At 35.0% G+C, this 265,479-nt stretch overlaps 7 protein-coding genes across 8 annotated transcripts; 2 read left to right on the top strand and 5 right to left on the bottom strand.

Moving 5' to 3' along the window:
* Positions 1-15,196: 15,196 nt before the first annotated feature.
* On the bottom strand, positions 15,197-17,669 carry LOC123562886 (actin-like). Its single transcript, XM_045355475.2, has 2 exons — positions 16,927-17,669; positions 15,197-16,682 (listed from the first exon to the last, which is right to left on the bottom strand). The coding sequence occupies exons 1-2, from the start codon at positions 17,053-17,055 to the stop codon at positions 15,678-15,680; spliced, it is 1,134 nt and encodes a 377-aa protein (XP_045211410.1). The 5' UTR covers positions 17,056-17,669; the 3' UTR covers positions 15,197-15,677.
* A 9,592-nt stretch (positions 17,670-27,261) lies between these two features.
* LOC123562345 (helicase with zinc finger domain 2-like) lies at positions 27,262-116,844 on the top strand. The gene is made up of 34 exons (XM_053527106.1): positions 27,262-27,334; positions 29,049-29,183; positions 29,910-29,937; positions 33,077-33,277; positions 33,534-33,570; positions 33,898-34,022; positions 38,603-38,788; positions 39,473-39,506; positions 39,816-39,950; positions 40,684-40,853; positions 41,413-41,461; positions 43,980-44,213; positions 45,077-45,367; positions 46,291-46,327; positions 48,564-48,715; positions 49,089-50,098; positions 54,163-54,511; positions 56,326-56,647; positions 58,340-58,550; positions 59,310-59,417; positions 72,065-72,585; positions 78,793-79,029; positions 80,937-81,498; positions 87,861-87,942; positions 90,561-94,521; positions 97,018-97,103; positions 97,824-98,081; positions 98,772-98,983; positions 105,890-106,066; positions 107,077-107,289; positions 108,658-108,876; positions 109,204-109,357; positions 110,152-110,319; positions 111,334-116,844. The coding sequence occupies exons 2-34, from the start codon at positions 29,071-29,073 to the stop codon at positions 111,444-111,446; spliced, it is 10,755 nt and encodes a 3,584-aa protein (XP_053383081.1). The 5' UTR covers positions 27,262-27,334; positions 29,049-29,070; the 3' UTR covers positions 111,447-116,844.
* Positions 116,845-120,435: 3,591 nt separating this feature from the next.
* Positions 120,436-157,401, bottom strand: LOC123564522 (polycomb protein suz12-B-like). Its single transcript, XM_053527101.1, has 14 exons — positions 157,242-157,401; positions 155,489-155,535; positions 154,047-154,111; positions 152,360-152,422; positions 151,795-151,924; positions 150,889-151,153; positions 150,017-150,228; positions 147,853-148,003; positions 146,751-146,977; positions 143,690-143,847; positions 140,928-141,017; positions 140,263-140,368; positions 138,480-138,559; positions 120,436-122,760 (listed from the first exon to the last, which is right to left on the bottom strand). Exons 1-14 carry the CDS (start codon positions 157,333-157,335, stop codon positions 122,538-122,540), a joined length of 1,911 nt encoding a protein of 636 aa, XP_053383076.1. The 5' UTR covers positions 157,336-157,401; the 3' UTR covers positions 120,436-122,537.
* Positions 157,402-170,568: 13,167 nt separating this feature from the next.
* LOC123562344 (annexin A5-like) lies at positions 170,569-184,231 on the bottom strand. Its single transcript, XM_053537152.1, has 14 exons — positions 184,180-184,231; positions 183,676-183,868; positions 182,650-182,717; positions 182,246-182,341; positions 181,894-181,974; positions 181,029-181,287; positions 180,158-180,252; positions 177,038-177,151; positions 176,461-176,551; positions 174,977-175,077; positions 173,574-173,663; positions 173,097-173,261; positions 172,565-172,753; positions 170,569-172,194 (listed from the first exon to the last, which is right to left on the bottom strand). Exons 1-14 carry the CDS (start codon positions 184,216-184,218, stop codon positions 172,069-172,071), a joined length of 1,707 nt encoding a protein of 568 aa, XP_053393127.1. The 5' UTR covers positions 184,219-184,231; the 3' UTR covers positions 170,569-172,068.
* A 9,000-nt stretch (positions 184,232-193,231) lies between these two features.
* Positions 193,232-208,754, bottom strand: LOC123564520 (annexin A7-like). The gene is made up of 15 exons (XM_053537151.1): positions 208,652-208,754; positions 206,214-206,248; positions 205,187-205,355; positions 204,955-205,022; positions 202,058-202,153; positions 201,622-201,708; positions 201,055-201,304; positions 200,748-200,842; positions 200,232-200,345; positions 199,630-199,720; positions 199,127-199,227; positions 197,067-197,156; positions 196,579-196,743; positions 195,650-195,838; positions 193,232-194,326 (listed from the first exon to the last, which is right to left on the bottom strand). The coding sequence occupies exons 2-15, from the start codon at positions 206,217-206,219 to the stop codon at positions 194,201-194,203; spliced, it is 1,647 nt and encodes a 548-aa protein (XP_053393126.1). The 5' UTR covers positions 206,220-206,248; positions 208,652-208,754; the 3' UTR covers positions 193,232-194,200.
* A 4,595-nt stretch (positions 208,755-213,349) lies between these two features.
* LOC123564519 (acyl carrier protein, mitochondrial-like) lies at positions 213,350-219,018 on the bottom strand. Of its 2 annotated transcripts, none has more exons than XM_045358168.2 (5): positions 218,818-219,018; positions 216,685-216,798; positions 216,060-216,147; positions 215,388-215,516; positions 213,350-213,583 (listed from the first exon to the last, which is right to left on the bottom strand). In XM_045358168.2, the coding sequence occupies exons 1-4, from the start codon at positions 218,977-218,979 to the stop codon at positions 215,422-215,424; spliced, it is 459 nt and encodes a 152-aa protein (XP_045214103.1). In that variant the 5' UTR covers positions 218,980-219,018; the 3' UTR covers positions 213,350-213,583; positions 215,388-215,421. The 2 variants fall into 2 exon arrangements, with proteins under 2 accessions (XP_045214103.1, XP_045214102.1); XM_045358167.2 differs by lacking the exon at positions 216,685-216,798 and adding an exon at positions 216,542-216,658.
* Positions 219,019-222,738: 3,720 nt separating this feature from the next.
* Positions 222,739-251,114, top strand: LOC123564518 (CD109 antigen-like). The gene is made up of 35 exons (XM_053527098.1): positions 222,739-222,775; positions 226,809-226,872; positions 227,252-227,415; positions 227,669-227,688; positions 228,942-229,113; positions 229,261-229,331; positions 230,137-230,283; positions 231,282-231,321; positions 231,602-231,686; positions 232,732-232,855; positions 234,084-234,308; positions 236,120-236,392; positions 236,763-236,861; positions 237,861-237,923; positions 238,203-238,391; positions 238,512-238,682; positions 239,175-239,399; positions 239,873-239,924; positions 240,928-241,126; positions 242,152-242,269; positions 242,677-242,790; positions 243,152-243,250; positions 243,733-243,861; positions 244,309-244,447; positions 244,796-244,972; positions 245,238-245,476; positions 245,651-245,728; positions 246,245-246,419; positions 246,777-246,982; positions 247,283-247,432; positions 247,673-247,735; positions 247,928-248,037; positions 248,321-248,468; positions 248,683-248,785; positions 249,240-251,114. The coding sequence occupies exons 1-35, from the start codon at positions 222,754-222,756 to the stop codon at positions 249,338-249,340; spliced, it is 4,554 nt and encodes a 1,517-aa protein (XP_053383073.1). The 5' UTR covers positions 222,739-222,753; the 3' UTR covers positions 249,341-251,114.
* Positions 251,115-265,479: the final 14,365 nt, after the last annotated feature.

The following is a 265,479-nucleotide window of genomic DNA, read 5'->3' as shown; positions in this document are numbered from 1 at the left end:
TTGAAACTTCACACACTTGTTCACTGTCATGATCTGACATGCACAAAGCAGGTCCCATAACCCAATTTTACTTTTTTACTAAATTATGCCCCTTTTTCGACTTCCGTCTTCATTCAAGCGACAAGGCTGTTGAATAGTCGAGCGTTGCTGTCCTCCGACAGCTCTTGTTCTTGTTTTTAATTATGCCCCTTTTTCGACTTAGAAATTTTTGGTTAACGTTTTGCATGTAATGTGGTGTCTCAGTACGGTACTACCCACTGATGGGAATAAATTGAAACTTCACACACTTATTCACTGTCTTCATCCGACATGCAGTGCGCAGGTTCCATAAGTCTACTTTGCATTTTAAAAAATTTAAGCCCCTTTTTCGACTTAGCAGTTTCTGGTTAAGTTTTTATATGTAAGCTTGTACCTCAGTACCCATTAATGGCAATGGTTTGAAACTTCACACACTTGTCCACTGTCAGCATCAGTTCTTTCTAAAATCTGAAGTAATAACTGAGAATCAAAATTTATTATATCAGAATAAGAAATATTCCTATATTGGACAGATGCAGACATACAGTTTCCGATGGTTACCGTACAGACAGCGAATGTTACTGCATTTATGGTTTAAATAATAATGAAACTCATAACTACACATCTGCATGTCAGAAAGCTATTTGAAACGAAACTTTGTGCAAAAAAATGTAACGACAAGTTTTTTTCTTGCCATGACCATTCACTTTGGATTTTTTTCTTCGATTTGATATTTCGTTTAATGGATCATTCATACAATTTAGTTGATAGTGTAATTTAAATGATATTGTGTATAGCTGTTTTGACAGTCTGTTTATTAGATATTTGTTATGGGCTGTATTTCCGTTGTGTTTTATATTTTGTAAAACCTGTAGCTCGTAATTGTAATCTTTATCTGTTATTGGCTTGTAACTGTTACTCTTGGATATTATTTCATATCCTCTTCAGTAACGGATGAAAGTAAAATACAAGCTTATCAAATATGTATTTGTTTTCTTACAGTGTAATATATTAAACAAATAAACTCACTATTAGTGTTTTCCTGTTATTTAAACTTCTATAAGCCTATAGAAATGCAGTTTTAACTTTTTCATATGTAATATAGTCTATAAAAGGTAAAGGTAAAGGTCTTGTTTATTATAGTGTCACCCCTATTTAAAGAGCCAGCCAGTTTGGCTTATGAGACACCTTTATTGTGAGTACCAATTACCTCCCAACTCCTACCACTATGCCAGGCGCCAGGCGGATAGAAGTCGGTAACCATTCATTTAACTAGCTCGCGGCTCAGGAACCGGCCTTTTCGGAACGAGTCCCATGACAAACACCCCCCGGACGAACGCTCCCCATGGGGCTCAAACCTTCGACCTCCCGGTCCCGAGGCGGACGCCTTAACCACTATTTGAAAACTTTTCTCTGAAATAGTATCGAATATACTGAAAAGGAAAGGACAGTAACTATTTATGATGTGTTTCAAATATTTTATATTATCCTACACTGTTTAATATACATACACACATATTGTTGTTTTTCTCCTGATGATTAGAAAACCATTTTACTGTTTCTGGATATTCATTTGGACCAAAATGACAACAAGTATTTTCTCCAAGCGTGATGATGTTTTAAAATATCACAAATTGTTTCATAAACACGAATAACACTAAATTCAAAGACGTCTGACCGGTTCGGATAGACTCTTTTCTTGATGATAGTTGAGTTTACTCTATATTTACACTGTATGGATATATAATACGAAAGTGTATTGTTCACTACGCTGCTTGTTGGTGTGGTGGAATTTATGCAAGAGACAATTTCTTACCAGGAACCCGCCTGTATCTGAATAAGATGAGAAGTCGCCATATGTGACCTATACTTGGTGTGGCGTTAAACCTAACAAGAAAGCAATGAATTGTAATTGAAAAGAATACGGTCTTATATATTTTAACTACCGTCATGCTGATGTAATACGAACTGACTCGTATTGATTATATATAGCTTAATTATTATATCATTATATTGTATGAGGCTATTTCGATACTTATTTTTTTTTTTATGTATTTATCAACTTTTGTTGTAGTAAATTTACAAAAATCTCTTAAAGTGTACTTATTTTTATATTGATATTGGCAGAGTAGGTAAGGTAGCTGACTTCGACTCACTCACCACTCATTTCTGTGGGTTAGAAGCATACACAAATCGTCACACGAGGATGCCATCCATCCCGGCGATACTGTCAGCCCATTCCTAAAATAATGTCCAGAGTGGCATTTAGGGGTTTTCGCTGTCATTAAAGCTTGACCTAAATAAACCATATTAGTACGACTTAAAACCCAATAAAAAAACAAATATTGATACCAATGCAGTCGGACCATTTAAAAGCATTTTGGAATCAGGGACCTTTACGCGTATTTAGTGGTGTCCGTGTAATACATGTACAGTATAATATCTCATTTACACGAATATTCTGTCACGGTGGTATGTTCTCTCCGAGTGATTTCGCATCTATTGATATATGGGAAAGCAAGCGTTTGAAAATATCATTAAATCAAGACAAATCAGTCACGATATTAGTTTGCGCGTCAACCAGTGTTTATCGCATAATATACTGTACATAGCCATTAAAATCATACAGTATCCGGTGACTGTTTATCAAAATTAGTCCTGTCCCGAAAATCTGTTAAACCTGCATTCATACTGAATAGTCATTTTTCCGTAAAAATATGAGACCTAAAAGATCAGATAAAGGAGTCGTGAGCTGTTGCTACAGCAAATTTTTTAAATATATGTGCACGTGTTTCAAATAGCAAAAGATATCCAAAACCTTAAATATAATCCTAAAATATTAACAACTGAGGTAAATGCCGCCACACCTGTCTCAGATTACAAATGTATGCAAGCATTTCTTGCTTTTCAAAGAAACATATATTAAATCTATAATTAAGACGACATATCATAATATAAACATAAACATATATTTCTGTTGATATTAAAATTTTTCTATGGAAACACGTTTATACAAGGTTTTCTGAGGTTTTGGATTTGTCTTATTAACGTCGATCGGGGTATAATTGGACACGGGGGTATTATCGGACAAACCAATGAACATCGGTTATTTTAAAAGACATAATCATAAAAATGTATTATTACACCAATCACGTGTTTTTTAAAGTTTTTGCCGCCTGATTTCAGACGACTACAGAAGCAACATCAATAAAAGGTAACAAAAATGCAAACAAAAACATTCACCTATGCAGAATGAATCCACTTCCTGTTACAAATATTAACATTCCGATATAACATTTGTTAGAATATTTCTTTGAAAACATGTACAATGATGTGCTCGAGTGGTGATTTGGCCCCAGTAAGTACAGTCTGTTTGATAAACAAGAGGACCATGATGGTCCTGAATCGCTCACCTATCCCCACATGACCCAGTTTTGAACTGAGTATGACGTCGTTATTTCTATTATTTGACAAGTGACCTAGTTTTTGAGCTCAACTGACCTAGATATCATCAAGATAAAAAATTCTGACCAATTTTCATGAAGATTCATTAAAAAATATGACCTCTAGAGAGGTCACAAGGTTTTTCTATTATTTGATCTAATGACCTAGTTTTTGAAGGCACGTGACCCACTTTTGAACTTGACCTAGATATCATCAAGTTGAACATTCACACCAATTTTCATGAAGATCTCATGAAAAATATGGCCTCTAGAGAGATCACAAGTTTTTTTCTATTTTTAGACCTACTGACCTAGTTTTTGACCGCACATAACCCAGTTTCAAAAGTGACCTAGATATTATCAAGATGAACATTCTCACCAATTTTCATGAAGATCCATTGAAAAATATGGCTTCTAGGGAGGTCACAAGGTTTTTCTATTTTTAGACCTTCTGACCTAGGTTTTGATGGCACATGACCCAGTTTCAAATCTGACCTAGATATATCATCAAGGTGAACATTCTGACCAATTTTCATACAGATCCATGAAAAATATGGCTTCTAGGGAGGTCACAAGGTTTTTCTATTTTAAGACCTACTGACCTAGTTTTTGATCGCACTTGACCCAGTTTCGAACTTAACCTAGATATTATCAAGCTGAACACTCTCGCCAATTTTCATGAAGATCTCTTGAAAAATATTGCCTCTAGAGAGGTCACAAGGTTTTTCTATTTTTAGACCTTCTGACCTAGTTATTGACCGCACGTAACCCAGTTTCAAATTTGACCTAGATATCATCAAGATGAACCTTCTGACTAATTTTCATAAAGATCCCATGAAAAATATGGCCTCTAGAGATATCACAAAGTTTTTCTATTTTAAGACCTACTGACCTAGTTTTTGATTGCACATAACCCAATTTCGAACCTGATCTAGATATTATCAAAATAAACATTCTCATCAATTTTCATGGAGATCTCTTGAAAAATATGGCCTCTAGAGAGGTCTCAAGGTTTTTCTATTTTTAGACCTACTGACCTAGTTTTTAACCGCACTTAACCCAGTTTCGAACTTAACCTAGATATTATCAAGATGAACATTCTCACTAATTTTCATAAAGATCCCTTGAAAAATATGGCCTCTAGAGAGGTCACAAAGTTTTTATATTTTTAGACCTACTGACCTAGTTTTTAACCACACATAACCCAGTTTCAAATGTGACCTAGATATCATCAAGATAAACATCCTGACCAATTTTCATGAAGATCCATTGAGAAATATGGCCTCTAGAGAGGTCACAAGGTTTTTATATTTTTAGACCTACTGACCTAGTTTTTAACCCCACGTAACCCAGCTTCAAAATTGAACTAGATATCATCAAGGTGAACATTCACACCAATTTTCATGAAGATCTCATGAAAAATATGGCCTCTAGAGAGGTCACAATGTTTTTCTATTTTTAGACCTACTGACCTAGTTTTTAACCGCACATGACCCAGTTTCGAACTTGACCTAGATATTATCAAGACAAACATTCTGACCAACTTTCATAAATATCCCATGAAAAAATGTGACCTCTAGAGTGGTCACAAGCAAAAGTTTACGCACGAACGCACGGACGGACCACGGACGCCACGCGATCACAAAAGATCACCTTGTCACTTTGTAACAGGTGAGCTAAAAAACAATGCAAGGTACAAAATGTACTTTGTATGACAGAGACGCTTTGCTCTCCATGGAGGCCCGTCAAGAGGTATTTTCGGACACTTGTTTGAAAAAATAGGGAGACTACTTTAACAGCATTTATAATACATTTTACAATGTTCAGTCCAAATTTTCTGCTTGTTGCTCGCAAAACATGAATTATAATTGCTGAAGGGGTTGGTGGAGACACAGACCAAAAAGAAGCCCCCTCCTGCACCTACCACTATTCGTCTCTTATTCGCATCCCCTTCCAGAAAATCCTTGCTACGCCTATCATACTATTACTAAAACTGCTAAAATTGAAAAGAGTGTAGTGTAGACCTATATTTCATGCATATAGGATTGAATGTTGCCTAGAAATGCATTACTCAACAAAATATTTCCTATTGAATATGCCAAAATCAAACTGATGGCTAGTGTCATAAATACGTGTCCGGTAATACCCCAGCATGACCGATAATACCCACTTTGAAAACCTCAATTTTGATATACAAACCCGTGTGATCGAACTTTCGGTTGAAAAAACGTGTCCGAAATTTAAATTTTAAACACAAATTCATGAAAAACTGTGCTGAAAGCGTTTCGAAACAAGAGCCTCGACTGCAGATAACTTACCATAATCATATTTATTCAAGTTATAGTGGTGATTAAGCATGGGACAACCTAAAAACAGTAGAAATAGCAAAAAATCGCAGCCCAGGGGAGGTAAATGTGTTCAGAATGCATCTCAGAAAGCTGATAATTATAAAGACGATCTATTGCAGGATATATTAGATTCGATGAATGACTCGGACACTAGTCAGGCAAGTGAAGATATGAAGTGTCTTGCAAAAGAAATGGCAGCGATCTTGTTACCCGCCATCAAAGCCATAATAAAATCTGAGATTCAAACCAATGTTGGTGCAGATATTGAACGTGTTAATGCAAACATTCTTGTTGGAAAATGTGATAATGACAGGCTTGAACAGTACACAAGAAGAGAGAATATCCGTATTTTTAATCTAAGCAGTTCTGTTGTTAAAGCCGCACTTGTGGATGGCGTAGTTGATTTTTTGAATAAGATGTCTCAGTTCGTTGAACCCACCACTGAAAATTATGAATCAGGAACAGATCAGTCAGGGGATTTGACCGATGATTTTAATTCTAGTCCATCAGTGTCTAACTCACCGTATGTGTTTAAAGCGGAAGATATTAGTGTGTGCCATAGGATTGGCAAGGTTCCAGAGCGGGGCCTTGCAGATAATAGAACAATAATTGTTCGTTTTGTGCGCCGTCAAATAGTACATGAAATTTTCAAACATAAGAAAAAACTGAGAAAAATGCCTAAATACAAGGAAGATAAGAGAACCAAGAGAAAAGCAGTTTTTATAACTGTCAGAAGACCTCACCCAACTTCGTGTTAAGCTACGAGACTACTTGAAAGAACAAGACCGTGTGAAAGGTGTTTATACTACCGAGGGTAATATCCACTGTACTAAGGATGGAGTGAAATACGTCGTATCCAATCCTGATGATCTCTTTAAGATGAATCTTGATCTGGATCTCGAATAGGAATTTCGGGAAAGTGGAGTCCTAGAATGCTCCAACACTAACAGTTCTAATAGTTTTGTTCAAAGTTCTTTTGACACTGACAGTTTAGTTTGTGTTTCAGGATCTTCTGGCAATGAGATAGATAGTCTTGTTCAAGGATGTTGTGACAATTACAGTTTTGTTAGCAATACTAGTTTAATAAATGTTGACCAGTCAGTTAACAATCTTAGTTCTGTTAATATTTCATCAAAGTCTGATGCAAATGTTGATGATATTTTTATTAATGTTAACGAAAATGTGGCTCATGACCATGACTATGTTTCAGTCAATGCTGAAAAGTCTAGTTTGAAATTTGCTTGTTTGAATGTATGCGGACTCTTAAGTAAATCTAAATTTTTGGATTTTAATGATTTCATAAATAATTATGATGTCACTGGTTTAGTAGAAACCAAGTTGGATGATATTGACATTGTAAATTTCAATGGTTATAAATTTTTTGGATCTAACAGAAAAACCTGTAAACGTAAATCAGGAGGTATTGGAATTCTTGTTAAGGAACATTTAGTGAAATATATACATATTTTGAACCCATCTAGTGAATATTGTTTATGGTTTAAAATTGATAATAATATTTATGATAATAATGTTATTTTTGGGGTTACTTATATTCTGCCAGAAGGTTCACCTTACTCGTCAATAGATATTTTTAATCACATTGAAAATGATATTTTAAATTTTTCTAGTGCAGATACTCTTGTTTGTTTATTAGGAGACTTCAACTCTAGAACTGGAAATCTGTCAGATTTTATAAATTTTGATGAGAATATAAGTAAGTTAAATTTTGATTCTGATGCTGCATTCCAATTTAATATAAATAATTTACAGCTACTGGATATATGTACAGAGCATTTTTCCAAGGACCACTCTTGTAATAATTATGGTTATAGACTTATTGATATGTGTAAAACTTTTGATATACATTTGTTAAACGGTAGATGTGGTTCTGATAAGTGTCAAGGGAATTTCACAACTACAAAAAACAGTATCATTGATTATGTAATTATGTCATCTGAACTTCTTGTACAAGTTGAATCTTTTGAGATTCTTCCTTTTGATCCTATTTTGTCTGACATACATAGGCCAATAGCTTTTTCTTTACTTTGCAAGTCTGTTGTTAATGATGTTTCTTGTAATGTTGAGTATGAATCCTATGAAAAACCTATCTGGGATAAAAACTTTAAACAGAGCTTTATCAATTCCTTTGATGCTGAAGAAATAGTAAAAATCTCACGTAAGATTAACTCCTTAACTGAAAAGTCTATTGACCAGGTCAGTGGAGATATAGATAATATTGTATTAGAGATATCTGATATCTTTACTAATGCCGCAAGCTCGTCAAATATGATTAAAAAAGTTAATTATAAAGAGAAAAATAATAAGTCCAAGAATAAACAAAATACTGAACCTTGGTATGATTATGAATGCAAGTCAAAAAGGAAAGAATTCATGTTGGCAAAAAAAAAATTTAGAAGACTAAATTCACAGCAGATTTTTCAAGCACTGAAACAAGCTAGCAAAAGTTGCTATTAACAGTCTTCACAATAATAAAGCCTGTTCACCTTTTGACACTATTTTGAATGAGTATATAAAGAACTCCCAGGATGTAATGTTACCGGTATTACAAAATTTATTTAACTTGATACTAAATACTGGTTGTATACCAGAATCCTGGTGTAAAGGTGTAATTTTCCCAATTTATAAGAAAAAAGGAGACATAAATAGCCCTGATAATTACAGGGGTATAACCATTTTGAGTTGTCTTGGTAAACTTTTCACTAGTATACTAAATAATAGATTTAATAACTTTCTAGAAGAGTCCGGTCATTTAAATGAAGAGCAAGTAGGTTTTCGTAAATCTTACGGAACTATCGACCATATTTTCTCTCTCAAAATGATAATTGATTTTTATCTCAGTAAAAAAAAGTCATTTTACTGTGCGTTTGTAGATTACAAAAAAGCGTTCGACTCTTTAAACAGAATCTCTTTATGGAAAAAACTTCTAGCTCACTCAATAGATGGTAAAATTTTTAAGGTAATTTATAATATATATGATAAGGCAAAATCCTGTGTTAAGTGTGCGCAAGGTGTTTCATCTTTCTTCACTAGTGCGAAAGGTGTTCGTCAGGGTGAAAATCTTTCACCGATTTTGTTTTCTATCTTTCTAAATGATCTAGTTGAACATATTTCAGGTAAATACAATGGTTTAGAACTTCTGTCAAATGTCATTAAAGATAATTTAAGTGATGACACGGTAGAAGTTTACTTAAAACTATTTTTAGTTCTTTATGCGGATGACACAGGTATATTTGTAGAAAATGAAAAAGATTTTCAGTCTGCATTAAATGCTATGCATAGTTACTGTTCTATGTGGAAGTTAGAAGTAAATACATCCAAAACTAAAATTCTAATGTTCAGTAAAAGGAAAAGTAAACAATTGCCATCTTTTTTTATTTCAACCACACTAAATTAGACTTTGTGGGAGATTTTTGTTATTTAAGAGTTAAGTTTAATTACAATGGCAATTTTGGTAAAACTACTAAATACCTTTGTGACCAAGCTAGAAAGGCAATGTATTCTGTTCTTCAGAAATCCATGTCTCTTTGTTTAAACATAGTCTTCAATTACAACTAGAAAATGCTTTTGTAAAAAAGCGCATGTCTCCCCCAATGCAAAGTCCTATAGGCAAGTAGTTAATAGGGGTCAGGAGCGAAAGTCAAAGAGACACTGATGGTTGGCTGCAATAGGGATCATCTACTTGGCATGTCCAGTCATCCCGCTAAATTTCAACACTCTTGGCCTAGTGGTTCTCAAGTCACTGTTCAGGCTCCTGTGACCTTGACCTTTGATCAAGTGACCTCAAAATAAGTAGGGGTCATCTACTCTGCATGTCCAATCATCCTATTAAGTTTCAACATTGTAGGTCAAGTGGTTCTCAAGTTATTTCCAAAAAATGATTTTACATGAACAGGCCACTGTGACCTTGACCTTTAATAGACTGACCCCAAAATCAATAGGGGTCATCTACTCTGCATGATCAATCATCCTATGAAGTTTCAATATTCTGGGTCAAGTGGTTCTCAAGTTATTGATCGGAACTGGTTATCAATGTTCAGGCCTCTGTGACCTTGACCTTAAACGGAGTGACCCCAAAAACATTAAGGGTCATTTACTCTGCATGAACAATCATCCTATGAAGTTTCAACATTCTGGGTCGAGAGGTTCTCAAGTTATTGATTGGAAATCGTTTTCCATGTTCAGGCCCCTGTGGCCTTGACCTTTAACAGAGTGACCCTAAAATCGTTAGGGGTCATCTACTATGCATGTCCAATCATCCTATGAAGTTTCATCATTCTGGGTCAAGTGGTTCTCAAGTTACTGACCGGAAATGGTTATCAATGTTCAGGCCCCTGTGACCATGACCTTTCACAGAGTGACCCCAAAATCGATAGGGGTTATCTACTTTGCATGTACAATCATCCTATGAAGTTTCAACATTCTGGGTCAAGTGGTTCTCTAGTTATTGATTGGAAATGATTTTCCATGTTCAGGCCCCTGTGACCTTGACCTTTGATGGAGTGACCCCAAAATCAATAGGAGTCATCTACTCTGCATGATCAATCATCCTATGAAGTTTCAACATTCTGGGTCAAGTGGTTCTCTAGTTATTGATCGGAAATGGTTTTCAATGTTCAGGCACCTGTGACCTTGACCTTTGACGGAGTAATCCCAAAATCAATAGGGGTCATCTACTCTTCATGACCAATCATCCTGTGAAGTTTCAACATTCTGGGTCAAGTGGTTCTCTAGTTATTGATCGGAAATGGTTTTCAATGTTCAGGCCCCTGTGACCTTGACCTTTGACGGAGTGACCCAAAATCAATAGGGGTCATCTACTCTTCATGGTCAATCACCCTATGAAGTTTCAACATTCTGGGTCAAGTGGTTCTCTAGTTATTGATCGGAAATGGTTTTCAATGTTCAGGCCCCTGTGACCTTGACCTTTGACGGAGTGACCCCAAAAACAACAGGGGTCGTCTACTACAGCAGCCCTACAACCCTATGAAGTTTGAAGGTTCTAGGTCAAATGGTTCTCCAGTTATTGCTCGGAAATGAAGTGTGACGGACGGACGGACGGACGGAAGGACGGACGGACGGACGGACAGGGCAAAAACAATATGTCTCCTGGGGGAGACATAATTATTCGATACTATGGTCACACCTATTTATTTGTATGGCGTAGAAACCTGGGGTGTTGGTAACATTGAAATCATTAAGCACTTTCAGTTAAAGTTTTTAAAATTACTACTTTATTTCAAAAGTCAACTCCGAATGTAATGGTGTTTGGGGAATTAGGATCTCTACCTATTGAATTCACTATTAAAAACAGAATTTTAAATTTTTGGTGTAAAATTATGAATTCTAAGTCTGATAAAATATGTAGCATTTTGTACAAACTTATGTATGAACTAGATAAAAAAATATTTACCACTCTCCTTGGATAACTTATGTCAAAAATTCACTACAAAATTTAGGTTTTGCTAACTATTGGGAAGATCAGTCCGTTTTATCCCCATTATTCTTTAAAAATGTTACTAAAAATAGGATAAAAGATCAGTATGTGCAAACTTGGAATGAGCAACTGGCAAATTCAAGTAAATGTTCCACTTATAGGGTATCTAAATCTTCCTTTGAGCTTGAACAATATTTAAAAGTTTTACCAAGGAACCTAGCAACATCCCTCTGTCATTTTAGATGCAGTAATCATAAACTTCCTATAGAAAAGGGGAGTTTTATTGGTTTGGACCGTAACATTAGAGTCTGTGAACAGTGTCCCTACAATAGATTAGGAGATGAATTTCGTTATTTATATGAGTGTGAATTATTCAAGGCTGATCGTAAAAAATACCTCCCCTTAATTCAAAGGAGACCTAATATGTTTAATTTTGAAAAACTTCTTACAAGCCATGATAAAACAGATCTTCTTAAGCTTGCAGTATTTGTCAAGTTAATAATGTCAAAAATAAAATGATCTACCACTTTCCCTCAATTTTCCCTAATTTTTTTTCTTTTTTAACTGTTTTAATCCAATAATTAAGATATTTTGAAAGTTTGATAATATGTTTTTTTTTTACGAACATAAGTCTCAGAATGTTTAAATGTTCTTGTTAAATATTACTGTGGATAGTTTAACTGTCATTGTGCAAAGTTCTAGAATGACATTTCATTTTTCCATACTGTATTAGAAAATTGCAACGTATTTTACATTGTTTAATATGCTTTAACTATCATTGGGCAAGATTCTTTAATGATACTTAATTTCACAATATTAATAAGTTTAAAGCTGTTTTACATTGTATAATATGCTTTGACTAGTATTGGGCAAAATTCTTTAATGATACTTAATTTCACAATATTAATAAGTTTAAAGCTGTTTTACATTGTATAATATGCTTTGACTGTTATTGGGCAAGATTCTATAATGATACTTAATTTCACAATATTAATAAGTTTAAAGCTGTTTTACATTGTATAATATGCTTTGACTGTTATTGGGCAAGATTCTATAATGATACTTAATTTCACAATATTAATAAGTTTAAGGCTGTTTTACATTGTATCATATGCTTTACCTGTCACTGGGCAAGATTCTATAATGATACTTCATCTCATAATACTGTATAAGAAAGTATGAAGCTGTTTTACATTGTATAATGTGCTTTATGGTAGACTGACTACTTTTAGCATTGTATTTCATGCCTTTCATGAACATTGTAAATGTTGATGCCCATATGGGGCAAACATAAGAAAATAAACTTGAAACTTGATTGTATACGTAACAAGTCATATGACGTCATACCAACCAATCTATTTTTGAGAAAAGGAAAGAACCCTACTCATGCAGCTGTAAAGTGAGAGAGGATTTCTGAGTCTTGTTTATGGTATGTCGTGTGAGACTTTATATTTACGAATTCTGTCCGATAATACCCCGATCGACGTTACTATGGATTACAACAGACATATTTTTTTCTATACTAACAACGCATTTGTCGGAAAATATCTCTAAGCTAGTGTTGTATATTTATACTTATCCGACCACAGGAGCCTGAAATTCTATCTATAATGCTCCAAAATGGCTAAATATAAAAATTACCCCTCCTATATATATAAAAAAAGAACAGGAATGAAACAAAACCGTACCCCGCCCACTTTTTGTAAACAAGAAACTTCGAAAAACAGAAAAGCATCTCTATACGAGCGGTCTTATTTTGAAGAGGACAAAAAAATATACTAGAAACACTGCTTACTGTAAACTGTCTTCCTTTTAACTAACACAAAATCATCATTTTCAATACCTTTTCGTTCATCGCCGAAACCATTGCGTGACGTCACATATACATGTACCTGTTTCACAGCCTCGCAGTTAATTCGATGTACTTTCACTTCGATAAGAAATAAAGGTAAGATATTGTTTATGTTCTATATTTTATTGTTCATTTTTCCATGAATAAAAATTATATATTTGCATTTGTTTGTCAATGTATTCAACTAATATTTTCAAAACAAAAACGTAAACAAAAGGGGAAGTAACTCCATTATTCACTGGAGGGAAATTTAAAAATTGGAAACTTCCATAGTGACTATTTTTTATTACGGCAGATAACCTGAGCGCTGCGATATGGTATGGAAATCCTGTGTTTTTTATAAAAATGTTGCATTTGACCCTTAATTAGTTATGACACATCGAAGTGAAAGTATATCGAATTAACTGCGAGGCTGTGAAACAGGTACATGTATGTGACGTCACGCAATGGTTTCGGCGATGAACGAAAAGGTATTGAAAATGATGATTTTATGTTAGTTAAAAGGAAGACAGTTTACAGTAAGCAGTGTTTCTAGTATATTTTTTTGTCCTCTTCAAAATAAGACCGCTCGTATAGAGATGCTTTTCTGTTTTTCGAAGTTTCTTGTTTACAAAAAGTGGGCGGGGTACGGTTTTGTTTCATTCCTGTTCTTTTTTTATATATATAGGAGGGGTAATTTTTATATTTAGCCATTTGGAGCATTATAGATAGAATTTCAGACTCCTGTGATCCGACGTTAAATAAATCTTCTTGTATCTTGTATCTTGTATCTAATGTTTGCAGTAATAACTAGAGGAGTGACATGAACGAATCTGGACTGTCATCAATGGATTCGTTACATTTAGGGTAACACGAACGATGTTGACGACGACGATTGTATAGTGACATTTCGTGTAACATGAACGCTGCTGGACAGTCAAAAAGGGGGTAGTGACATTTAGTGTAATATGAACGATGTTGGACTGCCATCAAGGGTGTAATGACATTTAGTGTAACATGAACCTTACTAGGATGTAATTGAGGGTGAAGTGACATTTAGTGTAACATGAACCTTACTGGGCTGTCATTGAGGGTGTAGTGACATTTAGTGTAACATTAACCTTACCGGGCTGTCATTGAGGGTGTAGTGACATTTAGTGTAACATGAACCATACTGAACTTCTTAAGAGGGTAATGGCATTTATTAGTAAAACATGAACGATACTAGACTGTCATTTAGGGTGTAGTGAGATTTAATGTAACATGAACGGTATTGGAATCTCATCGAAGGGGTAAGTAATATTAAGTGTATCATGAACGACACTGCATTGACAAGAAGGAGGTAATGAAATTTAGTGCAACATGAACCTTACTGTACTGTAATTAAGAGCGAATTAAGTTGCATTTAGTGTAGCATGAACGGTACTGAACTGTCATCAAGGGTTTGGTCACATTTAGCGTAACATAAACGACCCTGGACTGTCATCGAGGGCTTAGTGGCTTTTAATGTGACATGAACGGTACTGGACTCTCAACAAGGGGTTAGTGGCATTTAGTGTAAAATGAACGCAACTGGACTGCCAGCAAGGGATAATTGACATTTAGTGTAACATGAACAAAGTGGGCTGTAACTGAGGGTGTAGTGGTATTTAGTGTAGCATAAACGGTAATGGAATGTCAGCAAAGTGTAGTTGTATTTAGTGTAACATAAACGGTAATGGAATGTCAACAAAGTGTAATTGCATTTAGTGTAGCATAAACGGTAATGGAATGTCAGCAAAGTGTAGTGGTATTTAGTGTAGCATAAACGGTAATGGAATGTCAGCAAAGTGTAGTTGCATTTAGTGTAACAGGAAACTAATGGACTGTCAATACATTGAATAAGGATATAAACGAATTCTGGACTGTCATCAAGGGAGTAATTACATTAAATGTAACATGAACGATGTAGGACTGCCATCCGGAGGGGGTAGAGACATTTAGAGTCGAACTGTCATCAAGGGGGTAGTGACATTTGGTAACTATTGACAAGAAATGACTCATAGTTACATTAAAACATTCAAATATTTCTAATTAGTTTTGATTTCATTAAGTCTTTGTTTTTATGTAATTCAAAACTTCAGTTGAATAAAAGTTATTCCCCAAGGGTTGTAGTTTGACGCGATTAGTTTTCTTTCCTCATGACATTAATAAGGTTCTTTTCAAACAAAAAGAAATAGGTTTTGGTGAATCATATAGCATATTGAAAAGAAGAAAAAGAGCACACATTTGCACGTTGCAACAAGAATAACCTAAGTTGCAAATAAAAGAATACGAAACATTTCATCGACAATGGTGAAATGTGCAGAAAAATATTGATAACAATATTCACTCTGGTATCGAGCAGCATCTCCAACAGGAATGCACGGTTTTTATTTGGATCTGTTATTTAATATATATGTTAGAAAACATACATGTATATATCTAATAAGGGGAAAAAAACACAATTTCAATAACACAATTAGTTTACACAAAAATGACGACCTTGTTTAACGCAACGTGAGCAAAATGTGCACGACCTAACAACATAGTAACTGTCCACACTAAAAGCACTTTTTGTGCACTATGGTGAGACCACCTTCTTCGAATTCCTCTCTGGTTATCCACATATTGCAGAACGATGATAACGAGGCTAGTATAGATCCTCCAATCCAAACAGAGTACTTCCGCTCGGGAGGGGCCACAACTCTAACCTTAGTTGTAAGTGGCGCTATATGCGTCACTTCCTTCAACATCCGGTCAGCTATACCTGAAAAGGCGGTGGATCCACCGGACAGAACTATATTCGCGTATAAATCTTTTCGAAGATCTACGTCACATTTCACTATGGAGTTATAAAGAGATTCATGGAGGCCTGGCATCTCCGTACCGATAAATGACGGTTGAAACATGATTTCCGGACATCGGAACCTTTCATTACCGACAGTGATTATTTGTCCGTCGGGAAGTTCATACGTTTTCTCTAGGTCCAGTGTACTGGCCGCAATTTTCAAATGCTCATCAAAATCAGGTGCAACATAACAAAGCTTCTCTTTTATATCTCTGACAATTTCTCTCTCAGCTGATGTAGTAAATGAATATCCTCTTTCCGTTAGTATTTTCATTAAATAATCTGTCAAATCACGACCAGCAAGGTCAATACGCAGAACAGCATGCGGAAGAGCATAACCTTCGTATATAGGCACGGTGTGAGTGACACCATCTCCTGAATCAAGCACGATTCCTGTGGTACGGCCAGATGCATACAGCGACAAAACTGCTTGTATAGCAACATAAAATGTCGGAACATTAAACTTCTCAAAGAGTATCTCCATCATCTTCTCACGATTTGTCTTTGGATTCATTGGCGCCTCGGTTACTAGTACTGGTTTCTCCTCTGGTGACACCCGGAGTTCATTGTAGAAAGTGTGATGCCATATCCTCTCCATATCGTCCCAGTCTGTGACTATACCGTGATCTATAGGGTACTTCAAAGAGAGTACGCCTCTCATACTTTGTGCTTCTTCACCCACGTAGGTATCTCTGTGAGCCACACCCACCATCACTCCCTGCAAAACATCACAAATTCGTTTTAGTTTTCCAGATGTACATGTTTATTAACAGTATTAGTATTAGTATTGTAAAAGTATAGTTTAACAATGAATTTTGCAGCTCAGCAGATGTAATATGTTGTTTACTTAATAAGACAACGCCCTTGTAGACAGATGTTGACTTTGATGTGATGAGAAGTTTGACAATTTGCCTTTACATTGTTACAAGAAGATATACACTTAAATAATCCGATAACCTTACCTGGTGTTTTGGGCGTCCCACGATACAAGGAAACACACAAGTCGGGGCGTCGTCGCCGGCAAAACCAGCCTTACAAAGTCCAGATCCATTATCTATCACTATGGCGTGGAAATCGTCCTCTGCAGACATGGTAAAAAAAGCTGTTTAATATTTTTGAATTTTTGATTACTAGTATTTGAGACTTAAATCTAGCATAAAAAGAAAACGACAGTACGGAAGAAAAATCCACTCCGTATCCATATCAGGATTACATGACAGAAATCCAATACTATATCACATGTTAGAATTCTGCAAATCGATCATAATTTTGTTTCCTAGGTGACAGGGCGTGGCAGTATCAATATTTCTGGAACTGCAAGACAGGTACGTGCAGGTGTCATCCTATCTCAAGCGACATGTATATATGATTTTCGATTACACCCATCTCACATCAAACATTAATTTAATAACATGAAAGAATTCAGGAAAACAGGCTACCTGTTTGTATATGGCGTTATTAATGATGGAAATTTTATATCAACTTTTTCATTAATATGAAGCACAATATAACCATGGAAACCGTTTCAGAGAGAAAATATTAATTCCCCAAACTAATGACTGCCGTGCGGAGAAGCCTTATATTAATCTTTGATCACATACGATATTAGTTTGTTAATCACATGGTGTTTTGTTTGTGTTGACAACGAAAGCAAGTGGCGAAATAAGACCAGGCGAAAATAAATTACAATTATTTTGCACAGTTTTCAGGTTGAATAGAGTTCGCCTATATCTGGAAGGAAACTATCGCGGGAATAAACTTTTTCCTACGTATAACCAGAAAATGTATGAATTTCATAATTTAATTTAAAACTATTAACGGGTGTTAGTTTGTTAAGTGCTGACGATCATAATTTTGTTTTTAGTATAAATATTCCATTTTCTCGTCACTTTCTGCAGGTATAAATGTATTCATAAACAGAAATGGTCGCGGTAGCATAGCTGTTTAATGAATTTTTCGTATGTTAAAATAATAACGTAACTTGTCGTGTCCAAAGTATGGGAAATACATTTCGTTTAGTTTAAAATTTTGAAGCTAAACATACATGACCCTTGATCATCTGCGAAGAAATCCGCCGGTTTTACAGCCATCTGGTAAGTTGTTTAAAATGTCAATAACTTCAATTGTATTTAGTTTAAAATTTTGAAGCTAAACATACATGACCCTTGATCATCTGCGAAGAAATCCGCCGGTTTTACAGCCATCAGTGTGTACAGTAATGGTAAGTTGTTTAAAAATGTCAGTAACTTCAATTGTAATTTCTTCAAAATCATGCTATTATAGGATGATCTGCGATCAGTTCCAAACAGATGCGAACGCATTAAAAAGTAAATTGTCAATAAAATAGTTTACAGCAGAGACACTGCAGACAATTAAATGACTTAAACTGTTGAAAATAACACGCACTGTCATTTTACAATTAAATTATCACTTTCAGTCAATGAGCTTTCATTCTGTACAATACTGTCTGCTGACTATTATTCAACAGACAGCATTTGTTATATTTAGCTGTATTATCAGACATTCGCTTTAAAATCCTGGTAGTGTTCGCTAACTTGTGTTATCAAAATGAATATCAAAATATAGACGACAGAAACAAAAAATCAAAGCCTTGAGATGTCTGGTGGTTGCGGGTTTTGCTAGAGTTATTTTCATTTTAAATGCCAATCTATAAATATACATGTAAAAGAAACAAATACTAATGTGCCTCATATCTAAGATAAACTTTGCCTGATCTTACATGAACAGCTGGAAGTCAATGATGTAACCATGGACTGGAATACCTAATCATTGACAGATCTTATATAATCTAAATGGCCAGTGTGAATGGATAGAGGATGAATAAGAACTGCTTGATCATTGATAATTCATCCGCATTGTTCATGAATGGGACTACTTTGTGTAGCACATGAACAAATTCCTTTGGATGTGATTTGGAATCAAATAAAGATGCTACATGATTGTCAGAAATACACATAACTTTGGTAGCGGGATAAACCCGCAACCAAAAATGATATTTGCCTCTACCAAAGGTAGAGAAGAGTAAAATTTTAAATGTTCAAGCGAGGGTTCCGGTACAGAAAACGCAACTGAATTTGACAGAGAAAGGCTGATTAATGAATTTGAGCAACTGTCCACAACCGATGAAATCATTTTGAAGAAACATAAATGTGATTCTTCGAAATATTTCGTTAAAGTTAAATGTTTTATTTGTCGACTGTTACATGTTTAAAATTGTTCAAGATCTACTTCTGACTTTTTCCTGATGAAAAGTTTTTGTTTGTCAAATTTTGATTCCTACCATTTAGCCTTTATTTTAAATCAGACTTATTTTTGATTTTTGAGCCGTTGAATATGATGTGATTATTTACCAGAAGAAGACAATATTGACCGAGACAATCAAGATTAACACTACCCCTTTACACACAAAGGGAGTCACAACAAAAGCAAGGAAATGTGCCGCGATACCAATTTGGCAGATTACAGCAAGGTCAAATCTGTCCATCATATTTTGTGTCCAGAGCATAACTTATTAACCATTCAAGGTATTGACTTTGACATTGGCCTGTACGTAGATGTCCAGAGCCCATGAACTTGGTAAGTTGGTCTAAGGTCAAGGTCACCACTTTAGTTCAAATCTGTCCTTAGTATTTTGTGTCCGGATCATAGATTTATATATCGAACCAATTTACCTAGCTTGAAAATCAAATTTTGTAACTTTTTCTAGAACTAAATTTCGACGCCGAAATTCGGCTGTTCAAGAAGTTGAATTTCGAAGTCGCATTGAATTTAAAATCATCTCGAGAACAGATATTCAGATTTTGGAAAAGCTGAGATTCCGTCTACTTTTGAATTTCGCACAAGCTCGGAGAAAGAATTTCAGATTTTAACAGGCTGAATTTCACTGAAATTCCATCCGGCATTGCACTTCGCGCAAATTTGAACCAGAACTAATTGTAATTTTCGTCTTAGCCCGAATATCGAAATTCAGATGTTCAAGAAGTTGAATTTCCAGTTCGCATTTGATTTGAGATCATCTTGAAAACAGAAATTTAGATTTTGGAAGAGCTGAATTTCAGTATACCTTTTGAATTTTGGACAAGCTCGAAGAAAGACAGGAAGACATTTGAATTTCAATAAAATTCAATCTAGCATTGTATTTCGTGCTAGTTGAATATCAAATTTAATACTTTCAAGAAGCTGAACGTCAGTTATTTAAGCTGGCATTGAATTTCGGACCAAATCAAAATTCAAATTGTCTGAACGCCGGCCACCGTCCTGAGATCGATTCGAATTTCTTCAGTAAGTAACAGTTTGAATTTCGATCTTCCAGCTGGAAGTTTTTTTTTTAATTCCAGCTCAAAATTCGGAGTGTGTTTTCTTCTTTTAATATAAATTTCAATACTCTAATCTTGAATTTGCTCGAAATTCAATATCAGCTCGTTATTCTTCCATTAGAAAATTTGAATTTCGATCTTCTAACCGGTAGGTGATTTTATACCGCATCGAAATTCATTTTGTTGTTGATAATTTTGAACTTCGATTTTCTAATAGGCTTGAAATTTTATTCACGCACGAATTCAGTGTCTTTTGAAAATTTGGATTTAGATTTTCGACCAGGCTCGAAGTTCAGAACTGGTTCGGATTTATCATTGGCCTTCGAGCTAGCTCCAGATTCAATGCCAACTCGAATTTCTGCTTTTTGAAATCTTCAAGCAACTTTAAATCGGCTATTGACTGTAAACAAAATCAGATTATGGAGCTTCCACTAATTTCTAAACCCGCACAAAAATTTGTGCAGCTCGTGGAAACAAGTTTAAGTTTGTTTGAAAACTAAACAAACAATTATTTTATGCATTGAAACAGCATGAAATATGATTCAATATCTTATCTTTCATTTGTTCTTTACATGATTTGATACTTACATGTGTAAAATATATGTAGCAGGAACATTAACTTAAACCAGTAGCGGTCATTCGGTATGTCTGTCTATCATGTCTTGGCTGACAGAATGATGATATCATCTTTGCTTTCGTCATGCGATGCCATCCACTCGGTTTGCGGAAAGTCGGTGGTTCTTCTATAATGTACGCCCTAGCGTAACAAATATATCAACTCCTTGTGCAAATGTCTAGTTAGTGATTATGTAACTTTAATATTTATGACACAGCAAAACACTTACCTTTAATTTCAAAAGGGGCGGCTCTAGAATTTTGATTTGCGGGGCAGAGTTTCTTGGAGATCCGTGGGCATTATGTCCTAGCGCTCGGAAATGTTTTGGCAAGTAGCCCACGAATGATGGAAACTGGCGTATATTTTACATAACATGAGCAGCAATATTTGACACAATGTCATCTGTTAAATTTGTAAATTTTCCGAAAAGCAATCACACCAATTTGATTTAATTATATTTACGGATGTCCGGTCCGAACATCTTAAGCCATAATAATACTACTGATATAAAATTTTGCGAGTCTAAACTTTTTACTAAAACGACTGATGTTTCAGCCATAGGCTATCAAAAATGTATGCTTGCCGGATTTTTAGGGTTAATTGGGCACGCAACTGCTCAACATTACAAACCAAAAAAGACATATGTGATAGTGGTGCACAATTAGTTCCCTATACCGATTACAAGTCGGTTTATAGATCAGTGTTTGAATGATTTAGGCCTAATTCAGTTGAATAAAATAGTTGTGATGGACTAGTTTGTGTTGATTCTATTCGCATTGAGTACCTGCAGCTCTCGTATTATTTATTTTGCATATCTGTTTAAAATGTTTCAGTTATAATTTGTTGACCAAGATTTTGATAAAACAATGGTGTACATGCATATTTATTGAACAAAATTTAAAGGGAAAAACATTTAGTCTACTAGCTAAAACTTGATTTTTGAATAATGAATATAAATGATGGAGCAATTATTTTGAGGCGATTTTGTTTTAGGTATAGTGTAAAGTGCACAAAGACATTCAGATGTGATTTACATGAGACTGTTTCTAAAGTAAACATTCTATCATCTTTTATTAAAACACAATTCTTATTTCAATGAATAAGTGATATTAACCCTTAGCCTGCTGCAGGCGAATTTAACAGCCATTGCAAACAGCTTGGAACCAGATCAGACGCCGATTAAATCGGCGTCTGATCAGGTTCCAAGCTGTTTGCTACTCTGACAATATTTCTTCCAATTTTGGAGCAAATTGAATGAACTTTACAATTTTAGCAGACGACATTTCCAGCAGACGACAATTTATCTAGCATGCTAAGGGTTAAGCGACTGTAGGCCTATGTGAACATTTCAGATTACAACAGGAAATCCATGGTAAAAGCATGTACACTTCTAATTACCTATTTAATCTATATCACATGTGACCTGAAAACATTATTCTAGCATGTGTAACCTATGTTACTAATAGTAAGTATTTACATAAATATTGACACTTAAGAGAACATAACAACAATTAATGTTAATGTTACAGAGAGTAATTGTTACATATTCTGCAGAAAACAGCAAATACTGTATGTTAAAACGTAATTAAAACAGGGAGTGTAAGACCTGGAACAACCCATGCGATACCTTCCTGGTAAGACCTAATCACGAAAATGTAAGCAAAAGCTGTTATAATTAAATATATGGTTTAAAACACTTATCATCTCATATCAGATACGAGAAGAACTTACACAGTTTTTTAATGCATTTACCTAAGATATTTTCTAACATTTAAAAATATTATATTACATAAAATACACAGGACATTATTTGTACATAAATTCATTCCTTCTTCTCAGAATAAAAAGCAGGTTTTGGCCGTTTTTAATATATCATTTCTCCACTCAGATTAGGTGTGGATGTACTCTGCTCAGCTGCTGAAGATGTGAAAATTAATCAATGAGGTGTTAAAACTAAAGTGTTATAACTCACTATCATTGAATTAAAACCTTAGGCCTATCAATATTTTTAAAAACCTTACATAGATTCGATATTACATGTACTTGAACTATCTTAAAATATGGGTATGACTGAATAGCGAAATCTAGTAGATTTCGCGAAATCTAATCAAATTAGCGAAATCTAGACATAAAATGTAAACTAATGAATATTTTTAAAAATCCTTTTAAGCTTTTGTTAAAAGTGTAAATCTACGTTTGCATGCCAATTTTCAAGAAAAAATATTTATATTTAGGGTGGTTTTGAAGCGAAAAACGTATACGGGTCTAGATTTTGCCCGATTCTACATGCGCGGAAATCTCAAGTGTCAGGCAAAATCAAGATATAAAATCTAAAGTGATGAATTTTCTTTCTAAATCTTTTAAGGTTTTTATTAAGAATATATTTATAAGTTTGCATGTCAATTTTCAAGAAAAAATATTTATATATAAGGTGGTTTTGAAACGAAAAACGTATACGGGTGATGATTTCGCCAGAGTTTATATGCGCAGAAATTTCAAGTGGCAGGCAAAATCAAGACATAAAATTGAAAGTGATGGATATATTTTGAAAATCATTTAAAGGTTTTATTCAGAATAAATTTCTACGTGTGCATGTCTATTTTCAGGAAAAAGATTTATATTTAGTATGATTAATAACATATAATGATGTTGATTTCGCCCGATTTTATATGCGCTGAAATCTCAATTGAGAGGCAAAATCAAATCTTAAAATTTTAAGGAATGAGAGTTTTTAAAAAAAATCCTCGTGAGCTTTTATTAGGAATATATTTCAACGTGTCCATTTTAAGTTTCAAGAAATAATAATAATTAGTGTGGCTTTGAAAAGAAAGCCTATGAATTTGCCTGATTCTATATGCGCAAAACTCTCAAGTGTAAGACAGAATCGAGACATGTATTCTTAGGTAATGAATATTTTAAACCTCCTTTTGAGCTTTTAATCGGAATGTATTTCTACCTGTCCAAGTCAAATTTAAAGAAAAAATACTAATATTTAGCATGGTTTTGAAAAGAAAATCCTAAAAGAGTGTTCCTTACATCATATTCTGCGCGGAAGCAAAATCAAATCGTTATTTATAAGTTTGTATTATTTATTATATAATTCCACATTTATATGTCGAAAAATAGTATTGTTTTGTATAACGTATACGGGTGTATCTTGATGCATTATTCCAATATTAAATCTAAATTGGGTTTTACAGTTGCTACTTATTTTCATAATAATCTGGTAATTTAATCAAATAAGGAAGGTGTGATAATAACTGGACCGTGTTGCAGTGGGACAGTGTTACATGCAATGCACGCGGTGGCAATATACAACACAATACACAAAGCTTTTATCAGGAATATAAATATACGTTAGCATGTCAATTTTCAAGAAAAAATATTTATATTTCTGGTGGTTTTGAAGCGAAAAACACAATTATACGGGCCTAGATTTCGCCCGATTCTATATGCGCGGAAATCTCAAGTGACAGGTCATAAAATTTAAAGTGATGGATATTTTTTGAAAATCCTTCTAAGCTTTTATCAAGAATATATTTCTATGTGCGCATGTCAATTTTCAGGAAAAGGTATTTATACTTAGTATAATTAATAAACGAAAAACTTATACGGATGTTGATTTCGCCAGAATTTATATGCGCTAAAATCTCAACTGAGAGGCAAAATCAACTCTTTTAAGTTTTAAGGAATGAAATTTCAGTCGTGTAATTTAAATATTATTAAAAATATCGCAGTTATAGTCGTGACCGATTTTAAAAGTCTATGAGTGTATAATCAGTACACTAATATTTAAACATCACTTGGATTTGAAATTAAGATTTCAACATGACGAAAATAATCCCAGATGTATCTAAATAATGCGATTGTGTTTTACGCTCGTTCCAACAATTTTCACGGAACTGCAATCCGTTGATATACAGAAACTATAATTTTCTACAAAAATTTGATTTCTGTAAGTTAAATATTTCTAATCTTACCTCACAGAAGATACAACGGTCGTCACACTGGTCGGCACATACAGTTGATTAGTTAATCAAATTAAATTTAATCCAATTAGTTAAGCGGGGGTAAACGATAATTTAATTAAAGGTGGTTTTCTCACACGTTTAAAGAGGTGCGAAATGCAGCAGGTAATCATTCGGTCAAAATTGAGCCGATTTATATCATCCGACAATTATTAGTTTATTATGTGACAAACAGTAATTATTTAGATTTGCAATTTATTTTTCATTAACACATTTTCCATATGAAAACGTCTTTCTAAGAATTAAATTGAAGTTAAATGTTTAGGATATGGCCATTTTCTTAATGTCATTCATATATGCATTCTTTCTCCAATCATTGTTGAATACAATCTCTTTCAGGTATTAAAAAATTTAGATGATGATTGATAAATATGACACGTGCAAACATAATTATATTCTCAATAACGGCTCAACACGATTTTAATAAATAAAACAAACTTTTAATTTTTCGAGTTGATTTTTTTTTTCGCGCAGAATAGGACGAAATCAACACTCGCATAGGATATTCTTTTCAGAACCTTGCTAAATATAAATATTTTTTCTTGAAAACTGACATGCACACGTAGAAATGTATTCTTAATAAAAGCTTAAAAGGATTTTAAAAAGTATTCATCACTTTAGATTTTATGTCTTGATTTTGCCTGTCACTTGAGATTCTTCGCATATAAAATCTGGCGAAATCAACACCCGTATACGTTTTTCGCTTCAACACCACCCTAAATATAAATATTTTTTCTTGAAAACTGACATGCACACGTAGAAATGTATTCTTAATAAAAGCTTAAAAGGATTTTAAAAAGTATTCATCACTTTAGATTTTATGTCTTGATTTTGCCTGTCACTTGAGATTTCTTCGCATATAAAATCTGGCGAAATCAACACCCGTATACGTTTTTCGCTTCAACACCACCCTAAATATAAATTTTTATTCTTGAAAATTGATATGCAAATGTAATTTTTATTCCTATCAAAGCTTAAGGATTTTAAAAATTATCATACATTTAATTTTTGACTGATTTTGTGTTCAGTATATTGTAAAGTCACAACATTCAGATGTGATTTAATCTGTTTCTAATAAACATTCTATCATTTATAAAAACAATTTTTTTCTGAATAATGATTAACTTTCACACTGCAGGAATTTACAGCTTCAAAAGCTTAACAAGAGGATTAAAATGGGTATCATTCCAATCTACTTACAATTTTCTTCAATTTTGGGCATGATAAACTTACAATTTTCAGACGCATTCAGAGAGAAAATCTGTGCTAATTCAACGCCGTATTAGGCTTTACATTTAAAACACAGAACTTCATGTAAAACATTTCATTTCTATTATATTTAGACATCACAGTAGACTAAAAATTATTCTGATTTAAACCTTTTAAAGTGATTTAATTAAAAATATCACTTAAGAGACATAACCATTAAATTTTAATGTTACAGGATATGTTACATTTCTGCCAATAAACCGCAAATACATAACACGTATAACGGAGTTTTGTCCGAAAACCCATGCATACTTCTGGTAAGACTAATATCGAAAATGTAAGCAAAAGCTTATAATTAATTTAATAAAAACCTTACATTCATTCAGATACAGAAAATTACACTTTTTAATGCATTATATTTTAGATTTTGCCTAACATTAATTTATCTTCATTAAAATCACGGACATATTTAGACCCTAAATTCATTTTTCTCTCGAATAAAACACCTTATATAAATATATTTTCCACTGAAAATTGGTGTATCACTCACTGTAAATTTATATTTAATCAAAGTTTAAACAAGTTTTAAAATACTTCATTGAATTAAATACCCTAGCGCTATCAATATTTTTCAAATCCTTACTAGATTCGATATTCAGTCATACCTTAAAATATGGGTACATTTGACATTCTGAAGTGGGTATATTCTTACTTTTTGGGTACATTTTGACCCAACCAAATGGATACATATTTGGTCTTTTTGGGTACATTTTGACTTTACAAGGTGGGTATACATTTTGGTTCGGGTACGCCGCATCATGCCACTTTTCACGATCTAAAGAAATAGTGTTAGAAAAGTTTTCCGACACCCTGTAACAAGTATGTTTTAGAAATTTCGTTTATGCGAATATTTTTGCCACTAAAATGAATTATGGCGTACTTTGAATACATTTTTTACGAAGGAAATACAAATAAATGGTTAGGATTGTTCATTTTGATCAGAAAAAATATATAAAGCGATTTATATTTTGATATGGTAGATCTACTGAAAATAAAAAATAATAAAAAAAGGAGCAATTTTTCGTTTAGATAAAATTATTATTATGAAAAGAGCACAACCACAACATGCAATTCCAAAAATAGTGCAATGTAATTTTTAGCCAACTAAAGTGTAGTAGTGGTAGGTAAATGCGCGTCTTTTCAATATCTGAATCGCCTGGCATCATTACCTTTTGTTACGGATTGAAAAGTGTCTAAAAGTTTACTAGACTTACCGGATGTGTCTGCCAAGCCCAGGCCAAGCAGGTCAAACTGTCTGCTTGGATGAAATAACCGAACGACCCAGTATCTAACTACATAATTTGTTTCCACGTTTAATTTAGAGATTGAATGATAAAATGTTAGACTCCCATTTACAGCTACTTGACGTGAATTGGTTGCCAGACAGTACCAAATGCTGGATGTGTGGTTTTGGCTGCCACAGTTCTGGCTACCACGACTTAGCTGAAATTATTTTTATTTTGTGAAAGCATATAAACATCTTTAGCTATGGCTGCCATAACAGTCATGGGGAAAGAGTTTCAAGACTTGTCTGACATTTGGTTAGAAGACCCAGGATATCCCGTCTGACTGAATGGAAACTCGACTGACCGAAAACATGTTGTAAAGAGAAAACAAAAACAATTATATATTAGATATGTACAAAATGAACAGATGCGTAAGAAAACTACATCGTAAAAATCACTTTGGTGGTAGTAAAAATTGGCTTGCTCCATACCGTATCGGAAATACAGTCCCGACCATCCACGTGACTCGGACCAGTTATTTCTTATCGGACAGGTCTGACTTGCAGATGTGGTTTCGCCATACTGGCCATAACTTATTTGATGCTATTTTTATTGTTGATGTTCACGTCCATTAAAATTTGGCTAAGATACAGAAATCTATACAAATTTTATTTAAAGTTTTTAGTATATAATAGTACATAGACAACATTAACTACGTATAGCTATGTATATAACAAAATTCATAAAAGATCGTATTGTAAAATTTTGAATTCTGCCAAAAAATCCAAAAATAACAATTTTGTACTGGCAAAAGCGTTTTCCATGTTAAGAGTAATTTGATCTTGACAACGGTAAAGGTAAAGCCTAAAGGTAGTTGACGCATTGGTCGAGAGGGCTAAGAGGCTGTCCTAAAAAGGTGAAGGACCCAGGTTCGATCCCTGGCTACTCCCATAGTAGTGTGTCATTGAGCAAGGCATTTTGTCAGGATTGCCTCATTCAATCCAGCTGTGAATGGGTACCAGTCAGTGCATGGCTGGGGGTAAGGCGTAACTGATTTAAATTGTTCTTACGAAACAGGGTTGCTGAAAAGCTCTAAAGAGCTTCTGTTCATTGTTTCACAGAGCCAATTTTTATTTACCTTTATCTTTAGCGTGACATATTTATAGCACAATTCATAGTTGGGTTTCAAAACAGGGTTTGTTTCAGAGGTCTTCTTATTGATCTGAATTGAATTCACTTGATGGAATTTATGAAACTGTCACAGTGAACAAAATTCAAATAGCCACCGACTGGCTCAGGGGGCTTGGACGGAGAGAAGCGCATATATTTTTTACAAACAGCTCTTGTTTGATACTTATATGTTTTTCAGAGTTTTGAAACAAGTTTGTCATGTTTGTCAGTACCCTCTTTCCTGCACTTGTTTCACTGCACCTTTGCAAAACATTTTGGAATGAAATCGTATGTTATTCACAGAATGTATCTGCACTAATGACATTCAACTGGAAAATATATAACCAATTGGTATACCAGTTTAACAATTTTTCCAGTTAAATGTAATTTACAGTTACTAAAAAGCAGTTACAAATTGTCTGCTATTATATTTTTTAGGATTGAAAGTTGATAGGAGAATATGGATCAACCCTGGGACCAGGTTTACGCCCGGGATGTCCCGCCAGATTTTGAAGAGATGAGGAAAAGAGAGGATCGTAAGGAAAGAATAAAACCATACTGGGATCTTTTAGTGTAGGTTGAGTTTATACATATTAAGCTGATTTTAAATATTAAAATTAATTGAACGCATTGATAAACATGTAGTTTACTTAGGTAATTTGAAGTTCTAGACCAGTATTTCTAACAAGCTTAGATTAAATATAATTATCTCAGTGCAGGAAACATCATATAATTATGTAAATCTAAGATTTGAAAGAGACAAATTTATGCTTTAAATGTCCACACACATATTTTTATTACGGTACATGATAAATTGCCCATCTATGACCTGACTATAGTTCAACACTAAAGTTTACTGGGTGTAGAATGAACAGGTAAAGAAAATAAAATACAAGAACTTATTTATGAAGTCATGTAAAATACAGTTACTGACTTATGTTGAGGTCAATATGTGTTTATATTACAGGTCCGTAAAAACACATATTGACCTCAACATAAGTCTATAATTGTTATATTATATGTCCTTCTCAAATGCATTCATTTGACTGGCCCATATTTCATACATTATCACTTTTGCAGGTCAATATCGCTTTTTGCGGACCCACGTGTGCACTCATTTCGACCAATCAAATTAACGCATTTGAGAAGGGTATATAATATTAAATTTTATTAAATGGCTTGCCCGTCAGTAGTCAAAATATTGACCATAAAGCCATTCAGTAAGTATTTATGATTCTTTTTACTTGCTTTAGGGATATGTTATCATTTGCATTAAAATATTGTTTTTTTCTTCTACAGGAATGACAAGGAGCCTAAAGTAAATAAGGTAAACTTTAAAAAAAAAATCTACATATGTGGAATGTTGTGTTAAGTATCTATGCTGATGAGAATGCTGTGTATGTAATATAACATTCAGCAGTTATTCCAGTCATGCTTGAATTAATGTCTTCACAGCTGTAAAGCTATACTATATATCTTACCCTGTCTTTGTGCTTTCAACACGTGGAAATATTCTTATAATTTCAAAGAAATACCATTTAACTGACTTCCATACATGTGTATTACTAATAGAGTTTCACTTAATCCGGTGCTAGGGGACATGAGACTCTCCTGAACAGACTCAGTCAAACTGAGTCTGCTATTATTCTGCTTGGTTGCATTCTATGCTTCCAAAGGATCTTTTTACAGATTTTATTAGCCCACCATCACTGCGTCCGTGGTCCGTCTTCCCTCCGTCCTTCCGTCCGTTAACAATTTCTCGTTATCACATCTGATCAGAAACTACTGGGGGGATTTTGACAAAACTTTGTCAGAATGATGTCTTGGTACCCTAGTTGTGTCCCCCTGAAAATCAGAATGGTTTAACAATTTTTGTGTGAGTTATGGCCCTTCCTTTATTTTTATAATTTACATAGATTTATATTGGAAAAAACTTTGAAAATCTTCTTGTCCAAATCACAGGGCCTATGGATTTGATATTTGGTATGTTGCATCATCTAGTGGTCCTCTACCAAGATTGTTCAAATTATTTCCCTAGGATCAAATATGGCCCCGCCCCAGGCGTCACATGGTTTATATAGACTTATTTAGGGAAAAACTTTGAAAATCTTCTTGTCCAAACCACAAAGACTATGGCTTTGATATTTTGTAACGTAGCATCATTTAGTGGTTCTCTACCAAGTTTGTTCAAATTATCCCTCTAGGGTCAAATATGGCCCTGCCCCAGGGGTCATATGGTTCATATAGACTTATATAGGGAAAAACTTAGAATCTTCATGTCCATAACTTACATCATTCAAATTTTGACCACATGTATAGTTTTGAATGGCAAGATGAACCTTGACATGAGTTGACCTTGATCTTGACCTAGTGACCTACTTTCACATTTCTGTAGCTACAGCCTTCAAATTTGGACCACATGCACAGGTTTGTGTACTGAAATGAACTTTGATCTTGAGATTGACCTAGTGACCTACTTTCACATTTCTGAAGGTACAGGCTTCAAATTTGGACCACTTGCATAGTTTTGTGTTCCGAAATAAAATTTGACCTTGATTTTGACCTAGTGACCTACTTTCACATTTCTCAAGCTACAGCCTTCAAATTTGAACCACATGCATAGTTTTGTGTACCGAAATGAACTTTGATCTTGAGATTGACCTAGTGACTTACTTTCACATTTCTGAAGCTACAGGCTTCAAATTTGGACTGCATGCATATTTTTGTGTTCTGAATTGAAATTTGACATTGATTTTTACCTATTACCTACTTTCACATTTCTCAAGCTACAGCCTCCATATTTGAAGCACATGCATAGTTCTGTCTACCGAAATGAACTTTGACCTTGAAATTGATCTAGTGACCTGCTTTCACATTTCTCAAGCCACAGGTTTCAAATTTTGACCACATACACATTGTTTTGTACCAAAATGAAATTTGACCTTGATTTTGACCTTGAGTTAGTCTTGAAATTTGGAACATTCAAAAATGGCTGAGTGGATGGTGCCAAGATAACTCTGTAATCTCTTGTTAGGTTAATAGGTTAAAGGTCAAGGTCAGATTAAACCAGAATGGTAGAACTTTTGTTTACAGTGAGCATATAATTTCTGTTCCTTGTGCAATAACTGAATGCATCAAGGGGGGCATTTCGTGTTCGACAAGCTCTTGTTTATAATTTGATTTTTACCAAACTTGCACACAACTTGTATCACCATAAGATCTTGGTTCCTTTCTTGAACTGGCCAGATCCCATTATGGGTTCAAGAGTGATGACCCCTGAAAGGGCCAGAATTAGCTATTTTGACCTTGTCTGCACAATAGCAGCTTCATTTATGATTTGAATTTAATCAAACTTGCACAAAACTTGTGTCACCATTAAGATCGCGGTTCCTTTCTTGAACCGGCCAGATCCCTTAATGGGTTTCAGAGTTATGGCCTCTGAAAGGGCCAAAATTAGCTATTTTGACCTTGTCTGCACAATAGCAGCTTCATTTATGATTTGATTTTAACCAAACTTGCACACAACTATCACCACAAGATTTTGGTTCCTTTCTTGAACTTGCCAGATTCCATTATGGGTTCCAGAGTTGGCCCCTGATAGGGCCAGAATGAGCTATTTTGACCTTGTCTTCACAATAGCAGCTTCATTTATGATTTGAATTTAATCAAACTTGCACAAAACTTGTGTCACCATAAGATCTTGGTTCATTTCTTGAACTGGCCAGATCCCTTAATGGGTTCCAGAGTTATGGGCCCTGAATGTGCCAAAATTAGCTATTTTGACCTTGTCTGCACAATAGCAGCTTCATTTATGATTTGATTTTAATCAAACTTGCACACAACTTGTATCACCATAAGATCTCGATTCCTTTTTATACGCCCTATTATGTTATCGCCTAGGTGTCCGTCTTTCTGTCTGTTGGTTAGCAATTTCCCTTCTGCTCTGTAACTCTTGAACCCCTTAAAGGATTTCAAAGAAACCTGACACAAATGTTCACCTCATCGAAACGATGTGCAGAGCGCATGTCAAGGTCAAGGTCACACTTTGGGGTCAAAGGTCATATGAATTTGTTTTGTGTGTATATTGCTCTGCTTTTGCGTTGCATTGCAGTGCTCTTGTGTTTATTTGGCAGATCCTTCTTTTGTTCACTTACAATAATTTTTTTTTAATTATTTCCCTTTTATGTTACTATAAATAGCTTATTTAGTAACTTTCTTACTATTGGCCACAGGGAAAAACCAAGACCACTTTTCTTTGGTACAACATGGATGGTACCTCCAATTTATAGGTGTATTTTGACATATCTGTACCTTTAAGAAAATTTCAACTATATTTTCTCATGATTCTTTTGATTGATCTTGATTATGATTTTTTGACCTTCTTGTCTTTAAGTGCAATGATAACAGGTGAGCGATATAGGGCCATCATGGCCCTCTTGTTATGATGTACCTCTGTTTCTTTTCAGGATTCATTAATACGTTTAATGCATGATTTGAAAGAGGAGGGAAATGCCTTGTTTAAAGATAGTCATTTTGATATAGCCTGGATGCACTACCGAAATGCTATATTTGTTGTTCGTATATTGGAGAATCGATTTTATCACACGGTTGAGAAGGAATTTACATCTTCACTCTTCTCAAATAGAGCATTTTGTTGTTTAAAGAAGGTAAGTTGTTGATTCTGTGTACATGTTGTCCTTAAGTTGGTAGGTGTCATTGTGTATCTATTTTAACCAGGGTATTTAAATATAAAACAATGCATTTAATAAACTGAGGTAATGCTTCCATATTATAATATTGATAGTACCAAATGTTCATTCTTAAAAACCAGCTGCACTTAAATGTTGATTTCCTAGAGATTTGAATTTCAGAACTTGCAATGATCAAATTGTAAATTAAAACTTTTCTCATCTTTGTTTATAGAGTATGTTTAAAGAGGCAGTACAAGACTGTGAATCAGGTAAGTTACTGATTAAACACTAGTCATAACTCTTTCTTAAACTGTTAAAAAACCTAGATTTTGAATTTTGCTTAAATGCTAAGCATAGATCTTCCACCTGATGAAAACTGCATTATAAAAAGCTATTGTTTATGTGTATGTTAGAAGATTTTATTATAGTTTAGTTTTAGAAGTACACTGTTACTTTTCCAAATAACCAAAGGTTAGAAAAATATTTCTGTTAACTGTAAAGTCATATCTTTTTCCATAATATTGGAAAGAAAACTCAATAAGCTTGACTTACTTGGTGTACAACTGATCTTGTGATTGTTTCATACTTTATTTTAGCTATTGGTGTATTTCCTAAGAATATCAAAGCCTACTATCGACAAGCCTTGGCATATAAGAATATGAAAAAGTTTTCTGAAGCATATAGATCCGCTTGTAAAGGACAGGAAATGCAACCTAGCTCTGTAAGTCTTAATTTCATAGAACTGGTAAAGATACTACTTGTTCATTGTATTTAACCTTTAGCCAGCTTGCGGCAAGTGATTCTGCCTTTGCGACCAGTGTAGACCAAGATGAGCCTGCACTGTTCGCTCCTCAGTCAGTAAATTTTCAATGAACACCCCTTTGAATAATAAATGGTACTGCCCAAATTGAATGGTACACTAGTCCATTTTTAGCTCACCTGAGCAATGCTCGGGTGAGTTTTTCTGATCACTCGATGTCCGTCGTCTGTCTGTCTGTCGTCTGTCAACATTTAGCTTGTGTATGCGATAGAGGCTGTATTTTTCAACTGATCTTCATGAAATTTGGTCAGAATGATTACCTTGATGAAATCTAGGCCGAGTTTGAAAATGGGTCATCTCGGGTCAAAAAACTAGGTCACTAGGTCAAATCAAAGAAAAACCATGTGTATGCAATAGAGGCTGTATTTTTCAGTTAATCTTCATGAATATTGGTCAGAATGATAACCTTGATGAAAGCTAGGCCGAGTTCAAAAATGGGTCGTCTCGGGTCAAAAACTAGGTCACTAGGTCAAATCAAAGAAAAACCTTGTGTATGCGATAGAGGCTGTATTTTTCAATTAATCTTCATGAATATTGGTCAGAATGATAACCTTGATGAAATCTAGGCCGAGTTCGAAAATGGGTCATCTTGGGTCAAAAACTAGGTCACTAGGTCAAATCAAAGAAAACCCTTGTGTATGCGATAGAGGCAGTATTTTTGAATTGATCTTCATGAATATTGGTCAGAATGATTGCCTTGATGAAATCTAGGCCGAGTTCGAAAATGGGTCATCTCGGGTCAAAAACTAGGTCACTAGGTCAAATCAAAGAAAAACCTTGTGTATGCGATAGAGGCTGTATTTTTCAATTAATCTTCATGAGTATTGGTCAGAATGATTGCCTTGATGAAATCTAGGCCGAGTTTGAAAATGGGTCATCTCGGGTCAAAAACTAGGTCACTAGGTCAAATCAAAGAAAAAAATTTGTGTATGCGATAGAGGCTATATTTTTCAATTGATCTTCCTGAAATTAGTCAGAATGATTGCCTTGATGAAATCTAGGTCGAGTTTGAATATGGGTCATCTGAGGTCAAAAACTAGGTCACTAGGTCAAATTAAAGAAAAACCTTATGTATGCGATAGAGGCTGTATTTTTCAGTTGATCTTCATGAAATTTCCTCGGAATGATTGCCTTGATAAAATCTACATTGAGTTTGATTATGGGTCATTGGACTCAAAGAGTAGGTCACTAGGTCAAATCATAGTAAACTCTTCTGTATGCTATAGAGGCTGTATTTTTCAATTAATCTTCATGAAATTTGGTCAGGATAATTGCCTTGATGAAATCTAGGTCAAGTTCAAATGTGGGTCATCTGGGTCAAAAAGTAGGTCACTAGGTTTAATCAAAGAAAAACCTTGTGTATGCGATAGAGGCTGTATTTTTCAACTGATCTTCATGAAATTTTGTCAGAATGATAGCCTCGATGAAATCTAGGTCAAGTTCAAATATTGGTCATCTGGGTTTAAAAACTAGGTCACTAAGTCAAATCAAGGAAAAACTTTGGTGTATGCAATAGGGACTGCATTTTGCACTGGACTTCATAAAATTTGGTCAGAATGGTTGCCTTGATGAAATCTAGGTCAAGTTTGAATATGGGTAGTCTTGGGTCAAAAACTAGGTCACTAGGTCAAATCAAAGAAAAATCTTGTGTATGAGATATAGCGGCTATATTTTTCAATTGATCTTCATGAAATTAGGTCATAATGATAGCCTTGATGAAATCTAGGTCAAGTTCAAATATTGGTCATCTGGGGTCAAAATCTAGGTCACTAGGTCAAATCAAAGAAAATAATTGTTTACACGCAAGATTTTTTGCTCCAATTTTAATGATAATTGGTCAGAATAGTTTTTTCCATGAAATCATTAGGTCAAACATGTTTACACTGTTATGGTGTGTTATGGTGTGTTTCTCAGGTGAGCGACCTAGGGCCATCTTGGCCCTCTTGTTAGCTCGACTATTTGAAGAATAAGTAGAGCTATCCTACTCACCACAGCTTCGGCGTCTCACCTTGGTTAAGTTTTTCGTACCAGTCCAGATTTTGACAAAGTCACTTGTTTACCATCACCATGTCCAGTTTTAGGCAAGAGTACATAACTCCATCAAAGATTTTGGCTGAATTATGGCCCCTTTTAACATACAAATCTTGGTTAAGTTTTTCGTACCAGTTCATATTTTGTGTAAAGTGTTTGACATATGGCTTTGAAACTTTTATCACTTTTTATTGTAACAGTCTCTATCTATAGGCAAAAGTACATAACTATGTCAAGTATTTTGACTGAATTATGGCCCTTTTTGGACTTGAAAAAGTCCACGTTTCATCAAAACTGATGTGTGGTTTTGAAATTTTAAACATTTGTTTATCATCATGATTTCCATCTGTAGGCTATTTTGGCTGAATTATGGCCCTTTTTGGACTTGGATATTGGTTAAGTTTTTTGTTCAAGTCCACGTTTTGTCAAAACTATTTGATTTTTGGCTTTGAAACTTTGAACACTTGCTTATCATCATGATTTCCATCTGTAGGCAAGAGTACATAACTCTGTTAACCATTTTGGCTGAATTATGGCCCATTTTGGACTTGGAATTCAGTTAAAGTTTTCATACAAGCCCATATTTTGCTTAACCTGTTCATCATATGGCTTTGAAACTTTGACCACTTGTTTACCATCATAGTCTACATATGTAGGCAAGACTTCATAACTAGTACAAGGACTTTAGCTCAGTTGTGGCCCCTTTTTGACATAGAAATTAGTTAAGTTTCGCATACCATTCCATGTTTTGTCTAAACTGTTTGATATATGGCTTTAAAACTTTGAACGCTTGCTTACCATCATTGGGTCACACATTGCCATATAGCACAAGACTTATCCAAATCCACAAATACAAGTACATTGTTTGTCTAATCTATTATTTTTTTGTCTGAAAATCTCTGGTAACATTTTGACCCCATTCTTCCATCAATTCGAATAGCAGGGTAAAGGTTAAGGGTGCACATGTATTAGCAAGATTCTTAACGGAATCACGAATTCAGAATACTTCAGCATATTCAGATGAAGTACTGTTATCTCATTCTTACTGAATGAGAATGTTTCAGCTGGTAAGGAACAGGTTGAAAAAAAATGTTATTCAGATTAGAACTTTTTAATTTGTGTAATTACTACTAATTTTAAAAAACTACTGTCTAATAAACTAAAGAATGACTGCAATACATCTCACTCAACATTTGTGAAATTGTAAATACTTTATCTTAGTAACAAAAAATGATTCAGACCAGGACACATAAGGGTAAGGCAAGCATTTCAAAAAGCCAAACTTTGGGTTGGAGAGGATAATAACAAAGGAAATTTTAAATTAGGGAAGCTAAATTTAAATTGGGGAAGCTAAATTTAAATTTATACTTAATTGATGAACTTGACAGCGGTTTTGTTGTTCTTATTTCTATGGAAACCAGTATGTTTTGAAAGAAAGGTACAATTTTTGGAACACCCTGTAGGTGAAACTTGATCTATATAATCTCTATATATAGTAACCAGGAGGTTTTTCCACTTTTGGTTTAAAGAGAATATAGTCAAGATGAGTTAAGTCTTTACATTACTGGTACTTTTTATTTGGTTTTAAAAATAAGTCCCCTGACCTTGACCTTTAATGATATTGAAAGTGAAATTAGACTTACAAACTTGTTTTGTCATATGAGTTTGCATAGGATTCAAAAATTGAACTTGTCTTACAGAGAAAAGATATACATTTATTTTTGTAAGTATATATGTTTACAGAGTTAACCATGTAAAAACAGTGAATTCTGAATAGCTCTATCATCATTTCAAAGAAATAACACTAAGATAAAAAAAAATATGTGAAGTAATGGGAAAGCAATATTGTATATTTTTCCCATTTCCTGATGAGTAGCTATGATTCAGCATCAGGATACAAACATAAGCAGCCTACCTTTCTTGCCGTAAAGGACCAACTAAATATTATAATTAGTCCAGAGGTCCTTAGACCGAAATCATGTATTAAATCATGGAATGGCATCAAGAACTAATTCAGAAAATTGAGGCTATGACTTCTCTTGAAATATAACACAGATTTTTGCTGAAGTTTGTATTAAGCACATGACAGTTTGTACTATTGGGATATTTGAACATTAAAATGAAATTTAATGTATTTTGTCTCTTTTAATATATGTCATTTGTTCTTCACATTATAATCGGGAAGTTTTCCATCTGGCTTGTGAAATGTTGGTTGTGTCTTCACAAGTGTGAAATGATGCCACAGTGGGTACATGGGATCTTCCTCCAGCTTGATAGGCTTACAGGAAAATTGCCAAGTTCCTACCCTCTGCTCACATTTGTAACATCCATATACTTGCACTGTGGGCTGCAAAAAGGACTTAAGAACATTTTCGTTGTTATACCATCTATAATGAACTGTCAGGTAATTCTTTATTTAATTAACAATACTTCACATTGTTTGTTTTCAGGCTTTAAAAGAATTAATAGATGAATTAGAACCAAGGATAAAAGTAGGATCTAGATCAGCTGAGTCACAGGGGAGACAAACAGCTGAAGTGTCGGCTAAATCTGCCTCTGTATTGGGCACAGTAGATGATGCTGCACAACCCGATAATGAGTGGTTGACTGGAACTAACATTGCAGTCACACAAAAGGTCAGTATAGTTAGCTTTTGAACATTTTGGAAATATAAATGTATATACCACTTTCATTAATGATATAGCTTAGCTGATGGTGTCATAAGGATGAGCTCTAGGCCACCATTAAAGACAAAATTTGTTCAAAGGCAAGCTTTTGAAAGGCAGTATGTCCTTCTTTGATTCGTGTAAGGGAAGTTGTTGGTTATTACAGAGAATAACAAACCGCCCAGGAAAGCGTCGGTCTATGGATCGCGGGGTTGTGAGTTCGGGCGGGGCATATGTTCTCCGTGACGATTTGATAAAAGACATTGTGTCTGAAATCATTTGTCCTCCACCTCTGATTCATGTGGGGAAGTTGGCAGTTACTTGCGGAGAAGAGGTTTGTACTGGTACAGAATCCAGGAACACTGGTTAGGTTAACTGCCCGCCGTTACATGACTGAAATTCTGTTGAAAAATGGCGTTAAACCCAAGACAAACAAAAAATATTGCAGAGAATAAGTCAGTACTGGTAAAAAATTCAGGAACATAGAACAGAATAGCTGCCTGCTGTTTAACAACTCAAATATTGTTAAAAATCACAATAAATCTGTATCAAAAAGTTAATAACCAAGACAGGTTATGGTATATTCTTCAAATGTTGTTATAGTTAATCACAATGTAAAGCAATCTGTTGATGTGTTAGCCTGATTCTTTTCAGCAACTTGAAACAAGATCAAAGATGACAAAGAAAAGTAAGTGATCAATATTTCTTTTGATATTCTGATAAATTGTTTTGAATTATACATATTATAAAACAGTTTTTAATTTATGTATTATATTAAACTTACTTTGAAATGGCTAGTGCTAAAAGTCTTGAAATACTATGCTTCATCAATGTGACAGCAATTTAAAATTTGTTAAAGAGTGCAATATATTCTGTAAAGTATTTCTGTTGATAATGTAAAAATGAAAGACCACATTGACACATTTATGAGTTGTTGTCATAAAAAAACATTATAACAAAAGAAAAACAAGAAATAACGGCCATTAAATTATTTCAGCTAAAAAGAAGAACAAGGGTTCAACGAGTCCTGTAAAGAATGTTATTGTATCAAGTATTGAACCAGAAACAGAAAGTGACGACCCCAGCCCTGCTGAGTATGAGGATGATACAGAGTTTGCTAACTTGCTAAGAGGTTAGACATTGTTTCCACTTAGTCTGTAGTAGGTCAATAAGACAGTTTGAAAGAGTGTTGACAAAATTTTTGAAAAAGAAAGTATTAGAAAATATTAAATCCAAGGAAATTGAAGGATTAATTTTACAAGCAGTGGTAAAGTTTACTGGTATGTTATTTTCCTTTTTAAAGCTGGTAAAACCAGTAATATTTCCCTAGTTGCTAAAGGTGCTAACATTCTTTAGATCATGTATGTGTATGGATAGTGTTCAGTATTATCTTTTGATAAATTTACAGTTGTAAAAGTCCAGGAAGTAAATATATCAAATGACCAAGACATCTGCTTGGTTTATTGTCTGTTTTACCACGGTTCAGTGCACAGAAGTGTGGGAATTGAACAATGAGGGCATTAGTTCAAGTGGTAAAATATCCCAAGAGTCTGAATGACAAATTATGGTGAATCAGATGATAAAACCACTATAAGGCATTGTTTATTTTCATTCTAACATGGTAATTGAAAAAGTCTGATAAAATTTTGATGCACTTTATTCTTTTGAGTAGTTATGGTTAAAACACCATGTGACAATTGATGCCATTATGTTCTGAACTATTGTTTATCACAGAATTTAAGATGATTAAATTTCTTTGTTTGACTGACAGAAAATTCAAACCATGTTGGAACAGGTGATTACATCTACTTTACTATAATCGTCTATAGAGATTTACGAAACAAAACTAAATTTGTTGTGAACAGGAGTTCAGAAGAATACTGCAGCAAGCAGAATGGGAACATTGAATGGTCGAGGTATGTCTTCTGGTGGTCTGGATATTATAGCCCCGCCCACAGTTGAGGAAACACCATGGTCATATTTTCCTCACGATACTGAAGAAGATCTGAACAAGACTGTTACTGATGATAATCAGGTACGTAGCCTATAACCATGAATATCTACTAGTATATTCTGTATACTGTAAAATCATTTCATTTCGTGGGCATGAAATTTCGTGGTTTTGGTCAAAACGGCAATTTCGTGGGGATATGAATTCGTTGATTTCAACTTTTGAACATTAAATTAATGGGAATTTTGCTTGTTCCTTTGGATTAAGTTTCATGGATTGACTCAACCATGAATCAACGAAAAGTAGTGCCCCACGAATATTAATGATTTCACAGTATAGTACAAGAGTCTTCATGTCAGAAAAATGATAGAAGTTAGAATCTCTAGCTGCTCACTGTTGTTGGTTTAAGTCTTCCACCAGTGAGAGGAAGTGATTAGGCAGATTTGTGGGAAGGTAGTGTGTTTCCACTTATATGGAAGAATTTTTCTTCATTTTATTGGGTAAGATAAGTCTTATTTGAAGAATTAGCCATTTGATAAGAAATATTATTTCTGCATAGTTATGTTATTTTGCTCTATTGCATGTAAAAATTGAAATATTCATACAGAAAAGTATGATGGTAATGTGATTATATTGTTTACAGACTGTTGCTATGGGCCTCGACAGTTTCTCTCCAGCAGTCCAATCTACAGGTATATCTACAAAACAAAAATAATTTTCTAATTATGTTAATTATTTTCATAAATTAGAATGTTTTTCTGGGTAAAAATATATCAAAATTTAAAACAAAATCTTACAAATATATTTTTTCTTCATGAGGATTTTGGGGTATTTTTGCAGACCTTTGGAATGAGGTTTAGATGTTCCCTTCATGTAAACTTTATTTCAGATGTTTATTAATCCCACACCAGGGGTGTGGGGTTATAGGAATGGTTTCCATCCTTCCGTCTGTCAGTAACACTTTGTGTCCGCTCTGTATCTCCTAAACAACTTCAAGGATTTTCATGAAACTTGGGTCAAGTCATCAACTCATCAAGACATGTGCAGAACTCATGAGTCAGCCATGTTGGTTAAAGGTCAAAGTCACAACTCAAGGTCAAAGGTTTGAGCCTTCCATTTTGTGTCCGCTCTGTATCTCCTAAACCCCTTGAAGGATTTTCAAATTCACTGATGTCATCATACATCATTACATGGACTATAAAATATACTTAACAATGTCAATGCTTCCACCCAATACCATCAACCCTTTCACTATCCATAACAATGGCGGGGGATATAGCTCTGTCTTTCAGACTGCCATGTTATTATGAATGCATACACTGAAATGTTTTAAAAACCATACATATTTTTTAGGTTCTGCTAAATTTTCTTGTGAATAGATGAAGTAAAATGCTTTCTCACAAGGCCATTATAGACATACACAGTTTCTTATGTTTCATTTTGAAATCATTCATGCCTGAAAATTTATGAAAACAATCATGCCATCAGTTTTAGATGTTAATTTTAAATTTGAAATGTAGATGGGTGGTGATGAGATGATTTGAGGAGTGCAATGATCCACATCTTGAAAACACATGTAGGAATATTATTCAGCATGTGAAGTTTTGCATGGGATTTCACTCAGTAGGATAAGAGCTATGATTCTTGACTTAGTAAAAAATATGCGTGATTTAAGGGCATTTGTGTTGCATGTATGACCTGTAGTCATGAATATTTACAAGATTATTTTTCAGCATGTGAAGTTTTGCACCTGGGGTTTAATTTTGGATTACATTCCCCTATACCTTCCACAAAAAATATTTCTTATTATTTTTAGCTCACCTGAGCACAAAGTGCTCAAAGGTGAGCTTTTGTGATCGCCCTGTGTCCGTCATCCGTCGTCGTTGTCCGTCGTCAACAGTTTGACTGTTAACACTCTAGAGGTCACAATTTTGACCCAATCTTATTGAAACTTGGTCAGAATGTTACCCTCAATAAAATCTTGGACGGGTTCGATATTGGGTCATCTGGGTAAAAAACTAGGTCACCAGGTCAAATCAAAGGAAAAGCTTGTTAACACTCTAGAAGTCACAATTTTGGCCCAATCTTAATGAAACTAGGTCAGAATGTTACCCTCAATAAAATCTTGGACAAGTTCGATGTTGGGTCATCTGGGTAAAAAACTAGGTCACCAGGTCAAATCAAAGGAAAAGCTTGTTAACACTCCAGAGGTCACAATTTTGGCCCAATCTTAATGAAACTTGGTCAGAATGTTACCCTCAATAAATTCTTGGATAAGTTTGATATTAGTTCAACCGGGATCAAAAACTAGGTCACCAGGTCAAATCAAAGGAAGAGCTTGTTTACACTGTAGAGGCCAGATTTATGACCATATCTTCATGAAACTTGGTCAGAGTGTTAATCTTGATGATCTATAGGTCAAGTTCAAATCTGGGTCAGGTGGGGTCAAAAACTAGGTCACTAGGTCAAATCAAAGGAAAAGCTTGTTAAAACTCTAGAGGCCACATTTATGACTGTATCTTCATGAAACTTGGTCAGAATGTTAATCTTAATGATCTCAAGGTCCAGTTTGAATCTGGGTCATGTAGGATCAAAAACTAGGTCACCAGGTCAAATCAAAGGAAAAGCTAGTTTACACTGTATAGGCCACATTTATGACCATATCTTAATGAAACTTAGTCTGTATGTTAATCTTGATTATCTATGGGCCAAGTTGAAATCTTGGTCAGGTTGGATGAAAAACTAGGTCACTAGGTCAAATCAAAGGAAAAGCTTGTTAACACTCTAGGGGCCACATTAATGACTGTATCTTCATGAAACTTAGTCAGAATGTTAATCTTGATGATCTTTAGGTCCAGTTCGAATCTGGGTCATGTAGGATCAAAAACTAGATCACCGGGTCAAATCAAAGGAAAAGCTATTTAACACTTTAGAGGCCACATTTATGACCATATCTTAATGAAACTTGGTCAGAATGTTAATCTTGATGATCTTTAGGTGAATAGGTCAGGTGAGCGAAACAGGGCCTTCATGGCCCTCTTGTTCAGTTTCACTATGTTCTGTTCTTTTTGATGATGTTTTGGAACATTATTACTCCTAACAGCCACTCCCTTACACACCCGCCAGCACACCTACTGAAAGGTAATAAGAAAATGTGGAAGTTAACTTAGTTTTGTATGTCAACAAGTATATGTTTTCTTTCAATTATAGAAACTGTTGACTCGGAGGCTGGAAGTTTGAGCTACAGTAACACATCGTCAGGTCGTAGTTCCCGGGCATCTCAGAGCCCTGCCAAGTTTGTTACAGTAACATCACGTACTTCAAGTGCCACACCATCACCAGCACCACAAAATATACCACAGATTCTTTTCCCACTGATAGAGGAATTTGATTTTAAGATTGCCTGTCGTCATTGCTTTTCAAAGATTGGAGAAGGTGTTAAAGGTATATCTCACTGCAATTCTGTTTGACTGTTTAATATAATACATCAATAACAGCTATAAGATAGGCTGTGATTTCATACCTGTAGGTGTACACATACATGTAGTAGATCTACACCTGATGATTAGTGTCTGCTAAAATGTTTCAGATAAATGGAGTTGCACACTGTACCTTAATCTACTTGTTAAAGTTCCTTAAGGTCTCAGTTAACATGTTAAAAATAGACAAAGCAGCTTTCCGTTTAGATTTCATACATAATTACATGGTAAGAAAAGTTGTACATTCAATGTTGCACATGAACTGTTACAGATATTGCCATAAAGGGAGGTAAATCATAAACAATGGATTCAGAAATATTTTCAGCTATGTTATTTAATATTCAAATTTGTGGCAGATATTGTAAAAGACAACTATCAAAGAAAGAAATTAACAAGAAATAGACATATTTTACGTTCATAACAAAAATGCGGCAGCCATGTTATAAACAAAGGCATTATGACCCTTTAATAGCCTCAGATTTAAGTTTTCTAGTACACAGTAAATGTTTAAAGTCAGATTGTTAGAAATTATTATTACAATAAGGGACACAGCTTTATGTTGATTAATATGATTTGAATGATGTTGAATAAGAGGTAGATAAGGTGTTTTTTTTTTTTATATTTGATGAACTGATAGCTTGACAGTTCTGTTAAAACATGATTTTGTTTCAAGCTTTTCATCATCCTTCACTGTGTCTTAGGAATGAAGTTTGTCTACTTCTTGCAGAGAACATTTAATGTTTGCTACAGATTGTTATTGAATTATTGGAACTTAGAAAAAGTGCATGAAATCTTTTAAAATTGTTAAATTCATTCTTATCGCTACAGGTTACAGATATGTAAATGCTGCCCATCAATGCCTGCGGGATGTGTTGATACTAAAGAAGAAGAACGTAGCTGGGTTGAGCTGGATTAAGGTCCGGCCTCGACCTGAGACAAAGGGTCACTACGGATCTTTTAAAATCTGTACACAGTTCAGTCAGAATAAACCATGTAAAGTGGCTGAGGAGAAATGCACATTCCCACATCATCAGGCGGAAGCTAGCCTTTGGACAATTGATAGAGATGGAACATTTTCAATAGAAAATTTTATAACACAGTGTAGGACATACAAAATATGTAAGTACTGGTTATAGATACATTACTATTTCATAGCCAGCTCATTTAGTTCAATGGGGAGAGCACATACGTGCAGATCACTGAGTCTTCAGTTTGATCCCAGGGCAAGGCATATGTTCTCCATGACAGTTTGATAATTGACATGATGTCTTAAATTATCCACCTCTGATTCATATGAAGAAGTTAAGTGTTACTTACAGGAACACTTGTTAGGTTATCTAGCTGCCATTACATGACAGAAATACTGTTGACGAATGGTGATAAACCCAAAACAAACATTGGTATTTAGACTAACAATGCAACCTGTAAGAACAACATCACAGGGGAGATTTTAGGGACAGTTTACTTTACTAATACACTTAACTATTTTGAAACAAAATGTCAGGCTTTGTATCAGGCATTTACTCTTTGGAGGTGAATACTGTACATGTGAATTCTATCATAAAATTAATGTACACAATATTGATAAAATAAATCATAACTATTAAAAATTTTCACAATAGTTATTTAATATCACACATTTGTGGCAGATATTGTAAAAGAACTACAAGAAAGAAATAAACAAAATGAAATTTACGTCATCACAAAAATGAGTTTTTATAAACAAGTTATGACCCTTAAAGCCTCAATTAAGTTTTCTAGTACACATGAATGTTTATAAGCAGATTGTTGAAATTTTTACAATAGTGGAGACAGTTTAGTTATTATTGTATTACGTAGATGATTTGAGACTAAAGCTAATAAGTGTTTAGTTTATTTTTATATGGATAACTGTACTTTAGAGATTCTTTTAAGGGATATTTTTTTGCTTTTATCATACTGTTCATGAATTTGTCTACTCATGAAAACTCATTAATTTTTCTACAGATGGACATTATGACTTAGGTGCTGAATCAAAAATTGTAAACAGTCATTATCCACAGGCTTTAAACCTATGGTGGTAACAAGAAGAAAACCTGGGTTAGTGGATACCCTCGACTGAGACAAAGGTAAGGATCTTAAATCTGTCACAGTCAGTGAATAACCATTAGCTCCTGAGACAAATACCCCACATCATACACGAACAGCCTATCATTCAGAAGGGAACATTTTGCATAGAAAATTTTATAAGCAGAGGTAGGAAAAAATATTGAAGTACTCAGGTAATATACTATACTTTTCGATATGCAAGTCTAGTTCAATGGATTTAGCTCACATTCGTCAGACATAGTCTCAGTTCTACTCCCTGGGCGGCTCGGTCTCACACTGGAAGTTTTTTGCATGAAGTTAAATACCACCATCAATGAAGAAGATATAGGTTTTAGGAACACTTGTTAGTTTCTAGTGTCATTACGCAAAACCTTCATGGGATAAACCCAAAACAAACATGTATTTGACAAAATGCCCCTTATGGAACTTAGGAAATTTTGGTACAGTTTTTACATGCATTAACTATTTGCAAAACAATGCAGAGATTTGTATTCACATTTCTCTTGGGTGATATTAATAATCTATTAAAATCAATACCCATATAATAATCTTCTTTTTCCAAATTAGTTGCCCCTTTCAGTTAACCGACATCTTTAATGATTTTGCGTGATAGATAATAACTATGATGAAAATCAATATCAGATTTGAAACTTAAATTTGTTTTTTCTTAGATCATTAGAACCCACTCAAACCCAGTGCATTATTTTAGTCAAATAGCCACTTTAGTAAGAACTTTTGGTTTTCATGTTAAGAAGTTGCTATTAATATCAGTATATTAACGTAATGTCTTGGGTGGTACTAAACTATATAATCAATATAATCTGACGTTCATTTTGGCAAATAGTCCTTTTGGATGCAATTTTATGGATACAGTTTTTTGGTGACGTACATAAGTATTCCTAATGAATACTGGCATTATTTTTTTTCAACAATACATAAGCTCTGGATCAAAGTCCGCATATACTCGGCATTACTTTGGGCAAATAAATGACCACCTTTTGGAACTATGGATAACCGTCTAAGTTTAACAGAGTATGTACTCCTACATGCAGTTGAAGTGAACTTCCCATTGCCTCGGTACAAAATATACACAGTCGTACCACTGAAAGTACATATATTCGTCAATTAATGCCGCCATATTGATTAAAACCTTTAAGCTAATCTTGGTAAATATATTTGAGTCTGGGCCCAATATTTATAGACTTTGGAGATTGGCTGTCTAGGAAGTTTTTAAATTTTCAGATTTATTTTTTAAATGAAAGAAAAAAATACTTGTCAAAAAAAAAAAAATAGAAATTTCAGAAGTTTGGTAAGAAATCTCGGTATATGACCACTAGCCAGCAAGAAATTGTTGATAACATTTTCAAATCTTCAATAAACATCACACAGGTAACCGTAATCAATCAGAAATAAGCATCTGTCACTACCGTGTTTGTGTGCTACATCCTTTGATGCCTTCAGTTGCTTTTAATTGGGACCGACTACTTTTGATTTTGGTCACTATCTGACTCTTGGACAATGGCACTTGAAAGATAACTGAAGAATGCTTCGCACATAAACCTCCAACTTAGTTGGCAGAAGACACCGATTGATTTTAAGGTCATTGTTCAAAGATCACTGGCAAGGTCATGCCTTGAAATCATTTTCCATCTATTACTGAAGAATGCATCAGCACTGGAGCCTCAGACTTGGTAAGCAGGTTGGTTAAACAAAAACAGATGACTCCTATCAAGTTAAAGGCCAGTAGGTCAGAGGTCGAAGACTCTTAATCTTGAGCTAAAAACCTATAACTTTAACCACGTATTATTTCAACATTTTCATTCATAGTTCATATGGCATCGTTCAAACTAAACTTTTTATATTATTATTTAAAAAAGTCAAATTCTTGTCATTTTTTCTTTCACGTTTTACAGATGCATTCATCAGATTGCTTTTGAAACAATAATTTGCAAAAACTTTACCTTTGCATCAGTTTAAACCAGAAGGTATAGGCAGATAAAAATGCCTTTGTTGAATTTGAAAGTCTCAAAAATGTTTTTTTATCTTTTTCAAGTGTCATAATTATGATTTTGGTCCAAATTTCAACCCCAATTGTTTTTACGGTCATTTGATCAAATGAAAAATGTCATAGTGATCTCGGGAGGCCATCATAGGGGGCATGCATGTTTTGTGAATACATCTTGTTTCAAAGATGATGCTTGTACTCCTTAAATGTGAATTATTTTAGATTCTCAGCGCCACAGAGTGGATTGTTGAGTCATCCACCCCCAGTAGGAGTACCTGTGTCCTATCCTCCACCATCACCTGGACAACAAATGTCACATTTTACAGGCTTACCACATCCAGGCTTTCCACCCCATGTCAATGGCTACAATTATGGTAAGTTATTTCACAAATCTACAGTGAATTCAGATTTTTTAGTAAATTTATCCACATTTTATGCATTGTCTACAGTAGGTTTTATAAAAAAAATCACTATTCAGTGAAAGATTGAATAAGTGCTAAATAAAGTTTTGTGCTGTTACATTATTGCTTCCCCAAAGTAAAGAAAAAAATCTGGAGATCAAAAATCCAAGAATCAGTAGAGGTTTTCAAATAATTCAACATGTTCAGCTCGGTGGAACCAGTTTACCTAACTAGTGAACTGTCTTAAATCCAGTTTACATAACCAGTGAATATGCTTTATAGAAGAGTAATGGACTTAATAAAAGAAGCTTCGTCAAAAGTGTTTATGAGTTTTCTTATATTACAGGTCAGTTTACACAGCCTCCGCCTCCTGTGCCAAACCAGCGGAACCAGTGGAGCTTGCAGACTCCAACAGTGATAGAGGAACCAGATCAACCAGTGTTCGAACAACAGCAGTCAGTCACTAAACTAGAAAACCCACTTGCAGAGACACACAATGCCTATGTGGTGTGTCAGCATTGCTTTAAGGCAACCATGTATCCGGGAATATATGACTATATCAATTTAACCCATAAATGTGAGGAAACTATGCTTGCTATGAGGAGAAAAGGGCCAGCAGAACCTTATGTTAGAGTGAGAGAAAGGAAAAATCATCGGGAATTTCCAGGAAACTATATTCTGTGTAACAGCATCCGATATAAAAATCCTTCATTTTGTAAATATGGAGAAGAAGTTTGCAGTTTTGCACATAATGATGTTGAAAGGTTTTTTTGGACACTGGAGAAAGATGGAAAGTTCAACATAACTGAGTTTTTGATACAGAATAGAAAGTTTAGTGCAGGGAAGGGATTTAGTCTTGAGGAGATACTCAATAAACATGGCGGTTATTTTGAATTTATATGTAGAGCTTGTTACTATGGAACTCCGCCGAAAATATCTCTGATTAGCTCAGACCCAACAAAATGTAATGGTGACCCACCTGGTCATTTATGGAAAGATTTTAAGATCCTGGCACATGTTGGACCTGGTGGTGTATTCACACTCGTTAATCCGCGAGGGTTTTTACACAAGTCTGCATTTTTCAAGATCTGCAAGTGGTTACAGTTTTGTCGCTCCAGAGTTAATGCTACATGTAGGTTTGCTCATAGTATGATAGAGAGAGATATCTGGATGTTGGAACGAGACTGTGGTATAAAGCGTAGTGAAATTGCCAGTCAGTCAAAACAGATCGTATGTGGCACTCCAGCTCATAATACAGGCTTCTCCTCAAGTCAGGCAGCGGTAACAAAACCAACCCCTACCATAGCCATAACAACAGCAGCCGCACCAGAACCAAAACAACAAGTTGCAGTCCAGGTAACTATCCTTGTTGGTTGACCAGTTGATAATCAAAATTGTTTGCATTTTTGGACATCATTCTAACATATTACTATTATTATAATTCATAAAGTTTAACTCTTGTTAAATAACAGCACCTAAATGCGTAACTTTAATAAATTGTGTAACTCAGTTTAAATGGACTAATTAGTAATAATAAATATTCTTTGACTCTCGTGTTAGCTGAACGCATGAGCAGTTATCACTGCATGTTCGGTTCCATTGAAAGCAATAAACTTGAATCTTCTTCAGGACAACAAAAGAATTTAATTTCACTGACTCCTGTCCATTTGCCCCTCACCAATATGGGCCCGAAATTGTGCTTAGGATGTAAAATTCTTCATGTGATGAAGCCATCCAGCAGGCTTACGAAAGGTCTGTGGTTCTACCCAGGTGCCCGCCCGTGCCTGAAACGATGCCCAGAGGGGCACCTGGGGTCTTCCTCCACCAGCAAAAGCTGGAAAAGTCACCGTAATGTATAACCTTAGTTGTGTTGGTGTGACTCTACCCAACAACAACAACAAAGCATTTGCCTGCTGCACAGTAAATGGGCCAAATGTGTTAGCATCAGAGTCAAAAATTAAAGTTAAAGATTTCTTACCTGTTAAGCCTTTTTCATGAAGTTGTATGTTTTAACTTCATGAAAAAGTAAAATAATAGATAACTTTTTGCTGATTTTTGTTTTTATACATCATTTTCTATCAGTGGTTGGGCAAGGGGACGGACGTTACATGGCAATGTAAAAAGCTTGTTTCTGAAGCTGTTTACCGTCATTTAGATGAGAAAATTCACCAAATCAGTAAACCAGTATATCTCTACAAGAAACTTATAAAAAATTTGCCAAAAATTGAAAAAAAAAAATTTTTTTGTTATTTTACCTGTGGAAGCAGAGAAGGAAAAAAACAGCCATACTCATATTTTTCCTGTTACCATTTATAATATTACACTTAATTGGATAACAACCTTTTAAATAAAGACACAAGAACATAAGTTATTAAACAATTCAGTTTTTTGTATATTTCTTTTTTATTTAGGCTTCAAAACTAGTAAAGAGAAACTGATGGTAAAGGGGGACGGACGTTACATTATGAGGGGACGGACGTTACACTAATTATATACATTTGTTTTTCAAGCTTTAATGTTGCTTTACTGAATAAATACAGATTCTGTTAATGTTAAACCTATCTAGATGAATGAAAAATGATACAAAGTAATAAAATAAAAAGAAATTATTATGCAATATGCTGAATTAGAGCTTTAAAATATGGAGAGAAAAAGAAAACAGTATTTTTAATCAGGAAATTGATAGAGTTCATCCTATGTATTCACTGACTTAATGAAAGGTGTTTCTAAGTTTTCATTATTATGCTAATGTCATTCAATAAAAGATATGTGTGTGGTAATGGTACATCTTAATGCTAGAGTTAAGTAAATTAGGATGGACGTTACAAATTCACCATAATTTCTAACAATTTTTTTTTGCAAAAACTATGTTGAAGCATAAAACAAAACGAAACAGAACAAAATGAGAAAACGTATTAAGTTATTTCTTTTCATGAACATGTAAATGATATGTATCATATAATATCATACACTTTTAAGAAAGTGACAGTAATCATCATCTCAGCACAAGAAGGGGATAAGAGCCCTGACATCAAACACTTTTTTAACTGAGGTGAGGAGGATCATTTTGTTTCATTTTGAATTTCACAGATACGGCTATAAATCATATATACATAGATTAAGAAAAATCCCTGAAGTATGTAATCTGAAAGTAATGCTGAAAATACATTTATATAGACAGTGTTTTCTATTCCCCAGTTTTGGGGATTGAAGGAAGGATCCATTAGGAGGGGAAAAATATGTAATGACTAAAATACTTTTTTAATATGAGTTTGAAAAAAAAAATACCCTGGACCCTGTACAACAGTTGGTACATTTACTTAAAATATCTGTGATTCATTGCCATTACACATCAGATTTTGTTTATGAAATGATCATAATTTAGAATTTTTTGTATTCAATTTAAGGGTCTACACAACCGTATGGCCATCATCACTGGCATGAGCCTGGATCATAAAATAAGTTCAACTTAAAAGAATTTCACACATTTAGTCCCACTCCTAATCTGCATATGACAGCAAGCTCCTCCCCTTTCTCAGTTTTTCAAAAGAAATCACTTTGTATATACAAGGTTCATTAAGAGAGTCAGTGTTTTTACAAGACTAGGTATGGATCCAGAAATGTATATACAGGGTCCAGTTTTATGGCACCTTGTATAACGCTTAAGTTTTCCCAAAGTATGTGTTTATACAAGACTCGCTAAGAGGGTACGTGTTGTTTTTAGAATCTTACAAGGATCCAGAGATATATACATGTATAAACTGGGCACAGTTAAGTGGATCCATTTTATCAGTTTTGTCTATTTTTCTCATGTTGTTTTTATAGCCAACTGTTGTTCCAGCAGGGGTCTCGTTACATGTGACATATTATTCTTTTGAATAATGTCCTCATATTTGTAAATAAATGTTTTATTGGGAATGATTTAACACACAGCATCTTTATTTATCAATATATAAACTACAAAAAGTTACTGATGGATAACAAAATCAGAATATAAGAAATATTCAGTAATCACAATTTTTGTAACATCCGTCCCTTTTCTGTAACGTCCGTCCCCCTGTTTTTCAGATGAAGATGATACAACATTATATAAATCTAAATGAATGTTTTTTTATATATTTATTACTTATTGATGCATGTCCTATCAGACAGGAGTTAATTTCATTTACATTTCCTCACATAGCATAAAAAACAAAGATTTTTGCTCCAATTTTCAGGTCTTTTTTCTAGTTTTCAATTTAAAATACTCAAAAGTATGGAAAAAAAAATTTTTCAACATTGTTTTTGATAATTTCATACTTTTTACATACTCTTGTGAAATAATAGTATCAGATATTACCATCAAAACATTAAAACACTGCATTTTGTACAAAATTAAGAAAAGCATATATAGGGGGACGGACGTTACAGGGACGGACGTTACACATAACTTTTGATATTTCATCATTTTTTTGCCAGCAAGGCTGCAGATCTATTTATTTTTCATTTTTTCATGATAGGTATGTCATTAAGCATATATGAAAGTAATTAATATCAATATATTCATATTCAATTGCAAAATAATAGTGGGGGACGGACGTTACACTTTTTTTCACGCAAATGGTTTTTTGGGTGGTAAAATGGACTTTTTAACTAAAATGTCTATTGATACGCGCTGCAGGCATTTTTTTCATATTCTACAAATACATAGTAAGACAGTGAGCAAGAAAATTATTTTGAATATGTAAAATTAAGACATTTTGTGTTCAATTCAAAATTTAGCATTTTTGTTAAAAACAGTGGTGTTACACGAGTCACTTTTTATTATAATATTCATAAAAATGTAACGACTTCAGTGATCATCAATGTTATACATCATTTTAAAGGTATTAAAATTATCTGTTTAAAGGTATTCAAATCAAACTTATATTTTGTTATTTGAAAATACTGTGGCATTTTTTGAAAAGTGTAAAAATCCAATGCTAACGCATTACATGAAAAAACAGCCTATTTTCAGCCATAAAATGGCTTTCAATTTTTATTTGGGTTGATTATGTAATTTTTTTTTTACTGCAGCATTTGAATACTAATAAAACACATTAAAAACAGTTTTAACAAAACTTTAAACAGATGTTCCTCTATAAATAAAATGCAGTTACATGTTTTTTGAAAAAATTGGCCCATTTACTGTGCAGCAGGCACATTCAGTTTTTGAAAATAGTCAAAGGTGCATAGAATTACATAGTTAATGCCCAAGATGTATTTATCTTCGGTTGTTTCTCTATATATGTTGTGCTCTGACCATGCAATTTGGCGGCTGCAAAAAGTATGTTAACTTAAACAATATAGACTTTAAGTAATTCCTGTGATAATTTCATTAAAATGACATGGTGTAGGAGTGATTACAAGGTTAGTTGTTGTACATTATGTTTTTGCATCAGAGCACAGAGTCTACTGGTATACCAGCTGCTGCAGATGGTTTGTGCCCAATCACTGTTCTAGAAGTGTGTGAGACATGCTGGAAGCGTGGCCAGAGAACCCAGCAACAGACCGGCAAAGACCGATGCCAGAAAGGTCATGGTAACTGGAGCTGCAATATTGTCTACCTTCTGAGCCCCTCACTGAAAGAGTTACGTCCCTTACCAAGGAAGATTCCATCTGGATTGAACTTCATTATTTGTCAGTATATTAGAGATGGAAAGAAGTGTGGCTATTCTGGGAGAGGTCCCTGTCAATTTGCACATTGTGTAGAAGAGATGGAGGCCTGGAAATTTATGTGTGCTAATAATTGTAAGTTGTTTTTTTTTTTCAATTATCACTATAATACACTAGCTTGTATTATTACATGACACTTTACATAAATCCCTGTTCCATAGTTTGCGCTATATGACCAGTTTATATTCAATACATGTTTATGGGGCTAATAAGTCAAAACTGTAAAAATTAAAACGATGAAAATTGATTTCTTGTCATTCAGTACATGTATACTGTTGGATCCTCATAGAAAAATGGTGTGGTACAAACATGACAAATACAGTTGAATATCGTTAGCTCGATATCGGTTAGCTCAATATTCCAGTTAGTACGATGTGTTTTAGTCGGTCCCGATTTTTTCCCTATATATTTTAATGTAATTATTTATCATTACCTCGATATGATTAGCTCGATATTTTGTTTTGCTCGATGAGATTTTTCAGTTGTACTGTTTTTACACCTGGTTTTGTCGGTGTCACAGCTTGTCAAAAAATATCCATGTTATGTGTAAGGTGTGAAAATCAACCTATTGTTGTCCGGCGATGTATTAATCATAATCAAGTTAATTTGTGCGTTTGTTTTGTTTGTTATTTAATCTTTAAGTCAATTTAAATGTCAGGAAGTTTGCATTTAATTCCCAATAATTACCCTTATAAAACAGCGTGCAAGCGGACAAACTGTTTTCCAATATAACAACTAATTTGGATGAAATATTTTTCTGTTTGACGGAATAAAAATCTGTCATTTAGGATTGAGTAACAATATGCGTATTTAACTGGAAAATTTTCGTTATCGAAGAACAGTCAAAATGACTGCTCATCTAGGAACATAACCGCTGCATTCAGACTTGTTTAGGAAAGGAATAAAAATGCTAATGTTTACACATATATTTTGAAAAATTAAAAAGTTGTATGTATGTATATATGTACAATTTAATTAAGATGTTTTATTTGTCATTAAAATTAAAATCGTATTTATGTTTTATATTATTTTTTCCCCTTTCAAACCCTTTGAAAATGCATTGGAGTAGTCCCGGATAGTTGATATCGTTACGTCGAACTTCGGATACGTCGATGCAATTTTTACAGTCCCTTGAATATCGAGGTAATGGTATTCGACTGTATTTCAGTTAGCCTTTTGGTTACTGACTTACTTTAAAACAGTGTGTCTTAGTTGCTTATAACACTAAGCTGTCAGTGAATTTATGTTCGCAGTACCATTCAGAACCTGTAATTTGCATATTAGCTAGTTTAATTCATAAGTTGTCTAAATGCTCTAACTGGTAGTTAGTATTGTAAATACCTGTTCTGTTAGGAATAATCACAAAATCATGTTTTATCATAGCATTTTATTCATATCAACATCATAAAAATAAAGGGCGTAAGTATTACTGACAACATATTATGGACAAAACGTTTTTGTAAACTGCATTCAAAGAGCCATAATCTGAACTTAAAATCATGCAGGACATATCTTTAAAAGGTCATACCAACTTTCTGGTCAGTTTGATAAATACCTACTGATGAAAAGGTCATAATATACCACTTAGGGTCTAAAAGAATTGAATATTGTGTGCTGTTGGATACTCAAATTGTAAAGAAAAAATGATTGTAATTGGCATATACAACCTTTGTTAATAATGATTCTAAAAATTTGTATATTATACTGGATTAGTTGTCTGGTTTCCAAATGGTGCGGAATAGTTTAGGTGGGAAATCTGTAAAAAGAATGTTTATAAATAAAGTGTAGTGAAGTGTTTTTTAACATTTGTCCTACATTTACTTGTAACCAATAGTATTCATAAAGTAATTGAAGTTGTAATTAAAGATATATCAATTATATAATTTCAGTGACAACACCAGCAGAATTATCCCAGGCCAGTAAGGCCGCCCAGAAAGCTCGTGCAGAGTCTGCCAAGAGTAAGATCAGTGGCCAGTCAGTCGTCAGTGTGAGCATGAACCCAGTAAGTGCGAGCCGGCCTGCCATGCCTGTGACCAGTGTTCATACATTCTACTGCCACTATTGTGGAGTTTCCTGTAACAGTCAGAAGCAGTGGGATGAGCACTGTGCTTCAGAGAAACATAACTTCAATGTTAACTCAGACAAGGAACATCAGTGGAACTACAGACAACCACCTTGGACATCTGGCAGGTCCTATGAACTCTGTGAAAAGTATGTTCAGTTTGTTCTTCATATGTTTTTTATGTGTTTTGTTTTATATATGTTTTAAGCTCGACTTTTCGAAGAATAGTCTAGCTATTCTACTCACCCTGGCGTCGGCGTCGGCGTCACACCTTGGTTAAGTTTTTGCATGCAAGTACATACAGCTATCATTTAAAGGCATATAGCTTTGAAACTTATTTATTCTTTTTCTAGGTCAATTACCAGCCTCACTGGGTCAAGTTCCATAACTCTAACATGTATTTTGAGCAAATTATGCCCCCTTTTGGACTTAGAATATTCTGGTTAAAGTTTTACATGCAAGTTACTATCTCCAAAACTAATGCAGATATTGAATTGAAACTTCACATGTGTCTTCCGGGTTATAAAACTAGTTGATAGCACCAAGTTCCATAACTCTGACCTTCATTTTGGCCAAATTATGCCCCCTGTTGTACATAGAAAATTTTGGTTAAAGTTTTGCGTGCAAGTACTTACAGCTATTACTAAAAAGCATATAGATTTGAAACTCATTTTTCTTTTTCTAGATCAATTACCTACCTCACTGGGTCAAGTCCCATAACTCTGACATGTATTTTGGCCAAATTATGCCCCCTTTTGGACTTAAAAAATTCTTGTTAAAGTTTTGCATGCAAGTACATACAGCTATTACTAAAAGGCATATTGATTTGAAACTTATTTTTTCTTTTTCTAGATCAATTACCTACCTCACTGGGTCAAGTCCCATAACTCTGACATGTATTTTGAGCAAATTATGCCCCCTTTTGGACTTGGAAAATCCTGGTTAAAGTTTTACATGCAAGTTACTATCTCCAAAACTAATGCAGATATTAAATTGAAAATTCACATGTGTCTTCTGGGTTATAAAACTAGTTGATAGAATCAAGTCCCATAACTCTGACATGTATTTTGGGCTAATTATGCCCCTTTTTGGACTTAGAAAATCCTGGTTAAGTTTTGCGTGCAAGTACATACAGCTTTTACCAAAAGGCATGTAGCTTTGAAACTTATTTATTCTTTTTCTAGGTCAGTTACCAACCTCACTGGGTCAAGTTCCATAACTCTTAACATGTATTTTGAGCAAATTATGCCCCCTTTTGGACTTAGAAAATTCTGGTTAAGTTTTACATGCAAGTTACTATCTCCAAAACTAATGCAGATATGGAATTGAAACTTAACATGTTTCTTCGGGGTTATTAAACTAGTTGATAGCATCAAGTCCCATAACTCTGATATGCATTTTGGTCAAATTATGTCCCGTTTCGAACTTAAAACTCTTTTGATATTTAACATTTTGGGTAATAATTTCCTGCTTCTGTGACAATATTTCGAATAGTCAAGCTTGGCTGTCTTACGGACAGCTCTTGTTTTTCTTTAAATCTTGTTGATTTCAATTAAACTTGTATGAAAGAAAAGTTCAAACTTTCCCAGATGTGTATGAGGTAAGCATGGAGTTCAGAATCTATAGGTACTGAGAGCCGGAGATGAACTTCACTGGCTGTAAAAGCCGCCATTATCTGCTAGTGTTTGTGGACCTCTTGTAAAAGCTCCTGATATTGTATATGGGTGAAAAAGATGTTTTTCCATTTGATCCCAGTATAACATGCATGACTTGCAGATGATATTCATTTTATTAATGCCTCACACGTACCTTACTTTATTTTTCTTTTACATTGTTTCTAGACATTCAGATGGTGGACAGTGTCAGTACTCTAATGTACCAGACATGTATAACCTGTGTCGCTATGCTCACAGTCAGGATGAACTAGATGAGTGGAAGGAACGTTATGAGTGGCGACAGATGAAGAGAGAGATGGCAAGGCAGGAAAAGGTGTTCTCTTACATGGATGAGCTGCTGGAGAAATACGAGAATTCTACAGATCCTGTCAATGTTGTAAGTGTACTTGTAATATGTGTAGGAAGATTAGCTACCAGGTTTCCATGGTAACATGATTGTGGTTGCCTTGTTAAGAAAATGGGTTAGTATCTGATGTAGGTGTCAAAAATGTGCCTGAATTTGAGTTAAGGTATTTCCGTCACACAAAGCAGGTTTGGAAATGCTTGATTAAAGAGTTTTTTAAAAACAGGGGTAAAAATTACGTGGATTTTGAGACAATATTTGAGGTGTTATTTTTTGAACAGTCAAAATATAGTGAAAGGAATAAAATCACATATTGAAGCGTATTTGCAATGAAAAATTACTGCTGATAACCCGATATATTGTCTGCTAATTGACTGCAAGTAATAAAATTTGCAAGATACATGTTTAAATGTTTATTACATGCGCTACTTCACACAATGCATAAATGCAGATTGCATATAGGTATAGTGATGTTTCATCATTAATATCCTAGGTAAATTATTGGAAGCAGTCAAAATCTAGAGGTTACGACTTGTATTTTTGCTTGTAATAAAATGTCACATTTATGAACGGATGTTGTAATACATGATATGATAGATAAACATGTGTTTATATTGATCTCTAGTACCTTTTCCCATATAGGAATTTGTCCAGAAAGCTAATACAAATTTTCCAGCGAATGGCAAGTAAAAAGTCCATATAGTTGATAGTCAAGGTATTAAAACCCTGATTTACTTGCATCTTTAGTATGTTATATTCTTCTGGTAATAGTTTGGATATCTCCTGTTTTAGATAACGGAAGAACTAGATGGCGTAGATATTACAACAAAAGGAGATTTACACATCTACAGAGAGGACAAACAGGCCAAATACACATGGACATTTCAGATTGTTGCTTCGGTAGGTTTTTTAAAGAAACATTTTTCATCTAAATCTGTACTCAGTTTGTGTTTGTAAAAGGTCACAAACTTGAATAAATCTGTACAGAAGAAGTCTTGTGAATGCTTACTTGCATTTTGTTCATAATGAGCTGTTAGTGTAGGTGGATAGACCAGCATCCATTGTTGGCCTGCTTCAAGATTTTTTACCTAAACATCACCTTCTCTGGAACTACTTATCACACCAAACTTTGTCTGCTTTAGGGTCTTCAAGAGCTAATGATAAAAAGCATTTAAGCGACTTCTTCATGGTTTTCCTTTTTGCACATTTTTGTGCATTTTAGCACACCATATTCCCAAATGACCCCCAAAATAATTCTGAATGTGTCATTGGTGACACAATTGAACTGAGACACCAAATTTTTGGAGAAGCAAAGTCTTGTACCCAATTTAGTTAAGTAAACGTTGGTTTGGGCATCAGTACGAATCAGTAATGTGGACTGCGACCGCAGTTTAATTCTTAGGTACACTTCATGGTCTGTTTACACTGTAAACCAGTCTATACTATGTAATAAGGTAGACTGCTTAAGTTTATCAATAGGATGCACCTGAAGATGACTTGATAAAGTAAACCGTTCAACAGAATGATTCAAAAACATGTTTTTCTGTCATCTGCTGTGTGCACGAAGAAAGCGCTGTGTGCTTTTGCATAGCCACGAGGTTAATGCTTGAAGCGGGTCACACATTAAACCGGAATCTACCTAAAAACCGGAATACACCGGAATACACTTCACATAACCGGAATACACCTGTATTTTTTAAGTTAAAGGTATTTTTGAAGGGTTTTTGATATAATTCAATCATATCTATCATAAATAATTAACATACGAAAGGAATATAAAATACGTTTACGCAAAATGATTTTATACGAGAATGAAGTTCGGCGACCGCGCAGGAAATTTCCATAACCGAAATACACCCGTATTTTATTAATAAATGGTATTTTTGTAGGGTTTATTGCAGAAATCATTCGTGTATAATATAAATAATAAGTTTACAAAAGGAAAATAAAATACTTTAACACAAAATGATTTTATACGAGATTTGGATTTGGCGAGCGCACGGGAAGTTTCCATAACATAAATGCACTCTATTTTAGTATTCTCTTAAATAAACACTTTTTATCATTTTTTGTAAGTTGTAGAACCATGTTCAATCAGATTAAATATGAATGAATATTTGAGAGAAGTTTATTAAAAGTTAATTCTGTATACGAGATTATAACTTTACGATCTTACGGAAATGTTTTACGCTTATGTCGCTATGACTAGATACCGGAATGTTGATTATTAAAATTTATTTAATTGTTTCTTCAAATAATAAGAAAATAATTTAAGACAAAAAATATCAATATTCGATTTTAAATGAATCATAAACAAAATACGGGTCCCGACATAAACCGCGCGGATTGGAAAGGGCTTAATATGATCGGAAAGGGCATGTCACATGTTTATTATTGAAACTTATTTAGTTGTTTCTTCATATTTCATTTAACAAATAAAAAAGAAAATAAACTATGAATGATAAAATAGCATTTTTTGATTTTTAAATGAATTATAGACAAAATACGAGTGGCATAAACCGCGCTGATCGGAAAGGACATAACAATGTTTTTATATTTTATTTTTAACATGATCGGAAAGGGCATGTCACATGTCTATAATTGGAAATTATTTAATTGTTTCTTCATATTTCGCATTTCGTTTAACAAATAAAAAAGAAAATTAATTAAGAAAAAATATCAATATTCAATTTTTAAATGAATTATACACAAAACACATATCAGTGCATAAACCGCGCTGATCGGAAAGAACCGGCCGTATGTTTATAATTGGAACTAATTGAATTATTTCTTCATGTTTAATTTGATAATTTAAGAAGAAAATAAATTACAAAAAATCAGTTTTCAAAAGAATTATATTATGTTTAATATATAAATATAAAAACGTTTACTGCGCTTATTTCTAAAGCACAATTAAGATCCTATGAATATATGCAGCGTAACAAACACGTGCCTCTGATTAGTTGTGATAGAGTTTGATTGGATTATCACACCTATTGATTATATCAATTAATCAGTATATTTGCAAGCACACATATGCGACATGTGACAAATAATGTCTGACAAGGTAAGTGGCTAAGTGCAGTTAAATATGATAAGCTTTTGTTTAATTTCATACTTGTCGTTATAATTGCAAATTGAAAAATTAAAGAAAAACTGGTACATTCAGTATAATTTTTTATTTTTCATGTACTTTAACGTGTCAATACTAATTCAATGTTTTGCTAAAACAGCGATGTATTGTAGATTTAAAGGTGGATAATCAGATTTTGGCCATGTAACGGATTTATTCGAAACTTTAGCATCTGATCATTTACACTCATTTATGTTCACTTAACACTTAATACAAATTAGATTTTCACTGGAGGTATTTTTAAAATTTCATTTTCCTATCCTGGTTGCCCGACCAAGATAGAGTTATTTTATCATAAGTATAAATTTGATAAACATACTTTGCCTAAGGAAATGTATAAATATTAGACATATTGTAATATATTTGTAAAATATTTGCATTAAAAATTATGTATTTAGATGGAATTCATTAGAAACGCAAGTTTGAAAAAATATTATTACCTCCCTTTGCCTATCTTGGTTGCGCAACCAAGATAGATTGGAAATAAATAATTTCAGAAGCTACACACAGCTTTTAAACTTGCACTTTGGTTCAGATTGTTCAATAGTTGATATGTCTATCAAATGCAAATGTAAAACTAGACATTGTATCGAAATAAAAAGAAATACCCAGCTTTTTATATACTTTCATATTAAAGGGGAATAATTACAAAATTTTATAAAAATAATAAAATATACATTTCAAATAGGAATCTAACTCTATGTAATCGGTCTTTTTGTTCCTTAAATAATTCTCTACCAGAATATACAAAAAGTAAAAAATGTCATTAAATGTTGTTTAAATGTGATTGACCACCTTTAAACATTTTCATTCCTCCTTCCTTCTCTCCAGGATGCACTAAGTCTCGATCATAATGTCTCGGGTATCGTAGTCGTTTTCCTGTATCAACATAGTCTTCCTATAAATACTTTTTCAGTGTTTCATTTACAGAATTCCTTATTTTGTTAAAATCAGTTTTATTAATTCCAGTTCACTCCGGAAATTTAGGAAGTGTTTTTACGTCGTAACTTTACCAAAATTCAGAAATTACATCGTGAACGTCAACAAACTTATTATTTGGAACTGGGAATCGTAAAGATTTCCATTCGACGAGCACGTGCGACCTATCGTAATATCTAATTTACATCGCTCGACGTTACTTTTGTTAATCAACACGTACAAAAAACGCGCGTAGTGTATTCATTTTTTTAATATTATCGTTTCAAGTTTTCAACACCACTTAAGAAGTAATACAGTTTGAATTCTGTAACGATTTTAATAATATATCGACATTAATGTAGGGAAAATTCTATAAAAACGGTCGAATTTTCACATAATTATTTGTAAAACTTCAAACAGCGCGATCTTAATTACTTATTTCTTTCTAAAAGTAAATAAATGGTACATACCATGGCCATAAAATTCAGACTTTTGACCAGAAAGTACAAAGAACAGAATAAAAAAATCCTAAATAATGAAAAAGCGGCAGCAATTTAAATAAATGGAGTAAAACGATTTTTGGCAAACAGATTTCTGTTAGCGTACGTGACCTAGTGAACGTAAATGTGGTTTTAAATAAAGCAATACGATGTCATTGCGGATTTAAATGCATCTTTGTACATGTATATTTTTGTAAATGAATTATTTATTTTAGATATGATTGATTTCTATCATAAACCCTAAAAATACGATTTATTTAAAAATACGGGTCACATTAGAGAATTTTAGGGCATGGAAATTCATTTACGAATACGCAAATTTCCAGTGCCTTCGCCGATTTTCAAACGTAATGCGCAAAAGTATTTTAATTTCATTTTGGAAATTAATTATTTATGATATATATTTTTGAATTCAGTCATAAACCACTTCAAAAATAGCATATGTTGAAGAAATACGGGAGTATTTCGGTTATGGTAATTTCCCGCGCGGTCGCCGAATTTCAATCTCTTATAAAATCGTTTTGCGTGAACGTATTGTATTTTCCTTTGGTATGTTGATTATTTATGATATATATGATTGAATTATATCAAAAAACCTTCAAAAATACCTTTAATTAAAAAATACAGGTGTATTCCGGTTATAGAAAGTGTATTCCGGTGTATTCCGGTTTTTAGGTGGATTCCGGTTTAATGTGTGACCGCTTGAAGCTGTGCTTGAACAAACCTGGCTGGCTTTGTAAAGCAAACATTAACTGTAAAATAAAAGTTGCAGCTGTGTAAGCATAAAAAGACAAAGTGTCAGGCCACTCAGGGTCAAATTTGTGAAATATAATAATTAAAAATAAATGACCCCTTGAAATTGAAAATGACCTAAAATCATGCAGAGGTCATATATATGTCATGATAACCCTCTGTCTAAATTTCCTTCAGGGAAAACCCTGCTTCTTCTAATGACCCACTTGATAAATCTTCACCAAAATTGCATTGAAGCCTCCTTATAAGGTCCTTTCTAAATTTTGTTCAAATGGTTCAACTTGACACCTTTCAAGGACCACCAGATCTAGAAATAGAGAAAACAATTTTTTATAAAATTTCTCATGGACAACTCCTTGGATCTTTATAAAAGTTTTTCTGTAGCAGCCTTGTATGGACCTGAAATTTGTTCAGATAGTTCTGCTTGGTCTTTTTAAGGGGCCGTCAGAACTAAAATAACCTTTCATGATGGATTTTCACCAAATTTGGTCCACAGTATCCTTTTGTTGGACCTTCCTCAAGTTTATTCAGGTAGTTTGTAGAGAATACTTTTGCAAGGGTGGATTCTTTATCCCATTCTGCAGGGGATACCATTTCACTGAATGTGCTTGTTGCAAATATTTCCACTTGGTCCCTTTAAGGGGCCCAAAGTTTAAGGGGCCTACAGAGATAAAAAAAAGAATGAAAAATTCTATGGAAGTTTTCTTCTCTTGAGAGACTTTATGTCAGACTGGTTGATGTTACTGTTCCTGACTTATTTCAGGTAAAGTTGTTAAGGTCAGACGAGTGAATTAGAGCCATTATGATTTTATTTGTTACTTTCAATGTAGATTTAAACTAGGCATACTTTGTTGGTATTGATGTTGTTATCCCCCGCCGATGAAATCGGGAGGGGGTTATTGAAATGGTGTTTTCCGTCCATCAGTCAGTCCGTCAGTCCGTCCGCAGCCATTTCTCAGTAACTACCTGGTAGAATTTCATGAAACTTGAAATAAACATGAACCAACATACTGCGATGATGCACGTCAAGTTTTTTTTTTTTTGGATTGGTCAATTTCTGTTAGAGTTATTGCCCTTGATTTAATGAAAAATGTCCTTCCGCAGCCATTTCTCAGTAACTAGCAGGTAGAATTTCATCAAACTTGAAATAGACATGAACCAAGATACTGAGATGATGCCCTTTAAGTTTGTTTTTTTTGATTGGTCAATTTCCCTTAGAGTTATTGCCCTTGATTTAATGAAAAATGCACAAAAATGTCCGTCCGCAGCCATTTCTCAGTAACTAGCAGGTAGAATTTCATCAAACTTGAAATAAACATGAGCCAACATACTGCAATGATGCCAGTCAAGTTTTTTTTGGATTGGTCAATTTCCCTTAGAGTTATTGCCATTGATTTAATGAAAAATACACGTCTGCAGCCATTTCTCAGTAACAAGTTTGTAGAATTTCATGAAACTTGAAGTAAATATGAACCAACATACTTTGATGATGCCTGTCATTTTCTTTTTTTATTGGTCAATTTTCCATAGAGTTATTGCCCTTTAATTGTTTAAAATCCACAGATTTGTACATAACAAACCAAACAATTGGAAGAATTTCATTAAACTTCTTTTTAGCTCATCTGATTTTTTGAAAAAAAATGATGAGTTATTGTCATCACTTGAGCGGTTGTCGGCGTCGGCGTCGGCGTCTGCGTTGGCGTTGCCTGGTTAAGTTTTATGTTTAGGTCAGCTTTTCTCCTAAACTATCAAAGCTATTGCTTTGAAACTTGGAATACTTGTTCACCATCATAAGCTGACCCTGTATAGCAAGAAACATAACTCCATCTTGCTTTTTGCAAGATTTATGGCCCCTTTTGTACTTAGAAAATATCAGATTTCTTGGTTAAGTTTTATGTTTAGGTCAACTTTTCTCCTTAACTATCAAAGCTTTTGCTTTGAAACCTGGAATACTTGTTCACCATCATAAGCAGACCCTGTACATCAAGAAACATAACTCCATCTTGCTTTTTGCAAGAATTATTGCCCCTTTTGGACTTAGAAAATCAGTTTTCTTGGTTAAGTTTTATGTTTAGGTCAGCTTTTATCCTAAACTATCAAAGCTATTCCTTTAAAACTTGCAACACTTGTTCACCATCATAAGCTGACCCTGTACAGCAAGAAACATAACTCCATCCTGCTTTTTGCAAGATTTATGGCCCCTTTTGGACTTAGAAAATATCAGATTTCTTGGTTAAGTTTTATGTTTAGGTCAACTTTTTCTCTTAAACTATCAAAGCTATTGCTTTAAAACTTGCAACTCTTGTTCACCATCATAAGCTGACCCTGTACAGCAAGCAACATAACTCCATCCTGCTTTTTGCAATAATTATTGCCCCTTTTGGACTTAGAAAAATCATTTTCTTGGTTGAATATTATGTTTAAGTCAACTTTTCTCATAAACTATCAAAGCTATTGCTTTAAAACTTGCAACAGTTTTTCACCATCATAAGTGGACACTGTACATCAAGAAACATAACTCTATCCTGCTTTTTGCAAGAGTGATGTCCCTTTTTAGACTTAGAAAATCATGGGTAGGACAATATTTCTATTATACAAAAAAAATCAGATGAGCGTCAGCACCCACAAGGTGGTGCTCTTGTTTATTCTTTTCCATGAACATTTATTATAAACATGTGAAGTTGTGTACCCACACCTGGTCGCCACCTTGCCTTGGTCACTCCCCCCCCCCCCCCCCCCCCCCCCCCCCCCCCCCCCCCCCCTCATTTTTTTTTAGCTCACCTGTCACAAAGTGACAAGGTGAGCTTTTGTGATCACGCAGCGTGCTTGCGTCCTTAAACTTTTGCTTCTGACCACTCTAGAGGTCACATTTTTCGTGGGAACTTTATGAAAGTTGGTAAGAATGTTCATCTTAATGATATCTAGGTCAAGATCGAAACTGGGTCATGTGCCGTCAAAAACTAGGTCAGTAGGTCTAAAAATAGAAAAACCTTGTGACCTCTCTAGAGGCCATATATTTCACAAGATCTTCATGAAAATTGGTCAGAATGTTCACCTCGATGATATCTAGGTCAAGTTCGAAAGTGGGTCACGTGCCATCAAAAACTAGGTCAGTAGGTCTAAAAATAGAAAAACCTTGTGACCTCTCTAGAGGCCATATATTTCACAAGATCTTCATGAAAATTGGACAGAACGTTCACCTTGATGATATCTAGGTCAAGTTCGAAACTGGGTCACATGCCGTCAAAAACTAGGTCAGTAGATCAAATAATAGAAAAACCTTGTGACCTCTCGAAAGCCCATATTTTTCATGGGATCTGTATGAAAGTTGGTCTGAATGTTCATCTTGATGATATCTAGGTCAAGTTCGAAACTGGGTCACGTGCGGTCAAAAACTAGGTCAGTAGGTCTAAAAATAGAGAAACCTTGTGACCTCTCTAGAGGCCATATATTTCATGAGATCTTCATGAAAATTGGTCAGAATGTTCACCTTGATGATATCTAGGTCAAGTTCGAAATTGGGTCACGTGCCATCAAAAACTAGGTCAGTAGGTCAAATAATAGAAAAACCTTGTGACCTCTCTAGAGACCATATTTTTCATGAGATCTTCATGAAAGTTGGTCTGAATGTTCACCTTGATGATATCTAGGTCAAGTTCGAAAGTGGGTCACGTGCCATCAAAAACTAGGTCAGTAGGTCAAATAATAGAAAAACCTTGTGGCCTCTCTAAAGGCCATATTTTTTATGGGATCTGTATGAAATTTGGTCAGAATGTTCATCTTGATGATATCTAGGTCAAGTTCAAAACAGGGTCATGTGCGGTCAAAAACTAGGTCAGTAGGTCTAAAAATAGAAAAACCTTGTGACCTCTCTAGAGGACAAACTTGTGAATGGATCTCAATAAAATTTGGTCAGAATGTTCATCTTGATGATATTTAGGTCAAGTTCGAAAGTGGGTCGCGTGCCTTCAAAAAGTAGGTCAGTAGATCAAATAATGAAAACGCGTTTTGACCTCTCTAGAGGCCACATTTTTCATGGGATCTGTATGAAAGTTGGTCTGAATGTTTATGTTGATGATATATAGGTCAAGTTTGAAACTGGGTCAACTGCGATCAAAAACTAGGTCAGTAGGTCTTGAAATAGAAAAACCTTGTGACCTCTCTAGAGGCCATACCCTTGAATGGATCTTCATGAAAATTGGTCAGAATGTTCACCTTGATGATATCTAGGTCAGTTTAGAAACTGGGTCATGTGCCTTAAAATACTAGGTCAGTAGGTCAAATAATAAAAAAAACCTTGTGACCTCTCTAGAGGCCATACTTTTCATTGGATCTGTATGAAAGTTGGTCTGAATGTTCATCTTGATGATATCTAGGTCAAGTTTGAAACTGGATCAACTGCTGTCAAAAACTAGGTCAGTAGGTCTAAAATTAGAAAAATCTTTTGACCTCTCTAGAGGCCATATTTTTCAATGTATCTTCATGAAAATTGATCTGAATGTTCACCTTGATGATATCTAGGTCAGTTTGGAAACTGGGTCACGTGCGGTCAAAAACTAGGCCAGTAGGTCTAAAAATAGAAAAACCTTGTGACCTCTCTAGAGGCCATATTTTTCATGAGATCTTCATGAAAATTAGTGAGAATGTTCACCTTGATGATATCTAGTTAAATTTCAAAACAGGGTCACGTACCTTTGAAAACTAGGTCAATAGGTCAAATAATAGAAAAACCTTGTGACCTCTCTAGAGACCATATTTTTCAATGGATCTTCATGAAAATTGGACAGAATTTTTATCTTGATAATATCTAGGTCAAGTTCAAAACTGGGTCACATGAGCTCAAAAACTAGGTCACTATGTCAAATAGTAGAAAAAACGATGTCATACTCAAAACTTGGTCATGTGGTAAGAGGTGAGCGATTCAGGACCATCATGGTCCTCTTGTTTTTTCAAACCTTCCATGAATATTTATCAGCATGCAAAGTTGTACCATTCTCTCACCTCACTCTTCCACCCAGTCATGCTCACCACCCCGATCATGCAGCCCCCCCCCCATTTATTTATTCTTTTTTCATTTTTTATTTTCCATCAATATTTATAATCAACATGTAAAGTTTTGCACCCCCCCCCCCCCCCCCCCCCCCCCCCCCCATAAAAAAATCATTCATTTCTAGCTCGACTATTGGAAGAATAAGTAGAGCTATCCTACTCACCACGGCGTCGGCGTCGGCATCGGCGTCAGCGTCACACCCTGGTTAAGTTTTTCGTACCAGTCCACATTTTGACAAAGTCTTTTGAGATAAAGCTTTGAAACTTTCAACACTTGTTTACCATCACCATGTCCAGTTGTAGGCAAGAGTACATAACTCCATCAAGCATTTTGGTTGAATTATGGCCCCCTTTTGACTTAGAAATCTTGGTTAAATTTTTCGTACCAGTCCACATTTTGACAAAGTCTTTTGAGATAAAGCTTAAACTTTCAACACTTGTTTACCATCACAATGTCCAGTTGTAGGCAAGAGTACATAACTCCATCAAGCATTTTGACTGAATTATGGCCCCTTTTGACTTAGAAATCTTGGTTAAGTTTTTCGTACCAGTTTATATTTTGTGTAAAGTGTTTGACATATGGCTTTGAAACTTTTATATCTTGTTCAGTATAATAGTCTCTATCAATAGGCAAGAGTACGTAACTCTCTCGTCTTTTTTGGCTGAATTATGGCCCTTTTTGAACTTGGAAATTGGTTTTGTTTTATATATGTCCATGTTTTGTCAAGACTATCTGACATTTTGGCTTTTAAACTTAAACTCTTGTTTATCATTATGATTTCCATCTGTAGGCAAGAGTACATAACTCTGACAACTATTTTGACTGAATTATGGCCCTTTTTGGACTTTGAAATTTGTTCAGTTTTTAGCTCACCTGTCACAAAGTGACAAGGTGAGCTTTTGTGATCGCGCGGCGTCCGTCGTCCGTCGTCCGTGCGTGCGTCCGTCCGTCCGTAAACTTTTGCTTGTGACCACTCTAGAGGTCACATTTTTCATGGGATCTTTATGAAAGTTGGTCAGAATGTTCACCTTGATGATATCTAGGTCAAGTTCGAAACTGGGTCACGTGCCATCAAAAACTAGGTCAGTAGGTCTAAAAATAGAAAAACCCTGTGACCTCTCTAGAGGCCATATATTTCACAAGATCTTCATGAAAATTGGTCAGAATGTTCACCTTGATGATATCTAGGTCAAGTTTTAAACTGGGTCACGTGGGGTCAAAAACTAGGTCAGTAGGTCTAAAAATAGAAAAACCTTGTGACCTCTCTAGAGGCCATATTTTTCATGAGATCTTCATGAATATTGGTCAGAATGTTCACCTTGATGATATCTAGGTCAAGTTCGAAATTGGGTCACGTGGGGTCAAAAACTAGGTCATTAGGTCTAAAAATAGAAAAACCTTGTGACCTCTCTAGAGGCCATATTTCTCAATGGATCTTCATGAAAATTGGTCAGAATGTTCAGCTTGATGATATCTAGGTCAAGTTCGAATCTGGGTCACATGGGGGTAAAAACTAGGTCAGTAGATCTAAAAATAGAAAAACCTTGTGACCTCTCTAGAGGCCATATTTTTCATGAGATCTTCATGAATATTGGTCAGAATGTTTACCTTGATGATGTCTAGGTCAAGTTCGATACTAGGTTATGTGGGATAAAAAACTAGGTCAGTAGGTCTAAAAATAGAAAAACCTTGTGACCTCTCTAGAGGCCATATTTCTCAATGGATCTTCAGGAAAATTGGTGAGAATGTTCAGCTTGATGATATCTAGGTCAAGTCCGAAACTGGGTCACGTGCGGTCAAAAACTAGGTCAGTAGGTCTAAAAATAGAAAAACCTTGTGACCTCTCTAGAGGCCATATTTTTCAATGGATCTTCAGGAAAATTGGTCAGAATGTTCACCTTGATGATATCTAGATCATGTTCGAAACTGGGTCACGTGGGATTAAGAACTAGGTCAGTAGATCTAAAAATAGAAAAACCTTGTGACCTCTCTAGAGGCCATATTTTTCATGAGATCTTCATGAATATTGGTCAGAATGTTCACCTTGATGATATCTAGATCAGGTTCGAAACTGGGTCACGTGGGGTCAAAAACTAGGTCAGTAGGTCTGAAAATAGAGAAACCTTGTGACCTCTCTAGAGGCCATATTTCTCAATGGATCTTCATGAAAACTGGTGAGAATGTTCAGCTTGATGATATCTAGGTCAGGTTTGTAACTGGGTCATGTGCGGTCAATAACTAGGTCAGTAGGTCTAAAAATAGAAAAACCTTGTGACCTCTCTAGAGGCCATATTTTTCACGAGATCTTCATGAAAATTGGTGAGAATGTTCACCTTGATGATATCTAGGTCAAGTTCAAAAGTGGGTCACGTGCCTTCAAAAACTAGGTCATTAGGTCAAATAATAGAAAAACCTTGTGACCTCTCTAGAGGCCATATTTTTCAATGGATCTTCATGAAAATTGGTCAGAATTTTTTATCTTGATGATATCTAGGTCACATGTGCTCAAAAACTAGGTCACTATGTCAAATAATAGAAATAACGACGTCATACTCAGTTCAACACTGGGTCATGTGGGGATAGGTGAGCGATTCAGGACCATCATGGTCCTCTTGTTTTTAACAAGTCAGCGTTTTGTCAAAACTATTTGAACTGTGGCTTTAAAAATTTTAACAATAGTTTATCAGCATGATTTCCATCTGTAGGCAAGAGTACATAACTCTGTCAACTATTTTGACTGTATTATGGCCCTTTTTGGACTTGGAAATTAGTTAAATTTTTCATATAAGTCCATGTTTTGCCAGACATATAACTTAACATATTTGCCATCATGGTCACACATTGCCAGTTAGTGCAAGACTAATCGAAATCCACAAATACAGGAACATTTTTTGTTTAATCCATTTTTTTGTTTAGTCTGAAAAACTATGGAAATATTTTGACCCCATTCTTCAATCAATTCTTCGAATAGTCGAGCGCGCTGTCATCCGACAGCTCTTGTTTGTTAATTTGATTTTGACTAATGAAATTATTTGCGTCTTTGTAACATTCTTAACTTTTTGCCAGATATATTTTTTTGCCGTTCCTCACCACAGACCCTTTTGGCGGGGGATACCAATTCATCGAATTTGCTTGTTGGAAATAAGAACAGTGTTTAAACAATAACTTGTATTAACTATATGTTGTATTTCAGAAACGGATTGAGAAGATAGCTCTCTTATATAATCGTGACAGATTGCATTTCGCCCTTGTAAATGGTATGGAGAGATCTTGTCAGATTGCCCAAGGTGACGTGTTCTGTCACAATATCAGTGATCTGGGCAAACCGTTGTACGAGGTACAGCTCAGTTTTACAGGTGGAATGTTTGGATCGTTTATGCAGTGGATTTTGTTTGATTTTGGACCAGAACTTCCTGTACTCTGCAGGAAGGTTACCGTGGAGATTGGGAACCAGTCGTCCCATGAGAAAGTGAAGAATCTCCGGCAGCAGTTACAGTTTGATCGCTGGACGAGCCTCAATCGAGAGATTGTAAGGCATGAAATAATGGAGGACATTGAGGAAATGCTGGTTCGGAAATACAGGGAGCCTTCATCATCGGAGATTGTTGTAACCCAGACAACAGTAACCACGGAGCTTAATAGGCACAACTACAAGGCAAAGATGCACAAGTTGCTGGAACTTGAAGAGATGACTAGACATCAGACAATTTCCAGGTAACAACACTAACTGATCAGTAAAGTACACAATACTGTGAAATCATTAATATTCGTGAGGGACTAATTTTTGTGGATTTCAATCCACAAAATTGAAAACCTAACAAACAAGTAAAATTCCCATTCATTTTATGTTCAAAAGTTGAAAATCCACAAATTCATATCCCCATGAAATTGCCGTTTTGACCAAAACCACGAAATTTCATGCCCATGAAATTAAATGATTTTACAGTAATAGGACATGTACTTAACAACAATATAAAATAAAATTCTTTGGCTACTTATGCTTTAGAAGTATTGCTGTTAATGCCACTTGCATACCTGTCAAGTTTCCAAAAGTGCGAGTCGCGAAGCGATGAGTGGGGATGGGTGCGGGAGGGTGTGTCCCCTCCAAGAAATTTTTTTTAAGATATACATGAAAATATGCATTCTGGTGCTTTCTGAGACCATTAGTATGAATTTCAGGTCCACCCTTTTTTGCCTTGCTTTAACACATTCTATATGGAAAACACATGATTTTTTTGTTTAATTTTATTTCATGATAGATCTACAGGAAAATTTAGTTTTTTAAAAACAAATAAAAAAAATAAGGTGATTTTGTCAGTGAAACTGTTTTGAGATTTTATTACAGCCGTGATATAAAATGTATCTATGAACCTAAATGTTTAATACAAAAAAGTCTCACTGATCTACATATTCTACTTTCGATTTGAAATGTACTTTCGGTTTGAACCTGCACCAGAAAAACGGTTGTGCATACAACTTATTTCCTGCAGAAAGCAAAACTAGCCCCTTTGGGCCCGGGTTTTTCTAACCCAAAGGGAAAATTTCCCATTTCCCCCACGTGTTTTTAAAATTTTTTGCGAATAATTTTTTTTTTTCTGGCCCTTAAGTTTTTTTTTTTTTGTTTTGGGTCAAAGGTCAAGTGTGCGAATGGTTCTAATATTTTTCCCGAAAATTTGAAAATCCACAAATAGATAAATATAACCAGCCAGTCAGAAAATCATGTTTTCCCGAAATTTGGGGCCGTAGTCATACGAAAATTAACCCCTTTAATTTGATTGGTAAAATCTCTCTCGGGAAGCTTCTTTAAAGAAAAAAACGGCCAAAAACCATTTTCGGCGGGTCCGTTAGTAATCATCCCTTAAAAAGGGACACTTGACATGTTTTTTCTGTTTATTGTTGTTTTCACCCCTGTTTTAAAAAATAACGATGCCAGATGGCAGATTAGAGAAAATAAGTGGTCCACAAATTTTTTGGTCTGATTTTTTAGCTCACCCTGTGTCCGTCGTTCATCGTCGTCATTCGTCCGTCGTCAACAATTTGACTGTTAACACTCTAGGGGGTTCCTTTTTTGGGGCCCAATCTTAATGAAACTTGGTCAGAATGTTACCCTTGAAAAAAATCTTGGGGGGGGTTGATACTGGCCCCATCTGGGGTAAAAAACAAAGGTACCAGGTCAAATCAAAAGCTTTTTAACACTCTAGGGGGTCACTTTTTTGGGCCCAATCTTAAGGGAAATTTGGGTCAGAATTTTCCCCTTAAAAAAAAATTTTTGGACGATTTTGGGTTTTTTGGGTTTCTTTTGGGGGTTAAAAACTAGGTCACCAGGTCGAAAAAGGGGAAAAGGTTTGTTAACACGGGTAGGGCCGCTTTTTATGACTGAAATTTTCAAAAAATTGGTCAGAATTTTAAATATTGATGATCTTAAGGTCCATTTTTAAAATCTGGGTCAGTAGGATAAAAAACTGGGTAAACCCCGGCCCAGATAAAAGGGGAAAAAGCTTTTTTAACACTGTAGAGGCCACTTTATGACCAAATTTTTAATGAAACTTGGTCAAATGTTAACTTGATGATTTTTTGGGGTAAAATTTAAAATTTTGGGGTTAGGGGGGTCAAAAATTTGGACATTTAGGTAAAATCAAAGGAAAAGCTTGCTAACACTCAAGGGGCCCCACATTTAAAATGTATCTTCATGAAATTTGGGGTCAGAAGGGTTTGCCCCTTTAAATGATTTTTTGGTAAAGTTCGAATCTGGGTCATGTAGGGAAAAAAAACTGGGTCACAGCATCAAACCAAAGGAAAAGCTAGTTAACACTTTAGGGGCCCACATTTTTTGACCAAAACCCTTAAATTTGAAACTTGGTCAAAAATGTTAATTTGATAAATTTTTTGGTCAATGGGTCAGGTGACCCATACGGGGCCCCTTCTTTCCCCTCTTTTTTAGAAAGCGTGAGAAAATGTTTCCAAATTCTTTAAAAGGCCCGTGATAAAACCCTTTTAAATTCGAAAAAATTTCACGATTAAAGCGTAACTTGACAGGTTGCATTCCCCAGAAAAAAATTTTTTCCGGTACAAGTTACAAGATCAGTCGAAGTCTGTTTAATTACAGTAGTAGTGTGCAACTTTTTCTGCCCCAAAACATTCAGTAATCTATTTTTAAATTTAAAACCCTTAAATTTTTTTGGGCTTAACTAAAATTATTTCAAGAAAATTTTTTTCCCAAAAAAATTAATACATGTAAAAATTTATGGACTTTAAACTCAAATTTGCTTTTATATTTTTTGTACAATATGTTTCATTTTAAAAACCCTTTGTGTGAAAACCTTTGAGTTTTTTCAACCATAGAAGAAGCAATTACGTGTTTGCAAGGGGCCGGGGGGGGGAAGTGTTTGCACAGGTCCCTTTACGGGAAGAATCTTATGAAAAAAGATCCCGGAAAATGACCCGGGACTAGTTTTACGTAAGGTATTTGCTTGCTCCAAGACCCAGACTCCTCAAAGGCCCCTTTCTATGAAGCTTCCATTGTGAACAAAAAAAATTTTTGAATTTTGGTGAGGCAGGTTTTCTTTTACTTGTGTTTATTTCCCCCCCCGAAAAGTTGAAGCGGCTTGGTTTAAGACCCAAAGGGGGCCCCAAACCCGATTTGAAATACAGTTTCAGAGGGGCCTGTTTTTTTTGTCGGATGCATTATGCCATAGATTCCCGTTTTCGACTTCAGACATCCCCCCTTTTCCCGATGTACCAAAGATCAACCCACGAGGAATGAGAAGCCCCAACCCAAGAATTTCGTAAGCTTTCCCTTTATACTTTTTTTGGGGTTGGGGGATTTTTTTTTTTCTTGGGGGTTTTTTTTTTAAAAAGTTACGTGCCCAAAACCCCCTAAAACCTGTGCTAAAGAATACCCCCGAAAAAAAAGTCCCTGACAAGCTTTTAAAAAGGGCCCCTAATATTTATTTCTGTTTGTAGTTATTTTGAACCACTTTTCAAACAAAAGGCCCCTTTTTTGCTCCCCCAGAAACAAGAAGTGCTCAAAGGGGAGCTATTGTGACCCCTTTAGTCATTCCCCGGGGCATTCAAAATTTGCCCTTTTGGAAAAACTCTAGAGGCCACATTTTTGACCCCAATTTTTTATGAAACTTGGTCGAAAGGTTTGTCTTTATGAATTTTTTTAGGTCAGGTTCGAAACTGGGGCATGTTGGGTCAAAAACTAGGGCAGGGGGCCAGATCAAAGGAAAAAACTTGTGAACCCCTTAGAGGCCACAATTTTGACTCAGTCCCTTTTTGGGAAAAAATTTTCAGAATGTTTCTTTTATGATTTCTAGGTGAGTTTTGAATTTGGGTCATGTGTGGTCAAAAACTAGGTCCCCAGTCAAATCCCAAAGGGAAAAAATTGGGGAACACTTTCGAGGCCCCAATTTTTTACTCAAACTTTATAAACTTGGTCCCCGAAAGTTTGTTTGATGATTTTTTTAGGGGGTTTTAAAATTTGGGGAAATGGGTCATGTGGGGTCAAAAACCCAGGGGCAGTAGGCCCCGAACGAAGGAAAAGCTTGTGAAAACTTTAGAGGGCCCCAATTTTTGACTCAATCTTTTTGAAACTTAGGGAAAGGGTTTTTTTGAAAGAAATTTAAGAAACAGGTTTTTAAAGTGGGGGCATGTTGGGTCAAAAAATAGGTCACTATGCCAATCAAAGGAAAAAACTTGGCAAAAACTCTAGAGACCCCAATTTTAAAGGTTTTAAAAATGATGAGAATTAAAACAAAAAAGTTTTTCTTGTAATCTATAGGTCTTTGGGTTTAATCTGGGGCATTTTGGGGGCAAAAAATAGGGCCCCCTGTCAAAACCAAATGAAAAGCTTTTGAAAACTCTAGAGGCCAAGTTTTTGACCCAATCTTTATGGGAAAATTAGCCAGAATGTTTATCTTGATGATTTTTAGGTCCCGGTTTTAAAAAGGGGGCTTTTGGTGTCAAAAAAAAAAAGGGCATAGGCCCGAAACAAAGCAAAGGGTTGTGAACACTCAAGAGACCACAGTTTTGATTCAATCTTTTAAAAATTTTGGGCAGAAATTTTTTTTTAATGATCTATGGGTCAAGTTTGGGTTTTGGGGGATAAGGGGGCAAAAACTAGGGCATAAAGGCCCCGATCCCTAGGAAAAGTTTGTGGAAAAACTCTATAGGCCCCCCGTTGTGACTCAATCTTTTTGAAAAATTTTTTCAGAATGTTTTCTTAATTTTAAACTTTAGGGGATTGAATTTTTGGGCCCTGTGGGGTCCCAAAAAAAGTCAGTAGGCCAGAAACAAAGGGAAAAACTTGTGTACACCCCCTAGAGGCCAAAAAGGGGTGAAACCCAAAATTTATGAAAAATTTGTCAAATGTTTTTCTTGATGATTTCCTGGTCTATTTCAAAAAAGGGTCATGGCGGGTTTAAAAAATTGTTTAGTAGGCCAGATCAAAGGGAAAAAAATTTTTAAAAACTGTAAGGCCCACAGTTGTGACTCAATCTTTATGAAACTTTTTCAAAAATGTTTGTCCCGAAGATCCCTGATCCCTTTTTTAATCGGGACTTTTTGGGGGTAAAAAAATAGGTTAAAAGGTCAAATCAAAGGAAAATTTGTTGGGCCCCTCTAAAGGCAACATTTTTTGAATCAATCTATATGAAACTTTGGTTTAAAATGGTTTTTCTTTTATATCTTTAGCTTGATTTTGAAACTGGGGCAAATTTTGGGGTCAAAAACTAGGGGTTGGGAGGGCCCAAAAAACTCTGGTGAGCATATAGGGGGCCCTCATGGGGCCCCCCTTTTTTTCATTTCCCAAAATGTGTTTTTTTTTTCAGCCCTTCAACCCGTATTTTGAATAAAATGATGTTCTTTTTTTGGGTTCATGTTAAAAAAAAGTAATCAATGTAGTCACTTCCCTTTAGAAGGGAAAAGTTTTGTAAAAAGGTGTGTACACAATTAATGTTTAAAGGGGCAGTCAGGTCACAGCTCAAACAGCTTAAATTTGTGTCAGTTCCAGTATCTACAAAACTGCTTGAATGAATTTCATAAAAAGAGCATTTGTTTGTTAACCTCATCAAAAATACATGCAGAGTGCACCAAAACCCAAAATTCCCCTTGGATAGTTCAAGGTCAAACTTGTAGGTCCCAAAAGGGCATGAACAAAAACATTTTTCTTTATATCAAAGCAGTGCAGTAGTATTACCTAATCGCCTTTAGTGATAGCTCTAATTATATTGAACTTGTAGTTTGCTGTCTCCTGTAGTTGAAAAACAAGAACAGTTATTAACATTACCTTATTGTATCTTGTCTGTGTAGGTCATCTGTGTTGAACCCAGACCCGATGTCAGCTGTACGGCAAAATATAGCAGAGAGGGGCAGGGAATTTCTCCACCATTTGTCTTTTGGGGCCATTTGGTACCGGGAAGACAGAAACATTAGCACAAGCTACCATGGTACTACTGAAAGAAACTAAAGACACTAGAATACTTATCTGTGGGCCCGGGCAAACAGGGAATACCGGGATCAAAAGTATTGCCCCGTTTTTTTGTAATTTAAAGTAAATTTTTTTAAGCTTTTACTAATTAGTTTGATTTCTGGTTTTCAGCAAGCTACGAAATTTAATTTCCCAATTTAAAAAAAGAAAATTCTCATTTAATTTGTATTTCAATTTTAGAAAAATTTGTCCCATGGAAAAATTTAAATTTTTACAAAATAACCATTTTGATGAAAGGAACACATATTTTTGCCCAGCGAAAAAAACATTTCACACAAAAGACCCTAAATTTAGTTAAAACAAGTATTCGTTGTCCCTAAAAATTTTTTACTCAACATTTAACTTAGGGGGGGTTTTAAAAAAAAATTTGGGTTTTTGAAGAACTCGTTTCTTTAAAAGGGAATATTTCTTCACTGATTTAAAATTTTCAGTGCGGCTGATCTGTACATTGTGAAGCACTTTGATTCATTCTTGAAGAAATCGGGAAACCAGTCTCTGTTGAAGCGTGTTTATTTCAAGGATCGTCTGTTGTATACTGTCTCGCCACTAGTAAAGAACTACTGTTTATTGTCACATGACGGCGATGCCTTTCAGATACCGACGCAGAAAGATATTGAGAAATGTCGTGTAGTTATTGTCACAGTAACAACATCCCTTGTCCTTGCAAAGTAAGTGCAGATTCATTTGTGTCACTTTTTTAGCTCACCTGTCACAAAGTGACAAGGTGAGCTTTTGTGATCGCGCAGTGTCCGTCGTCCGTCGTCCGTCCGTGCGTCCGTCCGTGCGTGCGTCCGTAAACTTTTTGCTTGTGACCACTCTAGAGGTCACATTTTTCATGGGATCTTTATGAAAATTGGTCAGAATGTTCATCTTGATGATATCTAGGTCAAGTTCGAAACTGGGTCACGTGCGGTCAAAAACTAGGTCAGTAGGTCTAAAAATAGAAAAACCTTGTGACCACTCTAGAGGTCACATTTTTCATGTGATCTTCATGAAAGTTGGTCAGAATGTTCATCTTGATGATATCTAGGTCAAGTTCGAAACTGGGTCACATGCAGTCAAAAACTAGGTCAGTAGGTCTAAAAATAGAAAAACCTTGTGACCACTCTAGAGGTCACATTTTTCATGGGATCTTCATGAAAGTTGGTCAGAATGTTCATCTTGATCATATCTAGGTCAAGTTCGAAACTGGGTCACGTGCCATCAAAAACTAGGTCAGTAGGTCTAAAAATAGAAAAACCTTGTGACCACTCTAGAGGGCACATTTTTTCATGGGATCTTCATGAAAGTTGGTCAGATTGTTCATCTTGATGATAATCTAGGTCAAGTTCGAAACTGGGTCAAGTGCCTTCAAAAACTAGGTCAGTAGATCTAAAAATAGAAAAACCTTGTGACCACTCTAGAGGTCACATTTTTCATGGGATCTTCATGAAAGTTGGTCAGAATGTTCATCTTGATGATATCTAGGTCAAGTTCGAAACTGGGTCACGTGCGGTCAAAAACTAGGTCAGTAGGTCTAAAATAGAAAAACCTTGTGACCACTCTAGAGGTCACATTTTTCATGGGATCTTCATGAAAGTTGGTCAGAATGTTCATCTTGATGATATCTAGGTCAAGTTCGAAACTGGGTCACGTGCGGTCAAAAACTAGGTCAGTAGGTCTAAAAATAGAAAAACCTTGTGACCACTCTAGAGGTCTCATTTTTCATGGGATCCTTATGAAAGTTGGTCAGAATGTTCATCTTGATGATATCTAGGTCAAGTTCGAAACTTGGTCACGTGCCTTCAGAAACTAGGTCAGTAGGTCTAAAAATAGAAAAACCTTGTGACCACTCTAGAGGTCACATTTTTCATGGGATCTTCATGAATGTTGGTCAGAATGTTCATCTTGATGATATCTAGGTCAAGTTCGAAACTTGGTCACGTGCGGTCAAAAACTAGGTCAGTAGGTCTAAAAATAGAAAAACCTTGTGACCACTCTAGAGGTCACATTTTTCATGGGATCTTTATGAAAGTTGGTCAGAATGTTCATCTTGATGATATCTAGGTCAAGTTCGAAACTGGGTCACGTGCCTTCAAAAACTAGGTCAGTAGGTTTAAAAATAGAAAAACATTGTGACCACTCTAGAGATCACATTTTTCATGGGATCTTCATGACAGTTGGTCAAAAACGATGTCATACTCAAAACTGGGTCATGTGGGAAGAGGTGAGCGATTCAGGACCATCATGGTCCTCTTGTTTTGTCATCACTCCAGGGCTGTTAAGCTGTTAGTAAGGTTGGTTGAAAGTTCTTATTTTAAGAATTTCTTTGCATGAAAGAAAGAAAATAAACAAACAAAATTTAAAGTATAAACCAAATTTCCTGTGTCTAAATATAAGAAAGAATGGAAGAGATATTTTGGTGCAGAAGCTGTTGAGTAGTTGAAGACACAAACAGATTATACACTTGTGTAGAGAGAAATTAAACTGTTTGAAGTTTCATCATGTACCTTTATGAATATATGTAGGTAGTATGAATTGAATGAAAAACTGTTACAAAACTGACGTACATGTAGATATGTATTATATGTTTCAGTCTTGGTCTGCAAGGAATGTTCACCCATATTTTCATAGATGAAGCGGCCCAGACCTTGGAGAGTGAGAGCCTCATGCCCTTAACTCTTGCTACAGATAAAACATGCATTGTGCTGGCTGGGGACCACAGGCAGATCAGTCCTAAAGTGTACAGTGAGGAAGCCAGGAACCAGAATTTACATCAGTCATTGTTAGAGAGACTGCATCAGTATTACGACTCCCACTCTACGTATATCCCGGAAACAAGTCCGTTGAACATACTTCTTAGTATCAACTACAGAACCAAGATGGAGATATTGCGGTTTATCTCGGCTGTATTCTACGGTGGACCAGACGTCTTAAAATCAGAGGCAAATATTAGATCTGTTTTATCCATCACGCCTTTGGCATTTTATGCTGTACAGGGCCGTGAGGTTCAGGATGAAAACAGCATATCGTACTACAATATGTCCGAGGTTCAGGAAGTTGTTGATAGAGTGGATGATCTATTAGACAAGTGGCCAGAAGAATGGGGTCCTCCATGTGCCAAGGAAATTGGTGTGGTTACACCATATTATGACCAGGTAAGTCAGTTACCTAGTAAGGTTTTATGCTCAGGTTTCTAATTAATGGAATCAAGAGTCACCATGGTAACAAAATGTTGGAGAAATGCTGTTATGAAACAGTTCGAGGGTTCATTGCAATAAGGGCATATCTACATATGATTATTGTATGTAGATACGCCCTTATTGCGTTGAACCCTCGAGTTGTGACTTGCCTTTTGTAGCTCACCTGTCACAAAGTGACAAGGTGAGCTTTTGTGATCGCACAGCGTCAGTCGTGCGTGCGTAAACTTTTGCTTGTGACCACTCTAGAGGTCACATTTTTCATGGGGTCTTTATGAAAATTGGTCAGAATGTTCACTTTGATGATATCTAGGTCAAGTTCGAAACAGGGTCAGGTGTGGTCAAAAACTAGGTCAGTAGGTCTAAAAATAGAAAAACCTTGTGACCTCTCTAGAGGCCATATATTTTACAAGATCTTCATGAAAATTGGTCAGAATATTCACCTTGATGATATCTAGGTCAAGTTCGAAAGTGGATCACGTGCCATCAAAAACATAGGTCAGTGTTTCAAATAATAGAAAAACCTTGTGACCTCTCTAAAGGCCATATTTTTCATGGGATCTGTATGAAAGTTGGTCTGAATGTTCATCTTGATGATATCTAGGTCAAGTTCGAAACTGGGTCATGTGCGATCAAAAACTAGGTCAGTAGGACTGGTCTAAAAATAGAAAAACCTTGTGACCTCTCTAGAGGCCATACTTGTGAATGGATCTTCATAAAAATTGGTCAGAATGTTCATCTTGATGATATCTAGGTCAAGTTCAAAAGTGGGTCGCGTGCCTTCAAAAAGTAGGTCAGTAGATCAAATAATGAAAACACGTTTTGACCTCTCTAGAGGCCATATTTTTCATGGGATCTGTATGAAAGTTGGTCTGAATGTTTATCTTGATGTTATATAGTAGGCATAGGAAAAAGAGATCAATATAATTGCACCTTTCTACTGACATTTTGATACAAGCAAAACTGTATTATCTGCACTGTAAAGTACTTACTGGTATTTCATTTTATTATCGGCTTGTTAAAAGTTAATTTTTACCATAAGTAAGTTGACAAAATCATAGGAACCAGTGATTCAGGGGTAAATCAAACACGTATTGATAAATCCTAAACGATTTTGTTGTGCAAAAATGTATAATAGTGTGTCTCTTAAACCGTTTTCGTTTTCTACTCTATTGTGTAATTGCAAGGGAAGAAAACTAATAAATATCTCTGCTTTAAAGTACTAGCCCAAGGCAAGAGTTGACATTCTTTGTGGATCACAACTTTGAATTAAATATTAAAATTTCTGTTATTGATATTAGCAAAACTATTATACATTGCACATTTGTAAAATCATTTTTAGCTCGACTATTCATAGAATAGTGAGCTATTGCACTCGCCCATGCGTCGGCGTCCGCGTCGGCGTCCGCGTCCGCGTCTCGATTTTGGTTAAGGTTTTGTATGTAAGCTGGTATCTCAGTAACCACTTGTGGGAATGGATTGAAACTTCACACACTTATTCACTGTGACAAACTGACTTACACTGCACAGGTTCCATAACTCTATTTTGCTTTTTTACAAAATTATGCCCCTTTTTCGACTTAGAAATTTTTGGTTAAGGTTTTGTATGTAAGCTGGTAACTCAGTAACCACTTGTGGGAATGGATTGAAACTTCACACACTTATTCACTGTGACAAACTGACTTACACTGCACAGGTTCCATAACTCTATTTTGCTTTTTTACAAAATTATGCCCCTTTTTCGACTTAGAAATTTTTGGTTAAGGTTTTGTATGTAAGCTGGTAACTCAGTAACCACTTGTGGGAATGGATTGAAACTTCACACACTTATTCACTGTGATGAACTGATCTACATTGCACAGGTTCCGTAACTCTATTTTGCTTTTTTACAAAATTATGCCCCTTTTTCGACTTAGAAATTTTTGGTTAAGGTTTTGTATGTAAGCTGGTAACTCAGTAACCACTTGTGGGAATGGATTGAAACTTCACACACTTATTCACTGTGATGAACTGATCTACATTGCACAGGTTCCATAACTCTATTTTGCTTTTTTACAAAATTATGCCCCTTTTTCGACTTAGAAATTTTGGTTAAGGTTTTGTATGTAAGCTGGTATCTCAGTACTTATTAATGGGAATGGATTGAAACTTCACATACTTGTTCACTATCATGATCTGACATGCACTAAGCAAGTCCCATAACTCTACTCTCTTTTTTTTCAAATTATGCCCCTTTTTCGACTTAGCAGTTTTTGGTTAAATGTTTGTATGTAATCTGATATCTCAGTATCCACTAATTGGAATGGATTGAAACTTCACACACTTGTTCACTGTCATGATCTAACATGCACTGTGAAGGTCCCATAATTCTACTTGGCATTTTTAGCTCACCTGAGCACAAAGTGCTCGGGGTGAGATATTGTGATCGCTCACCGTCCGGCGTCCGTCCGTCCGTCGTCCGTCGTCCGTCCGTCCGTCCACACTTTCCTTTAAACAACATCTCCTCCTAAACCACCAGGCCAATTTTGATGAAACTTCAGAGGGATGTTCCATGGATGGTCCTCTTTAAAAATTGTTCAAAGAATTGAATTCCATGCAGAACTCTGGTTGCCATGGCAACCGAAAGGAAAAACTTTAAAAATCTTCTTCTCAAAAACCAGAAGCCCTAGAGCTTAGATATTTGGTGTGAAGCATTGCCTAGTGGATCTCTACCAAGTTTGTTCAAATCATGACCCCGGGGTCAAAATTGACCCCGCCCCAGGGGTCACACGATTTTACATAGAAAAATCTTAAAAAATCTTCTTCTCAAAAACCAGAAGCCCTAGACCTTAGATATTTGACATGTAGCATTGCCTAGTGGACCTCTACTAAAGTTGTTCAAAGCACGACCCCGGGGTCAAATTGACCCCGCCCCAGGGGTCACTTGATTTTACATATGAAAATCTTCAAAAAATTCCTAAAAATAAACCAGAAGGCCTAGAGCTTAGATATTTCACGTGTAGCATTGCCTAGTGGACCTCTACAAAATTTGTTCAAATCATGACCCCCGGGGTCAAAATTGACCCCGCCCCAGGGATCACTTGATTTTACATAGGAAAATCTTAAAAAATCTTCTTCTCAAAAGCAGAAGGCCTAGAGCTTAGATATTTGACATGTAGCATTGCCTAGTGGACCTCTACTAAAATTATTCAAATCATGACCCCGGGGTCAAAATTGACCCCGCCCTAGGTGTCACTGGATTTTACATATGAAAATCTTCAAAAATTTTCTTAAAATAAACCAGAAGGCCTAGAGCTTAGATATTTCACATGTAGCATTGCCTAGTGGACCTCTACAACATTTGTTCAAATCATGACCCCAGGGTCAAAATTGACCCCGCCCCAGGGGTCACTTGATTTTACATAGGAAAATCTTCAAAAAATTTCTAAAAATAAACCAGAAGGCCTAGATCTTAGATATTGACATGTAGCATTGCCTAATAGACTTCTACAAAATTTCTTCAAATCATGACCCCCAGGGTCAAATTGGCCCCGCCCCATGGGGTTACTTAATTGTACATAGAAAAATCTTCAAAATTTTCTAAAAATAAACCAGAAGGCCTAGAGCTTAGATATTTGAAATGTAGCATTGCCTAGTGGACCTCTACAAAATTTGTTCAAATCTTGACCCCCCGGGGTCAAATTGACCCAGCCCCAGGGGTTACTTGATTGTACATAGGGAAATCTTCATAAATTTGCTTAAAATAAACCAGAAGGCCTAGATCTTAGATATTCGATATGTAACATTGCCTAATAGACTTCTACAAACTTTGTTCAAATCATGACCCCCGGGGTAAAATTGGCCCCGCCCCAGGGGTTACTTGATTGTACATCGGAAAATTTTCCAAAAAATTTCTAAAAATCATCAGTTTGACATTTGAAACATGTAGCTCATATTACTCTGGTGAGCGATCCAGGGTCATCATGACCCTCTTGTTACAAAATTATGCCCCTTTGACTTAGCAGTTTTTTGTTAAGTTTTTGTATGTAAGCTGGTATCTCAGTATCCACAAATTGGAAAGGATTGAAACTTCACACACTTGTTCACTGTCATGATATGACATGCAGTACAGAGGTTCAATACCTCTACTTTGCATTTTACAAAATTATGCCCCTTTTTCAACTTTTGTATTCATTCAATTGACAAGGCTGTTGAATAGTCGAGCGTTGCTGTCCTCCGACAGCTCTTGTTGTTAATTTCAAGGACTTGGAAATCAATTTTTAGACTTTATTTAATGTATTTCTATCAATGAAAATGTTCGGGTGTATCCAGGGATCAGCCTAGGTCAAAATTTTAGGGAGAAGTGACTTCTCCCTCCACAGAATTTAGGGAGAAGTTGAGAAATTTAAGGAGAAGCATCGGCATAGCATTCAGTTTCTTGCCTATATATATCCACTTTCTGTGGGTCTAGCTGTAACTTATAAACAGTAATTATTTAAGGAAATTGATTCTTGCATTATCGTTTTCATGAATTTCTAAATAAAGTATAAACTTAGCTATGAAAAAGTCGCCTTTAAATTTTTATCCGAAATTTACATGTCCGAAATTCGTAAATTTAACAGGTGCACGATCAAAACGGCGTGAAATTTTTCATTAATGTTTCGATTCTCGTACTTTTATAATGCCCGATTTTTGCACCAACTTGTTCAGATTTATACATTTAATTTATTTATTTATTATTTTTTTCGAAAATAATACCAAACTCGTAGTTAATGGCGATCTTTTTACAATATTTTGTACGGCAGTTCTGACGTCCGCGAAATCATTTTTTATCCACAGTACCCGAGCCGTTCATTTACAGAAATTGACCGTAAATATGGTAATTGAAATAATTTTTGAAGTAATCTTTAATAAAATGAAAGAATAATATACAATTGTTGCATAAAATCATGCTCTCGTTAAGTTTATCGGCTTTTTACACGCCGATTGAAAATTTTCAAAATGGCGGCGGCTTACAATATTATTGATTGACACTGTTAGATATTAACGCTACGATTGGCTGAAGTTTGACAGGCGAGTAGGCGGGGTTGACTATGGATTTATCAATAATTTAATCTAGAATATGCATCAAGTTTTGCAACTTTAAGTAAACAGATAATAACTCGCTGAAAAACTCGGCGATTTGGATTTCGCCCGGAGGCGATAATTAGGCGAAGTGGCCGACTTTAAAGCGACGATATCGCTCAAATCGCCTTGTAGGCTGATCCCTGGTGTATCTCTATATATAGGTCAAGTTTAAAACTGGGTCAACTGCGATCAAAAACTAGGTCAGTAGGTCTTAAAATAGAAAAACCTTGTGACCTCTCTAGATGCCATACCCTTGAATGGATCTTCATGAAAATTGGTCAGAATGTTCATCTTGATGATATCTAGGTCAGGTTTGAAACTGGGTCACGTGCCATCAAAAACTAGGTCAGTAGGTCAAATAATAAAAAAACCTTGTGACCTCTCTAGAGGCCATACTTTTCATGGGATCTGTATGAAAGTTGGTCTGAATGTTCATCTTGATTATATCTAGGTCAAGTTTGAAACTGGGTCAACTGCGGTAAAAAACTAGGTCAGTAGGTCTAAAATTAGAAAAATCTTTTGACCTCTTTTTTCAATGGATCTTCATGAAAATTGGTCTGAATGTTCACCTTGATGATATCTAGGTAAGTTTCGAAACTGGGTCACGTGCGGTCAAAAACTAGGCCAGTAGGTATAAAAATAGAAAAACCTTGTGACCTCTAGAGGCCATATTTTTCATGAGATCTTCATGAAAATTAGTGAGAATGTTCACCTTGGTGATATCTAGGTCAAGTTCAAAACAGGGTCACGTACCTTCGAAAACTAGGTCAATAGGTCAGATAATAGTAAAACCTTGTGACCTCTCTAGAGGCCATATTTTTCAATGGATCTTTTGGTCAGAATTTTTATCTTGATGATATCTAGGTCAAGTTCAAAACTGGGTCACATGAGCTCAAAAACTTGGTCACTATGTCAAATAATAGAAAAAACGATGTCATACTCAAAACTTGGTCATGTGGGAACAGGTGAGCGATTCAGGACCATCATGGTCCTCTTGTTACAGCGTTGTTTTAAAGATATTAATTTTATATCAGCTGTAGAACAAATTTTTTTAAACTAGAATGAGCATTCTGTTTAGGTAATAACATTATAGGATGCAGCATTCAGCAACTGAGTGTGCTGTAGAATAGAAATATAGAATCCTTTTAAGGAAATTCATTGTAAAATAAAACAGTCCGTTCTTGTTACTATGCAGTCTCGTTTTATGATTATAGGTGATATTGATAAGGAAGGCTTTGAAAAAGAGGAACATTGCTTTGAAAGACGTAATGGTTGAAAGGGTACAGGGTGTTCAAGGTAATATATATAATATTGTATCCATACAGGGTACATCAGGGCAATAGATAAGCTGCATATTTTTGTAAATATGCAATTCATGAATTGATCATTACAATGCATATCACATGGCCTATGTAAATCCAACATGTGGAATTATTGATTTAATGTGTTTGGTTGGTGGACTTTACGTCCGACAATTGCACATTTTTCTAGCACATTTCAACTTGATAAGACTTTCTAAAATACTACTCTAAAATAAAAAAAATAATAAAATATTTTTCAGCAGACAGTACTTAATATTTTAGGCAGATTACTTTATATGTCAGTATAATTGTCTGTGATGCTTTTCAGCGAAATTTTCAAAAAGTAACATTTTTTAAACTTGCAAATTAAAAAAATTGTTTGAAAATTTATACTGAAATGCATAAACTTCGAATTAAATTAAACATTATGGAGTAACTGGTTTTAAATTACCTGATTCAGTTTAGCAATAATTACATTTCTCACAATTAGACGCTGTGTAGAATGTAGAATACAACTCTGTTCATTCTTCCATTGAAATGAAGCATCCTAGGAAGACATGCACTTTTTTTCAAAAGAAATATCTAGTTAGGATTTGATGAGGTTTTCCTATTCGAATCCCTGTGAAAATGTTTATAGACGTTCTGTTTTTGTTTAGGAACAGACTCTTCTCTTTTTCTGTATTTAAGTTATACTGTTAATTTTAGGCCGTATTGTCACTTTTTAGCTCACCTGTCATAAAGTGACAAGGTGAGCTTTTGTGATCGCGCGGTGTCCGTCGTCAGTCCGTGCGTCCGTCCGTAAACTTTTGCTTGTGACCACTCTAGAGGTCACATTTTTCATGGGATCTTTATGAAAGTTGGTCAGAATGTTTATCTTGATGATATCTAGGTCAAGTTCGAAACTGGGTCACGTGCCATCAAAAACTAGGTCAGTAGGTCTAAAAATAGAAAAACCTTGTGACCTCTCTAGAGGCCATATATTTCACAAGATCTTATGAAAATTGGTCAGAATGTTCACCTTAATGACATCTAGGTCAAGTTTGAAACTTGGTCACGTGCCATCAAAAACTAGGTCAGTAGGTCTAAAAGTAGAAAAACCTTGTGACCTCTCTAGAGGCCATATATTTCATAAGATCTTCATGAAAATTGGTCAGAACGTTCACCTTGATGATATCTAGGTCAAGTTCGAAAGTGGGTCACATGCCATCAAAAACTAGGTCAGTAGGTCAAATAATACAAAAACCTTGTGACCTCTCTAAAGTCCATATTTTTCATGGGATCTGTATGAAAGTTGGTCTGAATGTTCATCTTGATGATATCTAGGTCAAGTTCGAAACTGGGTCACGTGCGGTCAAAATCTAGGTCAGTAGGTCTAAAAATAGAAAAACCTTGTGACCTCTCTAGAGGGCATATATTTCAATGGATTTTCATGAAAATTGGTCTGAATGTTCATCTTGATGATATCTAGGTCAAGTTCAAAACAGGGTCATGTGCGGTCAAAAACTAGGTCAGTAGGTCTAAAAATAGAAAAACCTTGTGACCTCTCTAGAGGCCATACTTGTGAATGGATCTCCATAAAAATTGGTCAGAATGTTCACCTTGATGATATCTAGGTCAAATTCGAAACTGGGTCATGTGCCTTAAAAAACTAGGTCAGTAGGTCAAATAATAAAAAAAAAACTTGTGACCTCTCTTAGGCCATACTTTTCATGGGATCTGTATGAAAGTTGGTCTGAATGTTCGTCTTGATGATATCTAGGTCAAGTTCGAAACTGGGTCAACTGCGGTCAAAAACTAGATCAGTAGGTCTAAAATTATTAAAATCTTTTGACCTCTCGAGAGGCCATATTTTTCAATGGATCTTCATGAAAATTGATCTGAATGTTCACCTAGATGATATCTAGGTCAGTTTCGAAACTGGGTCACGTGCGGTCAAAAACTAGGCCAGTAGGTATAAAAATAGAAAAACCTTCTGACCTCTCTAGAGGCCATATTTTTCATGAGATCTTCATGAAAATAAGTGAGAATGTTCACCTTGATGATATCTAGGTAAAATATAAAACAGGGTCACGTACCTTCGAAAACTAGGTCAATAGGTCAAATAATAGAAAAACCTTGTGACCTCTCTAGAGACCATATTTTTCAATGGATTTTCATGAAAATTGGTCAGAATTTTTATCTTGATAATATCTAGGTCAGGTTCAAAACTGGGTCACATGAGCTTAAAAACTAGGTCACTATGTCAAATAATAGAAAAAACGACGTCATACTCAAAACTGGGTCATGTGGGAAGAGGTGAGCGATTCAGGACCATCATGGTCCTCTTGTATATTGTTTAGTTTTCTTGTTACCAAGTTGTTGAAGTAGAATGGTGGTTTAGTGCTAAAGGTGTTGGTTGCTTAACTAGGCGGTTGTAGGTTCAGGCCCTTCTGAGATCACAACCACACCTGACGGTGACACCTCGTATGGCAGCAGTAGTGGTTCTTCCAGGAAACAGACTCAACAGTGGTTCAAACCTAACCTTGAACCTTTTTTTCACAATCTAGAATAAATTAGTATAATATTAACTAAATTCTGCTAGATCCTATTAATAGTTGTGAATTTTTTTATTAGGTAAAGAGTTTCGAGCCATGTTTATTACAACAGTGAGGACCAGATATCTTATAGAGGCCCCACATGTACAGAACCATGCTTTAACAGAATGTGATGGTGAAGGAGGAGATTTTGGTTTCCTGTCAGACTCTAAGCTTCTCAACACGGCACTGACACGAGCCCAGTCTTTGGTGGTTGTAATTGGTGACCCTGTTGCACTGTGTGCTGTTGGTGAATGTGTGAATGTTTGGCGTACCTACATCAAACATTGTCAGAACATGAGTAGTTTGTATCCTCAAAATCATACATTTGATTCCATACGACAGCAGGTGCAGAACTTGCTTAACTCTCCAGCACGCGAGAGACTACTCCAAATTGCAAATGAGCGGCAGGGTGGACAGAAAATTGGATCAGTTGTACCTGATACAAGTAGCAGTACAGAACCTAAACAGGGTTATTCTTCAAGTGTACAGTCCACCAGTGGAAATGGTTCCACTAATGTTTACCTGACGAGAACCAGTGTTGGTAGCAACCTGTATGATATAACAAGTAGAGAACAGAACACTTCACCTGTCAGGAACAATGGCACCTTAAACAATGGTGCAGCATTAAAAAGTCCCCTTACACCCCTTAACCGACTAAGAACAGGAATTACACGTGGTCTTCCACCAGCTCCTCTCACAACTTTGACTCAGAGGAAATCCTTGGAGTCTTACTATGAGATAGGAGATGAATTTACATTTGATCCTGATGATGTTTTACTTCAGTTGTTGAAGTTGGATGGCAAAGGTGGAGGTAACGTGACAAAGGATAGCGTTTCCGTACGAGAGGAGAATGGTCAGGCAGTTGTCAGGGCCGGCAGTAATATTGTTGTTGAAAACGGAGCTATCTATCCTTCATATGATGAGAAACAACTAAAAACATTACTGAACAATGAAGCAAGGTATCTTAGAACTCGGCTACATGTTAATGAGGGATGTAAAGCTGAAGTACTTGATGGTGTGAGTAGAAGTACAGAACTGGATATTCCCAGTAGGTGGCTGCGTGGTCAGGGTAATCATAATGATGAAGTTGTGGTCGAACTGGTTACTGAGGGAAGTCAGAGATATGGAAAAGTTGTAGGAGTTTTGAATACAGCTGTGGATCTAAAGAACCGATATATTGTTTGTACGATGGGAGATAATGGTGGGATTATGGTACCAGTTGATAATGGATTATCCCCAATGTTTAATGTTACAACAGTAGCTAACTTACAACAGAACAAAGAAGATAGTGTGTTTGTATACCGCTTCACAAAGAGCAAACAGATTAGGTTAAGTCATATGGAGAAGGTAGATATCTTGAGTAGAAATGATAAATTGTTTATCACCAGATTCTTAAAATGGGACAGTAAGTTACAACTACCTTTGTGCATAGTGGTTGGTGTTTTCAATGTTAGTATTGATGTTGCAACATGTATGAAGGTTTTAGAGCTGGAGCACCATTTAGTGAAGGCGTACAATCCTGGTATAGCTGAGGAGGTTGACTACCTATATCCTGATAACTTCCATCTGACTGATGAAATGTTCAGCAGTAGAAATCTTGATTTGCGGGAAAGTTGGTGTTTCACCATTGAATCATCCGGCAATAGTCCTACTAGCAGGGCATTTAGTATAGATGAGATAGGAGATGGTAATTACCATGTTGGCGTACATATTACTGATGTTGCAGCATTTGTAAATAAGGGAAGTAGCGTCGATATTGAGGCACAGAGTCGAGGTGTGGCCTGTTTCCCAGCTTTGGAAGAACCAGTCCAGATGTTGCCAAACAAACTGTCTACAGACTTGTGTAACCTTAAACCTGGGGAAGACAGATTAGCTTTCTCAGTTCTGATGACAGTAAAACCTACAGGGGAGGTAATGCAAGTCAATATTCAGAAAACCATCATTAACTGTAAGAAGAGTTTCAGTATGCGAGAAGCTCAGGATATAATACAAGATCCCACAGCTCATGAGGACTATTTAAAAAGTTGTGTACTTGTCCTCTTTGAGATTGCCCGTCTGTGGAGGAAGGAAAGATTGGGAAATGCTTCACTATATCATGAGAATTCCCTGGAGAAATCAACATCGTTTGCCAGTCAGCTTGTTCAAGATATGATTGTGATGACAGAGTATCACATTGCTCAGATAGTAATGAGAAGTTACCCTGATGTGACACCGTTGTTTGTGCAAGATGCTCCAGACAGTCAAGCTCTCGGAAGGTGGAGGCAGGAACACGCAGCAGACGCTGTTAACTCTATCGCCTTAACTAAACCTTTCCTAAACTCTTCGTTAATGGAGATTTGTAAATGTGGCTTGGCATGTACACATACAGTAAACTTTGTACGCCAGGCTAATATTGTAAAGAGAGAACAGATTGATGTAGTGTCAGGACTTTGGGACAGTCTAAATGATGCAGTTGGACTCGGAGACTTTGCCACCATACAGGATATTATTGTGTCGCCGGAGAATCATCCCCAGTTAGCGGTAGCTTTATACCTGTTACAGTCAATTCAACAGCAGGAGAAATTTGTAAGCAGTTCCGATATTAGCAACGGGAACTACCATTATACAATCAACCGTAGACCTTACACACAGATTACACAGCCACTGAGTTGTTACATAGATATTGTTGTACAGAGACTGCTAACTGCGTGTTTAGATTCTAAACCTTGTCCATACACACAGCCAGAGATACAGGCTGTTTGCAGTGATACAACTAAATCTCTTGCTAACAGGAAGAAATTTGAAGCAGAGGCTCGTCTAGTTCAGTTGAGCTCTGCACTTCTATCAAGACCGTTACTTCTACATTCAGTCATCGTTAATTTGAATTTAGAAGACATGCAGATGTGCTTCTCAAGTCTCCTTTCAGTTCTGCCACTGCAGAATGTTGACTTAGTTTCCCTCGGCATATGTGAGCCACCGTTTTACAGTGAAAGTGGAGGAGTTGTATTGAAGTGGAAAGAAAGAGTGTATGATTGCGGTGTGTTGCAGCATCAAGCAGTTGTTGGCAGTAATTATGGGGAGCTTAATCCTGATAGATTCATATACAGAATCCCTGCATTCCAGTGGCAGAGGTTACTGATAGCGATAAGGGAGCAGGATGAAGGCATGCGGGTGCAGAAACTTAACTCTGCTGTAGAGATTGTACGTAAACAAGTTAGTAACCCTGCACTGGTAGGTAATTACATTGAAGATGTGACATCAGAAGTGCACAAATTAGGAAATATTAAACATTTAACAGAGTTTTCCCTCCAGCTGTCAGCCAATCAGCTACTACTGGTACAACTTTCAGCAAGGTCAGGTTCCAACAATCCTCTGTTATCACCATACATCCAGTTATTTAACCTGACTAATCATCTAGATATATGTTTGCAGCATGCTCAACATCCAGACACTTGCTTTGCTAACAAACACAATATTGTGGAGCCAAGTGGTGCAAACTGTATGGACATCAGAAGCTATCAGAAAGTGTGGATGCCAATATTAGAGATGGAAGCCGCTAGTAAAGCTGTTGAGAATAATGATCGTATTCTAGTTAACAATGTACCGATAGAGTGGAAGCAAGAAGCTGTACCTAGCACAATGATTGGTTACATTACTCTTCCCCTGACATTTATGAAACAGAGACAAATGAAGATATCTTCTAATTTTGAGCAGAAGATGTTGTTTAATCCAGACAATATTTCGTATTGTAACGCCTACTTTTCCGACTTTGTCTGCATACGCTATAGTAATGTTACTTTACCAAATAATTCGGGATTGAGTGAAGAGATAGCACAGCTGGTTAACACAGGAGGTATTTTCACATGGGTAGGACACTGCACTGTAATTGGTGTTGCCCTTGGTAATGGAACAGCTACGTTAAAACTTCAGTTGGTTCAGAGTGATGTGCCCTTGCCTGTAATGCTTGTAAGGAGAAGAACATGTACAATAGAGCTCATCATGAGGACAGAGGCAGATAGGTAATCTTTATTAAAATTACATTTTCTTTTCTGAAAAGAGAGCTAAGTAGACAGTTTTGAAGACAGTTTTGAAAAAGAAGACTTGTTATATACACGAAAGACATCTTAATAATGTCATGTATCCTTGATTATTGTATAGCAGGGGTCTAGCTAGGTCCAATTTTTTGGGAGAAGTGGGGAGACTTTAGGGAGAAGTGGGAAGACCTCCTCAACCACAATGCTGTTGAGTGATACGAAAGGCGGCTGTAATATTCTTGTTTCTATATATAAAACATTGAAGTGACAATTCATTTTCTTAGTTAGGTCATTTCCCATACAGTACTATTGGTTATTGTTTCATTACAAAATTCTGAAAAAAAGTCGTTTTCAAAATTCAAGCCAATGCTGTTATTAAATCAAACACGCCGATTTTTGATGATATCTGTATGAAGTATTTATTATTAACAGCGAGTCACCACCTTGAGAAATACATATTCAGATCAATTCATCAATGGAAGTCAATTTAACATAGTTAATACATTACATGTCATTCTTTTATCATAGATAACAAATAATTGTGTACAATATTCCAATTAATCGCATGATTAATCCGCAATTTCTTTATAAAACATTGTTTTTTGCTCTTTAACATGTTGACAATTAAACGCAAAGTGTCAAAGACGTAACCGCGGCGCTAGTTGGTTGAACACAATCGACTCTGGTGTATCGGATAATTTGATTCGCTTTCACACTTCTTGGGAAAATCTTGCAAGTACTTGAAGTAGGCGGAGCTTAAATTATGCCATCGGCGTGTGTCTCTGTGTATTCAACACTCATTTTGACACCATGCAAATTGTCAACAGTCTGGGAAGCGGTAATTAGCGAATGCGGATATCAAAGAAAATCTGGCGACTTGCATTTCGCTTTGAGGTTAGTTTTGAGCGAAGTTTGAAGTTCCAAAGCACCTATTTCGCTCAAATCGCCCACTCGCGAGAGCCCTGTATAGGCTGTCATTTATCCATACATCTATAAAATCTCTAATACCAGACTTATTCATGATCTGGAGAACTGATTCAGACATTTATATGTTTTTTTTTCAGTGATTATAGATGTATGCAAAATACTTGTAAGCGGCCTTCATTCCAAAAATTTTATCCATTGTTATCTGTAACATCCTCTTGATGGAATAATTATGCCCCCCTTTGAAAAAGGAGGGGTATATTGTTTTGCAGATGTCGGTCGGTCAGAATGTAGACCTATCCGTTTCCGGATGATAACACAAGAACACTTGTGCCTAGGATCATGAAAGTTGATAGGGAGGTTGGTAATGACCAGCAGATGACCCTATTGATTTTGAGGTCAGTATGTTAAAGGTCAAGGTCACAGTGACCCTGAACAGTAAAACGGTTTCCGGATGATAACTCAAGAACACTTGAGCCTAGGATCATGAAAGTTGATAGGGAGGTTGGTAATGACCAGCAGATGAACCCTATTGATTTTGAAGTCAGTATGTTAAAGGTCAAGGTTACAGTGACCCTGAACAGTAAAACGGTTTCCGGATTATAACTCAAGAACGCTTAGGCCTAGGGTCACGAAAATTGATAGGGAGGTTGGTCATGACCAACAGGTGACCCCTATTGATTTTGAGGTCAGTATGTCAAAGGTCAAGGTCACAGTGACCAGGAACAGTAAAATGGTTTCCAGGCAATAACTCAAGAACGCTTGGGTCTAGTGTAAGGAACATGTTAGTTAGGTTGGCCATGACCAGCAGATGACCCCTATTGATTTTGAGGTCATTAGGTCAAAGGTCAAGGTCACATTGGCCAGAAACAGTTAAATGGTTTCTGATCTTCTTGTCCAAAACCATAGGGCCTAGGGCTTTGATATTTGATATGTAGCAAAATCTAGTGGTCCTCTACCAAGATTGTTCAGATTATTTCCCTGGGGTCAAATATGGCCCCACCCCTAGGGTCACATGGTTTATATAGACTTATATAGGAAAAAACTTTGAAAAGCCTCTTGTCCAAAACCACAGGGCCTAGGGCTTTGATATTTTGTATATGACATCATCTAGTGATCCTCTACTAAGATGATTCAGATTATTCCCCTAGGGTCAAATATGGCTCCGCCCTGGGGGTCACATGGTTTACATATACTTATATAGGGAAAAACTTTGAAAATCTTCTTGTCCAAACCGCAAAGTCTATGGCTTTGGTATTTTGTAATGTAGCATCATTTAGTGGTTCTCTACCAAGTTTGTTCAAGTTATCCCTCTCGGGTCAAATATGGCCCTGCCTCAGAGGTCAAATGGTTCATATAGACTTATATAGGGAAAAACTTAGAATGTACTTTTGTTTACAGTGAGCATATAATTTCTGTTCCTTGTGCAATTACTAAATGCATCAAGGGGGGCATTTCGTGTTCAACGAGCTCTTGTTAATCCCTTAGCATTTGTGCTTTATTTTCTAATCCATTTCTAGTTCATTTGGGATATACATGTTTTTTTACCAATTTCAGAATGATGCTGTATTCACTAAGAAGTCTCGAGTACAGCACCAAGTTGGCCCAGGATGTTATATTAAGACAGACACCTACAGATAAATGTAACTTTTCAATCTTTATTTACCTCCAATGCTTAAAAAAAGTATTCAGGCACTTTTGTCACCTTTTCTATTCTCTCCACTAATATAAAGTACTGTACAAATTATATTGTGAAATTGTGAGTGTTGGGAGTAAATGTGATACTTTGATTGAGTCAGTCCAGGAAATTTAATCCTTGGCCTGCTAAATTTCTATAATGAACTTGTCTATCTTTCAATTTGGACAGTACCATTAACTGTTAAAAGGGGTGCTTACCAAAAAGATACTGACTGAATGGCGAACAGTGCAGATCATGATCAGACTGCACGGAAGTGCAGGCTGATCATGATCTACACTGGTTGCAAAGGCAGAATCAATTGTGTCCAGCATGATAAGGGTTAATCCCAATGAACCATTAAATTTGACATTCAATGCATGTTCAAGTTTAAAGTCCCATGTAATAGCCTTTTTGGCCTATACTGCAAATTTTGTGTCCACAAAATTCGATGATTCCACAGTAGTTTCCAAACAAGTTGTAATAAAATGGATAAGCTACAGAAATGTTTTACTTTTTTTAGTAGACTTGTTTGATATGTCCGGGTCAAATTATTTCTGATGTTCACTAGTTTAATGCTTATTTTCAGATTTGCATCTAATGTGTTTTCCTAAAATCAAACAAAAAACTAATGATGGAATACATTGCAAAATACAGAGATATTAATTGAACAATATTTTGCTTACAGTACAGTTCACAGATGTTGATTCATTGCTTCAGTCATGTAGAGGAGTTCTACATGTACCTAATCAGCAACAAGAAGCAGCCCTTAAAATGTCAGTGGAACAGCCCCTCACTGTCATACAGGGATGTGTGGGCTCTGGAAAATCTGTGTTGGCTGCCAAACTGGGCTTCATATATGCTCAGCGCAACAGAGGTGTTAGTGGACCTAAACAGCAGGTGTTAATGTGTGCACCAAGGGAAACTACTCTGGATATTCTTACAGGTATGTCATGTAATTGATAACTGTTTTGAAGGGCTCAGTTGTCAAGAAAAGGAAGGTGGTTTAATAATTATGTTTCCCACTTGTAGTGGAGGAGACATATTGATATAGTGCTGTCTGTCTGTCTGCACATACAGCAGGATAGCTATGTGGCAAGGAGAACAATAGATAACAGTAATTCTATTCATTCTGTTTCTTATGTGTGGGTAAAATGTTTTTTCATAGCTATAAAAAGAACAAAAAGAGAGAATAAAGGAGTAGCCACATAATTACTGTACCGTAGGAACATCATTCTGTATGTCACAAAAGTTGTCCTAGCAACACCCCTGACAATTTTTGCATGTTAAGTTGTGGGAGGCATTTGTTTTACTTGAAAAACAATCTCTAGTTTATAAGTATTTGTTGAATACCTTTATGCAGTGTCAGATTCTGTCTTGGGAGGGAGCCTTACACGCCGGTGGTTATACCCGCGTAGTTGACACACTGTTTCAACTCATCATTCAGTACACATAACATCGTAGCTGTTGAATCAGATGTGGAAACAAATATGCTAAGAATTGTTTAAAAATCTATGACATTTTCCCCTGTACTTTGTTTCACTTTACACTTGAAGTTTTGTGTATTGAATATTAAATTTATTATACACAAAAATGAGTGATTTATTTAAATACAGTAGTTTTGTTTTGTTTTCAGAGTACTTTCTGTCCCTGAAGCCAAATTGTCCGAGAGTAGTCAGAGTTTATAGCAACAGTGTAGAAAGAGTTGTACATCCGTCGCCAAAAGATGTAACACGTATAATGCCATATAGTAGTCAAGATGTGGATGAAATCAAGGCTAATTACTCTGTTCTATCATTGTACGACCTGGTCAGACGTTCAGGGTCACCTTTTAGTAAATCTCTAACTGTAAGTAGAGATCTGCTGTTTTAAACTTAACTGAACAAAAGGTTACAAAGGTGAAGTTGACTTTATCAGTATTGATGGACAGTCTGGCATCAGTCATCCTTTGTAATCCATCTTTCTCTTAAACTATTATTAGAATTTCAGCTAATCATCTGTAGCCTCCTTGCAGTGTGTGAAATAAATCTGAATTCCAACTTGCCCGTAGGGCAACCTAGAACTGATTTCAACTTGTCCCCTTAGATTCCAACTTGCCCTGGATCTCTTCTTTAAAAACACGTTCAATCCCAGAACGTTCGGGCTAGCGCCTTTGAAATAGTACTAGCCAAAATTCAAGTTAACTTTGCTAGCCTGAAAAATAATTTGTATTTCAGCATTGTATGAAATGAAACAGCATTGCTTTTTAGAGCAATACATTCCTGTAAATGAATAGTCATAACATTTTCTTTATTATTTATTCTCTGAAAGTCAGAACAAACGAAAACACAGCCTCCTGTGGTAACTCTGGCTCATCATCATCCTAATCATCAAAGTTATATTTCTCATTCAGAGCAGACCGCTTCCATAAGGAACCAATTTCATGGAGTCGGGACTGCCTAACATTCAGATTTTGCGGTCCTTTTTAAATTTTCTTGGGAGTCCTAGTATTACTTTGTACAATGACCCTTATCATCATCCTTATCAGGAATATCATCTTCATATTTAACTGGTTCAAAACATGGTGTAAAGTTATACAATTTAAAGAAAAGGACCACTAGAATGATAAGAAAACATTATATTTAACAAAAACTATTTTATAGTTTTATTATAAGTATAGCAACAGTCAGCATTTGCAACAGTCAGCATTAAATATTAAAATCAACAAACTTACTGTTCATCCTCTACATAATAAAAATCCACAAAAAAAACTAATGTACATTTTTATAAACCTCGTAGAATTATGTCAAATTACGTCAATCACCCCCACAATGTCCAACCAGTTAACTTTCATCCCACATCAAAGAGCAATACCGAAAATCAATAAAGGAAAATTTGCCTTTAAAGTCAGCTGCCATGTGCATCAAAATGTGTCATAGATATCAGTTGTGTAACCTAAATAGGAGACGGATTGAAGTGTGTGTAAGTGTTCTTTTTTAATACTGTAAAAGCAGGATTTATAATTGAAATTTCAAAGTAAGTAGCAAATTTATTACTCATCGGAAAAAGTTTTTTAACTTTGACTTTGAACTGTCTATTTTACTCACCAATTAGCAAATAAAATTTATTCATTTATCTTTTTAGCTCACCTGTCACAAAGTGACAAGGTGAGCTTTTGTGATCGCGCGGTGTCCGTCGTCCGTCGTGCGTCCATGCGTCCGTAAACTTTTGCTTGTGACCACTCTAGAGGTCACATTTTTCATGGGATCTTTATGAAAGTTGGTCAGAATGTTCATCTTGATGATATCTAGGTCAAGTTCGAAACTGGGTCACGTGCCTTCAAAAACTAGGTCAGTAGGTCTAAAAATAGAAAAACCTTGTGACCTCTCTAGAGGCCATATATATCACAAGATCTTCATGAAAATTGGTCAGAATGTTCACCTTGATGATATCTAGGTCAAGTTCGAAACTGGGTCACGTGGGGTCAAAAACTAGGTCAGTAGGTCTAAAAATAGAAAAACCTTGTGACCTCTGTAGAGGCCAAATTTTTCATGAGATCTTCATGAATATTGGTCAGAATGTTCACCTTGATGATATCTAGGTCAAGTTCGAAACTGGGTCACGTGGGGTCAAAAACTAGGTCATTAGGTCTAAAAATAGTAAAACCTTGTGACCTCTCTAGAGGCCATATTTCTCAATGGATCTTCATGAAAATTGTTCAGAATGTTCACCTCGATGATATCTAGGACAAGTTCAAAACTGGATCACGTGGGGTTAAAAACTAGGTCAGTAGATCTAAAAATAGAAAAACCTTCTGACCTCTCTAGAGGCCATATTTTTCATGAGATCTTCATATATATTGGTCAGAATGTTCACCTTGATGATATCTAGGTCAAGTTCGAAACTGGGTCACGTGGGGTCAAAAACTAGGTCAGAAGGTCTAAAAATAGAAAAACCTTGTGACCTCTCTAGAGGCCATATTTTTCATGAGATCTTCATGAATATTGGTCAGAATGTTCACCTTGATGATATCTAGGTCAAGTTCGAAACTGGGTCACGTGGGGTTAAAAACTAGGTCAGTAGATCTAAAAATAGAAAAACCTTGTGACCTCTCTAGAGGCCATATTTTTCATGAGATCTTCATATATATTGGTCAGAATGTTCACCTTGATGATATCTAGGTCAAGTTTGAAACTGGGTCATGTGGGGTTCAAAAACTAGGTCAGAGGTCTAAAAAATAGAAAAACCTTGTGACCTCTCTAGAGGCCATATTTTTCATGAGATCTCATGAATATTGGTCAGAATGTTCACCTTGATGATATCTAGGTCAAGTTTGAAACTGGGTCACGTGGGATTAAAAACTAGGTCAGTAGGTCTAAAATAGAAAAACCTTGTGACCTCTTTTAGCGGCCATATTTCTCAATGGATCTACATGAAAATTGGTCAGAATGTTCACCTTGGTGATATCTAGGTCCAGTTCGAAACTGGGTCACGTGCGGTCAAAAACTAGGTCAGTAGGTCTAAAAATAGAAAAACCTTGTGACCTCTCTAGAGATCATATTTTTCAATGGATCTTCATGAAAATTGGTCAGAACGTTTACCTTGATGATATCTAGGTTAATTTCGAAACTGGGTCACGTGGGGTTAAAAACTAGGTCCGTAGGTCTAAAAATAGAAAAACCTTGTGACCTCTCTAGCGGCCATATTTCTCAATGGATCTACATGAAAATTGGTCAGAATGTTCACCTTGGTGATACCTAGGTCCAGTTCGAAACTGGGTCACGTGCGGTCAAAAACTAGGTCAGTAGATCTAAAAATAGAAAAACCTTGTGACCTCTCTAGAGGCCATATTTTTCATGAGATCTTCATGAATTTTGGTCAGAATGTTCACCTTGATGATATCTAGGTCAGGTTTGAAACTGGGTCACGTGGGGTCAAAAACTAGGTCAGTAGATCTAAAAATAGAAAAACCTTGTGACCTCTCTAGAGGCCATATTTTTCATGAGATCTTCATGAATGTTGGTCAGAATGTTCACCTTGATGATATCTAGGTCAGGTTCGAAACTGGGTCACGTGGGGTCAAAAACTAGGTCAGTAGGTCAAAAAATAGAAAAACCTTGTGACCTCTCTAGAGGCCATATTTCTCAATGGATCTTCATGAAAATTGTTGAGAATGTTCAGTTTGATGATATCTAGGTCAGGTTCGTAACTGGGTCATGTGCGGTCAAAAACTAGGTCAGTAGATCGAAAAATAGAAAAACCTTGTGACCTCTTTAGAGGCCATATTTTTTACAAGATCTTCATGAAAATTTGTGAGAATGTGCATCTTGATGATATCTAGGTCAAGTTTAAAAGTGGGTCACGTGCCTTCAAAAACTAGGTCATTAGGTCAAATAATAGAAAAACCTTGTGACCTCTCTAGAGGCCATATTTTTCAATGGATTTTCATGAAAATTGGTCAGAATTTTTTATCTTGATGATATCTAGGTCACGTGCTCAAAAACTAGGTCACTATGTCAAATAATAGAAATAACGATGTCATCCTCAGTTCAACACTGAGTCATGTGGGGATAGGTGAGCGATTCAGGACCATCATGGTCCTCTTGTTTTGTGCTGGAATTGTCGGTATCATTGCGACAATTATTTCTATTGTCTTCCGACTTTGGAGCAAACAACTTACCAACTCTTAATCTTTTTATTATCGGCAATCAGCGCCTTCCCAACATGTCCGCTGATGTGAATGACGGATTACATTTTACAGACGGTCTCTTTATAAAACACGATTTACTGATGGTCTCTTTATCAAACATGATGCTTTAGGAGGCAGTCAGTCATCAAGAGTTAAACACCGCTTTGATTAGTTACGGGGCGGAGCTAATCACGTTACGTCACATTGTATTGATTTTGTTTTCCTTCGAAAACTTCGGATGTAAAAAGTGTACACAATTGACATTTGTTGGATATTAGGGGTTAAATTCATTCGACCAGTTGAGCGTGAAGGTTGGATTTTATACTCGACTGATCTGCAAATTACTCGACTCGGGCTTTGGGCTGGCGGTGTAAGTCAAAGACTATTTTTGCAGCTTGCCCGTCGGGCAATTTAGCAGTCAGTTTTACTTGCCCGTCATGGTTTTTTACTTGCCAGGGCAATCGGACAGGCGCTTATTTCGAACACTGTCCTTGCATGGAGTGCCCTTCACCATGTTTAGACAGTTTAACTTAAGCTTTAAACGTTTCTTTCCTCTTAAACCACTTTATTCATGGTAGCCAAACTTGTTGAGATGCATCCCTGGATGGATCTTTATCAACTTTTCCAAAATCATTTTGATTAACTAATTTACGGATTGCTAAGGCCTAAAAAAAAAATTCTTTGTTAACAGTAACATGCTCAAAAAAATTAGGGTAGGTAGGTCGGAAATTTTTTTTTTTTTTTTTTGGGAAATTTTTTTTATTAAGGGAGACTTTTCGGAAATTATTTTTTTGTCAAAAAATGATTACAAATAAGGGGTTTATGCCTTTAGAGCAACTGTTAGTTGATTTCTAACATCACTGGCCATGTTTAAAGCATAAAAAGTGCAGTTTTGCATCTTTTTGTAAAAAAGTTGAAAAAAATATTCTCCAAGACCATAAAAACATTTAGGGTCGGGCCAGAAATTTAGGGTAGGTCGGGATACCGGAAACAAACAATTTTTTTTTTACGCCTAAAGCTAAAACAGAAGAACAGACAACTTCTCACTAACCTCTTGATAGATGGTCATCTTATTTGGTCAGAAAAATTCTGGCATTTACCTCTCCCAAGTTCAAAAGGTTCTGCTTAACTGCCTTTTATATTTTATTACTAGTTTATAGCTTGATTTAAATGAATACAGTTAAAATACTGAAATTATGCCCATGTGTACAGAATGCTTTATTTCATGAGTGTATGAAGGATGTTTGTAGTACCATGGAAATACCTTTCACTGAGTGAACACCTGAATATATTTTGTATGAGGAACATAGCCACAGGTGAAAGTATAAGAGCTGGTGTTAAGAGTAAATGACATTTTGCTCTAACTTGTAAAACAAATTTTCTTTATATTTCTTGTTTTATTTTTCAGTTGTTTTGACATTTTATCCATTGTATAGTTCTATACCAGCAGAAAATAGATTTGATACTTTTCACTCTGAAATTATCAGATCTGTACACTCAATACTATATTTCAGTATTCTCTAAAAAAGGTGTTCTACGAGACACTATTTTCACTGTATTCATATTTATAAATTATCTATTTCAAGACTATGAAACACTATTTTCACTGTATTCATATCTCTCTGTTTCAAGAGTATGAAACACTATTTTCACTGTATTCGTATATCTCTGTTTCAAGAGTATGAAACAATTTTTCACTGTATTCATATATCTCTCTTTCAAGAGTATGAAACAATTTTTCACTGTATTCATATTTCTCTGTTTCATGAGTATGAAACACTATTTTCACTGTATTCATATATCTCTGTTTCAAGAGTATGAAACAATTTTTCACTGGATTCTTATCTCTCTGTTTAAAGAGTATGAAACAATTTTTCACTGTATTCATATATCTCTGTTTCAAGAGTATGAAACACTATTTTCACTATTCATATCTCTCTGTTTCAAGAGTATGAAACAGTTTTTCACTGTATTCATATATCTCTGTTTCAAGAGTATGAAACACTATTTTCACTGTATTCATATATCTCTGTTTCAAGAGTATGAAACAATTTTTCACTGTATTCTTATATCTCTGTTTCAAGAGTATGAAACAATTTTTCACTGTATTCATATATCTCTGTTTCAAGAGTATGAAACACTATTTTCACTGTATTCATATATTTCTGTTTCAAGAGTATGAAACACTATTTTCACAGTATTCATATATCTCTTTTTCAAGAGTATGAAACAATTTTTCACAGTATTCATATATCTCTGTTTCAAGAGTATCAAACACTATTTTCACTGTATTCATATAAATTATCTATTTCAAGACTATGAAACACTATTTTCACTGTATTCATATGTCTCTGTTTCAAGAGTATGAAACAATTTTTCACTGTATTCATATATCTCTGTTTCAAGAGTATGAAACACTATTTTCACTGTATTCATATATCTCTGTTTCAAGAGTATGAAACAGTTTTTCACTGTATTCATATATCTCTGTTTCAAGAGTATGAAACAATTTTTCAATGTATTCATATATCTCTGTTTCAAGAGTATGAAACAGTTTTTCACTGTATTCATATATCTCTGTTTCAAGAGTATGAAACACTATTTTCACTTTATTCATATATCTCTGTTTCAAAAGTATGAAACAATTTTCACTGTATTCATATATCTCTGTTTCAAGAGTATGAAACACTATTTTCACTGTATTCATATATCTCTATTTCAAGAGTATGAAACACTATTTTCACTGTATTCATATATCTGTTTCAAGAGTATGAAACAATTTTTCACTGTAATCATATATCTATTTCAAGAGTATGAAACACTATTTTCACTGTATTCATCGCTCTTTCAGGAGTATGAAACTCCATATTTACTGTATTCATATATCTCTATTTGAAGAATATAAAACACTATTTTACTGTATTCATATATCTTTATTTCAAGAGTATGAAACAAGTTTTCACTGTATTCATACATCTCTGTTTCAGGAGTATGAATCTCTATTTTCACTGTATTCCTATATCTCTTGTTTCAAGAGTAGGAAACATTTTTTCACTGTACATTGTATTCATATATCTCTGTTTCAGGAGTATGAAACACTATTTTCTCTGTATCCTGATGATATATCCGAGGATCAGTTTGATGAGTTCTCAGAGTTACTGACTAAGGTTGAGACTGCTGTGTTAAGAGAAGCTGATGTAATATTGTGTACCTGTGTAACTGCTGGTCTACCAAAGATAACTTGTAACACTAACATTCAACAGGTATAAGTTATTACTGTGAAATCATTCTTATTCATGTGGGACTACTTTTATTTTGAAATCAGTCGTAATAATGCAGGACTAATTTTTTTTGTGTATTTGTGGTCACATCTGTCTACACAAAGAACTAGAATTCCAGTAATTATATCATAATCTTACATCTACTGGTTCATGTCTGTACAGATTATACACTTTGGTCAAAAACACAAAATTTCATTTTAAAAAAGTTGAGTGTTTTATCAGTATTTTAAATACTTCCAGTGAATACACATTAAAAATGACAGTGCTGGTAATATAGAGCAGGGACAGCACAGTTGTGCTGGTATATTATATGTAAAAGTATGAACTATCATAAATTAGTCAAGTTATGTGTTATTTATTGCAGCAAGTCTTCGGTTATGGCAGAATTGGTTGATTAATTGCAAAATAACTGAAAATATGCCTGCTTATCAATAATACTATTGGACATATACATCTGGTTCATATGCAAATTCGCTTCAGTTTGTAAACCATGTTCATTTACAACACAAAAGTGAAGAATAATAAACAACCACTTAACCTAAATAAAATGAATAATAAATAAAGATTTTTCATCACTCCTATACAAGTAGTTGTGATACACTTTCATATTAGACTATTTTGTATGTTTAACTGGTAGGTGTATTTCCTATTTTGATTAAGATGTGCTAAAAATAGCACAGAGATCCTGTCTCAGTACATATTTTCAATAAAATAAAATGCTTCAGTATATTTCAACAAGTGCTTGTATCATTATTTTTGGTGGATTGTTTCTGTATTATGATTTATTTAAACTACAAAGTGTTTAAAGATGAGACTGAGTGAATTAAGAGCACTTCAGTTTAAGTTGGATATTTCCTTCCCGGATATTCGTTGATTTTTTCCAGAAGAAATTATCAATAGCTAGTTGCAATTTAAATGATTTTTCTTGAGAAATATTCATCAAATTCATGAGACTTTTAACTAGAACTGTTTTTATATTTCAATCATTTCAGATAATTATTGATGATGCTAATTCTGGTTCTGAGCTTGAGTTGCTGGTTCCACTGTCATTACACCGAGAGGCAAACCAGGTGACAATTATCGGGGATGTTAACCAGATAGGTCCACACGTTACTAATGAGGCTGCTAAAGTTCTTGGGTTAGGAAGGTCCATAATGAAAGATTATTTGAGTTTGGCAGTGTATTTGAATGTTCAGTATAGAGTGGTAAGTAGCAGTATATTTAGTACTAATTGCTTTATGGCAAATAAAAGTGGGGGAATTTTTGCTTGAAGTAACATGAAAAATTATATTGGACATGGTATTCATCATCAAAAAAAGTGAAATTTCAAAGGCAGAGGTTCAGGTTTGATCAATCATTCAATGGAACAGGTGAGGGAAAAAGCAATTTGGTAATATCCCTGTCGTTTGTAATCCTTACAGCCATACATACCCAAAATATACCAGGCCAAAATTTTATAAGTGATATCTAGAAATTGTGTTTGATATCTTATGTGACATACCAGGCTAGATTTATTTAAATTTTCACCATTATCTGGCAGTGGTACTTGGGAAGTATTACATAAAACGCTGTCAGAATATTGAATCTGATAAACTGATACTAGTCAGGGGTATACAAATGATTCACTGGGGCAGATTAATGACTCGGCATTCACATCGGGACTGTTTCCTCATTTAAAGCAAGAATAGTATGCAGATATTTATGTTTTGTATTTTATAACAGTAAGCATATGACACTGTATTGTACCTACAAAAATTGTAATTTTATGGTTTAATTGATTAAATATGCCCCTAGATACTAAATTTAGAATCCTTTTTATATGCCCGTCTCAGAAAGAGCGGGGCATATTATGTGAACACCCGTGGCAGGCGGGCGGGTGGTCGGTGTCCAAAAGCATGTCCGCGCTCTAAGTCAAACAGTTTTCATCCGATCTTCACCAACTTGCTGACAATGTTTATGGGCATAAGGCCAAGTTCGATAACCACCCAAATCGCCCCAGGCACTCTGGGATTATGGCCCTTGAATTACTCGAAAAACTGCCAATTTAGCTTTGTCCGACCTCGAAGTCGAACAGTTTTCATCCGATCTTCACCAAACTTGGTGATAATGTTTTTGGTCATAATATCTCAGCCAAGTTTGATAACCACCAGGCACTCTTGGATTATGGCCCTTGAATTTACGTAACTGAGTATTTAGATGGGCGTATTTTTTGACAGTCTGGCACTCTTGTTTGGATTAGGATTTCATTTGTTTTGGAGGATGAAATGAGGAAAAAAGTTGGCTCTTGGAGTATTGCAGAAACCTATTATTGGTGAAAAATCAATGATGGTATTGCAAAGAAACATAAATTATTATTTTCCAGTATATCCAATTTTCAGTTGCACCCTGAACACCTGCCTTTATGTTAAACATTCACCTATTTTTCTTCTTTCAACTGGCAGAATGTTAAATGTTGTTGTTGTTGTTTTGAAAGGAGTACAGTAACTTAAAAAAATGCCATAGTATGCATAATTGTCTGTTCAGATGTCTAGTTTCTTAAACCTTTTTCATGAAAAGGCATTTTATTTTTATAGCATGAGGGTATAGTGGATTTCCCATCTAAGAATAGTTATGAAGGTCGACTCCTGTGTGGTACAATGGGACAGAGACAGCCTTCCATCTTGAACTGGCCTGCAGGAAGAACTAAACCAGTAGCTTTTTGTAAACTGAAGGGTACAGAAAGTACACATCTACTTGATGTTGGATCACAGAGGGAAGATACAATTTGTAATAGTGACCAGGCTGACTTTGCTGTAAGTACTTTTTTATACATCTTTTTTTATGACTCTTTATGTTAATCTTTGTTTTGGTTCAGATGTAAGAATAACCATTTTTGGAGTATTGGACATTTTGAAAGGATGAATTGATTGGATTCATTTTTGATACGCAGGTTAGATTTTATAAGTTCAGTTTTAGTCACAATCTAACATACTGGCAGGGTTTATACACAAGACTTGCTGTAAAGTTGACATATGTTTATATCCTTGAAAGTCAGTGTAAATCTTGAGGTTACAGTATTTCTTCATGTTACCATTCCATCCTTCATGAGCAGCCTATGATATCATGTTTGCAATTTTCAGGTGAGGATAGCAGTTTCCTTGGTAACGAGTTACCAGGTACCAGCAAGTAATGTAGCAGTTATCTGTACAACTAGAGCCCAGCGTGTCATGGTCAAAGATAAGTTTTCAGCTGTAGGAAACAATTCTGCTTGTCTTACTGTAGCTGAGGCACAAGGTACATGTTTTGTGTATGTATAAACAGGGTTCACACAGTATTCAAAAGTGCTTAACCTTTAAACTGCTGGCGGCAAGTGATTCTGCCTTTGCGACCAGTGCAGACCATGATCAGCCTGGACAGATGTGCAGGCTGATCTTGGTCTGCACTGTTCACTTTTCAGCGAGTAAATTTTCCGTGGGATAAAAACACTGGGGCCTAGCTTCCACATTTTTCACAGCATCGAGTTAGCATGTAGCAATTTTTGGTCTTTTGTTTCTAGTTTTCAAATTGTATAGTTTTGTAAAAAGCGATAGAGGCATTTCCCATAATGGAGTAATGTTGACAGTAAACTTAGAGCCGAGTGTTTTATTCACAAAATTCTTGATATTGCACTTCTTTTCATACAAGTCAGCCATGTCAGAAAGTTTATTCGTGGTGATGGAATAGAAAGCATAATTTAAATTTCATTTACTGTCAGTCAACCTACAGCTGTAGTTTCTCTTTTTTGGAACTGTTCTTATAGAAGTGACTTAAGGCTTGTAATAGTAGTCATAAATAGAAAAATCAGTCCTGGAAAATAAGGAAAATGTCCTCAAGAAGTCCAGAAATTTTTATTTGGTTGTAACAAAAACCAAGTAGTGACCAAATCGAACATTTTTAGGTGAACAATATCCACACTGAGGCTTCAGTAAGAATGCATAGAAATGTGCATGTCATTGAATATATTATTATTTGTCTTCCAGTTTATAATTCGTATTTAACAATATAGTGAATAAGAAACATGTTGAAGAATGTCATTGTATTTATTTCAGGCAAGGAGTATGACTATGTAATCCTTTGCACTGTTAGGACAGTGGCTAATCCTAGTGTAGAAAGGTATCCAGATAAAAAATGGAAGTTGGCTAAACTTGGTCAGCTTGTTGATAAAGCTATAGTCACTACAGCTTTAACTAGGGCTAAGAAAGGATTGGTCATTGTAGGTAAGTCATTTACAGACACAACTAATTCAGCATCAGTAATTGCCACTGCAAATAGTTTTAGCAAATCATTTTTATACGCCTGAAGGGACTATTTATTATGTTATACCCCCAGTGTCCGTCCGTCTGTCCATCCGTTAGCAATTTCGTGTCCGATCTGTAACTCTTGAACCCCTTGATGGATTTCAGAACAACTTGACACAAATGTTCACCACATCAGGACGATGTGCAGAGCGCATGTTTTGGATGGCTGCCTTCAAGGTCAAGGTCACACTTGGGGGGTCAAAGGTCATATGAGTGTGTTTCGTGTCCGCTCTGTTACTCTTGACCCCCTTGAAGAATTTCAAAGAAAGTTGACACAAATGTTTCCCACATCGAGACATGTGCAGAATGCATGTTCTGGATGGCTTGCTTTAAGGTCAAGGTCACAGGGGTCAATAGTCATATGAGTGTGTTTCGTGTCCGCTCTGTAACTCTTGAACTCCTTGAAGAATTGTAAAGAAACTTGACACAAATGTTCACCGCATCGACATGATATGCAGAGCGCTTGTTCTGGATGGCTAGCTACAAGGTCAAGGTCACAGGGGTCAAATGTCATAACTTAGGTGTATATTGCTCCGCATTGCGGTGCTCTTGTTTTGCTTTGAATAATGTGTATCAGACAAATGGTTTGAACATTTCAAAGAATTATGGTGTTAAGAAATGACTATGAATTGTGCTTTGAATCCATAAAGTTTTGAGTTTGAAACATACACATTTATCAAAATTTACATCACTGATTTAAAAGCAGATCTGCTTTATATTGGTTGATTTTGATTGGCTAATGTGTTTAACCTAGAATTGTCTTAAAATGCCACTAATTGGCAATACATTTACCTGATATCAACAAATGTGATGAAGTTTCAAATTAGGTAACTACAAGAGACCTCAGTTAAGGGTAAATACAAGAATATAGACTTCTGTATTAAACTTATTGTATTGTAAAAATGCTTATGAGTCTTACATCTTACATTTCAGGTAATGATGAGCTGTTACGTTGTGATGCATTGTGGGCCAAGTTGCTGGCGGATTATGGCAACAGTGGAAGGATTGTTACCGCAGATACCTTCCTCAAGTCCATGTCTATGTAGTGATACGCCAGTTATATTTACTATGAAACCTATATATGCTTATATAACATATCAGCGGATTCAGATTAGACTGTAATATATATTTATGTGTGAATAATTGTAAATTATATGTATTTAGTGTTTGAATAACACTTATATGTATGCTTAACTTTGATGATTTAGGCGTCAAATGTTGAATGAAATTGTTAGCATTTTTTTGTAGATTGAAGCTGAAAGATATGTAAAAGAATATTAATTGGTTATCATTTGTAAAGATGTTTAAAGACAGTTGTTAAAGGTTTTGATACATTCTGTTTGTAATTTACTGCAGTGGTAGAGTTATGTTCATTTACAAATGAAATTAGTAGAGCTGTTCACTCGATCAAAGGTAATGTTACTGGCTGAGCTTTGGAGTTTGCTTACATACATGTATACAGTTGTATATATTTCATGATTTTTATGTTCTTTTTAATTGTTGTTAGAAAAGATTAACTTTATTTATTGATACATATTTGTTGTTGTTTCATTGAGTTGCAGAGTTATTGGTTAGAATAGATTGCTGTATATTTATATGCTTTATTTGTGTAAAAAAATATTCTTTGAATATTTTGTTATTTACTGTGAAATAATGAATTTGCGGGCATAACATTGTGTGGTTCCAGCAAAAATGCCTGTTTTGTTGGAACATAATGGATTTCAGTTTTAACCATGAAATCCAAAACATGACATCTTGTTTATAAAACTGCAGCTTTAGATTTTGTTTATACTCCTGTTTTATCTCTTGACTTTTGTTGATTTTCAAAGTATACATGTATGTGCAAAAATGGATAGGTAAATGTTTGAATACCTGCATTCTGCAGTTGCTTAAGTATGAATATATATAGAAGAGGTTATTGACAGATATATGTCTAGAACAGATATAGCCAGTCTTATGTCTACATATCTTTTGAAGAAAAGTATAAGCATACATTTAATTTTGCAGATGAAAATTGTTTTAATGTATAAAAGTATCTGTATGTATTAAGAAAGTATGTGTCACTATATGTTATATATAGTGATAAGAAACCTGAACTGTTACTTTGATTCAGTCATACATTTTGCTATTTAAATGTATGCCAATATATTTGGAAATAGTGTTTGAATTTTGAATGAAATTTAACTGCAAAAATTATAATTTATGTTTATTTGACATACAATATACTGTATGTTTTGCTGTAACAATAGGCCCTGTTTGTTTGTAAGGTTTGGTTAAAGAAGGGTGGGAGGATGATTATAATTGCATCTTTTCTCAACCTTGGATTATGTAGGATGCTGGACAGGGATTTTTGTGTAAATAGTTTAATGCCTTTATATGGATTAGAAGAAATGAAAATGTTTACTACAAGATAAGAATTACTGTAATATCCTGACAACTGGCCCATATAAATTACCTATGTTTTTCATGATTCAGTACTTGACATGAGGTAGGGTTACCTGTATATCATTTAGACAAGATAAATTATGGTAATAACAATGACTTGAGTTTGCACTGAATCAAAAACTGAGACACATGAAACAAAAAGTTCAAGAGAAATTAAATTTTTCCTTGGATGTACTATGTATACATTTCAGTGTTTGTTAAGGTTTCAACCTTTAAAGAGAAAATACTAGACTACAGTGGTAGGCATTTTTATCTAGATTTCAGTACCTGTACAGACCAATAACCTCGGAGCAAAAGGCAGAGCTCAGTTTTCCCAGAAGTTGTATGAAATGCACATTTTCCCCATTTTATGGCCTTTAGTCTAGAAGTTACAGTAATTAACTTGAAAATATTGTTATTTGTATATAGAATATGTCTTGATGTGTAGTTTGCAGTGTTAACCTTTATAATGAAATGTAATGACATATTTACATTTAAACATGTGATCTTCTAATTGACATGTTTTACTAATTTTGAATGTCACAGCTTTTTCATTTTTTAAATGAACCATAGCATTAACTTACATCCCTTGCAATACATCCATTACATTACTCTAAATGAACAAGTAGCATTTTAGTTGATTGAACCAATACATCTTTCCTAACCACCAGTGTAGTTTCCCTTGCCATCAAATCCTACAATTACTCATGCATACAGAACAGTAGAAAATAGTACTGTGATTTGTATACATAAAATGAAATAGAATTTATTTGTACAAATATTTACACTTTACACGAGTATTTATAAGCATTATTAATTTCTTGTATCTAAGTAATGATTTATACTATACACTTAAATACATGTAATACATTAAATTTTGTTCTTGATCTGTTATTCTACATAAATCTATGATACTGGATAGACATTCTACTTTGAAATAAAGTATGGTAACTATGTGGGTAGATAGGTGAAAAAAATAGATGTTGAACCATTTCTTTGGCTATGAAAAGTAAAGTATTAAAAGTGATTTTAATTAAAATTATTTTTTATTGTATAAAATGGCACACAAGCTATAATGGTAATTATTTTAATCATATTGTGTTATAATTGTTTAGAAATAATGATTTGTGTAAATACAAAAATATCTCAATTTTGGTATCAAATTAGAATAAAGCTATTAATAAAAAGAAAATGCACACTGTATAGTGGGAAATTACTTTGTAAAGGTTGGAAAAGTCCTGTTAGGAATTATTCTGTTGAAGTAGGATTATGTTTATATTGAAAAACAGGATTTTTCTGTGGGTAAATATTAAATTAGTAGAAGGGATTTTTTTAATATAAAAATGCTCACTGTATGAAGTAGAATAAAGTTTTTAGGAAACACTGTATAAAACTTAGATAAATTCTGAGGGTAATTATTCTGTTGAAATAGGGTTATAGTTATAGAAAGACACAAATAATCCTGTGGGTTAATACTGATGCACACTATATAAAGTGGGATAAACGTTTAAAACTTTGATAAATTTCTTTGGTAATTATTCTATTCAAATAGGGTTATATTTATATTTGTACAGATGAAAGAAACCAGACTATTTCAGTGGGCTCATATTTATGCACATAATATAAAGTAGGATAATTTGATAAGAAATCACTGCGTAAAAAGTTGGATATATTCTTTGGGTAATTCTATTTAAGTAGGGTCAATACAGAAAAAAGGCACATGATAATTTCTGTAGGTTAATACTGATGCACACTAGAAAGTAGGATGAGATTTATAGGAAATCACTGTAAATTTGGATAAATTCTGTGGGAAACAATGACAGTTCAAAGACGCACACTAGAAAGTAGGATAAGATTTATAGGAAATCACTGTAAATTTGGATAAATACTGTGGGTAACAATGACTATTCAAAGATGCACACAATATAAAGTAGGATTTGGTTTATAGGAAATCACTATGTTAACATTTGATATATTTGTTTTGTAATTATTTTGTTCAAATTGGGTTATATATAGTTATACAGGAAAATAGGACTATTCCAGGGGGTTGATACTGATGCCTGTTATATAAAGTAGGATTTGGTTTATAGGAAATCACTGTGTAAAAATTGGATAAATTCCATGGGAAGTTATTCAGTTCAAATGGGTTATATTAGTACAGAAAAATAGGATTATACTGAAAAATAATAGATTGGACACTTAAATAGTAGAATAGGTTCTGTGGGGAAAAAAACTTTGGAAAAGTGGGATATAAGTTATGTGGATTGTTATTCTGTTCTGGAAGGGTTTTATTTTTTTATACAGTATTATTTCTGTGGTTTATATAAACTTAAAATAAGGTATGAACAATAAGGTTAAATTTTTAGGAAACTTCTTTATAAGAAGTTAGACTCTTCGGGTATTAATTCTGTTCATATAGGGTCACATTTTTAATAAATTATACATAGAAACAGAACTATTTCTGTGGGTAACTTGCATCAGGTTATTTTATTTTAATTTGCACACTGTATAGTAGGTAGGATAAGTCTTCAATGAAATTATTGTATAAGATGGTTACTTCTGTGGGTATTTTTTGTTCAAATATTCTAATTTCTTTGGATTATTACTGAATTAGAAGATTTTATTAATTCTGTATCTTATAGACTGTAGAAAGTTCTGTAAGAAATTACTATGTAAAAATTGACATCATAATCTTTTATGTTACATTCAAACCTGTGTTCAAAACCGCCGCCCGCCTGCTTAGCTCAATAGGTAAGAGCGTTGGTCTACGGATCTCGGGGTCGCGAGTTCGATCCTCGAGCGGGGCGTATGTTCTCCGTGACTATTTGATGAACGACATTGTGTCTGATATCATTAGTCCTCCACCTCTGATTCATGTGGAGAAGTTGGCAGCTACTTGCGGAGAACAGGTTTGTACTGGTACAGAATCCAGGAACACTGATTAGCTTAACTGCCCGCCGTTACATGACTGAAATACTGTTGAAAAACGGCGTTAAACCCAAAACAAACAAAACAAACAAAATCAAAACCACCTGTCAACATAGACCACCATGTTATAAGTACAACTACATTCATTTTACACTGTGTATCGGTATGTTGATAAGAACTTGCAAGTAAGAACTACTTTTTGACACACCCATGGTGGTACTTGTGAATAGGTTTGACTGCATTTGCTTACTAACTTTGTTGTTTCTCTGAACAATGATCATATGGTCTTTAAATAAAGAATTAACTGTTATTAGCATTATAACCTGTGATGGATGAGAATGGTTATCTATTCTCTTGATGATCTCTAATTCTCCAGTATACCAAAAAATAGTTCTTCACTTACATTGTATTTCAAAGATTTGTGTTGGTGTGGACATTATTTTTGTATCCTTTTCACCACTGAAATCCATCACTCCAGGGTACCTTTCTTTTTAATTTTGATAAAAAGAAATAAGTGAAATGTAATGTAAGTTTTGGAAATACCTTTTCGTACCTACATTTAGGCAGGGTAGCTTTGATTCCGTTTCAAACTGAAGTTGTTGTTCTTGTCTGTTGAATATTATTGATATGTTACTGTTATTTAGTAATTTATAACTTTTTCTCTGTTCTATCAACTACATACCCTACAGTTTACCCAAATCCAAGGGAACCATTCATAAAGAAATAGTGTCCACAGTAAAATTTAGTTTAAAAATTAATCCATGTGTCTGTAGCATATTTCTTTGACCTATACCAGAATTCAGTAATTGTTATCAACTTGAATGTCAGCATGATTTAGCAACTGTTTCACATGATAAATTCATACAAACGTTTTATTCAAATAAACAGAACAGAACAGAACAGAAAAAGCAACAAAAAGTTGTTCAGTGTCATAGCATATTTCATTTCAATAGTGTAGACTTTTGTCTGTCTCTGTTGTCATCAGATGATTTTACTGCTTTGTTGTTTCCTGATATATTCACTGTAGTGTTTCTGTAGCTGTATTTTAGCCTTAAATTTTCTGTGTGTAATAAAATCAGTTTTCTCTGACAAGTTTTTACTTTTGTTTTCTGTGATTCACAATGGGTAAGAAGTTACAATAATTTTATGTGAGAACAGAGTTTATTTATGCCGAGACATTATAGTTCTGAAGACTTAATGCTGTGATATAATTCTGTGTAAAGCAAATGTGTTCAGCTTATGTGAATGGATGTTATTTTCCACATAAATCCCTACCATCACTGTCACTTGGCTTTATATGCAGTATTTCAGATACAGCCCATAAGATTGAACAGTTATAGACAGTGCTAAGAAAATAAAACTGTCAGTGTCCCCATCAAACTCTGGCAGTGTAAACTAGTGTAGAGGGATGATCCGTTGTCCTTGGTTAGGCATCCACATTTCTTTAAACGAATTTTTAGCTCACCTGTCACAAAGTGACAAGGTGAGCTTTTGTGATCGCGCAGCGTCCGTCGTCCGTGCGTCCGTAAACTTTTGCTTGTGACCACTCTAGAGGTCACATTTTTCATGGGGTCTTTATGAAAATTGGTCAGAATGTTCACCTTGATGATATCTAGGTCATGTTCGAAACTGGGTCATGTGCGGTAAAAAACTAGGTCAGTAGGTCTAAAAATAGAAAAACCTTGTGACCTCTCTAGAGGCCATATTTTTCAGAAGATCTTCATGAAAATTGGTCAGAATCTTCAACTTGATGATATCTAGGTCAAGTTTGAAACTGGGTCACGTGCCGTCAAAAACTAGGTCAGTAGGTCAAATAATAGAAAAACCTTGTGACCTCTCTAGAGGCCATATTTTTCATGGTATCTGTATGAAAATTGGTCTGGATGTACATCTTGATGATATCTAGGTCGAGTTTGAAACTGGGTCACGTGCGGTCAAAAACTAGGTCAGTAGGTCTAAAAATAGAAAAACCTTGTGACCTCTCTAGAGACCATACTTTTGAATGGATCTTCATGAAAATTGGTCAGAATGTTCAACTTGATGATATGGACATTCACCAAACATTGGTCTGTAGCATCCTTGCATGGGCTTTTCTCCAGTTTGCTTGTAGGAGTCTATGTGACACTTTTAAGAGCTGTCAGAGCTAAATGACATTTCCTGAAGTGCTTTGTTATTCACCAAATTTTTATAAGAAATATCCTAACATGAACCTTTCTACAGAAATTCTGATGATTATCCTGACTGCATATGTATAAGCCACTTAGGCTTATAACTATGTTATGCTTGGTGCTGATCATTTCAACAAAATTTTCATTCAATTCCCATCAGTGGTACAGATTTAGTCAGTTCCAACAAACTTTTATTGAAATCAAACCGGTTGTTTCAATCTTGATCATTTAGAGAAGTCGTCGGGGGCAAAATGTTTTTATTCCAAAAACTGCCCACTCATTTAACCAATAAACTTATGCACAGCTAGAATTTGTACTGGTACGAATTTCCTTCAAAATCCAGCAACAGAATAGGAGAAATAAGCTTCACAAACTTTTATAAAAAATAACCCCCTAAGGGACTCCACCAATAGTTGACTGGAGAACTTTGAAAGTATGTTACACTAGTCTTGGTACCGAACCTTCCTATCAAGTGAGAATGAAATACAACCAGCTGAACGAGAGTTGTCCTTACAATTCAGTTACGTAGTCTAGACAATATTTACTTATTTCATATTTCAGTCCTACAACTGTCAAAAAACAAGAGGAAAACCAGTAAAATTGATCATTCCTGTAAGTTTTACTGGTATCCTAACCGTTGAGTAGGACAGGTATTGCAGACTAACTTCATGAACTTATTGCCGCTGTGACCATTGCAGACCAAGATCAGCATGCACATCCTTGCAAGCTGATCTTGGTCTGCACTATTTGCTCTTAAGTGAGTAAATTTTCAGTGAACACCCTTTGAATACTAAATGACGTTGACCAAATTGAATGATAGAACAGTCCATTTTAGAAATTTAGCAGGGTAAAGGTTAAAAAGATATGTTTACTGATATTACAGAGGAATTACTCAGTTTGTTCAGTGCAAGGTCTAAATATCTTTCACCTGATACAGTCACAAGTGAAAGCTGTTTTCAGCACGAGTGTGAAATAAAGTTTTAACTAAATAATTATTTTACCTTTTTCTAATTCTATACCAGTGTAAAATATATTTATTTTCTATTGATGTCTCCCACATGTAGCGGAGGAGACATATTTAGAGCTGTCCATCCATCGGTCTGCATGTCAAAAAGTTTTTCCATGCAACTCCTTGGAAGGATTTACACCAAACTTCACAAGTGATCAATGCCAAGCCTAATTGTGCACATCAGCATTTTCTGGTTTGTTAATCTTTAGCAATCATGGCCCTTGATTTGTGAAATTTTATGTTCTGGCCATTGTTTTTCCACCATTTTCATTTCCACCAAACTTTACAGGAGTGAGCAGTGCCAAGCATCATTGTACAAACATTCATGAAATTTTATGTTTTGGCCACTTCTTTTCTAGCAACCTTACAGGAGTCAGCGTGTACATACATGCATGAAATCAAATGTTTTGGCCACTTCTTTTCCACCAACCTTACAGGAGTGATCAGTGCCAAGCACCATTGTACATACATGAAATGAAATGTTTTGGCCATTTCTTTTCCACCATTTCCATTTACACTAAACCTTATGAGTGTTCAGTGCTAAGCATCATTGCATATTTCGATTCATCAAATTTTATAGAATGTTACACGAGTGATCAGTGCTGAATTTTATAATGCCTATTACTGGCATGTTCCGGTTCAGTGTTTTTCAGAGGAGTTATGGCCCCTTATTTGTCAAACTGTATGGTATTGTTGCAACTTCTCATACACCACTGGGCAGACTTCCACCAAACCTTACTGGAGTTATCAGTGCCAAGTATACAGACCACCAGCATGTTGCAGTTCAGTGGTTTTCAGCAAAGTTACTGCCCTTGTTTTATTATTAGAGATGATGATCAAATTGTTTATAATAGGTAAAGAAATTCTACAACAGGTGTAAACAGGGAGCTGCATTTTCAAAACGCAAAATCATGCCTGTAGGTGTATGACCAAAGATGTTGTTTTTGAGGTTTTAAGTTTTAAAGTTGAAGATTAAATGAAGGTAAAGGTCATCTATATATAGGTCACTTCGTAGGTCTTGCCACAAGGTTTGTTGAGTGTATGAACTAAATTGTGTAATTCATGTGGGCTGTATGACCAAAATTGTTGCCAAAAGATTGTAGAGTGCAAGCATGAACTATATCAGGTCTTTAATATTTTCTGTAAAGGAACAGTAGTCTAGTTAACCTAACTGTTGCTTTATGAGGTTTTAATTTGAAGGTGATGGTCATATGAAGGCCAAGGTCATCTATATTAGGTCAGTTTGTAGGTCTTGCTACATGGTTTAATGAATGTGAGAATTAACTAAATTGAGTCATTTATTTTTTACCATAGAAATATGCTATTAAAAAATAGTTTTGTTTAATATTCAATAGTAATAAGATATTTTCAGAATTTAATACTGTTTTTACTGCTGTGATGTGTCAATTGCATTGTCTAACATTTAATTAAACCAAGGAAGAACCATGATGTGAAATAGCTAAACTAAACAGTAACTACTCAATAAAGAAAACAACAAAGAAGAGATAGCACAATAGAAAAATAGTTTATTGGTTATATAAACAAAACATCACAATGTGGTAAACAAAGACTTTCCATTTGCAATTAGTCTGCCTGATATGACAGTCTATTGTTAAATCAGTTATGGTGAACATAGCAAAATTAACAATGATATAGAATATGAATAACTGTATTAACTTTTCACAATAATTGCCAATTTATTCAGTGATTATAATAAGGAATTACTGACTCTTACAACTTTTAAGTTGAAGGTCATAAAAACTAATATTTACTTTAACCAAATTTCATAATGTTCATAATGTTCGAGGTAATGTAGAAGATAATGAATTCTAAAATGTACAGACAGTTGGCAATGCCAATTATCATCTTGCAATTTCAACATGTATCTGCAAATAAATCTAGCAAACATCATAGCATCCTTGGTATCAATAAATTATGTCAACAGCAGGTTACATTGACAGATGTCAACTGTTATCAACTTCAATGACTGTGGAAAATCCTAAGCTGATTGTGTTACCTTGTTCTACAGATCAGTACAAGATTTCGAAAGAAGAAAAAAATATTTCTACAGACCTTTGTGTTAGCAAAGTTTCTTAGTTGTGTTGTTAATCTTGGCATTGTTACATTTAACAAAAATATGTTTGTTAATCTTCTACCTTATCAAATTATTTGTGCCTTTGGCAATACTGTGCCAGTATTTCTCATTTAGTTGAGACTTTTCACATAAAAATACAGAAATTGACAATTTCTATGTAATACTGCCTAGTTAAAGTGTCTGATATTACAGTAATGGCATTAAGACCTTCCAATTACCTTTCCTTCTCTTTAATTTCTGCCGAAGTTATATACATGTGACAGGGAATGTAAAATTCAGCAATTTACATTCCTGACTTGCAGTAACTGTGTTTTTTTTTTTCCATCTAGCAGTCAAAATTGTATTACATGCATTTAAATTAACGGCATGGCACTCTATGACATATGATCATTATCTTTTAAGAGTTTTTTTTTTATTTTTTTGTCCAGAAACTGACCCAAGATTTATGAAAGGTGTTTGCATCAAATCAACAAAATGAGACAGAAAGAAGTTGTATCTTCTAATTCAAAAGTGTTGCGAAGATAGTTACTGTACCACTTTACATGAAGTCACAGAAACACATCACAAATCATTCAATCAAGAATCTGACTATCAAGCTATAATTATCTTACATTGTACCAGATTAAAATGATTAACATTCAAAAAGGAAAGTTGAACATATCATTTTAAGGAAAGTTTTGGGAGTTATTCTAACATGGCATATGTAGGACAGATAAGCAAAACCGTAACAATTGTGTACCTACATCTTCAAGGTAAGAAATAATGTATCTGTTTTAGCCTGTCAATTAAATGTAAGATACTTAGTATATGGTTTCTACAGGAATTAAAAGGGTATAAATTTTGGTACACTATGAATGTTGCCCCTATGTTTTATTGCACATAAATACATTAAAGGTCAGCAACCACTTGAACATGGTTAAACACTGACTGACAGTCAAAACCTCATTATCAGGCATATCTAACATTAAGTCATTGTGGTACATATACAATATTCAAATAAAAATAATGCTTTTAAAGCATAAAATACTAAAAATGTAGATTAATTTATGTTACAGAAAAACAGACAGATCATGTAAGGTTTAATGATGCATGGCAACCATTATCAACCGCACAATTACCTTGGTCGGTCTCATCTCTGTCCAAGATGAGAACTCAGAGCATCCTGCTTTGAGATTTAAACTAAGGGTAAGGTTGCTTATGCTTCAAATACCTGATGTATGCCACAGATTTATTACGTTAACTTCATAGCCGAGCAATGTGAATCAACATGAAGGAAAGAACCTCTATGAGAATTGGGCAAACAAGGTATTCAACTTACTTATAGATATGAAAACATGAATGTTACACTGCTGAATAAGATATGTTTTGATTCCCACAAAATCAGTCATGTTGTCCTTGTTTGCGAATTTGTTCCATGCACTTACATGATTTTTAACAAAAACTGGAACAAAATCCTTAAAATTAAATTAAACTAGGTCAAGTTACTTCAGACAAAGAATCGTTTTCACACAAATTAACTTGCTGAGGTAATCTGCCCAGACATTTCCAGGTCATCCCTGACAGTGTAAAGCTGCCACATTGTGCGCTGTACTATATCCGGGGTTACTAGACCAAAGTCAAACATATTCACAAGATGTATCAGGTAGTTTTTCACGATTCCTTTTTCAATCAACTCGCAACCATGTTCCTCAACAAAACTCTGTGAAGCTTGTGGCATCTGACAGTCAGCAATGTATCTATAATTGAAAAAGTAGAGAAAGTTAGTGAAAAACATTGAAATCATTAACCTTTAGTCTGCTGGCGGCAAGTGATTCTGCCTTTGCGACCAAGATCAGTCCATGCAGGCTGATCATGGTCTGCCCTATTCGCTATTCAGTCAGTAAAATTTCAGTGAACACCCCTTTGAAGAAGAAGTGGTACTGCCCAAATTAAATGATGGACCTGTCCATTTTAGAAATTTAGCAAGGTGAAGGTTAAATGACATTGGGGACTAATTTTCATGGATTTCACAGTTGTGTCAGTACACAAAATTTAATCCGAATGAACAAATAAAACTTGCATTCATTTTTTTAAATGAAATTTGAAATCTACAAATACATGCCCCAATGAAATCGTGGTTTTGGTTAAATCTATGAAATTGAAGGCCAACGAAATTAAATTTATTTACAGTATGCAAAAACACCATACATGTAAACAGTTAGTTTAAAGTTGGTAACCAAGCAACAGTTTTACACTACTTTCACAGTGTGTACGTTTCATTCATGTATTCAACTATTAAAAACATTTAATACATTTCTTTTCTTTGGACGGAACTTTTTTTTTCATTTTACATATACCTACTACAATGCACACTCTATCAACTTCAGTGATGATTAGGTTAGGTAAAAACAGGCAAGGACATGGTACGTGAATGATCAACTCAAAGTTAGTACTAAAATACAAGAACCAAGAACTGAAGCAAATTATGACTTAAATTTCATGATAAACAGATTTAACTTCCTGAAATTTTCACTTTTGTAAATAGAATATTACATAACTGAAACAAATTGTTTCATAAATATTTTTACGAGAAAACTTCTCGGAAATACTAACAAGAGCTGTCCGTAAGACAGCGCGCTCCACTATTCGGCGATTTGACAGTAAAATGAATTTCTGTCTCAATAAGAGACCTCTACTTTAAAAGGAAAATACACCATGATATAAAAAGACCTTACTACTCAGAGGGGTTAAAGGTCAAGTATGGAAGGGGTACTGACATTCTTTATTTTGATGGAATTAAATTATATCAGAAAAAAAAACAGTCCAAGAAACTACATCCACATAAAGTATAAAGACTGCTAAACTCAAATTATATTTCTATTTATTTTTTATTTATGTTTATTTTATTTTATTTATTTGTTTTATTTATTATTATAGCAGATGATGATGATAAAGATACATTTTAAGTTTTAAGTCATTATCTTATATTGTACTAAAGTTATATCCAGAAAGCGAAGATTGCCAAAATACTTTAAAGTATGAAAGGGGCATAATTCTGTCAAAAATACAATTAGAGTTATGGGGATTGTAACCATACCTGCAGATGATGATCATATTAAAGAAATATTTTTAATTTCAATTCATTATCTTTTAAAGTACCAAAGATATGTCTATAAACGAAGTTTTCGAAAAAAATTAACATGAAAATAATTCCAAGTATAACAACATGGTGACCTTGACCTTGGGTATAATGGGCCCAGCCCTTGCACATACTTTGTTTGTATGCTGGACAATGTTTATGTGAAGATACAGTAAGATATAAGCAATAGTAACAAAGATATGACAGAAAAACAAAGGTTGCCAAAAAACTTTAACCTTAAAAATAACCCAAGTATAACACCTTGGTGACCTTGACCTTGGGTATAATAGACCCAGCCCCTGCACATACTTTGTTTGTATGCTGGACAATGTTTATGTGAACTTACAGTAAGATAAAAGCAATAGTAACAAAGATATGACAGAAAAACAAAGGTTGCCAAAAAACTTTAACCTTAAAAATAACCTAAGTATAACACCTTGGTGACCTTGACCTTGGGTATAATGGGCCCAGCCCCTGCACATACTTTGTTTGCATGCTGAACAATGATAATGTGAAGTTACAGTAAGATATAAGCAACAGTAACAAAGAACAAGAGGACCATGATGGTCCTGAATCGCTCACCTCTTCCCACATGACCCAGTTTTGAGTATGACATTGTTTTTTCTACTATTTGACATAGTGACCTAGTTTTTAAGCTCATGTGACCCAGTTTTGAACTTGACCCAGATATTATCAATATAAAAATTCTGACCAATTTTCATGAAGATCCATTGAAAAATATGGTCTCTAGGTCACAAGGTTTTTCTGTTATTTGACGTATTGACCTAGTTTTCGAAGGTACGTGACCCTGTTTTGAACTTTACCTAGATATCATCAAGGTGAACATTCTCACTAATTTTCATGAAGATCTCATGAAAAATACGGCCTCTAGAGAGGTCACAAGGTTTTTCTATTTTTATACCTACAGGCCTAGCTTTTGACCACACGTGACCCAGTTTCGAAACTGACCTAGATATCATCAAGATGAACATTCAGATCAATTTTCATGAAGATCCATTGAAAAATATGGCCTGTAGAGAGGTCAAAAGATTTTTCTAATTTTAGACCTACTGACCTAGTTTTTGAAAGAAGTTGACCCAGTTTCAAACTTGACCTAGATATCATCAAGATGAACATTCAGACCAACTTTCATACAGATCCCATGAAAAGTATGGCCTCTAGAGAGGTAACAAGGTTTTTTTATTATCTGACTTACTGACCTAGTTTTTGACCCCACGTGACCCAGTTACGAACTTGACATAGATATCATCAAGGTGAACATTCTGACCAATTTTCATGAAGATCCATTCAAGGGTATGGCCTCTAGAGAGGTCACAAGGTTTTTCTATTTCAAGACCTACTGACCTAGTTTTTGATCGCAGTTGACCCAGTTTCAAACTTGACCTAGATATCATCAAGATAAACATTCAGACCAACTTTCATACAGATCCCATGAAAAATTTCTAGAGAGGTCACAACGTTTTTTCATTATTTGACCTACTGACCTACTTTTTGACGGCACGTGACCCACTTTCGAACTTGACCTAGATATCATCAAGATGAACATTCTGACCAATTTTTATGGAGATCCATTCACAAGTATGGCCTCTAGAGAGGTCACAAGGTTTTTATATTTTTAGACCTACTGACCTAGTTTTTGACCGCACATGACCCTGTTTCGAACTTGACCTAGATATCATCAAGATGAACATTCAGACCATTTTTCATACAGATCCCATGAAAAATATGGCCTTTAGAGAGGTCACAAGGTTTTCCTATTATTTGACCTACTGACCTAGTTTTTGAAGGCACGTGGCCCACTTTCGAACTTGATCTAGATATCACCAAGATGAACATTCTGACCAACTTTCATACAGATCCCATGAAAAATATGGCCCCTAGAGAGGTCACAAGGTTTTTCTATTATTTGACCTACTGACCTAGTTTTTGATGGCATGTGACCCACTTTCGAACTTGATCTAGACATCATCAAGATGGACATTCAGACCAACTTTCATACAGATCCCATGAAAAATATGGCCTCTAGAGAGGTCACAAGGTTTTTCTATTTTTAGACCTACTGACCTAGTTTTTGATCGCACGTGACCAATTTTCGAACTTGACCTAGATATCATCAAGTTGAACATTCTGACCAACTTTCATGAAGATCTCATGAAATATATGGCCTCTAGAGAGGTCAGAAGGTTTTTCTATTTTTAGACCTACTGACCTAGTTTTTGACCGCACGTGACCCAGTTTCGAACTTGACCTAGATATCATCAAGTTGAACATTCTGACCAATTTTCATGATGATCTTGTGAAATATATGGCCTCTAGAGAGGTCACAAGGTTTTTCTATTTTTAGACCTACTGACCTAGTTTTTGAAGGCACGTGACCCACTTTCGAACTTGACCTAGATATCATCAAGATGAACATTCTGACCAACTTTCATAAAGATCCCACAAAAAAATGTGACCTCTAGAGTGGTCACAAGCAAAAGTTTACGGACGGACGGACGCACTGACGGACGACGGACACCGCACGATCACAAAAGCTCACCTTGTCACTTTGTGACAGGTGAGCTAAAAACAAAGGTTGCCGAAAAACTTTAACCAAGAAAGCTCGCGCAGACGCCGGGGCGAGTAGAATAGCACCCCTATTCTCTGAATAGTGGAGCTAAAAACTGAACAAAAAGTGCACATTTGTTATCATTCCAACCTTCTTTTTTACTGTGTAAGTAACTTATATCATGTAAAACAGAAAAAAACTAGAGCTATCACTGAAGGTGCATGCACGCACTGACACAGTACATTGCAATTTGATGCACACAAGATTGCATAATTATGTGGACTGTATGTATACAGACTCTATGTATATAGTAAAGTAACAAAAATTAAAGTCCCATTACTCTGCAGAATATTTTTCTGAAAGAACATAACATGCACCATGCACAACTAGGGTTGGTACTGATCACTTGTGTGAAGTTTCATTAAATTGTGTGCAAGGGTTCAGATTAGGCACACACAAGATTGCATATGCAGACACAATGTATATAGGATAGAAACAAAAAACAAAGTCCCATAACTCTGCAGAATATTTATTTAAAAGAGCGTAACATGCACCATGCACAACTAGGGTTGGTACTGATCACTTGTGTGAACTTTCATTGCATATGCAGACACAATGTATATAGGATAGTAACAAAAAACAAAGTCCCATAACTCTGCAGAATTTTTTCTGAAAGAACCTAACATGCACCATGCACAACTAGGGCTACTACTGATCACTTGTGTGAAGTTGTATTAAATTGTGTGCATGGATTCAGGAGAGATGGTGCGCACAAGATTGGATATGCATACTCTATGTATATAGTACAGTAACAAAAAACAAAAGTCCCGTAACTTTGCAAATATTTTTTCTGAAAGAACCTAACATGCACCATGCACAACTAGGGTTGTTACTGATCACTTGTGTGAAGTTTCATCCAATAGTGTCAAGGGGATAAGGAGAGTTGGTGCGCACAAGATTGTGTCTACGGACAGACAGACAGACAACCTGAAACCAGTATTCACCCCCCTACAACTTCGTTGTTCAGGGGATACAAAAAAACAAGAGGGCCAAGATGGCCCTAGGTCGCTCACCTGAGAAACACACCATAACAGTGTAAACATGTTTGAACTAGAGTGATTTCATGGAAACAATTTATTTATTTATTTGGGTTTTACGGCGCACCAACACAGTATGCCTCTTTCTCCTAATTCCAAGCCTTCTCATTGATCTGAGCCTTTGGAAAATTTGCACTTGCAGCTATTTCCTGTTTCTAAATTTTATGTATGTTGTAGCAAATCATATGACAGTTAAACACAAATAAAAAGAAAATAGAATTACTTGCATTAAAATAGAAATATCCACAACAGAAAATTTTGGCACAAAATTTGCTTATCTAAAATCATTGGGGTAATATATAACCTTCTTACAGAAAACAGAAAGCACTTATTTTAACAAATTTTGTCCGCTAACACAATAATATATCTGTTCTTAAGAACTTTTTCAAAAAAACCTTAATTTTTCAGAGCTAGTTCTAATGATTGCAAGTCTTGGTTTTAACGAGAAAGAATCTGGCTGTTTCAGAGGGTTAGGGTCATCATGTGAAAGCCTAGATCATTCATTTACAAAAATCCTTAGAATTTTTCTTCATGGGGATTTTATAAGTTTAGATGTTGGAGTATCAAACTATAGCAAAAACTCTTTTGAAACTTAAATCTTCTACTGACCAGCACTGAAAAACCGGCTTAGGGGCTCGGAATAACGAGAAAAGGGCATATAGGTTATATGGCGCCAAACAGGACTACAAATTTTGGTTCCACATCTCATTTACATCGAAATAAAAACATGAGGTATGGAATCAAAATTTGCATACCTGCTGGAATCACAGAGTTACTGCAAAACCAAGTGTTAAGACCCTATTAGTCGCCTCTTATGATCATGCAAGGGTAAGGCAGTGGTTCCAATTCTTTTCATACACAGATCGTCCCAGAACCACATGGGGCTCATGGAAACAAGTATTTTGGCCAATTTTCATTAAGATTGGACTAAAAATGTAGTCTCTTGAGTTTAAACAAGTATTTTCTTAGATATGACCTAGTTTTTGACCCCAGATGACCCATATTCAAACTTGACCTGGATTTTATGATAAAAATGATAAAAAAGGCTTCCATTCTGACAAAATTTCATAAGATCAATTGAAAAATACAGCCTCTATCGCATACACAAGGTTTTTCTTTGATTTGACCTAGTGACCTAGTTTTTGACCCCAGATAAACCATTTTCGAACTTGGCCTAGATTTCATCAAGGTTATCATTCTGACTAAATTTCATGAAGATCAGTTGAAAAATACAGCCTCTATCGCATACACAAGGTTTTTCTTTGATTTGACCTAGTGACCTAGTTTTTGACCCCAGATGACCCATTTTCGAACTCGGCCTAGATTTTATCAAGGTAATCATTCTGACCAAATTTCAGGAAGATCAGTTGAAAAATACAGCCTCTATTGCATACACAAGCTAAATGTTGACAGACGCCAGACAGACAGACAGACTACAGACAGACGCCGCACATTGAGCGATCACAAAATCTTGCTCATGTAAGCTAAAAAACATAAAAAAGGAAGGGTATTCATGCTTTTTTCTGAGATATTTAGTGTGACCTTGACCTTTTGAGCTAGGGTCTTAATGCTGGGCATGACATATCATCCCATTATGGGAACCATTCATACTAATAGACAAGATGGTCACTGACCCTAAAGCGCTCACCTGTGTACAAGGCTTCAAGTGTGTTTGTATAAGTAGAGTTAGGTTTCTTCTATGTTAGCGTATATTATATACATGTCACATTTTTGAACCTAGGGCAATAATTTGAACAATTACGGTAGAAATTACAAATCTGATATCACACGCCAAATATCAAGGCTCTAGCCATTATTGATTCAATGAAGAAGATTTTCAAAGTTTCTTATATAAAAGCCTATAGTAAATGCATGTCAGACACAGGTGCGTGGCCATTTTTTTGACCGTAGGGCAATAATTTGGACAAGTATGATAGAGAGTCAAACCCTTGTATCACATGCCAAATATCAAAGCTCTAACGAAAAGGATTTTTAAAGTCAGATAGCTGAAAACCTATTTTTAACCAAAAAGACCCGTATGTTTAATGAACCAGAACCATTTGAACAACTTTGAAAAATGGCTACGTAGAGATCATTTGTGTAAAGTTTCATCAAAATCCATTCAGTGGTTTTGGAGGAGATATTGTTTAAAAGAAAAAGTTAATGAAAAGTGACCACGCACTCTGCGGGCCATGTTTTTTGACGAATCAGAAAAATTTGAACACTATTTGTAGAAGGTCACACAAGAACCAATTGTATAAAATTATTTCAAAATCGGGCAAGCAGTTTCTCACAAGATTATACATATAGGGAAAAGTGACCACGCCCTCTGGCGGCCATGTTTTTTGACGAATCGAAATAATTTAAAAAATCTTGGTAGAGGGTCACACAAGGACCATTTGTGTAAATTTATTTTAAAATCGGGCCAGCAGTTTCACACAAGAAGATTTTTTTAATTTCCACTATATACATATAGGGAAAAGTGACCACGCCCCCTGGCAGCCATGTTTTTTGATGAATCGGTATAATCTGAACAATCTTGGTAGAGGGTCACACAAGGACCATTTGTGTAAAATTATTCTAAAATCAGACCAGTAGTGACCACACCCCTGGTGGCCATGTTTTTTTGACAAATCGATATAATTTGAAAAATCTTGGTAGAGATTGACTTAAGGACCATTTGTGTGAAATTATTTCAAAATCGGACCATCGGTTCAGGAGGAGATGTCATTTGAAGATTTTTCTATTATTAGCTCTGGCGGCCCCTTTGTACAACCAAGCGGAACCATTTGAACAACTTTGGTAGAGGACCATCCAAGGAACATCCATGCCAATTTTCATCAAAATCCATTCAGTGGTTTTGGAGGAGATGTCTTTTAAACGAAATTGTTGACGACGGACACAGCGTGATCACAATAGCTCACCATGAGCATTGCTCAGGTGAGCTAAAAAATCTCTTGATGGATGACAGAGTTATGGACAGGACAGGAAAAATACATATCAACCTCTGACATCAGAGTGACCTAGGATCTGGGTGTTTCACATCACATCTTCTCTCATTCAGGGAACATATGTGCATCACTTGATTGATGGTAGAGTTGTTGACCAGACAGGAAATAAAAACCTATTGACTTTTCACCTCAAAGGGTGACTCTGACCTTTGTGCTATGGGTCTGGGTATTGCACATAACAAGACATCTCATTTAATTGGGAACATTTGTGCCAAGTAATATTAAAATCCCTTGAAGGGTGACAGAGTTATGGACCAGACAGGTAAAAAAGACCTATTTTTTACAATTAATCTAAAACTGTGACCTTTGAGCTAGGGGCTGGGTGTTACACATAAAATGTCATTTGTGCAAAGAAATATTAACAACCCCTGACGGATGACAAGAGTTATGGACTGGAGGTGAAAAAACCCCTACAGAACTATGACCTCTGTGTCCCTTGACCTTTAAGCTAGGTATCTGAGTGTTGCACATGACATATCCTCTCATTATAGGGAACATATTATGTCAAGTAATATTAAAATCCCTTGATGGATGACAGTTACTGACCGGCCTGGGAAAAAAGCTTAGGGACACATGACCTCAGAGTCTGACCTTTACCTTAGAGCTAGCGGTCTGGGTGTTGTGCATGACATGCTGTCTCATTATGCGAAAGATTTATGCCAAGTGATATCAAATTAAAATCTCTTCACAATGAAAATGTTATGGACCGGACAGGAAATTTTGCGTAACCTTGACCTTTAAGCTAGGGGTCCAGGTGTTGCACATGACACCTCTTCTGATTATGGGGAATACAGGGCCCAAACTGGGCTGAAAAAAGTTTGAGCCACTTTTACATCGTTGGTGGCGGGGAGGGTGTGGGATGGATGTCCCCTCCCGCGTCGAAAATGTTTGTAGTTTCCATTATTAAATGGTGATATTCTACCTATAGTTTGGGTCTTTTTTTAAATGAAAGTATGTATACCTTTTACGCTTGTAGTGTATTTTAAAAAGTAGTCTTGTGTTGGTTAATAGGGTAGAACCAACACTAGATTACATTTCAAATTCACTCTCACCTTATATACACACAAATTGTTCATTTTTGAAAACTAATCCAATGAATTTTTATTACCTTTAGATTTTGCATGTTTATTAACAGCATCTTTTTTTCCTGCTGTGAATGTGTTTGAATTTTTATTTTTTATACAAGAATCGCAGAACATCAATCCTGCTTCACAGTCAAATCGAAGCCAATGATTTTTTTACTTTCCAAGAATCATTGAAATATCAAACTGGTGATTCTTTAGCAATTTTAGCTTTTTTTGAAAGAATATTCAATCGGAACTATAGATGTAAAAGAAGCCATTGCAAAAGTTTGACAAGTGGCGATTTGGATTTCTCACACATTTTTCATCAGGCTAAAGAGAAAAGAGCTGGAATGAACAAACATTCGTGTGTAATAGCGACGGCGATTGCCAATTTTAACAATGTTTGAAAAATCGTCAAACAATTCATTGTTTCGCCGATTCGTTTATTAAAGGATTAAAATCATTTAATCAGTAGTAGTTTAAACAAGAGGGCCACGATGGCCCTATATCGCTCACCAGAGTTGATCTGAACTAGTGACCTAGTTTTTGACCCCATATGACCCAGTTTCGAACTTGACCTAGAGATCATCAAGACAAAAATTCTGACCAAGTTTAATGAAGACAGAGTCATAAATGTGGACTCTAGAATGTTAAGCTTTTCCTTTGATCTGACCGGGTGACCTAGTTTTTGACCCCGCATGACCCAGATTCGAACATGACCTAGAAGTCATGAAGGCAAACATTCTGACCAATTCTCATGAGTTTCAAACTTAAACTGTGGACTCGAGTGTTAACAAGATTTTCCTTTGATCTGGCCTAGTGACCTAGTTTTTGACCCCACATGATCTAGTTTCAAACTTGACCTAGAGATCATGAAGACAAACATTCTGACCAAGTTTCACGAATGTAGGGTCATAAATATGGCCTCTAGTGTTAAAAAGCTTTTCCTCTGATTTGACCGGGTGACCTAGTTTTTGATCCCACATGACCCAGATTCGAACTTGAGCTAGAGGTCATCAAGACAAACATTCTGACCAATTCTCATGAGTTTCAAACTTAAACTGTGGACTCTAAAGTGTTAACAAGACTTTCCTTTGATGTGGCCTAGTGACCTAATTTTTGACCCCACATGACCCAGTTTCGAATTTGACCTAGAGATCATCAATACAAACATTCTGTTTCATAAAAATTGGGTCAAAAATGTGGCCTCTAGAGTGTTAACAAGGCACGACGCACATCACACGACGCCGGACAATGACCGGTCACAATAGCTCACATTGAGCACTACGTGCTCTGGTGAGCTAACAAACTAGCAAGAGCTTATTCCTTACCCGGTAAATTATCCGATAATTGATTGCAAACAGCAAGTCAAGATGTTTATTACACGCGTTACTTCACACAGTTGCATAAAACGCAGACTGCGTATCGGTATCGATTTTTCGCAACCTGAACTGAAGGCAAATGATCTGAACCAGTCAAAATTCTAGAAAGGTCACGATTCAAAACAAACAAATATGTAGAAATTTCCATCTTCGCCACTTGCGATTTTTTTTTTGAGCCACTTCCATCGCAAATTCGCCAATTGGCTCAAGTGCAATCCTTTAGACCAAAAAACAATTTATAATGTTATAAAATGCATAAATCCTGCAAAAAATAAACACTAACAACCATATACTGCAATTTCTTTACTTTCCATTTTCTTACTTGCAAACAGGCATCTCTGTTTTTGATTGCCTTTGCCTTTCCTTTAGATGGAAACCAACCTTTTAGATTTTTATCTACCATAAACATTTCTAAAACATAAATACAAAAAGTATAGGAGAACTACACGGCAAACAACGGGGTGTGGTTGACTAAACTTTTATTTGATCTACCGGTTCCGGTCTTATCAAGACCTTCATCAGGATACCAGAATGAAAAATTAATGCCCTGAGGTACACAAAATGTTAGAGCAAAAAGTGATGTTTGTTACTAAATACAGAACAATGACGTTACTATTAATAGCTAAAATTGGCAAATTTCCAAAAATTCTGATGTCTGTTCAGAAGTTCTGTAAATATTTTTAAAGATGCACTAATGTTCAGATAGTATTTTTGATTTGTAGTTTTTTTTAGAAGATTATACCTATCAAAGTATTAATATGAGAAATAACTCTTTTGACTAAGGATGTGTCAGTAAGTATGTTGATCCTTTAATTCTAACAAGAGGACCATGATGGTCCTGAATCGCTCACCTATCCCCACATGACCCAGTGTTGAACTGAGTATGACGTCGTTTTTTCTATTATTTGACAAAGTGACCTAGTTTTTGAGCATATGTGACCTAGATATCATCAAGATAAAAAATTCTGACCAATTTTCATGAAGATCCATTGAAAAATATGACCTCTAGAGAGGTCACAAGGTTTTTCTATTATTTGACCGAATGACCTAGTTTTTGAAGGCACGTGACCCACTTTTAAACTTGACCTAGGTATCATCAAGGTGAACAATCTCACCAGTTTTCATGAAGATCTCAAGAAATATATGGCCTCTAGAGAGGTCACAAGGTTTTTCTATTTTTCAACCTACTGACCTAGTTTTTGACCGCACATGACCCAGTTACGAACTTGACCTAGATATCATCAAGGTGAACATTCTCATTAATTTTCATGAAGATCCATTGAGAAATATGGCCTCTGGAAAGGTCACAAGGTTTTTCTATTTTTAGACCTACTGACCTAGTTTTTGACCGCACGTGACCCAGTTTCGAATTTGATCTAGATATCATCAAGGTGAACATTCTGACCAATTTTCATAAAGATCCCGTGAAAAATATGGCCTCTAGAGAGGTCACAAATTTTTTTCTGTTTTCAGACCTACTGACCTAGTTTTTGACCCCACGTGACCCAGTTTCAAACTTGATCTAGAGATCATCAAGGTGAACATTCTGACCAATTTCTATGAAGATCCATTGAGAAATATGGCCTCTAGAGAGGTCACAAGGTTTTTCTATTTTTAGACCTACTGAGCTAGTTTTTGACCCCACGTGACCCAGTTTCGAACTTGACCTAGATATCATCAAGGTAAGCATTCTGACCAATATTCATGAAGATCTCTTGAAAAATATGGCCTCTAGAGAGGTCACAAGGTTTTTCTATTTTTAGATCTACTGACCTGGTTTTTGACCCCACGTGACCCAGTTTCGAACTTGATCTAGATATCATCAAGATGAACATTCTGACCAATTTTCATGAAGATCCATTGAGAAATATGGCCTCTAGAGAGGTCACAAGGTTTTTCTATTTTTAGACCTACTGACCTAGTTTTTGACACTATGTGACCCAGTTTCGAACTTGACCTAGATATCATCAAGGTGAACATTCTGACCAATATTCATGAAGATCTCTTGAAAAAAATAGCCTCTAGAGAGATCACAAGGTTTTTCTATTTTTAGATCTACTGACCTAGTTTTTGATCCCACGTGACCCAGTTACGAACTTGATCTAGATATCATCAAGATGAACATTCTGACCAATTTTCATGAAGATCCATTGAAAAATATGGCCTCTAGAGAGGTCACAAGGTTTTTCTATTTTTCGACCTACTGACCTAGTTTTTGACCCCACGTGACCCAGTTTCGAACTTGACCTAGATATCATCAAGGTGAACATTCTGACTAATATTCATGAAGATCTCTTGAAAAAAATAGCCTCTAGAGAGGTCACAAGGTTTTTCTATTTTTAGATCTACTGACCTGGTTTTTGACCGCACGTGACCCAGTTTCGAACTTGACCTAGACATAATCAAGATGAACATTCTGACCAATTTTCATGAAGATCCATTGAGAAATATGGCCTCTAGAGAGGTCACAAGGTTTTTCTATTTTTAGACCTACTGACCTAGTCTATGACCCCACGTGACCCAGTTTCGAACTTAACCTAGATATCATCAAGATGAACATTCTGACCAACTTTCATAAAGATCCCATGAAAAATGTGACCTCTAGAGTGGTCACAAGCAAAAGTTTACAGACGGACGGATGGACGACGGACGCCACGCGATCACAAAAGCTCACCTTGTCACTTTGTGACAGGTGAGCTAAAAAAGGATGGTGTGATATCAATATGTCTTAATAAAATTTAAAATACAAAACATATGACAGAAATGCTTAGAGAACTATAATGTTCTATGTACAGTGTCTGCTGTATGTATGGTCTGCAAATCTGTCGTCTTCTACTGGATGAGGATAATGACTTAGCATGGCCGAGAATAAATACAATTCCCTATAAGGTTGTGGCCGGACTGTTATGTAATCGTCAGAGTATGTATAACACTGTGCTTCAGATTGTCATTCCTAGTTTGTTTTGATTAATTCAAAATGTTTGATACTGTCCGCAACTACTCAACTTCATGTAAACCACAAATGAAGAACCAAAAACAGACTGGCAACTGCACTCAAGTATGCACAGTAACACCTGTCCGAAATGCCGTTAACATCCAGGTTTTCATATTTTACACTAAAAAACTTGTGTAAATCCATTTTACACTGCTCTAAGGAATCAGAGCAATATGAAAATTACTAAAATGAGCCGCGCCATGAGAAAACCGACATAGTGCGTTTGCGACCAGCATGGATCCAGACCAGCCTGCGCATCCGTGCAGTCTAGTCAGGATCCATGCTGTTCGCTTTCAAAGCCTATTGCAATAAGAAAAACCGTTAGTGAACAGCATGGATCCTGACCAGACTGCGCGGATGCGGATGCGCAGGCTGGTCTGGATCCATGCTGGTTGCAAACGCACTATGTTGGTTTTCTCATTGTGCGGCTCAAATGACATCAACAGGCTGTAAATAACAAGTGAATGAACTATTGCCATGCAATACAAAGTCCCCTACTGGAAGGCACCTAATTTTCTCTACTGCAGTATAACATAATGAACTGATATCTGTCAATGATGTATAAACAATATTGTACTATATATACAATATGTTATAACAAAACACTTGGATTAAAATTTGCATATACAAAAACCTACAGTTGTTGATTGTTTCATAACTATTAATATAAACAAGAGTGCCAGAATGTCAAAATATATGCCCATCATAGCAAATTTCTTCACACTAGCACCTATATTTTCATATGGATATTTTTATAATATAAGTTATTTATAGTAACAACAAAGGGAAGTTAATCCTAAAAAAAAAAAAAAAAAAAAAAAAAAAAAAAATCTATATATAAGTCCACACAAAACTCTTTACCAGATAGAGATAGGTCAAAATACACCTAAAAATTGGATGTAACATGCATGTTGTACCACAGAAATGTGGTCTCAATTTTTCCCTATGGCCAGTAAAAAAAAAGTTACAATATAAGCTATTTACAGTAAAACAAAGGGAAGTAATTCCAAGAAAAAGTGTCTCATGGTGGTGAACATTTGTGCTAAGTAAAATCAAATCCTTCCATGCATGAAGAAGAAATGCTCCAGACAGTCATTCTTGAATTTGACCTTTGACCTCTGTGACCTTGACCTTAGAACCAGGAACCTGGTTCTTGCGCATGACAATCTGTCTCTTGGTGGTGAACATTTGTGCCAACTGATATTTAAATCCTGTTTTGCATGACAAAGATATAGACCGGACAGGAAAAAAATCCTATTGACCTTTGATCTCCAAGTGCGACCTTGACCTTTAAGCTAGGGTTCTGGGTGTTGCGCATGACACGTCGTCTCATCATGGGGAATATTTATGCCAAGTAATATTGTAATCCCTTGATGGATGACAGAGTTCTGGACCAGACACGAAACAGACCCTGTTCATGCCATGTAAACATCTGACTGCCAAGTGTGACCTTGACCTTTGAGCTAGGGGTCTGAAAGTTGTGCAAAACACATTGTCTTATTATGAGGTAGATTTGTGCCAAGTAATATTAAAATCCCTTCATGGATGGCAGAGTTATGGACTGGACAGGAAAAAAACCCTGCTGACTTTTGACCTCCAATTGTGACCTTGACCTTTGAGCTAGGGGTCCGGGTTTTGCGCAAGACACGTCATCTCATCATGGGGAACATCTGTGTCAAGTAATATTAAAATCCCTTGATGAATGACAGAGTTATGGATCGGACACGAAACAAACCCTGTTCATGCCATGTTAACATTTGACTGCCAAGTGTGACCTTGACCTTTGAGCTAGGGGTCTGAAAGTTGTGCATGACACATCATCTTATTATGAGGTAATTTGTGCCAAGTAATATTAAAATCCCTTCAAAGATGGCAGCGTTATGGACCGGACAGGAAAAAAGCCCTGTTGACCTTTGACCTCCAATTATGACCTTGACCTTTAAGCCAGGGGTACGGGTTTTGCGCAGGACACGTTGTCTCATTATGGGGAACATTTGTGCCAAGTAATATTAAAATCCCTTGATGATTATGGACCGGACAAGAAATTGCGGACGGACGGAATGACAGATGACGGAAAAGCGCATTCCTATAGTCCCCGAAACTGGTTTTCAACCAGTAGGGGACTAATAACTGAAGTAAAAGACACTTCATTCAGCAATGAAACCATTTGGCAGAACAAAGGTAAAAATAAATGAAATCAATGTTGAGAATCTACTTACGCGTATTTCATACAATGCAGATTCCACATTTTCATGAGTTCTTTCTCCCCTTCATTTACATCTGTAAACTCATCTATCAACTGCAATAACAAAAAGAACTTTATGAAGTTTTTCAAACAACATGATAATCTGTTCTTCCATGAGCCACATTTACATAGTAAGCCGTAGAATTGTGTACTTTCAAGAATGATTGTATGTTGTACTGATTAATGGTGTGAGACACAAGCAGTAATGCTGAATCTGTTGTTATAGAGAATAAATAATGGATAAACAGCATAACTAAATCCAATGTAAACATTGTATTATTGTTAGACACATATTCATGTCAAGAGGCTTTCATAAAGGATAAACAGTTGAAACTCAGTATCTCAAACTCCAAGGGATCAAGCATTTTAATTCAAGATAACTGAAGTTCGGCTTAAAATGTTATTTCGTTCATGTTTTTGCAGGATGTGACTTGTAAATTTCTTAGAGATTGCCTGAATTTTGTGATTTAAGCGAGTTTGAGAAATCAAGTTCTAACTGTATTTAACTAAAGAAACTCTGTAAATATTCTAAATTGACCTGTTTTACTACTCAGGGCTTCCACTAGACCTGAAAACCAAAGAATCCCAGATTTTTTTGAAGGGTCCTTTTCCAAAATACAGGAGTCCTGTCCCAACATGTCCATATTATGGACGAAATTTTCTTATATAGTAATACGCAGCTGGTAATACAATAATATTGAACAAAAGTTGTTTTATTAATATTTATTTCATAATAAACATTATAGGGCTTATTCAGTTTTAAGTAATGAACTATTAAAAGAATGGTGGGTGGGGTTTGATGCCTTTGCATGTTATATTATCAAAAATACTTCAAACTGTTAGCTGCTTTTGCAACAGTTGTCATATTTTTCTTAAATGCAGACTTTTTATTGACTAATTATTAAGATTGCACTAGAAAATCTCGTTAGAAAGGACAGATATGTCTGAAAATCACGGTCGCGAAAACAGGTGAAAATATGAAAAACGAAAGTTAAGACTTAAATTCTTGATAAAATACATGTTCTTAATTTATTTTCTTTCATCATAGCTATTCAAAATTTACAATTTCTGCTTATTTAAAGCATTTTCCCCCCAAACTAAGACTCGGTAACAATAAAATTTTTTTGCTATATTGTAACGGCTGACTGCTCATAAAATCGTATCAAGCACACAAAATAATGATTATAATTATCCAGTTTTTTATTCAGTAATCTAATTATCGCCAATTGACTGCCTAATCAAATAAAATTGTTGCAAAGTGGCTCTCCTCCTTTCAACAACGGATGATGTTTATTACAAATTATCGATTTTTCACATCTTTTGGTCCACAAACACCGTGTAACAGACATAGCTTCGGGCCATTTTCGCCAATTAGAAATTGGAAATTTACTGCTATCATTAGACAAGTCCTGCCTTGCGATCGCCTGTCAACGGTGGTTTAACTCTGCCTTCTATACCTTACTGCTTACGTCACGCATATCATTATTAGTGTATACGTGCTTTCAGTGACAGCGAGTGTTTATCTAGAATACACGTTAATTGTCGACACAGTTTTATTGTAAGAAATGAACGATAAGAGAAAGGATTATCAAAGAAAAATGGCCCTGGGTCCCAAGTGACCACAGGCAAGTATCATGCCGGGTCCTTTGAGCATTTTTTTAAAATCTCCCGGGTCCGGACCCGGGGTCCCGGGTCAAATGAAACCCCTGCTACTAACAGTATTTATAAACTTTTTAATGTGTCTATCAAAATCTTACATTGACTGATTTTTGGCACAGCCAATTAGGTGTAACTTCATCCTCACTGTCTTGATTAACCTCCTGTGGTTGTAGAGGTAAGCAGGTGTTGGTCCGGTAATACAATCTGTAACCAGGAAATTTAATACTGTGCATGCTATACCAAACTAAACAACTTTATGTCTCTATTATTCATACATATACTGGCCTGGGATTCAGTCATAATCCAAAAGCCTGAAAAACTACCATCTAAAGCCTGAAATCAACTTTTTCAACGGTTATATAAGGAAATTCTGGCAGTCAAAAGCCTGAAATCAGGACCAGTCCTGAAAAATCACAGGCCTGATACTGGAGAGGACCAAAGAAAAAGCAAAAGAGACCACAAACATTCATATAATCAAAGTACTGGTAGAATCAAATCTAAGAAAACCTGAACACAGATCTGTATAGAGCAGACTTCAGCATGATTTCATACAAATTTATTCACTCATTTAACTGTTACCAGTACATTGTTTTCTTAATTTAACTAACACCTGTAGTATTAACATTACTCCTGCCAAACATACTGGGTAGATGTTTCAATGTAATAAAGATAACTGTATGATTGATGTGTTACATCTAAAACTGTAACAAAATTGGTTCTGTGGCACTGACAAAAACAAATAAGAATGTATCAAACAACAAACCTATTATGTCCCTGAATAATTTGTTTAGAAACCTGATTTTCCTTTTCTGGCTCACAAAATTCTAACAATGAATGTGGCTGTCTCTTAGGTCTGAAACAGAAATATAACACTGTTTTTTTCAACTGGCAGTTTCCATACATACAGACGTTTGTTCGTTTCAGTGTAAGATTTAAATATCTTTCACTTGTGAACACCAGTTGCAATATTTCCACCCATAGCACAGCTACAAATGACAAGAGCTCGTAGAACATGAAATGCCCCCCTTGATGCATTCAGTAATTGCACAAGGAACAGAAAATATTTGGTCACTGTGCACAAAAGTTCAACTGTTCTTGGTCAAAGCAACCTTGACCTTTGACCTATTGACCTAAAAATCAATAGGGGTCATCTGTAGGTCACGATAAACCTCCCTATTAAGTTTCATGATCCTAGACCCAAGCATTCTCAAGTTATTGTCCGGAAACTGTTTCAGGTCACTGTGACCTTGACCTTTGACCTACTGACCTCAAAATCAATAGGGGTCATCTGTTGGTCATGATAAACCTCCCGATTCAGTTTTGTTATCCTTAGCCCCAGCATTCTCAAGTTACTGTCTGGAAACTGTTTTACTGTTCCTGGTCACTGTGTCCTTGACCTTTGGCCTGCTGACCTAAAAATCAATAGGTGTCATCTGCTGGTCATGATCAACCTTCCTATCAACTTTCATGATCCTAGGCCCAAGCCTTCTTGAGTTATCATCCGGAAACCGTTTTACTGTTCAGGGTCACTGTGACCTTGACCTTTTACTACTGACCTCAAAATCAATAAGGGTCATCTGCTGGTCATGACAACCCCCTATCAACTTGATGATCCTAGGCCAAAGGTTCTTGAGTATCACCGAACGGTTTATGTCAGAGTCACTTGACCTTGATCTTTGACTTACTGACCTCAAAATCAAGGTCATCTGCTGGTTATGACCAACCCATGACTTTCATATCCTGGCCAATGTTCTTGGTTTCCCAGAACGGATGTACATACAGACCGACCAACATCTGCAAAACAATATACCCCTCCTTCTTCAAAGGGGGACATAAAAATGTAAGATATGGTGTTCGTAAGTGAAAGATATTTTGATCTTGTAAAACAAACAAATTTTCTTTTATTTCACATGTTGACTAAATTTACTCATTTTATACCTTCTGAACAGTGAACAATATATTTGATATTTTTCACTGTGAAAATACCAGATATATTTCAGTCTTAATATTTCATTAATTCACTGAAAAACATGTGATAATTACAATTCTAATATGACTAGTAATGCTTAAATCTGATATCACACTCCAAATAATCAAGGCTCTAGCTATTATTGATTCAGAGAAGAAGATTTTCAAAGTTTCTTATATAAAAGCCTATAGTAAGTACATGTCAGACACAGGGGCGTGGCCATTTTTTTTTTACCTTAGGGCAATAATTTGGACAAGTATGGTAAAGAGTCAAACCCTTATATCACATGCCAAATATCAAAGCTCTAGAGAAAAGGATGTTTAAAGTCTGATAGCTGAAAACCTATTTTTAACCAAAAAGACCCATATGTTCATTGAACCGGAACCATTTGAACAACTTTGAAAGAGGGCTACCCAGAGATCATTTGTGCAAAGTTCATCAAAATCCATTCAGTGGTGTTGTTTAAAGAAATTGTTGATGAAAAGTGACCACGCCCTCTGGCTGCCATGTTTTTTGACAAATCAGAAAAATCTGAACAATATTTGTAGAAGGTCACACAAGGACAATTTGTGTGAACTTATTTTAGTTTATACATAATTTATTTTAGGTCGATTGTGAAGGAAGTTCTACAACTTATATTAATCACTCTCGACACCTCATTCCGGATGGAAAACATCGCCACGTGGGTACGAGAGAAGAGGCCAGTTTCCCTTTTTAATGCTGAGCGCAAAGCAAGTGAGCTACTGGTACCGTTTTTCACGTCTTTGGTATGACGCAGCCGGGGATTGTATATATATAAAGGGAAAAGTGACCACGCCCCCTGGCAGCCATGTTTTTGATGAATCGGAATAAATTGAACAATCTTGGTAGGGGGTCACACAAGAACCATTTGTGTAAAATTATTTTAAAATCGGGCCAGCAGTTTCACATAAGATTTTTCAAGTTTCCACTATATACATATAGGCAAAAAATGATCACGCCCTCTGGCAGCCCTGTTTTTTGACGAATCAAAATAATTTGAACAATCTTGGTAGAGGGTGACACAAGGACCATTTGTGTAAAATTATTTTAAAATCGGGCCAGCAGTTTCACACAAGAAGATTTTTTAAATTTCCACTATATACATATAGGGAAAAAACCACGCTCCCTGGCGGCCATGTTTTTTGACGAATCGGTATAATTTAAACAATCTTGGTACAGGGTGACATAAGGACAATTCGTGTGAAATTATTTCAAAATCGGACCATCGGTTTAGGAGTTTTCTATTTTTAGCTCTAATGGCCTCTATGTGCAACCAAGCAGAACTGTTTGAACAACTTGGTAGAGGACCATCCATGCCAAGTTTCATCAAAATCCATTCAGTGGTTTTGGAGGTCATTTCTTTTAAAAACAATTGTTGACGTTGGACGCACGCACGCACGACGGACACAGCACGATCACAATCATTGCTCAGGTGAGCATAAAACTTCAGTGACTCATAAGAGAATACCAAAATGCCTACGATTACTCAACACTCAAAAATAACTCAAACTGACAATCTACTGTTGACAACATACCTGTAGACCATGACATGAGTGATAGATGTACGCCTCACTGGTCCCAATCTGTGAAATGCAAAGCCGATATGCGAGTTCAGATCCTGAGGATTACCTCCATATGCCCCATCATAACAGTCATTTATAGTTACATCTACACGAGCTCCCTTCGGCATAGGCTGCAATATAATAACTCATTATAGTTTTATAGTCATCATTTCATTTGCATATTGTAGGAAAACTGAGCTGACAAGCATGTGTTCATTAATTTATTCTCTTTTATGAAGTAATTTACTTTTAATTCAATTTCCATAGCAAAAAAACAAGCAAATTCGATGAATTGGTATCCCCCGCCGAAAGGGTTTGTGGTGAGGAATGGCAAAAAAATATATCTGGCAAAAAGTTAAGGATGTTACTAAGAAGCAAATAATTTCATTAGTCAAAATCAATTTAACAGAAAATGAATGTTTTAAGTGTACATAATAAATGTATGTTATGTTGATCCTGACTAACGAAATTATTTTGAATGGAATATGTTTACTGTAATAAGCTTAGCTTTTAGAATTAAATGGAGTTATTTGAAATGTGAGCTTGAAATGTAACTAGAACGAAATACTGCCTTTGAGTAGTTTGGCACCAAGTGTTGCTATTTAACATGTACATTTGAACTTAAAAGACAGATGTCCTTAAGAGAGCACAATCAAGTAAGATATCTTGAACATGGCTGGCGGCGGGGTGGGTGTGGATGTTACAGGTTTGAACATTTTTTAGAAAAAAGGAATGGGAAAAAAAAATTATGGGGGTGGGGGGCACATGTTGATTATAAATATTGATGGAAAATTAAATATGAAAAAAACTAGAATGTGTCTGTAGGAGACAGTGTGTGTCCCCCACTGGTACATTTGTCACAAATAAGGGATAATAATTCAAATGTTTGCAAAGTCTTAAGGGGGTATAGCCTCAACAAACATTTTATGAAAAGGATTCATTATTCTAGGCCATATACTTTTTTAGTTATGAGCATCACAAACAAAAATTACACTATTTTGGCTATTTGAAGGGCAATCACTCTGTAATAAGCGCTAAGATTCTCAAGAAGAATGCCAAATGTTCAAGGTCACATCATGATAAAGACTTTCAAGTTTTCATCCATTTATATCATATACTTTTTGAGCTAGGTGCGTCACAAAGTGAAAATGGGAATTTTTGACTATTTCAGGGGCCATCTCTAAAAATAGGGGGCGGAGGCAGACAAAAAATAGGAGGTGCGCAAGTTCATATCATGATAAAGACTCACGCAAGGTATCATCAATTTATATGTAATACTTTTTAGGTTAGGCGCGTCACAAGGTGAAAATGTGCATTTCTGACTATTTCAGGGGCCATAACTCTGGAAATAAGGGGTGGACCCAGATAAAAACTTGACGGGCATCATCGCAGTATGTTGGTTCATGTTTATTTCAAGTTTTATGAAATTCTACCTCCTAGTTACTGAGAAATTGCTGCGGACGGAGGCACGCATGGACGGACAATGCCATTTCAATACCCATCTCCCGATTTCATTGGCGGGGGATAATAATCTAAAGGTTTAAGGCAAGAAAAGACACTGTAGACTTTAAAGCTACTTTCCAACAGCTGGGTGAAAAACCTTATGACTTTAATTTGCAATGGATAAAAACAACTAGAAATATTGTCTTGACAAAACACTCATTGTGTTAACCCTTAGCCTGCTGGCGGCTTGTGATTCTGCCTTTGCGACCAGTGCAGACCAAGATCAGCCTGCACATCCGTGCAGGCTGATCATGGTCTACACTGTTGCTATTTAGTCAGTAAACTTTCATTGAACACCCCTTTGAATAACAAGAGCTGTCGGAGGACAGCAACGCTCGACTATTCAACAGCCTTGTCAATTGAATGAATACAAAAGTTGAAAAAGGGGCATAATTTTGTAAAATGCAAAGTAGAGGTATTGAACCTCTGTACTGCATGTCATATCATGACAGTGAACAAGTGTGTGAAGTTTCAATCCTTTCCAATTTGTGGATACTGAGATACCAGCTTACATACAAAAACTTAACAAAAAACTGCTAAGTCAAAGGGGCATAATTTTGTAAAAATGCCAAGTAGAATTATGGGACCTTCACAGTGCATGTTAGATCATGACAGTGAACAAGTGTGTGAAGTTTCAATCCATTCCAATTAGTGGATACTGAGATATCAGATTACATACAAACATTTAACCAAAAACTGCTAAGTCGAAAAAGGGGCATAATTTTGAAAAAAAAGAGAGTAGAGTTATGGGACTTGCTTAGTGCATGTCAGATCATGATAGTGAACAAGTATGTGAAGTTTCAATCCATTCCCATTAATAAGTACTGAGATACCAGCTTACATACAAAACCTTAACCAAAAATTTCTAAGTCGAAAAAGGGGCATAATTTTGTAAAAAAGCAAAATAGAGTTATGGAACCTGTGCAATGTAGATCAGTTCATCACAGTGAATAAGTGTGTGAAGTTTCAATCCATTCCCACAAGTGGTTACTGAGTTACCAGCTTACATACAAAACCTTAACCAAAAATTTCTAAGTCGAAAAAGGGGCATAATTTTGTAAAAAAGCAAAATAGAGTTATGGAACCTGTGCAGTGTAAGTCAGTTTGTCACAGTGAATAAGTGTGTGAAGTTTCAATCCATTCCCACAAGTGGTTACTGAGTTACCAGCTTACATACAAAACCTTAACCAAAAATTTCTAAGTCGAAAAAGGGGCATAATTTTGTAAAAAAGCAAAATAGAGTTATGGAACCTGTGCAGTGTAAGTCAGTTTGTCACAGTGAGTAAGTGTGTGAAGTTTCAATCCATTCCCACAAGTGGTTACTGAGATACCAGCTTACATACAAAACCTTAACCAAAATCGGGACGCGGACGCGGACGCCGACGCATGGGCGAGTGCAATAGCTCACTATTCTATGAATAGTCGAGCTAATAAATGGTACTGCCCAAATTCAATGATGGACCAGTCCGTTTTAGAAATTGAGCAGGCTAAAGGTTAACTCAACAAATACAAAAATAAAATAGAAACATACCACATATAATATATTAAATCTAGCATGACACAGTCGTAGATGCTTTAAGAGACTGTATAATTTTTCACAGTTCACTGTACACCATGGACACCTCATATTGTCCCGGGTGTCTGTCTGCTGACGTGTGATGTCATTATACAAGAACATATATGTCACTTGCATCTTTTTCTGGGGCGTTGACTGAGCTTCTTCCTTTATCTTTTGAGGTGATGTTTCTGAGTCATACCCTGTGTGAACATAAAAGGCCTCTTCAAATGAACATAAAACAAAATTTTTGTGCAAACATGCATGATAAATTCATCTTAAAGATGTAAGACTGCTCTGTGGTCAGCAAGTTCAAATCTAGAACAGCAGGTACTTCATATGACCACCAAACAAAATGTTGTAAGCTTGACCTGTGGGTGGAAACATTATGTCTGAGTGAGTCATCAACAACCTGAGATTGATGTGATAAAGTTGTTATTGGCCTGCAGGGAACTGGCGTGTATTGTTAAAGCATCTAGGAACATTGGTATGGTTTACTGGTCTCTGTTAACAGTGTTGCAAAATAGTGTAAATCCTATATCAAACCATTTCCAGATTGAACTTCTCATCTACTTGAATTTACGAATTTCAGCTTAAACTTATGAACCGACAGACCAAATAAAGCATGTGAACCTTATTATATATATATACATCTACCCTATAAGGTAATGATCTTTACAGCAGTAGTTTCTTCATAACAAGTCCTGTCTGAAGAGAGATACTGTATCAAAGGCATAAAATCAAATTCAGACTACAACCTGACAACCAATAACTATTCATAGCTTTTCTAACTCCACACCTTGTCTCTTATCTCTACTTAATACTGACAGATATAAATGAAAACTGGACATCGTGTTAATGATTATTTTATTTTGATAAAACATAACTATAACAATCACAAGAATTTATGTCTGACCATTGTTATCTTTTACTTAAATGATCATTAAAAATGTGTGTGGAATTTTCATCAAAATATGATATTTAAACGAGAGAACAACGAAAAGCTAGTGTAGTTAGTATATTCATGCAATAAGAAAATTGTTGAGTGTATTTGTGCAGCATCACTTAGCTTACATACCTGAGAAATTGCTGTATTTTGTTATCCGATTATTTTTCACAAACTCACAAGGTGGAATTTTACATTGCTGGTTCCCCTCAGGATCATCTGTCCAACACAAATATAACTTCAAAGTAGGACTGGAACCAAACTCATCAAGAAGATCTATGGACTGAAGAAGAAATTCATGGAATTCAAGAAGTTCAGTGAAATTTAGATTTATTCTGCCAAGAAAATAACCATGTAAATATATTAGGCTATGGGTGATATCAGTGTAATAAATCTGTGTTTTTGCAAACATCTAAACCTTTGCGATGTGCTGATAAATGTTCAATGATGTGAGCATCAGTAGCAATCTAGATTCCTCGTCAAATCTTGACTTTCTACCAATGCCTCAAAACATGCTATATACAATACAGATACTGAAAGATTCAGACCAAGGACAAATAGAAGTGAATATTGATTAATATGCCATTCAATAAGTGTTTTATTATTTGACATGAGAAATAAATATCACACATTTAATATGCAAAGTTTGAACTTAAGAACTTTAGCCAAACTGTGTCGGAACACTGACTGGTCAGTGCAGTCATATAACACGAACTATAGACCAGCAGCTGATGTAAGGACTCATATAATGACGTATTATAAAATGATTAATATGTAAAAATCGACTTTTATCAAATATATTTCATCGTCAGAAGTAAAATAAGTGCGCTACATATAAAGTTTTAGTAATGAGTGAATTACTGAATTTTTATTGTAAAAATATGCAATAAACAAACTGAAATCGTGTGTATTTAGAAACTTACTTTAGGAAAAACAAGAGCACCGCCTTGCGGGTGCTGACGCTCATCTGATTTTTTTTGTGTATTAGAAATATTGTCCTACCCATGATTTTCTAAGTCTAAAAAGGGCCATCATTCTTGCAAAAAGCAGAATAAAGTTATGTTTCTTGATGTACAGTGTCCACTAATGATGGTGAAAAACTATTGCAAGTTTTAAAGCAATAGCTTTGATAGTTTATGAGAAAAGTTGACTTAAACATAATACTCAACCAAGAAAATGATTTTCTAAGTCCAAAAGGGCAATAATTATTGCAAAAAGCAGGATGGAGTTATGCTGCTTGCTGTACAGGGTCAGCTTATGATGGTGAACAAGTGTTGCAAGTTTCAAAGCAATAGCTTAGATAGTTTAAGAGAAAAAGTTGACCTAAACATTAAACTTAACCAAGAAATCTGATATTTTCTAAGTACAAAAGGGGCCATAAATCTTGCAAAAAGCAGGATGGAGTTATGGTTCTTGCTGTACAGGGTCAACTTATGATGGTGAACAAGTGTTGCAAGTTTTAAAGCAATAGCTTTGATAGTTTAGGATAAAAGCTGACCTAAACATAAAACTTAACTAAGAAAACTGATTTTGTAAGTCCAAAAGGGGCAATAAATCTTGCAAAAAGCAAGATGGAGTTATGTTTCTTGATGTACAGGGTCTGCTTATGATGGTGAACAAGTATTCCAAGTTTCAAAGCAATAGCTTTGATAGTTTAGGAGAAAAGTTGACCTAAACATAAAACTTAACCAAGAAATCTGATATTTTCTAAGTACAAAAGGGGCCATAAATCTTGCAAAAAGCAAGATGGAGTTATGTTTCTTGCTATACAGGGTCTGCTTATGATGGTGAACAAGTATTCCAAGTTTCAAAGCAATAGCTTTGATAGTTTAGGAGAAAAGCTGACCTAAACATAAAACTTAACCAGGCAACGCCGACGCCGACGCTGACAACCGCTCAAGTGATGACAATAACTCATCATTTTTTTTCAAAAAATCAGATGAGCTAAAAAACTGATTGCCTCCAGATCTGATACATTCAGAAACATTCACAGCTTCAAACATCAATGTGTTGAAAATCATAAATAATAAATATCTTGATATTTTTTTGCATATTAAGGTGTAAGATAAAATTATAACTGACATTTACCATTTGACTAAAAGCCTTCCTACAAATTTAACAAACTTATAAAAAAATTATACATAAAATCTACCAAGTAAAAACAATATCAACTATAACAGATGAAAGTGCTTTGATATAAATTTGCAGAGGGTGGGGAACTGCATCAAAATAGGCGTTTTAGCTATCAATCATGTATCAATAAAAAATTATTGACAACATGAATCAACAAAATTACCCGTTTTCCAACAGAACTGTCCCATCTACTATCTCTAGTTGAGAATTTTGATGCCGAGTCTTGCAGCACGAGATCATACATTCCTGATTTAAGTACTCCTTGGTATTGTTTACCATATAGAGTAAGCTCTGCACTGTATGTAACTGACTCTTCCTCCACACTAATGCTTCGCCCATTTAATACACTGCGTCTCTTCTTTGGTTGTGGCTCATCTGTATAGTAAAATTAGTATGAACTATTTCTAAGCAATAAATACAGACAAAAACATACTTCATTGCTTGAATGGTTAGTACTCAAAATTAAGAATGGCCCAGCTAACAATTCAGAAATAATCAGGTAAGTAGAGTAGCTGTCAAGTCCGGTTTCTTCCTCTCTTATAGTAGTGACCATTTGTAGGCCTCCTCCCCTATGAATTTCTGAGTACCCAGCAAGTTCCACCCCCACCCCCAACACACACACGAATGGCAGGCCTGGGAACCTTTCCCTTATAGTTAAAAACAAAAAAGAACCTGCCAGCTAGAGACTGGTGTTTTAAGAGTATAATTTTGAATGTGAACACTGGAAAAGTTGTATTCTCTGATTGGTCTTATTATCTATGAAGACAATATGTCTAGTCATCCAGTTGTGATTATATGTCACACAGATAAGATCATATCATAAGATCATTTCCAGATATCCCAACAATGAAGAGACAGAACCAAGGTTCTGATCCAGGCAATAGAGGTAGAACCACCCATTCTTTCGCAGTATGACTCTGATAACACTGAACAATGGTGAAAGATAAGCAACTTCATCACAGACCTTGCACAGAAATCAGGCCTCGAAGAGCAGACACAGTCATGATTAAAAACAAAAGGAAAAAGAAAATATACCATGCTCTGAAACATCTCCATTTGTGACTCCATTTGAAAGACTAGGTTTGAGAAGACAGGTAACATTCAAGTTTAAAATACAACTGTGGAATCCATCTTTTGGCTTGAAGCTGAATCCATCCTTACATATGACTGTTTCCTGACATGGACTGTAATTTTCACTGTCAGACTGGGTACCATCTAGACTAGAGTTGTTCCAATTTGGATTGACTGGTACTTTTGCTTTCCCAACATTGATCTGCTTAAACCCTTGCTGACTATCTCCCTGTTTATAAAAATGCAATACCAAGAAGTAAAGAAGTTAGAACTTGCAAATACTCTTTCAATATATAAATGTTAAACTCTGAACACAAAACTAGTCTCATTTAGTGAATCTTTACAAGACTGTTAATTCAGGAGCAAGTTTGAAAGAAAACTTCTAAAAAATGCCTAGTATGTTTTACACTCAGAATTACATATTCTATGCGCTATGTGATACAAACAAAGACCTAGATCACTCAAGGAAGGCATGGCCAGTATACTAATTCCCACAGTGGCTATATCACTTCTTGTATGAGAACAATAAAAGCCATGTGCCTGTGTTCATTGACATTTTAGTCTGAAATTAAGACGTAAAAAGACTTTAAACTGCTTAATTTCCATCCTATTCCAAAGTTGTTAAACGAGAATAGATTTTAATGAAATTTTGCATATGCTTTCTGTTCTTACAGATGGCTCAACGTTTCATCAATATAAATATACTACATGTATATTAAAATGTTCCAGCCAACCGAATATCTGTTGCTTGTAAGTAAAGTTTCAGACAAATATGAGTTCAGTATACCTGTTCCCTACCATCAGCATTTCAGCAGGCATAAATTTCTATGACTGCTTATTCATCTTACATAATTTCAGTTACGATATTACCTTACGACCATGCTGTACTTTATTCAGTGTGATATCTATAGCTGCTTCATGTACATCTGGAGAAAACTGGCTGTTATAAACGCCAGTTAACTCCAACTTCAGGTACTTCACAACAGAACTAAAATTTGAAATTTACAGCTCTTGTTAAGATAATGGCTGAAATGTACAGGATGTGTATATAGAGCAAGACAATGCAGGAACCATAAAGTAAAACTTCTATGATAGTACACTTACTTCTGGTATACATTTCTTTTTATAAACAATGTCAACCTCTAATTAAAATAATTGAGATAGAGATCAGGAATATGAAGTTTATTAAAAGAATATTAAACATTCAATTTACAAGAACAATTGATTTGATAGTAATAGAAATTTAACTATCTAAAGATGTTTAAAAGTATATGGTGTTTTTGCGCTAAGCACTATATTAACTAGATTTAACATTGCTTTAAATAGAAAATTACCTTACAGGTAACTTTACATTATGTAAGCGGCTATTTAAGCTTGTGCTGTAACTTCAACTTTAATGATGTCTTAATTACAAAACTTGTTCAATTTTACGTACGAATGCTTGTCATTTTTTATATCTTTCTTGTTGGTCTGTAAACTGTCAACTTTGAATGATCTCCTGCAGTAGAAAACTTTCAGTTGTCGTCTGCTTGCATTTTTCTAAACAATTTTGAAACTGAAAGGCTGCCAACACAGTCATATAAACTTAATAGACCCATATTTATGGCTTTTTGAAATTTCCATGCAATTTCGTATATTCTGTTATTTAAGAATTGTTTGGCTTTAAATGTAGCTCATAAAAGCAATAGTTTCAGTGACAGCCCAAAAATATCGAAACAACATACAGACAAAACGTACCTGGGGTAATCAAACCGAAATTACCGATCATTATAGATCCACTATCTTAAAGCCAATGTTGGGTGGTTAAAACCTCCCAGGTCAATACTCCCTGAAGTGGTCAATTAGTCAATTAGTCAATACTGACTTAAGATATTTTGCAAAGTTTATGAACAATTAAATAATGACTGTTTAAGAGCATTTGGGACTTGATTAAGGTGAATGCATGCATTATCATTTAGTTAAAGCAACCTAATCAGTACTCCCAAATTGGTCAGAAGAGGCAAATTGGTCAATGGTTGATACTGGTCACTGAACATTTTCTGTTAGATTAGATTACAGATATATCATTTTTCTACAAAAAAGTCACAGTAAGAGGAAAAAACTGCTAACGGTAATTTAACTGTAGATCTACTTAATTTGTAGAAAGTACTTAATAAACTGTAGCAGTAAATGTTTTATTCACAAGTGGTAAATCTAATTATTTTCACTGGTATAAATAATTTAATCAAAAATTGCTGTAGACACCTGGACCCTTTCATGGAAGTAGTTTGTGTTTTGATAGCAATTGTCATATTGCCTAATTGACACCATGTCTTACAATATACATTAGATGTGTTGCTGGACTGTTTATCTAGTCACTAATTATATTGCCAGTGATAAATTGAAACTGTCATGAACAATAATCCCACTGTACTATTCTCAATGCTTGAACATGATAACTTTATTTTAGAAATAAGTAATGCGATCAAAGTATTCAATTTACCAGTATTGACCACTACATGTGCTGATCTGGGATAAAGCGCAGGACCAAAATTTTAATTGACCAGTAGTGTCCATTTCAATGAGTGTAATTTATAAAAATCTTTAATTTAAAATAAAGGTACTGTAAGAAGATTTATAAAAGCATTGAATAAACTAGTATTAACCAGTCTAAGTATATTGTCCAAAATGGAGCCTGACCAGGACACATTCCCAAGGACCGAAATTGAATCGACCAGTATTGACAACTATCCTTTTTAATGAACATTTTTATAGTATTCAAATTGCTTTATTATTTTTATATCAAAATTACTATTACAGCCTCAGTCAGTACTAACCTGTGAATGTACATTATGTCAAAGTGTTGAATAAACCAGTACTGACCACCCAAGAGTGACATTAGTATTGAATCGACCAGTATTGACCACCGGCCCCATCAATACTCATATTGACCGGCTCTTTGCCAACATTGCTTAAAGCCAAGAATTCTTATATACACATTTATGTTTATCATTTAGTAGAAAGTTGGGAGATGTCTTGTTAACAAAATACACACCTAAGACAACAGCAACTTTCAGTTTTTACCAAAAAAAAAAAAAAAAAAAAAAAAAAAAAAAGAAAAAAAAGAACGCTTAAATAATCACCTCTTCAAGTTGTTCACAGACCTTCTGTGTTTCATATAGGTTAAGTTCCTCTGGAGAAAAATTGGCTACAAAATAAAATAAACACATCACACATCTTTTTTAGAATTTAACAAAGAATGTATCACAGCATAATCAAATATTAAACCAGTAAAATATTCCTTATCAAAATATCCAATAAGAGCATATTCCTGTGAGAATGCTAATGGTTCTTTGTAAATATCTCTGCATATGTAAACAAAACAATGAACAAATTAATACCCTATACTAAAAACTTCAAAAACAAGCAGATCTTTATCATGAAATTTAAGAAAACTGTACTTCTTGCAAGATTAATAATCATATACTTAAAGGGGAAAGCAATGAGTTAGTTTGTTTATTCTTTCTGCTAGATATTCTTAAATCATTAAAGGCATTTAACATTTAGCCTGCTTAATTTCTAAAATGGACCAGTCCATCATTCAGTTTGGGCAGTACCACTTGTTTATAAAAGGGGTGGTCACTGAAAATTTACTGAATGAATAGCGAACAGTGAAGACCATGATCAGATCTTGGTCCGCAATGTTCGCCAAGGCAAAATAATTTGCCGCCAGCTGGCTAAAGGTTAAAACAATTTAAAAATTGTCTAAAAATAAGAAAGTTTGAACATTTTGAATTTTGTTTCCATGGCACTGTAAAAGAATATGCAAATTTCATTTTTTTAAAGGTATTTAATAGAAATTTTTTCCTTAATTTTGAAAAAAAATTGTTTAATTCTCAAGACTAGATTCTAAAGCAAAAGAAAAGATTATGCTTTACATCCAAAATCTAACAGAAATCAACAGAAATTTATCTTTTTAAAAGGATGATTGCCAAATAAATAATTAAGCAGGTTGACAGTGTAGTTGATGGCAGAAACACTACAAGGTCATAATGGCTATAAAGATGCTCACCTGACATTGACCTTTGATATTGAATTAATGTCATGAAACACTGCACCATTAAATGCAACAATTTTGTTTAATGAAGATCAATCAACTGTTTATGAGGTTCTATTTTAGATCTGACTGCGCTGAAAACTGGCCAAGATAGCAGAACCATTTAATCAAACTTGAGAGTCCATACAAGGATGCTACAGACATGGTTTGGGGAAGACCCACCAACTAGTTCATGAGAAGAAGTTGTTTTAAAACATTTCTTCTATTTTTAGATCTGACAGACCTTTAAGGGGCCTAGCACAACCTAGCATAAGAGCGATAAATATATCTTTAAGTTGTAAAACTTGTTTTACAATTGACCTAAAATAAATTAGTATTTAAAACACAAAAAAAGTTTTTTGTCACAATACTGTACAATACAATACAGTACAAAAAATTTTGTAGTTTGATTCAATTTAACAAAGTGTAAAACACTAAAGTAAACATGCTAAATCAATGTAATATATTTTAAACAGAAAATATACCCACCGAAACAAGATGTCTTGTTCGCAGATATCTGTATATTCTTGTTGGTTCTGAAATGATGAGAAACAAGAATGATGTCAACATTGGCTGAAACATGCCCCACACCTCCACCCCCAATTAAGACATATAGATTGTCAAATCCATTTTTCATATAGGGGATAAACTGGAACCACATTAAGTATACTTGTGATGAAAGTCAATACATATAGGAAGTGTCTAGGGGTATGGAATTGTACCTCTGATTGTAGAGGTACAGATCCGTACATCTAGACAAGCCTATAAGGGGTTCTCTAGGAGTACAGACCTCCTGTTTCCAGAGATTTATGGCTATTTGCATCTTAAATTTTGTTCAAAAATGAAACAAATAAGATTTAATCAGTATTCACCTAAAACTTGGATCCAAAAAGTTCACAGATACTACCATTCATCTGATTTCGAAACGTAAAAATCTGAGTGAGGAACTACAAATAATCATGAGGAATCGAAGTGGCACAAATAGATTTTAGATTAGACAAAATAATGTTAATTTGAATTTTGACAAACTATTCTTTAATAATAACATAGAGCTATTAAAATAAATAGACCAGCAATTTGAAAGGCATACAGAGCAAATCTTGCCAACATCAAGTGGGAACTGAATGAGATCTTGTTTTATCGGTGTATGAAACAGACAGCAGAAGGAAAAAAATTTGTGTAATGAAAAACTTTCTATCAGATCGTTTGTTTATAATGATAATGGTGTCTTTTTAATGTTATTTGTATTTTCTACACGTGGAAGGCATGAATTTATGATTGGAAGTCTGAGAAATCAACAGTTATCTTTTGAAAATAGGACCAGATTCGGTTTATTACGTGTTGACCGTATCGCCAGTGTAATACTTTAATAAGCGTCTGTTGAGCTGATCACGAGTGATCAAGTCACCAAACACTTCAATAAGGTAACCCGCTGACACAAGCTTACGCGAGATATATCTCCTGTGGCCATTCTGTGTATTTTATACTTCATTGATAATAACTAGGTTATTCATGTTTTCCACACATTTTTTTTTCTCTGCTGAATTTTAAGTATTAATAATTCGTTCAAGGGGTCACTCATTAAACTCTTTTTAGATGCAAATACTCTAGATCTCTGGAAAAAGGAGGTTAATACCCCTCAAACAGGCTTGTCTGAAGGTACGGGTCTGTACCTCTAGAATCTGATTCTAGACTTCCAAACATATATTATCGAACCAGGTGAACATTAAACTTATAGAAAGTAGTTTTTACTTATTAGGACTTAGGACAGAAAAAAAGAACTAAGTCTGCAAGATCTGTGAACACAGCAAAAAGAAAGGAGAACCACAGAAATCACTGGGTTTTGTTTGATAATCACACATCCATGGACTCTGATTAAAGTGTGAATTTTATGAAGATAATTCTTTTCCAACATATCCTTTCTTCCAATGTGGCCGTTATTAATGTGGTTATAAAGTTATGATTCATTGTTCGACCATTCATTTCTTTCTCATTTTCGTTAATTTCGGATATATCTTTAAAACAGGCACAGATAACGATAAGAAAATGCATCTGACCTACAGTCGTATATCTTACACAAAAGATAAGAAAATGCATCTGATCTACAGTCGTGTATCTTACACAAAATATCTGATTTTTATTCATTGGCCTAAACATCGCGAAAACATGTGTCACATTAGGCACGAACAAAAAAGGCAATGAAGGCAGTCATTTTAATTCTTAATCAGCAAATTCCGCATACTTTCAAATGCTTGAATAAATTTTTCCAAATCCGCTTCAACATTCTCCTCTACTTTAACAGTCGCTTTTTCTTTTTCTTTCTTCTTTGATTTCATATTGTTTGTTTTTGTTCCTTCCTTCGCGGGATTGACAAATCACGCCGGATAGTCGCACCGTATCATACACGGCGGCCATACAGCACGCTTGCAATCTGCACCAGTTTGTTATAGTGAGGTTACTAGTTATTTACATACGTGATAACATCTAAATACTTACTAAGCCGCACGTATCACACTCAATTACCAAGGGAATGTTTTACTTAAATTTTTAAGTCAATGTGTACGGCATACATGATTATTATAGCTTACCTTGGTAATATAATTAGAGTAGGCCTACGGTGAGAATTGTCATTATCTGTTTCAAAAATTCTACTCCCTCCTCAAATAGATTTTTTTCAAACATTCCAAACAAGATATTAAGCATTCCTGGCAGCCACCCTTAACATACCAAAATAAACTATAAATCTCCGATGAACTTCAACAGCAGCAGATCTAAAAAGCAGTTCCAGTCTGTATTCAGCCAAAAATCACCTCTAAACTTAGCATACTAATGCAAGATGGAACTTCAAGACATATTTGATCAAAAACATAACCCATCACCTGAAGAAGTCAAAACTACCCAAGAATGCCTACTATCCATGTAAATGCCAATTGGCATAGTTCATAATCTCAATATCCTCACATTATGTGGGCCAGAAAAGATCAAGCCCACCATTCTTAAAACACTTCCAAAGGAACGTTATAACAGTCTCCAGTCCTTGAAATTATCTTTCAGAAACCCATTGATAAGGATCACTACTCAGGCTACTCAGGTCAAACACTTACTATTTTTGTATGGTTTTGGTTATGTTTGGGTTTCACATGATGTTGGAGATATTGACTACTTCGTTAGTATTTTTCGTCAAAGACTCATAGATTGTCATACACAAAACTGGAAAGAGTCTATCGATGAATCAAGTAGATGTCACCATTATAAACATTTTAAAACTTTATTAAATACAGAACGTTACCTTACAATAAATTTGCCTTTTAAATACAGGCTAGCAATGTCAAAATTTCGTTGTTCAAGCCATAAGCTGCATGTTGAAACTGGTAGGCACAACAATACCCCTTTTGAATCTCGTATCTGCCAATTTTGTTATAATAGAAGTAACACTAGTATTGTTGAATGTGAATATCATGCTTTTTTTCAATGTGAGAAATTTAGTGAGATCCGTAATCAGTATCTTCTTAATTGGTATTCATCTGACAGAAGTATACTAAGTTTTTATAACATACTTAGCTCTGATAATGAAAAGGTGTTATATCAAACAGCACTGTATCTTGAGAAGCTTTTAAATAATGTTTGATCCGTTAATTATGATATTCAGCAGCCTAGAGAACTATTATGTTAAGATATGTTTGCTAGTCGACTGTGTGCTGAATTTATGAATATGTGTCTCAATTTAATCAGTGTATATGTATACATTTTGTGGGATCACAACTATCTGATTGAACCACTTACTATATATTATGTAGTGTATTTTGGGCCGGAGGCCTTTGTTACATTTAATAAACTTTTGACTTGACTTGACTTGATCGATATATATCTTCCCAGTGGAAAAATGCAAATGTAACCCCCATGCATCTACAAGAAGGGCGACAGGTCAGACCCAGCCAACTACAGGCCCATATCCCTTACATGCGTACTTCGCAAAACCATGGAGCATATAATGTCCTTATCAATTACAAACACTTTCCAAACCTTGGCATTATCTACCATCTCAAACATGGTTTCCAAGGAAAAATATACTGTGTGACACAATAATTATATAAATTACCTTGTCAAATCAGTGTACAACAAAATCAGGATGACCTGATACTATTCTATTAGATTTTAGCAGAGCATTTGATAAAGTGAGTGATGAGAAAGTCCTGTTTAAAATGCATAACTATGGTATACGTGGTGAAACCCTGAAACGGATTATAGAGCTCTCTCGACAACCGGATTCAATCCGTAATACTAAATGGTACAAGCCCAGAGCCTATACCTATCTCTTTTGGAGTTCCACAGGGGTCTTAGCTTGGTCCTCTGCTCTTACATGCATACATAAATGATTTCCGAAAAATATCCAGTTTAAATTTAATACGTCTATTCGCAAATGACACTGTAATATACATGTCACGGAAGTTAATTACCTCTGTCAGACAATCAAATACCCTCCAAAACGACCTTAAAACACTAGAAAAGATGGAGTTTAACGGAGATATGGAATTCAATCCCTCCAAGAGTCAAGTTATCACAAGTGATAAGTACCACAATATTACCTGCATAATACACTACTTTAATACCTTGGCGTTGATATATCAAACGATCTCTCGTGGGACGCCAACATAAATATGTCAACCGAAAGGGTAAATCAAACTCTAGGTTTCCACCACCTGAATATAAAGGTTAAATCCAAAACCACTTAATTCCACGGCATATTAGACCCTCGTCAAACTACAGCTGGAATATAACTCCGAAGTCTCGTCTCCATACACCAACCCAAGTAGACCAAATGTAAGCGGTCCAAAGACGGGTAGTGTGTTGGGCTATGTCCAACTTTGGCCGCACCTCCAGTGTTACAGACATGCTTTACAGTCTAAAATGGCACAGGCTAGATGTCCGACACATTGAATCCCGACTCGCTCTTATGTATTAAATCTCAAATCAAATAGTTGCAAAATTATTTCATCCCCCTATCAAGGCAATCACGCCATTATCATACGCTGTCTTGCATGTTAATCTCTGCAACCACTGACTAAAACAAATACTCATTTTCGCCAAAGGCTATAGTCCTATGGAATAATATCTTCCACCTGACAGCCCCTTCCTTCCAAGCCTTGAGCAGTTCAATGCCTCTGTTTGCAAGAGCGGATGGGGTGGTATAGCATCTCCGATTAAAACAAAGAATTCTTGATATATATTACCAAAGCTTGTATTCATGTTTCAATTAATGATTCAATACGATTCTTACTGTTTATTAAATACCCATTTTCTCATTATGGCGATAGCATACCTTATGACCAGGGTAGATTCAAATTAATTGAACCGTATCAAGTTATTGTAACTGTTTAAGCTGCTGCAGTCTCAATTAAGCTTCAAGTACAGTTTTTATCCAGGTTATCCATGCTCGTGTGTCCACGGTAACGCGTTTTCTCTCATTTTAAACAACTATTTGTGATAATGGGTCTTTTGACGGTTTCAGTGCTATTCTGTTTATGACCAGACTGGAATTTTAGGGTAATTTTATAATCAGAATACATCTAGCAAACACTTAACATGGTATCCTATTTACCTTAACTATTAAAGTAACCATGGCAACAGAGATGTTTAAAATATGTTATATCTTGCTTTTTATTGTAATTTCTTAGAAAAATATTGGATAAATTTATCTTTCTCTTTAAATGTAGCTTCAAAAAATAATGGGTAAGGATAGATTTCTCGGAAGCGCAGAGCACCACAAACACAGCCTCAGAGCCACGCATTTGCAAAGTAGGCCCACAACAAAAAGAAGCTGTACGTGACGGAAAAATATAACATTTTAATTTTATGCAAAATTTTGAAAGAGGAGGAGGAAGGGGCAAAGGGTAGAAAAGGAGAAAGGGGTTGAAGGGGAATGTCGAACAAGGATGAATATTCAAAAGGGAATGTTATGTTCCTTAATCAAAGTTAGCCTACAACGTAAACCACAGCGGCGCAGACACTCATGTGCAAAACAGAAACACGCACGCACGCATGCACGCACACATAGATAAACAGACAAGTAAGATATAACAACACTGTAGTGCACCACCCAAGACGCACAACGATCGGACACCGCCTTAGGATGCCGGCAGCCAAAATTAAGGTGAGCACGATAAGTTAGTCATAGTAAAAGGGGAGGGGATGCCAAAGCAAGGGAGCGCAATTGCAAGGGGCAACGATGAAGGCGATAGGGTGAGTGAGGAGAAAGAGGAAAGAAACGCTAACAACAAACTAGAATTTGTCTGTAGGACACAGGGTGGCCCCCCACTGGTACATTTGTCACAAATAAGGGGAAATAATTCAAATGTTTGCATTCTTAATTGGGTATAGCCTCAAAAAAAAGGATTCATTATTCTATACCATATACTTTTTGAGCTATGAGCATCACAAACAAAAAATCCACTACTTTGGCTATTTCAAGGGCCATTACTCTGTAATATACACTAAGATTCTCAAGAAGAATGCCAAGTGTGCAAGGTCACATTATGATAAAGACTCAATCAAGGTTTCATAAATTTACATTAAATACTTTTTGAGTTAGGCACATAATTAGGTGAAATGTGCTTTTTTTACTATTTCAGGGACCATAACTTTAAAAATAGGGGGAGAAGCCAGCAAATAATTAAGAAGTGTGCAAGTTCATATCATGATAAAGACTCATGTAAATTTTCATCCATTTATATCATATACTTTTTGAGCTAGGTGCGTCACAAGGTGAAAATGTGCATTTTTGACTATTTCAGGGGCCATAACTCTGAAAATAGGGGGCGGAGGCAGATAAAAAAATAGGAGGTGCACAAGTTCATATCATGATAAAGACTCGTGCAAGGTTTAATCAATTTATATGTAATACTTTTTGAGCTAGGCGCGTCACAAGGTGAAAATGTGCATTTTTTACTATTTCAGGGGCCATAACTCTGGAAATAGAGGACAGACCCAGATGAAAAATAGGAAATGCGCAAGTTCATATCATGATTAAGACTCATGCAAGGTTTCATGAATCTATATCAAATACTTTTTGAGCTAGGCGTGTCACTAGGTGAACATGTGCATTTTTGACGATTTCTGGGGCCATAACTCTAAAAATAGGGGGCGGAGCCAGACGAAAAATAGGAGGTGCGCATCATGGGTTCATATCATGATAAAGACTCATGCAAGGTTTCATCAATTTATATCGAGATAGGCGCGTCACGAACTTCGGACGGACGCACAGACCCACGGACACACTGACGGACGGACGGATGCACGAACAAGAGCAAATCTATATGCCCCCACCACCCATGGGGGCACAACAAGACTACATATGCAACACAAAATACAAGACAGAAAACAAGTTGAAAATAGGGACGCCGTCTTGGAACGGTCAGTAACCTATATAAAGGAAACTAGGGGTTTAAACGCGTTTAGGGCAGGCCAACCTCGCACTTACCCTATTTTCAACAAAATAGACAACACAATGTAAATAAAATCATTCCCCGCTGAGAAAGGCTCTAACATTAGTGAACAAATACCAGATCATATTAAGTAAAACATAAAATTATGGTAAATCTAAGATATAATTACATCAACGTACTCAACAACTTGTCTGAAGTCAGAGCACCAAGAGCCTAACTTTTAAGGGCACGACTAAGAAAGCTGCAAGACAAAATTCCACTCCCTCTATCCGTTTTATGTAGGATTTAGGAGAAAAGCATCATGGAGTCTTACACTTTATTAGTCATCGCACCATCAAATTGGAAAGTGTAGCGATTAACTGAAGCTAATCATCAAACATGCACTGTGCTTAACGAATTTCGCATCGTATCCTCTTTTGATAAACTTTTTAACACATTTTACATATATCTGATTAAAATGAGGACTATGTTTCATTTTCCGAATTTTATAAACCATAGTATTCCGGGTGTGTAAAGTCCAGACATACTCGGACATTTTCGGAGAATGTATTTTGCGCTGGACTTCCGGCACGATTTGAATCAGCTTTTATATTAGTGTTTATATATTGAAAACAACACAGTTTCTTTTCTTATTTTCTATTAAGTTTCCAGTATGAGAAATCTCTTAGTTCACAAATGCAAAAGCTAATTATGATAACAATATAAATTCTCTGTTGGTAAAACCGAACGATTCCTTCTAGTAATGGAAAACCATTATATTCCAGTTGGAGATCCAATACCTATTTCCTCTTTTTGTGACTTTACAAGATATACCCTTTTGCGGGGTTATGGGGACCATAAACAAGATCCATATTATTTTTAGAAATAAATGTATATGTCTAAACCAACAATTACTCAACACATATTAATTAATTAGACAAATGTATGCTTACCACTGAAAACTTCTGTACTCTACACGCACTTACATTAACCTTCTGTCCGTGGTTTCTTCCAGGAGATAATGCCTGTATCATCTCCAATGCAATATAACTCATGTGCTCGGTTAGCGTTGCTGGCGGTGTCTTCGGTAAAAGTGTATGCGATCTTATTCTCGTCAGAATCTGTTGCAGATACATGTAGAACTTCTCCTAAAAGCCCCCATCAGGGGCTTAGCTGAGAATTTTGAAGTTGTAGACCTGCTGAGAAGATGCTTCCCCGTATCTGTTTTTAAATGGCGAAGACTAGCGCATTTCGGATCATAATTTCCCTGATTTATTTTCGACTTGATATTTTAAAACTAGCGAAAGACTGTTTGCATGACAAGTTTGGCAATCAGCCTCTGTATTTTCAAATGGAGTCGACTATTCGTTCGCTTGACTAATGTGACGAGCATTTAAAACGATGCACTGATAACTGTTTCTAGATTACCAATAGGAAACTTTTATTTATTCCCCCGCCAAAGGCGAAGGGGATATTAGAAATGCTCTCCGTCCGTGCGTCCGTCCGTCCGTGCGTCCGCAACGATCTTTGTCCGGAGCATAACTCCAAAAGTACTGGAGGGATTTTCTTCAAACTTCATACACCGATAGAACACATTGGGAGGAAGTGCAGTGTGCAAGAACAGAAACTCTACCTTGCCTATTTTTTGAGTTATTCCCCTTTATCATATTTTCTTAAAAAAAATTGTCCGGAGCATAACTCCAAAAGTACTGGAGGGATTTTCTTCAAACTTCATACACTGATAGAACACATTGGGAGGAAGTGCAGTGTGCAAGAACAATAACTCTACCTTGCCTGTTTTTTGAGTTATTTCCCTTTATCATATTTTCTTAAAAACTTTTGTCCGAAGCATAACTCCAAAAGTACTGGAGGGATTTTCTTTAAACTTCATACACTGATAGAACACATTGGGAGGAAGTGCAATGTGCAAGAACAATAACTCTACCTTGCCTATTTTCTGAGTTATTTCCCTTTATCTTATTTTCTTAAAAAATTTGTCCGAAGCATAACTCCAAAAGTACTGGAGGGATTTTCTTCAAACTTCATACACTGATAGAACACATTGGGAGGAAGTGCAATGTGCAAGAACAATAACTCTACCTTGCCTATTTTTTGAGTTATTTCCCTTTATCATATTTTCTTAAAAAATTTGTCTGGAGCATATCTTTTTCATGCATGGAGAGATTTTGATATATCTTGGCACAAATGTTCACCACCACGAGATGGAGTGTCATGCGCAAGAGCCAGGTCCCTAGTTCTAAGGTCAAGGTCACACTTAGAGGTCAAAGGATACAAGAATGAAAACCTTGTCCGGAGCATTTCTTCTTCACGCATAGAGGGATTTTGATATAACTTGGCACAAATGTTCACCACCACGAGACAGAGTGTCATGCGCAAGATCCAGGTCCCTAGGTTTAAGGTCAAGGTCACACTTAGAGGCCAAAGATATAAGAATGACTTTGTCCGAAGCATTTCTTCTTTATGCATGGAGAGATTTTGATGTAACTTGGCACAATTATACGTACACCATCATGAGACGAAGTGTCATGCGCAGTTCCCTTCTTTAGAATTACTTCCCATTGTTGTTACTTTAAATAGCTTTTATTGTAACTTTTTCATTACTAGTCGTACGGAATAATCGAGACCACTTTCCTGTAGTACAACATGCATGCTACATCCAATTTTGAGGTGTATTTTGACCAATCTCTACCTGGTAAAGATTTTTGTGTGGACTTACAATTTTTTTTTTTAAAGATTAACTTCCCTTAGTTGTTACTATAAATAACTTATATTGTAACATTTTTATAATTGACCATAGGGAAAAAACAAGACCACTTTTCTGTGGTACAACATGGATGTTACTTTCCAATTTTAGGTGTATTTTAAGATATCTCTACCTGGTAAGGAGTTTTTTTTGTGGACTTAGAAAAATAAAAGAATTACAATAATTTCTAAAAAAAAAAGAAACATTGTAAACAACTACAAAATTAAAATTCCATTTGCAAATACAGGTGTTATTGTAAAGAAATTTGCTGTGACGGGCGTATATTGTGACATTCTGGCACTCTTTTTGGACTAAGAAAATCCTGGTTAAAGTTTTTTTGTGCAAGTAGGGCCTACATATAGCTATTATTTATAGATCTGAAACTTATTTTTTCTTTTTCTAGATCAATTACCAACCTCACTAGGTCAAGTACCATAACTCTGACATGTGTTTTGGACAAATTATGCCCCCTTTTGGACTTAAAAATTCGGGTTAAAGTTTTGCAAAACAAAAGACTTACAATGATTACTAAACAACCACAAAATTGAAATTCCATTTGCAAATACAGCTGCTAGAGTAAAGAAATTTGCTGCGACGGGCGTATATTGTGACATTCTGGCACTCTTGTTCCCTGTTAGCTTTCCATTCATTCTTTTTACAGTAGCCATATAGAAAAACATCGTAGCTATACTGTTCATGAAAATTAATAAAATTTAGCAGTAAACCTTCTCACCACTGAATAATTCTTTCTTCCACATCTTTAAAACCCCTGATGTGGACCACGACTAAACGTTTCTTCAAAGCTTTCCCCAAAATTAATACTTTCAGACACTAACTTGCCAGGAACTTTAGCCTTCAGTTATAATATGCCCGGCGGGGGGATTGGCCATGTCTAACATGGCTCTTGTTATCATTATTCTACAGCTTCTGAATCTGAATAACGTGTTTTTGCAGCTATCCAGAAGCATGACGCATTGAGACGCCATGGTGGGTTAAATACGGGAGGGTCTGATTAATTTTGAAATCCTAGAAGTAGAATGGTGCATTTTAGGCTATTTAAGACATTATTGAGCAAAACTATTTGTGATTTATGTTGCAAATCTGGTTGAAAAGTACACTGCATCTGCGAGATTTCTTGAAAATATGGAACTGTTTGTCTGAAGAAAACAATAGCTAACTATAGTTTTTACGTCAGGATGAGCATGACACAAGGTGGCACACGTGGCAGTAGTAGAGAGTAGTGGAGAGAGGGTTCTGGAAAATTTGAAATCAAACAAGTAGACTAAAGTAAAATGATGCATTTTTAAGCTAGGAAATGTAAAGAAGACTTCAAACAGTTTTGTAAGTTGTGTGCACAACAGTCTCACCAGTGTAGAATTTCGAAAACAAAAACATTCACCATTATCAGAAAATGTTTGAAATTTAAAAAAAAATACCGAGTTATAACTTTAGTTATCTGTTATACGCATCTGTTTCATTCAGTGTTTTTCCTCACTATCACACATCAATTCTAAAGTAGTCAAACGAATTGTAATAGAAATTCTTTTCCTTTTCAATTGATGCTCTAAAGGCATATGGATATCTTTAGAATTTATCATCAGGGGGTTGTTTCTGTTAGTAAGTCATGACCCATGTTTGCTGTTGATTTATACCCAATTTAGAAACGCAAGCCGAAATGTCTTCTTTTGGTCGACACAGGCCAAGGAATAAAATTTTCAGATGAAATTACATTAGTATGGCGGCGTTTAGACATTATTTGCGAGCTGACTTGGAGGAAATATTCCTGCGAACCGCTGTTAATCCGGGCTTGATGCAAGGCCATTTTCGAGATGTTCCAGCGATGCAAATATTATCAACACCTTAATAAAGATACTTATTATGTATGTGTATAAGGCCTAAAAAAATCTTTGTTTCCGGTAACATGCTAAAAAAATTAGGGTAGGTAGGTCTGATTTTTTTTTTATTAAAGGAGATTTTTCGGAAATTATTGTGTAAAAAATGAATATAAATAAGGGGGTTACGCCTTTAGAGCATCAGTAAGTTGATTTCTAACATCACTGGGCCATGTTTAAAGCATAAAAAGTGCAGTTTTGTAACTATTTGTTAAAACGTTGAAAAAAATATTCCCCAAGACAATAAAGACATTTAGGGTCGGGCCAAAAATTTAAGGTAGGTCGGGATACCGGAAACAAACAATTGTTTTTACGCCTAAGCATGCAATGCTTATATTACGGCCTAAAATACTTGTGTGGTTGATTTGTTAAGAATAAAATATCTTTTACAGCATTATTCAGTTGTTGAGTAATATTATTTAGGTGATAAAGCTAATAAGTCCCTCAGCTCATATCCTTTATGCTTTTATTGCATTTTTACTTATTAACTTTTTTATTTTTGCTGGAAAAGTGTAGGCCCGAGCCTGTAGTGCCTACAGGGAGCTACGCTGATGCCCATGTCTTTGGGATTGTCGTATTGTTCACTGAACCGCAAACACACAAAGCAAACACACAAGGACAAAACAAACAAATAAAGGATCACAGTGGGGCACCGCCTTGGAACGGTTTATGGTGCACCTAACCTTACTCTTACCCCCACCATGTTCTAAAGTCACAGGACAGTGTAAATAAAAGTTATCCCCGCCAGGTGAAACCCTAACAATAACACTTGGCAAAAATCACCATGACGAAGTGCTTATTCGCAGAACTGTATGCTTCACACACACACACACACACACACGAACACACGCACACACGCACACACACACACACACACACTAAAAACGGAAGTCTCAAAATGACACAAAAATTGTTAGAATATGGACTTTCATCTGATATGCTGATTAAATCTTCATCAAATTGACTTTTATTGTATTCTTCATTGCATATTGAACAATTTTAAGATCAAAACAACCTGTGAGCATGCTTATCAACATAACGTTTCAGGTGTAAACTAAAAAGCTCTCCTTAAGGATGTTTCGTTATCAGTTTCGAAAATGAGCCTAAAATTTCGAATACTCTGAAATATTTCTCAAAATTTACATGTTAAACGTCAACAAATGTACTGAAATCAACCCATATGAATGTGGTATTTCGAAATTTCTGTTTGTATCGTACAATCACCCTTTATGCACCGAGATAAAAAAAAATCGACATAACCCATGTCAAATTCTTTTATAGACACAACGTTTGTATGACCGACAGTAAATAGAGAACGGATTTTCATCATTACTGGCCTCATATATCACATCGAATTTATCGCAGACCGGAAATTTTGATCTAAAACCTTAAATCATTTACTCCGTTTTTATAGATGAATGATTTCCAATTTAAACATCAGAAATTATATGTAATAGATTTATCGCAGTTTAAATTGACACCCAGTATTCACAATAATTCTTAGCTCAACGTCAAGAAGTATTGCGTTCATTATATGATGTAAATTCAAATACAGGTGGATTAAGATAACGTCGCACCGTGATTGTGATGTTTCCACTTTCAGCTACAGCTGCACTTTATATATACAGTTTACCTTCAATGTTTTACTGAACACATGTAGTCAACAAAAAAGTAGTAGTCAAAATAGTATTGTGGAACCCTTATTCTACTGCGATCTGAAGGGCTTTTCATCTTAGACGGATTTTGTAGAATATATGCTACGTAACATATTATAAATTGTTGAACAATTAGTTGTAAACATAATGCATCTAAATTCCGGATCATGTTTAGTTACTTTATTAAATAAAGGCATTAAATTTGTTATGGGCAATAACATTGAACTTGGCTAGTCATTACGTTATGCAAGCGTCAAAATTAAGGTTGCCTTTAAGATTGTTCGTTTCAAGGTAGCTTTTCGGTTTTCATGGGAACCTTTGCTCGGTTGTTTGGAGTCACATTGTATTGACAGAGATGTTTTTCTGAAAGTGTTCGGTTTCCGGAATAGAGGGAATTCGGTTAACAGGGTTTCAAATGAAAAAAAAGAAAGGATAAGAGACAAAAAAAAAAAAACGGTCAGTTTGAAGGAGTTTCAAGTATCTGTTTTGTTAGGGGGAGGTATGCGATCTTATTCTCGTTGGAGCGAGGTATCCATCCTACCTTCCCGTTAAAAGTTAACTGGGTAAGCATCTCACTGTTATTAAAACTTAGAGTTCAATCTCCAGTGAGCTGTCCAAAAACTCACTTTTCTACTGCGCTAACTAGGCAGTCACATCCGCACTCAGCTTGCTTTACATGCACTTACTTAGCTAAATTGGCAGTCAACTTTCTACTTAGCTTACTGGTACTTTGAAAAATTGCAGCCCAATCCCTACTTAGCTATGAAAGTCTCTTTCTGTAACTGGGCACTTATCTAGGTAAAGTTCTAACTGGACAGGAATCGCCTTACTGAGCTATCCCAATTGACCTAACTGGATAGAATACGATTCATTCTCTGACAGTAGGTACGGATGAGAATATCCGGCTCAGGGGTAACAGTAGCCGGTATCAAGACTCTACGTAGTTATCTCGTAGTTACCCGAAGGACGGATATTCACATCCGCACATACGTCCCGTGATAGAATCTTTTCTTGAATCCCAAATTCAAGAAAAGTAAAAATAAAACCAAACTAATGACTGTGTTTATATTACTAATTTCTTACAGTACAGTATTTAAACAAATCAAGGGAAATAAATGTCCATAAACAGAAAATACGTCATGGAGTTTCAAAGACAAACAACAGCGTTTAGTTCCAGTTTCGTTTTGTCACCTAAGTGTAGCGTTAAGTATTTTTCGTAAAATATAAAATTATGAACGGTGAAATGCTAACATTTAATAATACAAATTCATAATTGTAGACCACAGGCATCTTGATGTCTCGATGTACCAAGACACTTGCATTTTGATCACATGTATACTGGTATTCAAAGTATGATACCGAACACAGCCACCGGGAGCGGCAAAGGGACCCGGTGTTACTGCTTATTAAAGGACTAGAACAAAAATGAACCTTGCGATAAATGATGTTTCAGTGTTGTAGGTTGCAAAGCAATGCCCGTTTTACACAAACGTAACAATAATCGTGTAGTATCATCAAGAGGAAATCGTCCGAGGCAACATTGGAAATATTGCAGACAAAATGACATACGTCACAGCCGCTCTATAATCCGCTACTGATCAGACCAAGTTAATGGAGTTGTAGCGAATCCTGTACAATAATAATCACGATGTCCATAATTCAACATTTGCACCCATCTTTCCTTTTGTCTCTTCTAATATCACTTGCAAATATAATAACATCGCAACATTTCTATTTGCATGTGGTTTTGCAAAGCTAAGCAATAAATTTGAAAATTTATGCTGTTATGGTATGGTATCCAACAGCTTCAAGATATAATAAAAAGCAAACCAAAATAGATTTCTTATTACTTTTATTTTCAGTTATACCTAATTTTAAAATACAGTTCCACCTATAAAAGGCCTTGTAAAATAAATGCAAAGTCACTAAGTAATATTCTATAATATGGCTCGTCAAGGTGTGTAGAACATGAAATATTTTGCCATTTGCTACAGATATCAAACTGATCGCATTTTTTTTTTTCATTTAAAACTAAAACATAATTCATGCCAAATGGGAAATAAACGTATTTTCAGATACGAAAGTAGATATATCATTTGCCTTTCATTCATCCGTAGTTCATGATGCCACAGACGAAGAACTCTAGCCAAGAATTTCACTAAAATTTGTCGCTAAGTATTTGTAATTGACAAAGTGAAATGGAACACTTAAGTAGAAAAGGCACAATATCAACGAATTATTCGAAACCAGAATAGAATTAGATGCACGCTATGCAATGAGAGCAAACACATACCAAACACTTTTTGGAAGGAACTGTAAGAGTTTAAAGTGCACATAACACAACTAAATGCAAAAAAGAACATAAAGATAAATTTGTCATCAATATTTACATATTTTATGGCTTGCCGGTTAGTAGTCAGATCTATTGTCCGCGGTTCGAAGAACTGACGATCAACATTTTTGACAATTAAATGGCAAGCAAATCTGTGTGTTTCATTACATGACGTCAGAAGTTAATTTTCACAGAGTTTTTATTTATTAGTCCAGCAAACATGTGCTGAATACAGACCGTTCATATAGCACAAACTATTGACTGGTGATTTATATAAAACAGTCACTTGCACACACAGCAATATTTAAAATAAAGATGACTAAAACAGCAATGCTTCCACTGTTCATTTAGTCTGAATAAATCACTTATCCATTATTTCATAATGCAGTACGTCCAGTATACTCATCAGCTTAAGCTGTACAACAAACACACACATCTAACAAACTTTTCCAAGGTAAGTTAGACACTGCAGGTATTATCTTGACATTATGTATTTTCTCAATGAAAAAAGTAGTAATTATTAAAGAGATTTGCTGAGATTCTGGTAAGTAATCACAAAACCTGTAACTAAAGTAACTCCGAGAATAGTACATACGTATTATATATTCAATCATCCCCTAACCTGCCTCTCTTTACTACGTTAAAGTGTCTGTTCTGTCACACATATATTTATATTACAAATTTACACCCCATACAGATGCTGAAAATATATCACAAATACAAAAGGGAGGAGAGATATCAGAAAAAGACTACAGCAAAACCACAACATACTGGACAAGGTCTAAAATGTAAATTGCTTGTTTCATTTTAATACTGTCATACATATGTTTACTACATTCTTACTATTTTACCTTATTTTCGATAATATTACCAAGAATAAAACAATTTATCTACACATTTAAATAAAAAAATAAGGTCTTGTATTTAGGACCATAGTATATTGTAATACTGAATGCAAATGAAGACAATCATTTTACATTTTAACCCTTTCTACATAAACGTTGTTTAATTTCTGCCAACAAGCGCTTGTAGAATTTTCTTGAAGTTAAAGCTCGTATCTTCCTCTATGTAACGGTACAGTGTTTTGTGAGTCATCTCCAAAAACTCCGCCTTAATCTGTACCATATCGATCTGGAATAGATCAGTAAAATAACTTACCAACTGATTTGAGAATAAACAGGTAATTGAGAGAATTAATTTAGAAAAAAAGATGTATAGTTCATACATTATCCATCTACTCCAAAATGTGTTCCATAAAAAGAAAGATTAAGTTTTCAGAATGAGGCTGTACATCATTGTTATAAAATATCTGTTATTCTTCCAAGGCGAAAAACCCAGTCCGAAACAAATATTATAATTATTAATTTATATCTGCGGTCTCGAGTGTATACAGCTGTTGTTTGTGAACAAAGATTATTGAAAACAGTGCGAATACAAGAGCAATTACACTCGACAAGTTTTCTCCTATGATGCTGTGGTTAATTAATTTAACGGCCATTACCTCGGATCTTGACGCTATTATTCGGATCAAGGTTTCTTCGTCTGTACCAAGTCCTTTCATAGATTTCATGAGTTTCTCAGCGAAGTATTTCGGTCTGTTCATCACACTCTGAGCCACAGCCTTAAGTCCTCTCCGATAGTCCCCGGATGTCTCGCTGTCTACAGCATGGCGTATATCTGCTTGAGCTATCTGCAATCCAATGATAATTTCATACAAAGCGAAACTGGAATTTTATATAACTGTTATAAAAGTATTAACTAATAACTTTTTAAACACCAGGATATAAAATTAACACACCTGTAAGTGGCACAACTTTTATTAACGTTTACTTATTCAAGCACTCAAATTGGACTACTTTGTCACTGATCTCAGAGTATGAACTAAAGTTTAAAATGAATCGTGGAATTTTACATCCCATTGATCGCAATGCATGATCGTGATACAAGTATCTGTGCATTTTCTTATAAGTATTTTCAAGAAGTCAAGTAACTGCTAAGACCAGATTTCTGGCACTTATACTTTCAAAACATACCTTGACATACTGATCATATATTGCTCTCAGTTGATAGAAATCTCTTGTAGCAAAGATGAGATTGAAAGTTTCTTCATCAGTGCCCCATCTATCTTCACCTGCGTCGAACAATCTCTGAGCGTCACGCTTTGCTGTCCTTTGATTGGTCAACTTCTTGTAATTCACCTGAAGGTAATATACCTCAAAACTGATTTCCTTTTTAGACTGTATAAACTCTAAGGAAAAAATCAGCACCAACAAAAAAAACCCCAAAAACAACAACAACAAAAAACAAACAAACAAAAATATGAATAACACCACCCACACAACTAATTTCATTTTTTAAAAATATTTTTAAAAAAGGATATGAAAAGATAACGGAACAAAAGATTCTATCGAAATTTAACACTTAAATTGATATCGAATGACAGATACAAATGTTGAAAATGAAAGTCAATTATAATATTGTTCACAACACAGTGTTGCCTAATTTCTTACCTCAAACATGCCAGTACCATCTCCATTAGCATTTGTGATTTCCTCAACAGCATTTTCCAGCTTCTCTCTATCAATTTCATATCTATTGCCCTAAAATGGCCATTTGAAAAAATATCTTTATCGAAATGCTTAATTGAAATCATTGAAGCCTCTCTCTCTATAATTTGTTATTCTAAGTTAACTGAAAATATTGACAATCAGTGTTAGTACTTTCTGATCCTTCCGTTGCTGCTTTTCATATCTAATAAGTAAACTTGATATCGTCTTATTGTAGAGAGAAGTTTGGCTTCTGAATTTAAACTAGTAACTCTTTACTGACATTTCTGTCTTTACCTCACGTAAAAAATGACGTATGGAATTTTAGTAAAAGTGTACTGTCACATATAAGGTGTCTGTAAAGTAGTTTTTAACAAGCATTACTGTTATTTCTGCTTTATTAATATATTCAAGTATTGCATAGAACGTAAAGTATCAGAACAGAATGGCCACATGTATTTTCGTTTCCCTACTTAACACATTATAAACTATGGGAAGACTACAATATAATAAATTGTTAAAGGAATAAGGATCCTACGTTGTGGATGCTGACAACAGTACTGGTAATATAACAGCACTTAACATTATGTAAAACTAAGTAAAGTGTTAGTTAATTACCGTTAAGATCTAGGAACAGAACTGAATGACTAATTATAGGGTCCCTAAATATATTTGAACCTGATGAAGAAAAAAATGTGAACTTCACTTCTACTGATGTTGCCACAATATCAACTGTTATTGAAACAAGTTTCATGGAATTAGGAAATGCTTCTCGAAGACCTGTAAATATTTTTTCTGGCGAATTCGAAAGCAGTGTTTTTCAGAGTTGCAATTTTGCAATTATGTTTCGAAATATTGAAGTAATTAAATGCCGAAGTATTTAAGGGCCTTCTAATTGTAACAAATTTACTTATGACCATGTAAAGTGAAGTCTAGGTACAATATAATGTATTGGTCGATGATAATAAAAATGAAATATTTCAATTTTCTACAGTAAATCCTATATTTTGAAAATGTAATGTCTAGCACAGAATTTAGCATTGTAAACTGGTGAAAAACTTTAATTTTGAATCAAATAACATCATAATTCCATAGGATTGTTCGAAAAAAAAACGATAAGTGCTTACATCAGAGATACAACTCAATTAGGAACATAACAACATAGAAAATATTTAGTAAAGGACCATAGTTTAGCTAAATCTATAAAGTGAATCAAGTGACCAAACGGGGAAAACACTGTGAATGAAAATTGTTTGTTTTTTTCACAGGGGAAATAAGTGATCAGAAAAAGTACAAAATAAGTGAACAAAAATGCCTGATGAGTAGGGAACACACAAGGTAGGGGTGATAGTCAACTGTTGTACAACCTGCGCACACGAAATGAGGAGGCGCTTAAAATCACCACTTGTATCATTCTCGATGTCCTCTTCAATAAGGGTTTCAGAGGTCACTTTGTTCGGACGTGCAACTTGAAATGCATGAACAACAAATTGCACTAAAACAACTCTAGTTAAGCTTATATAACAAAGTCATGTAAACTCAGCTGTAACGTTTTATTCCATATCTCCAAATAAGAATTATATCACTGTTCAGTAATACACGAACTGTACTTGTTCAAATGACTTTGCGAAAGGAATTATGGAAAGCAGATAACATGAATGCAATGCACTAACAAGCGAATACAATGTGAAGACAAAAAGACAAAGAAGAAAATAAATATCTATAACATGTTTTCATAGCTAGTTACCTAAATGGTATGTATTTATTGTACATTAACTGCATATCAGTTAGAGAAATTTGGAGAAATAGTCAATGACAATCTTATTGACAATGCATTTCTACCTATCATATTATCAAATTCATAGTCTATCTGCAAAAACTTTTCGCAGTACGTTTTGACCGTCATAACCTTGACCTTGCACGCAAGAGCTTTATTCTTACTGCTTACATTACACTCCATATATTCACATACATTTTATTAAAACAGCATAAAAGAATCTAAATGTCACTCTTACGCTGAAAATTGTATTGTGATTTTGGAATATACTAGAGAGAGTTACAGCTTGAGGGCGGCCTATACCAGATAAAATATACAGAATCATTGAATAAGTAGCATATAATACAATATTCTGATAATAAGATGGCAATCTGACTAAAGTACTTGATCTTCTAAACGAAGATCTGAGAACGACCCATTCACATTCGTCTTCTGTATATTTTGGATTTCCAGTATTGCTATTTTTATTTTATCCAATCAGACGACTTGTTCGAATGTCAAAGAGTAAGAAAAATGTGCAGACATTCTAGGGCTCGAACCCGGGACCCCTCGCTTACAAAGCAAGTGGCCTACCGACTGAGCTAGCCGGCTATCTGATACATTGCGACATAAGAATTGTAAATATCAAAAGTCAAGGCTACAGGTAGATTTGCAAGATGTTGTAAGTTAGGCCCTGATTGGCTAGCGAAAGGGTCGTCAGAACGAGACTATGAATAGGTCGTTCTCAGATCCTATGCGTAGCGTAATAGGAGATGTACTTCAGTCAGATTGATAAGATGGTTACTTTACTTAAAAATCACATTCAAATGAATCGCACCTTTAAACCTATCCCAATCCAGTTTCAATGTTCCTTTTATATATTTACTCTAACTAAATATTATTTAGCATATCACGAGAACAAATACGAATTTTAGTAACAATGATGCAAAACACTAAACAACAAAAGCTGGCATAAAAAGCATGAATATGATTGCAACTAATAAGAAAAGCAAAGCAAGTTTTAATATGACAAATACTGGGTTTTAACAATGAAAGCAAAAGGCAAAGGAAATGTATTTGGTTGTAAAATGTTACCTTTTCCATATACACTTTTCATCTCGTTAACCTGGCGGTTAGTCCTGGTCATCAAAATCTCAATCAGAGCCAACTCGTCTGTACCAAGACCCTATCAGAGACAATTGTTACAAATTAAATATTGTAGTGGTTGAAAAGCATTGTGTTTTCCACCGAGTGAACCAATTTGAAAATTGATTAATTTCGCTTTAAAAACAGATATTTTCTTGCAGCATTTTGTGTAGACAACATATGTGACGGATAGCAGCGACGATTTATCCTGTTGCACGGTAAATACATCTATATATAATATTTTTCAAAAGGATATGTGCACTATTTTCCCCCTAAATCTCAAACATTTTAAAAATCAACTTATTTCATGCTTGAAATTTGACTTTTATACGGAAAGAGTTGTTTTGCAAATTTGCTATATTTGTAATGGTTTCGCTAGCCATAGACCAAAGGGGTAGAAATAAAAAAGTTGCAATTATCTTTTTGAAAAAGATATGTGACAAAGTACATGTTTTTGTTGAATAACACTGACTGGTTACAAACCAAGATATACACTAAATTGCAGAGAAAAAGAAATAAAACTCACATAGATAGCTTTCTTGACACATTTTGCGTCAAAGATAGCTGGAGAGACAAAGCATGCCATGATAGCATCCTTGTAGTCACCACTCAATTCACTCTTTATCTCTTTTATCAAATCCTGAAATTGTGAAGAAATTATTTTTACATATATTTCATAACATACACAATTTATGTCCCATAAAGAGGAAATTATCAAAGAATGGCAAGTAAATGGTATGAAGTCTGTATTTAACGGAAAGAGAAGCAGCCATAACAACTTTAAAGAAGAAGATTAAGTACACATAGGCTTTTTACTATATGTAGATTGATTTCAAGAAAATCAAGTTTCCTCTTAAATCATCTCTTGTTTTTTTGTTTGTTTTTGTTGGGTTTAACGTCACATCGACACAATAATAGGTTATACGGCGGCTTTCCAACTTTTGATGTTGGAGAAAGACCCAAGGGGCCCCTCTGTGCATTATTTCATCGCAGGCGGGCACCTGGGTAGAGCTACCGACCTTCCACAATAAATGAAAGCATGTTTGAATACTAGATGGTAGTGCTTCTATAATCTGAGACGACGAAACCTCTAATTCAAAAACGTTCACTGGCAACCGCCCCTAAGACAGCTACCTCACTGACGTGTTAAGAAAAACTCATGCATGCCTTAAAGCAAAAGTCTTATAAATCAAGTTTAAATTACTGGAGCACAATGCAACCGGAAAATTAACTGCAGACATCGTTTGACAGAATCTTTCATGAAAGGTAACGAAATGTGCACCACCTCTCACGTCCTAGGCACCAGTTTATTGCAGAAATCTATTACATTGAATATACTCAATGATCCTAAGGTCCAGGAATAAAAAAACACATTGTCCGAAAATCACCCTTATAAAAAAACGAACACGTCATATATGCTACTAGAAATTGTAAATAAAATGCTAAATTTACAGGGGGTCGGACGTATATAATGTCTCTCGGGATTTTAAGCGAGAAATCAATGTCATCTTGGCAGAAATGGCGATGTAAACAAAGAAACGGGAGGTTTATTTTTAAAAAAACATGTAAGTATATGCTTATTTGCCATTTGATCGAACTGCTGATATACTCTTTCGATAGCCACATGTGTAAGGTGAGATCGACACATTCGTTTTTGGTCATACAGTTGACAGTACAAAAACTATTGAATGGACAAATTGATTTGAAGTGACTGTTTTTGGATTTCTGTCATGATTTTTGTGCAAGTCTTGACCAAAACAGGCATTCTGCTCGTGTTAGATTGACTGTATTACGTACTATATTACCATATCTCAATTTCGAAAATATTTGCACGTTTCTAAAACCTGGCATCGCCGGTTTTTGTAACGTTAAGCATATTTGGATGTCTGTCGGGCCTATTTAAGCAAATTTCATGTATCAACTGGTTTAAAAGCAGCATAAGCAAATCAAGGTTGAAACATACATGCTAATTGTGAAAAAGTAAAACTTAACTTAAACCAGTATTTGCATTTGAAACGTATATGCCATTCGCATACTGTGTTTACCGTGTTACATTCTAGACCCTTGTATGTAAATTTATTTGTTTTTGGTCTTAAATCACGTACAGTAAGATACGGTATTAAAAATCGTAGTTTTTCTGCATTTTAAAAAAGTCATTTTTTAAAATTTCACTGAAATAGTAAAATATTATCTATGACCAATCATCTTTATGGAAATATTGCAGATAATAAGTTTGGTCATTTTTAATTAGCAGCGGTATTTTAATTGGAAACAGTTCAATCGTTTTATATCGGCAATCTCCGGAGAAAAGAAGCACGTCAGAGCATTTTCAAATGTTCATATTGAACTTCAAAACTTATGAAATAGAAGTCGTAATTAGACTAGATTACATGCATTAACGTTGTTTGAAGCCGCCGCAGCAAGTAAAAGGTAGCCCTTTCGTATTATGACCATAGTGCGAGTGAGAGAGAGCGATAGAAAGATGGAAGGAGAGAGGGGGATAGGGAGAGTGGGGGATAGGGAGAGGGTAAATTTACAACATATTAGTAATGTATCTTATCTACAACATATCTACGATCCACACTGAAAAGAGCTGGAAAGGTTCAATCCTTAGACACTATGGTCATAACAGGAAAGGGCTACCTTTTACTTGCTGCGGCGGCTTCTAACAACGTTAATGCATGTGAACTAGTCTAATTACGACTTCTGTTTTATAAGTTTTGAAGTTCAATATGAACATTTGAAAATGCTCTGACGTGTTTCTTTTCTCCGGAGATTACTGATATAAAACGATTGAACTGTTTCCAATTAAAATACCGCTGCTAATTAAAAATGATCAAACTTATTATCTGCAATATTTCCATAAAGATGATTGGTCATAGAAAATATTTTACTATTTCAGTGAAATTAAAAAAAAAGTGACTTTTTTAAAATGCAGAAAATTACGATTTTTTGTACCGTATCTTACTGTACGTGATTTAAGACCAAAAACAAATAAATTTACATACAAGGGTCTAGAACACAGTATTCGAATGGCATGCAAATACTGGTTTAAGTTAAGTTTTACTTTTTCACAATTAGCATGTATTTTCAACCTTTGATTTGCTTATGCTTTGAAACCAGTTGATACATGAAATTTGCTTAAATAGGCCCGTCAGACATCCAAATATGCTTAAAGTTATAAAAAAAGACGGCGATGCCAGTTTTAGAAACGTGCAAACATTTCCGAAATTGAGATATAGTAATATAGTACATAATACAGTCAATCTAACACGAGCAGAATGCCTGTTTTGGTCAAAACTTGCACAAAAACATGACAGAAATCCAAAAACAGTCACTTCAAATCAATTTGTCCATTCAATAGTTTTTGTACTGTCAACTGTATGACCAAAATGAATGTGTCGATCTCACCTTACACATGTGGCTATCGAAAGATTATACCAGCAGTTCGATCAAATGGCAAATAAGCATGTACTTCCTTTTTTTTTTGAAAATAAACCTCCCGTTCCTTTGTTTACATCGCCATTTCTGCCAAGATGACATTGAATTCTCGCTTAAAAACCCGAGAGACATTATATACGTCCGACCCCCTGATTTACAGTAAACTAATTTAAGATATTAGAAAAATATTTTAAAATATACAAACCTTGCCATACATGGTTTTAAACATTTTCTTCAGCCTCTGTCTTTGAGCATTGCACCGTGTTCCCACAATATGAGTTATAATTTTCTCAGTGGTGCCTAAAAATAATAAAACAAAGTATTAAATGATGTAAGATGACATAAACAATTCATCTTGCTAATAAAACATATCTAATTTTAATTTGGCATGGATTTACAGGATTGAATTTTGCATTTAACACAGCAAATGGTTGGTGGAATTAGCACAAGGTACTTCTTATCGATTCTATGCCATGCTTTACCGGGCTTTTCTATCGAGTTCTACAGGACTTTCACATTTCAAATTTGTGTGAGGGGTGCATGTTGTGGAGCTAAATGCCAGTAACTTTAATAATTTGGTTCTAATATCGATGTCATTACATTTAGCTGCTCTTTTAATATGCTTCATTAATCTATATTTCTATGAAAAAAAGAAGATTTTATGTAATAAAAAGGTGGAATCAAAGCATAATTCTGTTGGCCATAACTTCTAAAGATTATTTGGCAAGTAGGTACCTCGTAACTTCTTTAAAATTAAGTGATAAATGTCAGACGTGACTACGTCCATAAAATTAGAAGATTTATATTGAACGCAAAAAGGGATCTCTGTGTATTCTTTATTCGCATTGAGACAATGACCTTTATCACGTTGATGACATTCATCAATTTTATGCATGTGTTCACTTTTTCTGTTTAAATTAATTTAGGAATGAATCTATGCATTTAAGACTTTATTGGACACATCTGCTGAATTTGAATCATACTATTTCGCCAGAGTTCTAACACAGTGCCTAGTCAAACCAGTCTATCGCAGTCTGGTGCGCAAGAACTCGTATTTACAATATTAATATGATCACCTGGTCCTTTCATTGCTACATTAAGATATTCACAGTCGGCTTCAGCATCCCAATCTTCCCCAGCAAGATCGGTATCACGTTCGTTCTTGTAGAATTCAACAACTATATCTTCTGGGTGATATTTAACCATGGGGACAACTGTACCCTGTGCCATCTCAAGAGTAGAAGTGATGGCGTATCGCCGGAGTAGCTCATCAACGAAGAAATTTTTCATTCTGGTCTTGACTTCCTCGTCTAACTCTTTAGCATCTGGTTGTTGCTAAATGTATACAACATTATAAGTCAGTTTATGGGATAGGAGAGGTTTGTCTCTAACTTTTATGGGTTCGAGCAAATCCTCTCAAGTGATAAAGCCATTTTAGTGTTTAGTAAAGGGTCAATAGTTCTACTATATGTACCAGAAAATAAAGTACTGATGGTTACATAGGGTACGTCTTTATATATGATTACAACAAGGTTTCGACGTATTGTGATGATATTCGTGGACGTTATGTTTTGCCATCGGGGAATGAAATAATGTAAGTAAATTTGTGAAAATGTTGTGAGTCACATGAATATTCATAGCATCACTGTCAAACAAACATTAAGAACAACTAGAACATCAGCAGCTAACAGACGGTCCAATCACATCTGGTGCTTAATGTTGAATGAATATCCTCATTTCGTATGTAAAACTACTAACTTAAATGAATTATTTAAATAAAAAAAAGAAGTTTAGCTACCGTTTACCAGAAATACTATTTTCCTATATGCGGTCTTTCATCACAATTATAAATTGATAACATACTTTACAGAAGTGTTACTATTATCTTTAAATATATGCATGCCCTTCCCTTTGCACATGAGAACGTGACATTCTACATACCTCTTCAGGCTGCTCTTCAGCGGGCTCCTCACCTTCCTCAGCTGGCGGGGCCGGCGGTTTAGGTACCTTAAAGCCCATTTGCTGAAAAGGTAAAACACATTTAAACATTTTAATCACGGGTGAATCGCCGATGCAAATTAGCCATGTGGCATGTAATTGTTCTTTTTTACATTAATAAAACTAAAAACGTCAACACAATCGAATTACAGTTGTGCACTAGTAAAATATCTTGAATACAGAGAATGAGTGCTATTCGAGTCATACGAGATAGTTTTATTCTCAATTAACAGTTCTGTTTTTTTCTCCGTTTATGCAACATACAACACTGTGGAAGTATTCTTATCTACCATACCTGGTACATGTGTCTCTGCATGTTCATCTCCATTTGATGTTGGGCAAATGGCTGATGGGAGTAGGAGTGTGGGGGCTGTGGTGGCTGAGGGGGTGGCTACAATGTAATACATTATTATTATAATTATTATGTGACTGTACGAATTCTACATAACAAAGGTATCGCGTATAGATTATCTTCTGTTGCTGCAACGGATTTATGTTTTGGTATTGCTGAGACATTGCAATCTGTTTTTAACCATTGACTATTGGGTTGAAGACATAGATCTTTGAAATACATTAATCTTGTTCTTTTTACACTATCAAAACAGCTTCTTTTACCATATCAAGGTACATAGCATACCTAAATATATTAATAAAACCTCAATTTTTCTAATATACATTTAAAAGTTTTCCTCAACATACCTGATTGCCCATTGGATAACCTGAACTCATTTGCTGAACAGCCGGACAATGGAACCCAGGGGCGCCACCTGAATGAATCAAATGATATAAAATACAAATGAAACAAAATATAAGACGTTTTATATTAAACAAGCCTTCTAATGCAACATTTCGTATTTTTCAATACCTTTGAAGTTTGTTTTTTTTAAATGTATACACTTTGATAATAATATTCTTACAGCCTCGAAAATAATATTCATTGTTCGACCCTATCCTATTTTAGTTTTATTTAGTCACAAATTCAAAAATACACATTAGGCTGTTTTGGTCTTTAAACTGAACCAGTATCATTATAAGGAAAAATTTTTTTATACATTTTTCACAACAATATGTAAATGCGTCAGAAAAAAACAACAAAATAATTTGTTTTTCTCCAATATAATGGAAATCGCTCGTTCATAAATTCAATAAATTTGCGACTATTTCGATGACTTTTTAAAACTATATTAGGATCGTAAAATAAATAGAATTACATGATGATATTATTCTTATCTAGTTTACAGTTAGATATATCCTTATCAACATCTTAAGCAAATGTTAAGCCATTTTTAAATAAGGGTTTTGTTTGTGATAATGGTAAAATATAAATTTGAAGAATTATCAAATGCAAGTGGTGTGATTAGGACAAATTTTCAATACAATCAGTATAAAATGTTTCATTTCATATTTAAGGAAATTCACTTGATTTTCAATGTGTATAAAACGTTCAATTCGTAACAGCGGAAGTAGCGGTCCCTTTGTTACTTTTGTCAAAAGTATAGAGATAATATATATGGATTCATTCGAAGGAAGGCCGAGTATGTTAGAAAGAAAAAAAGTATATAATTATATAGCGCTAAAACGTCGATAAAATAAACTGAAAATATTATTGTTCACGTCGTGTTGGTGTTGATCTTTTTAGTGAAAGCATGTGTAATCTGAGGTGATACGTATTTATATTTCTAATAAAGTCGTATCAAATAGTTTCTGTATAATTCAAAAGCTTACCGTAACCGGTGAAATTATTGTATGCACTTTGAAGTAAGCCCATTTGTGCATTCATAAGTTGAAACGGTCCTCCTCCAAATCCACCACCCATAGGGGGTGGTGGTGGTCCAGAACTCCCATAATGCTGTGGTTGTCCATAGTTACCATACCCTCCATAACCTTGATAGCTCCCGTAGCTCTGGGGATAATTACTCTACAAAACAACGACTTAAAATAGTACCTTAAATGTTTCCTTAAAAGAAAGATGTTATGATGAAGATATTTCTACTAATCCGTTGTAGCACATTGAGAGTTGAAACCTATTTTTTTTTATCGATAAAGGAACGGAAATCTGCAACATTTGTGTTATTTACCTCACTTGGCCGAACAAGATACGAAAACATTACTAATTAAGCGTTTTTCTAGATCAATAATAGTGCTTAAGATTTTGTCAAAATATAAGACAGCATATGAAATAATGAATATACAACAAACCATTAAATTAAAACATAGCATTTATCTTACCATGATTTCTTCAGATTTTCCTGCAAAACAATACGACATTAATAAACATTGAGTCTTTGGTAAAGTGGTATTACTTATAACTAAAACATAATATATCTGATATGTTAAGGAGGTTGTATATACTGACGTGTATACCGTGTATCTACAACATTTCAGAAGATTTTATACAAGAAAGATAAGAACCAAGCAACGAATTTTCTCAACAAATTCTCGTACAACTATTATGTGGAATCATATTGTTTAAATGACTTTTATTACTGACAAGATTCATTCTCGATTCTAAAATGAAAGCTTATATTATTCAAGCTTTCTTAATGCCTAACGTTTAAGATTTCGGGGTTTCCGTAACACAACTACCACACTAAGGTTGTGATATTAATAATTTCCTTCCGAAAGGAATGGAAGATTCGATTATTTGATTGACACCCTTTTAAAAAAAAAAACAGAAACATTCTGACTTTCAAATTTAGTTCTGAAAAAAATGCATAAGTATAATTGAGCGACAAACTTTGCAAAATCAGATTTTCTATCTTTCTGAAGTACGTACAGATAAAAAGTCAAAATTGTGTTCCACTTCAAATTGTTTCACAACATTATAGTGTTAAATACTTAAAATGGTCGATTATAGAAAGGATTAAATGTGTCCTATTTAAAATCTACCCGGCAGTCGTCAAAACAACTATTGCTATTAATTTGCCTATGATAAAGATTAAGCTTATTTTACATGCGAACATTCAATACAATTCGAAAGTTTAAATAAAGTGCATCTTTGAAAAAAAAAAAAAAAAAAAAAAGAACAAACTTTTGGTATCAATTTATAATGAGCATTTTGGTTATGAAATGAATAACTTCTTACCTGTTCAAAGCTTGTCAGGTGTGTGGATCACGCTTCCTAGTGATAATGTAAACAAATAGTTTGGCTTGTTTGAATAGAACAATTTCAAATAATTCCTACTTCTTAATCGAATTTCTAAGTTTATGAAACTTCATTCGCTAATTTCTCAAAAACACTTCTTTTCATTACATTTATAATTTTTTTTATAGGCCTACCAATTTGTTTTAGAAAGGTCTTTTAGATATATTACTAAATTTAATTGTACTGCTTATCCGTCGGGCTGTATCTATATATTTTGATCGCTCAATTATAAATAGGAATTTCATTGTTTATTAATGTTTCATTGATCAATGTCCTGCAGTTTCAACATCATATTATAATACCTTATACAAATGGTCACTTAACTGAACATAACAGACCATTGTAAAAAACGGCTAGGAATGGTCGTAACCCGTGCCTAATCCAATAAAATAAAGTAACATAAAACAAAGGAAAGGGCACGTAACTTGACAATTCAAACAGATAAAAAAAAACGCATCAATGTTTTAAATCATTACAGACGAGATGGGTAGGTTGACGGCTAACGGGATTGTTATGCATTTCATCATTATTTTGAAAATGACAGTTCTTCAGCCATGTTTCTACCATACAAGTACAAATCCTTTGGAACCAAGTAAAATAATAACAGAAACGGTTTGACTAAGTTCGTTCATGAGGGGTAAAAATGTGGAACACTGTTGACGCCCCTGAGCACCGGCTTAAGCGTGAAAACATTAACGTGGACATTGAATGGACTCAATGATCGCAAACCACCACAAAATATAACAACGCATTGAATCAAAGTACGGAGAACCTTTAAACAGCTGCCAAACAGCTCGTAACGACTGTTGTTGTGGTAGTCAATAAAATCTGTAAGAAGATCCTTCGGAAGTAAGTAAAATAATAGCAGACTAAGCTTGATTGAGTCTGTTCATGAGAGGTAATGAAATGTGCAACACCACTTACACCCACTAGCATCGGCTTAATCAAAACTCTGTTAACATAGACATTGAATAGACTCCATAATCCAAAAGGACCAGCACGCTGAGTCAAAGTACGGGAAGACTTTTTAAATAGTTTCTAGTTATTGAACAGACGATTAAAAGGGTGTCTTTCAATTACAATATCTTTTATTCCTTTCGGAAGGAAAGGATCATCACAACCTTTGTGTGGTAGTAGCGTTACGGAAACCTCGAAATCTTAAACGCTAGGCTTTCAGGAAATTTGAATAGTATAAACATTTTTTACTGTTGTTGTGATAGTTGTGATAGTTAATAGAATATGTAAGAAGATCCCTTGGAAGCATAGCACGCAACCACAGACATGGTTTGACTGAATCTGATCACCAGACGTAATGAAACGTGAAACACCAACACTCATTTATTCATTCAGCAATCTGCTTCTACTTTTTTATAATTATATATCAGATTTTGGCAGCAACATCAACTATATCACTGCTTTGGGGCACAAGATTCGACTTTTCCTGCTATTATATTATCAATATCGATCGTTTAAACACTTAGCACATTTCTTAAGCCTTGATAAACATTGGATCGGAATAAGATATGTATTTCATTTATAAGCCATACTGTGAACAAGGTAAAACGCATTTAAAAAAAAATAATTAAGTGCACAGAGAGTAAAGTAGACTGCTCTAGTCTCTTCCTAGTATCAATGATACTGGTGTATGAGGAAATATGGTCTACAATACTTCTACGTTTCGTAAAGCATTTTGTTCATCTTCAAAAATATTATCATATTTAACCAAACGTTTAAAATATTATGATAGCTGTAGGTATAGATTTAGAGTATTATTATTCAAGTTACCGAGTACAGCGTTGATACTACTTCCATAGGTATTGAAAGAGTCTTCGCTACGCCTATGGCACGCCAATTGTCCAATTATTACGTGAAACCTAGTTCACGGTCGAAAAACTAGGATTAACGATCGATAAACCAGGTTTTTCGAACGTAAAACCAGGTTTTTCGAATACTAACCTATATTTTCGAGCGAAAACATAGGATGACGCCGTGAACCATAGTTCACGCTCGTAAATTTAGGTTCACTATTGTAAACCCAAGTTCACGGTCGTAAACATAGGTTCACGTTCGTAAACTATGGTTTACGAGCGTGAACCGGGGTTTACAAGCGTAAACGTAGGATAACGATCGTAAACATAGGATAACGACCGAAACTCATAGTTCAATCGAGAAACCTAGTTTATCAAACGTAAACCATGGTTTACGATCGATATATTAGGATTATAGAATCAAAAATGAATTTCGGGCGTGAACATGGGTTTACGGCCATGAATCTATGTTTAAGGACGTGAACCTATGTTTACGACCGTGAACCATAGTTTACGGACGTGAACCTATATTTTCGAACGTGAACCTATGTTTACGAACGTGCACGTGAACTTAGGTTTACGTTCGATAAACCAGGTTTTTCGAACGTAAAACCAGGTTTTTCAATTACTAACTTATTTTTTCGAGCGAAAACATAGGATAACGTCGTAAACTATAGTTCACGCTCGTAAACGTAGGTTCACGTTCGTAAACCCAAGTTTACGGTCGTAAACATAGGATAACGACCGAAATTCATAGTTCAATCGAGAAACCTAGTTTATCGAACGTAAACCATGGTTTACGATTGATATACTAGGCTTATCAAATCAACCTATGTTTACGGTCGTGAACCTATGTTTACGAGCGTGAACATTGGTTTACGAGCGTGAACCTAGGTTTACGGCCGTGACCGTGAACAATAGTTTACGAAAATGAACCTATATTTACGTGCGTGAACGTAGGTTTACGGGTGTGAACCTATGTTTACGAGCGTGAAACTAGATTTCTCGAACAAAACTATGATTTTCGGTCGTAAACCTAGGTTCACGTTCGTAAACTATGGTTCACGCTCGTAAACTTCGGATAACGACTGAAATTTATTGTTCAATCGAGAAACCTAGTTTATCGAACGTAAATATGGATTCAAGAACGTAAACTATGGTTTACGACCGTTATCCTGTGTTTTCGCTCGTAAATTTAGGTTAATATTTGATAATCCTAGTTTTCGACCAAGAACGTTATTATTGGATAATTGGCTTGCCGTGAACCATAGTTTACGGACGTGAACCTAAGTTTACGAGCGAGAACCTATGTTTTCGACCGTGAACTTGGGTTTACGAGCGTAAACCATAGTTTACGAACGTAAACCCAGCTTAACGTTCGATCAACTAGGTTTTTCGATTGAAATATGAATTTCGGGCGTTATCCTATGTTCACGAGCGTGAACCTATATTTACGGTCGTGAACCCATGTTCACGGTCATAAACCAAAGTTTACGGTCGTTAACATAGGTTCACGTTCGTAAATCATGGTTCACGCTCGTGAACCCAGGTTTACGCTCATAAATATAGATTCAGGCTCGTACACTTAGGATAACGACCGAAATTCATAGTTCAATCGAGAAACCTAGTTTATCGAACGTAAACCTGGGTTCACGAGCGTAAACTATGGTTTACGCCCGGTATCTTATGTTTTCGCTCGAAAATGTAGGTTAGTATTTGAAAAACATAGTTTTACGTTCGAAAAACCTAGTTTATCGATCGTTAATCCTACCGGGGTTCACGTAATTATTGGACAATTGGCTTGCCATATACGCCTACTAATTTTCAGACCTATGAACTTCAAAACTTATGCTGGTTCGTGTCACAGTCATGAATCATTTCGGTGTGTATGGACACTAATGGGTTGTAGTGGAGTAAGAGTCATCGGCTGTAGCTTTTTGATATTATAAATTTTGCAATGTGTATTACGTGTGATATTATTCGGTATCAGTCTCCTGTACATTAGCCTTATGACCTTTGTACATGTCTTTATTGTATGGTTATTTTAAACATTAAGTGCCAATAAGTTATTATATGACAACGCCAACTTTTCCAAAGAAAACGCTACAGTTTTACTGAAGTCAAGTTAAAGAATTGACAGTATTTCATAATGTAAATCCTATGTCAACATTATTATTACTTTAATTTGGGACAGAGTGTCTTGCTATTTCCAGGTAGACATTCGCGGATAAGGAAAATATATTTATTTCTTCTGTTTTTGACGTAATTATGCATAGATACTTATTTAGTTCTATTGCTTAATTCACGTAATCATTATTTTGTTCTTATTGCAATACATTACATAATTTTGAGGAATGTTGTGCTTTACTGATATATATCATTTTTCATTTGCCAGTGCCCATTAGTTTTACGTAATTTGGAAAGGCTGGATTCACAGTAATATTGTACTAACTAGTAGACCTGTTACCCATTATGTATTGCTTGTGTTTATCATCATGTGACCAAAAGCGATAAAAAATGATTTAACCGTAAATTAAATTATTGTTTCATTATATACGTATATATGGTGACTATTATAACAAGAGGGTCATGAAGGCCCTGTATCGCTCACCTGAACTATTGACCTAACTATAATCAAGATTAACATTCTGACCAAGTTTCATTAAGATATGGTCATAAGTGTGGCCTCTAAAGTGTTAAATAGCTTTTCCTTTGATTTGACCTGGTGACCTAGTTTTTGACCCCACATGTCCCAGATTCGAACTTGACCTAAAGATCATCAGAATTAACATTCTGACTAAGTTTCATGAAGATACAGTCCTAAATGTGGCCTCTAGAGTGTTAACAAGCGTTTCCTTTGAATTGACCTAGTGATCTGGTTTTTGACCCCACCTGACCCAGATTTGAACCTGACCTATAGATCATCAAGCTTAACGTTCTGACCAAGTTTCATTAAGATATGGTCATAAATGTGGCCTCTACAGTGTAAACTAGCTTTTCCTTTGATTTGATCTGGTGACCTAGTTTTTGATCCCGGATGACCCAATATCAAACTCGTCCAAGACTTTATTGAGGGTAACATTCTGACCAAGTTTCATTAAGATTGGGCCAAAACTGTGACCTCTAGATTGTTAACAAGTTTTTCCTTTGATTTGACCTGGTGACCTAGTTTTTGACCCCAGATAACCCAATATCAAACTCGTCCAAGATTTTATTGAGGGTAACATTCTGACCAAGTTTCATTAAGATTGGGCGAAATATGTGACCTCTATAGTGTTAACAAGCTTTTTCTTTGATTTGACCTGGTGACCTAGTTTTTGACTCCAGATGACCCAATATCAAACTTGTCCAGAACTTTATTGACGGTAACATTCTGATTAAGTTTCGTTTAGATTGGACAAAATTGTAACCTCTAGAGTGTTAACAAGCTTTTCCTTTGATTCGACCTGGTGACCTAGTTTTTGATCCCAGATGACCCAATATCAAAATCGAACAAGATTTTATTGAGGGTAACATTCTGACCAAGTTTCATTAAGATTGGGCCACAATTGTGACCTCTAGAGTGTTAACAGTCAAATTGTTGACGACGACGACGCCGACGACGGACACAGGACGATCACAAAAGCTCACCTTGAGCACTTTGTGCTTAAGTGAGCTAAAAATACTTCCATGGTAAAGGGCGTAACTAAATATCCGAAAGCACAAACCGAACTAAGACTTAAATGTGCTGACTAACATGCCGTCAACATCCATCTTTATCACAAACAATTAGTTGTATATGTACTTACATGCACGACTCCTGTGAGATGCAGGCAAACATTATTCCGACATCCACTAGCAAAAAATGACAGTTTTATACTCAGATTTCCATCAGTTGTACTTCAACATTTTTAAACTGATTGTTTTAAACTGTGTAACTTTGATTATTTAAAAATGTTGGCTATATCGCACTAATATCCTATACTTATCTTTTGTCTTTTACTATGATTATCAGCAGTGTTCGTAACTAGAACCTAAATTAGGTATTGTACACATACCTGATAATAATAAACAATCAACAGGACATGTTGTCCCGCAATAGAGCATTATTAAATCAACATTTTGTAATAATTTTATTCCATTTATTTCTGAACTGAAATGACAATAATTGTGCATCAAATTTTATCATGGGATTACATTTGAAATAAAGACTCAATGATATACTGTGTCTGCAGACTTGAAATATATAACTATTAAACATAATGCCACCAGTTCATCTTCGTTTTTCATCTCATTTGTTACCAACACTGCTACGCATGTAAATATAATCTAAGTTTAAAAAATAAACCCAAGTTAATATAGGATTAAAAACGTAGTCTGAACACGGTATAAGTGCATTTTAAAGTTGTTCAGCACCGATCCATTTCATACAGTCGTGTTATTACGCCTATGAAATAGAAATGAAATAAAAAGTATAACTATACTTTAACAAAACCAAATGAGATAGATACTTTCTATATCTGTTTGCGTTGCTCATCGTTTGCCGTGTCCGTGTCTTCCTTCTTAGTGTTTTTCATTTTTTCAATGAAACACCAGTTCAGTATTAGTTTTCCTCACAATGAAAACTTTCCTCATTCTAGAACGGACATCGCGGCCTTCGGTTGATTATCTTTTATACACGTAAGAACTTTATGATAAAATATAAAACTTCTAGAATGTTGTATTCAGAAATATCAACGATGTTTGATGGACGTTATTGGAGACAGGCCCCATACAGTACCACCTAGAGAGGAATTGTGACAGCTTAATACTGCTTTTATACGATCAAGTTGCATGTTTTGGATTAACATCAGAATTTTTGAAAAAAGAAAAAACTCCTATCAAAATAAAACAAAAAAACTATAAGTTTTTATAATATTGAGAATCTTCCCGACCTTTTCCGCTAAAACTGGTAAAGTTAATATATTTTACTGTACTTACTAAGTCATTATCCGATTAGAATTGTCAGTCTTTTCGATGTCAGGACGTATGTGTCCTTTTTTAAAGTTAAGATGCCCTTGACTGAAAACACTTTTTTTTAAATTGCATTTTGTTGAAAAAATGCTATTTACATTATTCTACAATAACCCCGTTCTGCTTGTTATTATTAAAATCGACACATTTTCTGAATATCTCGAGTAAAACGAGCCAGTTTATGCGTATTTTTGCGGGAAAATTACATACATGTGCCTCCCATGGTGTGCATTCGGTAGACTGCGAGTACATTTTAGTTACATGTCAACGTTACATTTTCGCGTAAATAGAAATGTGATTGAGCTTTTTAAAGCATGTCAGCTGTCTTTCATACTGAATTTGAACAGTTATCTACATATAATTTAAAACACACAACTCAGTTTTGATTGGCCTACACGCTGGTGCCTGTGGCTATTTCGGCGATATCAAAATTACAGATTTTTTTTTGTTTGAAGTTGTTCAAAGAGCAAAGCGTCAAACGGGAAAGATGTTTTTAACGGGTAGTAACATCTTCAACGTTATACGTTGACAACTAACCAAAATTAAAACGAGATGTCACCTCACGACCTGCCAATGGTGTCTAAATTTCACAACTGTTTCGTTTTACAACAGCTCGCCGTAAATAATATTAGAAGAACAGAACTCTATATTTCAAACATGTTGTGACCAAATCCGTTAACTTTTGAAGACCTTCACTGAGTTTTACCACAGGTCGAACGAACGAAACACTCCATAAATTTGGTCTTTTCGTTTTAACATCGTAATGCATAGAATACATTCTGCGAGGACTACTAAAGTGTTCGACTACGAGCCGGTGTTTGTATTGCAATTTATCTTGGTATGCCATTTAAAGTAATCCATCTTCAGATAAGTTCTGGAATACGTTGATATACTGGTATCTCAGGTTTTCCATGTTTATTTCTATTTATAATTTGTTTTTACCACTGCGAGTTTGGTCACTTGCTCATACCTACCAGTGATTAATATGTCATTTAGTGGGGATTTAGGTGAGCATGTCGCAAAAAGTGTTGAATCCCCATAGTTCCCATAACAAATGTTACAGACAGTTCCAATATGGTATACCTCTTTACATAATGCCTTTTATATGTTATGTTACTTTCAAGACACTTTCAAGTGTACCTTCTTGGTAAGTATATAAATGCTCAGTCTAAATTTACGGCTGTCAAAGGTTGAATATCGTCCTCTGTTCTGGTTATAGTCTTTTTTTATCGGTTTCGTTAAGGGCCACTTTACCTTAATGTCGTATGGCGACCTAAAATTGAAATTTATCTCTATATAGGTTTGCAGTTGGAAAAAGTTAGACAGTTAGTCTTGCTTGGAATATTTCTTTTATTGTAGGTAAAATTAAACAATGGTCGCGTTTACTATTGTAACAACATATTAACGTTTGTTTTAATACGTTTAACTTGCAAATATAATTGTATTGTAAGGTATTCTAAAAGCATATCTATTTACTGTCATTATACAGATGCTTCAAATTAAAGTATAAAGTGTGTAAGAAAGCGAGTTTATGTACATGATAATATAATGAAAATACAAGACTTTATCCATTGGTCATCGAGTCTAATGTTACCTTGTCTAACAAACACTGGTAACTATAATATGTCTACTAAAGTTATTTGTACGGTTAAAATTTACAATCTAAACAGTTTTCTCCCTAAAACAAATTTTATTTCATTTTCGCAAATACATTCGTTAACCCGTTTGCCGACCTAACATGGCTATAAGGAACCTTGTTCGTTCTTGTCCAGAGTTGTTGGTCGTGTACAAGACTTACATACTCTCTTGGTATTAAGAAGTCTATTTATGTCATTTGTTCATAATGTCGATGAGATTTTTCTGTGAACACTCGAGGCTTATCTTAACAAGAGTCAGCAGCACAGATATGGGATACCGGTATTGTGTTTTTCAGAAAGTGTGATTAAAGGAAAATTCAAAGACTTCTTATTTTGTTGGGTTAAACGTCACACCGGTACAATTACAAGTCATATGGCACCTTTTCAGCTTTTAACAGAGGATAACCCTACAGGTATTTTTTCTGGCACGGGTGTGTACCTAGGTAGCACCCCAGACCTTACATAAGCCAGCTGGATGGCTTCCTCACATGGAAGAGTTCTACAACCAAAGAGAAGATTTTATAGCTGAGAGAAATATTTCTAAGGTAGGCTAACGAGTGTAATGCCAGTCTACCTGTATTCAAGACTTGTTGTAGTTTTAACTAACTTTGATACGCAATATGAAAAATAGTTTTCTACATCTACTTTATCAGTTTAAACAAATGTAGTTAATTTTCGCCAACAAGTGCTTGTAGGATTTTCTTGAAGTTAAAGCTCGTATCTTCCTTGATGTACCGGAATAGCGTTTTGTGAGTCAATTCCAAAAATTCCGCCTTGATCTGCACCATGTCAATCTGGAAGGCATAAATGTGACCATCGGTTATTTACATGAAGACGTCTCTAGTTAAGAAACGTACTTTAAAATAATTCTAGATTAAAATGTACTCAGAAAACACCTCTACATTATTTACAAGTAAATTTTAATAAAGAACAAATTAGGAAAGAGAGTCAGTTTAACTTGCACAATGTCCCGACTCATAATTAACACATATTTTCTTTAGAAGGAAGGTGCGTATAGCTTTTCTTCAGTACGACAAAACTGACCTATTTTTCTTTGTCTGTATAATAATTGATCATTAACCCTTACCATGCTAAATTTCTATAATGGACTGGTCCATCTTCTAATTTGGGCAGTACCATTTATCATTTGAAGGGGTGTTTACTGAAAATTTACTGACTGAACAGCGAACAGTGCAGACCATGATCAGACTGCACAGATGTGCAGGCTGATCTTGGTCTGCGCTGGTCGCAAAGGCAGAATCACTTGCCGCCAGCAGGCTAAGGGTTAATAATACCCTACTAGATACTGGTTTCAGAAAATACACTGTAAAATAATTTGAATGAAATTCAGTGGTGATTTTAAGTGGACTTAACCATGTATTGCACATTTCATTACCTCTCATGAACAGACTAAATCAAACCAAGTCTGCTATCATTTTTGCTTAGTTGCGTTATATGCTGCGAAAAGCTTCTAGCAGATTTATTTACAACCAGCAGTCTTTATGTGATGTGTGGCGGCTGTAAGAAAATCTCCCCGTACTGGACTCAGTGTTGTTATATTTTCAGGTCCTTTGAGATCATGGAGTCCATTCAATGTTTATGAATAATGGAATTCCTCTTTAGCCGGTTCTGGGAGGCGTCAGGTAATGGAATTCCCCTTTAGCCGGTTCTGGGAGGCGTCAGGTAATGGAATTCCCCTTTAGCCGGCTCTGGGAGGCGTCAGGTAATGGAATTCCTCTTTAGCCGGTTCTGGGAGGCGTCAGGTAATGGAATTCCCCTTTAGCCGGTTCTGGGAGGCGTCAGGTAATGGAATTCCCCTTTAGCCGGTTCTGGGAGGCGTCAGGTAATGGAATTCCTCTTTAGCCGGTTCTGGGAGGCGTCAGGTAATAGAATTCCCCTTTAGCCGGTTCTGGGAGGCGTCATGGGTGTTACACATTTCATTAGTTCTCAAGAACAGTCTCAATAAAACCGTGTTGGTTACTTTTGCTTGGTTGCATGCTAAGCTGCCAATAGGAAACGGACATTACGAAAGACAAAAATAGATCTTGTTAGTTAAAACCTCATTTTTTCTGTCCATTAACTAGCTAGTAACTCTTACTGAATCTATAAATGTATACCTCTGATCTTGAAGCTATTATTCGGATCAAAGTTTTTTCATCTGTACCAAGTCCTTTCATAGCTTTCAAGAGTTTCTGAGCAAAGAACTTTGGCCTGTTCATCACACTCTGAGCCACAGCCTTAAGTCCTCTCCGATAGTCCCCGGATGTCTCGCTATCCACAGCATGGCGTATATCTGCTTGAGCTATCTGCAATTAAATGGTTCACCAACGTTTTCCAGTAACAGGTAATATCAGTTACGAGTGTAAGAATTTCGACCTACATTTTATTTGTACAGAGTATTATGATGAACAGATATTGCCGTGCACCACTATCACTTATTAATAATTTAAATACTAGAATACCTTCTGGACACGCAAGTATTCAATTTCAAAAATTGAAAGACATCAAACAAATTAAAAAGATCAATAACAACTAATTATCATCTAAACTAAAAACAAGTCAAAATACTTTTTAGTATGTAACCATTTTTACTTCGAGAAAAAAACAAGAGTTGTCAGAGGAGACAGCGCTCTCGGCTGTTTCTTTGCTGGATACTGCTGGATAGGGACAGAGCTAAGGAAGCTAGTGCTATCAATGAAGTGATTAATGCGTCAAGTGATAGCGTAATTATATGGAATAACTTAAATAAGTTTTAATCAAATGCATTTTTAATCACAGCGATAGAGTGTGCGAACAAAGCTAACTTAAAAATATTAGTTAATTCGTATTGCCAATCTTAAATTTTTTCATCTTTAGATCGGTTACAATTAAAATAAAATTGTTGAATTATATATTTCTAAACGCAACACTTGCGTCAATGTGCATTAACGTGTACTTGCCCTTTTGAAAATGTCTGCACTAGAGAGACACTGATATAGCAATATCATATGACTTACAAAAAAGGCGAATATGCTGACTTTCCAAAGAACAACAAAGCAAAAAGTACCTTTACATATTCATCATAAATTGCTCTAAGTTGATAGAAATCTCTTGTAGCAAAGATTAGATTGAAAGTTTCTTCATCTGTTCCCCATCTGGCTTCTCCGGCATCGAAGAGTCTCTTCGCATCACGCTGGGCTGTTCTTTGATCAGAGAGCTTCGCGTAATTTACCTGAAATTCAAATAAGATTCACTGAAGAACTTTCATAAATCACTCGGCTTTTCTCATACATACATAATAACACTAAACAAACCAATCGATGTTTAAAACACTTTGCAGTCATGGTTGCAGTAGCAAACAAAGGAGTGACATAAAATGCACCTATATTTATAGAAACTAAAATGACTTTTGGGTGATCAAAATAACATAAAAAAGCCTAAGATGTGTCTACAATGCAGAAACATTGAAACAAAAAGATATTCTCTTAGATGCTTAATTAAAACACTATCTTCTCAACTAAATCTTTGTTATAAAATAACTTTGTAAATTCTCACCTCAAACATTCCAGTACCATCACCGTTAGCATTTTTTATTTCTTCAACGGCATTTTCAAGCTTGTCTCGGTCTATTTCGTACCTGTTTCCCTGAATGAAAAAAAAACAACAACAACCCTTATTACATATTACAATAAACACTATTTACGCAAACATACAAATATTGGGATTGAGACGACGTGATGAAATAAATGTAAGTGAAAGGTAACAATTTTGTTTACGTTTAAAGCTAAACGTAACGCCTACTATACTATGACAGCAACATAGTGTTATTGCGCCATATATTATCAATACTTCTTGAAAAATTGAATTCGAAAATGTAGCAATGGAAATAAATGTGCCTACTTGGTTTAGGAGGTGACAAAGACAAAAGCTGCTGATTGCATATATTGTTCATGTTATAAAACGTGTTTTCTAGATTTTTAGAAAGAATACTAATTACTATGAATTAGACAAAACGGAAGTGGTTATGATAGTGCAGAGTTAATTACAAACATCTAAATAGTTACTAAGTAACGGTGTGGACGGCAACAACCATATGGGTATATCAATGAATAGACATTGAAGAACTTGCTCTTCCTAAGGTATTTGGAGTATTATCAAGTGATAAGGGTTATTAGGAATACGGAAAACGTGATTTAGAACCAGGAAATGCCAATGATTATAAAATAGTGAAAACTCTGGTGGAGGGATAACACAATATACTTAAAAAGGTTTGTGCAACCGAATTGTATTGAATAAGTTATGAATCTCAAATTCACCGATCATATCAATTGCACTGTCGTCTGCTATATGTGACTTCAGCTGTAGATGATTCATAGGGCGGCTAGTTTTGTCTAAACTTGCAACTTCAAACGGATAAAAAAACATAAAAATGATATGCTAAATACAAAACCAACAGTCATTTAAACTAAATTAATTCCTTTCACTTTAATTTATACTGATAACTTGACACCTTGCACTGTGCAAAGTATAGATGTATTACCTATAAGTATGTTACTTTGAAAGATATTTTTCTAACAGTACATGATTCACTATGTGTACGTGTATCACATTATAAATAGAGCACACCATTATATAACAGTACAAATGAGCCGCGCCATGAGAAAACCAACATAGAGGCTTTACGACCAGCATGGATCCAGACCAGCCTGCGGATCCGCGCAGTCTGGTCAGGATATATGCTGTTCGCTGACGGTTTCTTTAATTGCAATAGGCTTTGAAAGCGAACAGCATTGATCCTGACCAGACTGCGTGACTGGATCCATGCTGGTCGCAAACGCACTTTGTTGGTTTTTTCTTAGCGCGGCTCAAATGTATTATATCATCGTTTTCAAAAAAAAGTGTCTTCTGTATCTAAACGTTTATCAATTTATGTAAAGTGCTTCGATTTAACGATCAACTACACTGGATTTTATATCATTAAGAATAGTCTCAACATAACGTACCTCGGAAACATACATTGAGGATTTTGTTTCAGTGTCATATTGGTATATCTTTCATGAATGAACACCAGAAGCAGTATTTTCACGAGATTTAGTGTGTTGTCTATGATTTTACATGTAAAACAAATTTTCTTTTTTAATCAAATTTTGACTAAATGTACACATTTATAGCTTCTTACAAATGAAAAATATATTCGATATTTTTCACTGTAAAAATACCAGCTATGTTACACTAATTCACTGAAAAACCTGTAATAAAACGAGTTACTGACTGAAATTACATAAATATACAATGAATCTTTATCATTGCAAAAAAATGAGCAATGCCTCCTTCACAAAGATTAAAGCGCGATGCCTACTGCTGCTGAAAATATTCCAGCGTGTTGATAGTATATGCAAAGCATTTGTGAAATGGTCCACAGATCTGAATATTTCATGCAAATGTAACATGCAAGACTGATGATGAAGCAAAGTTTGATACAGGCGTGCCCGGGTCAGCTAATAAATTAATGACCAAATGAAATTATCAAACTGTTTCAAAACTTAAGAAGAAAAATAATTGGAAGACTGGACAGTATAAAAGAGAGACAAAATCTAATACAAAAAAAAAGTCACCTGTGCTGCTGAAATTAGCAATCTTTTGAAATCACCACTTGTATCACCAGAGATGTCGTCATCAAGCTGAGTCTTTTTTGCAGGTTTGCCGGGTTTTGCAACTAAGTAAAACAACATTTAAACAGTCAAATTTAATAAATCTGAGCAAAGTTTTTAAATCACTAAAGATCCCCGTGTTCTTACTTTGAAAAACAAAACCAAACTTTTCTGACCATTGTCTTTAAAAACATTTCAAAACTGTGTTGCAATTTCGCTAGTTCATTCTTTTGATGAAAATCACAATTATGTTATATTACCTTTGCCTGCAGTACTTGCTCCAGCTTAATAAAGAAATTTTCTACAAGATGCTACATTTTACAATTCTATCTTCGTTGACCTATAGTTGTATGCATCTAGCAAGCATTTACTTTCATTATAAATTCTATTAATACAACATGCAACTGTAAGAAGACAATAATCAAAAGAAAGTTTAAAACTGGAAATACAAAGCATATAAATGATACCTTCTCCATATACATCTCGCATTTCCTGAATCTGTCGGTTTGTCCTTGTCATCAATATCTCAATCAAAGCTAACTCATCTGTTCCAGCTCCCTGTAAAAGTTAAAGGACACGTATTCTGTTTGTTTTAATGACACATCAGTGTCAGGGGAAAGATCAATTTTATGAATTAGTTGCATAATAAATAAAACTTGTAAAATATTTATTTATTTATTTATTTATTTATTTATTTATTTGGGTTTTACGGCGCACCAACACAGTATAGGTTATATGGCGCCAAACAGGACTACAAATAAAACTTGTAAAATGCATGCACTTCCTCTTAATGCCATATGCCATATTGTGAAGAATTAACAAACCACTTTAAATACATGTAGTTTCAAAGCTATGGTCCAGGCAAGCTGTCCGTATAGCGTTTCTACTAAATATCGGTGTCCCGATACAGATCAGTATGGCTGATGATAGTTGTTAGTTGTTACAACAGTACAAATATTCAGTCTATATTTATCTCAAAATAGATCGTTTCTTTTGAATTTGAATTTTGAAGACAAAAACAATTAACAAGTACTTACTAAATTGTAAATAATATATGAATAAAGCTTACATAAATGGCTTCCTTGACACATTTAGCGTCAAAATGGGCTGGGGATACAAAGCAGGCCACTATAGCATCCTTGTAATCACCACTCAATTCACTCTTTATTTCCTTAATCAAATCCTGTAATGTTACAACAGTTCACTGTTTCATACTACACAAAATAATACGAGGGCTGAACGCAATACTGTATTAACTCCTATTAAATAAAGAAGGACTTGCGACAGTATTGCGTTCAACCCTCGTATTATCATCTTCATAATATGACCATTGTCTGTTTCTTTTTACTACAAATGTTTTAAGTAATTAGTCTGGTATCTATGCATTTTATTTCAAGCTACCATAAAAGCCGGTAAGGAAAGAAGATCCAAATGGATACATAATCCAAGCTAGATTCCTTAAAATCTAAATCTAATTGCCCATTGGACCATCTTTAATGACAAAATTCGTCATTGTAACAAAAGACTTGTCAAATCTGCTTGGTTCTGTTATTTTCTAGTCTTACCAAAAGAGAAATCTACACACCTTGCCATACAATGTTTTGAACATGACCTTCAGCTTTTGTCTTTGTGCGTTACACCGTGTAGCCACTATATGTGTTATAATTTTTTCAGTCGTTCCTAGCAATACAAAAAATCAGGTGTAGAAAGTCGTATAGCCAGTTTACATTAACAATGTGTAATACTTGATAAAAAAATGGAATTTCTTCATGAACATAGCATTTATCAAGATTAAGAATTTTACTTGATTAGATTGTTTTACAGGACTCAATTTTTATAAATTCTATGATTCTTATTATATCTCTACATAGTTTGAGGCAGCAATGTTTTACCTGCTCCTTTCATTGCCACATTAAGATATTCGCAGTCGGCTTCTGGGTACCATTTTTCACCCGCAAGATCTGTGTCACGCTTTTCCTTATAGAATGCCACTACCATATCGTCTGGTGGGTATTTGTCTAAAGGAACAACTGTACCCTGTGCCATCTCGAGTGTTGACGTTATAGCGTACCGCCGCAGTAGCTCATCAATGAAAATATTCTTCATTTTGGTCTTCACTTCATCGTCCAACACTGGCTTCTCCTAGGTAAATGTATCAACCAATTAGTTCCACTATGTCATGTCAATTCTATCCCTTACCGTATCTAGTACTCTACTTTTTTCATTTGCATTGTAATCTTTCTGAGGCTATGAAATAATAAAGATTTAGAACTGTATACATTTGTATACTGCAGTGCATATGTAACCACTTATCCCTAAATCTCTTTATTCAGTGATACAACATCCGAAAACATGACTATCTAAATTTATTTGAAATTCGTATATAAAAAAAATCAGTTTGCATGGCTTTGACATATTTAAGACCAGTCTTGAATTTGTACAAGGATTTTGATACATACTTCCCTCGCTTGGGCATTAGGCTCCTCAGTCTGCTGTGGATCTGTGTCAGGGGCCTGCGGGGGTTTCGGTGCCTGGTAGCCCATTTGCTAAAATTTAAATGGCAACAAGTTCGATTATTTTACCAGGAATAAACATAGTTATACAAAAAAGTATAATTTTACAATGTAAGAGTTATCATCATCATCATCATTACCATCATTACCATCATCTATCAACATTATCACTGTAATCCTGAAAACTTTAAAATCATGGTTTCAAAATAAATGAAACATACGATAAAATCTGTAAATTATTGCTAATCAGTTTATTTCAAATATCCTACAAATTAATCAACCTACCACTATAACGTCAGTAAATATTTCTGCAATAATGTATATACACTAATTTAAGCACAAAATTAAAATCATTTTATCAGGATGAACTTGTATTCCATACCTCATACATGTACCGTTGCATATTCATTTCCATCTGATGTTGAACATACGGTTGATGAGAGTAGGATTGTGGGAGCTGTGGTGGCTGAGGGGGTGGCTACAATTTAAATAATAGTGATTACTGAACTGTATCAGGACGATATTCACTGCAAGATTATTAAAACGATCCCCAAAGAGACATCATTATGCATAATAAGAGGTCACTAGGCTGGGCAAAGCAGTAAGCTTGTCTAGGCAAAGCAGAACCAAGTAGATCTAGAGGTTGCTCAAAGCGTAACTTCTTTATGAGTTGGTCAGTAATATAGACGGAATGAATTAAGATGAAGTAGAGCAAAACACATCTTTTTATGATGGGGCTTCTGTGTATAAAATAATACTGGGAGAAACAACTAACCGTGGTAATGATCTGGGGATGGAAAAACAACTAGGGGAAGTAACTAGGGAAGAATAAACTAACAACTTTTGCTTCCGTTTCTTTTATTTCTATACAAAAGAACTCGGGGGAAAAACTAATGTGGGGAGGGCAAAGGAATTAATGGGGAAAAGCAACTTGTTAATTTTTCCCTCGTTCTGTGAATAAAAGCTAAGGAGGGCAACCAGCTAAAGGTGGGGACAAAACAATTGATTTTTTACCGGGGAAGAAATCCACCGGTTGACGTTTTCCTCGCCGGAAAACTGGCTTGGGGAAAAACTGGACTGTTACGTACATCGGGTCCAGAAGCATCGCGAATAGGGCGGGTGTAAATACGGGAAGACTTAAATAAATTTTAAAGTCCTACAATTAGAATGGTGCATTTTAGACAATTTTGGATAGTCATATATTGAGCAAACTATTTGTGCTTTATTCACAAAGTACACCCTATCCGGCAGATAACTTGAAAATGTCGGACACATTGTTTTACCTTAAATTTGTATCCGTCAAAAGAAATTTTCAGTGGGGACCCGCAAAAATATATCTCAAGAAAACAACAGCCAACAAATCACGATCAAGAAGCATGTAACGGGATGGCATATATGGCAGTTATATATTATGGAGAAGAGGTTCGGGAAATTTTGAAATCCTACAAGTGAAAAGATGCATTTTAAGTCAAATATTATAAACATAAGCTATACAACCAGTGAGTGTGATTTATTTGCACAACAACCACACTGGCTAAGGGTTGTAATAGGAACACTTCGACTTTTCAAAATATATGGATTTATTTTTAATTCATCATCAAAAATTATTACAATAGGTTTTTTACTATTGTTAAATCATGGCCCGTGTCGGAGGTACATGAACACCCCACCCACTTCCACTCTCCTAGAAGTCTTTTCGGGCGGAAGTAGTTCCAGGATAAGTGCGTTTTCTTCGGATAAAATTTACATCATAATGGGGCCCTTAGAAAACACTCATCACTTGCAGGTCTACGGAATGCCGTTAATACCAGTTCCTGTGATTACCAATATTATAAGACGCAATATCTATATAACAAGAGCTGTCACAGGAGACAGCGCGCTCAACTATTTCAATGCTGGATAGTGAAACTGGGCACATCTGAGGAAGCTGGAGCTGTCACTGAAGTGTTTAATGACTCCAATGTGGATGAAGATATTGCACAATAGCTTGATTCTGTGTCAAAAGTATTAAGTTATAAGAGAGATAAAGATAAAGTGTATCAAAACAATAAATAAGTATTATTCTAAGCAAAAAGGGGGCATAAAATATTGGTGCAAGAGTTATACACCTTGTATCATATGATGTGGGTAATGATGTCGAACAACTTCTTCAAGTTTGAATCAAATCTGTTTAGTAATTACTAAGATATAGTGAAGATGCATCAAAATTAACCTTAAATTCTAAGTAAAAGGGGTCATAATTCATGAAAAATTGGTGCCAGAGTTATGCACCTTGTGTCATATGATGTGGGTAATAAGGTGGAACAACTATTTTAAGTTTGAATCAAATTCATGTAGTAATAACTGAGATAGAGTGAAAGTGCACCAAAACTTTAACCTGAAATTCTAAGTAAAAAGGGAGATAATTCATCAAATATTGGTGCAAGAGTTATGGATCTTGTTTCGTATGATGTGAGTGATGATGTTGAACAACCATTTTAAATTTGGATCAAATCCATTTAGTAATAACTGAGATAAAGTGAAAGTGCATCAAAACTTTAACCTGAAATTCTAAGTAAAAGTGGGGGATAATTCATTAAATATTGGTACCAGAGTTATGGACCTTGTGTCATATGATGTGGGAGATGATGTGGAACAACTGCTTTCAGTTTGAATCAAATCCATTTAGTAATATTTAAGATAGAGTGAAAGTGCATCAAAACTTAAACCTGAAATTCTAAGTAAAAAGGGGGATAATTCATGAAATATTGGTGTGAGAGTTATGGCCCTTGTGCTATATGATGTGGGTGATGATGAGGAATAACTATTTTAAGTTTGAAATAAATCCATCAAGCAATTACAGAGATAAGGAGAAAAAACAGAAAGTGTAAAAAAACTTTAACGAAGGTTGAGTAGGATAGCTCTCCATATACTTCGTATAGTCGAGCTAAAAATGGATGCGATGTTTTATTACGACTTTAATACACCTGAAATTGCACATTTTTTTTGCTAAAGGTTATTATTTTAAAGAAATCTCTTCACGGTATTACTCAGTGGTTATTTATATCAGCCAATTTCAACTCCTCAACCTCTTACGACTTTATTGCATTTAAGCAATATAAATTGAATTATCATTTTTTTCTAAAACTCAAAAGGTGTTATCAAATGTAATGTTTTGTTCAATGTCATACTCGCAAAATGAGCTTACTGTAAAATTTGACGAAGTAACAATTGAAACATAAAAAGGTAGAATCGATAAAAAGGTACGTTAATAAGACTTCACATTTTTTCTCAACATACCTCGTTTCCCATTGGGTAACCTGTACTCATCTGCTGGATAGCTGGACAATGATATCCAGGGGCACTACCTACAAGAAACCAAACGGTTTGGTTGAAATATAGTATATGTACTCCAAATCATTTTAGGAATGTGAAGAATATAACCTTAAATAGAATACTGACTTGAAGCTGAATTATATACAAACGTAAAATATTTCTCAAAATAAATTAAACTTGCTTTAACAAAACTTACCATAACCGGTATAATTATTGTAGGCACTTTGTCCAAAGGCTCCATAACCTCCTCCATAGTTCCCCATGGGTACAGGTGGTGGTCCAGAACTCACATAATGTTGTGGTTGTCCGTAGTTACCATAACCTCCATAAGTTTGATAGCTCCCAAAACCTTGTGGGTAGTTACTCTACCAAGAGTTGACATCATATAGTTTAATATTATTCATATATGATATCCTTATGTTTAAAATTAGAAGACAGATATCGTGTAAAAAACTTTGATATTTCTGCATTGAAATATGTCATCCAGAAGAACATACGTCAACATGAAGTGACTGATATTTTACAGAGCATGAAATTAATTGCTAAACGTGTTTTCTTACTTGATGCTAAAAAGGTAAGTCTTGTCTGAACCATTGATCTTGGAGATGCGAATACTTAACACGAAGTTTCATTGGAAGTTATAGCTGAGGAATGAAATACAATATAGCAATGCACATGAAGCAGTAAGTGACCTTGCCTGTTACATGAACATTTGATCCACAGATCCGACTCTTGCTTGTGACAAAACTTCTTGGCATGCTTAATTAATTTAACCCCATCCCACACTCTGGAACAAGAAATCGTTTCAAACATGTCGGACATGCGAAATACTACATTGTACTTGAATTACATGAAAACTATAGGTGCCCTTCCCCACTGTGTCCTTGGATGTATGTATCTGACTCTAATGCGTAGTAAACTTTTCGTTATGCTAAACATGTATGTAAGGTTTCGCTGGAATCCCTTGTATCATTTAAAAGTTAACTGCTGAGACACAGCTAGTGTTTTGAGGAACTTGCAGTAGGCTACAATGCGATTTATGTACAACTACCTCGGGGGCATGAAGGGATTCATAAAAAAGATGTTCAGATATAACAACTGCCAACCCTTCAACGTAAATAAATAAAGAATTACACATTCCCTGGTTCTCCTTAATTAAGAGAGTATATTCATTAGAATACCTTACAATGTCAATCAAATAAATCATTATATATCTTTCCTACCTGCATGATTTGTTTTAAATCCAGGCTTTAAATCCCTGCAAAACAGCAATATAAAGATTGAAAATGATATTTTATTTTGAAAGTTGGATAACTGCAATTCTACATACGTTTATGGAGATTTTTACGGAAGAGCATTAGTGCCAGATGTATGTTATTTATTAAGTCGAAATTTCGAGTTACGTATCTCGAAATTTCGAGTTACTAACTACAATAGTTTACGTTGATGTATAGGTCCTGGCCAAGATTAGGTACCTGGTGTATCCATCGGGTAGCCCTACAGGGTCACATGATTAAGATGACCGGGCAGCGTTTGCTCATAAAAAATATCACTATTTAAAACCATGTTTAAGTCTGAAAGGTTTTCAACTAGTTTGAGCCCATACGGCAAGGAAATATAGATATACTCTACATGAACGTGCAGTAATGAGTCTGACCAAGATTGGGTACCTGGATAAATCTAGATTTTGAGGAGAGGTCACAGAAGGTGACCGGGCAGTATTCAAACTTAGAATATTTCAATATTTTGACCATAACTGGAAGGTTTTCGACCTAGTTCGAGCCCCTACTACCTGAACATACTATACATGTATATATCCTTGATACAGTTTGAAATCTGGAGTAGCTCTAGGGCTATGGGGTACGTCATACATTGATGTATGGTAGTATGTGTAGATAGATGATTCTACTTCGAAGAGTCAAAAGCCGTCCATTACATTTTTGGCATTTGACAGACGGACAGACGTTCAAATTTTGCGGATAAAAGGGCAAGATATCAAGTCGAAATATCATGTTATAAACTTCAAATTTCGACTTAGTATCTCGAAATTTTGATATAATGTTATTCAATCTAGTTTGGTTAAAGGCTCATTAAGAGCTTAATATGTTGTTTTGTTACATGCCGCGCTGACTTTAAACAAAATTCATCGCGTCCCCCTTTTCATTGCTTGGAATTCACATGTAAAATATCAAATGAATGTAAATTTTTAATATACTGATCGCTGTCTTAAACAAAATGACTCTTGACGAGTTATAACTGCAGATTTGAGAAGTAGCCACATAATATATGCAACGTCCACATGAAACGCCAAAACACCGAACCATTAATAAAGTCTTTATTATTCCAGGCGCCGTCATCAGTAAATGCCATGATAAAAGGTAGGCACAGAAATGAACTACACATAAAAATGCAAATCGATACTATTTGGTAATAAAGAATATTTTGAACGCCTCTGTGTTTTGCTACTTGATTGGACCTCTCTAAGGGAAGTTAACATTACATTGTATATCCGATATCGAGTTCGGGTATTTTAAATAGAACGTAAAGCATGTACATTTTGACCAATTGTATTTTTTTTTGTTTGCAGACAAGATACGGAATCTCAACTGATGTATTATCCCGGCACAACCAGTTTTCAATCGCTTAACAAGTTTTCTGTGCAGTTTTGTACAAATGCAAGTCCAAATCTTTGGTTTATTGTCTAACACTTTCTATCAGCATAAGTGCTATAAAAGCATACCATTTAAGTTTCAAGCTTCTAACTGATCGAATCCCTGGCAGGATGATTTTGAAAGCCATCAGTAGGAAGTCATGCTGAAAATTTACAACCTAAATTCAACCGCAGGTGGTATTTTCCTTCCAGCAAAATGAAAAAGCACTAAACTTTTACTGTAGTTTCATTACAACATTGCAAACATAACACACCCAAAATTCAAGTCTGGCAACAAACACTAAAACCAACATGGCAAATCAATATACTGTAGGTACACTTGCCTAAATTGGCACCTAAATTACAGGGGGTAGGGTAAAGTAAATGGCAGCCAAAAGTTAGTGCATTATCTAAAGAACTATATCATGTGCTCAATTACTCCAGAGAACCAGGGTGTCACATCTGCTACATTGATAGCTGTCACATATGACGATGTATTATATAATTGCTAAGCTTTTGACACTCCAAATATTTCAAATTGCTTAGAAAATGAAGAAAACTGTTGCAAGGACAGGCATCATGATTGCATTGTCAAAATAATTTAATAATAGTATGCTTCACAATTCTGGCAGTAAGCATGTGTTAAGCAATAAACATTTAGTGCAAAAGATATATAAATACTGATATTGGCTTAAGCAAGAATAGGTAGTAGACTAGGAAAGACGCAGGTTTTTTAGTAATAAGAAAAACCTCATGAAAACATAGTACTGCTACATAAATGGAATTTGTATAATTTTCTAAGTACCAAAACTGAAGGAGAATAGGTTCATAACATGTTCTGTCTCTTCTGTAAACAGTGAAACAATCACAACTGATAAATTTGGCTTGTAAAGATTTTTATCATACAAAGTCCTGGGTGGTTGAAAATAGGTTGTGTGGGGATACTATCAGAACCTGTTACGTTTTAATAAAAAAAACTACGGAATAAACACTGTCATTTAACTTTCTTACCTGGCTCACGCTTCCGTAGTGATAATGTAAACAAATAAATTGGCGTGTTTGAATGAAATGATTTTGAACAATTCTAACTTTAATCGAACGAGACCATCTCGGGAAGAAATATAGCATGTTAAGGTAGTTCTGCACGTTTGGATCGAATTTTTTTCTACAATGTAGAATTTGATTAAACTCTGATTTTTCAAAATTTCAGAATATACCTAGAAAATTAAACAAATAAAAAAGATAGAGTCGTGTGCTTGATTTTTTGCTAGACTGATTTGAAAAAATTGGACCTCAGGCAAATTTTTCATAATGGCAGTCTATGGGAAAATCATAACTTTCATAACATTTTCCGAATAGAAATTTTTCTACAATGTAGAATTTAATGAAACTTCCCACAGCTGTAAATAAACATATGGCCAATAATGTGGTGAAATAAAATGTATAGGTCCGTGTGCTTGATTTTGAGATATTTGACCTTGATTAAAGTGAACCGCACTTTTCACGCTAATTTTAAGACATTATTTTGAATTTTTAACGTGTCAGATGTTTTAACAATATATTTTAACTGTAGAAAGACAGTAACAGTGTCATTGTAATAATTTTACTCATAGGTTTCTATTAATTCATAAAATGATTTTCATTTCCGTACGCCGAATCCAGGCTTTATTCCACGTTTTCCGGATAAATGACGTTACGCCATCACCTACGGTTAATCAAACGTGCAGAACTACCTTAATGCTTAACATTTAGATTAAATGAAAAAGGCATAGACTTTAAGTATTAAATGTATTTTATTAATCAGATTGACATTTTGCGATACTTTTAGATATGGTAACTTATTTTAAAGTAAGTATTCGTGTTTTCACCTCTGATATAGATTTCTAACTGTGAGACAACTTGCTGTTTAATTGGTTGATCCATATTCTTTAAACATGTCCGGGTCATTGCAGAATGATACTAACTTCAGTGGAGTACTAGTTACATTTTACTCCGCCTTAATTATAATCTCAAACTTTAATTAAAACCCTAAGTGTTAAATTCATAAATATTAAAATAAAACTTCTTTGTTTTGTAGTCTGTAAAATCCTCTTGAGGATGTGTGGCCATAATATGAATCTGATTTCTGAACTACTGGGATATTATTTATTCCTAAAGTCACTTTATGTTCATTGTAAAAATCTGTTTTACCAAAGTGGAAACTGATAGGTACTTGAAAATGCTGCTCTCTGATTGGTCACTTAAAATTCCTGATGTCATGTTAATATTATGAATAGTACTGTGCCTCAAGGGGTATTGTGAAAACTGTCTATGTTGCATTGTGTAAGTTGTCAGCAGTTATTCATAGATAATGCTTGTACTGATATAACAACCAGACTATAATAAAAGATTGTATCTTGTTTGAGCTCTTAACAACTTTACAATTTAGAGGTTACTAGTCTTTTCCAGCATGTAACAGGGACCAAAATGTTTTAAAAACATCATAAGCAAAATCCTTCAAGTGTAGATACAATGTTAAGTACATAATGCTTTTCAAAAACTGCCCACCGTTTAAATAGATATTGCACCGAGTACATTATTAATAAAAATTAAATTAAGTACTTTCTAAATTTTGAAAAGTCTAGTAAATGATATTGAGGAGCATCACCTTATACAATTAACCTTTAGCCTGCTAAATTTCTAAAATGGACTGGTCCATCATTCAATTTGGGCAATACCATTTATCATTCAAAGGGATGTTCACTGAAAACTTATTGACTGAATAGCAAACAGTGCAGACCATGATCAGCCTGCACGGACGTGCAGGCTGACCTTGATCTGCATTGCTCACAAAGGCAGAATCACTTGCCGCCAGAAGGCTAAAGGTTAAAAGAATTTCCATTATCTGATGGAAAGTATTACAGTTTTTAATTTTATTATGAAAATAAAATCTAGCAGCTAATCTATTTGTAGCAAATTAATACAACACAATTAGTGTTCAGCTATACATTCAAATTACAATTACTTGTGAGATTTTCAATTTTGGCAATTTCAGCCAGAATGTGTAATAAGTCACTCTACTTTGATCTTTATATTACTTAGATTTATTTTAGTAATGCCACTTCATTTAAACAGTTGAATGGATATACAGATATTCTAAGGGGCTCAGTTGCTTAGTTCATCAATCATATAAAATTAGTTTGATCAATCATATAAAATTTTACTCAAATCCACTCGGACTAGTTATAATTTTTGTTATTCAACATATTACGTGTAACAGAGTTCCGCTTAAGCCGGTGCTTGGGGGAGTGAGAGGTATTGCACATTTCATTACCTCTCATGAACAGACTCAATCAAACCGAGTCTGCTATTATTCTTCTTGGATGCACTCTTTGCTTCCAAAGGATCTTTTACACATTTTATTAATAGTATAGAATTCATTTAAGTCTGGGCAAACTTTATCCAGAAAGGCCCTTCAAGAGGCCTTAATTTTGCCAAAAATCTGTCGGAGAACATCCACAAAGTCTTGGAACCGAGTCATTATATTTTCGGGTCTGTTGGGATCAGTGTCCATTCAGTTTACCTATATAATTAAATTCCAGTGCTAGGAGGTGCGAGGAGTGAAGCGCATTTGAGCCGTGCCATGAGAAAACCAACATAGTGGGTTTGCGACCAGCATGGATCCAGACAAGCCTGAGCATCCGCGCAGTCTGGTCAGGATCCATGCTGTTCGCTTTCAAAGCCTATTGGAATTAGAGAAACTGTTAGCGAACAGCATGGATCCTGACCAGACTGCGCGGATGCGCAGGCTGGTCTGGATCCATGCTGGTCGCAAAGCCACTATGTTGGTTTTCCAATGGCACGGCTCATTTCATTTCCTCTCAGGGACAGGCTTGTCAGATCCAGCCACCTATTATCTTTCATGGTTGCATTCTATGCTTCTCATAGGTTTTATGGTACTGAACCCTAGAAACCTCGAAGAGTGTGGTTAAAATCCAGTGGTTATGGTGTAACCCGAACAATGTTCTGTGACAGACATTCAGATAAGACAAATTCATTTACAAGACAAATAGAGTCTAAGCATACTATAGCATGTACGAAAATGTTACAATAAACTTCAAAACTGCCATCCTATGGTGCCTCTAGTAGTTTCAAGTAAAATGTATTTGAAAATGGGTTCTCCATTACATGTATCACCAATGACCTTTTGACAGTAAAAATACGACATTGAACACACCCTAGAATGTACTGAACACCTCACTGGCATATTTCACGTACAGTCCTTACATTAAACATGATCGTGTGATGAGTTTCCTTTATACAAGTAAACAAAGCTAAAGCCTATGTGCGAAAGCAAATCTCAACATCTTCAATACATGACTGGAGTTTTTATATCCCAGTATTGTATGGTACCGTCTTTTATGTATAAATGAGCCGTGCCATGAGAAAACCAACATAGTGGGTACGCGACCAGCAAGGATCCAGACCAGCCTGCGCATCCGCACAGTCTGGTCAGGATCCATGCTGTTCGCTTTCAAAGCCTATTACAATTAGAGAAACCGTTAGCGAACAGCATGGATCCTGATCAAACTGCGCGGAAAATTTCCTCAAAAAAATTCTTACCTGGTAAAGTTATGTCAAAATACATCTAAAAATTGGATGTACCATCCATGTTGTACCACAGAGAAGAGAAGTGGTCGCGATTTTTTCCTACTGCCAGTAATAAAAAGTTTCAAAATAAGCTATTTATAGTAACAAAAAAGGGAAGTAATTCAAAAAAAATTATTGTAAGAGAACAAAAAGAGATCTGCCAAATAAAAAGAGCACTGCAATGCATAGCAATATAGAGAGAGCAAAGTCATATATGACCTTTGACCCCTAAGTGTGACCTTGACCTATAAGCGAGTCATCCAAAACATGCACTCTGCACGTCGCCTCAGTGTGGTGAACATTTGTGCCAAGTTTCTTTGAAATCCTTCAAGCAGTTCAAGAGTTACAGAGCGGACACAGCAAAGTCATATATGACCTTCCACTCCTAAGTGTGACCTTGACCTTGAAGCTAGTCATCCGAAACAAGCGCTCTGCATGTCGTCTCAGTGTGGTGAACATTTGTGCCAAGATTCTTTGAAATCCTTCAAGCAGTTCAAGAGTTACAGAGCGGACACGAAACATACTCATATGACCTTTGACCCCTAAGTGTGACTTTCCCTTGAAATGAGACATCCAAAATATGCACTCTGCATGTCGTCTCGGTGTGGTGAACATTTGTGTCAAGTTTCTTTGAAATCCTTCAAGGGGTTCAAGAGTTACAGAGCGGACACAAAATTGCTAACGGACGGACGGACAGACAGACATAATATGTCCCTTTGGGCGTATAAAAAAAAGTACAGACAATATGCACAACTGCTCATGTTGGTGATGTGTACAATTTTTATTTCAATTGGAGGAGTCAAGTACACAAGAAAGAGTAACAGACTGATGGAAGGACTAACACATAATTCAAACACTATTATGCCTCAGGGTTTTGGACCTTGGGGCCATAAAAATCATCAAACCCTAGAATCCATAAAATATGCACATGCATATTCCTACTATATCAAGTTTACCTTACATCTCACCAATGGTATATACAGGATATTATTGGCATAACTACTGATTCACAGCTTTAGACTGCTTCTAAATGTGCGGGAAACAATAAGTAAACTACATAAAGCTGATAAACCAGACATTTGATAACACAATTTATTCAAATCTCTCTAACACTGATTCATACAGTAATGTGAACATAGCTTTCATTTTTCATACAGTAAAGCCTACTGGTATAATTTTGACGAATTGTCAGCATTTTGTATCTCAGTTTCTGAGCTTTTTTTAGCATCACATGTTTCAAAGTTGTTTTTATGATTGAACTTTTTTCTTGTTTGTATAACTGCATGGTCTTCAAACTTCTAATACACACAATATCTGAAAACATAACAATAACAAAAATTTTACAAAGGTACACACGTGCATAATCGCTACAAATCTTTATCTGTACAAGCAAAACTCATCAGTTAGTTCAGCATGTTTGGGTCAAAATTTTTGTCTACAATGTAGAATCTGATTAAACCCTTATTTTTCAAAACTTCAGAATATACCAAGTCTTTAGAAAATCTGGCAAATAAAACAGATAGGTTCAATGCTTCATTTTCTGCTAGCCTGATTAGAAAAACTGGGACCTAACACAAGTTTTCATACTGGGAGTCTATAGGCAAATCACAATTTTGGTAACATTTTTGTGAATAGAAATTTTTCTACAATGCAGATTTTAATGAAACATAGATATGAATATGAGATATGATAATTATGTAATATGATGACATAAAATGTAATGGTCAGTGTGCTTGTTTAGAGATATTTGTACATGATGTTATTTTTTTTTGAAAAACGATCGGTTTTTAAGGCTAAATGGTTTCAAACAATCATTATAGCGTATTACTAGTTTAGGTACATTGAGTTTACATTTAAACTCAAATTAATTTGAATCAGGTATTTAACACTCTCTGAATCTTTAAACCTACTTGCCCACAGTTTGGGTGAAATTTTTCAAGATGTTCATTTCATCACAGTTTGGCATAGAATGTATATGACACTGAAAAATTATGAAGTGGGTGAAAATAAAAGTTAGGTATTGGTAAAAATGTAAGGAGAATGTAATTTTTTACATTTATTTCAAAAGTGTTGCAATGGTTTACTACCTTTTGCACAATATTTTTGGTTATTTATAAGTATATCTTGCTAAAAATATTATGATGATAAGTTTGACCTCTACTTGCTTTCAGAGTACTCACGTTTTATGAATTTTTTTGAGACAAATAATTTTTAACCTAAAACATGTGCATTAATCCCTTTAAACACATTAACAGTTACAGGTTATATGGCAAATGAAATATTAACAGAACTGGACAAATCCTGCAGGACGAGCTGCCATGAATTTTCACTTGTCATGCTATAATTTGTAATATCGTTCAGTTCACCAAGAATATGATTTCTTCAAACAGTGTCTATTTTTAAAGTCCTTTAAAAATAGCACTTACAGGAATCTTGTTCTTGACTACCGAGCATCTAGCTAATGCGATCATAATGTGGTAACGTGAGGGAATTCAGCGGATTTTAGAGAAGAGATCTTCAAATCAATTTTCGTTTCAGATATTTTTGCTAACAGTTTTTTTCGCAGTCAATTTTAATTGTATTATTATATTTTTGATAAAAAAAATCGCTCTCTTCCTGCAGGACCAGTTCTACAGCAAGTTTCATTCGCCTGGGGCCGATTTCTACTTGTATTTACAAGTGGACGAGTGGATGTGTGGAGCCCTGATTAACGACCAGAAACCCCTGGCTACTCCTCTAGGTATTATTTCAGGTTTATGTAGAACTTTCTGCATTCTGTGAAACTTGACAGACAGCTTTTCCATGTGAAAGAATTTACCAACATACAAAGTCTGAAATCTTTGAAAGTAAAAAAGCAAGTAATATGAAATCAATGACTCAACCTTTACCCTGCTAAATGTTTAAAATGGACTGGTCCATCATTCAATTTGGGCACTACCATTAACTATTCGAAGGGGTGTTCACTGAAAATTTACTGACTGAATAGTGAATAGTGCAGGCTGATCTTGATCTGCACTGTTCACAAAGGCAGAATTATATGCCAGCAGCAGGTTAAAGGTTAACTGCTTGGGCACAGAGACCCCCTCATGGAAGGAAAAATCTTATGCGAGTCACTTACCAATAACAAGTGCAAAAAGATGGAAGTCTTAACTTCATTCATCATAGACGTCTTCCTTATCACAAATATACTGTACAATAGACTCTGGTGTCATCAGGCGTTCTGAGTCCTGGTCTGGTATCTCAAATCCTGTATGAAACACAGAAAATTATAAAGTCCAAAATGGAACAAATTTCTGTTGATGTACACCCACTTTTATTCAAATGGTATCAAAATTGTAGCAGGGGTTGAGTATACAAAGTACAAGTGCAGTTGTAAAATTGTTAAGTCCAAAAAGTCAAAATACTGAAGAAACACAGAGAAGTCCCAACAACACATGCATATCCCATTCATTCTGATGACGTATACCAAGTTTTATATGCACTGAATGGAATCTGTACAAGGTGATTACAGATTACACAAGGTATAGAATTGTTGTTAAAATTCAAAGTCTGAAAGAGGGACATAACTACAGAAAAAAAAAAATCAGACATAACAGTCCCAAAAATACTACAAAGCTTCATTCGAGTTAGATGCAAACTAGGATTTCAGTACTCAGAAAATGCAACAGAATGACGACATACAGTTTGAACACTTTAAGCCTTCTATGTCTTTGACAAGTGCAGCATTAAAATATCATCAACACTGATATTAATTACATTTTCATTAACCAATTATAATTAAATTTATTACCAAATTCATCTTCCATTGCCATGATAACTTCCACATGATCTAAACTATCCAGCCCTAGATCATTCATAAAGTGGGATGTCAATGTCAACTGAAATCACATCAAAATACTGATAGTTTCTTGAACTGCATGAAAAATCAACATTAAGATAATACTGGTACATACAGCATAATTTCAAATTAACATTTCTCTTATCATTAAAGATTGAAAGACTTCAAACTGATTTTTGTAGTCTAACTTGTGTCATGTAACATTTAACTCAAACTTCATTCATTTTTGAGAAATTCTCAATCATTACACCAGTAATGTATGTATATAATATATAAACATTACTTTATATATGGAATGGCAATATGTACGAGGTGACAAGCAAAATACTCAATTTATCTCGTGAGAAATCAATTTAGCTCTGGCAAGTTAGAAGAAAGACTCTGAAAATTAGTAAACAGTCCACAGCATCTTGCAAATTAACAGTAAAATGTACCTTTTCGGGATCAACTTTATCATAAAGTTGCAAAACGAGAGTCACCCTCTTTTTTACATTAGATATTGTAAGATACGGCTTCTGAGCATAATTGCGAGAACTTTGTAATGCAGTTATCTGAAAATAGAACAAGAAAGGTGTACCTTTTCTGCATTTACTTTATCATATTCCTGGCAGACTTTCATTACCCTCTCCATTATTTCGTCTATCGTCAACTTTGTTTCAGTATAAAATCTGTACAACTTGCATGTATCGTTCTATACCAGAAATAGAGTAAATAAAATTAATGTACTTCATATAGACAAATCAAGAATTGCTAGAAAAAGTGTAAAGAAAAACAGTCAGAACTGTCCTTGGAAGCATTTTGTAAATTTTTTTTTAGTCTTTGAAAAGCATGCATATAAACATACAAAGTCTGGCATGTAGATATCATTTACGGATATTACCGGTACTGTGTAAAAAATAGAAAAATTACCATGAAAGGAACAAATATAGTTGCACTGAAATGGCACAAGTGTTGGGGATAAAATGATAACAAGAGTTGTCCATAAGACAGCCACTGCTCAACTATTCTCAATTAATTGTTGTACAAAATGCAGGAATTTAATCCTAAATACACAAGTGAAGTTTTAAATCAGTATCTGCATTAGTTTTGGAGATAGTAACTTGCATGCAAAACTCTAACAAGAACTTTCTAAGTCCAAAAGGGGGCATAATTAGCCCAAAATACACATCAGAGTTATGGGACTTGACCCAGTGATGTTTATTTATATTATAGACCTAGAAAAAGAAAAAAATAAGTTTAAAGCTGTATACCTTTAAATGATAGCTATATGTACTTGCATGCAAAACTTTAACTAAGGTGTGATGCAGACACTGTTGCCAGGGTGAGTAGAATAGCTCGGACTATTCTTTGCATAGTTGAGCTAAAAAGGATCAAAACTGATACTTCTAAAACTTCTATATCATTTTGTACAGAAACACTATTTATCATTTTAAACACTATTATAGCTCAACATTGCTATGAGGGATAGGCGGAAATGTTATTCACACAATCAAGACAAATGTCACTAAACATTTAACGAGAGTTATTGACCCTGAAGCGCTCACATTATAGTGACCTGAAAAGAGACTGGAGTATAGCCCTTCTGCAAACACAATATCCGTCATGAAACGCACGTGCTTCTTTCCCGCCAAAATTATAATAACGTGCCCACTAAGTAATTATTTTCAAAAGTCTGCACAATAAAGTTTTTTTTTTTTTTTTGTTCAATACGTTTTTTTTTTCTTTAGAACGGACAACCATACAACCATGTTGCAGCAGACGATTTTGTATGAACTTTTGTTAATCAATCGATAGTGTTCGATGAAGAGTCAAGAACAAAATGTTTTGGGGTTGTTTACTTGCACTCAAATATCATCAAAGTTTAATTGTGCTATTTGTTTGTAACATCTGCGAAAAGTCGCTGACGTATTTTCAAAAACTAAGTCTCACCTTTTTTAAATTAGTATACTTACATCTAGATAACGACTTCTAAATCGAAAGTTTTGTCTCTAATAAAAATAATTACTAAAGTGATGCCCCAAAAAGATCCCGAAAGTATTTTGAGTTAATTATTGACTTCACAAGCTGAGAGAAGTGTAGCACGTGCGCAGTCCCGCCCTCACGACGTCTAGAACAAAATAATGCCTTGAAATTGTCACGATTCGCTTTTAAAATTGGTTTGATCGACGTATGGGGCAGACCTAAAAGGCAGTCACGTGTGTATACGGAAGCGACCTTGAAGACTGATGACAGGTGTAATAAAATGATGTTGTATATAGCATAACGGAAGCAGCTCTCGCAGCGGAAGAGGACAATAAACAGGACACATGGAGCATTTTTACAGTAAGGCATATATTTACTGGACTCAATTATCAATAGGGCACAGGGCGCTATTAAAGACGGCTGGGTGCATTGAGAAACGGGCATGGCGCCACGCCCTTCTGTTCTGCGCTAGCTGGAACACTGCTGATCAATTAAGACTTTCGATGCACGCGTTACCTGCTCTCAGTAACTGGCTAGAAAAAGTACCTCTGAGGCATTAAATTAATTTCTCTGGCAATTGTTAAATGGCGACGACAATGCAATTAAATCATATATTTGCCTTTATCATCAATTTCTACAATGTTAAAAATTATTCAAAGTTTGCAACGTCCGAGAATAGGAATATCCGAATTACTATACAACTTAACGGAAACTGAGTGACATTGGAAACCTTGAAAACTTTGCGTACCCGTGGCGCTAACAGCTTTGTTGAATTTGTACAGTTGTGTATCTTTTTGTTTTCTTGTCTGCAATGGATTATTGAGACGGACGATATACGTGGAAAGACATTCCTTGCAACTGTTTGGAGGCAATTTGTTGCCCGTACCGTCTTCAGCAAGGTGGCAGCCATTTTACTAACTTTTTTGCATGGGAGGTAACTACGGACAAAACATGCAATTTAGGTTATACACCACAACTAGTTAACGGACATAGCTCACTAAATAATTTACACACACTTTATTGGTGGAATATAACCTCTGTGAGTGTGAGCTTTTTAGTGCCAGTAGGTAAAAAGCATGATAAGTCATTTTTTTCACCCTAGTTCAAACGAGATGAGCTTATGAATTGCATATTTAATGTCTAGTGTGCTGCATTGTTGTTTAGTACACTGAGTATTATCTTTACTGTTTCAATACATGTATGTACAGAGATTATCCTGTATGTAGGATAGTGGATTTATGAGATAACCTTCAACGTAGATTGTAACTATTCACAATTTCAACAAACTCAAACGCTTTCATCATATTAATTTACTCATTTTACGATTTCAGCTTTAAAAAAGACACAAAATACACTAAATTGCCTAAAATTTACATACTAGCTAGACACGTTATGAGGGAAGAAAAATGACAGCAAAAACAAAAACACGTGCCATAACGAAAAAGAGTACTGTATTGAATACCTGTGTGATATTTAACCATTTCCCTGTAAAAATCAAAACGTACACATCTGTATTTTTATAACACCGTAATCACTCATTTTCTAAACACACATCTTTCATACGTATTTTTTCTGTTGTATTGTAGTAAAATGGGGAAAAAAACTACCTTTGCGTAACTCGATATTTTTGAAATTTTAAGTTGTATATTTCATTAACACTCAGAGAACTAAGGTCCTTGAACACATCATCCACAGCAACATCATGTACCATTTTGACATACACCATATCCTCACAGACAGCCAAGATGGTTTCCGCTAGAGGAGTTCCTATGACACCCAACTTATCACCACTATCAATGATCTCGCAAAAGGTATGTAGACAACAACCATAAGATTGACGCCGTCCTACTTGATTTCTCCGAAGCCTTTGACAAAGGTCCGCACTCACGTCTATTACAGAAACTAGATTCCTACGGTGCCCGGGGAAACATGTACCCATGGATCGAAGACTTTTTGTTAACAAAAACCCAGCAGGTTGTTCGTTCAGCTACCTCCTCAGTCACTTCCGGCGTTCCCCAGGGCAGCGTCTTGGCCCTCCTCTCTTCCTGGTTTACATCAATGATCTCCCGTTCAAGTTTAAGTCCACAGCTCGATTGTTTGCCGATGACTGCCTGTTATACAGGATCATCAACACCAAGGAAGATACACGCCAGCTGCAAAAAGACCTTGGCAACCTTGCATCAGACACCCTGAACTCACGCTCTACAACATTCATGGCATACAACTGAAAACTACAAACAACGCAAAATACCTTTGTATTACCATATCAAATGACCTCTCCTGGAAAAAGCACATTGACAACATAACTAAAAAGGCAAATTCCACCATGTCCTTTATCAAAAGAAACTTCCGTTCTAGCTCCAAGAATGCCAAGGCCAATGCGTTCAAGACCTATGCCCGTCCAACTGTGGAGTATGCTTCATCAATCTGGTCCTCTCATTCCGGAAGTCAAGTCAACCAACTTGAGATGGTCCAACGGAGAGCTGCTAGATTTGTAAAGAACAACTACGCCCGAATTAGCAGCGTTACCAATATGCTCCGTGAACTACAAGATCGACGCAACTCCTCATGGACTACTATGTTCTACAAGATCAGAAACAACCTTGTTGACATAACACCCGACCCATCACATTGTGAGGCCAAGACCACCAAATAACCAGCGTTACTGCCAAATCCGTGCACGGACAAAAGTCTATCAGAACAGTGTCTTCCTTGCCAACATAATCATATAGAACAAGCTGCCGCAAACTGTTGTTGTCCAGACAACCGTGGCAGGTTTCCAACTGGTCCTGGCCAACCAACATACCTACTAGACTAATTAGAGATGTTTGTATCAACTTTTATCCTACTGGATATAGAGGAACTTTTATTTGTAAGAAGTCAGTCCTGCCTGCTGCGCATGTGTAAAATAGTTTTATCCAACAGCGAATTTACTCCATACGGAGGGAGGCAATTACGTAAGATGATGATGATGATGATGATGATGATGATGATGAACTGACTCAGTGAAACCGATTCTGCTATTATTTTTGCTTGGTTTCGTTCTGTGCTTCCAAAGCATTGTTTTACATCACAACTAGCAGTCTTTAAGTGCCAAGTGGCGGCTGTAAAACGACTATGTATTTGTAATCAGTGTTGTTATATTTTCTGGACATTTGGGATAATGGAGTCCGCTTAATCCGGTGCTAGGGGTCTCGAGAGGTGTTGCATATTTCATTAACTCTCATGAATACACTCAATCAAAACGAGTCTGCTATGATTTTGCTTGGATGCATTCTATGCTTCCAAAGGATCGTCTCATATATTTTATCAACTATCACAATAGCAGCCTTTAAATGCCGTATGGCAGCTGTAAAATGTCTCCTCGTACAGTGTTGTTATATTTTCTGGTCGTTTGGGATCATGTAGTCTCTTCAATATTACTATAACAGAATTCAACTGAAATTGGTTCGAGAAGGCGTGAGGGATGTTGCATATTTCTTTGCCTCCTGTGAACAGACTCGATCAAACTGGATCAGACAAATTTTCCTTGACTGTGTGCTATGCTTCCAAAGGATCTTCTTACTAACTTTATTAGTGCTTGATGCGGACCGTGGGTTTTATAGATTACATGTTAGGGATATGGACCTATAATTGCCTGGGTATGACCTGCCACCCTTATTATAGACTGGAGCTACATTTGCATATTTCCCGCGGAAAGGTATAGATTCATCATCAATGCACTCAATGCACTTCAAAAAGATAATTTCAAGAATTGTTGACTGTTTTAAGTACGGTGCGCTTTATCTTATCCTGCAACATGCCTTTTTAGTGTTTTTTTTAAATAAAAATTCCCCTTGCCATTGACATTTGCATTGATATTTGACATTCTAGGTTAGTTTTGACTGTTTTCAGGTGTTGATTTAATTCTTGCAGTAGGATGCTTTGATTTAATTGCAACTGATTTGTTTTGTATAGTACTGTTGCCTTTGAAATCAAGGACTTTTTGATAACTCTCGTTTATCTTTCCAACTGTATTTTAGAGATCCAAAAGATGTTTACGGTCAGAGGATTTATTAGAATTATTCAGTTTTTTGTTCATACCACATCGGCTTCTCCAGATTTTGATTTACCCAAGATAGGTGGTTTCCTTTTTGACGGAACGACTTTCCCCAATATATCTTCCGCCGACAGGGTGGAAAATTTGTCCTCCATTAACTTTTCCTGATCAAGTGACTGTAAATATCCTTCCCAGTTTGCTTTGTTATACAGTAGGATTTCACAGACTTTTGGTTGCGAATTTTGTTTGACCACATCAGTGTTATAGTAGATAATGCCAGGTTAATTGTTGCCCTGATTGACCATTGTTGGATTTATCGTTAAGAATAAATCTAGGATATTAATCCGCGAAAGAACGAATGCATAAATATTTTTGAATGCAAAGCTACCACTATTTTTGCTGCATCTTAAAATGATATTAATTTTGCTTGTATTTACGAAATATATCAATGGCGAGCTACTTTTTAACGCCGCGACACCCAACGTTTTAGTGGCGTCACATATTTGACATTTTCATGCTGGTGCATATATATATTACACATAAAAGGAGTTTAAAAAGTTCATAACAATTTGAATGTCACCAATACGGTATGTTCAAAGCGTGCTCCAGTCATTTTGGATTTACGGATTATGCGATTTTGATTTTATGGTTTCCTCAGTTACTACGGGTATGATTTGTATAGGCTGGATAGATATCTTTAACTAATATAGTGACCTGTTGTTACTTTTATTGTATAATTAAAGTTCCATAAGGCTTTTAATATTATTTTAAAAACAGATAAAGCAACTGTCCATTTAGATGAAATGCATATTTATCTGAATAGAAAATCATAGTTTCAATATTACACGTGAACCTATAAAGTTAAAGCAATAAAGGGAGGTAATCATAAACGATGGATTTACTAACATATTCCACAATATTTACTAATATTCAAATCTTTGAAAACTACATCAAAAACAATTATCGAAAATAAGATTTAAAAAGGAATAGACATATTTTATGGTCATAAGCAAAAATATGGCAGCCAGTCATTATAAAGGAAAGCATTATGAGGCTTTAAATGAAATAGGGGATTTTGAGATAAATGATAGCAATACAAGTGATGCATGTGTCCCTTGATATAAGCAAAATCTAAGAAAGTAAGTTTGCGCAAGACACATTTTCTGTTTCTAATCTATTTATTTTATTACAAATGATATGTTACATTGTAAAACGTGGATGCTTGCGTTTGATTTTGTATTTGTACATGCTAGTGTACTTGTAAGGCAATGTTTTAAGAGTAAATTTATTACTAATTATTTGACAACGCATAAGTGCAAGCGTACCAAGCATATGATACTATGGTAACCAAAGCAACAAACATTTTGGATAACGGGTAAGTTGAGAAGATTGACATAAACTCGTTTATTATTAGATACACTACCGGAAATAAAACTGTGAACAGAGCTATACATGTCTTGTCACTGAAAAATAAAAACTCCAGTTACTGAGTAAAGTGCATTTTATTTTAGAGGATATGACAGAAAAAAATACTCTATAAATAGATAAGTTTATGTAAACTGCTGTACTTTCAAGTACATAAAAAAGCCATAATGAAAAATTAACATTTATCTTGTTTTATTTATCCAGACTGCAAAACAAAAACTTAGCAATCTTTCTGGAAATTTTTAATGTACTTTTTTTTAAAAATTGTAAATGCATCTATTTGATATAGAGAAGAAAAAAATCAACCAAGACTTCATCCTTTCTGGAATATGAAATTAACAATTTTCAAATGTTTATACCTACTAAGCTTGTCATATTTCGTTTTAGCATTATTCCTCAACGGTGCATTAAATAAAGATTAATTGCAAACTCTGCTGACATCTGTTTGGATAAATAATAATAATATTATATTGTAGCCATTGTTATTGGCCAAAAATGTTTATACGAGTATTTTTTTGTTCAAAATACAGGGATCGAAATAAAAATTTGCAATGCAATGTTTACCTTTTGATTAGTAATGAATTGCATTTTGTGCGATCTTTAAGAAATTGTTGTTTTTTCCACCAATCACGTGTGTGACGACCTCATGCTGTAATACACGTATTGCCATGTCAACAACATCGATCAGAACAGCCCCGGGTATGTTGAATTCATTTACTGAGGCTAAGCTGTACTTGTTAAGTCAACCCCTGTGTTCTTTTGGCAGCACAGTCATAACCTATACATGGTCAATTTGCAAACCACATACTTTCACGAAAAAAGTCCATAAAACACTTCAAAATTTGGTACCAGACACGATATAATTTACTTTCTGTGTATGTTAGTGTATGTAAACTCTAAAACTATATTCTGAACCTTTTGCAAACTTGAATTTAAACAGGAAATACTTAAATGATTGTACCATGAAAATTCAGGCACTCAGTAACCCAGTAGTGTTCAGTTAAACATTTTGATTTGTCCTTGTAAAAATTTAAAACCACACAGAACTGTTGTTACAAAATATTTAAGGTAGTGCTATACCGTCTTACAATGTTAGAAATAAAGCCTTTTGTATAAAGTGTATTATGTTGTGTATTGTAGCTTAAGATTAAGCTTAAATGTTTTTATCAGATAAGCTTAGAATTGTATTTCGTGTGTTTGTAAACATGTCCTGCCTGTTAGAGATTTGTTAAAAAAAAATAGAAGAGAAATTTACTGTCTTTAAGCCTAACTAATTCTGAAGTCTGAACGTAAATTTCTTATCTCCTATGTATGCATCCAATGAATGTTTGAACTGATTTAAAGATGTAGCTGAAACAACATTTGGAACTCGGGAAGCAGATAACTTTTCTTAGATGCAAAAAGTGTTTCCTTGTGTCTCTGTTACACTGTTTCTGATTTACTTTAAACGCACGGGTTTGAAACATTTAGTTGAAACAATTTTGAAAATTCTCATTCTTTTTTTATACGATGGTTTCAATAAGATGTCCGTGCAAACGTCTGTTAGCCAGGCAAGGCAAATTTAGACTTTGCATGACAAATCTCGTGGTTCCCTTACCAGTTCGGTTGCTCTTAACTAAGTACAGCAGTATGAAAGTCACATGACTGTTGAAAAGAGGTTAAACTATTATTTCCTTATTTTTGTCTTTCATTTTTCAGTTCATCACCCACTCTAGCATAAACTCTTTTAGATATACTCAAATGATTTTAATAGATGAAATCTAATATCGAATGATGAAAAATGAAACTAATACGGTTGATCAGAACTTTGATAAAATGTTTGTGATTTACTGCGTGGGAGACTTACCCAAATTTCATTTAGAAAGAGTCCTTTTTTTGGCTAATTGCGATAGTCTAGCTGCTTTGTCAGCATGGCGGTGGAACTAAGGTAAAACATCCACTGTATCTGAAAGCATCGATCATTTTCATGACAGTGTCCTAACACTGTTCTGTCGAGACAAATTACAAGGAGCTATGCAGCAAAAAGGCGTCATTAGCAAATAGAAGCTAGAATTCTTAGAGTCACAACTTTTCCAAAATATGCCTGATTGTAGTGTTCAACTACTACTCGAGGCAGACGAATTTGTTGACATTTTCGGTCAAATTTTTCAAACGAATTGCTATAAACAGTGAATACGTAAGAAATTCACGGATTTAGCGTAAAAATGAGTGAAAAATACTTATTAGCAAATGGCAATTAACAATTGGCATTTAGTGGTTGGTACTGGAAAAACGCACTTTAAATTTAAGAACAGAATAGAACAGAAATTTATTTACAATAGACTTGAACATAAAAAAATCATCGTCATAAATACAAATACAAGGTATACTAGAACCTCAAAAACAACAGCATGATTGATGTACATGTAACGCTTGGCTGAATAATGTGACGTTAAATCACGTATGTACCAGTGAGAAACGAACACAGCGTAATAAATAATAGCGATACGTTAATTACCGGACGTTTTTTCCAGAGAAATGGATTGTAAACATCCGGAATGCGTACTTTATAAAGCCATTAAGAACATATTTGTCTTGAGTGTTTTATTCATTTGAATTATGGATAGAGACAAAATAAGTATGTATAAGTTAGACTAGTTGTATTGTCTATGTAATGTTCACTGTCTGAAGCATGCTTAACTCGAAGTAAACACTTTATTTACACTTTATTGAATAATTTAAATTATTAAATACTCTTTCAAAATTCACAAAAATGCATTTATTCAAATTGAGATTTGCGGAAAGGAACCTAAGATCACCATAGCTTTGTATTTTATGGTTTATATCTTAGTTCGGTTTAATATATGCACTCTTTATTTGTTGTTATTATAAATTAGATTCGTAGTTGTTTGTATTGTTTTAAATCTGTAATGTAAAGAAAAGCAATTTTGAACGAGTGTACTGTATAATAATAATAATGATGATGATGATGATGATGATGATGATAACAATAATCATCATCATCTTCATCATATGCAAATGATGATATGAACTTACATAACTGTATTCATTATCTTTTGTATTTGACCATTAAATAAGGCAAATAATCATGTCTTAAAAGTCTTTTGAGAACGGGAAAGAGTTCGAATAAAAAACCTATTCCAAACTTTGTAGTATACGTAATGTGTAACCTTACAGTGTTGTGATGAAACTGTGTGGTTAACAGTTTAAGGGCATAAAATAGAAAATATACTTGTTTTTATGCAGAAAATGTCAAAAAATTATTATATTTTTAGGAATGCGTGTGTGGTTGTTTTGCATTGTTCAGACGATGTTGCAAACAGTTGCGCAAGGAAAAAAGTATGTATCATACATCCGGTTACTTATCAGAACAAGTAGAATGTCTACAATATTTCTTGTAAATATGCTTATAAAGTTAATTCTTAACTTATTCAGTCATATTCGTTCTCAAATGCAGCTCAAATATTGAAACCTAAGAAAAATAATTTGATGTAGCTTTGCGAAAAAGAGTACTATATCTCGTAAATGTATATGAATAGTTGTTTCGCCTTTCTAGACTGTCTTGGGCGGAATAATTTTTAATCCAAACAGTTAAGTGATACACTACATACACAACATACTTAGCAAATGTTGGACAAAAACAGAACATTGGACAAGTAGCTTTTGTAATTCGTTGAAAAGAAACTTGCATGTAGCGTTTTATTTTTTTATTATTCAGTTCCTACATACTGATATCCCCGAGTGTTGTCCGGCCTGGACGAGATTTTACTATTCAAGGAGAATTGCTTGAGACGCCTGATAGTCCTGTGACAATCACAGCCGAACTCAGTAACAACGCAGGAGCTATAGCCAGTTCACAAGTAACTGTTCACGGAAAATCAAGTAAGTCTCTCATAAGAATGTATCAGCTGACCTTTGCGGATAAGTAAAAATCCCCGAAAAATGTATATGTAAAACATTATATGATTTAAATGTAAAAAGGAAATCGTATTAAAGGCTTTAAGATGCACATTTTGTACAATGTACTTTATCTACATGTATGTAAGGATTATCATTTTATACAGTTTATGTGATATTGCCATGAATTAAAAAACAGAGACAACAAGTACTGATATCCGGTCTTTATCTTTTGCAGAAGTCCAGTTAGATATTCCGGTATGTATAAAATTCTACTTAAAATTAATAAATATTGTAGTTGAAATGAATTTTAGATAAGATCTATATGCATCTACAGTGATTCTTTGCTTTTTCTTCGTGCATTTTTATAACTTTGCAGGATTTAGTCTTTAATGCCCATTTGTATTTAGTGTGGGTTGTTTACGTTTACAAACACAATTATGTTTCCAACCTGCCATTGAGAAATGTTTGCTCATGAAAAATGTAAAGTTGTGAATCTGATATCTTTATGACTGCCGGTACATTTTATGCAATCTCGCCAAGCATACAACACAGAAAATGACGTCAGGCGACCTTCAGCTTTATCCGGAGGTAAAGAAAATGAAAGTAAACAGGCTTAACTTGAAAACGAAAGTCGCATTTGCATTGGTCTATAGTCAGGGGTCACGCGCAGGGGTCACCCCGTCTAAATGTATGCGCGTAGACTTCCTTTTTTTTTTTGCTAATGGGGAGTCAATTTCAATTTTCAGCACTTTCTAACGATTTGAAAATACCAGGTCTTTAGCACGACATGTCAGCTTTTCATCTACGAAAAAATATTTGAACTCGGAATAAACATAAATCCCACAGGGGTCCGTAACGGAGCAAGGGTATATGGAGATTTTTGGAACTTCGTCAAATCATTCAAAAGGTCCTTTTTGATGTTGTCTGAAAGTGTCAATATATGCCTCGAATATAAGATATTTCCGTATTTGAGAACTGCAGACCTATATATTACAGAATTAATTTCAAAATGAATTTCGTGTAATGGGCCATTAGACGCAGATACGTTTTACTACGTTACGGCCGCGGAGATATTGGAGAAGAACAGAAAGACTTAAGCACAGCAGTTTGTCATATGTGGCTAAATAGCATGTGCATGTAGATCATTGATTACACATGACATTGGCAAACAGTTGTATTTACACTATTTGCAGGTTTTCACTTCTTTCTTTAATGTGCGAATGCTTTCAAAATCTAATTTTATAATCGATGTCCTAATCAAATCTAGAAGTCTAGTAGTTAAGATGCCGGCTTCTCGAAGATCGAGGATTCGCGCTCCACTTGGGGGATGACCATGTCTTCTCATATGACACCAGTACTGTTTTACTGTTTTTCGTCAGGAGGCAGACTCGAGAGTGATTTGAAATAAATTTATAAAACCTAAACTAACTATATCAAAGTTTAAAACGTATACTTAGAAAATACACAAATTGGCATTAGATACATATATTTATGACATGTTATTTCAGGTTCCAACCCAGATTACCTTGGATTCTGGTCGGTCTAGGAAAAACCTTAACCTTAAACTGTCAGGCACAGGTGGACTGTCCTTTTCAGAAACAAAATCTGTGTCATTTGAGTCAAAAAGTTCATCCGTTTTCATACAGACGGACAAAGCTATTTATAAACCAGGCCAAACAGGTAATTTTATGATTTTTTTTCTGAATTTGATTTTACAAACTGTTCTGTGATGAGAGTCAAGATGTTTTAAATGTTACTGTTTTTCCACTACTGCGCAACCTTTCTTAACAATATATGTCTTATATACATGTACCTCTTATTTTTCAGTGAATTTTCGAGTGTTTGGTGTTAACCCAGAACTGAAAGTAATATTTGACAAATTGAAGGTTGAACTTTACGTAAGTGCATCATATTTTCCATTTATGACAAATAAAGAAAGGTTTCATTTTATAATACCCTTACATAATGTTAAAGAAAGTAATAACTGTGATATTTGAAACAACAAAACGTTTTGAGTATGTAAAAGACTATATATAAACATTATCTTGCCCGAATATATTAAATATTCTTAAAGCGAATTAGTTTTAAATATCGCGACTATCAGTTAAGTCGAATGGATGCACTGAATCCTATATTCCGTTTTTTTGTATCATTAATAATAAAATAAAGTTTTATGTCATCTGCATCTAAATGAAATACGAAAATTACTCTTTATGACATTTGCATTGTCTTGAGATACACGCCAGCAGATAGTTCCACAACCTGGCTGTCATCAGTGGTTAATTATCAGTGAATGAATAACTGAAATATGTAGTTTGATGAACTGTGTTTTAAAGGACCTCTAACATTTTTGTAACATTTTTTTTTCTAAGAAATCTGTCTTAATTCTTATTTGTATTAAACCTCTTCGAACTGTCTATCTAATTTATTAGGTATTGTTTTAAATGTCAGTGCTTCGACAATTTTGGAAGTGTATTAAACCTCTTCCAACGGTCTAATGTATTTGGTATTGTTTGTTATGCTTCGTAAATGCAAATCAGTTAATATATTTGCTAAACTTAACATAAGATTCTTAATCTGCAGAAACAGGATTTTAACATATTATCACCGCGTCAACTCATAGATGTTTATTGTGTAGCCGTATACTCGAAAATAAAACATTATGTTAACAAAAATCTGTAAACATTTCTCTCAATATTTCAGGATCCAAATGGTAACAAGATAAATCAATGGGACGTTAGTGGCTTTGAAATGACACGGCTTGGGGGAGTGTATGTCCATCACCAGGTCATGTCTGAACAACCGGTGCTTGGAAAGTGGACCATTAAAGCTAAATTGCTTTCTCATGGGGTAAGTTATAAAACAAATTAACGTAGTAGTTTTTAATTGCTTCCTCATCAACAAAAACAGCTACATTATTCATACACTTTAAATATTATTGCGACACAGTGTTTAGCTATTGTTATTGTATTCTTACGGTTGAGAATTAGGCCTTGAGAAACAAAATTCAAACAAGACCAAATCATAGAAAGAAAGAGTTGTTTAACATGAAATTGAACAGCATGTAAAACATGTATATTACTTTACGAAACAAGTGTCAGTATACTGATATAAACATTAAATTCCAGAAAAGGACTGCCTAAAGGGGCCCCACTTCCGGACAGTCAAACGCCTTTAAAAACTCACCATTTTCAAAGAACTTTTACACATGTTCGTTTGGATGCATTTACAATAGCGTGCGAATGGTGAAATTTCACATAACAAGATCGAACACAGTTTTCAGCAATTGTTTATCTTTATTTCTTTACAAATGGCATTCATCTTCAAAGGGAGACAACTTTTTCTTGACGAATACTTAAAATATTCGGAAAAATTTGTCTCCCTTTGAAAATGAATGCCATTTGTTCTTAAAATATTCGGAAAAAATTGTCCCCCGTTTGACTGTCCGGAAGCGGGGCCCCTTTAGGCACTCCTTTCCCGGAATTCAATGATTATATCAGTATACTGACACTTGTTTCGTAAAGTTGTATACATGTTTTACATGCTGTTGAATTTTCATGTCAAACAACGCTTTCTTTCTATGATTTGGTGTTGTTTGATTTTTGTTTCTCAAGGCCTTATTCTCAACCTTAAGTATGTCACTTCAGTAGTCAAAACACACGGCGACAGATGTAAATAAAACAGTAAAAGTAACAATACAGCCTTGTATCATTAGAGAACATACTCAAGACATTACAAGTTATTTCTATGAGTTTATTTAATGGTGATTTCCTATAGGTCAGTCTGATAAAAACAACTCAAAATGATAGACATTTCAGATAACTGAGTAAAATATGTACGCATTTCAGGACGACTTTGAAGAGAAAACGTTTGAAGTAGACGAATATGGTAAGCTTTAATGCATCAATTTTAACTGAAACAGTCATATTAGCGTGTTTAAATGCAGTAACTATTTATTTATACGTGCACTGCATTTTAGATAAACACATTACGTTCATTAATTGTTATGTTTTATGAAAACTGAACCACTTGATTATCTTAAATGATATAATCTTGTACGAATTTTGAGTGTTATTTTTGAAAGAATCAAATAGCTTAAACAACTGAAATGAATGTTACCTATTTCAAACAATGCAAGGAAAATACCGCGGCCTTTGTATACTTACAGTTTTGCCAAAGTTTGAAACAGAACTAGATTTACCTTCATTTGGACGAACAGATGTGGCGGAATTCAAAGGAAAAGTTAAAGCCAAGTGAGTGCAAGACAATAGACAATATGATTCCTTATTTACCAACTTCATCAGAGATAATGCCTAATTCAGATGATTTTTGGCCACATATGAATGAACCTATAAACACAACATAAGGGTTTAAGAGGCTTGTGACACATTTGACCTTCAGTGTTAGCAAGATTTCTCTAAAGTCGGTGCTAGAGGGAGCGAGGGTTGCTGTGGTTTTCTACCTCTCATAACATAACAATCTCAGGAAACACATTTATTATTTTCAGCATTATTTCACGTAACGGATGCTTACGGTACGGTGTTCCGTTATGGACATCTTTGTACCACCCTGTAGATTGTTAATGGCGACAGTGCAATAATATGATTGCATATAAGATAATTTGTGTTGGCGCGATAATACGACGCGAAAACGCGAAAAACAACGATGCGAAGACGCGGTAAACGGCCAGAAAGTCCTATGACTGTTCGCTTGATTCAACGCCATATTCAACAGTATTTTAGTTATGTAACCGTAGTAACATACGGTAACAAAATACTGTCCTGTATTATGTAATGACGTTCTACGGAAGTCATCCCCACGTGAATGAGAGGCAGAATACAAACGTGTTTAGGTTTTTTATTGATGTATATCAAATCGTCATTGAAAAATCACCTACACATTCGGGGATCGAACTTACGACCACTTTACCGTCTTACAGTCTTCAGTTGACTGAATGCAGTGAATGGGGGATCATTAAGGCAGTAGGTTAACTGATCATCATAAATAGAATTTTCCTTATCAATCATATAGTATTAACACACTTTTGTCTTGTTTGTGTCATAGGTTATATTCTCGTACAGATATTTCGATCAGAGAAGCTGATATCTCAATACGTGTGCGCGCAAGCAAGATCCTGAACTTGAATGCATCTGTTAGTGACCCCTGCTCGTAGAATACGGGATCGGGAATATGTGTTTTATGAAGAACATAAACAGTCAATCCTTTGAATTGTGCTTACTGAAATGTATAAAATATATTATCACACACTTTAGGTAAAATGCCTTATTGTCATTTCAGATACACATATGGGAAACCAGTCAAAGGAATGGTTGACCTCCTTATTAGACCTAAAAACGAAAGATTCCAGTGGATAAACGGTTCCCGCCAAAGAGTTAGCAAAACTATCGAATGGAAAATGCCTGTAAGTTAACAGTAAACATGTAAAAATTGAAAGAAATGACACACGTGCGCTCATTTTCACACAACGAAAATGGCAGAAATACTTTTATTATTTACAACGTGCTCGTGCTCGTGCTACAACATTTATGCATTATTTAAGAAATAGAATATAGCAGAACCATGTGATAAATTTACACACGACGAAATGGATACACACCAGCAGAACTATTTCCTAAGGGCTGTCGTGAAATTATTCCTCAGGCGTATAACCTCTTTGCCGTATACAAATGTATCAATGGTTCTGGTATATTCAATTTCAGTTCAAATATGTATTGTCTTTTGTGTTAGCAAGTGGATGCAATAAGTGGCACTATTTCATGCCGCATATATAGAACGTCGACGTGACATCAACGTGACCGTGAAAACACAGGAGGAAGCACGTAGCGCGTTGACGTCTACTAAAATATTTTGCACGCAATTCAGACTATGAATTAAGTGTAACACCGTTCTGTCATATCATTTCGATTTTGAAATACCTTTTATTATATAAAGTAGTCAAATGTGGTAGTTCTCTTTCTCGGCGCCAATAATATGTCGACGTGGCACCAATATTGCCGTGTTTTTGATAAAAGTACACATGTTTTATTTTCCTTTAAGAATATGAGGCTTACATACTGCTACGGTATTAACGTTGCTCTATGAGGTCGACGTCAGAATGCGCTGACGTTCAGGTTTGTCATTATGGTGCGTGAGACACACTACGTTAATATTAAGAGGTTGATGTAAGGCTGGCTCTGACGGTCCACTAGTTTCGTTTAGTGGGCCAACAGCCAAAGAGCCATTTTTTAAGGGGCCAACAAGGGTCAACAATGGCCAACCAAAATGGCCCCTTAAGGGTCACCCCCCCCCCCCCCCCCCCTAGTTTCGGACACATTGTGTAATGGGCCATTTCTTGAAAACACAATTTTTACCTCCCCTGAGGCCCTGTGACTCATTTACAGCAAAAAAAACAAAACAAAGGGCCATGGCCCCTTGTTTATAAACGGCCCCTAGTCACCTCTGGGCTACTAAAATGGCCCGTTATCCCAGTTTAGAGGCATGATAGTGGCAGATCTTGCGCTAAAATGAAATTGAAACAGAAGCCACACTTTATATACCTACGCTTCATTTTTATTCTTTTTTTATTTTCAGTTTTTATATATTCAATTACCGTATGTCGGCAGCAATATGCATTTTATTTTCCACTTCAGATAACTGGTGAAGTTGAGTTCACATTTTCATTATCAAAACTTAAAGAAATCCAAAAGTTTTTGAGCGGATCATCGCTCATATTTGAAGCAAACGTGACTGAGGATCTCACAAAATATAAGCGTAGTGATAAACAAGAGATTACTTTCTACGACCAACCAATGAAACTGACGTTTCCTGCCTCTCTACCGGACACTTTTAAACCAGGGATGACATATGACGCTGTGGTAAGTATAACTGGATCTGAACAAATGTAATAATTTTGTCGTTTTAAGCCTAAGATACACTGGTCAAATTGACTTTGGCTATGAAGACATTTCGATGTTTCAGCAAGAAAAAACTTGCATGTGATAAGACTGGAAACGTATTTTGCTCTAACGCCTTGGTTTACAAACTTTAGTATTTATGTGGACACTGATATCTTTTTATACCCCATTATTTTGTTTGATTAGTAGTGGTGGAGAGGTATGATATTGTTGCTACTTCGTTCTTCCTTCCGTCCGTCCGTCTGTCCATCCGTCCTGAAATCTTTGTCTGGATGACTTCTCCTGTAGTTTCAGGGGATTTGGCCAATACATACTGAAATGTGTCATTATGAAGTGAACTTGTGCAAAATGTATGTACCTGCCATGGCCCTTTGAAAAGATACAGAACACTGTACATTGTGCAATATTAATAAAAGACTTGTTCAGTAACGCCTTCTGCAGTTTTTAAAGAATCTGACTCAAACTAACAAAATTATATTATCACGAAGTGAACTTCAGGACAAGCATGTCCCATGCTTTGTGTACGGGTTATGGTCCTTTAAAACTTTACAAATTTTGTTTTGCCATACACATAACTCCTAAAACAGTTTTCAAGGAACCTAGCCCAGATACCAGTTACGTGAACTTACGCATATTATCAGGATATAAATGTACTACCATATATCACAGTATAGAAGCCTCACTCCCTTCTCCTAATAAACGCACACTCACCTATTTGCAGCAGAACTTTATTTCATATTGCTTATATACTTGTCCTACTTTATACCGCAGTATATATTGTTAGTTTAAACATTTACTATCGTATACCCAGTATAAATGCACCTTCTCCTTTTTTTGCAAGAAACAATACAGTATTTTTTTGTTATTTTTGTTATTGTCTATACACGCATTACTACTTATACCCCAGTATTTATTTTAGCCTATACATGTATTACCACACATCCTGGTATAAACGTTTCCCGTCACCTAATAAACATACCCATTTCTATTTGCAAAACAAAAGCAAAAAAAGAACAACAACAAAAACATGTTGTTATATACGTGTTCACAAAACATTTTCAGTCTCAGCCGAGTTTGATAATGAAACTTTATTTGTCATTTATATCTAAATAGTTTAAAACTAAATTTTAAGTTAATAACTATTTTCAAGTGACTATTCAGTAATAATGGTCAGTCTCAATTGGAATTTAACCTTGAAGTTTAAGTAAAATTTATTAAAATTTCAAACTCAAACTTAGCTGAGACCGAAAATATTTTGTGAAAATGGGGCCTGTACTTTTGTATACCACAGCAGATATTATTAGGTAATACATGTACATTCATATTGTTAATGTATACATATATTAAGTAAACCCTTGTATAAACATCCCTCTCCTAATAAATGCACCCATCCCTCTCCTTTTAACCAAAATTGATAAAAGATAGTTCTGTATATTTAATCTGTAGCTCTATTTACTTGTGCAAATAGTAAAAGATGCAAATAGTAAAAGATGTGGCATAGCAGTAGTGTTGTATGGTTCAAGCAGTTTCAACAAGGATATCAGTGTCTACATTAAGACTAAATTGTTAAACGAAGACTTAGATGAAAATACATTTTTGGTCATAAAACGAAAACGAAGTCATATACTTCAAAGGTCAGAACAAGATTTCTGTCATCTGATTATATTTTTGTCATTTTTGTTAAAGGATGCTGGCAAAATTAAAAAAACACGTCCCTGAAAATTGTGAATCGAACAGTGATTAACAGAACAGTGCATTTTCTTGATTCGCAGGTAATTGTTGCTCAGAGGGATGATACCACACCAGACACTATAAATGGTCGATTAAAAGTTACAATTACTGAATATAGAAAGTCTAGAGACCATGTGTTTAGAAGCCAATCAAGAGGTTCAAGGTTGATCAGTCGCAGAAGATGGTGGAGACCAAGACCATGGCCAAGAGAAATCAGTAAGGTGTTGCCGCCGGAGTTCTATACAATACCTACAGATGGCATTGTTGTCTTCCCTATTGACACCGACAGTCGTGCCACGAAAATTGAAATAAAGGTGACGAGTTTTTATTCAAGCAGACGTTAAAGCATGTTGAATGCCACATGTCAAGTACTGTTGTAGCATGGAGTACTCAACGATCTTTTGTTCTAATTTGAGAACAGAATCTTAAAACCATTACAGATAAAATTTTAATCTTTTTTTAAAAAAAAATTGGCACAGATATATATTTGTACTGAAAAAACATGCTAAAATGTTACATTTATCAGTTTAAAATGATGTCATTGGTAAATATGTGTTTTAAGTATGTCTCAGATTTAGTGTCTTCCATCATATAAAATAAATAAAAATGAAGGACAATCATCAGTTCCTGTTGACTACACGTGCAACATATTGATCTCATATATTGCAACACTTCCTTTTTCAGGCTGAATATAATGGAGCATCAAAATCGAAAACATTGAAAAAGAGGCATTCGCCAAGCAACACCTACTTACAAATGAGACTTCTTACAAGTAAACCACAGGTAGGTCATATAGCGTGCATAACTGAATACGTTGATCATTGTCCTTTTCTCTATCCTATCGGAGCGACTATACCGTTTCAGGAGCACATAGAATAAATAAGCGGTCAGCTACACATCTGACCTAGTTTAGGAGCACATAGAATAAAATAGCGGTTAAGCACCTATCTGACCTAGTTTAGGAGCACATAGAATAAAAATAGCGGTTAACTACACATCTGGCCGAGTTTAGGTGCACATAGAATAAAAATAGCGGTTAACCACACATCTAACCTAGTTTATGATCACAATAAAAATAGCGTTCAACTACACATCTGACCTAATTAAGGAGCACATATAATAAAAACAGCGATTAACCACACATCCATCTGACATAGTGAAGGAGCTCATAGAATAAAAATAGCGATTAACAACATATCTGACCTAGTTTAGGAGCTCGTAGAATGAAAATAGCGATGACCTAGTTTAGTTTATACATAATTTATTTTAGGTCGATTGTGAAGGAAGTTCTACAACTTATATTAATCACTCTCGACACCTCATTCCTGATGGAATCCATCGCCACGAGGGTATGAGAGAAGAGGCCAGTTTCCCTTTTAATGCTGAGCGCCAAGCAAGGGAGTTACTGGTACCATTTTTCACGTCTTTGGTATGACGCGGCCGGGGATCGAACCCGCGACCTCCCGCACTCGAAGCGGACGCTCTACCACTAGGCTATCGAGGCTATGACCTAGTTTGAAGGCCAGCAGCGAAATTTAGTGAGTCAATATATTAAAAAGAGATCCAGTGTTTCCGTCTTTGGTATATCAGTCAAAATCTTACTGTTTATGAAACAAAGCCAGCTTAAATAATCATTATGGTGTCCTGCTTAACCTACTTGCAGTAGTTGTAGTGAGAGGAAACATTTTTGAGTTTGAGGTTTTTGTATTTTGCTTGAAAATCTGTTTTCAGTTACCCTTTATAGCATATTTGTCTACATAATGATATCTCATTATATTTCAGGCTTTGAGTACTGTAGACATAGATGTTAGAAGCACCGAAAGACCCGGTGTACTAAATTATCAGGTAATATTTATAAAACTATTATTAAAGGGTTCCTTTCTTCTGTTACGTTTTTTTTTCACGAATGTATATGACATTTGATCTTATTTGCATTCGCTCCATAAATACTATTTTCTATAATATCTTTGATTAAGCCGCATGCTACGTGTCGAAAGTTATATCTATGTTAGATTCTTGAGCTAAGGTCTTAAATGTATAAACACTTTGAAGCAGTGTTATTGTCCAGTACAATGGTGATTTTATGTCTGTAGATTTTCCAGAATTTTTTTATTTTCTTTATAGATATACTCTAGAGGATCTATTGTTGAATCAGGGACAATACCAATGCCAACTCTTCGCAAGACATGGTCTTTTAAAACAACTTCGGCTATGGCACCAAGAGCAAAAATAGTCCTATTTTTTGTACGATCTGATGGCGAGGTCATTGCCGATGGCTTAACAATCAATGTTCAAGGCGTTTTCGAAAATAAGGTATGATATGCTGTTTCTTGTTGTTCTATGCGGACTTGTATTATATATATATTATTTTTCATTCAAAATGTGACTTGTAAATTGATAAACGAAAGTAAAAGATATAATATTATAATTAAGGTCGACATAAATTTCAACAAAACATCTGCGGCTCCAGCGGACAAAATTCGCCTTGATGTAACCGCCGATGCTGGATCTAATGTGTACGTGCTTGGTGTGGACAAAAGTGTTCTACTGATGGCCACTGGTAATGACATCACAGAGTCTAAGGTAAGCAACTGCAAAACAGTTTTACAATTTTCTCATTAATACAATTATTTTATGAAATTCATGTATTCACGTTTCATTAAACAAATCGCTTTTTGTAGCATACATACCTACAATTCTTTTAATGTTTTAAAGAATAATTTTCTACCAGCCTAGTCTTTCTTTCTAATCATTTACAGTCGTTTTTTATAATTAGTTTTATAAAGAAGTGTTTCTCATATATCGAAAAATAGGTTTTTAAAATGTAAGGGTAGATTTCCCGGATGCACAGAGCACCCCAAACACAGCCATAGAAACGTGCATCGCAAAGTAGGCCCGAAAAAAAGAAGCTAACGGATAAAATATGGTAAACGGGTTGCTCCAAATACCCAAACAACAAGTATATTTTAATTATATGCAAATACAAAAAAGAGGGTAAGGAGAAGACGGAAAGTTGGGATGTTGGGGGAAAGGGAAAACAAGGATGAATATTTAACACGGAAAATCATTGTGGTGACAAGTTATATGTACTTTTAGGAAAGTGCCGACCTCAATGTAAAGTCTACATTTTATTTGAATATCAAACCTCATCTAGAATTGCATTATGTAACTGTGCTAATTATAAAATCATTTAAGGTGAACGAAGAACTGCAAAGATATGACACAAAACCAAGTCGGTCCTCCTCAAGCTTTCCTGTATGTAGGTTCTGTTGGAGATGGCCTATTCCAGTCGGAGGCGAGGATGTTAAAGACGTATTCCAGGTAAGGCCAACCATATCTTTACTATAGACATGAATACTTCCAATTTTATATATAACAGATATGTTAGTTATCATCTCGATGTTTTATTTGTACATTTTGGTATTTCCGTATTCGAATGGCGTTATAGTATGGTACGGATAATCAAAACCTTTATTTCTGGAAACAAGGATTAATAAGATATTGATAACAAGTCGAAAAGTAGATTCTTTCAAAATCAGTTTTCATTGAATCATGTGGGAATTCCTTGTGCCAGTATATGTTACTCTTATTCAATGGACATTTTACTGAACGCCCGTTTTTGGTCTGACTGTCTTAAAACGTTTGACATCAAGGCTTGACATCGTCAAAACTACGTAGTTCTTTATGTTTACTGAAATGTTCAGCTCTTAGTATTGAGCTCGATTGATTAACAACATGTGCTGTCTTTGACTGCTGGTGTAAGAATGTACAAGTATATGATTTTGTTATTTCAGGATGCTGGTGTACTTGTTTTTACTGATGCTCTTGTCTACGAACATCACGAACGTAAGTTAACACTCAGTAACTGTAAACCAACAGAATGATAGAAATAAATTCTTAGAAACCTATGAATTTTGTTAAGGACAAATGCGGCAGTTAATAGAATTTGTTCAAACTTTGTATATGAACACAATGTCATGTTAGAAACAGAATTATGAAAAAAATCGAAGGTCACCATGCTTGTTCAGGAGTTATCTGCCCTTGAATATGCAAATTTGAAGAAAAATCCAATTCTAAGGGCAGATAACTCATAAACAAGCACGGTGACCTATGATTGGTTTTTGCATTTTCCTGTTTCGAACATGAAACTGTGTTCATATTCAAAGTTTAAACAAATTCTATTATTGGGAAAATTTGCCCCATCTCTCATACAACAGACTGCAGCCAGTGTCTTTAAGCCATGATAGTTAAAGCTACGTGATAATTTATCTTCTCATTTAGAATCCATATTTTGCTGTGTTAAAGATTTATAATGTAAACTATGTTTTATGATAATTGCTGTGAATTATTATTATAATGAGTACAAATGCACTAAGTATATATTTTGCTATAAGCATATAATTGTATGTTTAATGCAATAAACTATTTGAGTTGAATATTATTTCTGTTTATTCGGTGCAAAACATATTATCCTTTTAGTAACTTCAGCTGATAATTTAACAAACGTGTTCCATAGTTGTCGTAAAATGATGACATGTCCCTGTCTAACACAGCACCAGTCGAACACTTTGATCCACCATTTTGGAGTTTTGCCAGACGGGGTGGAGCAATGGGAGGACGTGGAGGTCCTCGGCCAATGGCTATGCCAATGGCACGTATGGCGTCCAGTGTTATGCCAAAGATGGCAATGAAAATGGACAATATAGCTCTCGTAGCACCAAAAGATCTTGCTCCAGTGCAAAGGACAAGGAAGCTTTTCCCTGAGACATGGTTGTGGAAGACTGAAACCATACAGTATGTTACGACAGTTCTTGTACAATAAGTGTTTTTTCCTTTGCTTTGTATTTAGCAAGAAGAAGAGGGCCGTATTATCACCCAGGCAATAAAAGGAGAAGACCCTTGACTGCTTCAAATTATCATAAGAAAAAACCTTCCAAAAGTGAGATAATGGCGTCAGTTGGAACGTCAACTGAATTAGACACAAATAATATGACGCCTGTTCGAAAACATTTCCCTGAAACCTGGTTATGGTCTGCAGCAGAAATGATGTATGTCTGATGCATATGTATATCCTAAAATAAACCACATACTACCAAGTAATTTCTTGTACGCACGATCTCGTATGTACCATGATGAATTATAGTTCCACTGTTACTTGATATTCTTCTTCTGTAGCACCTTTCAGCAGCATGTCTGTCTCTACATATCTCTCTTGAAGTCTTAATGGATGTTGAATATATAACCTGAATATAGTTTGTATAAATTGTTAAAACTTAGTTTTAGGAATAAACTCTATGTTATCTTGGTAATAGGAAAATATCTGCTAAAATGAAGGAAAAATTGCAACACAAAAAGAAACCACGATAGCTACCATTTCCCTAATTAATAAAACTAAGTGCAATGTTAAGTCTTCAAATGTTGCAGTGATATCATTGCATTAACTCACTGAATGTAGTTTAAGCACATCGCAAAGTAAATGAAAATAGAAAATTCAAAATTTGATAGTTTACTTAAAACAAACTTGGCGAACCTTTATTACTGTTAAATGAACCACTAAAACAACGCAAATGAAACTGTCATTGACAGAAACCATTTTGATTTTATGCTTCAATTCCTTTATGATTAATACTTATCATGAAATATTCAGCCAAATTATATTTGATAGGATGAAAGTCGTAGTTCATTATATATATATATATATATATATATATATATTAATTTAGATTAAAGCTTCAATATAAACAACAGTCTTGACCGTCTTAAAATTAGTAGTCATACCCTCCTTTGTTTAGCGAGTTTTGTACGGATGTCATAGGGTTATAAATTAGCCGCCTCTATTATAGAAGGAGGATGCTAAGATAAAAATAGCTTAAATATTTATTTCTTTTCGATTTCAGTTTTTTTTTAAAGAAAAAGAAAAGTTGTGTTATTGCGTAGAACTGACATGTTGTTTTTTTAATGTCTAATTTTGTTTCACGGTTACACTTTACATGTACATATACCTTAAGATCTGGTGTTTCGCAATGCTACTTATTCCAGCTAAGTAAAATCTAATCTTTTATTTGTTATCTAGATCTAATGGTTCTGTGTCAATAGAGGAGACTGTCCCTGATACAATCACATCCTGGATAGCGACAGCGTTTGCCATCCACCCAAACACTGGTCTTGGAGTTTCTTCACCTACACCACAGGTACATTTACTGATAAATGAAATAATGCACGGAGGGGCACCTGGGGTCTTCCTCCACCATCAAAGCTGGAAAGTCGCCATATGACCTATAACTGTGTCGGTGCGACGTTAAACCAACAAAATAAATAAATAAATTACTGATAAATGTATCGAAGTCAATGCCATGTATAAACTGATTTCTAAGGATTCTTCGTTAAAGCTGATTGAATAAAGAATTGTTATCAACTGTTGTGTATCTCTGGGTATGAAGCGGTGTGATATTTAAACTGTCATGAATAGCTTCACGCAACAATATCATTTTATCATGACAATGCTTTCTCTTTAGATTAATGTAACTTGTTGTACTTTAATAAATAATAACAGAATCAAATGTATTTCATTTTTAATAATTCAAAAACAATTTTTCAGCTTGAAGTAACCATGCCCTTCTTTTTGTCTGTAAATCTGCCTTATTCCGTGATAAGAGGAGAGAAAGTTCTTATACAGGTCAACATACATAACTACAGTCCACAACAGCTCCATGTAAGTACAAACATTAACACTACTTTCAATTGAAATACCTAAAACATGAAAAACATGTTGTGTTAAAATTTTCCAGTTTGTTGTCGTATTCGAATATCTTTATAAGCAAAGGTACATTATAAACTTATGAAGAAATATTGGAATATGGTAAATTCAAAAAATTTAATAATCTTGTGCAGGCTTATTCTAGGAAGATTACAATTTTAGTGATTAAATGAAAACGACTCCAGATGTCGCCAACATTCAAAGGTTTCATCCAATCTGTTTCATGGACATCAAGCATGATAAATATATCAGACTGAATTCAGAACAAGATACCAGTGAAATCTAATTATCTACGTATTCCATTTAATGGTTTCAGACCTACGTCAAACTTGAGAAGAGCGCAGAATTTGATAACATTGTAATAGACGGAGTAAATACATCGATTACTTCTATTGATGAAACAAGAACAGTTACGGTAAGCATGAAGGAAGTTAGAAAGGAAAATATTTAGTCTGACATGCAAGTAAAAATGACACAGAGTGATATGGAAAAAAATAAAGGTACATGAAGCCACCATTAAAATAGATAAAAACAACTGTAACTGTATTTTTCATACAAGAGATTTCATTTCTGCTACTGGAAATATATGTCTCTATGTCTAGTGATAGGATAAGATGCCACAAGTTAACTTAAATATCGTACTTAAATTGTTACAAAAGCAGCTCGGAGAAGAAAAGGGCAAATTCTGACACAAAATAGTTACAAAAGATGTAATTATAATTTAAAGAATGGGTCGCGCATTAAACATCCTATCACATACAATGGAGAAGCAACAAGTTCTACAACGTATCTGTGGCTTCTATGTTTCTGGTGACCACAATGAAAATAAAATAATGCACTAAATCTGTAAGATATATTATGTTTCTGTGGTGCTACTGTGATGTATGTTCACTTCAGGTTGGCGTGGACGAAGTTGTAGCTGTGTATTTTCCAATTATTCCGCGCAAGATCGGTCTGGAGGATATCAAGATTCAGGCCAAGACACCAATTCAGTCGGATGCAGTTCATAAAAAACTTCTTGTCGAGGTAATTGCTTAACATACGCAGATGGCGCGCGGAATAAGTTAACATAGATTATATAATTCTAAACTTCTAGCAGCGATTACCTTCCCTAGCATTGCATTAACCACTGGCGTCACAAATACCATGTGAACATGGTCGTTGAAAAGAAATTCAAATATCTTTTTTTATTTTTGCTTTTACTTTCTCATTTTTTACCATATTAGCATTAAAAATGTCTTAAAATACCCAAAACAATTTCAATAAATAAAATCTAACATCAAATGATGAAATAAACGATTTGTTAGAATTTTGATAAAAATGTTTGTGGCGGCAGAGGGTTATTTACTGCAAGGCGAGACCACTATGTAGGAGAGTGGTTATACCTGAAAATTTATATAGGGCACCTGCACAACCAGGATCGTTATTGTAAAAGGAGGTTGTTGTCGTAACATATATCATTTTGTCTTTTAGGCTGAAGGTTCACCACGGGATTACAACTTGCCAATACTTGTCGACTTAAAGAATACTGCAACAGTTTCTAAAATAGTTAATGTTGAGTATCCACTTCGTACTGTGAGAGGGTCTGAAAGGGTTAGAGCAACTGTAATAGGTATTCTAGATATTAGTATATACATGTAATATACATCGACAGGTTATTTATTTAAGCTATTGGTCTATTCCGGATATGAACAATACATACGATACTATAACTGAAGTAGTTTTAACTGTTTACCTTCCCTGGATGCAATTTTGTTGCGCAATTGAAGCGAGTCGGCTGTGTTAAAACTTGACGTTTCAATGGTTCTGCAAGCGGCAGTTATAGACAAATTTAGTCCAGGAGACAGTCATTCATATTTAGATAATACAGCATGTGCACTTAGTGAAAAGGTTTCATTATGTAACGCTCGGTAAAAATAAAAAAATGTCAACATATCCACCTGATTTATTTTGTTTCAAGGTGATTTGATGGGTCCAAGCATCAATGGTTTAGACAAGTTGTTGAAGCTTCCGACAGGGTGTGGTGAACAAAATATGCTGAAGTTTGCACCAAATATTTTCATTGTAAAATATCTAGAGGCCACAAACAGTCTAGATGAAAATATTCTAAAGATGGCTAAAGACTATATGGAAACAGGTAAATAATTCGAACAGTAATAAGCTCAAATGATAAATCACCCGCTGTAGACCCTAAATTGCAAGCGACGATTTGCCCGTTACTATAATATATTGGCCGGCGGCTTTGAAAGAACATGACACTGAGATATTTCGACGCGGCCAGTATATACTAAAATACTGATTCTTAAAACTCTATATATTTTGTCTCCTTAAAACAATGCAAAGTCTATTTGCAAATATGTTGTGTTAGAAATATTAACACTTTCATTGTATTATTATTGCAGGTTATCAAAGGGAGTTAACGTACGCTCATTCAGACGGTTCGTTCAGTGCATTTGGAAAAAGAGATAAATCTGGTAGTACTTGGTTGACAGCTTTCGTGTTGAAATCTTTCGTTCAAGCTAAACCATATATTTTTGTGGATGATGCTGTTATCAACAAGGCTGTAGACTTTCTACTAAAGCAACAAAATGCAAATGGGACATTTGACGAGCCTGGGCGTGTATTACATAAGGCTATGCAGGTACATTTTAGAAATTAACTGAATGTTTTGATTGACCCACAATTTACACAACTGAACTGCTTATCATTTTAACCCTAGTTGTAAAATAATTATACAAATTAGCAAATTATATCTCAATTAATAAATGCAGGTGTGTTGCCTTAAATTTGAGAACTGTTTTATTTTACAATTTAGGGAGGATCAACTTCTGGAAAGACATCTCGTACGGCATATGTACTAATATCTCTTCTTGAGGCAAGGGTTGTGAAAGGGGTAAGTGATCAAGCTGAATGAAATTTAAGTCAAATGAATTAATTCTACTGGTTTTTCTCTTAAATTCAGTTCAAACTGATGATCATACAGTAAAATTAAAGACATTGATATTATTCATCATTTTGCAGAAATATTTTGTCCAATCTAATTATGCAATACACAGAAAAAAGACTATATTTTTATCCTAAATATACGGTTCTTAATCAATTCATAATTAAGGTGATTCAAATGAGCACTTAACTGAATAATTAAATATTCCTGAATTAAGGATACAACAATCATATGTTATATATTTGCATATATATAATCAAATGTTGAGGCAGCACGAATGCGTAGTACAATTCCGGCGTGTATATGAAAGTGTCTTGAAACTTATCTTACTGGGTAAGTGGACATGTAGCGGAATATGCAAGCTCGTTTGTACTGCTAGTCGCTTTGCCGTATCTCTTCTGGTATATTGTGGTAGCGATTGGTATGTGGAAATTCTGCCTACTTATACATATATAAAAATTCAAGGTTGCTGACAAGATATCAACAGCCGAAGCCAAAGCATTGTCCTATCTGGAAGGAGAAGTACCGACACTGGCTGATATCTATGACCTAGCAATTGTAGGATATGCTCTGCAGTTAGCTAGAAGTCCACAGGCTGATGTGGTTTGGAGGAAATTGGATGCGAACGCAAAATCAGAAGGTATCCGAAGTTAGTTAAACAGGAAAATAAACTTAAGACATTTTTGAAGCTAAATGCTACAATATCGATACCGCTTCTGATTCCTAGTAGTTATTTAATTTGCTATCATACAATATGTCACATGACTTTCCATGCTACACCGTACCTACACAGCCGCACTAACAATTAACAATCTATTATAAGCTGGATGTATTACTACACAGCAACTGATATCAATTGCATAAAGTCCTGTTTTTTTTTAAAGTTTTGATGTATTTAAATAGTATAGATTCCAAACTGATGCAATCTGAAGCTGTTTGTAAAATATTATTATACAATTCATCAGAACAACTGACATAATACTATTTACTACTACAGCTGGGACCAAATTCTGGCAGAAAGTTGACAAAGTCAAAACAAATGTGAAACCATGGGAAAAGAGAAACGGTGTAGCTGTAGATATCGAGTTGACATCTTACGCCCTCCTGACATTGGCCAACAAGAAGGACCGCAAAGATGGTGTTCAGGTTCTAAAATGGGTCACTGAACAAAGAAATCCTGATGGAGGTTTCTCCTCTACACAGGTAAATACTCTCACCTTTTGCAGCCAAATTATATCATTCTTAACTAGAAAAACAGTTTTTCCACTACTTTGAAAAAAAAACCAATATAAATGCCACGTTTTTCAAATTTTTATTTGTCTTTCGACTGCACAGTGAGAAAGGTTTTAAATAAAAGTTGATATATTTCACAAAGAATGAAACAAAACATAAAAATGTAAGGATACTACAAATGAAACGAATTCGAGCTAGTAATGAATTAAAAAAATGTAAATGGTTGCCTAAAATTGTCCATATGAACATGTTTCTTTTTGCATCTTCCAGGACACAATTATTGCATTACAAGGTCTTGCAGAGATGGCGGCACTTATATATTCGCCCCTCCATGATATAACCATAAATATACAAGGAACTGGATTTTCTGACACACTTCTCATACACAATACAAATGCACAAGTCCTGCAATCCAGGGATGTAAGTAAAATAATGTAGCACTGCATAGATGCCTTTTCGTATATTTTAAATTAACAATTTCAGTAAATGCTAAATCGTGAAAATACTCAAATACTCATTCAGATCGGTTCTGTATTTTTCTTGTTGAAAAATATTACATAGTTTTAGATACGAAAATTACAAATTACTTTGTTTGTATTTTGATGTTATAGTTATGTAGTTTCGTGAGAGTGATATACAATTTTCTGTTTTTGGTGGCAGCTTCCACGTGATATTGGTGCTGTTACAATTACCGCGACCGGTACAGGAATGGCACTTGTTCAGGTAATTATATCTCATTTGGTTTTGCATTTACTATAGTGTTTATAATAACGATATGAAATAGATAACTTCATACTTATTCCACACAACACATTAGCAATTTCAGAGTATTGCATTTTGACCCTTTAATGAAACATCTCTCTGTCATGAATTTAGTAGCCATAAGATATCAACATTTCTTTTTTATCATTTCAGATTGAGGTATCATATAACATTGAAAATGACGACCAAAAACAAAGTTTCCAATTAACCGTTTCACTACCAAGAGAAACTGCAAACGACTTTGAAGTGATGGCTTGTGCAAGGTATTTCGTATTTAAATGTCTTCATAGGAATTTTGAATTACCCTGCAGATTCATGACAAATACATATCAGAAATGAAAATGAGGGCGTTATTACCTTACCTACTTTTCTTCTGTTTTTGTAATGTAATTAAAGATACATTTGGACACTTGTAACATGTTCATAATCGTTTCGTCCTATATTTTCTGTCTTTTCTATTAACCAGTATTTCAATGTCACATCTGTGTTATTAACATTTATAATTATGTAGAATCGATACGTTACCACATATTTGGTATCTGTCAGGTGGCTTGATGAAGGTTCGAGCTCAATGGCGGTGATGGAAATCGGAAGTCCTTCAGGATTCATTGGCGATATAGTTAGCGTTTATTCCAAACCTGACCATAAAAGAGTGGAAATCGAAATGCGAAAATTAGTTTTGTATTTTGATGAGGTATAACAAACATTTTATATGCGTTTTAATAATACATTAATTTCCGTTGTCTCTATGAAACATGTGAATTATATAGGTAGATTAACATACCAAATATATATAAATTGGTTAATGTAATTATGTCATGAATAACATAATACCTTAACTTTTACCTTACACTATGTAGCTGCGAAAAGGTAAAAGGTACATAACAATAATTTGTTAACTTTTGTAGATTGATGTACAAGGTACTTGCGTTACAGTAACAATGCACAGAACCGGGCTTGTGGCTGGTGCCCAGCCAGTGGCAGTGCGCATTTTTGATTACTACGAACCGAGTAAGTTAATTTTTCGTCCAAACACTAGAGTATTCTAGGGTCTTGGGCGAAGAAACCTATTGTTTCGAGAATAGTTTCAGTACACCAGTACATGGCTGGATGATTTAGTACATTTTTTTTTTGTAATTGACCATTGGCAATGTTACTTTTAGACTACGTACTCAGTTTTATCATCTTAAAATCTGAACATTAGTGTTTTTGAAGCTGATAGTTTTGAAATGCTCGCCACACGATAAAAGAACATTCCTTCAGTAACAGCATATATTTTGAACTTGACAAATTCTCAATTAAAGGAAAATCACTGTACAATTCTTCTAAAAACTACTTTTGACCATAGTACACAAACTGTTATGTTATGTACTTTTCCTAATAACATACAATATCAATTTCTATGGATAAATTTTCCTAAGAGCTTGTTGAATATTTATTTGAAACAAAAATATTTACCTTTCAGCGAAACAAGTGACAGAATTTTACGTACCAGAAGTTATCCGAAAATCCGAGATCTGTGAAATTTGCATGAAAGACTGTAGCTTCTGTGCTGCAACACCTTAAAGGCTACTGAGGAAACAATAAGATTTTTTTATGTTTCGTACTCTTTGATGCAGTAGCTGTTACTTGTATATTTACAAGGCTGATTTAATGTTATGCGCATTTTTCTTTGTATCTGTTATATACATCATACCTACATCCTTTGCTAGGCTACAAAATTAAACAGTTATACAGTTACAAGTTATTATCACCACCACGATGAGTTTTAAAGCTACATTCTAAACCTTACAAAGCAAAACTACTTTTTTCATGTGTTTAGCTTTTCTTTTAAAAACTCTCGTCATTCTTATTTTTATGCTTTTTTAGTTAATGCGTTTTGAAATCCAATCCATGCAATTATTTGTATATGATTTGGTATTGTTATTAAACAATAGATTATGTGTATGTATTTATCTCAATCATTATGTTAAATGAAACTGTATTGTTTATTTGCACAATCAAACTGCACACACATATTACATTGCCCTGTATATTTTCCCTCAATTTCCATGCAAAGTCGCTTGAACAAAGAGAGTCTAATGTATGACATTTTATTCAAGGTGTTATCTAAAAAGCTAAAAAAGGGTTAAAACTAAGGAACACAACAATGAAAAAAATCCAGCTCGGACAGGTACATAACTGTATGGTCCTAAGCTGGAACCATTACCATGTTTGTTCCATCGAGATAATATAATAGGAAGGACGTCGACAAAAAGGGGAAAACTACTATTTCAGCGTCCCCGCTTGCTCTGCACTGGGTTACAAAACAAGATTAAAAAAGAATTATATTCCGGAATGGATATATGTAATCAGGGAAATGCGCTTAGTCATGGAAACCTTGGAAACCTGGTCCAGTGATTGTTGATCATAACCACTATATTGAGTATGATATATGGAGTATATTTTTACTTGCTATTAGATCGTGCTGTTAATTTCAGGGATAATGAACATTTCCTTGACGGTAGAAGTATATTGTTTTTTTATAACATCTTCCTCTTTTATGTCCCCCTTTTTTACTTTTACTTAGCATTCCCCCTCCCCCTTTTTACCCCAACCCCATTATATATAAGTGTTTTATATAATCAAACTGTATTTTTGATGATTATTTCAAGCATCATTACAGTTCCGGTATGTGTGTGACTATGGCTGTGTTTTCTGTGCGCACTTCTTCCATGGAATATACTCTTATATTTGTCTGTAACTATATTACCTGAACTAAGTGTAACTAAAGAATTGAGATATTTCGATCTAAGAATAAGAAACATTGAGCGTTGCCTTATTCAATCGTTCTCCAAAAATCTTGGCATATAGTTTGGAAAAAGGGGTTGGGAATGCACATTTGCGCTATTTTGTTTCTTTGAGGAAAGTAAATACATCAATTGCTGAATATTTCAAATTGTTGTTATATCTATACTTGATGAAGTATTTGTAAATAAACATAAAGCGATTGATGGGAAATGGCATATAACAATTTTAAATCTATACAAATGAATAAGAAAAGAATGCTTAGCGATTTATAGGCAACGCAAAATAACCGAGATATTGCAGATATTTTTTATTCATAATAGTGAGGCGTATAGTTCAGACTATGAAACCAATGTTTACTTGAATTGATAAAGCGCCGTTTCGAACGAGCCTTCCACATTTCGTTACCTTTCGTAACTTTTAATAATCCGTTGTTTGAATAAGATTATTTCCTTTATATTGTTTATACATTTGTATTACAATTATTGCTTATAAATAACTATTTATGCCATATTTCCAGAATAAACATGGTTATTCCATGACCATTTTATAACCAGTGTGTTGAGTTTTCTGTCCAAGTTAGGGGCATAAAAAGCGCCATAAATTATGCCAATATAGCATACCAACTTTACCTACGGGCACATGAGATTCATCTAGTAGTTCTCAAATGCTTTTATTTCAAAAGAACTATACACTCAGATCGACAAGATATATTAAAATTTTATGGTATGTGCATACCTACCTTAATACAATTTTGATATTTTGCAAGTTCTTTTTTTCTGAAAACAGGGGCAGCACAGATCATTGTGAAGACGAATCCTTTCTTACACGTACAAAGTGTTGCAAGAGTTTTGCAGCATTTACCAGCTATTGTAATATTAGCAACTATATAAGTTTATTAACACAGAAAGTACATTGAATTAATTGTGTCTCAGCTCTCCGTTTTTGGTAATATTTCTATTATTTTATCACCAAAACTGACTAAGGTGTGGTTGACTTATCGTCTTTATGGTTTTAATTTCCTACAATGATTAGCTGCCATGAAAACAGTGATGTCATATGTAGTTATATATGTTATTTTCATAATCTCACTCGTTTGGTCCTACCGAATATTTTGGTACCTATGGAAATGTATCAAGGGTGTTGGGAATGGAGAGGAAGGAGGGGGTGTGAGGATACATTGTACGCATTACTGTCCCACGAACTGTAATATTACTAAGCCATTTAGGATTTCATCTAATTTCACAAATCGTAGAGTTTAAAATACTAAAGAATGCAAAAATAAGACAGCATAACCCTTGTTTGTAAAATAAATTATTATAATGTGCCAAGTGATTTGAAGTCAACTACCTTAACCACTCGGCCACGGAGGCCCCATTATAATTATTATCATAACTATTATTATAAATCACATAAGTCGGTGCGACGTTAAACCCAACAAAATAAATAAAAACAAACATCTATACAGCACTCTTTGCATGCATATGTACACGTTTAAAAGTGTTTAACAGAGTTCATTCTAAAAATGCAAACAATTACAAATTCAAAAGAAACAAAAATGCCTTTTTACATTAACAGAATATGAATATAAGAAATTATATTTAACCTTACAAGACAACATATACATATATTAAAAAAGGTAAGTAAATTTTGGATAAAATGCTGCATTATGCTTTGCTATGAAACATGTATCAGTCGGTTTGGAAATGTTGTACAAAGAAATTGGTTTTAAGTAGGCTTTTGAAAGCAGTCAGCGTGTCAGCCTCCCTAATCTTGACGTTTAGGAAGTTTCAAAGCTTGTGAGCAATTAACAAAAAGCTCCGATTGCCATAAATTACGGTTTTAGTCTTTGACAAAAACAGTGACAGTGCGTCTTGTGATCTTAAGTTGTAACCAGTATATGCACTTCTATCATATCCATTATATAGGCAAGGGACATAACGTGTAGAGCCTTAAAGATGTGGGTCAAAGTATTTGTACTGTGCCCTGTATTTCATTGGTAACCAATGTAGCTCCTTCAGTTCCGGTGTGATAAGATTGTGACGGGTCGTCCTTGTGATAACGCAAGATGCCATGTTCTGCACATTTTGCAATTGCTCAAGTTTGTTTGTTTTGGTTTTAACGCCGTTTTTCAACGGTATTTCAGTTATGTAAAGGCGGACAGTTAACCTAACCTGTGTTCCTAGATTCTGTACCAGTACAAACCTGTTCTCCGCAAGTAACTGCCAACTTCACCACATGAATCAGAGGTGGAGGACAAATGATTTGAGACACAATATCTTTTATCAAATCGTCACGGAGAACATACGCCTTCCCAGGTCTCGAACTCATCACCCCGCGATCCGTAGATCTGCGCTCTCCCTATTGAGCTAAGCGGGTGGGCTGCTGTTTGAAATAGCACTTAAAAAGACACTTCAAAAGTTATTACAGTAATATAACCTTGAAGTAACCAGGCAATTGGCAAGGGAATTTGTAGCATCACTCATAAAACTATGTCTACTACTGCACATTTTGTTGATTTTATCGCTGATTCCACGAACTTCACCGAGACGGCTGCAATGTCCTCAACACAATTTCAGACAGACATTCCACAATACGGCGCAACGCTTCACTTCTAGCCACAGCTTTTACTGGCTTAAAAGACAGGTATAATTGAGAGTCACAGGTGTAGAAATGATGAAGCACATAATGGAGCACACTGCATTTCATCAACAGATGTTGACAAATCACCTTCAATTCACACAATTTAGATATTGCGACACCCATGCATGTGCTTTATCTGTGACTGCGAGACGATGCTCGAGGCGATGTAACAGTGTTTGATGGTTAATCGTGTTGAAAGCTGCAGACAGATCGAGTAGCAGGAGGCCTGTAACAGAATATCGGTCGAGAGATCTGAGAATGTTATTCTGTAAGCTGACTCAGTTGACTGAAACTTTCTATATGCGGATTCCAGTCCCTCGTGCAGTATTTTAATCGAGTGCCACTCAAGACTCGCATTTACTCAATTTTCCATTTTTTAAATGAACGGAAGATTCCACACATGCCTGTAGTTGTTTTAGAATATTTGGTTCATTACCTGCTTTCCTATAGACAGGGCGTATTCTCGCACTCTTATTCGTCTTTGGTGCATAACCTTATTCCATCGATGTGTTTATAATGTTTGTAACCAACGGCAAGAGTTCATTAAGACATTTCTTTAAAAGCCATGTTGATAACGGATCATGTTCACAGGATTTGTTTGGAGATTTTTGCATAAATTGTTTTATATCTTCTTTCGTTGAAGGAGCTAAAACAACTGGGCAGTTCACTACTTCCTGATGCTCTGTACAATTCATATCTATTGAACTATGGCTGTACGAAATAATGTCATTCCTAACTTGTTCCTAACATTACTCAATTTTATTGATTGAAAAATAACTTAATTTCTTTGCAGATTCCTTGGACGATGACTCGGAGGACGGACAACATCTTGTCTGCCTCCTAGCAGATTTTTGGTTATCGTAGACAAGCCTCTATGGTCATGGCCACATGACTTAACCTTATTAGAGAAATAGTCGGTCCGGGCCTGAATGAGAAGCTTTTTTAGTGTAGCGGGCTCTGCAGTCTCTGTTGGTCGATTGTTTTGGCCTTAACCTCTCAAGCTTGCGTTTTCACAATTAAACCTCATGAAGTTCTTTATTATATCAAGGGTATCTAGCATGTTTATCTATCAGTATGCATAAGCATTAGCATTAGTTAATACACCCACTAGCTGATCCACGGATGTGCCTTTTGGAAATACAATTAGTGCATTGGACGCGGAAATGTCCTGTTGCGTCAAAAGAGCGTCATTCCGTCTTCAATACTTAGCTGGTTTTGTGGCACAAGCGTTGAACTTAACTGCATAATGGTCACTTGACATGTTACCAGTAGTGTCACAAAGACCTGGATCCATGACATCGACACCTGATATTGACAATGACAATGACAATGTTTTATATATAATATTATATTAATATGCTGGTGTTCCTGGTTACAGCAACATCTAAGGTATGACCGCGGAAATGGCCAGGTCCTTTTACATATTTATGCATACGTCATGCCTTAAGAACACTGGTAAATCTGGTAGCATCCCGATCGGATGGTATTCAAGATTACGAAGAGCAAGGGCACATTTATAGAGCAACGCATCCTCAACGGTTGCTGCCGTAACGTGCATCATGTTTAATCAATTGGGTAACGATTTGGTATAAGTTCACCAACACGTTTCATCCAGGGTAGTTTCCTGCCAAGACTAAGGGAGGGCTATCAAACCATTTGAAACTAAATAATCACACAGAAAATGGCCTTATTTTTGACAGATCTTGAATTGAAACTACATACACGAATTTTCGTCTCATTTCTTCCTATTTTAATAGATTCATATTAAAGTTTGGTAAAATGTTTGGTGTCATGTTGCTGAGCTCCAAGATATTTGCCAAGTATACAATTTGAAATATTTGTATGTTTCATTTCGTGGCCGAAATATGATTGTGATGTATTCAGGCACTACTACGAATTATTCAAACGGAGCCTTTATTGACATACCATATTTTGGTCGAGATTTTCTCCCGGTATGCTTTCAAATATCAAGAAGCTCAAATACTTAAATATGTTACAGTTAAAACAACATTTAATTATCTATACAAAAGTACATGCCACTCTTTGCCGAGTTATAAGAGACAATATGATATCGCAGAATTGATAGCATACATCTAAATCGAATACATAGAATAACATAACAAAGTAAAACATCCCTATTAAAATCCATTATTATGAAGAAGTGACTTTAAATAGTGATGCGTGTTATAACAAGAAATGAAACGTGTATAACTCAATGTTTCTGTATTGGTCTTAATAGATAATATATTTCTGATTAATAAAAGTGTTTTGAAGTTGAAGTTGAAGACAATGTGAACAAACACATTAAATCTGTAAGATAAATTGGATATATATAACAAGGATTGTAAAACCCTTAAAAGTGGAAAATGATCTTTTTAAGACTGAAGAACGTGTACTTGCCAAAAGCATGATTATTACAGAGTAGAGACGCATAGAACATTTTTAAAACATTTATAAATATAAGTAAAAATTCTAACACCCTAAACAAATCATTGTTATACACTGCACCATGATTTCAACAATGAAAATTCTTCAACCATGTTTTAACAACACAAATAATAATTCGTTTTACAGTATATTATTCCTAATTTTTAAAATCATATCGCAGGTTTTGCGAAAGTATCATTTATTAGACTAGAGAATAATGCTATCATTAGCAATAATACTGATGCAGACAATCAAGAGTGGTGTGATATTGCTAAAAGCAATATGTATACTAGTATTTCACATACAATTGTCGCCAATAATTTGTCTACTAACTATAGAAAGCATAGAGTGGAGTCTGGAACTTACTGAACTGTGGTCTAAGCTATGTATTGCTGAAAGAAATTGTTTAAACTGTTCAATTAGAAGCAAAAATGTGTTCTTAAAGTAGATTATGTAAATATAAGTAACATTTTTTTTTGACCAGGAAGTACAGAAAGCTAAGCGAATATATTGGTGTACTATGCGGGGTAATTTGTTATAGGAATGATACGGTGAACATGATACTTTTTCGGAAAACTATTGGAGGAAAAGAAGCTAGCCATACAAAGAAAAAGTCTAGAAGAAGCAGTCTTGGATAAAGGAAATATATCATCACGCATCTCAAATATGTTAAATCAATGGATATATGACTTCAGTTTTCTTTTGAAAAATTAGGATAATATATAGGGATCTATTTTTGATAATATTAATGATATTGCGTCTGATGACGCTCTACCTTTTAGCGAGTTTATTAATGTGGGCAATATGGAAAGCCAAAGGTGGTACGCTTGTGGCATAGATGACATTTCGTCTGAGGTTTTACGTTATTTACTTTTTACACGTATTGGTCGATTTATGTTTTAATAATGGTGTAGTGCCCTCTTTATGTGGCAAATGTATTATCAATCCTATCCCTAAGTCTTCTGCATTATATTTAAAGATCCCAAATCTTATCGAGTCATTGCCCTCGCTTCGGTTAGTGTGGAATACTAAATGATAGATTGAAAGTATATGTAGATGGTAGAAGATCAGAATATATGTAGAAAGAAAAGAGGAACTATATATCAAATAGTCTCACAAACTAGTATTATAGAAATTTGTTAAAATGTAAATTGTCTACATACAATGCATTCATAGATTTCAGAAAGGCATATGATAGTATTAATCGCTTTAAGTAATGGCTTTGATTCAGTGGTTTTGTCTGTCATCGCCTATGGGGTAGCAGTATGGGGACCTAGATCTTTCTCCTATATCACGGCAGTCCGAAACAGAGCTATACGGTTTTTCTTGGAGTAGGATGATACACCCCTAACCTTTGAGTCTCTAGTGATATGGGATGGATTCCGGCAACTATATGCCAGTGGAAAACGGTAACTAACTACAGGAACCGACATTCAACTACCAACTCGTCACGAATAAATAAGCGTTTAGCACTCTGGGCAAACACTAAAACTGTGAACTGTAAGAACTGGTCTACTTTTTACAAAAAAAAAACATCTAATCCATTTTAGGTTAACGCAGCATTTTGATTTTACTGCACAAGTATCCAGATATACTGAGGAAGGTATGATTAAGAGTCATGTAAGAGAGTTGTGTAATAGTATCAATACTGTCCAATGACATTCGAGTTTAGGTGGTAACAAACTTAGAACATATATACGTTCAAAACGAGTTTCGTGTTGAGGAGTACTGCACTATGATATTACCAAATTTTGACATATCAGTACTTGTTTTAGATGCATAGTTACTCCACTCTAAATTGAGTTGGGGAGGAATAAAGGTGTATCTATAGAAAGAAGGATCTTTCCGCCGTTTTGTTTTGTCAATATTACATATGTAATTTAAAATGAGTGTCATGTTTTACTTCATATATAGGTGTAGTAATTCTAAAGAAATGAGCCGTGCCATGAGAAAACCAACATAGTTGCTTTGCGACCGGCATGGATCCAGACCAGCCTGCGCATCCGCGCAGTCTGGTCAGGATCCATGCTGTTCGCTTTCAAAGCCTATTGTAATTAGAGATACTGTTAGCGAACAGCAGGGATCCTGACCAGACTGCGCGGATGCGCATGCTGGTCTGGATCCATGCTGGTCGCAAAGCCACTTTGTTGGTTTTCTCATGGCACGGCTCAAATAATTAAATCAGCGAGAGCTAAATGAAATGCAGTCTACACTTGGCACTAAAACATATCATACATGTATTATACAAGAAAGCAAACAAAAATAACATTATATATATAGTTCATACCCACACTTTAGCTGTCAGTTTGGAAGATATTCTATATTAAGTGTTGACCTGTCAGACAAAAATCTCTCATAGAAGATACATGACCCCTACTTTTCTTGGTGTGTTTTGGTGGTTTATAGGTCATTTAAGAACATAAGGTTAGTAATTCTTTTTTTAAAATGGGCCTGGCTATGTGATACAGCTCTCAGAAGATTGTTAATTTTATATAGAACATAATAGCAAATATATTTACTACTGCATAGCCTATAACATCGACATTGACAAAAATTGAAAAATGTCCAGATATGGGTATAAATGGGCTATTTTGATTAGATTTTGAAAGAAAATGATCCATTAATCGAACATTGCTGCAAAAAATGTGAAAAATCCAAGAAAATCACATTTTCACTGTTTTTGGTGTATTCTTCTGAGAAAATGCATAATCAGAGCCTAAATATTTCCCATTCATAGCCATTAGAGTAGAGAGTTTGTATATTTTACAGTGTTTATATGTTATTTGCTCGCATATTTGAGTACAAAATAGAACAATAGGGTAAAAATAAGCTCCAACTGGGAGAAATGGTTAAAAGTTATGTTGCGACAAGTAAAGTATGTTCGTGGAAAATTCTCACAGTTAAACGATTTACTGAAAATGCCATATAACCTTGAAAAATGTTATTATCAAGCTGAAACTTGACACTTTTCATGCAAATAAGCTAGTGTTACCATATATATGAAACTGACACTATTACAGAAAGCCCCTTTTTTAAAGGAATAATTGTACAAAATAGGTAATCAAGCAGCTCTTCCGGGCTAGCCGGATAATGGCGGATGTCGAATGAAGGAAAAAATCCTCATTTTCCCCCAGTTAGAGTGGCATTTTCAATTTTATTTAAATCAGTTCCTGTTTTTATTACATTGTGGACCTATATTTAACATTTTGGTAGCATTTTCAAGGAGATCATTTTGCATTTATAGAAATGTAAACAAACCTTGTTACTCATGTGTTCATACTCGCATTTAAGCTGTCAGTTTGGAAGATATTCCATAGTGTTGACCTGTCAGAAAAAAAACTCTCTCTTAGAAGATACATGACCCCTACTTTTCTTGGTAATTTTTTAGTGGTTTATAGGTCATTTAAGATGTGTTACAGCTCTCAGAATATTGTTAATTTTATATAGAAATATGGAAAATTATTTACAACTGTACAGCCTATAAAACAACTATAGAACTTCCTCAAAACAAGAAAAGGCAAATGATTTCGATGCCTGCGAATTTAACTACTTGACTACGAAGGCCTTTCATACTGAAACATTATTTTACAAAAATTGTCAGAATTACGCGTTTGGTTTTCAATAATTCGAAGGTATCATCTGAAAATTTTCCCTATGAAATTCCATGCGTCAAGAGTTAACATAAACTTCAATCAAACAAACACAAACAAACAAACAAACAAACAAACAAACAAACAGAAAACTTCAATCATTTACCTGTCCCATTGAAATGTCAGTAATTGCCAAATTGTGTACCATGCATGTTTCTTGAACCTTTATTGATTACAATGAAATGCATTGCTAAATTTATGTGTTACTCTCACAGAAAATGACCGTAATTGATTGTCAAAAAGATTTTTAGTTCAAACATTTGAAAAAGATATGAATGACTGATGGATCTGCTTTTCCTCCAATCCGTTTAAATGTTGTTATCAAAAGTGAATGATTCACGCGTATCTATGAAACTGCAATGACATTTGAATCAAATTGATTAAAAAGAAGAAATACACAACATATGAAAAGCGTCATCGTTGTCTTACTACTTTATAACAACGAAATATTTACAAAAATATTTTGAACAGGAAACTAATGATCTCAAAGCAGATTAGTTTAATTAAGGAAAACGGCAACTTAATGATTTGTAAAAATTCAGCAGTCGATCAAGGTTGTAATATTTTTTTCTATTTCATAAAATGTAACTGAAGTGCAACGGTTGCATCATTAAATACAAATGAGCCGTGCCATGGGAAAACCAACATAGTGGGTTTGCGAACAGCATGGATCCTGACCAGACTGCGCGGATGCGACTGCATCCGCGCAGTCTGGTCAGGATCCATGCTGTTCGCTTTCAAAGCCTATTGGAATTAGAGAAACTGTTAGCGAACAGCATGGATCCTGACCAGACTGCGCGGATGCGCAGGCTGGTCGGGATCCATGCTGGTCGCAAACCCACTATGTTGGTTTTCCCATGGCACGGCTCAAATTACAGTGTTTAAATTTCTACAGATGAAATTAACAAGAAGCGGAAAAATGAATCTGTAGAGCTTACAAGCCACGAACACGTAAATCCAAATGATTACAGCTTGTGGACTTCTTATTAAGGTAATAAGATACAAAATAAAAACATATTCAAAGGATATATTTTTATACATTGTTGATGTTATTTGTTCCTAAATCCCTGAAGCGACATTTGACATTTTGTATAATGTTGACTAGACCACACGCCTCTTTGAATGGGCCTATGATGCCCCTTTTTCTAAAACCAGCGGGAATGATAATAGAAAATTTTGTCGAAAAAGTGTTAAGTTTTGTGAGAAAGTGCACATTAGTAACCTAGGGTATAAAATTCGAGGTATCAGGGCACATAATATCAGTAGACATATTCCTGGTAAAATCAGAACAAATGAAATGCTCATCAAAATTGCGCTTAAGAATGTAAACTTGTAAAGTAACAGTTCACAGACTGTAAAGTGTCGGAACAGTACCCACAAGAAATAAAAGATCGGGACAAAGAACTAATCTCAGTTATGCTTCAAATCAGAAAAGAAGGCAGACGAGCTGTTCTCGTCAAGGATAAATTGTTTATTTACAATATTCAATATTCATAATTTTAACATGTCCAAAACATTGCGGAATGATACTAATTTCACTTGGGTAATGATTACATTTTACTCGGACTTTATCATAGACTCCCTGTGTAAAATCTCAAACTTTCAACTAAAATAAAAGATATAAATTGATATAATATTTTAATGAAACTTCAAAGTTTTGTTGTTTGTAGCATCATCTGGGGCATGTGCAGTGAGAAATCTTAATTTGATTTCTAAAATAGTGTGATATTTATTTCTAAAGTCACTATATGTTCATTGTAAATATACTTTGTTATACCCAAGTGGAAACTGGCAGGTACTCGAAAATGCAGCTGTCTGATTGGTCAATTAGAACCCCTAATGTACTGTGATGTCATGATAAAGTTATGAATAAGGGAATTAATGCAGCATAGCGGGGCAGAGAAAAGTATAACCGTCCAAGCATTGTTCCGTGGAATATTAAAGGATTAAATATTAGTATAGACATTATCTTAAAAACGAAACATGGTAAAAGAGTACCGTTGATTTTGCACTAAACGGGTATAAATCTATTTCTTTAAATAGACCTGAAAGTTTATGATCCAAGAGACGGTACGTTGAAATTTGCTTAATTTAGAAAGCCAGCCTAAATAAAGCCTAAACAAGCAAATTCGATGAATTGGTATCCCCCGCCGAAAGGGTTTGTGGTGAGGAATGGCAAAAAGATATATTCGGCAAAAAGTTAAGGATAATAAGAAGCAAATAATTTCATTAGTCAAAATCAATTTAACAGAAAACAAATGTTTAATTAAAGAGTACATAATAAATGTATGATACTTTGATCCTGACTAAAAAATTTTTTTTGAATGGGATATGCTTACTGTAATAAGCTTAGCTTTTAAAATTAATACAGTTAATTTAAATGTGAGCTTGAAGTTTAACTGGAATGAAATATTGTCTTTGAGTGGTTTGGCACCAGGTGTTGCTGTTTTACATGTACATTTGAACTTCAGATCAGATCAGATCAGATGTCCTTAAGAGAACACAGGTAAGATATCTTGAACATGGCTGAGGGCAAGGTTTGTGCAGTCACAACTTAACATGTTGAAGGTTTGAACATTTAAAAAAAAAAAAGGAATGGAAATATATATATCTATATGTATATATTTATTTTTTTAGGGGGTAGGGGTGCAGGGGAATGGGAGAGGAAACAAAATTTCACATGTTGATTATAAATATTGATTGAAAATTAAAAATGAAAAAAAAAAAGGTAAAAGGGTGAAGTTGGAGGGGGGGGGGGGGGGGGGCAGAGGATGCATGATCAGTGGTGGGCATGACTGGGTGGAGAAGTGAGGTGGGGGAATGGTACAACTTGGAAGGTTTGAAAAAAATCTAAAATAGGAAATGAAAAAAAAAAATTGGGAGGGGGGGGGGAGGGGGGTTGGGAGGGGGAGGGGGTGTGACCAAGACAAGTGGGTGACCAGGTGTGGGTGCGCAACTTCACATGTTTATAATAAATGTTCACAGAAAAGAATGAATGAAATTTAATGAAATTCTGCCAAATGGTAAGTTTGTTATGTACAAATATGTGGATTTTTAGACAATCAAAGGGCAATAACTCTGAAGTTACAAAAAGAAATCCGTACAAAATTGTCTGTGCACAACCACATTATAGTGCTCTAAATTCTGTTAAAGTTTCATAGTTCTAGGTCAAATATATCAAAAGTTATGATGCAGAAATTGGCATATCTATAGATCTATAGTACCCTATATAGTTAACACTAGAAAATTCTAAGGGCCATAACTCTGGTGTTACTTGGGCAATCTGTCTGAAACTTGATGGGCCCAATAACCTCACAGTGGTGAACATGTATATGAAGTTTGTTTGAAAAAAATCTAAAATAAGGAATGATTTTTTTTTGGGGGGGGGGGGGGGGGGGGGGGGGGGGGGTAGGGGAGGTGTGTGATCAAGGTAAGGGGGTGACCAGGTGTGGGTACACAACTTCACATGTTTACAACAAATGTTCATGGACAAGAATGAAAGAAATTTAATGAAATTCTACCAAATGGTAAGTTTGTTATGTACAAATATGTGGATTTTTATACAATTAAAGGGCTATAACTCTTAATTTACAAATAAATCCAAATGAAATTGTGTGTACACAACCACATTATGGTGATCTAAATTCTGTTTAAGTTTCATAGTTCTAGGTCAAATAAATCAAAAGTTATGATGCAGAAATTGCCATATTTATAGTACCCTATATAGTTAACACTAGAAATTTCTAAGGGCCATAACTCTGGTGTTACTTGGGCAATCTGACTGAAACTTGACGGGCCGCAAGAACTCATTGTGGTGAACATGTATATGAAGTTTTAAATAAATATTCCCAACCATTTCCTAGATATGGCTCCGGACGGACGGACGGACGGACGGAAAGACGGAAGGACGGACGGACGGACGGACGGAAAGACGGACGGAAGGACGGACGGACGGACGGACGGACAACGCCAAAACTATATCCCTCCGACTTTCGTCGGGGGATAATAAAGGTTGTTCAGTACTTGACACGGAGAGCTCGGGGTTTATATGGGTAAAATGATGAAGAACCTTTTCGAACTTGTATATTTGCATAGTTTATATAACACTACGTAACTCTATTGATAATTGAAATCATTAAATCTGTATCTATGAAGTGTTAGAAAGTAACATCAGAAAGTATGAAGAATATTGTAAAGTCTCGGTAATTGGAGATTTAACTGCTTGGTGTGGCGAACGGTCTGACGCTTTTCAAAGTACACATGACTTAAACAGATACATTCCTTCATTAGAAAAAGATGATTGTGATAATTTATGCTGTAACATCCTTACGCGGTTGACAAAAAAGTTAATACTTCTGGTAATAAACTAATAGATCTTGTTTGTGCATCGACTTGAAATTTGTTAGCGGGCATTCTGGTGATGACGCTGTGGTCTTACACATTTACTACGTATTCCAACGGCTGCAGTTTCTTTTTGGTATATTATAGATTTCGTTGATCACGAATTTTATACATGCTCATATCATGTACCTATAAAAAATGATGTGTGTAAATAAATTGGTATCACAGTCACATGTAGATGATAAATTTGTTGATAAAATAATCTGGAAAAAACGAAAAAAAATTCCTGAATGCAAAATATTAATTCATTTGGAATTCTGTTATTTAGAATCTATTGTAAATAATGTTCATCGACAAGTATTTCGTGTATAGACAAATGTGTTAACATTAAATATAAAATGCCTACATTGTTTCCGGTAAGTCGGTAAAGGTATAGAATTATAAAAATGAAAGAAACACTAAATTTGTGGTTTCCGCAAGGTTGTGTTCCTGCTAGACAGCCAAAACAGCTTATCAGAAATATAAATCTAGTCATAACAGAAATATTTCATTTAGAAAACGTCGCATTTACCGTTCTTCTAAGCTCATGGTCCGAGCTAGTTATAAGGCCAAGCAAAGAAGTTATTTGCAAAATTTGGCTACGTCTTAACCTCAACAGTTCTTGAAAGAGTTATGTATATTTAAAGCTAACATGTTAAAAAACAACAAAAGAAGTTCAGCAGAACTATTGTATCATTTTAAATATGTCTACTCTGATGGCAAAATTTAAGTACCCAAATGGGGGAATGCAAATGATGTTGATAATAACAGAAGCATTTCTCTTACCAGTATATTTTAAAAAAATAGTTTCTACTTTGGTTATCGCAAGAATAACAGCACTGTTAATTGCATTTTTCTTGTAACATTTATAATTAAAAAGCGTTATCGCCCATATAAACAGAAAACGTTATTGTGAATTTGCAGATTTTCAAAATGCTTTCGCTAAAGTATATAGAAACGGCATCTGGTTTAAATTATTACAATGTGGAGCTTCAAATAGGTTAGTTAAGATGTAACAGAAACTATACGAATAAGTAAAATGTTGTGTACGAGTGAATGGTGATTATACTGCATATTTAAACAAACAGTATTAAGGGGTTTAAGCAAGGAGATATTTTGACAGCTCTGCTTTTTCTTTTTTCTTTCTTTTTTTTTTTTTTTTTTTAATAAATGGCATGTCCGAGTATGCACATGATAATGATTTAGACAGTGTTTGTTTAGCTGATGATACGGTTAGAATATCCAGGTTCCCAGTATGAAGTCTCCCAAAACAAAACCCTGCAGCGGCATTTTTGTGTATAGGTAGACTTTACACATACACATAGAACATAAAAAAGTAACAATGACAATGCAAACACATTAAGGAACACAGAGGGGCACAACCTTGGAACAATGAGTAGGTCTACGGCAAACACCACTAGGGAGCCTAAATCATTTAACTTCGCACAAACCATCACTTTTTTATGACAACCACGTTCAAATTTTAAGGATAGTGCAAAATAAAAGTTATCCCCGGTATATGAATCCCTTGCAAATCTACTTGTAGAATACAAAACATAAATACTGGTAGAGTTCAGCAACACTGGTTGGTAAGGTGGCCACCTCAAATGACTAAAACAACTTTTGAAAAACGGCGTAAAATCGGAGAAAACAAACACGCAAACCTGCGTAAACATTAATAAGAAAATCAATGTGAATTATAGAAATTAGACTCACGCAATGAAACTGAATACAGATTATTATTACCTGATACAAATCAAACCTATAACATGAGAAGAATATCACATTTGTAAGTCCTCAATTATGCCAGAAACAGAG

Source organism: Mercenaria mercenaria, chromosome 2, assembly GCF_021730395.1.
Source record: "Mercenaria mercenaria strain notata chromosome 2, MADL_Memer_1, whole genome shotgun sequence".
Taxonomy (NCBI): Eukaryota; Metazoa; Mollusca; class Bivalvia; order Venerida; family Veneridae; genus Mercenaria; species Mercenaria mercenaria.
Note: the sequence above shows the minus strand (reverse complement) of the source record. Positions and strands in the feature narration are given on the sequence as shown.

Bases quoted from the DNA above. Each gene is read 5' to 3' on its own strand.
- LOC123562886 (XM_045355475.2), bottom strand. From the start codon at position 17,055: ATGTCTGCAGAGGACGATTTCCACGCCATAGTGATAGATAATGGATCT. The intron at 16,683-16,926 runs GTAAGGTTATCG...GATGTTTTGCAG, and splicing joins TGGGACGCCCAAAACACCAG to GGAGTGATGGTGGGTGTGGC.
- LOC123562345 (XM_053527106.1), top strand. From the start codon at position 29,071: ATGGATCAACCCTGGGACCAGGTTTACGCCCGGGATGTCCCGCCAGAT. The intron at 81,499-87,860 runs GTAAGTCAGTTA...TTATGATTATAG, and splicing joins TTACACCATATTATGACCAG to GTGATATTGATAAGGAAGGC. The intron at 109,358-110,151 runs GTACATGTTTTG...TATTTATTTCAG, and splicing joins TACTGTAGCTGAGGCACAAG to GCAAGGAGTATGACTATGTA.
- LOC123564522 (XM_053527101.1), bottom strand. From the start codon at position 157,335: ATGAAATCAAAGAAGAAAGAAAAAGAAAAAGCGACTGTTAAAGTAGAG. The intron at 151,925-152,359 runs GTACGTAAAATT...AGAGCTGTAAAT, and splicing joins ATAAAAAATGACAAGCATTC to TTCAAATTTTAGTTCTGTTG. The intron at 140,369-140,927 runs GTTTGTTGTTTG...TCCTGGTTACAG, and splicing joins ATTATTCAGGGACATAATAG to ATTGTATTACCGGACCAACA.
- LOC123562344 (XM_053537152.1), bottom strand. From the start codon at position 184,218: ATGTCGTATTGTTTTGCAGGAAAATCTGAAGAAATCATG. The intron at 175,078-176,460 runs GTAACATTTTAC...ATGCATTTCAAG, and splicing joins GAAAAGTGTATATGGAAAAG to TTGCACGTCCGAACAAAGTG. The intron at 172,754-173,096 runs GTATGTTTTGAA...ATTGGATTGCAG, and splicing joins TATATGATCAGTATGTCAAG to ATAGCTCAAGCAGATATACG.
- LOC123564520 (XM_053537151.1), bottom strand. The intron at 201,305-201,621 runs GTATGTATCAAA...ACATTTACCTAG, and splicing joins CTAATGCCCAAGCGAGGGAA to GAGAAGCCAGTGTTGGACGA. The intron at 199,228-199,629 runs GTATCATTTATA...TGTTTTACTTAG, and splicing joins GCGAGATGTATATGGAGAAG to TTGCAAAACCCGGCAAACCT.
- LOC123564519 (XM_045358167.2), bottom strand. From the start codon at position 218,979: ATGGCTGCCACCTTGCTGAAGACGGTACGGGCAACAAATTGCCTCCAA. The intron at 216,659-218,817 runs GTACGCAAAGTT...TTCTATTTTCAG, and splicing joins CAAAGCTGTTAGCGCCACGG to ATAACTGCATTACAAAGTTC. The intron at 216,148-216,541 runs GTACATTTTACT...ATGTGATTTCAG, and splicing joins ATAAAGTTGATCCCGAAAAG to TTGACATTGACATCCCACTT.
- LOC123564518 (XM_053527098.1), top strand. From the start codon at position 222,754: ATGGTTTCCTCAGTTACTACGG. The intron at 239,400-239,872 runs GTAAGGCCAACC...TTGTTATTTCAG, and splicing joins ATGTTAAAGACGTATTCCAG to GATGCTGGTGTACTTGTTTT. The intron at 247,736-247,927 runs GTAATTATATCT...TTATCATTTCAG, and splicing joins CAGGAATGGCACTTGTTCAG to ATTGAGGTATCATATAACAT.